Source organism: Heterocephalus glaber, unplaced genomic scaffold, assembly GCF_053883595.1.
Source record: "Heterocephalus glaber isolate CG9 unplaced genomic scaffold, H.glaber_assembly_v1.0 deba00001732, whole genome shotgun sequence".
Lineage (NCBI taxonomy): Eukaryota > Metazoa > Chordata > Mammalia > Rodentia > Bathyergidae > Heterocephalus > Heterocephalus glaber.
Genome location: NW_028258443.1, coordinates 436,527 through 724,884, shown reverse-complemented (window position 1 = coordinate 724,884; position 288,358 = coordinate 436,527). Strand labels below are relative to the sequence as shown.

Genomic DNA, 288,358 nt, shown 5'->3' with positions numbered 1-288,358 from the left:
TGCCAACATCATACTGTCTTTACTGCTGTAGTTAGTTACACAGTAGATCTTAAGTAATTCTTTCCAGGTTTTTATTCTTCAAAATCATTTTAGCTTGGGCTGGGAATTTAGCTCAGTGGCACCACTTGCCTGGCTTGCAAGCACAAGGTCCTGAGTTCTATCCCTGGTACAAAAACAAAATTTTTAAAAATTATTTTCGCTCTCCTAGGTCCTTTATCTTTCCATATTCATTTTTTTAAACTCTCTCCACACACACCCCCACCTTATCAGCCAAAATTTCAAAGCTAGCCGAGAATAAGATAGATCTATAAATTTAGGGAAAAAAATCTAAATTTTGATAGAATTTATATTAAATCTATAGATCAGTTTGGAGAGAACATCTTTACTATGTTGACACTTCCATTCCATGATCATAGCACATTTCCATATATGTCTACTTTGATTTCTTTAATCAGCATTTTGTGATTTTCATCATACGCATTTTGTACATTTTATTAATTTTATTTCTATTTCATTTTATTTGGCATGTTTTTAGAAATACCTTGGAATTTTCTACTTAGGCTACAAATTGGGAAAGTCGTGTTTTTTCCCTTTGAATCTATATGACTTTCATTTCTTTTTCTTTATTAAAATATTCAGTGCTGTGATGAACAGGAATAGTGAATGTAGACATCTTTTTCCTAGAATAAGGAGAAAGTATTTTCCCTTTCACCATTAAGTATAATGTTAGCTCTAAGTTCTCTTGCAGTTTTTTAAATTTTTCTGAACACAATCCCCTACTACCACAAATTATACAGTAAAGTTTCCCTCATTTGGGAAACATATAGAAGTCAGTACATCTGGAGCGCAATGGCTGAGCACACCCTAGGGAAACCACCATCATGATTATGGTATCACCCCTTCCAGGTAAATAAGGTTTGGGAATTTTGGTCAAGAATGGGTATTAAATTTTATTAAATGCTTTTTCTACATCAAGAAGTGTCATCAAAGCCTGGTGAGGTGGTACACACCTGTAATTCCAGCTACTTGAGAGGTTAAGGAAAAATGATAACAAAATTTGAGGCTGCCTGGGCAACTTAGCAAGATCCTGTCTCAAAATAAAAAATAGAAAGCTTTGAGGATATAGCTCAGTGGTACAGTTCCTCTGGCTTCAATGTCTAGTATAAAATTTAAAAAGAAAAGGATGTATCATTAAGACTCAATGATAGACTGCTTGCCTAGCATGCCTGAGACCATGGGTGTGATTCCTAAAACTGGGGGAAACAGGGAGGGTCATCATATAGTTTTCTTCTTTTGCCTGTTGATATTGTGGATTACACTGATTTTCAAATGTTGAACAAATCTTGCATCCTGAATAAATCCCTCCCGTGTGGTTGTAATGTATGATACTTTTATATATTGTTGGGTTCTGCTTGCTAATATTTTATTTGTATCTAAATTCATGAATGATAATGGTCTAGAGTTTTCTCTTTTTGGAACTTCTTTTTGTGGTTAAGGTCCCAGGGTAAGATTGGCTTCACAAAGTGAATTGGAAAGTGTCCTATTCTCTGGAAAGACTTGCATAACATTGATGCTAATTCTTATTTAAATGTTTGAACTCTCCAGTGAAACTACCGCTTGATGATGTCTTTTGGGGGCCTCTCAGTTACAAATTGAGATCCTTTAATATTTATAGGTCTTGAAGTCTTTGTGAAGCCCAGGCTGGCCTGAACCCACAATCCTCCTGCCTCAACCTCCAGAGTGCTGGGATTACAGGCATACACTCCATTTCATCTTAATTATGTTTTGATGATTTTTAAATTTTAAGGTATTTACTGTTTTAAAGTTGTTGAATTTGCAAACAAAGAGTTTTGTTTTATTTTATTTTATTAACCATCTGTGTGTGTGTATTTGTTTTGCTGGGAATGGAACCCAGGTACACTCTACCAGTGAGCTACTCCCCAGCCTTTTGTACTTTTTATTTTGATTCAGTCTCACTAAGTTGCCCAGGCTGCTTATAAACTGACTACCCCCCCACCTGCCTCACCTCCCGCCCCTGCCATCTCAGCCTCCTAAGTACCTAGGATTATAGGCATGTACCACCGTGCTCAGCCTTAATCATCTTATTTATTATCTTATTTGCAGAGCTGAGCATTAAACTCAGGGCCTCATACATGCTAGACAAGCATTCGGTCACTGAGCTACATCCTCAGCACTTTAATTATCTTTTTTTTTTTCCAGTATTGGATGTTGAACCCAGGGCCTTTGTCCTGAGCTATATCTCCAATTCTTTTTATGTTTCTTTGCTTGTTTGTTCATTTGTTGAGATAAGGTTTCACTAAGCCTCTACTTTGCCCAAGTTGGGATTGAATTTGAGATCCTTCTGCCTCAGCTTCCCATAGTACTGAGGATTACAGGCATGTACCATCACACCGGAGTATTACTATTGCTATCTTTTTAATAGCTGTAGGATGTATATTGATATACCCAGTTTCATTCCTTATAATGGAGCTTTTTGTCATCTCTCTTTTAATCTATATCAGTCTTGCTAAAAGTTTGGTTTCATTGCTGTTATTTAAAGAATCAGCATTTTGTTTATTGTTTTTGGTTTATGTTTTATTATTTCTGCTTTTATCTCAGTATTTCCTTCTTTCTACTTGCTTTGAATTTGTTTTGCTCCTCTTTTCTAGGATCTGCCCAAGACAACAAAAAATTACTAACCTCAAGAAACTACTATTAGTGCCCTGGCATGGTGGCTTACACCTGTAATTCCAGCACTCAGGAGCCTGAGCCAGGAAGATAAACTCAAAGCCAGCCTGGCTACTCAGCAAGACCCTGACTCAAAAAACAAAATAAAAACCTACCATTATGGAATTATGTATTTCTCCTTTTAGCTTAATCAGTTCTTGATTTATGTATTTTTGAGCCTCTGTTGTTTGGTGAATACACATTTAGGGTCACCGTATCTTTTGGGCTGATAGATTCTTTCATCCTTACATAACAGTGCTCCTTGTACTTAAAAATTTTCATGGCTTTTTAGTCTACCTTATTGATATTAATATAGCCTACCCATTCCTATTTGTTAATGTTTGCATGATTAACACTTTACATTCTTTTGTTTAACTTGCCTGTATCATTGTGTTTAAAATGAACTTAATATAGATTGCATATAATTGAGTCATGTACTCTTACCAACTGTCAATCTGAATTTTAATTCTTACATTAAGACATATACATTTAAAGTAATTATCAGCGTTATGTTAGGACTTGAGTGCACCATTTTGTTACTAAGATTCAGTTTGCTCATTCTACTTTTTGTCCTTTTCTTATCTCACTCATGAAATCCACTTGAATTTTTTTAATTCCACTTTCATTCATCACTAGAGCATACATATGTAACATAACATAGTCTTCTAGTAATCAGTACTTTGCCACTTTAAATGAGCTATGGAAACCTAGAATGCATTTAGATCACTTCATCATCCTTACTGCTATTTATTTATTTAGGTCCTGCACAGATGGAACCTGGGGCCTTGTGCATGCTAAGAGCTTGCTCTATCACTGAGCTCTGCCCTAGTTCCTTCTTTAAATATTAATGTCTTCACTAGTTCATCCATGCATCTTGACCACTACACTAGATAATGCTGTAATTTTTGCTTCAAACTTTAAATAGTATCTTTAAACCAGGCATGGTGACTCACGCCTATAATCCCAGCACTTGGTAGGCTGAGGAAGGAGGATTGCCGTGAGTTCGAGGCCAGCCTGGGCTACACAGTGAGACTTTGTCTCAAAACACCAAATAAATAAAAAGTATTCATAAAAAGAATAAGAAGCTTAGCCTATTATATTTACCCCTATTATACCCATTCTTTTATTCTTTCTTCCTTCCTGATGTTGCAGCATCCTTAGGTTATAGTTTCCTTTCTGTAGAGAACTTCCTTTAGCATTCATTAAGAATGAGTCTTGGGGGGCGAGGATCTAGCTCAGTGGTGCTGTGCCTGCCTGGCAAGCCCAGAGTCCTGAGTTCAATTCCCAGTACCAAAAAATGAAAAAAGAATGAGTCTGGGGCGAAGGATGCAGCTCAGTGGTCAAGGACTTGCTTTGCATGTATGAGGCCATTAGATACATTCCATCTCCGGAATTGCAAAGCATAAGCAGGAAAAAACCATGAAAACTAGAATATGCCTCATTTACCTTGGAGGAATGATGCCAGACACATACAGTGGGGCTAAGGGTGGAGCTCAGTGGTAGAGCTCTTGCCTAGCATATGTGAGGCACCCTAGCTTTCTCTCCCATTCTCTCTCTTGCTCTCTCTCTCTCATCATTTATATGATATATATGTAAAATATATATTTAAGCAACATCACCAATTTCTGTATATTCAGAATGTGCATATATATATATATACACACACACAAATGTATATATATTTTAAATATAAGCTATATATTTAAGTGACATCACCAATTTCACCTATGGCAGCCTAATTCCAGTGATGAGAAAGAAAATATAACTTCTGACATATGGGAAGTGGTCTGTCACACACAGCTAGTTCTTTCTGTTCTCCTTTGAGCATCAGTAATTTCACAGAGCCACCAAAATCCTCAAGGCCCCCTCTGTGACGAAGTGAGACAACAAAACACAAATGTCCAAGCCACAGAAATGAACAAACATCCCCCTCTATTGGCTAATATAAGTAATTACTGTGGCTTTTCAGTTTTTGCCTTTGTTTAATCAATTTCAGCTTTAGCCTTGGTATTAGATAGTACGGCTTTACAGTATTGATTTTAAATATTTCTTTGAGGTTATCTTAGTTACTTTTCTTGCTTATGGGACAAAATACCCAACACCCACAAGTTAAAAGATAAAAAGTTTATTTCAGCTCACAGTTTGTAGAGATGTCAGTCCATGGACACCTGGCTCCAAGGCGGGGCAGGTAGCATGACACAGGGAAATGTTAGAAGAGAAATAGTCCATGGCAGGGTAGGCAGGAAGCAGCAGCAAGCCTCCTTTTCCCTTTTTTCCCATCCACACTACAAGCCTTTTGGGTGGTGCCACTCACACCTACAGTGGGCCTTCCCATTATCCACACCCAGAACTATGCTAAACCAATCAGTGGACTAATTTAGTACCACACACTCTTAATCCCAGTATTACACACCCTAGATCAAGCCAGCTCTGAAAAAACCCACCTATTGATTCAGAAGAAGTAAATGTAACTCCCAGCTTGTTAGATGTCAGATGCTCAGAGATTGTGTTTCCCAAAATTGAAGTATGAATTCTAAGGAACAATGGAGGTTAAGAGTGAGAAAAATTTATTAAGAGAAATAGTTCTTGTGAGACACGAGGGGATGCAAGAGTGGGTTACTAACAAGCCCACTTCTCAAAGGAAGTTTTATGGAGCAAAATCAGGAGGTGGGTATGAAATCATGAGGTGAGTACAACTTGAGTCCAAATGATGATCAACCACTAAGATTATGAGCATAGCCGCTTAAGTAATATTGATACAATGGGGAAGCAGGTCACGTAGCAAATGTACATGGAAAAAACAAAGACCTTTTTTGGAAGGGATGGATCGGGAGGTCTTAGTCACCCACCTGGGTGACTGATGTCTGTCTAGACTTTATTGAACTGGGTGATACCAATTATAGTATAATCTTTAATTTATTGCTTATCCCTTGGGGAAGCATGTAGACCTGGTCATTCCATCTTTATCTTGAGGCCTGGCCTTCAACAGATATGACCCCAGCCAGAGTTTTAATGTGGTCTCATCTTTCTCACGAACTGTCTCAAGCCCTATCTGACTGTCTATAATATTTTTACCTAACCTAGCTGTCTATAACATTGTGAGCACATGAGGCTTTGGGGGGACATCTGGATATAAGCCATAACAAGGCTTTTGTTTCCTTTTTGGTGCTAGGGATGAAACTCAGGGCCTAGTGCATGCTTGGCAAATGATCTACCATTGAGCTGTACTCCCAGCCAATTATAAATAGTCCTTCTCTTTAGATTCTTATAACTTATACTTTGTCTGTTCTAATAACTATTCTTGACTTTGGCCTTTTTTAAATCCAGGCTGCAAATTCAAAATTATAGAACTATTAAGTCTTTTATACCTAAAGTGTCTTTGAGTTTCCTAAAAGAGCCAGCAGGCCATAGCAATGGACTAAATGTTTGTGCTCCCCCACACCTGCTCTCAAATTCATATGTTGAAATCATAACTCCCAATGTGAAGATATTAGAAGGTGGGGCTTCTAGGTGCACAGATGAATAGGATTAGTCTCTTCTAAAAGAGATCCCACAGTGCTCTGTAGTCTTTTTTCTGACTTGTAGGGACAGAGGCAGCAAGCAATCTGCAACCTATAAGACCACCCTCACCAGAATCAAGCATGCTGGCATGCTGATCCCAGATTCCCAGCCTCCAGAGTTGTGACAAATAAATTTCTGTTGTTCTTAGCCAAGGCTACAGTACTTTGTTAGATCAGCCCTAACTGACTAAGACAGTAATACAAAGATTTGCTCCTCAAGCCTCTCCAACTTCTTTTTTTTCTAGTACCGAGGATCAAACTCAGGACCTTGTGCTTGACAGGCAGGTGCAGTGCCACTGAGCTAAATCCCTGGCCCTAATTTCTCCAACTTTTAATTAATCTAAAAACTATTAGACACCATTTAACTGCTAAATTAAATGATCATGATAACAAGCCTGACAAGTTTAAAGAGTCCAACTTCCTCCATTAGTTTTATATAAAGAAAATACAAGCCTTGAGGCACACCCCTGTGATCCCAGAACTCTGGGAGGCTGAGACAAGAGGAAAAAAAGTTTGAGCCCTGCCTGGGCAAATTTAGTGAGACCCTTTCTCCAAATTACAAAAGTTTTTTAAATAGGCTGGAGATGTAGCTCAGTGCAAAGGCCTTGGATTTAATCCCCAGTACCTCACAAAAAAAATAAAAGGCAAGAAAAAAGAAAATACAGCAACTAAATACGTTTCATTGTTAATATTCTTTCAAATTAAAACAAACTTAGTCGTGTTTAAACACAAAGATTGATATAATGACTGTCTGCCAAATTTTTTCTAGGGTTTTAGATACAAACTATTTTCATTTTTATGTTCAAAATGCTTTTGGATAAACTGGGCATGGTGGTGCATGCCTGTAATTCCAGCACTCTCAGAAGTTGAGGCAGGAAGATTGCAAATCCAAGCCCAACCCAGGTACTGTAACAATTTAGGGAGCTCCTGCCTCAAAATAAAAAGTTTAAAGGAGAGGAGAGCCCTGGGTTCAATCCCCAATACTGAAAAAAAATTTTTTATTTGAATCAGTGGGGGTGTTAGCGGCCACTCAGGTTCATTGGCTTGCTGCTGTCCAAATCAAAGTGCTACCAGCACTGCAAAATGGACCTTTAAAAGTTAGATTTTTTTTCTCTTAGAGATGAACAACTTCTCCAAGCTTCCTTCTGCTAAGCACATAACGGACACCCCCTCCTCTCCTCTCCAAAAGAAGTGACAGAGTGTGCAGATGCAGGCCCCAAGAGGCCAGCTGTTTCCTTTCCACTGGAAAGAAAGGGGGTGGAGCTAAAGATGGCCAGAAGTGATAAAGCAAGTGTGGAGATCTGTTATTATCTCTCTGTGCTCCTTCTGCCCTGTGTTCCTCACAATAAAAGATCCTTGCCCACCTATAATATATGGCCTCCTTTGATTTGGTCTGGGGCAAGCAAACTAACCTAACCATGAGAACCTAAGTGACCGGTAACAAAAGGAGGCCATTTAATTTTCTAAAAAGGAAAAAGGACTTATTCAAAGCTAGCTCCACGGAGATGGAGGGGCCTATCCGCCTCAAATCACTATCTCCCAGTGTACAGGTGGGCAAGGGTCTTTTGTTTTTGTTTTTGTTTTGTTTTTTTTTGTTGGTACCGGGGATCAAACTCGGGACCTTGCGCTTGTGAGGCAGGCGCCGGAACCACTGAGCTAAATCCCTGGCCCAACAAGGGTCTTTTATAACAAGAACTGGGAAGGAGAGCTCAGAGGGATAATGGGATAATGCAGATCTCCTCCCTTGCTTTATCACTTCCTGCCTTCTTCAGCTCACCACCACCACCCCACCCGGGCCCCTTTCTTGTGGAAAGGAAACTTAACTCCTGCCTCCTGGGGCTGGCATCTGTATATTCTCTCATGTCATCTGGGCTGACGAGAGATGTGGGAAGCTGTTTCTGACCTAGGCCTGAGCAAGCCACTTGTCTCTAAGGGAAAAAACAAAAACTAACTTTGAAAGTTTCATCTTGTGGTGCCAGTTACTGACTCAGAGTTACTAACTCAGCATAGGAATCATCAGGAGCCTAGTCCTTATTTCAATCTTTCATTAAATCTCATAGCCAAGACATATTGATGAGCTATAACTGCAGTAGCAAAATATATAAAAACTTCAGTTATCTGAGTTCTCAGAACTTCACTAAACATTATGCTTCTGTATTATTGTATAATCTTTTCTATTGACAAAAAAATAACTACTTTTCAGCTAGTCACCTAGCTACCTAAGAAATATTATTGCTTTCTACTTTAAACATTGCTATGACACTCCAAACCCAGCTACTCTCCTTCCTTTACCTAAAAATGAAAAATCTCATGACTGCTTATCTTGTTTAGAAGATTAGCCAGGCCCTGGACTTCTTGAGTAACCTTGATTTATATGTGTTAATGATTTAAACACAAAAAGTAAAACTAAAAATTGCTATCACAGACTTGAATTTGCCCTTAAAATGTAAGTTTATTATAGACATTTAAGCAGTTCAAGTGAGGTATTATAAATGTTTTTAATTTATATATATATTATGATGTTTTGATATCTTGAATAACTTTTCTCACCAGGAAGAGGCTGCTCCTTTTGGGACCAGCCAATCTTAAAAATAAGAAGGGGCAGGGTTGGGGTGTGGCTCAGTGGAAGAGCTCTGCCCAAGAGAGGCCCTGGGGTCCATGCCCAGCACCTCAAACAAGCAAATAAAAAAGGCCCGGGTAGGAGCACATTTTGATGTGCAAAGTAACCAATCCAGAAACACATCTCTTCTACTGGGCCCGGGAGCCCCAGGACCTATACCCCTCTTCTTTAACCGTCCCGGTGTTACCTGTTGCCTAGGTTCCTTTGCTTACCGCAAAGGAGGTGAGCAATTTAAAGGAGGCCAGTTATGTTAGTGAAAAGGAAAAAGATTTTGGCCTCCGATGATGAGCACAAATCACCATCTCACCATGTACAGGTGGGCAAGGGTCCTTTATAATAGTAAGGAGCAGTGGGGTAGGTGAGCACAGAGAGATAATACAGATCTCCACACTTGCTTTACACATTCAGCCATCTTCAGCTAATCCCTCTTCCATCTTTCTTGTGGAAAGGAAACTAGACCTGAGCCTCCTGGGGCCTGCATCTGCATATTCTGTCACTTCTTTGGTGCTGAGGAGAGGAGGGGGCATTGGTTATGGGCTTAGCTGGGGGAATTTTGGAAAAGTTGGTTATCTCTAAAAGAAAAAAAAAAATCTAACTTTAAAGTTCCATTTTACAGTACTAGTTACAAGTGGACCAGGTACCAGGCAAGCAGAAATCACCCTGAGAAAGCCCATGGAAATTATTCAAACTACCCATTCCTAAACTGTTGGCTCTTACCTTTCTGGTCTTTCCTGTGGAAATCCCAATAAAAATCAGTTGTCTAAACCTCTCCCTTACTCCTTTGTTTTGCCTCCTGACCACCTGGTGTCTTTCCTGTGGCCTTGCATGGCTTGCCTGGGCTCTGGGCTCCCAACTTGCTAGTTCAGATATGCCAAGTTTGGAGGGTAAGAATAGGAAAAATTTATTGAAAGAGATAGCTCTTGAGAGACAGGAACGGACCTAAAAGTGGGTTCCAATGAGCCCACATTTTAGAGGAAGTTTTATGGGGCAAAATCAGGAGGTGGGTATAAAATCATGAGGTGAGTACAACGTGACTCCAAACTATGATCAACCAATAAGATTTTAAGTATAGCCACTTAAGTAATATTGACCCAATGGGGAAGCAGGTCACATAGCAAATGTACACGGAAAGAACAAAGACCTTTTTTGGGAAGGGATGGATGGGGAGGTCTTATCACCCACCTGGGTGACTGATGTCTATCTAGACTTTATTGGACCAAGTGATACTGAAATGGAAAAACAAAACACAGAGCAGAGACTGACAGTCTCAAGGCTGACAGGCTAAGGCTTGCCCCTCCTGCTAAACCCACGAAGTCACTGTGCCCAGAAGATGAACTGCTGAAACACAGCTGCCTGCCTCCTATGTCTTAAAGATAAACTGTAAAAACAACATTACCTCCACCTCCCTACTCTTTGCTAAGTTCTGCTTCTGTAAAATTCTGCTTGCTCCCCTTCCCTGGCTAAAGAACAGATAAACATGAGAACAAATGGAGAAACAGGGCTCAGACTCTGGAAGGTGACTTCCACTGGGCCTGCTAGCTAGCGAATAAACCTGCCTTTCCCTTCAATTCTCTGAGTGCTGCTCTCTTCCTTGGTCTGCCTGCCCTCTGTGTGCCACTTTAATACCAATTATCGTATAATCTCAAGTTATTCCTAATTCCCCGAGGAGGCATGTAGGCCTGGTCATCCCATCTTTATCTTGAGACCTGGCCTTCAACAGATGCACCTCGATCCACAGTTGTAATGTGTTCTCTTCTTCTGCACTGACTCCCTCGAGGCCCTAGCCCTGTCTGACTGCCTATATTTCTACCTATCTTAGCTGTCTATAATATTAGGACCTATGAATATAACAAACTTTGCTTTTTTTTTTTTTCCTGGAGACTCTCTGGTGACATCTCTTAGAAAAAAGAATTATAGCACTGGGTCAGGTGTCATGGCACACACCTGCAATTCCAGCACTCTGGGAGGCTGAGACAGGAGGATTGCCAAGGAATTTAGGCATACTCTGTCCCAAAATAAAACATATGAAGAGGTTAAGGTATAACTCTGGAGATACTGGGTTCAATTCACACACTGCAGAAAGGTAAGTAGGTAGAGAATGATAGGCAGTTAGAAAGGGACCTAGCCCAAAATAGAGTCAGAACAGAAACTAGGCAAACCAGGCCTGAGGTCAAGGGCTGAGTTGATAAAAACTAAACCCCAAAATGGAGATGAAATGGCTAGGCCTGCAAGCCTTACATAAAGATAAACAATAGCTCAAAGCTGTACTCTAACTGTACCATCTAGTCCAATAAGCTTAAGTAATATAACAAGCACTTAGAAACAATATAATGAACATGTAAATAGATGACCAGAACAGTCTAACCCTTACTCTTACCCCTTCCAGAAATGTGTTTCTTTTTCTCTATATTATGTACTCTTGCTACATACTTTTTTTTTCTATTAGATCAATATTAGCTAAGTGACTACACTTGTAATTCTATAGGTTGATTACAGTTTGACCCAAGGTAACCTGCAATGTGATTTGATTATATATATTTTAAAAATTTAGACAAACAGCCTCAGAGGAAACCATTTTGGGGATCATCCTGCTTCTCAATAAACTTTTCCTACTCTTTTTCTCTTTCTTTCTTTTTCTTTCTTTCTTTTTTTTTTTTTTTTTGGTACAGGAAATCCACTCAGGACCTTGCGCCTGCAAGGAAGGTGCAGCACCAGCAAGCTAAATCCTTGGACCAACTTTTCCTACTCTTAACTTCCTTTGTTCATTCTTCAGGGTCCTGACACACAAACTTGGCACATCTAACAGATTGGGAGAGTGGGAAATGCATTCACTTATCGAGGCCCAAAGAGTGGACTTAGAGGCAAGAAGAGCCATGACAGTAAAGCTTTATTTCTTGATCTTGCCAGAATAGGGTGCTGGCCTAACAAAACAGGCTGACACACCTCCCAGAGCAGATTCAGTGAGCAATTTGACTCCTAGCATGCAGTTTCCCTTTTTCCTTTCTTCACTGGCCTAAGTACTGGGGGTGCAATCACCTCACAGCCCTCTCTCTCTGTAATCATTTTGTAGGTTTTAGAAGCAAATGATTAAACTACAGGGGGTGACTTCTTAACTACCAGTGTTTTTCCAGTCAGAGTTAACCTAGTGAATTCCATACTTAACTGACTTTGTTTAGAGACTCTCAGATGCAGGACCTCAGTTACATCCTCAGGGTAAAAAGACCTTATCTTGAAAATAGACCACATTAAGTTTTTGTTTCTTACAAATTCCCTCCTCTTTCTTTCTTTTCTTTTTTTTTTTTTGTTTTGGTTTTTTGTTTTGGTTTTTTGTTTTGTTTTGTTTTGGGTATGGAACCCAGGACCTTGCACTTTCGAGGCAGGCAGCGGCACCACTGAGCCAAATCCCCGGCCCTCCCTCCTCTTTCTTTTATCATATTTGGTCGCATTTGCACCTCATATTAATATTTGTTGATTTTTAAATTGCTCCAGAACTTGTTGGAGCTCATCATGGTTTAGATTCTAGCAATAATAGGTTATTTTAATAATAGGTTATTTGCTAGAACATGAGTGTCTGTTTGATTAGAGCTGTCTCAATTAACCGCTAAGCTAGTTCTCTTACACACAGATGATGCAACATGCCACTGAGGTTAGAAATGCTCCTGCTACTATTATTAGGGAAGTTAATATCGATGTAATCATCCTCTTTTATTTTCCAAACCACTTTGATAGCCAAACTGTAAATGAATTGTCTATTCCAGAGTTTTTTGCTAATTCATCAGCTAAAGTTGTGAGTCTTTGTAGGGCCTTAATTAGAGTTCCATCTGATCTATGTTATTGAGAATAAAGAGGCAACATTGTCCTCTTAGCATGACACAGCCTCTCCTTCCTTTCTTAGCTAGAATCCAACTTAAAGCAGTCCTGTTTTTCCAGACCATTCTACTAGTAGCATCTAGTTTCGAGTCAGAGTTAACCTACTCCTTACAGGAAATCTCTGGTGTGGTTGATGAATCTTTGCTGATTATAATACTTTTTTTTTTTTGGTACTGGGGCCTTGCACTTGCAAGGAAGGTGCTGGAAACACTGAGCTAAATCCCCAGCCCTGGTGATTATAATAAATGCAATTAATCCAATCTACATTTTTATTTATTACAGATTACCAAAGAGGACTGATTCAAATCTAGCAGCTATCTGATTTCTTGCCTTGAAATCAATAGTAACCCCTCTTGGAACTCAAATTGAGTTTATGTAGATGTTAGAATTGAAGGAAAGTGGCACTGACCTCTTACTTTGACGACCAGGCATCTTTCCTGGAGACCTATGAAATGCCAGAGTGAAGGGAATAGCCAGTTGAACCAGGGTGCAAGCCCCTGACCAGTTGCATGGCAACTGGTCAAGAAGGTTTCTTTTTCTTTTTCCATAAAATCACTAGGCATCTAATACAGATGATGTCAGATGTTCCCAGTTCATGTCCCCCAAAATCAAAGAATGAATTCCAAGGAAGAACAGAGGTTAAGAGAAGGAAAGGTTCATTGAGAGATAGCTCCTGAGATATGGGAGGGGTCCCCAAAATGGGTTGCCACCGAGGCCCTTTATCAGGGGTAATTTATACAGCAAAGTCACAATGTTGGTACAACGTGGGTCACACTATAATCAACCTATGGGATTACAAGTATAGTCACTTAATATCCATCAAATGGGAAAATGAGGCACTTAGCAAGGTTATATGGCTAGCATCATTAACTTTGGCTTATCTATGACCTCTAAAACAAATATTTTTGGAAAGGGATGGGTCCAGATGTTCTAATGACCCACCCACCTGGGCATCTGATGTCTATCTAGATAATGTTCTAGTTGGTACTAATTACAATATAATCTTGAGTTACTGTTTATCCCTTAGGGGGGCATCCAGGCTTGGCCATTGCATCTTTATCTTGGGCCTGGCCTTCTTTGGATGCATCTCAATCCACAATTCTGATGTCTTCATTTTTGTGCTGATTTCCTTGAGAGCCCAGTACCTCTCTGACTATATATTAATTTCTATCTACCATAGCTGCCTATAAAATTCCCCCCTCTTAAGAACTATCTGTAATGCTGGGGATTTAGCTCAGTGGTTCCACTGCCTGCCTCGCAAGCACAAGGTCTTGAGTTTGATCCCCGGTACCAAAAAAAAAAAAAAAACTATTTGTAACTGTGGTGAGGTGAAAATAGGTGAAGTTTCAATCTAGCTGATTCAAGGTAAGAAAGGTTGGTATAGGGGAGACCCAGCCAGGGGCTTTATCCAAAAGGCCAATCTCAGGGGCCTTGGATAGAAGTCATGTTGCAGTTTAGCAGTTATGAACTCCCTTTACAAGGTCAATCTAGTAGATCCTGGTAAAAGGAATCTGGAACATATTTTTGGTTCCATCTGTATGATAAGTTGGAGTTCAGCAGCCTCTCACAATAATTAACAAAAATGTCCATAAAGCACGTACTTTATCAAAGCATGAGCACTAGAATGGAAAGGCATATTAGAGAAAAGAGCCACATCCAGACACTGCTTTTAAGGGATTGGAATAATGATTGCAAGAAGCTGAAGTTGTCTGTAAGTATAATATTTCTTTGTTGTAAGTCCCTCCAGTATTGGCTATAAGAAGATGAACAGTTCAGTGGTTTTGAAGGACAATTTTACCTAAGGAATTTAAAGACTCTTCCTGAGCTTCCATGGTAGTTTTCAACCGTCATTGAACTAACAGTGGTCAGGGGTTATAGTAGTGATTGGAGCTCCCTTCCTATATCTAGCCTATATTACTATTACTTTTTTTGTCCTTTTTTTTTGGTACCGGGGATTGAACTCGGGTCCTTGCGTACTATTACTTTTATATATCTTTGGTTATACTTTTCTGGGGGGTGTTTAAAACCAACTTAAAGTGAGACTTTTAATAATAAAAATTAATCTCTTGCTATCTATCAAGGTCAGTTAAGGGTCTTCAGGGTTTACTTTGGGAACCATGTATAGAGCCTCTTAGCTCTGCTGTCAGTGTCAGCTGCCAGGATGGGTCACAGGCTTACTTGACCATGTGGCTTCCTGTGGAAGCATAGGAAGTGTTTTTCTCTCTCTGGTGAGCCTCCTTTCTAGTACACTGTATATTGGTTGATTTCTGTCCTCTGAGGTCAACAGTCACCCTACTCAGGAGGTTGGGTGACTCACCAAAGTTGTAGCATCCTATAAAAAAAGTTCCCCTCATGTCCTGGGTCCTTCTTGAACTTGGAGAGCCTAGGCCAAAATATTGGCTATCCTCTTAGCGTAGTTATCTTTCTAGATCTGGTCTCCAAACCTCAGTTGTAGAGTACCCAAGAGATCAGTTGCAGCAGTATTTAAGTGGGACCATAGGTTTCATTTTGTGGTCTTATTTAGATGTTGAGCAACTTAAAATATATAGTTTGACGAAGGAACTATTATTTCTTTGCCAATCATGGTTGTCTTAGATGTTGAACCCCAGAAGAATGTTAACAGATAACAATTTTAAAGTTTTACAGAAAAAACATGAGATTGGGCTGGGGATTTAGCTCAGTGGTTCCGCCGCCTGCCTTGCAACAGCAAGGGCCCGAGTTCGATCCCTGGCACCAAAAAAAAAAAAACAAAAAAAAAAAACAAAACATGAGATCAAGGGAAACATATCATTTTAACATAGCAATCATGATGACATTATTATATATATAAATTATATATATATATATATAATTTCTTTTTTGGTACCGGGGATTGAACTCAGGACCTTGCACTTTCAAGGCAGGTGCTGGAACCACTGAGCTAAATCTCAGGTGACATTATTATATTAAAATGTTAAGTTTTGTTACTATCTCTGAAACATATTTAAATCTTCATCTTAGCATAGAATAACTTAAAAAAAGTATAGAATAACTTTAAGTCAGTTATCTTTATCTAATTACAAGGTATTAAATGACATAAACTTTTACCTAAATTTGTTATCTTTTAATAGAGTGTCATTTAAGAAGAATGTACTTTTCTAAAAATGTACTTTATGTAAATAAGGACTAAAATGTATAATAGGTAATGTGAAATAGTAAGAAAAGGGCCAAAGGGGAAGGAAGTGGGAGGGGTAGGGGAAAGGAAAGAAGGGAATGGAATTAATATGAGAAAATGGAAAAACAGGAATAAAATCTTTGTAAATAGGGAGGAATGGAGGGGTTGAAGGGAGGGCTGGGCAAGGGTGAAAAATAAGAACCAGGAGAGATTATGTAAAGGTGCAAATTTCCAATGATGAATGTCATTATATTGTATACCTAAAATGTACCAATGATTAGAATGAATAATCAATAATGCAAAATAGGAAGAAAAAGTCCAAAGGGGTAGGGGTAGTGGGAGGGGCAGGGGAAAGGAAAGAAGGGAAAGGAAAAATGTTGAGAAATGGAAAAAATGGAAATAAAGTCTTTGTAAATAGGGAAAGGTGGAGGGGGTGAAGGGAGGGCTAGGAACGGGGAAAAAATAAGAACCAAGATGCATCATGTAAAGGTACAAGTTCCCAATGAGAAATGTAATTGTGTTGTATACCTACAATGTACCAATAAAAGAATTTAAGAAAAAAAAATGTACTTTATAGGTTGTTAATCTCTAAATTTTTAATTTTTGGAGTGATATTGCCATGAATGCACCCAGTTTGAGTATTTTAAACTGTTATAACACAATTATATAGCAATCACACAACCACAAGCCTGGAAATGTATCTGCTTCATCTGACTGGCTCACTCATATTGGATTGGCATGTACATCTCATCACAAGTAGTTGGACAAAAACTAGGGGAGATATAAAAATTCTAAACAACCCAATTACAATCAGTGAAATTGAAAATATAATTAAAAATTTACCAACAAAAAAAAGCACAGGTCCTGATGGCTTCACTGCTGAATTCTATAAGACATTTAGAGAAGAACTATTGCCACTGCTCATTAAACTTTTCAATGAAATTGAAAGGGAAGCAATACTTCAAAATTCATTCCTGCAAGCATTACTGTGATTCCAAAACCAGGGAAAGACCCAACCCAAAAAGAGAACTGCAGGCCAATCTCCCTAATGAACATAGATGCAAAAATCCTCAACAAGATACTGGCAAACAGAATACAGAGGGTCATCAAGATCATACAACCTGACCAAGTCGGATTTATTCCAGGGATGCAAGGATGGTTCAACATTCATAAATCAATAAATGTAATACACTGTATTAACAGAGCCAAGGACAAAAACCATATGATCATCTTAATAGATGCAGAAAAAGCAATTGATAAAATTCAGCACCCATTCATGATAAAAACCCTGCAAAAAATTGGAATAGAGGGTCTTTATCTCAACTTGATAAAGGCTATCTATGAAAAACCAACAGCCAACATCATACTAAATGGTCAAAAACTGAAAACCTTCACACTAAAATCAGGAATAAGACAAGGATGTCCACTATCACCACTCCTGTTCAATATAGTTTTGGAAACATTAGCCACAGCAATTAGACAAGAGAAAGAAATAAGAGGAATAAAGATAGGAAAGGAAGAAGTTAAACTGTCATTATTTGCTGACAATATGATACTCTACATTGAAGACCCAAAAAACTCCTCCAAAAGACTTCTAGACTTAATTGACAGATACAGCAGAGTAGCTGGATACAAGGTCAACACTCAAATCAATAGCCTTCTTGTACACAAATAAGAGTCTCACTGAGAGAGAAATTAGGGAAACAATCCCTTTCACAATAGCATCCCAAAAAATGAAATATCTCGAAATCAATCTAATGAAGGAAGCAAAAGACCTCTACACAGAAAACTATAGCACTCTGAAAAAGGAGATTGAGGAGGATATAAGAAAATAGAAAGACATCCCTTGCTCCCGGGTAGGAAGAACCAATATAGTGAAAATGGCCATACTTTCAAAGCTGCTATACAGATTCAATGCAATCTCGATTGAAATCCCAACAGTATATTTCACAGATCTAGAGAAAACAATCCAAAAATTCATTTGGAACTAGAACAGACCTAGAATAGCAAAAGCAATTCTAGGCAACAGAGACATGGCAGGGGGTACCACAATCCCCAACTTGAAACTATAGTACAAAGCCACTGTGATAAAAAAAAAAAAAAAAAAAAAAAGCATGGTGCTGACAAAGAAACAGACCTGAGGATCAGTGGAATAGATTAGAAGACACAGAAACAACTCCAGACATACTCAGCTACCTCATCTTTGACAAAGGAGCCAACCATCCTCACTGGAAGAAAGATAGCCTCTTTAATAAATGATGTTGGAAAAACTGGATTTCAACTTGCCAAAGATTAAAACTAGACCTCTATCTTTCACCATGCACTAAACTAAAATCGAAGCGGATTAAAGATCTAAATATTAAAACAGAAACACTAAACTTGCTGGAAGATAATTTAGGTAGAACTCTTAAAGACACTGACATAGGAAAAGACTTTATGAACAAAACCTGAGGAGCACGGAAACTGGTACAAAGAATCAACAACTGGGATCTCATCTTATTAAAAACCTTCTACACTGCAAGAGAAACTACCAACAGAGCTAACAGACAACCTACAACGTGGGAAAAAATTTTTACCAGCTCTTCCTCAGACAAAGGTCTACTATCTAGAATAAAGAACTAAAAAAAATCAGACCCCCCAAATATAAAGACCCAGTTCAAACATGGGCATCTGAAATGAACAGACATTTCTCAGACAAAGAAGTAAAAGCAGCAAACAAACATATGAAAAAATGTTCAACATCACTGATCATTCAAGAGATGCAGATGAAAACAACACTGAGATTCCACCTCACCCCAGAAAGAATGGCTGCTATCAAGAAATCAAGCAATAACAAATGCTGGCGCGGTTGTGAAGAGAAAGGAACCCTTCTCCATTTTTGGTGGAAGTGCAAACTGGTGCAACCACTGTGGAAATCAATATGGAGATACCTCAAACAACATTTGACCTACCTACTCCTCTGCTAGGTATCTTCCCCAAAGAATTAAAAGAGTCATACCAAAAAGGTCCAAAGATGAAGGAGTGAAAGGAAGGGAAGGGGAAAGGAAAAGAGGGAAAGGAAAAACTATGAGAAAAGAAAAAAAATGGAAATGAAATCTATGTAAATGGGGAAGGGTGGAGGGGGTGAAGGGCGCACAGGTAATGGGGAAAAAAATAAGAACCAAGATATATCATGTACAGGTACAAACAACCAATGATAAATGTAAACGAATTGTGTACCTAAAATGTAACACTAAAAGAACTAAAAAAAAAAAAAAGAATCATACCATAGTGATATATGCTCACCCATGTTTATAGCAGCACAGTTTGTAGTAACTAAAGCTTGGAAACAGCCCAAGTACCCATCAACTGGAAACTGCATAAAGAAGATGTGTTTTTTCTATAAAACTGAGTACTACTCAGCCATAAAGAACGAGAAACTAGAGACATTTATAGCTAAGTGGATTCACATTGAGGCCATACTCTTAAGTGAAGTAAATAGGACACATATGTGTAATTAACGAATAGTTTCTCTGAGGTGAAAAACTAAGTGTAAATAAGGATCAAAATATATAATTGATATTATGAAATAGGAAGAAAAGGTCTAAAGGAGTAAGGGTAGCAGGAGGGGTAGGGGAAAGAAAAGAAGGGAAAACAAAAAATACAAGAAAAGGAAAAAATGTAAACAAAGTCTTTGTAAATAAGGAAGGGAGGAGGGGGTGAAGGGAGGGCAGGGGAATGGAGAAAAAATAAGAACCAAGATACATCATGTAAAGGTACAAGATCCCAATGATGAATGTAACTGTATTGTATACCTAAAATGTACCAATAAACTTAATGGAAAAAAAAAAGTAGGGGAACACCAGGTGCTTGAGCCTAAAAAAGTTTACCAGCATGGATAGCTTTAGCCTGGAAGTCACAAGTATGATAAGATGTTTTATAAGTTTTACAAAGGTCTGCATACTTTGGGAAAAACAAATATATCATTTAATATGCCATGAGGCTAACAATAATCGGTATAAGAACTGTATAGAAATCTTCACATATTTAGTTTCTACTCAAGACAAATTTTAGATTCTTTTAACAGGTTTTATGAAATGTAACTATATTGACAAGAGTTAAGGACATATTTACATCTCTGAGAAGTTTAGGAAACAGTGTTAATGACCACAAATACACTTACTACCCAATATACAAGTGCGTCTCATTTACACAATAACAAAAACTCTTGTTCAATCAAAGCCAATGGATGTAGAGCAAGTTTAAATGTCAGGAACAATTTCAAAGAGATGTCATTATTGGGCTGGGGATTTAGCTCAGTTGTTCCGCCGCCTGCCTTGCAACCGCAAGTTCCCCAGTTTGATCCCCAGTATCAAAAAAAAAAAAAAAGAGATCTCATTATAGCCAAAATAATTATTTTAGATAACTCATCATAGCAGTTAATATCTCAAAGTTATCTATATTATTTTTAACCAAGGAAAACCCTTAAGTTATGGTACAAAGGCAATAATAGACATTTTATAATACTGATTTTTTTATATTATGTTGATTACTAACAAGTATGTAGTGATGTTCTTTGTCTCTTCTGATCAGTCTTGACTTGAAATTTACTTTGGCTACAAATAGAATACTACCTCTGTTTTTTTCTGGGGATTGAACTCGGGACCTTACACTTGCGAGGCAGATGTGGTGCCACTGAGCTAAATTCCCAGCCTATGAATTTCTTTTTGAGTTAAATGTGTTTCTTTTTTTCTTTTTTTGGTGGGGGGTACTGGGGATCAAACTTGGGACCTTGCACTTGTGAGGCAGGCAGCAGCACCACTGAGCTAAATCCCTCGCCCAAATGTGTTTCTTATATGCAACATATTGTTGGAACTTGTTTCTGGATCCATTCTGACAGTCTGTTTCTTTTGATTGGTGAATTGAGAACATTTATATTGATGGTTATAACTGATATATATTGACTTATCATTGTTATGTTATTTTCCTGTTGTTAGATTCCTTTTCTTTCCCTTTTGTTTAATTGCTTGCCTTGCCTGTGGATTCATTCTACTGGGATTCATAGAATTTTGGTCTTCATTGTTCTTTCTAATATATCCTTCAGAACTTTTTAAAGTGCTGGTTTGGTAGTCATGAATTTTATCAGGTGTGTTTTATCACAGAAGTATCTTATTTCTCCATGAAGTCTGAAAGATTGTTTTGTGGAATACATCAATCTGGGTTGGAGATTGTTTTCTTTTAGGGCTTGAAATACTTCACTCTAAGCTCTCTTTGATTAATGGGTTTGTGTTGAGAATTCAGCTGTGAATCTGGTGGGTTTTCCTTTATAGGTGATTTGTTTCTTTTCTCTAACAGCTTTTAATATTCTGCTCTTGGGTTGAATTTCTGGAATATTGACTATTATGTGCCTTGGTGTATTTTTTGTCTGATCATGACTATTTGGAGTTCTAAATGCCTCACTTATCTGTATGTCAAGTTCTTTTTATATGCTTGGAAATTTTCTGCTATTACTTCCGTGAACAGAATTTTGATGCCCTTTGTGCTATCTTCTGATTCTTCATTGAATCCAATTAATCTTATATTAGTCTTCTTTGCATCATCCAGCACTTGTTGATTTTTCATGGTCCCTTCCTATTTTTAGAAGTCTTTCATTTGATGATTGCCAATCATAACCCTGTCTTGTAGATCTGATATTCTATCTTCACATTGGTTGACTGTGCTGCATACACTTTCAGTCAAATTTTTAATCTCCTGGATTTCTATTTGAGTCTTTGATGAAATCCAGTTCTTTTCTATGTTGGGCATACATGGTTTCCTTCTTTCCTAAACTCCTCTATTTTTTATCTGTATCTACTCTAGATTCACTAATCATTTCCTTCATTATGGTTGTCATTTCTTTAATTATCTGTTTTATTTTTGTTAAGAAACTTATTGATCTGTTTTGTTACTTCTCCTGCTACCATTTCATAAAATTCAGCTGCGAAGTTTTTAATTTCTTCTACCTCAATGCCCCTTGGCATACAAGGAAGTTCAATTGATCACAACAACTATGTCTCTGGCTAAAACAATACAATCAGTAGTAACAGTAGCATCAAGCACAGACAAACTATGAAAACTAATAATTTGCCACCTGTAACCATAGGTACAAGATTTATAGTTATATAATAAGATCTAAGACAAGTCAAAAATTATATACAGTAAATATCCCCTTGATACAGCAATTTTACCCTAAGAAGAGAAAATTTAAAAGGCATAAGTGGAAAAAATAGAGAAATAGAAGAAAAGAAATTGAAGCAAGGCTGAAGGACAAAGGAAGATAACCCAAGCCTCGGGAGACTGGTGAAGAAGACAGGAAGGAAAGTGAGAAGGAAAACACAAAACCAAAAAACTAAAAGCAATGTTTGCACTCATGGAAAAACAAAACCAAATGATCAAAAAAACACCCTGAAATGAACAACAACAAAAACTCATAAGTAGAAGAAGACAGAGAAGGAGGAGGAGAAGGAGAAGAAATTTCTCTGTGATTTCAAGCCTGTGAGTATCTTCTGGGGTCTACAGTTTTGTGGCACTGCCCAATTCTGGGTGTGACTCTGCTGTCTCTGGTAAATAAACAAGGCAGTCAGAGCCCAGATCTATGCTGAATAATCCCAGCAAGCCTGCAGTAGGATTAGAGCAGGGTGCAGATTCTAGTACTTTCAAATCCACAGAAGTTCAGGATGATCCTGGCTTCTGATCATGGGTTTAGGGCCTAAGTCATTCAGCCTGCAACACTCTGGTTGTCTCTTGCTGGCCTGACCATGGCTTTCTGACCCTGGATGTCTCCCACAGTTGTCCCTCACTCAGTCACTGTGGGATTTCCAGAGCACTGGATGCCCTGAGATGAAGCCAACTCATGGCTGCTCATAGTCCCAGGTTCAGTTGGCCCCTCTCTAAAATGGTGTCCAACCAAGCATCCTCTCAAGGGGACACGGCAGTTACTTGGACTAGAGTCACTCACCAGCTGTTGTAGTTCACAGCAACTACTGCTCCAGTTTACTGGTATGTTTCTCCCTAGAGGCCTCTGGAGTCACCCATCCCACCCTCACTGTGTCTCTGTAGATTCAATCTTCCTCTCTCATGCTGCAAGCCAGGAGCCAGGGAAAAAGTGCACTTTGTCCTCTCCTTTTTCTGTATTGAAGTTTGACTCTTCACTATCTCTGTGGGCTCCAGTTTTCCCTTCAGATCCTTCCTAGGTCAGGGGGTTCGATTTCCATCCTTCTTTTCTTCCCCAAGTTGCTATATTCCAATGTCTGAATTTCAAATCTTTGAGAGGTTGATTTATTGCTGCTTACCACTCTGCCATCTTCTCAGAAGTGTGGATTGGACTTTTAAAACTCAATTTTAGGGCCGGGGATTTAGCTCAGTGGTTCCACCGCCTGCCTCACAAGCAGAAGGACCCGAGTTCGATCCCCAGTACCAAAAAAAAAAAAAGCAAAAATAAAACTCAATTTTAGTAACCAAAAGTTTAATGATGGAAAACACAAGAAACTAAGTAGAATTTAGGACCTTGCTTTTGAATCTAGTTTTGTAAATTTAACCAAAAACATTAATATATCAAGAAAACCTCATTGTTTTACACATAGAGAACTTAAACTTCTGATTATAGCCAATGTAAATATATAACAATAATATATTTATTAATGTTTGTTGAGTTATGTCACAATAAGGATCTGGAAAAATGATCCAAGTCCCATCAGTGGACAAAAACAGTTGGTGTTTTATCAACCAGTGGAAGTCTAATCCAAGAGTTCTCCTGAGCCCAAAAGATCTCCACTTAGTTGTCTTAACAATGATTTTAGCAAACTCATGATAACCAAACATAACAATAAATACTTTTAACCCAGGAAAAACACTTAAATTATTGTATACAGACAACCATAGGTATTGTATTTATAAAACCAATTTTTGATATCATTTTGATTGGCTAGCAATCTAAATGGGAACATGTCACTAACTTTAAAGACATTTTTACTTTTACCAACTGATTTAAATTAGCCCACTGTTAAACTAAGCAAACCAAAAAGCAATTGGGCTAAATGGAAACAAAGTCTTTGTAAATAGAGAGGGATGGAAGAGTTGAAGGGAGGGCAGGGGAATGGGGAAAAAATAAGAACCAAGAGTGACTATGTAAAGATGCAAATTTCCAGTGATGAATGTCATTATACTGTATACCTAAAATGTACCAATAAAATTAATTTTTAAAATGTTTTAAAAATTATCTTAACCATAAAAAAATTGGGCTAATATCATGAGTATTTATTAGCCAACTTAAGTAGGACATACACTTGAACATTGGCATGTAGAAACATACAAATTATTTAAATCACATACAAACCTAGTGTTATCAATCTCTAAGGCTTTTATTTTAAGTCCCATGTGAATTTTAAGTCTCTTAACTTTTATCCTGTAATATTTTGAGTGGACTTAGCTATTTCCAAAACCCCAGATAGTCATTTTTTGTGGGAGGTCAAAAAGAGCCAGAGAGAAGGAAAATGAAATTGATGTGAGCGCAAAAAACTAACAAAGCAGGGCCCAGGGATTTGGCTTAGAGGCACAGTGCCTGCCTGGCAAGTGCAAGGTCCTGAGTTTGATCCCTGGTACTAAAAAAACCAAAAAACCCAAAGAAAACTAACAAAGCAGTTTAAGGTACATTAATCTGCTCTAAAAATGAACAAGAAACATAGACACACAAATCAATTACTTTTAGATACAGTGCACTCTTAGAAGTATTGGCCAAGTTGAGTTATAGATACAATAATCTGTTATAGGTTCATAATCATAAATAGACTAGTCAAAACCTTTTTTTAAGGGGGACCAATTAGCACAGAAATCTCATGTAATAAGCTAACACCAGTCAGATTTGGATGTGGAAAGAGACTAGGTAACAATTTTTGGAGCTAAATGAGTATTCCAAAGAGTGGAGGAGTTGCAGTTCTGTCACTGCTCCAATCTGCCCTGGTGTAGGTGTCTACCCAGTTTTCTCCCATTTTGTTCTGTGATTCCTTGGCTCACACTTAGATAAAGGCTTTTTCTTTTTTTAGACTTCAGTTAACATATTCCTGAGTATAGAATGGTTGCTGGCCTGGTGACTTGTTTTGGAGAGAAATCACAGAGCACCATTTGAAGGGAAGGTTGCTTGGAATCTGGCAGCCAAAACTGTATTATTCCTAAGGGGAAGATCAGGATAGAAGAGTGATTCTATGCAAGGCACAAGAGTAAATTGTTCTTCTGACAGCTGTGCTCCTGTGTTGAAGGCAAACTGCTTTTGCAAGCTATTTTTGCTCCTAGAGAAAGAGAAGTAGTGCTACCAAACAGTTTTTGTTCAGAAAAATTAGCCCAGGATCTGAAGGAACTAGGGTAGCTAAGCAAGTTCCAAAGTAAACTCTCCACAAGTTAGAACGATAAAGGGCCCTAGGAAGACTCTCTTTTAACTTCAGCCTTTGTCCTAGGGAACCTTTCTGGGGGATCTAGAGGGTTACTCTCTTTACCTATTCTGAGCCCAGTAAATTTATCAGTCAGCTAAGATTTGTAACAGTGGGCTCTTAGTTAAAGGCTCCCCCCTTTTTTGTGTTTGGTATGGCAGCTATTTTTCCAGCCCTCTAGGATTACCCAGCCCTCTGACATTTGTCCCAGTGGATTATCAGGGGACTGCCACTGGGCGAATTTTTCTCCCCTTCTTTTGTTTTTCTAGGCCTAGAAATTTTGTTGCCTATTTTGGATGGTTAGTGTAACTACGTTCCCTGTGCACTCATTCCCTGCTCCACTGCAGGGTTCATGTATACACTGAGAATCCCTGTGCACTCAAACCCTCCTCAGCCCTGCAATGGAAGTTTCTTGTGCACTTTTTAGTCACATACCTGAAATGGTCCAACCACCAAGGAATCTGGCACCCACCAGTACTCCAGTTTTCCTACCTTGGCTCACGTATGAGGTTGCCTAGTTGTCCTGGTTTCTTTTTTATTTTCCCTGCATTCAATTTGCTGTCTTTAAAACAACAGTCTTAGGTGTTGTACAGCTTCCACTAGGAGATGGAATATCTGGGCAGAGCAGGCCACCCAAATATGGGTTGAGATGCATCTCTCTCTCCACCAGGATGCAGTCCACGTGGGCACAGTTATCCCAGATGAACCTCCAATTGTGAGAAATGAATTCACTTGTTCAGACCCAGAGTGGACTTAGAGGCAAGAAGAGCCATGACAGTAAAGCTTTATTTCTTGATCTTGCCAGAATAGGGTGCTGGCCTAACAAAACAGGCTGACACACCCCCCAGAGCAGATTCAGTGAGCAATTTGACTCCTAGCATGCAGTTTCCCTTTTTCCTTTCTTCACTGGCCTAAGTACTGGGGGTGCAATCACCTCACAGCCCTCTCTCTCTGTAATCATTTTGTAGGTTTTAGAAGCAAATGATTAAACTACAGGGGGTAACTTCTTAACTACCAGTGCTTTTCCAGTCAGAGTTAACCTAGTGAATTTCATGCTTCATTGGCAATTTACCTTTATCCCTATGTTTAGAGACTCTCAGATACTGGAACTCAGTTACATCCTCAGGCTAAAAGACCTTATCCAGGGCTGGGGATTTAGCGCAGTGGTTCCAGCGCCTGCCTTGCAAGCGCAAGGTCCCAAGTTTAATCCCTGGTACCAAAAAAAAGAACTTATCCTGGAAATAGACTACTTTAAGTTTTTGTTTCTTACAGGAGTTACTTCCCTATAAGATCTAGTAATGCAAAAATAAATAAATAAAATTAATAATAATAATAATAATAATATTGAAAGGCTGGGATGTAGCTCAGTGGTATAGTTCTTCACTTGATCTTATCCAAAACACTGAGAAGTGGTATAGTGCTTGCCAACCATTCATAAGTTCCTGAAAGCCCTAGGTTCCATTTCTATTATTGGAAAAGAAAAATAAAAAGAACCACAAGAGAGACTTACCAATGGATGGAATATAACACAGGATATTTTATATTGATAATAAATATATGATTTTAGATTAGTCTGTAACATAAAAACTGACTTAGAAAACACAGATGTCTTGACCTTTTCAGGAACCCCTATTAACTAAATGATAAATTTTAAAACCTTGAGGAGCTGTGGATGTGATCAGTATTAAAGCACTTGTCTAGTTTTCCTGAGAGCCTGGTTTCATTTCCCAGGGTGGACAGGTTCAGATGCCTTGCCATTATCTAAGAAGATAATCATAATAAAAATGTACTTTTGCAAAATTGGTTAATGATTTTACCCTCAATAGCAGAGACAAATTAGCCACAATACTGAACCAACAAGAGAAGGGGGAATTTTAAGAGATACTTCTTCAGGATGTTTCCAATTGAGCAGTCCTATAAGACTATTAAGATATAACAACAACAAGAAGCAAAGCCTCTAGGCCCTTAAGGGGCTATGAGTGCTTTTTTGTTTGTTCATTTGTTTGTTTTGTTTTGTTTTCTTTCATTCAGGGTGAATTGAGGCCTCCTCACCTTATTGGAGAGCCTCCGTGTAGTGCTTTGTTTTTCTATTATCTTCTCCTCTTTCTTTTCATTTTTTCTTCTTTCTTTCTGTTGTTGTTGTTATTGCTGTTTTGGTGGTGGTTGCGACGGGATCAAACACAAGGCTTGTGCATGCTAGGCACAGTCCAATCCTGGAAGTGATTTGTTTTTTGGCATTTCTGGGACTGAACCCAGGGCCTTCACAATGAGGTACATCACCAGGCTTTTAAAATTTTTATTATGAGACAGGTTATGGCGAAATCACCAAGTTGCACTGGCTGGGCTCAAACTTGCAACCCTCCTGCCTGTAATCCCAATACTGAGGAAGTTACTAGGTTTGGGGGTGCTGGAGTCTCCTACAGGTGGTTTCTAGGTTCTTTCTGTCCTGAGCAAAGAATTGGCCAAGACAAGCACAGATGGTAGCAAGGTTTTGCATTATTAAAGATAGGAAAAGAAACAGGTTCCGCAGAATGAATTTGAGCCAAGTAAAAGTAGGAAAAGTAGTATACTCTACAGCATGAGGGTAGACTATTATGAAAGAACATCGTAGCCCAGAATTGAATGAAAACTGTCCTTTTGTATCTCCTACTTTTCAAGATGATGTCAGGTCTAGGTCATCCTATCCAAAACTTCTCAAATTCTTGGGAGAAATCCATGTGCAGGTCTTTGGAACTGTTCCACATCTGCGTCCTGGAACTTTGAAATTAAACATGCCCACTTTCCCCAACAGCCCTCCTTGCCTCTAGAAGACTGAGGCAGGAGGATTGCTGCAAGTTCAAAGCCAGCCTGGGCTACATAGTGAGTTCAAGGCCAGCCTGAACTGCATAGCAAGACCTTGTTTCAAAAAAATAAAATAAAATGTAAAATAAAAAGGGCTGGGAGTGTAAGTCAGTGTGAAGGCCTTGGGTTCATTCCCCAGAATCACAAAGAAAAACAAATTCCTCGTATCATTTTAAAATCTTTTAATGTATTACATTTCTCTCAGAAATTCCTCTATCCCTACCATAGTAAATTTCTTTTTTTTTTTCTTTTGGTACCAGGGATCGAACTCAGGACCTTGTGCTTGCGAGGCAGGCAGTGGGACCACTGAGCTAAATCCCCAGCCCACCATAGTAAATTTCATTTAAAAATAGACGATTAATAGAATTCTGAAATTTTAATCATTAAAGCTCTAAACCTTTGAACTTCCTAGCTCCAAAGAACTCCTTCTAGCTCTGATGACAACAAGGTCAAGCTTCCCAAGGATACCCAAGTTATTTCCTTATAAGTTAATAAAAGTCTGCCTCATGCCTTTGGGAATTTCATTTCTAATCCCAATTCTACTCTATTACAGGCTAATGTAACTGAATATTCCAAGAGATTCACACAATATATCCATCTTTATGTCCAACAAGATAAATTTGCAAAGTACATATCTAAACATCTTCTGAATAATCTGCAACCTGAAAGTTTGGCCTTATGAAACAGGCAATGAAAATAACACTTTTCTGATTCTTGGTTAAAAAAAAATTTTTTTTGTAGATATTGTTAACAAGCTGACTAATTAGTAAAAGTCCAGTGCATTGATACTTAGGCTTTTGAGAGTACATGAAACTTTTAATTTAAAAAATATATCCATCACTTCCTTTTGCATGAATGAACATCCATTTCATCAGAAGACCTTAAACTGAGGATTGGTGGAGATCTTCTAGAAGCCACTGACTACAGAAATGGACAACTTCTACACAAGACAAAACAAGCTGCTGACTTCAGAAGTTTCATCTGAGATAATGGAACAAAATAGTTATTGTTTATTTTTATTTGGCAGTGCTATGGTTGGAACCAGGGCTTCATGAATGCTAGGTGTGACCATTAATCCTGATGTGTCAACTTCATTGGATTAAGCCTAGCAGATTAGTAGAGCACGTTCCAAGGAGTGTTTGAGTGGGTCATGGAGGTGTGACCTTAGTCACTATATGTGCTCCTTTGCCCATTTCCCTCTGATACTGTTTTCCTGCTCTGCTTCCTAGCCACCATAAACTAAGCAGCTTTGCTCCACCACTCCCTTTAGCCATGATGTTCCTGCCTTGGAACCAGGTGACTATGGACTGAATCTCCCCAAAACCATGAGCTAAATCAAACCTTTCCTCCTTTAAATTGTATCAGGTATTCAGAAATGGGAAAACTTACTGATACACTAGACAAGTGCTCTACCACTGAGCTACACTGCAGTCCAAGATTAATTTTTTTATTACTCTACACTTTGTCCTTTGCCCTTCTACTAGTATTACCATATACTGTGACATTCTCTAGAACACTAACATGATCTCCTTTCATCTCCTGTTGTCGTGAACTCCTATGATTGTCTCATACCACTGAAGGGGAAAAAAAACTTCTTTTCATTTCTCAAATGACATACCTACTGCTTTAAACTGAATTGACTGCTGGATATATCTTCCACCAGACCTGACTGACAATAATAGCATTAGATGCTTCATAAAGCATATTCCCTTTTATAGGCCTCTTCTGGTACTTAAAAATTTCCCTCATATCATTAACCTTGACCCTTAGCCCTGTGGAAATAGACTTTGACTTCACAATAACAGAATGTTTCTGTTGGGTTTATACTATCTGCAAGATCAGCCCATCTGAAGTAGACAATAATATTGAGGCATTTCTGACTATAATAATCAATTTATTCTTTTCAAAAATATGTCATCCTGCTTTGCTTAGCTACTCCTCAAATTTTTTCTACTTCGAGAAACACAGCTGTCTTATTCTTGTAGTGAAAAATCATGCTTAAACCCCAAATTCAGTCTACCTCCTACCAGGCTCCTACTATCTATATGGATATTTGACTTACACTGATTTACTAGACACTAACTTATCTTGTGTATTCAGGATAATAGTGAGACACTTTCAGATATTTAAAAGTAGTACAACTTTCTATTTTTTTTTTTTTTTTGAGACAAGGGCTTGCTACATAGTTCAGGCTGGCCTTGAACTCACTGTGTAGCTCAGGCTAGCCTCAAATTTGTGGCAATCTTCCTACCTCAGCCTCCCGAGTCCTGGGATTATAGGTATGCACCACCAAGCCCAGCTTAAAAGTATATTTTTCTGCTGAATCATGTTTCCCTGGAAAAAAAATTACACAGAAACCACCAAAATTCAGTACACACACACACACACACACACACACACACACACTTGCTAAAAACAAACAAAAGCTGCATCCACATCTATAATCCAAGCTACTTGGGAGCCTGAGGCAGAAGAATTACAAGTTTAAGGCCAGCCTGGTAAACTTATTAAGACTCCTTCTCAAAATAAAATTTAAAAAAAAATTTAACAGGACTAGGGGTGTAATATTAAAGTGCTTGCCTACCATGCAAAAGGCCCTGTGTTCAAACCCCTGTGCAGAAGGAAAATAAAAACCTCGAAAAAGGCCTGACTGGTGCCCTTTTGGCATGTACTGATATTGACCAAAGGCTCACTGCCCGCTGTGCACAGAAACCAATAATAATGCACAGAATTTTTGCAAAAAGAAAGAATTGTATTGTGCAGCTAGTCATCAAGTAGACCAGGAGCTAAAACAGAGCTCAATCGGAATGTGGTGGTACACACTTGTAATCTCAATACATGAGAGACTGAGACAGTAGGATTGCAAGTTTGAGCCCAGCCAGAACAATTTAGCAATTTAGCAACACTCTGTCTCAAAATAAAAAATAAAAAAGGAAGATTGGGGATAGGTCAATCCCCAGTAATGAAAAACAAAACAATCAAAATGGCCTCCCTGATCAGATGATAGTAGAAGGTGAATTTATAGGAAAGGAGAGAGAGCTGGGGGTGCGGGTGGCATACACCTGTAATCCCAGAGTGCTCAGGAGACTGAGGCAGGAGGATTGATGTGTGTTTGAGGCTAGCTTAGACTACACAGTGAGTTCAAGACCAGCCTGAACTGTATAGCAAGACCTTGTCTCAAAAAACCAAACCAAGACAACAACAACAAAAAAGGAAGAGGGGAGAAGTCACTTGTTAATTGGATGGCATGAAGGAAGACTTTTAGGATTCTTTTGTGCAGGCAGAAGGGGTCGTCGTGCCTCCTCACAAGTTGCCTTTTTCTTTTTGTGGGGAGAGTTATGTTCTACATGGGAGATTTTGAGATTGTGACTTCCAAAGGTCATCGACTGGATTAGCTGGACCCTGAGCACGTTTGCTCTTGAAAAGCAGGTTCCAAACCATCTTGCGCGAATTTTGGCACCTTTCCCTGAAAGACAACTTAAGAATGTTGTGCCCAGATTACGAAGTCCCAAAGACCACCAGGAGGCCGTTTCCGATGTAAGCACACGAGGGTCATTTATTCAAGCTTAAGCAGGGTTTTTATTGAGATTACAGCAAGCTTCGGTCATTAGCAGCCATATGATTGGTTAACATTTAGCAAGTATGAAGTGTAGAATTTTGATTGGCTAGGCTCATTGGGGGTTGAAGGGGATTACATATAGGTTTTTACAAGAAAAATGGGGACAAAGGTTAGTGGTCTACTGTCACGTACTGATGGTCAGCAGACATCTTGACTCATGGTCATGACTACCTTGTGTGGATAGTCAGCACGTTAACAGATTGTCCTATAGATAGTGGGCCCGGGACACTTGTTTCTAGGGCAAACAGATGGCTGAGTAATAAGCTTAGGAATCTTGAGTTACAGATCATGTCTTTTGTCCCAGATTAAGCACATTTAATCATTAATTTGAAAGAACAAAGGAGACTGCTCCATTTTGGACAAAATGGAGTCATTCTGGTCTCACATTAGCAAAATGGAGTCACTTTTGGTCTCACAAGAACTTTGTTAGTCAAGGAATTTCTGTCTGGGTATGTCCAGGCCTTAGCTAATTTCAATCCTATATCATTTGCAGTTCACTCATTAGGGATAATACTACTGGGACACAGGGTTCAAAACCCTTCTCAGATCCTAGCAAAGGTCATGATTAACCCACCCTCAACTATAAAAGAAAAACAAGGGAGGCTAAATTTATCCAGGATTGTTATAGACAATCACATAGTCCTTGTTTACCTCCTAACTAGTCAAGGGGGAGTTTATCCTGTACCAAACACTCCTTCATGCATCTATATACTACAAAACAGACTCAAGACTAAGCTAAATTATTTTCCTTTTTGTTACGCAGGTTTAAGTCTGTGTCCTTTGGATTGATGACTCCATGGTGATTTATAGTAATCCTTCTCACCCTAGTGCAGATAAGGAGATGCCCTTAAAAATGGAGAGTGACTTTATTGGTGTAATTTTCTCTCACAAAAGGGTAACATTTTTGGGAAGATACTCTGGCTTGACCCCAGGGCCTTTCACATGGCCTTTCACATGTTAAGCACATGCTCTTAAACCCTAGTCCCAAAAGGGGAACTTCTATTCTTTTTAAATCTTCTCTTGTACCTGCTATTTCCCAAAATAATCCAGCTCAAAATAACCTTTATCCCAAAGAGGCATATTTGGTATGATATATTCTGGTGTCCTACAGTCATATGTGGGGTGGCATTTCCAGGATGTTGTCAGGTCTTTGTTTGTTTGTTTGTTTTTGTAGTACTGGGGATTGAACTCAGAGTCTTTTTTATTGGGGGAGCTTTGTATTAAGTTATATTCTCAGCCCTTTTTAATTTATTTTGAGACAGGGTCTCACTATGTGGGACTGCATAACCTTTGTTCCTTTTCTCCAGCCCCATTGTGATTAAATGTGAGTTAATGGATAAAGATGCTTGTTAGTTTTGGGACACTAGATAAAAATCTGTAACAGACCTAAAGTCCCAAAGTAAACTACTCAGCTCCTTGTTTGCCCGGAACTGATGTTCCGGACACCACAATCTATAAAACAAGCTGCAAATGTCTGCTGACCATCAATACGTGACAGTCGACCACTAACCTTTGTCCCCTTTTCTTTAATTCTATATGTTAACTTCCCCCTCAACCCCCTATAAGAACAGCCTCGGACTCTGAGCCAGTTGCCTCTCTAAGCTATTTTGCTTTGGGAGTGCCGTCTGGCCAGACTAATAAAGGTCTGTTTTACTTTCCAACTTGTCCGGTGTGTTCCTTCCTGGGTATTCTTCACTGTAGTCAGCTCCTCGGAGCGTTTGGTAAGGCCTTCGGTCTTACAACTAAGTCACTAAATTGCCCAGGATAAGCTCAAACTTTTGATCCTCCTGCCTCACTCAGCCTCTCAGAGTGCTGGGATTACAAGCATACACTATCATATGCAGCTTCCTGTCAGATTTAAATGCAACCACTGTCAAATCAGAGGATTCAACATTCACCCTGCAACAAATGGAGCAGCAGACTAATGAAACTCCCAAACTTAGACTACATTCTTTGTAAATAGTTCCTAAACCAAAATCTTGCTATGGTGAAAATCTGGGTATCATGGATGGATGGATGGCTTCATCCTTGGCCAAAAGGGGGGACTGAGGAAGAGTCAACTATTCCCTGACATGCAGGAACTAGCCTGGACTAATCAGCCAGGCCTTGGTGTTGCAGAAAGGGGCCTATGCTCACAGCCAGGTCATGGTGATCACCTGCTGAGGGTGAATAGACTCACAAAGAGCAACATCAGGCACGGCCACACTGAGACAGTGATGAACATAACCAAGACCATGCCAGAATCATAGGGGACTGTATCGTGCAAACCACAGAAATGATGAAACAGCCTCATGTGGTGGATAAGATGATGACTATTTTCTTCTCAACCAATTATAGCTTTAGCCCCACTCTATTCTTTTGTCCCACACAGGCTTATTAATATTCCCACACACAGAATTACTTTCACTCACTGATAGCGTGTGATTCAGAGAAAAGCACTAATTGCTTAAATCCTCTCTACAACCACCTAATACAAACACAAATCCTAAAATAAGTCCTTTCTGACACCCATTTGCGTAGCCACTGCATGGTTCTTCCAACAAGCAAGAAACTCTTGTTCATTACAAGGATGTTCCTGGTGTTCTTTGACTCTAAAACAGCTAAATCCATCTTTAGATTGTGCAGAGGGCAGTAAGAGAATGCACTCAAGTCTTTACCCCATTCACAAGTCCAGATCTGGCTTCTTCCTCTCCTTTCATCCCATTCCTTTGTCTCTTCTTTGTCTTCTCAAAAGAAGAAAATACTTTGCAATGCAACTACTTCACCCTTGGAAAGAGTTCAAAATTCTTAGCATGAAATTAATTATTGTAAATAACTAACTGTGAAAAATTGCTCTAAATAAAATTTGCACCAATTCTTCTCTGTGCTTGAAATGACCTGTGTTCAAGAAATTTGCTGAGGATTCCTAGAGACTTTCTTTGTAAAACACTATTTCCGCAAAAGTGGAGCATCTGAATTTCCCCTGTAATTTCGTTAAAATTCTTTGATTTTCTTTCCTAACTTACAGTGGTTTCCCTTACAAGAGCTGTTGGGAGCAATGCTACATAATTCTAGGGAAAAGTCATTTGAGTAGGCCTAGTTCTCCTGCCTACAGCCCAGCTAGGACATTCTAGACATAATTGCATTTTGACCTCTGGTCACAACTGAGACCTCAGTGATCCCCGGATGCTGTAATCTCCAGGACAAGACCACACCTGCGGGAGACGCCAGGGAGGAACCAAATCTTCATCTGCATAGTTCCTCATTGTTCTTAGATTTCCACTGCCTCCCAGCCTTTTGTTACACCTTGTTTATCCCAATGTGAAGTACTGAACTCTGCATTTCACTTGTTACATTTGTTTCGCCATGTACTGAATAAAAGGTGCTGCAAGCTAGGGGGGCTTTCGTCTTTGCCGCCCAGAGCAGCACTGATCAGACCCAAAGCTCAGCTTCTTCTCAGTCTCATTTTTCTACCTTTCCTGTAATTCGCCATGTGCTGCCGTGGCTCGCAGGAGACCAGGACTCACTGCAGAGGTTCTGGTAACGTCCCCTTCCCCTGTTCCCTACAAGAGCTCTTAAGTGTGAGGAAGGCCATAAGGATAGACTTAATTACTATGGAAAGAACCTAAGTGACCAAAATTTCATTTGGTTAAATCATTATCAAAATAAGGATAAATTTGAGAAAATCCACACATGAAGAGCTGCTTTTAGCCATCTTTGGTAAACTTCATTTGCTTTGCCTGGCCTTAGCCAGTGTGACCACTCCGGGGTTGCCTGAGCCGGCTTAATGTTGTACTTATGCTAGAAGATCCTGCCATCTAGCGGCCAAATTACAAAGTGCTCATAGCGTATTTAAAGTTGAACCCAACCATAACAGAGCCCATCAGTCCACCACACTCCTTGTACTTGATTGAAAAACTAGATGCTATGCTAACTGCTATCTACTTCGAGATGCAATAAATGATTTAAGACTTTTGAGAAATAGGGCTGGGGGTGTAGCTCAGTGGTAGAGTGCTTGTCTACCACACGAGGCCCTAGGTTCCAAATCCAGCATCACAATTAAAAGAAAAGAAAAAAAGCAACTTTGGGAAATAGTTTGACTTTGTTGGGAGAACACAAGTCTTCATATGAGAAAGATTTCTATTTAACCTTGAAGCTGAGGTTCCTATTGACCCTCATCAGATATGATGATGTGTGCATTTACCCTGAAATCACATGGCTTTCAGGAACAGTCTTTGTGAGCTTGGTTTTCCCTACACCCTGCAAAGGTCCACCACACCCTGAAGAGGCCACAATTTATGTCCCAGAGAGTCATAGATCATTGTAGAGTTCTGGTAGATAGAGAACTTGATGCACTGAGTTTATTTTCTATTTATGTATGTATTTATTAAAATTATTAATACATATTAATTGTACAAAATAATAGGGTTCACTATGATATTTCCATGCATGCATATATTGTCATATATGTTTTATCCTTGCCTCCTACCTCTTTCTAGTCCCTGGCAATTCTACTTTCAGGGGTTTTGTTGTTGTTGTTGTTGTCTTTTTTTAGTTTCCACATATGAGAGAGTACTATGACATGTGTCTTCCTGTGCCTGGCTTATTTTATTTAACACAATGTCCTCCAATTCCATTCATTTTGCTGCAAATGACAAGATTTCGTGGTTTATTTTATTTATTTATTTAATTTTTTTGGTACTGGGAATCAAACTCAGGACCTTGCACTTGCGAGCCAGGCACTGGAACCACTGAGCTAAATCCCAGGCTTGGTTTATTTTGCTTTTTTGCAGTATTGGGGATTGAACCTAAAGAATGCAAAGCCACATATCCATCCCTTTTCATTTATCTTTTATTTATATAGTGAGATGGGGTTTCACTAAGTTACCCCAGCTGGTCTTGAACTTGTGATTCTACTGCCTCAGCTTCACAAACATAGGATTACAAGCATGCGCCATTACATCCAACTCATTCATTTTTATGGCTCAATAATTTTCCACTGTGCATATATACCATATTTTTTTTATCCTTTTCTCAATTTTTATTTTTTGTTAGTACCTGTTTGCAGCACATAATGACAACATTTCTTGTGGGGAATTGGTACATGTACATAACATATCACAGTCAGAGAGGGACTGGGATCTCAAAGAAATCAGCAGAAAAAAAAAATAAAGACATCAGAATTGTGGCTGGAGGAGCATCTGAAGAAGACTGGGTCTTGAGATAAAGGTGCAATGGCCAGGCCTATATGCGTCCCTAAGGGATAAACAGTAACTTGGAATAATTCTGTAATTAGCACCACATGGTCCAGGAAGTCCAGATAGGCATCAGTCACTCAGGTGGGTGACCAGAGCATCTGGACCCATCCCTTCCCAAAATGCCTTTGTTCTTTCCATGTACCCTTGCTACGTGACCCGCTTCCCTATTGGATCACTATTAGCTAAGGAGCTATACTTGTGATCCTCAAGGCTGGTTATAGTTTGACCCACATTGTACTCACATTGTGACTTTGCTGTATAAATTACCCCTGACAAAGAGCCTCAGTGGCAACCCACTCTGGACTCCTCCTGTCTCTCAGGAGCTATCTTTCTCTCAATAAACCTTTCCTACTCTTAACTTCTGTTGCTCTTTGGAATTCATTCTTTGAATTCTGCCCTATATGACATCTAGCAGGTTGGGAGTTATATTTTTCCTACATCACCTCTACCTCCCTCAATCTCTTGGTCTTCTTCCTATTCTTTTTTTTTTTTTAATGAATATTAGTTATACAAAACAATGAGTTTCATTTTGCCATATTTATATATTCATATATTTTGATCATTTCAACTCCCCCTTATCCCCTTGTCTTCACTCCCCACTTCCCCTATACCATACTTTGCTTATCTTTTCATCTGTTGATAGGCACCTAGGCTGCTTCCATATCATAGCTATTTGGACAGTACCACAATAAACAGGAAGAAGTACATTGCGTTTAGATTTTAGAGCTTGGAAAATAAAAATCTGTCCATACATAAGGAATTAGGACAATATGTGGGACTAATGTTCAGGGCCCTGAGAAGGGGCAAAACTGAAAAGAACAGGAGCAAATCATATATCAAATGGAGATGGCCTTAGGATCTAGCTGACAAAAGAATCAGAGTATGCCAAGATTAGTTTCATTGACATTGAGCCAGACAGGCAAAGAGAAGAGGAATTGCAACTGGAACTAGGGCAGGAAGTATTGAAGCATCAAGCCCTGGGATATTTGCAAGTAGGGTTATCTCCACCTTAAGTTGAAAGTTTCTTTTTATTTTGTTTTGTTTTTTGGTACGGGGGATTGAACTTGGGTCCTTGTGCTTGTAAGGCAGGTGGCGGAACCACTGAGCTAAATGCCCAGCTCCTCTTTTTTTGTTGTTTTTGTTTGTTTGTTTCTTGTTGTGTCACCAGGAATCAAACTCAAGGCCTCATGGATGCTAGGCCAGCACTCTACCACTGAGCTACACCCCTAAATTCCTATGGTAAAATTTTAAAAATCCATTTATAGCTTGGACAGAGCAAAGAATTTGCAGCCTGAGATACCTGGACATGTGAGTCCATCCCACTTCACCTTGGCAAAGCCATGTAGCCTCCGTGGAGCTTGGTTTCCCAGCACAGTGAATCATTACTGAGTCTGTGTCTAACTAGGGATGTGGACAGCAAACCAACTTTGCCTTAGTTCCCTGCTTGGCAGAATGACCTTTACTTCCTACAGTGAAAGAGAAGCAAAACAAGGAGTTGAGAGAGGAGCAGCTGAGGTTGAGGGACCAGGCCTTTGTGGGATAATTCTGCCTGGGAGGAGCTGGAAACTCCTTGTCTGTCCCACTTCCTTGCAGGTGAAGTTGCTCCGGAGGGGGGTCCCTCCCCCAACCTACCCTCACCAATAGAAGGCAGCTGGGCTTTGTGAAATTTCTGGCATTGACCTGAAATGCAAAGCTAGCTGTCAGGCAAAGGTAATGCACCTCAGGGGCCTCATTGTTCTTCCTCTACCCTGGTTAATTCCCACCCACCTCCTCCTAACAGCAAGGAAATGGGTGAGAAAACACAGTTATGAGGGGGAAGGGAGAAAGGAAGGAAGGGACAAGAAAAAAAGTGAAAATAGAAGGAAAAAATAAAAACAAAGCTTTTGTTCATAGGGAGAGGAGGGGGCTTGAGGGGAGGGGAAGCATGGGAAAAAAGAAGTGGAATGTACCATGTACAGATGCAAATTCCCTATGATGAGTGTTATCATGATGTATGCCTAAAATGTACCAATGAATGTTTCATTATTAAAAAAAGAAGGACCTAGGATTTAGCTCAGTTGCACCTTGCCTGCCTTGCAAGTGCAAGGTCCTGAGTTGGATCCCCGGTACCAAAAAAAGTAAGTAAATAAATAAATAAAATAACAAAAGAAAATTTAAAAAGAAAAGAAAACAGGGTTATGAATCTAGGTCTAGGCCAGGCCAGGAGTAGCAGCCAGACAAGGGATGCTGGAGATGGAGGTGATTGCTAGGGGCCAGTGGAATGGAGGCATGGAACTCTGAGGAGACAGAGGCAGTCAAAATTCAGTTGTGGGACTGGTTGTGTAGCTCAGTGTGGTAGAGCCCTTGCCCAACATGCACGTGGCCCTAGTTTCAGCATGGAAATAAAGTAAGAAATAATTTAGGGCCTGGGATTTAGCTCAGTGGTACTGCAGCTGCCTTGCAAGCGTAAGGTTTTGAGTTTGATCCCCGGTACAAGAAGTGGGGGTGGGGGGTGGGGAGAGAATTTAAACCCATTCCTGTTTGAGGATTTGCCTTCATTTTCACTTTTTGTTTGTTTGTTTTGTGACACTGGGGATTAAACTGAGGGCCTTCACAATGAGCTACATCCCCAGCCCTTTTTAAAATTTTTTATTTTGAGACAGGATCTCATTAAGTAACAAAAGTGCTCTGGCTGGGCTCGAAGTTGCCATCTTCCTGCCTCAGCATCTCAAAGTTCAGGTACTATGGGCATGCATTGCCACACCTGTCTTCATTTTTACTGTCTACCATGGATTTAGTTTTGAAATGATACTCTTAGATGAGATATCAATAAGAGAAAGTGTAATAAAAGAATAGCCTTCCAGAAGTCTGTATTAATTGTGCATTTTTATTACTGAAAATTTTTTTTTCAGTGCTAGGGATGAAACCCAGGGCCCTCTTCATTTTAGGCAAGTGCTCAACTACTACTCCACACCAGCAGTGCTAGTTACTGTGCTTCTGGTGATATGATTTCCTAACCTTTGGCAGATCCTAGAGATACTGCCCTTTCTTCCCAGGGCTGGCCAGTTCACAGGGATAGTAAACAACAGCTTGGGAGAGTGCTTTTTATATGCAAACTAAATGATTGAAAATCTACCCCACAGCCCTCATTAGGGTTTTACTCTCTGGGACAATATCCTCCCTTCCTCCATCACTGATCAACCTAGAGCCAGGTACCATAGACTTGACAAGCCCAATACCCTAGACCCACTGAAGTCTTTCAAACTAGCTAATCTTATGCCCACTCACCCTGCCTTAGTCCCTTCCTTCCCACAGAAACCACAATAAGGGCTTCTGCCTAGGTTTTTCCTCTATTTCTTGGGCTTACTAACTAGCCCTGGGGCTTCACAATATAACAGTTTCCTTCTTAGGAACTGTGAACAACAAACTATGTTCTCAGTAACAGTCATTTCCTGAATTGTAGGCCTCACCATACCTGTAAAATAAAACCAACTCTGTGCGTGTGTGTGTGTATGTGTGTGTGTGTGTGTGTGAGTAGGGCATGTATGTGGTGCTGGGAAGAAAACCCAGGGCCTCCTATATTGTAAGCAGGCACTCTACTACTAAACTACATTCCTAACCTATATTAAACCTACATTTTATAGCCAATGTTCTGTACCTCTTTTTTTTCCCCCTGGTACTGGGAAATGAACCCAGGGCCTTCATACTGAGCCACATCCTCAGCAGTTTTTTATTTTGAGACTAAGTCAGTCACTAAGTTGCCTAAGCTGGGCTTAAACTTGCAATCCTCCTGTCTCAGCCTCCAAGTGCTGGGATTAAAAGCATATACCACCACACTTGATTTTTTATTGATTTTTATGTAGGGTCAATTGTGCTGCATTCTTCTACCTTCTTTTGGTCCATTTCTGAGAAGGATTCTGGGGTTCATATTTTTCCTACAAACTCTTCTTATTTGTCGTAAGTCCCATTTCTGCATTTTGGGATTTTTATTTCCCAAAGATAATAATAGTATTAATGAGCTTGGAGGATACCACAGAGGTAGACCACTTATAAGTGGGTAGCATGTGTGAGGCCCTAGATTCTATCCCTAGCACCACTATACATCAAAAAAATAACCCAAAAAGTAGGGATAAGGAGCATGTTTGAGTGCTTAATTTGCAAGTCAGATTTGCTCTCTGTGATTTGGACGTTATTATGCCCAGTTTACAAAGGAGAAAACTGATGACCAAACCAAGAGGTGAAGCTAACCTTCACTGTGGGTCTGCTTGATTCTGGGAAAAAATAATTCAATGATGGAGATGGAATCTAGGGCCTCAGGTATGCTAGACCAGCACTCTACCACTGAGCTATATTCCCAGCCCTTTTAAAAAATTATTTCATTTTGAGCCAGGGTATTATTAAGTTGCCCAGTTTAGCCTCAGACTTGTGATCCTCTTGCCTCAGCCTCCTGAGTAGTTGGAATCACAGGTATGTTCTACTGTACCCACCCCAAACTTTGTTTTTATATCCAAGGGTAAAATCTAAATGTTACTCAGTTCTGGCAAAGCACTTATCGCATCCACAGCTGGAAAGTAAATCTCTTGGCACAAGTTTTTGGGAGGCAACTGATTTGATCATCCTTCACCATGTAATCCCATATATGAGACTCAATCCGTATAACATATTCAGATGTATGCACATCATTTTTTAAATTAAATTTATTGGTACATTTTAGGTATACAATATGATGACATTCATCACTGGGAATTTTTGTACCTGTACATGATATATCTTGGTTCTTATTTTTTTTCCCATTGCCCTGCCCTCCCTTCAACCCCTCTACCCCTCCCTATTTACAAAGACTTTATTTCCATTTTTAACCTTTTCTCATTTTATTCCTTTCCCTTCTTTCTTTCCCCCTACCCCTCCCACTTTCCCTTCTCCTTTGGACCTTTTCTTCCTATTTCACATTATCTATTATACATTTTGATCTTTATTTACACTTTCAGTTTCTCACATCAGAGAAACTATTCAGTATTTACATGTATCCTTTTTTTTTTTGTACTGGGGATCGAACTCAGGAGCTTGTGCTTTTGAGGCAGGCTTCGGAACCACTGAGCTAAATCCCCAGCCCATGTATATCCTATTTATTTCACTTAAGAGTATGCCTTCAATGTGCACCTATTTAGCTATAAATGGGTCTTACTTTGTAGTTCAAGTTGGCCTTGAACTCACTATGTAGTCAAGGCTAACCTCAAATTCCCAGCGGATCTTCCTGCCTCAGGCTCCCAAGTGCTGAGATTACAGGTGTGTACCACCATACTTACCTTTTTTGTGGTGCTGGGCATGGAAAGTACTTCCTTGTAGATGTTAGGCAAGTTCTCTACCATTGAGCTACACCTCTTGCCCTAAATATACTTTCAATATCTATATAGACATTCTTTAAGTAGAAGAAATATTTAAAGTACCTGTACAGCTACTGATTTGCCAACTTTAGTAAAATTGTATGCCCAGAAGGCTCAGACCAGACTCTATTAGAGTAAATCAACTAAGGTTTACTTCTGCAAACAACATAGAAGGAAGTCATTGGATTTAGGATTTACACCTAACATATAAGCAGCACTCTCCTGGACAGAGATATAAGCATATGGACCTCTGGTCTTCATGGAGAAGCAAGGGTAGTAGTGGATGACACAGTGCCAGATGTAACATTTGAATGAGTGGTGGCTCTATGAGACTTTCTGGAAGCTAATTGGTCCCTTTATAAACAGTAGAATAAGCTGGATATATACCAGGAACCCATGCATCAAACTAGAGTGCCCCTCTTCAACATTGGGGTTGCACTATGTTACTGCATGTATCATGACTATAAATTGCTGTGTGGCATATTACACTCAGGCTGAAACAAAGGTCTCATTTTCACTTCCAGCCTTCCATAGACTGACATAGCTGGTGCTGTAACTTTCTGAAGTATGTACAAGCCATAATCCAGATTCCTCTGTGAATTAGGCAGACAATTCTTTGAGGGAGATATAGACTTCATCTTGCCCAACCTAAATGCTAAGCAATATTTGATTCCTTAATTAAATTATAATGTGAAATGATAAGGAAAAAATAAGGACGTAGGGGGATGAGGGTATAGCTCAGGCCCTCGGTTTAGTCCTCAACACCCTTCCCCAAAATTAGTACATAAATAGGGCCCAGGAATTTAGCTCAGTGGTTCCGCCGCCTGCCCCGCAAGCACAAGGACCAGTGTTCGATCCCTGGTACCAAAAAAAAAAAATTAGAACATAAATAGCTATTTAGTGGTGTGATAAGATGTTGACAATGTTTATAAAAATGAAGAAAATAGGTTATAGAACTACATGAATAAGAGCATTAAAATAATGGGGATCGAAATCGGGTCCTTGCACTTTTGAGGCAGGTGGAGGAACCACTGAGCTAAATCCCCAGCTCCTTAATATTGATTTTTTTTAGGATCATTTTTTTCGGCATTTTTTAAATTTTTTTTTTTTTTTTTGTACAGGGGATCGAACTTGGGACCTTGCGCTTGTGAGGCAGGCACCAGAACCACTGAGCTAAATCCCCGGCCCTTTTTTCTTTTTTTTAGTTCTTTTCTTTAGTTCTTTTCTTTGGCCCCATTTTCTAAATTTTTATAGTGAGTATATAATACTTTTTCATTGTAAATATAAAGAACAACTCAGGCCGGGGATTTAGCTCAGTGGTTTTGCTGCCTGCTGTGCATGCGCAAAGACCTGAGTTTGATCCCTGGTACCAAAAAAAAAAAAAAAGAACAACTCTTTAATTTATTTACTTTGCTTTCTGGGATGCTGGATATAGAAAACAGGTTTTCTCAAATCCTAAGGATGAGCTCTACCACTGAACTACACTCTTAGCCCTCTAGAACATTGTTTTTAAATTCTCACAAGAAAAGATAACTTATTTAGTAAGCCTGATAGAACACTTATATTTATAAATGTTTGGCAGAGCTGATTAGATGGGGGGGCGGCCTGTGGGATGAAAGACACCATAAACCAAAAAAGTAAACTCAGAAAATCTTGCATTTTTCAGGCAGAGTCTGAATTTGTATGATATAATAATGAATTCTGGAAATAAAATAGGTAAGACAAACCACCAAATTAAAAATAGTACATGAATATAATGACAGTCATTACATACTGGTTTAGGGAACAATTCAACAGGAAGAGATAACAGTTATAAATATATATGCACCAAACACTAACATACCCAATTTCATAAAACAAACACTGTTGGACATAAAAGATCACATAAACATCAACACAATTATAGTGAGGGAACCTCAATTCCACACTGTCACAAATAAACAAATGAACTAGACAAAATATCAACAAAAAAAATCAGAGTTGAACCAAACCATTGAACAAATGCATTTAATAGATATCTACAGAGTGTTCCACCCAACCAATAAGAGAATACACGTTCTTCTCAACAGCACATGGGACTTTCTCCAAAATAGACCACATACTAGCCAATAAAGCATGCTTTTAAAAATACAAAAGAATTGAAATTATTTGATGTATATTATCAGATAATAGTTCAATGAAACTAGAAATCAGTGGCAAAAGAAACAACAGAAATTATGGAAGTACATGGAAATTTAAAAATACACTCTTGAAGAATAAATGAATCACACGAGAACTCAAGAATGAAATCAAACAGTCCCTAGAATCAAATGATAATGCTAGTACAACATACTGTGACCTGTGCTTCTCCCTGGCTAATAAAAGTGGGACAACTGCAGATTCTTGAGTTTGTCCACTAGAGGCAGGTTTCCTCCTGGTCCCCTCTTTATATCTTGAAAATTGTCTCTGTCTCTTTCTTTTTATTCCTTGTCATTCCTCCCAAAAGGTAGCTGAGTGTCTGATCAGCCCTCCATACCTAGCACCCAAACAGAGACTCTAAGATCGGGAGGGGAAGACCCACCTGAGTGGGAAAGGAGCAGAAATAGATGTCATGGCCCAATTCAAAAATGGGCATCTGAAATGAACAGACATTTCTCAGACAAAGAAGTAAAAGCAGCAAACAAACATATGAAAAAATGTTCAACATCACTGATCATTCGAGAGATGCAGATGAAAACAACACTGAGATTCCACCTCATCCCAGAAAGAATGGCTGCTATCAAGAAATCAACCAATAACAAATGCTGGCAGGGTTGTGGGGAGAAAGGAACCCTTCTTCATTGTTGGTGAGAGTGCAGACTGCTGCAACCACTGTGGAAATCAGTATGGGGATACCTCAAAGAACTAGGATTAGAGGTCCCATTTGACCCAGCTATTCCTCTGCTGGGTATCTTCCCAAAAGAATTAAAACAATCATACCACAGTGATATATTCTCATCCATGTTTATAGCAGCACAGTTTGTAATAGCTAAAACTTGGAAACAGCTCAATTGCTCATCAACTAGAGACTGGATAAAGAAGATGTGTTTTTTCTATAAAATGGAGTACTACTCAGCCACAAAGAATGAAAAACTAGAGACATTTATAGCTAAGTGGATGCACATTGAGGCCATACTCTTAAGTGAAATAAATAGGACACAGGTGTAAATACTGAATAGTTTCTCTGGTGTGAAAAACTAAAAGTGTAAATAAGGATCAAAATGTTTAATAGATAATGTGAAATAGGAAGAAAATGTCTAAAGGAGTAGGGAAAGTGGGAGGGGTAGGGGAAAGAAAAGAAGGGAAAACAAAAAATACAAGAAAAGGAAAAAAATGTAAACAAAGTCTTTGTAAATAGGGAAGGGAGGAGGGGCTGAAGGGAGGACAGGGGAATGGGGCAAAAATAAGAACCAAGACACATCATGTAAAGATACAAGATCCCAATGATGAATGTAACTGTATTGTATACCTAAAATGTACCAATACACTTAATGAAAAAAAAAAAAAGATGTCATGGAACTCTGCAGGATGAATCCAGAAGCCAGCTGTTTCTAAAGGTAAAAATATGTCACTGTGCTGTGGAAAGGCTTTTCCTAACTGGGATAATAGGGCAGAATTTGTCAGTGGAGGAGAAGAGATATGTACAGCTGTTGCATATGTTAGTGAAACAGGCAGGGGCTCAGGTTAGTGCTCATTGTCTTTCAAAAATGCTGTATCATATTATCAACATAATCTCTGGTTCCTGTGGGCAAGAACCTTGAATATAGAGATTGGGATAGAATGGGAGAAAATTTATGGAGAGCCCATGCAAAGGGTGAGTGAATTGCCCCTGCAAATTTTTCAGTGTGGAGTCTGATAAAATCGGTATTGAGACCTTTATGTACAGCTACAGCTACCAGTACTGCCACTGCTCCCCTCAATGAGAGAAAGGGAAAAGATTGTATAGAAGATAAAGAATCCCTTTCATGGTGTTATAGCCATTTCAGCGAAAAGAATCACACCACAAAAAATGTCCAAATTAAAAGTCATTCAATAGCCGGCAACCAAAAGGTGAGCTCTCCCTCTTAATTCCCTTTTGGTACCAAGCAAGTAGGGAATCCCAGTTTTTAAAGGGAAAAACCACACAATAGAATGTCATGACCTCATCTTTGAGCAAGAACAGGGGTACAGAAGCAGATTGCAAGTTAGATTAAAATCCAATATTTGGGATCCGGCAGGAAATTCCTATCTTTATGGTTAGGGCTGTAGTATAACATGTCCTGTCCTTTGTTTTTAACCACAAGACAAGATTTGTTCTGTCCTTTGATCTCAACCACAAGATAAGCTATGTGCTGTTTAACTAATCACTTTGAACAAGCAATTTGGGGAGGAAAAAGGGGTAAAGTTCAGGCACAGGTTATTGGGGGGCTTTCTGGTTAATTTATTTACTTCACATGGTCCACAACTCTCAAAATTCTGCAGGCTGGCAAAGACCACCATTGGTTGTCTAAATATCAAGAGCTCATTCGGCAAGCTACTATGGCAGGGGATCCAAATGAGCCTTGTTTTTTCCCTGTCATAGTCAGACAAGACCCCGATGGTCTTCAACAGATGATACATGAACATCAGGAAATAGGGTATAAGGCATTAAAGGAATTAAAACAGAGTATAATGAATAATAAGGCACAAAGACTGGGGCTGTTGGACTCCATTGTGGGGGCTCTATGTGTTGAGGACCAGAGGAGAAATTAGGCCTAATTGGGCTCCTCTGTGGGCACAAAGGAGAAAGATGCACTCAAGGGTGATTGCATATTAGGGAAAAGTTAAGACAGCTTTTAAATTGTTTACCAGAGACTGTACTAATGGATATTGGAAATCAGATGAATCTTGTGTAACCTTGATTGCTTGTGCCTGTGTTTATGTGAATAAAAGCAATGTGAGCCAAAGGCTTGGGGCTCCTCTGCTTGCTAGAGATACAAGCCCCTTGGCTGCCCATATATTAAGCTGACTCCATGTCACTTTATTATTCATTCTTTTTTTGCCCCCAGGTCAGGGAGGAACAAAGTAGTGGCTCTGGGTCTTGGAGCAAGGGTGGCTGGGTGAGTGGGCTACCGGTGGCAACTCAGCATGGAGCCAGGGACATGGGGTCACCAACATCTGTGTATGGCTCCACAGGACATTAAACATCTTGCCCATTCCTGCTAATCATCAAGCCAATATCTTCATTTTAATGTACAGTTACAAGAACTTTCAGCAGAACAGGCAGGCTAAAATAGAGTGACCAGAAGGCCAGGTATCACTGAGGATATGTTATTGGGAACAGAACCTTCCGCAGATATTGCACAGCAACTGACTTATCCTAATGAGGCATACGACCAGATTTGTTGATGAAATGGGCATGGGGCATCATCTCTGAGGAGGGCACTACAGTTTAATCCTTTCTACTTATTTTACAGGGTTTCCAAGAGCCTTATACTCAGTTTCTCACTAGACTAAAGGAGGCAGTCTATAGAGAGATTCCCCATGCACAGGCAGCTGAAAATAATAGTACTGGGATTGGGCTTTGAAAATGCAAATAAGGATGGTAAACAAGCCCTTGGGGCCATTAGGGCTACAAACGATCTTGGAAATTATATTAGAGCTTGCCAAGATATAGGAACAGAGTTTTATAAGTGCTCCATGCTGGCTCAGGCCATATTAAGTTTTACAAAAGGGACAAAAAAAAATAATATCCAATGTTTTAATTGTGGAAAACCAGGGCATATTCATAAGCAGTGTACCTTTCTGGCTAAATGAGGAGGCATATTTCCACCTTCTACAGAGGGAGATAACCAGTTCAACCCCTGGTCTTTGCTCTTGGTATAAAAAGAAAAATAATTGGGCAAAAAATTGCCATTCTAGATATCATAAGAATGGTATCCCCAGGGGGTGTGGATTTAGCTCAGTGGTTCCGCTCCCTGCCTTGCAAGCACAAAGTCCCAAATTCGATTCCCAGTACCAAAAAAAAAAAAAGAAAGAAAGAAAGAAAAAAGAGTACATATGGTAAGAATGGTATCCCCCTTACCAGAAACAGGAATCAGGCCAAGCACTGGGCCTTTCAAACAACAGGGGTCTTTCAAGTACAGGCAATGAGCAGCAATCTGTCCTGGGTTCCAAGCAAAATATTGCTTCATTCACTCTTGGAACTCCAGGGAGTGCAGGATTAGACCTACCTGTGGCCCAGAGACTAACGCTTTTTACAGGAAATGAACCTATAAAGATCCTCATGGGGATCTGGGGACTACTCCCTGAGAGTATTTTTGGATTAATTATGGGTAAGCATAGTCTAAGTTTGCAAGGTATAACTGTGATGCTTGGAGCAATTGATTCTAATTATGAAGGAGAAATACAAGTTGTGGCTCATTCTTTGTTGGGTTTTTGAGCCAAGTGATTATGTTGTTCAATTGATACTTCTTATAGTAGGGATCCTCTCCATACAATATAGGAAGCAGCAAAGAAAGGAAGGGGGCTTTGGTAGTACCCCAAGTAAAGAAATTTATTTTACCCAAGAATTAAGCAAGGTCCCCTTTTTCCTTTCACCCTTGTCTCTGATCTTCAATAAATGTAGCTACTAAAAGAAAAAAAAAAGAATTAGGCAAAGGAAGACCTATGTATAGAATGAAAATAAAGTGCAAATGTTTTGAAAGATTGCTAGATACAGGAGCCAATGTGTCTGTTAGTGGCTCTGGCCACTAACTGGTGTTTTCTGTACAATGGCCTCTTTCACTAGTGTTCTCTGAACAATGGCCTCCCCTCTGCCCCATGAAGGCTGTCACCACCTCATTAGCGGGGCTTGGCTTGCCTCAACAAGTATTGCAAAGTGAAACTCCCCTTCCTTACTCAGAGCCAGAAAATCAAGCTTGGACCTTTCGACAGTGTGTTACTTCCATACCGGTAAATTTATGGGAAAGAGATCTCTTAAAACAATGGAGAGAGTCGGGCAGAACCTGCCGAATCCACCTGCTGCAGACAGGCAAGTCTGCTGACTCTGTATCAAGGTCACAAATTGTGCAGAACATGCCGAATGCCCCAGCAGTAATCCACTGGACAAACCCCCCCCCCCCCGCTCCTCTGGCCTCTTCTCTGTACAGACACCTGGATCCACACTACAAAGACGCAGAGGACACCGGACCACCAGACCACTGTATTGGGTAAGTTGGAGTCATCTTCACCTCCCATCAGGACCAGGACTATCTTCAGGGGAAGGGCAGCTGGAACCTGCAATACAACTCTGCACAGTTCAACCCTACAGGAGGACAGGGAGCTCAACTTGGGACTTGCAGCCAGAAATCTGCCTGAATCTCACGGGTCTTTGACTAGCTTGCTGAGACTCATTGACTTATATCTGCACACTGCTACCCACGTTGTCTATTGTGACAGCAGAGACATACCCTGAAAGAGGCCCTTCATCTTCATGGTTATTTTTTATTCCCAAAATTAGTATTACTAGTTTGTTTCTTTTTCTCTTTTCTTTTCTTCTGCTCCTCTTATCTTTAATTATTTTCCTACTCTTTGCAAATATTTGGTTTTCTCTCCTTTTTTTCATTTCTTTTCTCTTTCCTTTCTCTCTCTCTTACACTCACTCTCTTGCTCTCCCCCATTGGTCACGTTCCCTCTTTGTCCCTGTTTTAGTCCTCAGTCGGAGTTCTTCTTTATTTTCCTATTATTCTCTTTTTCTTTCTCACCTCTGTCCTCTGACCACACTGCTAACCTTCCCCTATCCTTCTTCCCATCTGTTCCTCCCTCCCCAACCCCTTCTAACTCCCCATCCCAAAGGGTAAAGTTGTTATACTGAAGAGTTTATTCACTATATGTTGGGTTGGTCCTCGATCTGGATTTAATTCACACAGATAAAGGTGATAGATTAATAACTACCACAAAATGTCATTTTTGAAGATGTACTTGATGCAATGGTGTTGCTGATTGTATCACTTGGGCTAAGGTGTTGGTATTGATCTAGTCAATGAACCTTCCTAGTATAAGGAAAATGAGATAGCCTTAGAGTCATTAGAGACTCAAAACTTAAAGACCAGCTATATCTGGAAGACACCTCTGAGAAGCAATCATTCCATAAGGGTTCTAATTACAAGAAACAAAGATACCTACAATAAGCAATTTCAAACTATCAACCCAGGAGTTAAACCAAGGACAGTACCAAAAACAAAAATGAGAAGACATTTAAGCAAGGCAGAAACTCAGACTTTCACCCAACCAAGGGTAAATCCTGGGGGAAATGGGATGGAAAAGTCCCATAACCAACCACCTGGATACCCTGAACTGATAGCACAGGAAGTAACAAAACAGATGAATGAGGATCTAGAAAAATTCAAAGCAGAAATAATCTCCCAGATATCTGCAGAGATGGTGAGCAGAGTGAAAGACATGATTAGAGGATCTAGAACAGAAACAGATAAAAAAATAGATGAGCTCAGAAACATGCTGGAAGCCATGAATACCCAGCATAAGAAAGAAATGGAAACCATGAAACAGATTCAAATAGATATTCAGGAGATCAAAAACTCCACTGAAAGTATCCACAGAAGATTGAGAGAATCTGAAGATAGAATATCAGATATAGAAGACAGGATCGTGGTTAGAGACCATGAAAATAGAGATTTCTTAAAAATAGTAAGGGACCACAAGAAATCAATCCAACAACTGCTAGATGATGCAAAGAAGAATAACATAAGACTGATAGGAATCCATGAAAAAACAGGAGAAAGAACAATTGACATAAAAAAACTGTTCACAGAAGTAATAGTGGAAAACTTCCCAGAGGTAGAGAATTGGACATACAGATAAGTGAGGCATATAGAACTCCAACTAGCCATGATAAAAAAAACTACATCTAGACATATAATAGTCAAGATCCCAGAAACCCAACAGAAAAACAAAATCCTAAAAGCAGTTAAGAGAAAAGAAACAAATCACCTACAAAGGAAAGCCCATCAGAATCACAGCAGACTTCTCAACGCAAACCCTCAAATCAAGGAGAGCCTGGAGTGAAGTATTTCAAGCCCTAAAAGAAAAGAAATTCCAACCTAGACTGTTGTAGCCTACAAAATTATCTTTCAAAATTGATGGGGAAATTAGATATTTCCACGACAAAGAACACCTGAGAAATTTCATGAATACCAAACCAGCACTCCAAGCAATTCTAAACAATATCCTAGAAAAAAGCAATGAAAGTCACACACTCCATGAGGCCCAACAGAGGGAAGCCACAAGGCAAGGTAAGACACTAAAGGGAAAGGGGAAAAAAATAAAAAATAAAAGAGCCAACAAAAGTAAAACATCATGACAAGGATAAATCAATATCTATCAATTATAACCCTCAATGGTAATGGCCTCAATTCACCAATCAAAAGAAATAGACTGGCAGAATGGATTAAAAAGGAAAATGCAACAATATGCTGTATACAAGAAACACACCTAACTCAAAAAGAAACTCACAGACTGAAAGTAAAAGGATGGAAAACAGTTCTCCACGCCACAGGAACACAGAAGAAAGCAGGGGTAGCAATCTAATTTGCAGACAAACTAGATTTCAAACCAAAACTAATTAAGAGAGACAAAGATGGTCACTACATCCTTGTGATGGGAACAATCCAAGAGGAAGAGATGACAATCCTAAATATATATGCACCAAGTACGAATGCCCCCAACTATACAAAACAAATATTAGTAGACATGAAAAACCAAACAAACACTAACATAATTGTAGTGGGGGACCTCAATACCCCACTATCACAAAGAGACAGATCATCTAGACAAAAAGTTAACAAGGAAATTCTAGAACTGAACCAAGCTATTGAGATGTTTATAGACTGTTCCACCCCACAAAATCGGAATACACATTCTTTTCAGCTGCACACGGGTCACTCTCCAGAATAGACCACATGTTAGCTCATAGGACATGTCTAAGTAAATGTAAAAGAATTGAAGTTACCCCCTGTATATTATCAGACTATAGTGCAATTAAATTGGAGATCAATAACATAAGAAACGTCAAAACCCCAACAAACACATGGAAACTGAATAACACCCTCTTGAACAACCAATGGGTCACAGAAGTAATTAAAGAAGAAATTAAACAGTTTCTCCAAGTAAATGAAAATGCCAGTACAACATACAGGAATCTATGGGACACAATGAAAGCAGTTCTAAGCGGGAAATTCATAGCAGTAAATGTCCATATTAGGAAAACAGAGAAAACGCAGATAAATAGCCTAATGCAGAACCTAAAGCTCCTAGAAAAACAAGAGCATAATGAATCCAAAGCTCGTACAAGAGAGGAAATTATAAAGATCAGAGCAGAAATCAATGTAATGGAGACTAAGAGAACAATACAAAAAAAATCAATGAATCAAAGAGTTGCTTTTTTGAAAGAATAAATAAAATCGATAAACCTTTAGCCAATCTTATCAAAAAAAGGGAAGAAAAGGCACAAATACGTGCAATTAAGAATGAAAAATGTGAAGTCACAACAGATCCAACAGAAATCCAGAGGATCATCAAAACCTACTTTGAGAACCTCTACTCCAATAAAATGGAAAACACAGAAGAAATGGGCAGATTCCTAGATACATACAAATGGCCAAAGTTAAATGAAGAAGTTGTAGAAATTCTAAACACCCCAATTACAATGAGTGAAATTTAAAATGTAATAAAATATTTACCAACAAAGAAAAGCCCAGATCCGGATGGCTTCACTGCTGAACTTTACAAGACACTTAAAGAAGAACTAACGCCATTACTCTTTAAACTCATCAAGGAAATTGAAAGGGAAGCAATACTTCCAAATTCATTCCTGGAAGCAAGTGCTGCTTTGATTCCAAAACCAGGGAAAGACCCAACCCAAAAAGAGAACTGCAGGCCAATCTCCCTCATGAACATAGATGCAAAAATCCTCAACAAGATACTGGCAAACAGAATACAGAGGGTCATCAAGAAGATCATACATCCTGACCAAGTCGGATTTATCCCAGGGATGCAAGGATGGTTCAACATTTGTAAATCAATAAATGTAGTACACCATATTAACAGACTCAAGTACAAAAACCATATGATCATCTCAATAGATCCAGAAAAAGCATTTGACAAAATCCAACACCCATTCATGATAAAAACCCTACAGAAAAATGGAATAGAATGTTTTAATCTTAACCTGATTAAGGCTATCTATGAAAAACCAACAGCCAACATCATACTAAATGGTCAAAAACTGAAAACTTTCACACTAAAATCAGGAACAAGACAAGGATGCCCACTATCACCACTCCTGTTCAATATGGTTCTGGAAACATTAGCCACAGCAATTAGAAAAGAGAAAGAAATAAAAGGAATAAAGATAGGAAAAGAAGAAGTTAAACTGTCATTATTTGCTGACGATATGATACTTTACATAGAAGACGCAAAAAACTCCACCAGAAGACTTCGAGACTTAATTGACAGATACAGCAGAGTAGCTGGATACAAGGTCAACACTCAAAAAACAATAGCCTTCTTATGCACAAATAACAGACTCACTGAGAGAGAAATTAGGGAAACAATTCCTTTTACAATAGCATCCAAAAAACTGAAATATCTAGGAATCAGTCCAACAAAGGAAGCAAAAGAACTCTACGCTGAAAACTACAGCACTCTGAAAAAAGAGATCGAAGAGGATACAAGAAAATGGAAACACATCTGTTGCTCCTGGTTAGGAAGAACCAATATAGTGAAAATGGCCATACTTCCAAAACTACTATACAGATTCAATGCAATGCCAATTGAAATTCCAACAATATACTTCACAGAACTAGAGAAAACAATCCAAAAATTCATTTGGAACCAGAAGAGACCTAGAATAGCTAAAGCAATTCTAAGCAACAGAGACATGGCTGGGGGTATCACAATCCCCAACTTGAAACTATACTACAAAGCTACTCTGATAAAATCAGCATGGTACTGGCAAAGGAACAGACCTGAGGATCAGTGGAATAGATTAGAAGATGCAGAAACAACTCCAGACATGCTCAGCCACCTCATCTTTGACAAAGGAGCCAACCACCATCACTGGAGGAAAGATAGCCTATTTAAAAAATGGTGTTGGAAAAACTGGATTTCAACCTGCCAAAGATTAAAACTAGACCCATACCTATCACCATGCACTAAACTAAGATTGAAGGGGATTAAAGATATAAATATTAAGACAGAAACACTAAACTTGCTGAAAGATAAGTTAGATAGAACTTTTGAAGACATTGGCATAAGAAAAGACTTCATGAACAAAACCTCAGCAGCATGGGAACTAGCACAAAGAATCAACAACTGGGATCTCATCTTATTAAAAAGCTTCTGCACTGCAAGAGAAACCACCAACAGAGCTAACAGACAGCCTACAATATGGGAAAAATTTTTTAGCAGCTGTACCTCAGACAAAGGACTACTATCTAGAATATATAAAGAATTGAAAAAAATCAGACCCCGCCCCCAATTCAAAGACCCAATTCAAAAATGGGCATCTGAAATGAACAGACATTTCTCAGACAAGGAAGTAAAAGTAGCAAACAAATATCTGAAAAGATGTTCAACATCACTGGTCATTCGAGAGATGTAGATGAAAACAACACTGAGATTCCACCTCACCCCAGAAAGAATGGCTGCTATCAAGAAATCAACAAATAACAAATGCTGGCAGGGCTCTGGAGAGAAAGGAACCCTTCTCCATTGTTGGTGGGAGTGCAGACTGGTGCAACCACTGTGGAAGTCAGTATGGAGATACCTCAAAAAACTAGGACTAGAAGTCCAATTTGACCCAGCTATTCCCCTGCTGGGTATCTTCCCCAAAGAATTAAAAGAATCATACCACAGTGATAGATGTGCACTCATGTTCATAGTGACACAGTTTGTAATAGCTAAAGCTTGGAAGCAGCCCAAATGCCCATCAACTGGAAACTGGATAAAGAAAATGTTTTTTTTTTATATAAAATGGAGTACTACTCAGCCATAAAGAATGAAAAATTAGAGTCATTTATAGCTAAATGTATGCATATTGAGGCCATACTCTTAAGTGAAATAAATAGGACACACATGTGTAAATATGAATAGTTTCTCTACTGTGAGAAACTGATAGTGTAAACAAGGGTTAAAATGATTAAAATGAATAATTGATAATTTGAAATAGGAAAAAAGGTCCAAAGATGAAGGAGTGAAGGGAGGGGAAGGGGAAAGAAAAAGAAGGAAAGGAAAAACTATGAGAAAAGTTAAAAAATGGAAATGAAATCTATGTAAATAGGGAAGGGCGGATTGGGTGAAGGGTGCACAGGTAATGGGGAAAAAAATAAGAACCAAGATATATCATGTACAGGTACAAACACCCAATGATAAATGTAAACGAATTGTATACCTAAAATGTACCAATAAAAAAACTAAAAAAAAATGGAGAATTTCGCTAATGAACCTAGTAATGTGGCTAAACAAATTATGAAAAAGATGGGATAGCAATTAGATTTTGGTTTAGGAAACATTTGCAAGGTAATCTCCAGCCACTGTCAGTTACTTCTACTAGACTGCACAGGCATAGGACATTAGCACCCTTTTTGATAGGGGTCTTTGATGCCTCTTTTTGCAGGGCAGCTTTGCCACTTCAATGGAGAACAGATATCCCAGTCTGGGTGATCAGTGGCCCCTAAATAAAGAGACTCTAAAGTAATTACATACTTTAGTGCAAGAACAAATCCAATTAGGGCACTTAGAATCATCTACCAGTCCCTGGAATACTCCTGTGTTCTTGAGTCCAAAGAAATCTGGAAAGTGGCGATTACTGAAAGATTTAAGAGCAGTAAATACTTGTTTACAGACAATGGGAGCTCTGCAGCCTGGTCTCACATTTCCTGCAGCCATTCCTCAAGAATTGATTGGGTTTTTTTTGTTTGTTTGTTTGTTTGTTTTGGTACCGGGGATTGAACTCGGGTCCTTGCACCTGCAAGGCAGGTAAGAATTGATTGTTTCTTTATCTTAAAGACTGTTTCTTTACAAGTCCCTTAAACCCACATGATCACCAGTATTTTGCTTTCTCTGTACCTAGTATTTAAAGAACCTACGAGCAGATATCAGTGGACAGTTTTACATCAGAGAATGATAAATAGCCCCACCTTGTTTCAGAATTTGGTAAATCAAGCCTTATAATGTGCTCAAAAAGAAATATCCTCAGACTTATATTATTCATTATATGGATGCCATTTTGCTGTCCATGGCAACAAAAACACACTACACTACAGCTACACACTTTGCTTGCTACAGTAAAGAGGGACCTTAGAAGTCATGGCCTTTTTCATAGCTCCTGACAAAGTACAGGCCTGTAGCCCTTATCTCTACTTAGGAACTTTGCTCATAGAATGGACAGTGAGACCTCAAAAACTAAAAATAAGGCAGGATTGTTTATTGACTTTAAATGATTTTCAAAAATTATTGGGAGATATTAATTGGATTCAGCCTAAATTAGATATTGCTACATATCAATTAGAACATCTCTATAATATTTTACAAGGTGATTGATTCTCCTTGATAATTAACTCCTGAAGCACAGGAAGAATTACAGTTGGTAGAAAGAATGTTACAGGAATGACAAGTATATTGGGTTAAAGATCACCAACCTCTTATTTTCTACGTTCTGGATACTCCTCATTCTCCTGCGGGCTCTTAGGGCTCTCAGGTGTTCCCCATTGAATGGCTATACCTTCCTAATCAGATAGTAAAAGCTCTACAGTTTTATACCCAACAAATGGCAAGAGTAGTACTGGCTGGGAGAACTTACTATAATCAACTGTTTGGTAATGATCCTTCTCAGATTATATTTCCCACAGAATTGTCTCAATATTCAATTTTATTACAAGCTGTTTATTGGCAAATTGCTTTCATGACTTGATAGGGCAAATTGACAATCATTTTCCTAGTGACCCTGTCTTTTTTTTTTTTTTTTTTTTGGTACCAGGGATCGAACTTGGGTCCTTGCACTTGTGTAGCAGGTGGTGAAACCACTGAGCCAAATCCCCAGCCCAGTGACCCTATCTTTTAATTTTTTCTAAACACTCTTGTATAATACCTCAGATTACATGACTAAACCCCATTTCTAATGGAAGGATTTATTTTACAGATGGTTCCTCAAAGGACAAGGTAGCTATCTGGAGAAAGGATTTTCAACACATTACTTTAACCCCTGGACTTTTGGCCCAAAGATCAGAAATAATGGCTGTTTATATTATAGATCTTACTAAATTGACTCCTGTAAATATTGTTATTTAGCTTATGCAGTATTTCTTACCCACTGGCTAGAAAGTGCTACTTTAAAAGCTACTTTAGACCCTCGTTTAATCTGTTCTTAAATTGCAGCAGGTCATCCAAAGTTGCTCTGCTTCCTTTTATATCTGGCTTATTAGGTCCCATTCTAACTTATCGAGACCCTTAGCCTATAGTAATCAACAAGCTGATTGTTTGGTGGCTTATGTTACTTCCTCTGATTTGGCCTGTCAGTTCCCACTCATATCATCATCAAAACAGTAAAGCCTTAACAAAAGAACTTCAATTGTCCCATTCACAACTAGGAATATTGTCTCATCCTGTCCCACTTGTCAGTGCATCCCTTATCCTGTTAAGCTGAGGGATGTAAACCCTGAGGCCTTAAACAGAATGAAATTTGGCAAATGGATGTTAATCATATCTGATCATTTGGACAGTTACAATATGGCCATGTATCTATAGATACTTGCTCCCATATGATTCATGCTGCCCGCCATAGTAGGACATATTCAATAACATTGTCTGCCTTTGATGCTATGGGAGATCCACATACACTCAAAACTGATAACGGTCCTTCATATGTTAGTAAAGCTTTTCCTCCTTTTTACATCTCTGGCATATTGAACATCTTACAGGAATTCCCTACAATCCTTAAGGCCAAGCAATAGTGGAGCATGCACATCTTTCCTCAAAAATGCAATTACAAAAACAAAAAGAAGGAGAACAGCTGCCTCTACAAGTACAATTAGATCTTGCCACCTTCACTTTAAATTTTTTGAATCCACTTTCAGGAAGCAAAAGTACTCCATCAGAGCTCCATTAGCAGAAGGATGACACTATGGATAAGCCTAAGGCATAAGTTTTATAGAAAGATGTCCAAACAGGAAAGTAGGATGGCCCAGTGCAACTAATAACATGAGGATGAGGGTATGCTTGTGTATTAACAGATAATGGAACACCATTATGGATGCCATCCTGGAATGTTCGACCATGGTAGGACAATTCCAAACTTGTGGTGGAGCCTGTTACCACCATACCCACTGGTGTAAGCCTTCTCTTGGATGACCCTGGAAGAAATACCTAAGCCTTTGAGAACCACACAAGCAGAGAAACTCATGACATGGGGTCAAGTGATGAAGACAACCCAGGAAGCTGAGAAGTTGGTGGAGAGCCAGGGCCTCCCACATACCCCAGAAAATATGTTTATTGCCATGAAGGCCATCATCCCTTGCACTCTATGTATAAGCCCTGTGTCCAGAAAGGAATATAGGGCATATGTACCAAACCCCAATTTGTCATGATCTCTTACATAGGCAGATTTTCCTCCAGAAATTTATCATGATCAGTTGGATTGTGTACCAGGGCCTTATGTGGTCCCTGAAATTATAGATACTAATATCACCTTAAATTGTACATCACACTTCTTATATCTAAGCCCAGGTCCTTACAATCTAACTACTGACTATCTGCTCAGCCACAAATCTGGGTAGCTTACCAGGAAAAAACAATTGATGATTCTAGGATTGGGACCTATTAATATCTCAGAGAACTAGGTTAACATCTCCATGCCCAATGTTCCCCCATGTACACAATACACATCTTGGGCTGGCACAGATGAGCATGCCCCCATGCCTTGGATCTCCTGTAAAGGAGACAAGGGGTGAAAAACACACCTAAATCAATTTGAGTTTATAGATTGGGGCCCCTGAGTAAAATTATTAGGGAGAGACAATAATCATTCAGCGTGGCATACAGTCAAATGGTATTGGGTATATTGACCACTATGGGAAAAAAATCTCTATTTTATATTCTGATGCTGAAAGACAACTTGAATGGCATGAGTCTGGTCTTAGTCCACTATTACCACAGGCCATTATCAATGGCAGACCAGGACCCCTTCAGGAAACATTTTGGAAACTGATCCTTCCTTATTATGATGGTCAGCTGTGGGAAGGGAATATGACTAAATTTACTACAAATATCTCAAACATTTTAATTTGGAAAAATAAGACCACATGGTTTTCCATATGGACTTATAACCCTTATGACTTTATCTATAAGACTATTGAATAGAATCAAACCTCATTAATGTGCAGAGAGTGTGCACTGAGCCATTGTATATCAACTGGAGCCCTAGTTAATAAAACTCTGCTAGTTTAGGGCACATGCCAGGAGTCTGGGTGCTGGTAACTCTCACCAAGCCATGGGCCGGTACTCCTGCTATTTACCTATTGTAATCATTGACTGATCACCTTGTGCATTGAACAAAAAGGATGTTAGGATTGGTTATTGCTAGAATGATTTCTTTGGTATTATTAATTTCTAGCATTACTGTACCTTCTGTATCTTTCACTCACTATATACAGACTGCTCATTTTGTAGATAATTAGATAAGAACTGTGGAAAAGGCTTGTAATATACAACATTCTATTGAAAGAAAATTACAGTCACAAATCAGTTTTAGAGACCACTGCTATGTGGATGGGAGATCAAACAGAAAGCCTACAATTGCAACAGGGTCTTCAGTGTCATTTTAATATTACTCGGTATTGTATAACTTCACTCATGTATAACCAGTCTACTCATACTTGGGAGCATATAAAAAGGCTCTACAGAATGCTATGCATAGTAATTTAACTACTGATTTAGAGGCATTGCAAAAAGAAGTATTATCATGTCTCAGCAGACTCAGAATTTTGATAAGCAAATTCATTATTGGGATAAATTTGCTGATACTCTTGATCAGCTTAATCCATGGAACTATTTTCAAGCCTATTTTGGATTTTACACTGGCTTGATTATATTAATGTGTTTCTGTCTCATATTTTTACTTACACTTGTCACAGGAGAAGCCAAACCAAACAATGCCTGGATGTCATTCAACCTCAAAGCACACCGTTTCAACTGCTGCAATTACAAAAACAAAAAGGATAAAGTGTTGGGGACTATGCTACCTATCTCACAGTCTCTAGGTTGGAGTTATCTTACCTCTGGAACAGGAAAGTATGCAGAAGGCCAAATTCCCCCTGGCTATGGGCAGAATGCTAATAACCTGGCACTCCTGAGAGAAAACAGCATCTGTGTAGGACAACGAGTTTCAATATACAGGCATTTGGGTGTAGAGAAAAATCTGTTCCTCATTAGTTTAATGCTTGTCCACCCATTCTCTGTAGTTGCTATTTCAACCCTAACCCTAACTCTTATCCAAGATAGCTGAGAAGTCTGATCAGCCCTTGGCAAGAACTGAAACAAAATTTTGAACAAATGGACTTAGTAGATGTTTACAGAGTATTACACCTGACAACATCAGAATACACATTCTTCTCAGCTGCACACAGGATATTATCCAAAATAGACCACATACTAGCTCAAACAACATGCTTAAGTAAATACAAAGGAGTTGAAATTATCCCATGCATATTATCGAACCATACTGCAATGAAGTTGGAAATTAATGGCAAAAGGAACCACGAATACTTCATAAACACATGAAAATTAAATAAGACTCTCCTGAAGGACCAATGGGTCACAAATGAAATTAAAGAAAAAATTAGACAATCTCTACAATTAAATGATAATGCCAATATAATATAGTGGAACTTATGGGTTTCACTGAAAGTAGTCCTCCAACAGAAATTTATAGCAGTAAATTCCAACATCATGATCTTGCTTTGACAAGATCAAATAAATAACCTAATGTTGAACGTCAAGCTTCTAGAAAAAGAAGTGCAAGTCAAGCTCAAGGCTCATACGAGGGAAGATATTATAAAGATTAGGGCAAAAATTAATGAAATTCAGACTACAAAAAAGTATAAAGAGTCAATGAATCAAACAGTTGGTTCTTTGAAAGATTAAATAAAATTGACAAGCCCTTAGCCAACCTTACCAAAAAAGACTCAAATCTGTGCAAATAGGAATGAAAAGAGTGAAATCACAACAGATCTTTCAAATATCCAGAAGATCATCAACAACTACTTAGAGAACCTGTATTCTAACAAGATGGAAAACACAGAAGAAATGGGCAAATTCCTAGATGCATATGAATTACCAAAGCTGAGTCACAAAGATAAAGATTCTACACATGATCTTAGGCAAAAGGCCAAGAAGCAATAAGGTAAAGATTCTAAATAACCCAATATTGGTGAATGAAATTGAACATGTAATTAAAAACCTACCAATGAAGAAAAGCCCAAGTCCTGACCTATTCTTGCACATAAATAACAAACTCATTGAGAGAGAAAATAGGGAAGCCACACTTTTCAGAATAGCATACAAAAAATGAAATACTTAGGAATCAATCTTACAATGGAAGTAAAAGACTTTTGCACATTGAAAACTACAGTATGCTGAAAAAGTAGATCAAAGAAAATACCAGAAAATGGAAAGATATCCCTTGTTCTTGGATAGAAAGAAACAATATAGTGAAAATGGGCATGCTCCCAAAATTGTTATACAGACTTAATGGAATCCTGATCAAAATACCAATAGTATACCTCAGAGAATTAGAGAAAACAATCCTAAAATTTATTTGGAACCAGAAGAGACCTAGAATAGCAAAGTTAATTCTGTGCAACAAAGGCAAAGCAGGGGGCATTACAGTTGCTGACTTGAAACTATACCACAAAGCTATGGTGATAAAAACAGCATAGTACAGGAGAAAAAAAGACCTGAGAATCAATGGAATAGACTAGAACATGCAGAAACAATCCCAAACACCCTCAGCTACCTTATCTTTGTCAAAGGAGCCAAAAACCTTCAGTGGAAGAAAGATAGCCTCTTTATTAAATGGTGCTAGACAATTCTAAGCAACAGAGACATGGCTGGGGGTATCACAATCCCCAACTTGAAACTATACTACAAAGCTACTCTGATAAAAACAGCATGGTACTGGCAAAAGAACGGACCTGAGGATCAGTGGAATAGATTAGAAGATGCAGAAACAACTCCAGACATACTCAGGAACCTCATCTTCGATAAAGGAGCCAACCACCATCACTGGAGGAAAGATAGCCTATTTAATAAATGGTGTTGGAAAAACTGGATTTCAACCTGCCAAAGATTAAAACTAGACCCATACCTATCACCATGCACTAAACTAAGATTGAAGTGGATTAAAGATCTAAATATTAAAACAGAAACACTAAACTTGCTGAAAGATAAGTTAGGTAGAACTCTTGATGACATTGGCATAGGAAAAGACTTCATGAACAAAACCTCAGCAGCACGGGAACTAGCACAAAGAATCAACAACTGGGATCTCATCTTATTAAAAAAGCTTCTGCACTGCAAAAGAAACCACCAACAGAGCTAACAGACAACCTACAAAGTGGGAAAAAATTTTTAGCAGCTGTACCTCAAAGGACTACTATCTAGAATATACAAAGAAATGAAAAAAATCAGACCCTCCCAAATTCAAAGACCCAATTCAAAAATGGGCATCTAAAATGAACAGACATTTCTCAGACAAGGAAGTAAAAGCAGCAAACAAACATATGAAAAAATGTTCAACATCACTGGTCATTTGAGAGATGCAGATGAAAACAATGCTGAGATTCCACCTCACCCCAGAAAGAATGGCTGATATCAAGAAATCAACAAATAACAAATGCTGGCGGGGTTGTGGGGAGAAAGGAATCCTTCTCCATTGCTGGTGGGAATGTAGATTGGTGCAACCACTGTGGAAATCAGTATAGAGATACCTCAACAAACTAGGACTAGAGGTCCCATTTGATCCAGCTATTCCCCTGCTGGGTATCTTCCCCAAAGAATTAAAAGAATCATACCACAGTGATAGATGTGCACCCATGTTCATAGTGACACAGTTTGTAATAGCTAAAGCTTGGAAGCAGCCCAAATGCCCATCAACTGGAAACTGGATAAAGATGTGGTTTTTTAAAATAAAATGGAGTACTACTCAGCCATAAAGAACGAAAAACTAGAGTCATTTATAGCTAAATGGATGCATATCGAGGCCATACTCTTAAGTGAAATAAATAAGACACACATGTGTAAATACTGAATAGTTTCACTAGTGTGAGAAACTGGTAGTGTAAACAAGAGTTAAAATTATTAAAATGAATAATTGATAATTTTAAATAGGAAAAAAGGTCCAAAGACAAAAACATTGCAAGTTCTTAATTTTGCCTACCTTTGTTGCCATTAAGTAACCATGAATAATCATAATGACAAACCTTGCTTTAATTTGTGGGGAGAAAATAATCTAAGTGAAATAATTTTATTAAGATTTAAACAACAAAGTGAAATAAATAGGACAACAGGTGTAAATACTGAATAGTTTCACTAGTGTGAGAAACTGATAGTGTAAACAAGTGTTAAAATGATTAAAATGAATAATTGATAATCTGAAATAGGAAAAAACTCCAAAGATGAAGGGATGAAGGGATGGGAAGGGGAAAGGAAAGGAGGGAAAGGAAAAACTCTGAGAAAAGAAAAAAAAATGGAAATGATGCCTATGTAAATAGGGAAGGGTGGAGGGGGTGAGGGGCACACAGGTAATGGGGAAAAAAATAAGAACGAAGATATATCATGTACAGGTACAAACACCCAATGATAAATGTAAACGAATCTAAAATGTACCAATAAAACAACTTAAAAAAAAAAGTATCCCAATGATGAATGTAACTGTATTTTATACTTAAAATGTACCAATAAACTTAATGGGGAAAATAATTTTTAAAAAAAGAAAAAAAAGTAAAATAAATGGTGCTAGAAACAATGTCCACATGCCAAAGACTAAACTAGACCCACATCTCTCACCATGCACTAAAGTAAAATCAAAATAAAAATGGAAACACTAAATCTGTGGAAGATAAAATAGATAGAACTCTTGAAGACATAGCTGTAGGGAAAGACTTTGTGAGCAAAACCTCTATTGCACAGGAAATGTCACAAAGAATCAACCACTGGAATCTCATCTTATTATACAGCTTTGCATACCAAAAGAAACCACCAACAGAGTGAAGAGAGAACCTACATTGTGAAAAAAATTGCCAGCTCTTCCTCAGCCACAGGGCTAATATCTAGAATATATAAAGAACTCAAAAAAATTAGACCCCCCCCCAAATTTAAAGACCCAATCCAAAAATGGGCATCTGAAATGAATACACACTTTTCAGATGAAGTAGAAAGGCTAATAAACATGAAAAAAGTTCAACATCACCGGTAATTTGGGAGATGCCAATTAAAACAACACTGAGATTCCATCTCATTCCAGAAAGAATGGCTATCATCAATAAACCAACCAGTAACAAATGCTGGCAGTGCTGTAGGGAAAAAGGAACTCTTCTCTACTGTTGGTGGGAGTGGTTGAAATCAGTATACAGATGCCTCAAAAAACTAAAACTAGAATTTCCATTGGACCCAGCTATTCTCATTCTCAGTACCTTCCCCAAAGAAGTAAAAGCATCAGCAATATATGCACATCCATGTTTACAGTAGCAGAATTTATAATAGCTAAATCTTGGAAATAAGCACAAGTGCCCATCAGCCAATGAATGGATAAAGAAGATGTGGGTTTTTTTTTTTAATACAATGGAGGACTACTCTGCCATAAAGACGGATTAACTTGAGACATTTCTAGGTAAATGGATGCATCCTGAGACCATACTCTTAAGTGAAATAAATCAGACACATGTGTTCAAATATCACATGATTTCTCTGATGTGTGAAACCAAGAGTGTAAATTAGTACCAAAATGTATAATAAATATTGTGAAATAGAAAATGTTCAAATGAGAAGGGGAACTGAGAAGGGGAACTAAGAAGGGGGAAAGAAAGGAAGGGAAAAGAAAAAAAGAATAGAAGGAAAAATGGAAACAAAGCTTTTGTAAATAAGGATAGGAAGAGGGATTGAAGGGAGAGGAGAGCAAGGGGAGAAAAGAAAAATGAAGATATATCATGTACAGGTACAAATTCCATATGATGATGTTATAATTGTGTACATGTAAAATGTACCCATAAAATTAATTTTTTTGGTACCGAGGATCGAACTCAGGACCTTGCACATGCCAGGCAGGCGGTGGAACCACTAAGCTAAATCCCCAGCCCTAAAATAAACTTTTTAAAAAGAATGTTATAGTACTTAATGATATTTAAAAATCAAAATTGCTTTCAGTTTGACAATGCATTTCCTCTAATATTATACTGGAATGAATATTGTATGCTAGAAAGATATGCCCATAATCTTAATCTTTACAGCCTGTGAATACTACCTTAAAAGGCAAAGGATGTGATTATATTAAGGATTTTTTTTTTTTTGCAGTAGATAGGATGGAACCTAGGACCTGGTACATACTAGGTGAGCACTCGACCACTGAGCTATACCACAGCCCCATATGTTAAAGATCTTCAGAGGAGGAATGTGCCCTGTATTATCTGGGTAGACTCTTAGTGCAGTTACATGTATCCTCATAAGAGAGAGAAGTAGGGAAGTTTACAGAAGGGATGACCATGAGAATATGGAACAGAGAAAGATGCTACCACAAATGAAGGAATACCAACTGAAAGAGAAAAGGAACAGATTCTCCAGGCATAATGATGCAACCTATATTCCTAGCATTGAGGGAAGCTGAGGCAGACAGAACAAATTCAAGTCCGACCTGGGCAATTTAGCAATACCTTGTCTCAAAATAATAAAAACAAAAATGGCTAGGGATGTAGCTCTATGTTAGTCACCCCCCCCCCCATTAAATCCCTGGTAGTACCAAAAAAGGGGACAGATTCTGTTTTAGAAACTCCAGAAAGAAACTGTGGTTATGCCAACACATGACATGAGGACTCCAAAATTGTGATATATATATATATATATATATATATATATATATATATTCACTGTTGGTGATTAAACCCAGGGCCTTACCACTGCTATATTCCCATCCATGTTTTTTATTTTTCATTTTTCATTTGAGACATGGTTTTGTTAAATTGCTAAGTTCCCTAGGTTGGGTTGGAACTTGCGATCCTCCTGCCTCCATCTCCCAGAGTGCTGGGGTTACAAGAGTACATCATCATACCTAGCTGAAAGATAAGTTTTCGTTGTTTGGATCTACCTAGTTAGTAGAAATTTTAAATTTAAAAAAAAAATTTTTTTTTTTGGTACCGGGGCTCAAACTTGGGACCTTGTGCTTGCGAGGCAGGCGGCGAAACCACTGAGCTAAATCCCCAGCCCATAGTTAGTAGAAATTTTTATGGCAGCCCTAGAAACTAATACAATTATCCTCACAGCACTTTCTTTTTTTGTTGTTGTTTCACTTTGTTTTTTGAGGCAGGTTCTCACTATATAGTTCAGGCTGGATTTGAACTCACTATGTAACCCAGACTGGCCTTGAACTCACGACAATCCTCCTGCCTCAGCCTCCCAAGTGCTGGGATTATAGGCGAGTGCCACCATGCCTGGCTTCACAGCACTTTCTTGATTTGTATTTGCCTTTTACATGAATTTCATATTTTAATGAACTTTCCCATTATTGAAATATTGTACCAAAAGAGAAGCATGAAGTAGCAAGCAAACAAAGAAAAATTAAATGAGTAGTCATATTCTCTAATATTAAACGATACTTATACATGTACACAGTTTTCATACTTTTATGACCACTGATTGCCGGTAGATAATACAACCAAAGTTTTGCCATTGAACTCATTCTGTTGAAGAATCAACGTAAGAGGTAGGCATGGTGGCATATGCCTATAAGGACAGCATTCTTGATGGGTGAGGCACGAGGATCCAAATTTCAAACCCAACCTGAGCAACTTATCAACTTAATGAGACCCTGTCTCAAAATAAAAAACAAAAAGGAACAGGGCTATACCTCAGTGGGAAGGCTCTGGGTTCCATTGATAACATCCTCAAAAAAAGCCAACATATGGACTTCACATTTATTAATTTATTTCTGCTTCCTTCTAAATGACAGAGCAGGTTGTGTGCCTGAAAAGGAGGTCCCCGAACAAAGGTGGTGGCAGAGGAGAGGCTCCCCAAAGCAAGATGATAGCGGTGATGTTTACCACTTAGTGCAGGTAAAGCAGCTGGAGGAAGAAGAGAAGGTCCCTCGGGGAGGGGTCATAGTAGTGGGGATAGCGGTGGGGATGGCTCTCAATTTGATGGTGCATGCTTTGGAAGAGTTCCTGAAATTGATGAGCCATCTGAGGTGTCATGCTCCTGTTAATGCAAATAATCAAAAGTTTAAGTTTTTGCCATACAATATGCAGTGCAGAATACACAAAAGTACATATTTGTAGGATTTTTTACAGGTTATACAGAGTTTATTAATTTATCAACTATTAATTTATCAAACTAAATAATTAATTACTTTTTTCAGAGTTCAGGATTGAATCCAAAGCCTTACAAATGGCCAGCAAGCATTTTACAACTGACCTATATACACTGCCCTGGATTTTCTTTTGGAAAAAGACATATTATCTGGCCATGGTGGTAACCACTTGTAATCCCAGCACTCTGTGAGGCTGAGGTAGGAGAGTCACAATTTCAACTCCAGCCAGGACAACTTAGCCAGTGGACCCTGTCTCAAAATTTAAAAAAGAAAAAAAAAGACTAAAGGGCTATGGATATAACTTAGGGCAGAGGGCTTGGGTTTAAACCCCAGTACCAAAAATTTTAAAAATTAAAAAAAAAAGACATATATATAATAACAATATACTAATTAACATCATAAAATTTTTGTCTCAAAATCAGTTTTGTTTGTGTGGCATATTGTCACAAAACATTCAGTACAATTTAAAAAATTAATGCCTACATCTTTTTCACACATGGAAAAGGTTTATTGTCTTGGAAAATAAAAATCTATGTAAGTTTACCAAAAAGCCTGCCTTGAGTCCTAGTTTTCTCTAACTGAAAAGATAAATTTGTACCATAGCCCCCAAAATGTGATAAAACACAAAGTATAGGTAGTATCATTACCTGCTTTGCACATTGCTAGAATTGTGTTTCAAGTTCTTTGATTTTTTTCTTTCTTTTTTATGTCTATGACCCTTGGACTCTGAATTCTTCATTTACCTGCAACAGAAATGTACATTTAATAATAAATATAGTTTCAGGAAATCTTTAAATAATATTAAATAGGAAATAAAGAATTTTTATACTATAAATTCTAAGTCATGTCTATTTTAATAAAAATTAAATATCCATGTGGTTGTGGGGTTAAGTGCTTGTGGTTAAAGTAGTAGTAATGAAGAAACACGGCCACAACTCAATTGAAATTAATAGATATTCTCAAAAGCAAAAGTACAAATGCCCCATAGGTACGTGAAAAATACTTTACCATCTTTGGCCATTAGGGAAATGCAAATCAAAACAATCCCCAGATTCCACCTTACTCCAGAAAGCATGGCTATCATCAAGGACTCCGAAAAAAGGAAATGCTGGTGAGATGGTGGGGAAAGGGACCTTTCTGTATTGTTGGTCAGAATGTAAACTACTACAACTACTTTGAAAATCAGTAATACAGAGACCTCAAAAAACTAAGAACAGAGATTATATTTGACCCAGGAAAAGCTCTTCTGTACATGTCCCCCCAAAATTGAGAGATATTATATTAACAATGATACATACATACTCCTGTTTATACCAGCACAACTCATAGAAGCTAAACCTTGGAAAGAGTCTGTAAGCTAACCAATAGATAAATGAATACAGAAAAGGTAGTATATATACAATATGGAGTACTACTCAGTCATAAAGAGGGATAAATTTGAGCCATTTGTTATATGATATATAATTCAGAGAAGTAAAATAATTGGCTCAAAGAGAGGTGACAAGTTGATGAGGTCATAATGGATTTATGATGCTTGGCCCCTTACCTCTCACTGCACAGATGATTTTGAGCAGAATCATAAAGACACACCACACAGAACAATACACTAGTGATGGATGAACTCTAATCCAGCTAGCCCAAGTCACTAGGATGGTGTGTGGGGGCCAACACTCTGATCCTTGGGAGTACAGGCCAAAACAAAGAAATGAAAAGAGCGTCTTGTTTAGATTGTAAGTTTGAGCCTGCCCTGAGTATGTTATGAGAAAAGAATACACAATTGGGATGGGACAGCTGCCATTTTCTTCCCTTAAAGACATGACAGATGAGTTCATGAAGGATCATGAACTGATCCTTCACAGTATTGATTTCAGTTAGGTGTCAATGAAACTGCCACACAGAATACATATCACAAGGAAAGAGTCACATCAGCCTTCAGAGTGCCCAGTGTAGGATGACAGGAGAGTCTTTCCTCAGCAATCCAGGGGACATGGAGGACCACCTCAAATTTGTCCTTAGCACTAAGGCTTCATATCAGACAACTCTGATAGCATCAAAAGGTCACAGCTCATTGAAATAACCCTGCCTTACTCTGCTCACTGTTGAGGGCTAAAGGACAGAGCTATGATACTGATGAGACTCCTAGTGGGCACATGATTTCTACCAAACCTCCACAGTGATAGAAGCAACTGGATTATGGCATTTGAGAGAGGCATGCCTCTAAAGAGCAAGGCATTCAGCTCTGCTTAAATACCGGCTTTCAGCCTGGACTGAGCTCAGGGGTGGTGGAGCCTATCAAATAGTTTGCTCCTTCCAACCACACTGGGAGGATTCTCAAAATACCATAATTAATAGTGAGGCTGGTGAGTATATGTGGACCCAGCGTCCACTCAGATGGGAACACAGGAATTCCCTGAGAGAATGACCATTGAAACAGCCTACTGGACAGAAGGGTTTGATAAACACAACTGCGAATCATGTTACATACCTATTGGGAGTATGAAATCAGTGCCTGAAAGCTGTCTACTCCTGAGTCTGTACCCACACTGGGGAGGGTGGCACACTGTTCGATTTCTTAGAATACTGTGACCTGAAAAGGAAAGAAAGTACTATTGAAAACCTTTGCCACAGATACAAGCCAATATTCCCAAGAATTCACCATAAAAAAGAAAAACCCAGTCTACTTTAACTATTTAAAACAAGAACAAAGCCCTTGCAGCCACTACAGACTCTCGGGAGAAATAAGCTCACCCCAAAGATGGCCTGGACTTCCTAGCGCACAGCCCATTGTGATGTCATCCACTGTGGTCACTTAGTGACTTCACAGTGTGCTCTGCCGGCCTTTGGGCTTGTGGTCAGAGGCACTGATCAGCCTTCTCTGCTCAGCTGAGCTGTTGTCCTGAAGTTACTGAGCTAAATGGCCTGTTGGCCCTACATCCACAAATACAGACAGGTCCTCTCCCTTGTAGTATATTGAACCTGGCACCAGGTGTCAATCAATAAACAGTCTGGATTTTATACAGCACTGTTACTCCTTTAGCTGTAAACAAGGGTTGGGGATGTAGCTCCGTGGATTAAAAAAAAAAAAAAATAGAAGTAGCTATTAGTGGCTTACAACACTAGACTGAGCCCCTGATGTGAGAGGCTGTTTATACACACAGTCCAAAAAGATTTGTTTTAGAAGCGCACATACCTACTGTGCTGGGCTCCAGCCTCAGTTTTTCAAAGTGCCAAAGGTCACAAGCCATGTCCTAACTGTGTGAGCCATGCCGGAAATTTGGGCCTTAATCCAGACCAGTTCCTACTGCCAAACATCACAGCACATCTTGCATCAAAATCCCAGGGATTTGTCAGTGATGAATGGATTTATATATAGGGGGAATCTGTAGGAAGCAGAGCACAGGGCTTGGCATTGCACTGTGCATCCACAGGTCTCCACAGGGCTGTCCCCTCAACTCCCTCAGGTCATTCTTCTACTGTGGCCTTTCCAGCCAGGCTTCTGGGCAAAACTATCAGAAAGTGCAAATCCCGATCTCACACCCCACTGTTCCCTTCCCCTGCTTACTCTGCTGCATAGCTCAGGAGATATCCATCAGGATGTGGGTACTTTGTTCTTTGTGTTGGTATCTTATTTGTCTTTTATTAAATATATCTTACTAATTCTATTTTCTGTTCCCCTACTAGAATGAGAACTCCATGTAAGCAGGGACTCTTCTTTGCCTCTTTCATGGCTGTACTTTTGGCATTAAGACCATGCCTCACACATAGTAGGTGCTCAGCAAACGTTTGTTGAGGGAACTAATGAAAGTCACCTTTGGCCCAAAACCAAATGTGTGTACTGTCCCCAGCTATGACATTGTTCATGGTACAATGTGCTTTTTTCAGAATTTCCTTCTACATATTAACATTCTGATACAGGTCTCCAATAAAGATGAATACTTACCACTCAAGTAATGCGTTAAATATTTCTACAATTCTTAAAACAAAAATTACCTATTCCCAGTCCTACATGGACACACAACCAGCTACAGCTCTAAATGTGATCATAATCAACTCTTTCAGCATTAGAATCGTCACTCATATTTTTCCATAATATACTTAAATTATTAATAAGTTGTTCTCATTTACACTCTTTGTTGTTGTTGTTATTTTTTGGTACCAGGGATCAAACTCAGGACCTTGTGCTTTTGAGGCAGGCGCCGGAACCACTGAGCTAAAATCCCCTGCCCTTGTTCTCATTTACTCTAATAAAGCAGAACAATATATGGAAAATTCCATGTCCCCATCAACCAGCTTTAACAATAATGAATAAAGCACCAATTGTTTTTTGTATGTGTGTATGGTTTTTTGTTTTGTTTTGTTTCATTTGGTTTCTTGTTTGTGTTTTTTTGTTTGTTTTGTTTTGGTGGTGCTGCTGGGGATTGAACTCGGAGACCTGTACATGTTAGTCAAACACTCAGCCATTAAGCCATACCCCAAGGCAGTGATGGTGAACCTTTTAGAGCTTTTAGTTATGCAAACAGCCCACTAGAGCACACGTGCCAGAGGTTTGCTACCAGTGCTCCAAGCCCTTGTTTTGCTTTGCATAATTATTTTATTTTACTTTTATTAGTACATGTTTGTAGTACATGCATTTTACAATCATCATACAGAGTGGATACATATACATAGTACATCTTGCTGCCTTTTTAAAATCCTCTTCCCTATCTCTTCCCCTCTCCTCCTCTAATTCTGTTTCCCCATTTTCATTCTTACTGATATTATTCATTTTAGCTCATGTTTATGGCATATAATGTTTACATTCATTGAGGTTATTAGGTTCCTACTTTTGAGACAGGACCTTGCTACGTAGCCTACCCTGGCCTGGAAATCACAGTGCTCCTGCCTCAGCCTCTGAAGTGCTAGAAGTATGAGTGTGAGCCAGCATAGCCAGCTTGAATTGTGTGTTATTTGGTTTTTTAATTTTTATATTTATTAGTACATTTGACATTTTTAACTGGGGTATTTCAAAGTATATTCCATGTATCATATGATTTTATGCATGAAACCTAACAAGCTATACAATCCGTAGACTCTACTGTAACATACACTAACTAATGAGGAGTGTATGAAACACAGCCAAAATACCATCACTGTGCCTACAAAAATTTACAGTTATTCTCTAATGGAACATGGAAACAGACATGTCCAATATCTCTGTTCAAATTAAATATAGGTATTAAATTTGACCCGTCTGTATTAGGACCCAAAGAAGTATACAGAGCATTGATTCAAATATCTCCTATTCTTCTGTTAATCCATAAATCTCCCCCTTTTGTTCACTGTCATTCCTTTGATGAGAGACTGGATTAATATTTGTTCTATAAATATTCACATTCTACATTGCACCGTATGCATCCTCATGCAAAACATGTTCCTTTGTCAAACAGAATATCTTGTACTCTGATCTCTGGATTTGCTTAAATTCAGGAGCACTTTTTGGCAAGAATATTCGTACTTGATGCTTTGCTCTCTGTATTATATCAGAAATCACAAGATGTGTTTTGTACACATTTTATGTAAAGATTGATCTGTGAATTTTAGTCAGACCCTGATTTGCCCACATTGTGAAGTTTCTTATCAATATTTAACACAAATTTTATTAAATCTATGTGCTAGTTACTATTTTTATATTGATATTCAACTCATATACTGTGGGAAATGGTAGAATTCAGCTATCTAGTTGTAAGAATAGATCACAAGAAGTTTGTTAACTAAGAGAATTAAGTCTTTTCTGGGAAATTCCACAAGTCTGTTTGTTAAAAGAATGCCAGAAAACTTTGAGACCTTGTAAAAGTCTCACAGGAGAAAAACAGGTTTTCCTAGTTTTCTTATTTACCATTTTCTGGGATCAGAGGACCGCGACCCAATGACTCTACGGGTGGTAAGAGAGATATGACTCACTATGCACATCTGTGATGTTTATGGTGAGCCGGTGGGCTTGATTTTTGGCTAAAAGTCTTCCTGCTCTCTTGATACTATCTGATAAGAAGAGGGCTGCAGTGTGCTCTTTGATGTATGGGATTGGTGAATGGAAACAGGGGACTTGTGAATTCTCCTGTAGCTTTTATGAGTCACTTAAAGTCACTGGTTATCATCAGAGGTGAAAATCAGAATGACAATAGCGAGAATAACTAAGCTGCTTTCCTACATGTATAAAAGCCTTGCTTCTTTCCTTTGTGGTTGTCGAATAGTGTCAGAGGAATTAAACTGCTGTTCGTCCCCCAGGCTGTCTCCTTTTCTTTCTTTAAAAGTCGGGGCTTTCCGGGGTCTCTGGTTTCCCTCTGGAGAAACCAATGACAATATACCATATAGATCACATAAATCACTGTTTTTATCATATTCACAAAACTGTGTATCCATTACCACAAGCGATTTTATTACTTATTTTTAAGTGCTTGTATTAATGTATGTTTCCAGTACATGATGTTTACATTCACCTTTGGGAGTAGGTACATGTACTTAATATATCGTGATTCTTTTATTCCCCTTCTCCTCCTCATCCTTCTCCCTCCCTCCATCTCCAGATCCCCTTCCCCAGTTTTCATTATTATTTTTTATTACAATACTATAATAGAAAATAATAAAGAAAATACAAAATATAAAGACAAACAAACAAATTAACCTGCACTTACTTTGAAAATCTTCATGGTTGGTGTGAGGGAGACAAGAGAGAGGATGGTTATTGTGTAGGAGGACTTTCATTATCACTAAAGGAATGAATCACTGTTGTCTACTGGCTCAGTAGAATCTTTCTCTTTTCATGCAACTTTTACAAGGAACTTATCCAATGACACCTGCTTTTGCCTCCTTTTGAGGATTTCGTGGAAATGTGCCCTTGCATTATCATTAAACAGATTCACTGCTTGCACTGCTGCAGCCTTATTTGGGTAGTGCTTTTCTACAAAATTTTGCAGTTTCCCACATTTTCCACATCTCCCTAATCCTACTTGAAGTGAGGGATTCCTCCCCCTTTACTTTTCTGCCTCTGCAGACCAGATCTCCTCTGTCACCTCTTGCTGTTGTTCGTCATGCAGATCCATTCCTTCATTCCTCCACCAGCTTTATAATTTTTTAAAATTTAATTTAATTTTTTTTTTGGCAATATGGTCTCACTATGTAGCCCAGGCTGGCCTCGAACTCGCGGTGATCTACCTGCCTCAGTGTTGGGATTACTCCTCTTCCATCTCTTAAACATCATCCTCATTCATCTCCAGTCCCATGGTCTTCCCCAAGGACACAATTTCATTGACAACTGGTGGCTCCCATTTATGAGCAGGCCCCTCTACATCATGTACAAGAATGCAATCAGGCCAAGGTTTTCTCCAAGCAGAATTGAGGGTTCTCCTGATGACCCCATCCCAGGCTTTACTGATGATCTTGAAGCAGTTTATGATGTGGAAATGATTTTTCCAAAACTCTCGAAGGGGAAGGTTTGCTCCTTTGGTCTCCTAGAAGCACTGCTGAAATAGGGCTTTGATGTAAAGCTTTGTAAAGTTCAAGTGACCTGCTGATTCACTGGCTGGGGACTGCAGTGGTGTGGGGACCTTACTGAACCTGAATTTTTCCAATAAGTTGTCCTCAAAGTCTGGAGGATGAGTAGGTGCATATCCATAATGAGCAAAACTGAGTGGTAGACTCTTTTCTAAAAGGTTTTCTTCACTGCAGGACTGAAGACCTTGGTGATCCACTTCAACAAACAAGATATAAGCAACACAAGCCTGGCTGTTGGACCTCCGCACAATGTTTAACTGGCTCTTCTTCACCTTGCGTTCTTGAAGGCTGGTGGATTCTTGGAATGATACACAGGCAGGGGCTTGATTTTGAAATCCCTGCTTGCATTAGCACAAAACAAGAGGGTGAGATGGTCTTTCATGAGCTTGTGACCAGATATTGCATTCTCTTCTTCTGTAATGTAGGTCCTCTTTGACATCTCTTTCTAAAAAGCCTGTCTTGTTGCAGTTAAAAATTTGCTCCGGTATGTAACACTCAGAAACCAGGAGCTTCTAGAACTCAGTAATGGATGCCTCAGCTGCCTTAGTGTCCAAACTCACAGCCTCTCCATTCCTCAGAATGCTATGGAAGCCACTTCTCCTCTTAGCATCATGAAGCTATCCTGTGTGCCTGGAAGGCTTGTTTTTCTCTTCCTGTACCTGGCAGTCTACTTACACTGCCTTTGCCTTCTCACAGATAGTTCTCAGTCACAGTGTCACCCGCTATTTGCTTCTTGTTTATCCCAACCAGAAGCAACTTTTCTAATCTTCCAGAATATGTGGCTGATGCTTTTGATATTTTTGTGTCTCTGTTTGCTGCATCTAGCTCTTTTACTTTTTTTCTTCTTTAATATTGTACAAATGATCAATGTAGACTTCTTATAAAATCTTGCATTTTCTGACTGTACTTCTTGATGATTTCCTTCTTAACTTCCACCATAATCTTGATCTTACTGCCTTAATTTTCAACCTTTTTCTGCATGTGGGCCATTGTACATGCTCACATGGATGTTGGCTACAGCACAACATTAATAAACTCTTGTCATAGACTGTATTTAATGTAACTAGCAATAAGGCAGCAAAGGGTCTGTATATGCAGGCAGTCTGACCTCTTTCGCTCCATCAAACCGGGTTCTCAGGACGGCTCTGGGTGCGCTGCCACCACTGTGACCACCGCTCACCACCACTGCTGCCACTTCAACTGCTTCCTTGATTATTATAATTATTTTTCGTTCATGTTTGGGACATATAATGATTACATTGTGAGTACTTGGTATGTGTACATGACACATCTTAAATCTCTTTACATGCTCTTCCCCTCCTTGCTTCCCCCACCCTCAGTCTCTTGGTCCCCACCCCATTTGCAAAACATCTATTACCCTGTTCCCTTTTGGCAATCATTATATTGCTCTTTATTTGTTCTTTGGATTTCTCATATGAGAGAAACCACATGGTATAGCAGGCACCTCTGCCCAATATTAATGGGCTATAGTGGCATAAGCTTCTTGCCCCTCTGATTTGGCTGTATTTTATCTTTGGAGTCTAACCAAAGCTTTACGTAACTCAAATGGGCATGTCAGATAGCAGAGTTGGGCTGGTATTGTTCCTTTGCTAATGGCTGTTATAGAGACACTTAAGTCCTAGTCCAAGAAGTAGCAGGGCTCAGCCAAGTTCATTTCCAGCCAAGGTCAAATGACTCCAACTCAATTCTTCCCCTCTGAATTAACCCTTTGTTCTCTTCAGCAAAGATACACTAGTGCCCTCATTCTGCAGTTCTGCCTGCTTGGTACTTGTTAGCAGGTGTCCCAAGGCCTGCCCAGCTCCCCTCCTTCCCACGCTTGTAATGAATAACCACTGGATGTCCTTGGTGTCTTTATCTGTGCTGCCCAGAGCAGCTTTGATCAGCCCAAGACTCAGTTTCTGGGAAATCTCTGAATCTGTGTCTTTATTTCCTTCTTTCCTGTCTCATAGATATCATACTGGCTCACAGAAGACCAGGACCCACTTGCAGGGGTCTCTGGTAAATATCCTCTTTACCTTTTCTCTATAATGTGGTACTGAATCTTGTGTATCTTATTTACTTCATTTAACATTTTGTTTTCAAGGTGTACCCATTTTCTATAAATGTCTCTAATTTATTCTTCTTTTCTTTTTTTTTTTTTATTTTGGTATCAGAGATTGAACTCGGTTCCTTGTGCTTTCAAGGCAGCCCGAAGAACCACTGAGCTAAATCGCCAGCCTGTCTAATTTATTCTTCTTTATAGCTGAGTAGTATCCCGTTATGTTTAGGAACCACATTTTCTTTATCCATTCATCTATTGATGGACGTAGAGGCCACTTCCAAGATTAGCTATTGGGAATTGTGCTGATATAAACATTGGTATGTGTCTTAGTTACTTTTCTCATTGCTGAGACACAATACCTGACACTCAAAGTTAAAAGAGGAAAGGTGTATCTAGTTTGTACAGGCTTCAGTCTGTAATCTGCTGGCTCCAAGGCAAGGTGGCATGCAGAGGGGCATCACAGAGGAGCAATAGTTCATGGCAGGTAGAAGGCAGCAAACCAGCAAGCAAACTGACCAGCGGCAACAATGGCAGCTCTCTTTCTGCCCCTGGTGGGGAGGGTAGCACTCACACCCTTAATCCTGGCATCACACTGTGAATCCTCCCTGAATTACATCCCTGATCCCAGCAGCACACACCCTAGATCCAGTCACCTCTGAAAAGCCCCACCTATGTCCTCATGAGGCTTTGGGGGATATCTAGACACAAGCCATAACAGTGTGCATGCATCACTGTAATGAGATGTAAGATGTAAGATGTAACTCTTTTGGGAAGATACTTAGAAAGGGAATAGCTGAGTCAAATGGAATTTTTATTTTTAGTTTTTTGAGAAATTTCTACACCAATTTCCACAATGTTTGTACTAGTTTACATTCCCAACAACAATGTAGGAGGGTTCCTTTTTCACTGTAGCCACACCAGCATCTGTTATTACTTTCCAGTCTTTGATTTCTTCATGATTGCCGTTCTTTCTGGAGCAAAATGAAACCTCAGTGCTGTTTTCATTTGCATTTCTCTAGTGCCTGGTGAAGTTGAACATTTTTTCATGTATTTATTATCCTTTTGTATTTCTTCTTCTGGGAGGTATCTATTCATTCCCATTGCACATTTTTTATTGGGTCTTTTCTTTTCAGGGGAGAGTCTAACTGGTTAAGCTCTTTATATATTCTAGACATTAGTCTTCCTTCAAAGTTGTAGCTGGCAAAAACTTTTCCTGTTCTGTACATCGTCTCTTCGCTCTGATGGTTGTTTCCTTTGCTGTGCAGGAGCTTTCTAATTTGATATGATCCCATTTGTTGGCTCTTGCTATTAGTTCTTGTGTAATTTGCAGTTCTGTTCAGAAAGTCCATGTCTATACCTATGACTTCAAGAGTTTTACCTATTGTTTTCTTCCAGTAAATTAAGTGTTTCTGTTTTAATATTTAGGCCTTTCACCCATTTTGATTTTAGTTTAGTGCATGGTGAAGGATATGGGTCTAGATTCAGTCTTCTGCATGTGGATAGCCAGTTTTCCTAGCACTTTTGCTAGAAAGGCTATCTTTCCTCCAGCATGTTTTTAGTCTCTTTGTCAAAGATCAAATATCTGAATGTATCTGAGGCATCACCAGTTTTAGAACATTTTTATCACACCAAAAGAATGTTCACACCCACACTAACATTCATTCCTCATTCTGCCTATCAAAGCCACTGACAACTACTAATCTGCTTTTTCTCTGTATAGATTTTCCTACTCTGGATATTTCATGTGAATGAGATCATGCAATGTGCATTATTTTGCATCTAGTGTCTTTAACATATTATAAGACTTTCATGATTAATCTTGGTGCATCATGTATCTGTACTTCATTCCATTATGGCTAAATAATAATCCACATTTTGTTGAAATATTCATCAGTTGATGGGCAAATGGGTTGTTTCCCCCTTTGGCCTTCTGAATATTCCTGCTGTTAGTATTTGTGTTCCAAGTTTTTGTTTTACTAATCTGTTTTCAATTTTCTTGACTATATGTCTAGAAACAGAAATGCTGGGTGAAGTGGAAATCCTGTTTCCCTTTCCATGAATGTCCCAAACTGCATTGCACACTGTCTCATTTTTATTTCCCAAGTGTAGTGTATGAGAATTCCAAAATTCCTCCACAACCTCCCACCTTTGCTATTTTCCATTTTGTTTTAATTCTAGCCATCCCAGGAGCTGTGAAGTGGTATGACCTTGTGTTTTGACTTATATGTACTTCAATTCCTAGTAATGTGGAGTACTTTTTCCTGTGTGGAAAGGGCAATGGTTTTGCAGCCTGGGATACCTGCACATATCAATCTAAGCCACCTCTCCTTGGCAAAGCCATTTAGCCTCCCTGGGGCTTGGTTTCCAGGCACAGTGAGTCCTTACTGAATCTGTGTCTGTCTAGGGATTGAGACAGAAACCCCACTTTGGCTTGGTTCTCTGCATGAGGGAATGGCCTTTACTCTCTACAGTGAAGAAGGAGCAAAGCAGGGAGGAATCCAGAGAGGGGCAGCTGGGATTGAGGGCCCAGGCCTTTGTGGGATAATTCAGCCTGGGAGGAGTTGGAAGCTCCTTGTCTGTCCCACTTCCTGCCAGCTGAATTCATTGGGAGTTTTCAGCCCTCCCCTAAAGAGCCTTTCACCAGGAGAAGGCAGCTGGGGTGTGTTTTGACCTGAAAGGCAAAAGGGGAGTTGCCAGTCCTGGAGAAAGCATCACGTGAACCTATTCATTCACCTGTCTTCCTGGTTAATCCCCACCCATTTCTGCCCCAAAAGCCAGGGAGGAGGTGAGAAAATGGGCCTGGGATCTGGGCCCCAGCACCAGGCCTGGAGTATAGGGCAGCAGGTGGTCCTGAGGCAGCCCAGATGGTGAAGATCAGTGGGGGAGGGGAAGGAGGGTGGAGACTGGAAAGCAGGAGGAGGGAGAGGCAAAGGGCGCCTAGTTGTGCTGCCTGGAGGTTGATGCAGAGGTGGTGGGGTTTTTTGAAAGTGTTTCTTTCAAGGGTGTTTACACAGGACAGTGGATCTGGGCAAGGTGTCTTCAGTTCTCACTGGAAACATGCCTTTATATGTGAAGTTGTTGGGTTATTTTTCTTTCTTTTGCTTGGTGGTACTGGGGATTGAGCCCAGGGCTCCGCAGTGCCTTACATCCCCAGCCCTTTATTATCACTATCATAGTTCTTGTTGTTGTTTTGGGACAGGGTGTTGCTGAGTTGCCCAGGCTGATCATGAATTTGCAATCCTCCTGCCTCAAGCTCAGGAGCAGTTGGATTACAGGTGTGTACCACCTTGCCCTACCAACATATTTTTCTTAAAACAAAGATTGAGACCACCTTGTGAATGGAAATAAAATATGTCAACAAAAATATCTTCGATGTCAATTGTTTAGTAACCAATAGCCAATGGGTTACACAGAGCCTGGGAAGCTCTGTATGTACTAATTTAAAGGGTGCTTATTTGCACCCCAGGCTCCCTTAGAGAACAAGGTGCTGGATGGATATGCACCTCAACTTAGCTCTCCTTTTCTCTGAGTCATCTTCGTTTTCCTGGATAAGTAGCAAGGAGCTACTGTATTCCTTTTTTCAAAAGAAAGGAAGAAATACATGAGGGCACAGGCCAGAGCGATGAAACCCCAGAGTCGCTGTCGCTCTGCGGGACCAGCACACCCCACACAGCCGCAGCAGTCCCTGGGAGGCAGCTGAAGAGGCGCTGACCCCTAGTACCTCCTTGGGACTAATGGGAGGTACTGAGAGCACCTGGGCTTGGGAACCTGCTTCTCCCTTGAGGAGGGAGCAGTTAAGGTTTAATAACTTCAAGGCATAACAATGGTCAGAATTGAACAGGAAGTTGAAGGGTAAACTTTCCGTTTTCTTGTACCTTCAGTGGGCTTTTTCTCCCTTCCCAGCAGGAGCCTTACTCACGGTAGACAAATGGGTGCTCTTGAGCAACCGGGAAAGATAAGATGCTTCTCCCTAGAATTTCCCAACCCCTTGTTGCCCCGCCCCTTCGAGCATCTGAGCGGCTCTTAGAGTGTCCCAGGCCTCCCCTGGGCGGGGCCGACCCCCACACTGGATTTCCTCTACCCTACCTCTTCCTGGATTCTTTCAGCTCTTACCTCCAGCGAGGAATATGGTGAAAGAGCCCAGGTGTCCCTGGCTGGCGGGAGGGGAAGAGGGGCGAGGGTGGGGAGGCGGTATCATCTGGCCGGGTGCCTGAGGTTCGAGTTCAGGGCAGCACATCCTCAGCTAGGTAAGTCTTCTGCGCCTTTCCTTGGGTTTTCCTGACGCCCGAGGGCGCGGGGTCCGGCGGTGTTGGACCCAGGCGGAGTTTCTGCTGTTGGACCCTTTCCCATTCCTACAGTGTGGGGGCAATGTCACCTAGTGGTGGCTGCAGCCTGAGGAGCTCTGGCGTCCAGTGCGCATTGTGGTACTCTCCAGGCTGTGGGGAGCGGAGTGGATCTGTGGAGGTCTTGCGTTTAGGGACGCTGGGGGTTATTGTTTCATATTGGGGATTGAACCCAGAGCCTTTGCACCGATCCTCAGCCCGCCTGCTGCTTTTAAGAACGGATCTTGCTAAATTGCCCAGACTGGGCTTGAATTTGCAGTCCTCCTGCCTCAGCTTCCCAGATTGCTAGCATTACAGGCCTGGGCCACCTTCTCAGCTAGGGGCGCCGAGTTTTGACCGCTGACTACTTTCTGTTTCTGGCATGTGTAGAGAGAGCCTCCAAGGAGCACCTCTCTTGGCCTTCCCAGTCTGTGGGCCTGCAAGCATTTTCCTGGAGCGACAGGGCGAGAGCGGCCCGCAGATTCCTTTAGCTCCTCGTGGGTTCTCCTACTCACAGGCCCGAGGAGGGTCTGGTGCTCCGGTTTGAGCTGAGGGGTCGTTTGCTAAACCGAAGGTCGCCTTGTGCACAAGGCCTGAGCCCCTTGGAACTTATCCCTAGAGAAGGAACGTTTCATTTAATGAATGTTTGAGCTAAAAGTGCAAGTCATTTCCACATGTGTGTTGTATGGCAGGGAAGGATAAGCCCCACATTGTCAGGGATAAAAACATTTTCATCTTTCTAGTTTTGTGAAATAAGAGGATCTGAAATGATTTATATTATTATTTTGTGGCACTGATGATCGAACCCAAGACCTCACACGTGCTATACAAGCACTTTACCACTGAGCTATACTCACAGCTCGTAATTATTAATAACAAAAATAATAAAATTTTTAAAGAAATAATTTTAAGTCTTAAAGATTATGAAACTTGATGTTAATATAACTCATGTCTAAGTTGAGAAATTATATGTAGTCAAAAAACTCCAAAGGAAAACATGTGAATCATTTCTAGAAGATAGTGTTAAGTATGTACTGATATGTGTGTTTGTTTCTTCTTACACTGAGGCAGAAGTTTGTCATTACTTACAAACTTAAATGACTCACACAAGTTTTGAACAAATATAGAAGGTATTTTCCCATTTGTCACTGCTTTTCTGATATTTTCTAACATGGTAAATTTTTTGTGTTCATATTTATCCATGATTTCTTTGATGGATTTTGAGTCAGATAGGAAGACTTTCCTCCCTCAGGTTATAAATGAACTCATGCTTTCTTTTAATTGTTCACTGTACATTCAATTTTCAGATCTATATGCACTTTATCCTGGTTTATTATTTAAGGTAGAGAACTAAGACCTTTTTCTAGGCAACTACTCTCTAATCCCAATGCAGTCTTTATCCCCTACTGACTTTGGAGCCTGCCTTGTCATGCATTAGATTCTTGTATATATTTGTCTGTTCTTGGTTGTGTTCTCTCATATTTATTGTATGTGATACTTCTAATCTTTTCACCAGTTACCTATTCATTGTCATATCTCTTCTGGACTCTTGCCTGTTTATTTTCCCATAGGACTATTCACTGAAAAAAGCCTTTAAAAGTCCTTTACATTTTACCTGGAGTCAGGATAGATTGACTAATTAACTGACATGTTGATGAAGTTAAATTTTGTTGTTGTTGATTGAATCTAGATCCTTGTACATGCAAAGCACATGCTCTGCCATTGAATCATATCCCCAGTGGGTTGAATTTTTTTTTCCTTTGGCAGTACTGAGGATTGAACCCCGGGTGTTCACACTCAGCTACTCACCACCCCTTTTCATTATTTTTTTTTAAGTTTTGAAACAAGGTCTTACTGGACTGCCCAGGTAGTGTCAAATTTGCAATCCTCCTTCCTTGGTTTCCCAAGGGCTGGGATTATAGGCACATATCACAACACCCCACACTTTGACTTTTTTTTTTTTGTATGGGGGATTGAACTCAGGACCTTGCACTTTCGAGGCAGGTGGCACCACCACTGAGCTAAATCCCCAGCCCTAACTCTTTTTTAATGAAGAATATAATGTGTCTTTATTCCCTTTAAGTCTTCAAAAACTTGAAAACTTTCCTCATGTGGATTTTTCATATCTTGTTGAATTATTTCTGGGCATGTAATCTTTTATCGTTGGTAACTGAAATTTCTTTCCATTCTATTTTCCTGTGTGTGTATGTGTGTGTGTATTTGTGTGTGTGTGTTTATGTGTGCATGTGTGGTACTGGAGAACTGAACCTAGGGGCACTGAGCTACATCCCCAGTGCTCTTTAAATTTTTCTTTTCTTTTTTTTTTTTTTTTGTACCAGAGATTGAACTGGGAACCTTATGCTTGTGAGGCAGGTGGCGGCACCACTGAGCTAAATCCCCGGCTCCAGGACCATTTATTAAAGAGGCTATCTTTCTTCCAGTGAAGGTGTTTGGCTCTTGTCAAAGATAAGGTGGTTGATTATATTGGGAGTTGTTTCTGCATCCTCTAGTCTGTTCCACTAATCCTGAGGTCTGTTCTTTTGCCAGTGCCATTCTGCTTTTATCACCATAGCTTTGTAGTATAGTTTACAGCCAGGGATTGTGATACTCACTGCTTTGCCTTTGTTGCCCAGAATTAACTTTGCTATTCTAAGTCTCTTTTGGTTCCAAATGAATTTTAGGATTGTTTTTTCTAATTCTGTGAGATATGTTGTTGGAATTTTGATTGGGATTGGATTGAATCTGTGTAACAGTTTTGAAAGTATGGCCATTTTCACTGTATTGGTTCTTCCTATCCAAGAACAAATGATATCTTTCCATTTTCTGATATCCTCTTCAATCTCCTTTTTTCAGAGTACTGTAGTTTTCAATGTAGAGGTCTCTTACTATCTTTGTTAGATTGATTTCTAGGTATTTCATTTTTCTTGGATGCTACTGTGAAAGAGATTGTTTCTCTAATTTCTCTCTGTGTGAGTCCGTTATTTGTGTACAGGAAGGCTATTGACTTTTGAGTGTTGACTTTGTATCCAGCTACCCCACTGAATTTGGTCATCAAATCTAGAAGTTTTTTGGTGGAGTTTTCAGTGTCTTCTATGTAGAGTATCATATCATCCACAAATAATGATAATTTAACTTCTTCCTTTTCTATCCTTATTCCTTTTACTTCTTTCTCTTGTCTAATTGCTCTGGTTAGTGTTTCCAGAACTATATTGAAGAAGAGTGGTAAAAGTGGACATCCTTGTCTTGTTCCTGATTTAGAATGAAAGCTTTCAGTTTTTGTCCATTTAGTATGATGTTGGCTGTTGCTTTTTCATAGATGGCTTTTTATCAGATTGAGATAAAGGCCATTTATACCAATTTTCTGTAGGGTTTTTATCATGAATTGGTGTTGGACCTTGTCAAACAATTTTTCTGAATCTATTCAGAGGATCACATAGTTTTGTCCTTCACTCTGATAATATAGTGTATTACATTTATTGATTTGTATATGTTGAACCATCCTTGCATCTCTCAGATGAATCTAACTTGGTCATGATGTATAACCTTCTTCTTCTTTTTTTTTTTTTTTTTTTGGTACCAGGGATCAAAATCAGGACATTGCACTTACAAGGCATCACGGTGCCACTGAGCTAAATCCCTGACCTTCTTGATGATTTGCTGCATTCTGTTTGCAAGTATCTTATTGAGGATTTTTGCATCTATGTTCATTAGGGAGATTGGCTTGTAATTCTCCTTTTTTGTTGGATCCTTCTCTGGTTTTGGAATTGGAGTAATGCTTGCTTCCAGGAATGAATTTGGTAGTATTGCTTCCTTTTCAATTTCATTAAAGATTTTGAGGAGTAGCAGCATTTGGTCTTCTCTAATTTTCTTTTAGTATTCAGAAGTGAATCCTTCAGAGCCAGGGCTTTTCTTTGTTGGTAGTTTTAAAATTATGTATGGAATTCCATTGGCGGATATTGATTTATTTAGAATTTCTATATCTTCTTGATTCAGTCTTGGTAATTCATATGTATCTAGGAATCTGTCCATTTCTTCTGTGTTTTCCATCCTATTAGAATATAGGTTCTTGAAGTAGGTATTGATGATCTTCTGGATTTCTGCAGGATCTGTTGTGATTTCACCCTTTTCATTCCTAATTGCATGGATTTGAGTCTTTTCTTTCCTTTTATTGATAAGATTGGCTAAGGGTTTGTCAATTTTATTTAATCTCTCAAAGAGCCAACTCTTTGATTCACTGATTCTTTGCATTGTTTTCTTAGTCTCCATTGCATTAATTTCTGCTCTGATTTTTATAATTTCTTCCCTTGTACGAGTTTGAGCTTGACTTGCTCTGCTTTTACTAGAAGGTTGAGGTTCATTCTGGTTACCATTTCTGTAGTTATCTGGGAAATTATTTGTTTTGATTTTTTTCTAGAGCCTTGTTCATTTGCTTTGTTACTTCTGCTGTTAACAATTCAGAGAGTCGACCCGGAAGGAAGCTCCCCACCTCCATCCCAGGCTCCTAGGGTAGTGAAGCTCAGCCGGTCCCAGCACCCGGAAGGAAGCTCCCCCGCTGCCATCCCAGGCTCCCAGGGCCAAGAAAGTGAGCCCGTCCCAGCACCTGGAAGGAAGCTCCCAGGCTCCATCCCAGGCTTCTAGGGCAGTGAAGCTCAGCCTGTCCCAGCACCCGGAAGGAAGCTCCTCTGCTGCCATCCCAAGCTCCTAGGGCACAGAAGGTGAGCCATGTGGGCGCCAGAAGCACCCCCACCCCTGTGGAAATGAGAAGACATAAACAAGCCTCAAAAATAGACTTCCAGATCACCTACAGCAACCCCAAAGGGAAACTAGATGGAACACTCTGATACTCAACCACCTGGACTCTCTGAACTGGCAACAAAAGAGGATCTGGGAAAAATGAAATCAGAAATAATTACTCAGGTAACAGCAAAGATTTTGCTCATGGTGCAAGACATGATTAATAAATCTAGAGAGGACACAGATAAAAAAATAGAGGATCTGAGGAACGTGATGGAATCCCAACACAGGAAACAAATGGAATCCATAAAACAGATACAAACAGATTTCCAAGAGATTAAAAACTTCATCAAAAGTCCGCGCAGCAGAATGAACCAATGTGAGGATAGAATTTCACATATAGAAGATAAGATTGCAATTAGTGAGGAGGAAAAGAAAAATTGCTTTAAAATTGTAAGGGAACATGAGAAATCAATCCAGCAGCTGCTAGATGATGCAAAGAAGAATAACATATTGATTGGAGTCAATGAAGAAAGAGGAGAGAGTGCAGATGACATAAAAAAACTGTTCACAGAAGTGATGGCAGAAAACTTCCCAAGGAGGGGAAAAGAACTTGACATACAGATAAGTGAGGCATATAGGACTCCAGCTAATCTTAATCAAAAAAAAATCTACAATAGGCATATAATAGGATTCCAGAAATCCAAGAGAAGAATAAAATTCTACAAGCAGTGAGAGAAAAGAAACAAATCACATACAAAGGAAAGTCCATCAGAATCACAGCAGACTTCTCAGTGCAAACCCTCAAGGCAAGAAGAGCTTGGAGTGATGTATTTCAAGCCCTAAAGGAAAACAGCCTCCAACCCAGATTGATGTACCCTGCAAAACTATCTTTCAAAATGGATGGAGAAATAAGACACTTTCATGATAAAGAGCACCTCAGGAACTTCACGAATACCAAAGCAGCACTCCAAAAAATTTTAGACAATACCCTAGGAAAAGACAATGAGGATCACAACCCTAGGAAACCCAGCAGAATGAATCCATTGGTCATGACAAATTAAACGCAAAGGGGGAGAATCCAACAAAAAGAAAAAGTCATGACAAGGCTTTTAAAACTTTTGACTTCATCTCCCTAATGAGTGTATAATTCAGTCTTATCATTGTACTGATTAGTATTTTTCTGATTCTAGAATTGCATACCATTCCTTGTGCTATACTGTCTATTTATCATCTTCTTATGTCTACATTTTAATTGGGTTGTCTATTAATGAGCTCTAAGAATTCTTTATATATTCTGGTCATAGGTTATATGCATTGTAAATATGGTCTGTTTAAGGACTACTTTTCATTTTAATGATGTCATTTAAAGTTCTAAATTTTGATGGAATCTCATCAATTTATTTTCTTTTATACATCATGGTTTTTGTATCCTAGGTAGTTCTTGCCTACCCTGATTTCATAAATATTTTCCCTTATAATTTCTTCTTAAAGTTTTATACTTTTAGGCTTTCTTATTTAGGTTCATAGATCCCTTCAAGTTATTTTTATGTATGGAAAAAAAGAGTTGAGGTTAATTTTTTTATGCGGATACCAGGTGTTCTAGTGCTGTTCGCTGAAGACGCTATCTCTTCCTCGGCTCTTGAGTCGAGTTTATATTCTATAAAATACTAATGTTGAATGATCTTTCAAGACTCAGTGGACCATATATGTGTGGTTCTATTTCTAGATTCTCTGTTTTATTCAAATGATCTATATGTCTTTCCTGACACCAAGACTGCCTTGATTACTGTAGCTTTAGAAGAAGTCTTAAAATTGAGTGCTAAACATCTTCCAACACTGTTTTTGTTTTTGTTTTTGGCTTTTCTGGGTCCTTTGTACTCCTACATAACTTTTAAATTTCAATATCCAGTTCTTCGTTTATAGCAAGTATACACAGACCTGAATTTTTATATATACCTTGTGTTTTCTAATCCTGCTAAATTCAAGTACAAGTTCTAGGGGCTCCTAGAGATTTCTTAGTATTTTCTCTGTAGATGATCATTTCATGTACATATAAAGATTTTGCTTCTGCCATGCCAATCCTATCCTAGTTGTGTCATTTTGTTGCCAGACTATTTTGGTTTAGACCTATGTTTCAAAGTCTAATGGACAGATGAAGCGAAGCGTAGGCATATATCCCCTTGTTCTCCACTTTAGGGAGAAAGCATTGTACTATCTCCATTCATAGAAGGAGCTTTTGTTGGAAGTATGGAGTACATGTCTTTAATCTGTTGAGAAGGTTCTGTTTTACTTTTGGTCTCCTGATAGCTTTTACCATGAACAGCTGTAGAATTTAGTCCAATACTTTTTCTCCAACTACTGACAGGATCATATGCCTTTTTCCTTTCCTCTGTTAAAATGATTACCTTTGGGGGTGGATCTTCCAATGCTGAACCAACACTGCCATCCCTATAATAAAACCACTTTCTACATACTGCCAGATCTGACTTCTAAGAGTTTTTGTTAAACAAATTTCTATGTTCATACTTTTTCTTCTATTATCTTTATCCAGTTTTAGGATTAGCACAATGTTGATTTCCTAAAATGAGGGGAGAAGTGTTCCTTCTTTTTTTCTGCTTTAACTGTTTGATATAATTTATCAGTTAAAATGTTTATGAGCCTGCTGTTGTCATATAGGTAGGTTTTTCAAGCTAGGAATATACTTTCTTTAATAGGTGCTATTCAAATTTTATATTTCCTCCAGAGTTAGTTTCATTGTCTTCTAAATTACTTCTTAGAAGTTGTCAAATTTATTTCAAAAAAGATTTTTGTAATATGCTTTCTATATCCTTTTAAATTCTGTAAAATCTGTGGTAATGTCTCATAGATCTTAATATTATAATTTAAAAAATGTATAACTGTTACTGTGTAACAGGAAGAAAAGGTGTAAAAGAGCAGGGGAATTGGGAGGGGTAGGGGAAGGGAAAAAAGGGAAAGGAAAAAATATGAGAAGCGGAAAAAAACGGAAACAAGGTCTTTGCAAATAGGGAAGGGTGGAGGGGGTAAAGGCAGGGCAAGGGAAGGGGGAAAAAAATAAGAACCAAGATACTCATGAAATGGTACAAGATCCCAATGATGAATGTAACTGTATTGTATACCTAAAATGTACCAATAAAGTTAATGGGGGAAAAAAACAACAATTCAGAGAGTCCAGGTGGCTGGCTTTTGGATTGTTCCACTTCATTGTCTGCAGGGTTTGCCCTTGGTGAGCTGAAAGTCTGTGGGGGTTACATCTTAGTTAAGTGTCTTCTCATTTTCTATTTTTTTACACTTTGATTCCTGAGTTGATGCATGTCAATTGTTAATGATGAGTAGCTTTATTGCCAGTATTCAGAACCCTTAGGAAATGACTACTTCTCAGAAGTGTCTTCCAGGTGTAGCTAGCTTTTGGGTTTTGAGTGTGTTGCAGGATCCTACCCTTTAATTTATCGAGGATGAGAAGTTTCTGCCTACTTGGCTCACCTGCCAGTTCTTGGGCACTAGCCTACAAGTTTTTTTTTTTTTTAAACCTGTAGGCAATCTCAGTCTTGGTATACCAAGAGGAACAAAGGATTAGCACAATTATGTCAACTTAGCTAAAGTAGTACAATCAACAATAAGAATACTATCAAATGCAGCCTAGAAAATGACAAATTAGAGCCCTTAATATGACATTTTTACCCTTACAGAAGAAGATTTTAAAAGGGTTAGGGGGTAAATAACAGAAATAGAAGAAGAGGAAGAGATCAGAAGTAGAGCTGGAGGACAAACTTTAGGAAACTAGTGAAGAGAACAGGTGGCAAAGAGAAAAGGAAAAAATAAAAAGCAGAGCAGAACAACAACAAAAACTAGAAACTGTTCAAACAATCAAGAAAAAACTAAACAAAACAAAATAAGAACTAGAAAGAAAAAAAGAAAAAAGATTTTAAAACCCAAAAACATACAATTCAAGATACATCTCTGCTGTCACTGTTAGGCAATGTAGACAGAGTTCAGAGCCAAATTATTTAATCCCAACAAACCAGCTGTGACTTCACCGTGGGGTAGTGGATAATCCTAGCCCCTTTAAATCCCTGACTTCCTGAGTCTAACTTGAACTCAGCACCCACAGAGAGCCACTGGGAGCCACTAGATGGAGCCCGCCTGAAGCTGTTCTGAGTTCCTAGATCACTTGACCCTTCTCCAAGATGGCTACCAGCCAATCACCCTCTCCTGAGAGAGGTCTGAACCTGGGTAACTCACCAGCCACTGCAGTCCAGTTCATCCACTGATCCGTTCCACTGATGAATTTCTCCCTTTAGGCCTCTGGGGTCCTCAGTAGTCAATGTGTGCCTGCAGTTTCAGCCCAATGTTCCCTCAAGGAGAGTCCTGGCTCTGGAACAGAGTGCTGCTTGGTATCTCTTTCCTCTTCTTTAAAGTCTCCTCTCTTTACTCTCCCTGTAGACTTCAATTCTTGCCTCAGATCCCTCCTGGGTCCCAGGTGTAGGGGACAGGGGAAGGGGACGTTACCAGAGCCTCTGCAGTGAGTCCTGGTCTCCTGCGAGCCACGGCAGCACACGGCGAATTACAGGAAAGGTAGGAAAATGAGACTGAGAAGAAGCTGAGCTTTGGGCCTGATCAGTGCTGCTCTGGGCAGCAAAGACAAAGCCCCCAGCTTACCACACCTTTTATTCAGTACATCGGGAGAAACAAATGTAACAAATGACTTGCAGAGAGTTCAATAGTTCACATTGGGATAAACAAGGTGTAGCGGAAGGCTTGCAGAGAGTTCAGTACATCTCCGGCAAACAAGATGTTAATCAGTCCAAGAACAATGAGGAACTGAGCAGATGTTTGTTCTCCCAGGATGTTTCTTGTCCTGGAGAATCACAGCCTCACTGGATCACTGAAGTATCAGTTGTGACCAGAGGCCAAACTGGAGTTATTCTGTAGCTGGGCTGTAGGCAAGAGAACTAGGCTAACCAAATGATTTATCCCTAGAATTATGTAGCATTCCTCCCAACACCAGGGAACCACATCCAACCTCTTCCTCACTGTGCTATATTCCAGGGTCAGAATATCAAATCTCAGAGACTCTTTCTCTGCTGCTCAACACACCACCATCTTCCTCTTTAAATTTCTCTTTGAGAAGGATCTGGCTACACTGTTCAGGATGGCATCAAGCTTCTGATATTCTTGTTTCAATATCCCTAATAGCTCAGAATATGGGGATGAGCCACTGTACTTGGCTTTCTATTCATTCTTTTTTTTTTTTTTTTTGTTTTGAAGCAAGATTTACTGATATAGTCCAAGATACATGATCAGGTAGCCCAGGCTGGCATGGAACTCGCTATTCTCCTGCCTCAGCCTCAACACTGCTGAGATGACAGGCCTGGCAACAATGCCCAGCTCCAGCTTAATATTCTGATTAGAAAATTTTTCATGGAAATGTGCTGTAAAAATGTTCACACAGACCTTGACCATGAAGAATTTCATTACATTTCTAGGTGTCACTGAATGATATACTATTTTGTACATTGCTTCTCATTAATCATTGGAAAGTTAAAGCATTTTGACATAATATTCATATAACTGTAGGATTTTGAACACTGACTAAAGTTGGAAAAAGAATTAGAAAACTATTTCTCTGAAATATTTTGCTTTCTTGTTATGCAAATTTGCAGAATTCATATCTCAAATGTCCCCCAAAATTTTTCCATTTCATTTTAGGAGGACTGAAATATAACACTGCACCTTCTTTGCACAATTTCCAAGCATTTAGAAATTTAGTTTCAACTAAGATACATGCTGACTGAGATTGTCTTAATTTTCAAATCTAAGCAAAAACAATGGGGATATATTCAGCTAAACATATACTTGTTGAGGATGGGTGAGAGGGTGCTGATGAACAGAGCAATATAGGAACAGATGGTCTTGAAGAGAGAAGGGGAGGGAGCAGAATGACATCTGGGCAGGGAAAGACATCAAAGAGAGGCAGATGGCATTTCTCTGGTCACTGTCTATTTTATCTCTAACTCTCTCCATATCTGTGGCTTGTGAAATGCAAGTAAGGCCATTAAGGTCAAGAATAACTTTCACCTGGTGAAAGGTAGTGAGTCAAATGGTGTGGTAAGTAACCATTCCTTTCCTGGTCATGAAAGACCAATCCAATCTCCCCCTAAAGCTAGAAACAGGCAAGGCACCAACTCCCAGGTTAACCACCAGCAATATTGCAAGACATCTTCATGACTCCATACTTGAGGCGAAAACCAATCTGAGATGACAATGTTGGCAGGTTGCAGGCTGTACTTTTCTCTCTGGGCCCGCTGAGCCACCAAGACAGGCCAACAGCTCCACTGCTACAGGTACACTGCCAAGCTTTAGATTTAGGTGCCAGGTCTCCGCTCTGTGACCAGGAAGTGAAGAGTGAGCTGCTCAGACACAAGGGCAGCAATGGAGAAGGTGTATTTTCAGCAGGGTTGGCAGGGTCTACTCTCTCTGTATGACTTTCTCCATCTCTCCCCGCAAGGGCCATCTTCCGCTCCCCCCATCCCGTCCCCCAGGCGGCACGCGCCCTGACAGAACCGTGTCTCTGCTGTGGCTCCCCTGTCTTGGGGCACTTAGGTACCCTCTCAGCTCTCAGGGGACCTAGGTGCGCCTGGACCCCGAGCGCGGAGCGCGGGCCGGGCGTGGGGAGTCTGGGGGCAGGCACAGCCCTTCCAAGGCGCTGGTGGATCCCAGTGGCGGCCGCTGAGCGACGCCCTGGGTTCCCTGGCACCCGTAGAGTGGCCCGGGGAGAGTTGCCCGCGTGAGGATCTTGGCGGGTGGGCCGTGGGCCGTCCCGTGTGCATGTCCCTGCCCAGCGTGCCCTGCCCCTTCTTCCAGAGTCGCGCCGCCGGGCTGGGGTAACCGACAGGTGTTGCCAGGGACGCCATGAGGTGGGGCCGGGGGCTGGCGGCGTGCCAGGCCGGGGAGCCCGGGTCGGGTCGGCTCGGCTGATAGCCCCCACCCCCGCCACCCCCCGCGATCCAGGGGCCCGGGGTCGGGGGTGGGGGGTGTGGGGGACATGAGAAGGGCTCCCCGCCAGGTTGTGGATGTGAGAGGAGGGCCCCGGAGCTGAGAGCTCAGCCCCAGAGCTGACCAGCGGGGTGAGCCGGGCCGCCATGTTGGAGGCCCAGTGGACAGCACTGCGGTTGGCTTGGCATTTCGAGTTTTTTCCTCCGCGAAGGGCGGAGGGAGCGCGCCTGGGGCCAGGGCACCTTGGCATTCCTGGTGCAATACCGCCATCAAGAGGAACTGGTTCGCGACTGCCGCCGCCACTTGCTTGGCCCTGGCAGGGGAGGAGCGGCTCGCAAGGAATCGTGGGTAAAGGCAGGACAGGAGCTGGTGGCCCGCGGGGGTGCCCTGGGCCCTCCGGAGGCTGCAGGGCAGTCCCCGTGGAGGCGACCCGGGGCCCCCGGTTCCGCGGAAGCTCCAGAGGCCGGCCGGCCGGCCACGGAGACAGGGCTGATGGCCAGGCAGGCTGGCGGGTACCACACCAGGAGGCTGGCCCGTGGCGGCCATGCCTGGGAGGGATCGGCGACCGACCGGGCTAGGTTCCCCAAGGAGAGAGCTTCCAGGCCTCCCTTCGCCTCTGGGAATGTGTGCGCCTGGCCACCGGCCCTTTGCCTTCTGCCCCCAGACACCTTCTCCCCTCTCGGAGAGGGAGAGGACTTGCCCCCCACCCCCACCCTCACCCTCACCCTCACCCCACCCCGGTGCCAACCCGGAAAGGCTCCCTGGTCCAGGCTAACACCAGCACCATCGCCGCCCCCTCCCACACCCCCACGCCCCCACAGACTGCACACACATCCAGCGGACCACTCATCGGCCGAGAGGAGGAGATGCTCAGGGCTCCCTGGTGGCTCCGGTGGTGGCCCGCAGATGGCCCACCAACCAACAGGCCAAGTGCACAGACAGCTGCGGCTTTGGGTCTAGGTCCGGGTCCCAGTCAGGGGCTTTGGGTCTGGGTTTGTGGATGCGGTGCACGCAGGCCTCCTCTCCAGGGCTGCTCACATGGACGGGTGAGTGTGTAGTGCTGGGCAGAGCCCGGGAGGAGGACGCGGCTCTCCTTGGATTGAGGTAGTGAGCGTGGTTGCAGCGGGAGGCCTGGGCGGCTGAAAGGTGGCCCGAGATGGCATGGTGTGGCGGGTGACCCGTCCTTGCCCTGCCCTGAGGGACGACGACGACAACGACTATGAACCCTGCCCTCCCCACCCCCCAGGACGCCAGCAACCACCTGGGCACCCGCACCCGGTCCCACCCGCACCACCACCCAAGCCCCAGGCTTTTCTTCAGGCCTCCCTCACCCGGGCCACATCCTCGCCCAGGTGACAGTGTTGACCACTGCCTCCCAGTCCTTTTCCCCTCTGGGCCCCATAGGCCACCCCTGCAGGCCTGTGGGCCCCCCACCCCCACCAAAGAGAGGGACCCTGCCGAGCTTTGGATTGAGGTGCCAGGCCTCTGGTCTGTGACTAGGAGCGGAAGAGCGGGCTGCTCAGCCACAAGGGCAGCACCGGAGAAGGTGTAGTTTTCACCAGGGCTGGCTGGGACTTTTCTCTCTCTGTTTGACTTTCTCCGTCTCTCCCTGCCGGCCTGCTGCCCAACACCGCCCCGCCCCCCCCTTTCTCTGCCCATCTTGCCCTCTTTCTCTGTCTCTCTGACCCCCCGAGTAGAAGGAAGCCACAAAGTTGTAGGAGGAACCCCGAGGCCACGAGCCCTCAGAAGGCAGTCAGCACAGGCTGGGCGGCCAGATGCCAAGGTGGCAGGGCGCGAGAGATAGGTGTCCCTGATGGCAAGTGGTGTCGGGAGACACCAAGTTGGCATCCTTAGAGTCGGCGTGTGAGGCCCGAAGCCTTTGGCTGGCTTTCCTAGTGCCTCGAAGGGCTGGAGGCTCGTGGGCCCGGGTAGGCCGAAGGGCATCTCCGGAAGGGAGCTTACCGAAGGACCCTCTGCAGGCATCAGGCTGGTTGTCCCTTCCCTCGGACGTTTAGAAGAGAAGAAAGCCACGTCCCTCCATGTGCAGGTGCGTTGGGTGCCGGCGGCCCGGACAGGGGGAGAAAGTGGATTCCCTTGCTGCCCGGGCCCAGCACCCCGGCGGGGGAGCGGGACGACTCGGGCACCCATTCCAAGAGGGAACTAACGGGTCCTAGCCTTTCCTTTCCAGGTGGCAGCTTGGGACCTAGAATTAGAGGTGAGGCCCTGGGTGCTGGGGTGGCTCAGGCCTCGGTGTGGGAAACGTGGGGCCAGGCGCCTTTGGGGCTCCTCTCGATGCCTCTGGGAGGATCTGTTCCCTCCGGTCAGAGCCTTCTCGCCCGAGTGTGCCGTGGCACACGCGACGCGAGCGATCGTGGGTTCCATGGGGGACCTGGAGTTGTGGGGGAGCAGAGAGACGGAGAAAGGCCAGTGGGGGAAGAGAAAGGCAAGCGAGCCAGGTCAAGGGCCTGGGGTGGGGTGGCGACTGGGACGGGGCCCGTGAGGGCCACAGACAGATGGACTGGAAGGGTGGCTGGGTAGACAGAGGGACGGACGGACTGGCAGGCTGGCCCGGGCCACGTCACCCTGTGCGTGGGGTCGGGGGCCGGGTCGCGTGGCAGTCGCGGAACCTTCCTCTTGGGACCCCGCCCCACCCCGCACTCTTCCTGTGGGCCCAGGCTCCCCCCCCCCGCCACCCCCGGGAAGTCCCCGTGCCTTGCCCTCTCCTGTGGGTCTGTGTGTTCTGACTGTGTGCTGGGAATCCCAGCGGGACAGTGGAGGGACCAGCCCCAGAAGGAGAGGCGGGCGGGCGAGCCAGGGTGGGACTGTGGGATGCTGCCCTTTCTTCTGGATTCCTGTCTGACACCCTCGCCCCCACCGTGTCGCTCTGGTTGTCCCCAGCGCCTGCAACGGTGGTTCCCCTCTGTTTGTGGGGCGTGTCGTAGGGGTTCCATGCCCCCGGAGGTCACCGGGCCGCGGGCACCGGGTGCGGGTTTGGCCCTGGTGAACCCGCAGGCCTGGAAAGGTGCCCTCGGGGTCGGGGCGCGTGGGCCGTGCCGGCCCTGGGTTCCCTGAGTCCTGGGGTATGGGCGGGTGGGGGTGAGGCTGGGGTGGGAGGCGCCACCCGCCCCTCCCGGGGTCGGGCACCTCAGGGAGACTTGAGGGAGAGGCAGAGGCCCTGTCCGGATGTGGGTGGCCCCTGGCCCCCGGCCCCCCGTTCGGCTGGCACCCACCCGGCTGCCCTCTCCCGTCGGGAACTGTGGTCGTCAGACCCCTGGAGATGGCCCCGCTCAGTCCTCTGAGTCCTCTCCCAACGCTGGCCAGTGGCCCACGCTGCGCGAGGCCTCGGCGTGAGCGGGCCCTGCCAGTGTCCCGGGAGAATGGCCAAGTCAGGATATTTCCGAGCGGGCAGTGTCGGCCCCGGCTCAGGTTGTCCCTTAGCTCCGCCCTCACCCCCCCACCCCCCCACCCGTGCCCGCCACCGCCTCCCGCAAGGGCCATCTTCCGCTCCCCCCATCCCGTCCCCCAGGCGGCACGCACCCTGACAGAACCGTGTCTCTGCTGTGGCTCCCCTGTCTTGGGGCACTTAGGTACCCTCTCAGCTCTCAGGGGACCTAGGTGCGCCTGGACCCCGAGCGCGGAGCGCGGGCCGGGCGTGGGGAGTCTGGGGGCAGGCACAGCCCTTCCAAGGCGCTGGTGGATCCCAGTGGCGGCCGCTGAGCGACGCCCTGGGTTCCCTGGCACCCGTAGAGTGGCCCGGGGAGAGTTGCCCGCGTGAGGATCTTGGCGGGTGGGCCGTGGGCCGTCCCGTGTGCATGTCCCTGCCCAGCGTGCCCTGCCCCTTCTTCCAGAGTCGCGCCGCCCGGCTGGGGTAACCGACAGGTGTTGCCAGGGACGCCATGAGGTGGGGCCGGGGGCTGGCGGCGTGCCAGGCCTGGGAGCCCGGGTCGGGTCGGCTCGGCTGATAGCCCCCACCCCCGCCACCCCCCCGCGATCCAGGGGCCCGGGGTCGGGGGTGGGGGGTGTGGGGGACATGGGAAGGGCTCCCCGCCAGGTTGTGGATGTGAGAGGAGGGCCCCGGAGCTGAGAGCTCAGCCCCAGAGCTGACCAGCGGTGTGAGCCGGGCCGCCATGTTGGAGGCCCAGTGGACAGCACTGCGGTTGGCTTGGCATTTCGAGTTTTTTCCTCCGCGAAGGGCGGAGGGAGCGCGCCTGGGGCCAGGGCACCTTGGCATTCCTGGTGCAATACCGCCATCAAGAGGAACTGGTTCGCGACTGCCGCTGCCACTTGCTTGGCCCTGGCAGGGGAGGAGCGGCTCGCAAGGAATCGTGGGTAAAGGCAGGACAGGAGCTGGTGGCCCGCGGGGGTGCCCTGGGCCCTCCGGAGGCTGCAGGGCAGTCCCCGTGGAGGCGACCCGGGGCCCCCGGTTCCGCGGAAGCTCCAGAGGCCGGCCGGCCGGCCGGCCACGGAGACAGGGCTGATGGCCAGGCAGGCTGGCGGGTACCACACCAGGAGGCTGGCCCGTGGCGGCCATGCCTGGGAGGGATCGGCGACCGACCGGGCTAGGTTCCCCAAGGAGAGAGCTTCCAGGCCTCCCTTCGCCTCTGGGAATGTGTGCGCCTGGCCACCGGCCCTTTGCCTTCTGCCCCCAGACACCTTCTCCCCTCTCGGAGAGGGAGAGGACTTGCCCCCCACCCCCACCCTCACCCTCACCCTCACCCCACCCCGGTGCCAACCCGGAAAGGCTCCCTGGTCCAGGCTAACACCAGCACCATCGCCGCCCCCTCCCACACCCCCACGCCCCCACAGACTGCACACACATCCAGCGGACCACTCATCGGCCGAGAGGAGGAGATGCTCAGGGCTCCCTGGTGGCTCCGGTGGTGGCCCGCAGATGGCCCACCAACCAACAGGCCAAGTGCACAGACAGCTGCGGCTTTGGGTCTAGGTCCGGGTCCCAGTCAGGGGCTTTGGGTCTGGGTTTGTGGATGCGGTGCACGCAGGCCTCCTCTCCAGGGCTGCTCACATGGACGGGTGAGTGTGTAGTGCTGGGCAGAGCCCGGGAGGAGGACGCGGCTCTCCTTGGATTGAGGTAGTGAGCGTGGTTGCAGCGGGAGGCCTGGGCGGCTGAAAGGTGGCCCGAGATGGCATGGTGTGGCGGGTGACCCGTCCTTGCCCTGCCCTGAGGGACGACGACGACGACGACGACGACGAACCCTGCCCTCCCCACCCCCCAGGACGCCAGCAACCACCTGGGCACCCGCACCCGGTCCCACCCGCACCACCACCCAAGCCCCAGGCTTTTCTTCAGGCCTCCCTCACCCGGGCCACATCCTCGCCCAGGTGACAGTGTTGACCACTGCCTCCCAGTCCTTTTCCCCTCTGGGCCCCATAGGCCACCCCTGCAGGCCTGTGGGCCCCCCACCCCCACCAAAGAGAGGGACCCTGCCGAGCTTTGGATTGAGGTGCCAGGCCTCTGGTCTGTGACTAGGAGCGGAAGAGCGGGCTGCTCAGCCACAAGGGCAGCACCGGAGAAGGTGTAGTTTTCACCAGGGCTGGCTGGGACTTTTCTCTCTCTGTTTGACTTTCTCCGTCTCTCCCTGCCGGCCTGCTGCCCAACACCGCCCCGCCCCCCCCCTTTCTCTGCCCATCTTGCCCTCTTTCTCTGTCTCTCTGACCCCCCGAGTAGAAGGAAGCCACAAAGTTGTAGGAGGAACCCCGAGGCCACGAGCCCTCAGAAGGCAGTCAGCACAGGCTGGGCGGCCAGATGCCAAGGTGGCAGGGCGCGAGAGATAGGTGTCCCTGATGGCAAGTGGTGTCGGGAGACACCAAGTTGGCATCCTTAGAGTCGGCGTGTGAGGCCCGAAGCCTTTGGCTGGCTTTCCTAGTGCCTCGAAGGGCTGGAGGCTCGTGGGCCCGGGTAGGCCGAAGGGCATCTCCGGAAGGGAGCTTACCGAAGGACCCTCTGCAGGCATCAGGCTGGTTGTCCCTTCCCTCGGACGTTTAGAAGAGAAGAAAGCCACGTCCCTCCATGTGCAGGTGCGTTGGGTGCCGGCGGCCCGGACAGGGGGAGAAAGTGGATTCCCTTGCTGCCCGGGCCCAGCACCCCGGCGGGGGAGCGGGACGACTCGGGCACCCATTCCAAGAGGGAACTAACGGGTCCTAGCCTTTCCTTTCCAGGTGGCAGCTTGGGACCTAGAATTAGAGGTGAGGCCCTGGGTGCTGGGGTGGCTCAGGCCTCGGTGTGGGAAACGTGGGGCCAGGCGCCTTTGGGGCTCCTCTCGATGCCTCTGGGAGGATCTGTTCCCTCCGGTCAGAGCCTTCTCGCCCGAGTGTGCCGTGGCACACGCGACGCGAGCGATCGTGGGTTCCATGGGGGACCTGGAGTTGTGGGGGAGCAGAGAGACGGAGAAAGGCCAGTGGGGGAAGAGAAAGGCAAGCGAGCCAGGTCAAGGGCCTGGGGTGGGGTGGCGACTGGGACGGGGCCCGTGAGGGCCACAGACAGATGGACTGGAAGGGTGGCTGGGTAGACAGAGGGACGGACGGACTGGCAGGCTGGCCCGGGCCACGTCACCCTGTGCGTGGGGTCGGGGGCCGGGTCGCGTGGCAGTCGCGGAACCTTCCTCTTGGGACCCCGCCCCACCCCGCACTCTTCCTGTGGGCCCAGGCTCCCCCCCCCCCGCCACCCCCGGGAAGTCCCCGGGCCTTGCCCTCTCCTGTGGGTCTGTGTGTTCTGACTGTGTGCTGGGAATCCCAGCGGGACAGTGGAGGGACCAGCCCCAGAAGGAGAGGCGGGCGGGCGAGCCAGGGTGGGACTGTGGGATGCTGCCCTTTCTTCTGGATTCCTGTCTGACACCCTCGCCCCCACCGTGTCGCTCTGGTTGTCCCCAGCGCCTGCAACGGTGGTTCCCCTCTGTTTGTGGGGCGTGTCGTAGGGGTTCCATGCCCCCGGAGGTCACCGGGCCGCGGGCACCGGGTGCGGGTTTGGCCCTGGTGAACCCGCAGGCCTGGAAAGGTGCCCTCGGGGTCGGGGCGCGTGGGCCGTGCCGGCCCTGGGTTCCCTGAGTCCTGGGGTATGGGCGGGTGGGGGTGAGGCTGGGGTGGGAGGCGCCACCCGCCCCTCCCGGGGTCGGGCACCTCAGGGAGACTTGAGGGAGAGGCAGAGGCCCTGTCCGGATGTGGGTGGCCCCTGGCCCCCGGCCCCCCGTTCGGCTGGCACCCACCCGGCTGCCCTCTCCCGTCGGGAACTGTGGTCGTCAGACCCCTGGAGATGGCCCCGCTCAGTCCTCTGAGTCCTCTCCCAACGCTGGCCAGTGGCCCACGCTGCGCGAGGCCTCGGCGTGAGCGGGCCCTGCCAGTGTCCCGGGAGAATGGCCAAGTCAGGATATTTCCGAGCGGGCAGTGTCGGCCCCGGCTCAGGTTGTCCCTTAGCTCCGCCCTCACCCCCCCACCCCCCCACCCGTGCCCGCCACCGCCTCCCGCAAGGGCCATCTTCCGCTCCCCCCATCCCGTCCCCCAGGCGGCACGCGCCCTGACAGAACCGTGTCTCTGCTGTGGCTCCCCTGTCTTGGGGCACTTAGGTACCCTCTCAGCTCTCAGGGGACCTAGGTGCGCCTGGACCCCGAGCGCGGAGCGCGGGCCGGGCGTGGGGAGTCTGGGGGCAGGCACAGCCCTTCCAAGGCGCTGGTGGATCCCAGTGGCGGCCGCTGAGCGACGCCCTGGGTTCCCTGGCACCCGTAGAGTGGCCCGGGGAGAGTTGCCCGCGTGAGGATCTTGGCGGGTGGGCCGTGGGCCGTCCCGTGTGCATGTCCCTGCCCAGCGTGCCCTGCCCCTTCTTCCAGAGTCGCGCCGCCGGGCTGGGGTAACCGACAGGTGTTGCCAGGGACGCCATGAGGTGGGGCCGGGGGCTGGCGGCGTGCCAGGCCGGGGAGCCCGGGTCGGGTCGGCTCGGCTGATAGCCCCCACCCCCGCCACCCCCCCCGCGATCCAGGGGCCCGGGTCGGGGGTGGGGGGTGTGGGGGACATGGGAAGGGCTCCCCGCCAGGTTGTGGATGTGAGAGGAGGGCCCCGGAGCTGAGAGCTCAGCCCCAGAGCTGACCAGCGGGGTGAGCCGGGCCGCCACGTTGGAGGCCCAGTGGACAGCACTGCGGTTGGCTTGGCATTTCGAGTTTTTTCCTCCGCGAAGGGCGGAGGGAGCGCGCCTGGGGCCAGGGCACCTTGGCATTCCTGGTGCAATACCGCCATCAAGAGGAACTGGTTCGCGACTGCCGCCGCCACTTGCTTGGCCCTGGCAGGGGAGGAGCGGCTCGCAAGGAATCGTGGGTAAAGGCAGGACAGGAGCTGGTGGCCCGCGGGGGTGCCCTGGGCCCTCCGGAGGCTGCAGGGCAGTCCCCGTGGAGGCGACCCGGGGCCCCCGGTTCCGCGGAAGCTCCAGAGGCCGGCCGGCCGGCCACGGAGACAGGGCTGATGGCCAGGCAGGCTGGCGGGTACCACACCAGGAGGCTGGCCCGTGGCGGCCATGCCTGGGAGGGATCGGCGACCGACCGGGCTAGGTTCCCCAAGGAGAGAGCTTCCAGGCCTCCCTTCGCCTCTGGGAATGTGTGCGCCTGGCCACCGGCCCTTTGCCTTCTGCCCCCAGACACCTTCTCCCCTCTCGGAGAGGGAGAGGACTTGCCCCCCACCCCCACCCTCACCCTCACCCTCACCCCACCCCGGTGCCAACCCGGAAAGGCTCCCTGGTCCAGGCTAACACCAGCACCATCGCCGCCCCCTCCCACACCCCCACGCCCCCACAGACTGCACACACATCCAGCGGACCACTCATCGGCCGAGAGGAGGAGATGCTCAGGGCTCCCTGGTGGCTCCGGTGGTGGCCCGCAGATGGCCCACCAACCAACAGGCCAAGTGCACAGACAGCTGCGGCTTTGGGTCTAGGTCCGGGTCCCAGTCAGGGGCTTTGGGTCTGGGTTTGTGGATGCGGTGCACGCAGGCCTCCTCTCCAGGGCTGCTCACATGGACGGGTGAGTGTGTAGTGCTGGGCAGAGCCCGGGAGGAGGACGCGGCTCTCCTTGGATTGAGGTAGTGAGCGTGGTTGCAGCGGGAGGCCTGGGCGGCTGAAAGGTGGCCCGAGATGGCATGGTGTGGCGGGTGACCCGTCCTTGCCCTGCCCTGAGGGACGACGACGACGACGACGACGACGACGAACCCTGCCCTCCCCACCCCCCAGGACGCCAGCAACCACCTGGGCACCCGCACCCGGTCCCACCCGCACCACCACCCAAGCCCCAGGCTTTTCTTCAGGCCTCCCTCACCCGGGCCACATCCTCGCCCAGGTGACAGTGTTGACCACTGCCTCCCAGTCCTTTTCCCCTCTGGGCCCCATAGGCCACCCCTGCAGGCCTGTGGGCCCCCCACCCCCACCAAAGAGAGGGACCCTGCCGAGCTTTGGATTGAGGTGCCAGGCCTCTGGTCTGTGACTAGGAGCGGAAGAGCGGGCTGCTCAGCCACAAGGGCAGCACCGGAGAAGGTGTAGTTTTCACCAGGGCTGGCTGGGACTTTTCTCTCTCTGTTTGACTTTCTCCGTCTCTCCCTGCCGGCCTGCTGCCCAACACCGCCCCGCCCCCCCCCTTTCTCTGCCCATCTTGCCCTCTTTCTCTGTCTCTCTGACCCCCCGAGTAGAAGGAAGCCACAAAGTTGTAGGAGGAACCCCGAGGCCACGAGCCCTCAGAAGGCAGTCAGCACAGGCTGGGCGGCCAGATGCCAAGGTGGCAGGGCGCGAGAGATAGGTGTCCCTGATGGCAAGTGGTGTCGGGAGACACCAAGTTGGCATCCTTAGAGTCGGCGTGTGAGGCCCGAAGCCTTTGGCTGGCTTTCCTAGTGCCTCGAAGGGCTGGAGGCTCGTGGGCCCGGGTAGGCCGAAGGGCATCTCCGGAAGGGAGCTTACCGAAGGACCCTCTGCAGGCATCAGGCTGGTTGTCCCTTCCCTCGGACGTTTAGAAGAGAAGAAAGCCACGTCCCTCCATGTGCAGGTGCGTTGGGTGCCGGCGGCCCGGACAGGGGGAGAAAGTGGATTCCCTTGCTGCCCGGGCCCAGCACCCCGGCGGGGGAGCGGGACGACTCGGGCACCCATTCCAAGAGGGAACTAACGGGTCCTAGCCTTTCCTTTCCAGGTGGCAGCTTGGGACCTAGAATTAGAGGTGAGGCCCTGGGTGCTGGGGTGGCTCAGGCCTCGGTGTGGGAAACGTGGGGCCAGGCGCCTTTGGGGCTCCTCTCGATGCCTCTGGGAGGATCTGTTCCCTCCGGTCAGAGCCTTCTCGCCCGAGTGTGCCGTGGCACACGCGACGCGAGCGATCGTGGGTTCCATGGGGGACCTGGAGTTGTGGGGGAGCAGAGAGACGGAGAAAGGCCAGTGGGGGAAGAGAAAGGCAAGCGAGCCAGGTCAAGGGCCTGGGGTGGGGTGGCGACTGGGACGGGGCCCGTGAGGGCCACAGACAGATGGACTGGAAGGGTGGCTGGGTAGACAGAGGGACGGACGGACTGGCAGGCTGGCCCGGGCCACGTCACCCTGTGCGTGGGGTCGGGGGCCGGGTCGCGTGGCAGTCGCGGAACCTTCCTCTTGGGACCCCGCCCCACCCCGCACTCTTCCTGTGGGCCCAGGCTCCCCCCCCCCCCGCCACCCCCGGGAAGTCCCCGGGCCTTGCCCTCTCCTGTGGGTCTGTGTGTTCTGACTGTGTGCTGGGAATCCCAGCGGGACAGTGGAGGGACCAGCCCCAGAAGGAGAGGCGGGCGGGCGAGCCAGGGTGGGACTGTGGGATGCTGCCCTTTCTTCTGGATTCCTGTCTGACACCCTCGCCCCCACCGTGTCGCTCTGGTTGTCCCCAGCGCCTGCAACGGTGGTTCCCCTCTGTTTGTGGGGCGTGTCGTAGGGGTTCCATGCCCCCGGAGGTCACCGGGCCGCGGGCACCGGGTGCGGGTTTGGCCCTGGTGAACCCGCAGGCCTGGAAAGGTGCCCTCGGGGTCGGGGCGCGTGGGCCGTGCCGGCCCTGGGTTCCCTGAGTCCTGGGGTATGGGCGGGTGGGGGTGAGGCTGGGGTGGGAGGCGCCACCCGCCCCTCCCGGGGTCGGGCACCTCAGGGAGACTTGAGGGAGAGGCAGAGGCCCTGTCCGGATGTGGGTGGCCCCTGGCCCCCGGCCCCCCGTTCGGCTGGCACCCACCCGGCTGCCCTCTCCCGTCGGGAACTGTGGTCGTCAGACCCCTGGAGATGGCCCCGCTCAGTCCTCTGAGTCCTCTCCCAACGCTGGCCAGTGGCCCACGCTGCGCGAGGCCTCGGCGTGAGCGGGCCCTGCCAGTGTCCCGGGAGAATGGCCAAGTCAGGATATTTCCGAGCGGGCAGTGTCGGCCCCGGCTCAGGTTGTCCCTTAGCTCCGCCCTCACCCCCCCACCCCCCCACCCGTGCCCGCCACCGCCTCCCGCAAGGGCCATCTTCCGCTCCCCCCATCCCGTCCCCCAGGCGGCACGCGCCCTGACAGAACCGTGTCTCTGCTGTGGCTCCCCTGTCTTGGGGCACTTAGGTACCCTCTCAGCTCTCAGGGGACCTAGGTGCGCCTGGACCCCGAGCGCGGAGCGCGGGCCGGGCGTGGGGAGTCTGGGGGCAGGCACAGCCCTTCCAAGGCGCTGGTGGATCCCAGTGGCGGCCGCTGAGCGACGCCCTGGGTTCCCTGGCACCCGTAGAGTGGCCCGGGGAGAGTTGCCCGCGTGAGGATCTTGGCGGGTGGGCCGTGGGCCGTCCCGTGTGCATGTCCCTGCCCAGCGTGCCCTGCCCCTTCTTCCAGAGTCGCGCCGCCGGGCTGGGGTAACCGACAGGTGTTGCCAGGGACGCCATGAGGTGGGGCCGGGGGCTGGCGGCGTGCCAGGCCGGGGAGCCCGGGTCGGGTCGGCTCGGCTGATAGCCCCCACCCCCGCCACCCCCCCCGCGATCCAGGGGCCCGGGGTCGGGGGTGGGGGGTGTGGGGGACATGGGAAGGGCTCCCCGCCAGGTTGTGGATGTGAGAGGAGGGCCCCGGAGCTGAGAGCTCAGCCCCAGAGCTGACCAGCGGGGTGAGCCGGGCCGCCACGTTGGAGGCCCAGTGGACAGCACTGCGGTTGGCTTGGCATTTCGAGTTTTTTCCTCCGCGAAGGGCGGAGGGAGCGCGCCTGGGGCCAGGGCACCTTGGCATTCCTGGTGCAATACCGCCATCAAGAGGAACTGGTTCGCGACTGCCGCCGCCACTTGCTTGGCCCTGGCAGGGGAGGAGCGGCTCGCAAGGAATCGTGGGTAAAGGCAGGACAGGAGCTGGTGGCCCGCGGGGGTGCCCTGGGCCCTCCGGAGGCTGCAGGGCAGTCCCCGTGGAGGCGACCCGGGCCCCCGGTTCCGCGGAAGCTCCAGAGGCCGGCCGGCCGGCCACGGAGACAGGGCTGATGGCCAGGCAGGCTGGCGGGTACCACACCAGGAGGCTGGCCCGTGGCGGCCATGCCTGGGAGGGATCGGCGACCGACCGGGCTAGGTTCCCCAAGGAGAGAGCTTCCAGGCCTCCCTTCGCCTCTGGGAATGTGTGCGCCTGGCCACCGGCCCTTTGCCTTCTGCCCCCAGACACCTTCTCCCCTCTCGGAGAGGGAGAGGACTTGCCCCCCACCCCCACCCTCACCCTCACCCTCACCCCACCCCGGTGCCAACCCGGAAAGGCTCCCTGGTCCAGGCTAACACCAGCACCATCGCCGCCCCCTCCCACACCCCCACGCCCCCACAGACTGCACACACATCCAGCGGACCACTCATCGGCCGAGAGGAGGAGATGCTCAGGGCTCCCTGGTGGCTCCGGTGGTGGCCCGCAGATGGCCCACCAACCAACAGGCCAAGTGCACAGACAGCTGCGGCTTTGGGTCTAGGTCCGGGTCCCAGTCAGGGGCTTTGGGTCTGGGTTTGTGGATGCGGTGCACGCAGGCCTCCTCTCCAGGGCTGCTCACATGGACGGGTGAGTGTGTAGTGCTGGGCAGAGCCCGGGAGGAGGACGCGGCTCTCCTTGGATTGAGGTAGTGAGCGTGGTTGCAGCGGGAGGCCTGGGCGGCTGAAAGGTGGCCCGAGATGGCATGGTGTGGCGGGTGACCCGTCCTTTCCCTGCCCTGAGGGACGACGACGACGACGAACCCTGCCCTCCCCACCCCCCAGGACGCCAGCAACCACCTGGGCACCCGCACCCGGTCCCACCCGCACCACCACCCAAGCCCCAGGCTTTTCTTCAGGCCTCCCTCACCCGGGCCACATCCTCGCCCAGGTGACAGTGTTGACCACTGCCTCCCAGTCCTTTTCCCCTCTGGGCCCCATAGGCCACCCCTGCAGGCCTGTGGGCCCCCCACCCCCACCAAAGAGAGGGACCCTGCCGAGCTTTGGATTGAGGTGCCAGGCCTCTGGTCTGTGACTAGGAGCGGAAGAGCGGGCTGCTCAGCCACAAGGGCAGCACCGGAGAAGGTGTAGTTTTCACCAGGGCTGGCTGGGACTTTTCTCTCTCTGTTTGACTTTCTCCGTCTCTCCCTGCCGGCCTGCTGCCCAACACCGCCCCGCCCCCCCCCCTTTCTCTGCCCATCTTGCCCTCTTTCTCTGTCTCTCTGACCCCCCGAGTAGAAGGAAGCCACAAAGTTGTAGGAGGAACCCCGAGGCCACGAGCCCTCAGAAGGCAGTCAGCACAGGCTGGGCGGCCAGATGCCAAGGTGGCAGGGCGCGAGAGATAGGTGTCCCTGATGGCAAGTGGTGTCGGGAGACACCAAGTTGGCATCCTTAGAGTCGGCGTGTGAGGCCCGAAGCCTTTGGCTGGCTTTCCTAGTGCCTCGAAGGGCTGGAGGCTCGTGGGCCCGGGTAGGCCGAAGGGCATCTCCGGAAGGGAGCTTACCGAAGGACCCTCTGCAGGCATCAGGCTGGTTGTCCCTTCCCTCGGACGTTTAGAAGAGAAGAAAGCCACGTCCCTCCATGTGCAGGTGCGTTGGGTGCCGGCGGCCCGGACAGGGGGAGAAAGTGGATTCCCTTGCTGCCCGGGCCCAGCACCCCGGCGGGGGAGCGGGACGACTCGGGCACCCATTCCAAGAGGGAACTAACGGGTCCTAGCCTTTCCTTTCCAGGTGGCAGCTTGGGACCTAGAATTAGAGGTGAGGCCCTGGGTGCTGGGGTGGCTCAGGCCTCGGTGTGGGAAACGTGGGGCCAGGCGCCTTTGGGGCTCCTCTCGATGCCTCTGGGAGGATCTGTTCCCTCCGGTCAGAGCCTTCTCGCCCGAGTGTGCCGTGGCACACGCGACGCGAGCGATCGTGGGTTCCATGGGGGACCTGGAGTTGTGGGGGAGCAGAGAGACGGAGAAAGGCCAGTGGGGGAAGAGAAAGGCAAGCGAGCCAGGTCAAGGGCCTGGGGTGGGGTGGCGACTGGGACGGGGCCCGTGAGGGCCACAGACAGATGGACTGGAAGGGTGGCTGGGTAGACAGAGGGACGGACGGACTGGCAGGCTGGCCCGGGCCACGTCACCCTGTGCGTGGGGTCGGGGGCCGGGTCGCGTGGCAGTCGCGGAACCTTCCTCTTGGGACCCCGCCCCACCCCGCACTCTTCCTGTGGGCCCAGGCTCCCCCCCCCCGCCACCCCCGGGAAGTCCCCGGGCCTTGCCCTCTCCTGTGGGTCTGTGTGTTCTGACTGTGTGCTGGGAATCCCAGCGGGACAGTGGAGGGACCAGCCCCAGAAGGAGAGGCGGGCGGGCGAGCCAGGGTGGGACTGTGGGATGCTGCCCTTTCTTCTGGATTCCTGTCTGACACCCTCGCCCCCACCGTGTCGCTCTGGTTGTCCCCAGCGCCTGCAACGGTGGTTCCCCTCTGTTTGTGGGGCGTGTCGTAGGGGTTCCATGCCCCCGGAGGTCACCGGGCCGCGGGCACCGGGTGCGGGTTTGGCCCTGGTGAACCCGCAGGCCTGGAAAGGTGCCCTCGGGGTCGGGGCGCGTGGGCCGTGCCGGCCCTGGGTTCCCTGAGTCCTGGGGTATGGGCGGGTGGGGGTGAGGCTGGGGTGGGAGGCGCCACCCGCCCCTCCCGGGGTCGGGCACCTCAGGGAGACTTGAGGGAGAGGCAGAGGCCCTGTCCGGATGTGGGTGGCCCCTGGCCCCCGGCCCCCCGTTCGGCTGGCACCCACCCGGCTGCCCTCTCCCGTCGGGAACTGTGGTCGTCAGACCCCTGGAGATGGCCCCGCTCAGTCCTCTGAGTCCTCTCCCAACGCTGGCCAGTGGCCCACGCTGCGCGAGGCCTCGGCGTGAGCGGGCCCTGCCAGTGTCCCGGGAGAATGGCCAAGTCAGGATATTTCCGAGCGGGCAGTGTCGGCCCCGGCTCAGGTTGTCCCTTAGCTCCGCCCTCACCCCCCCACCCCCCCACCCGTGCCCGCCACCGCCTCCCGCAAGGGCCATCTTCCGCTCCCCCCATCCCGTCCCCCAGGCGGCACGCGCCCTGACAGAACCGTGTCTCTGCTGTGGCTCCCCTGTCTTGGGGCACTTAGGTACCCTCTCAGCTCTCAGGGGACCTAGGTGCGCCTGGACCCCGAGCGCGGAGCGCGGGCCGGGCGTGGGGAGTCTGGGGGCAGGCACAGCCCTTCCAAGGCGCTGGTGGATCCCAGTGGCGGCCGCTGAGCGACGCCCTGGGTTCCCTGGCACCCGTAGAGTGGCCCGGGGAGAGTTGCCCGCGTGAGGATCTTGGCGGGTGGGCCGTGGGCCGTCCCGTGTGCATGTCCCTGCCCAGCGTGCCCTGCCCCTTCTTCCAGAGTCGCGCCGCCGGGCTGGGGTAACCGACAGGTGTTGCCAGGGACGCCATGAGGTGGGGCCGGGGGCTGGCGGCGTGCCAGGCCGGGGAGCCCGGGTCGGGTCGGCTCGGCTGATAGCCCCCACCCCCGCCACCCCCCCCGCGATCCAGGGGCCCGGGGTCGGGGGTGGGGGGTGTGGGGGACATGGGAAGGGCTCCCCGCCAGGTTGTGGATGTGAGAGGAGGGCCCCGGAGCTGAGAGCTCAGCCCCAGAGCTGACCAGCGGGGTGAGCCGGGCCGCCACGTTGGAGGCCCAGTGGACAGCACTGCGGTTGGCTTGGCATTTCGAGTTTTTTCCTCCGCGAAGGGCGGAGGGAGCGCGCCTGGGGCCAGGGCACCTTGGCATTCCTGGTGCAATACCGCCATCAAGAGGAACTGGTTCGCGACTGCCGCCGCCACTTGCTTGGCCCTGGCAGGGGAGGAGCGGCTCGCAAGGAATCGTGGGTAAAGGCAGGACAGGAGCTGGTGGCCCGCGGGGGTGCCCTGGGCCCTCCGGAGGCTGCAGGGCAGTCCCCGTGGAGGCGACCCGGGGCCCCCGGTTCCGCGGAAGCTCCAGAGGCCGGCCGGCCGGCCACGGAGACAGGGCTGATGGCCAGGCAGGCTGGCGGGTACCACACCAGGAGGCTGGCCCGTGGCGGCCATGCCTGGGAGGGATCGGCGACCGACCGGGCTAGGTTCCCCAAGGAGAGAGCTTCCAGGCCTCCCTTCGCCTCTGGGAATGTGTGCGCCTGGCCACCGGCCCTTTGCCTTCTGCCCCCAGACACCTTCTCCCCTCTCGGAGAGGGAGAGGACTTGCCCCCCACCCCCACCCTCACCCTCACCCTCACCCCACCCCGGTGCCAACCCGGAAAGGCTCCCTGGTCCAGGCTAACACCAGCACCATCGCCGCCCCCTCCCACACCCCCACGCCCCCACAGACTGCACACACATCCAGCGGACCACTCATCGGCCGAGAGGAGGAGATGCTCAGGGCTCCCTGGTGGCTCCGGTGGTGGCCCGCAGATGGCCCACCAACCAACAGGCCAAGTGCACAGACAGCTGCGGCTTTGGGTCTAGGTCCGGGTCCCAGTCAGGGGCTTTGGGTCTGGGTTTGTGGATGCGGTGCACGCAGGCCTCCTCTCCAGGGCTGCTCACATGGACGGGTGAGTGTGTAGTGCTGGGCAGAGCCCGGGAGGAGGACGCGGCTCTCCTTGGATTGAGGTAGTGAGCGTGGTTGCAGCGGGAGGCCTGGGCGGCTGAAAGGTGGCCCGAGATGGCATGGTGTGGCGGGTGACCCGTCCTTGCCCTGCCCTGAGGGACGACGACGACGACGACGACGACGAACCCTGCCCTCCCCACCCCCCAGGACGCCAGCAACCACCTGGGCACCCGCACCCGGTCCCACCCGCACCACCACCCAAGCCCCAGGCTTTTCTTCAGGCCTCCCTCACCCGGGCCACATCCTCGCCCAGGTGACAGTGTTGACCACTGCCTCCCAGTCCTTTTCCCCTCTGGGCCCCATAGGCCACCCCTGCAGGCCTGTGGGCCCCCCACCCCCACCAAAGAGAGGGACCCTGCCGAGCTTTGGATTGAGGTGCCAGGCCTCTGGTCTGTGACTAGGAGCGGAAGAGCGGGCTGCTCAGCCACAAGGGCAGCACCGGAGAAGGTGTAGTTTTCACCAGGGCTGGCTGGGACTTTTCTCTCTCTGTTTGACTTTCTCCGTCTCTCCCTGCCGGCCTGCTGCCCAACACCGCCCCGCCCCCCCCCCTTTCTCTGCCCATCTTGCCCTCTTTCTCTGTCTCTCTGACCCCCCGAGTAGAAGGAAGCCACAAAGTTGTAGGAGGAACCCCGAGGCCACGAGCCCTCAGAAGGCAGTCAGCACAGGCTGGGCGGCCAGATGCCAAGGTGGCAGGGCGCGAGAGATAGGTGTCCCTGATGGCAAGTGGTGTCGGGAGACACCAAGTTGGCATCCTTAGAGTCGGCGTGTGAGGCCCGAAGCCTTTGGCTGGCTTTCCTAGTGCCTCGAAGGGCTGGAGGCTCGTGGGCCCGGGTAGGCCGAAGGGCATCTCCGGAAGGGAGCTTACCGAAGGACCCTCTGCAGGCATCAGGCTGGTTGTCCCTTCCCTCGGACGTTTAGAAGAGAAGAAAGCCACGTCCCTCCATGTGCAGGTGCGTTGGGTGCCGGCGGCCCGGACAGGGGGAGAAAGTGGATTCCCTTGCTGCCCGGGCCCAGCACCCCGGCGGGGGAGCGGGACGACTCGGGCACCCATTCCAAGAGGGAACTAACGGGTCCTAGCCTTTCCTTTCCAGGTGGCAGCTTGGGACCTAGAATTAGAGGTGAGGCCCTGGGTGCTGGGGTGGCTCAGGCCTCGGTGTGGGAAACGTGGGGCCAGGCGCCTTTGGGGCTCCTCTCGATGCCTCTGGGAGGATCTGTTCCCTCCGGTCAGAGCCTTCTCGCCCGAGTGTGCCGTGGCACACGCGACGCGAGCGATCGTGGGTTCCATGGGGGACCTGGAGTTGTGGGGGAGCAGAGAGACGGAGAAAGGCCAGTGGGGGAAGAGAAAGGCAAGCGAGCCAGGTCAAGGGCCTGGGGTGGGGTGGCGACTGGGACGGGGCCCGTGAGGGCCACAGACAGATGGACTGGAAGGGTGGCTGGGTAGACAGAGGGACGGACGGACTGGCAGGCTGGCCCGGGCCACGTCACCCTGTGCGTGGGGTCGGGGGCCGGGTCGCGTGGCAGTCGCGGAACCTTCCTCTTGGGACCCCGCCCCACCCCGCACTCTTCCTGTGGGCCCAGGCTCCCCCCCCCCCCGCCACCCCCGGGAAGTCCCCGGGCCTTGCCCTCTCCTGTGGGTCTGTGTGTTCTGACTGTGTGCTGGGAATCCCAGCGGGACAGTGGAGGGACCAGCCCCAGAAGGAGAGGCGGGCGGGCGAGCCAGGGTGGGACTGTGGGATGCTGCCCTTTCTTCTGGATTCCTGTCTGACACCCTCGCCCCCACCGTGTCGCTCTGGTTGTCCCCAGCGCCTGCAACGGTGGTTCCCCTCTGTTTGTGGGGCGTGTCGTAGGGGTTCCATGCCCCCGGAGGTCACCGGGCCGCGGGCACCGGGTGCGGGTTTGGCCCTGGTGAACCCGCAGGCCTGGAAAGGTGCCCTCGGGGTCGGGGCGCGTGGGCCGTGCCGGCCCTGGGTTCCCTGAGTCCTGGGGTATGGGCGGGTGGGGGTGAGGCTGGGGTGGGAGGCGCCACCCGCCCCTCCCGGGGTCGGGCACCTCAGGGAGACTTGAGGGAGAGGCAGAGGCCCTGTCCGGATGTGGGTGGCCCCTGGCCCCCGGCCCCCCGTTCGGCTGGCACCCACCCGGCTGCCCTCTCCCGTCGGGAACTGTGGTCGTCAGACCCCTGGAGATGGCCCCGCTCAGTCCTCTGAGTCCTCTCCCAACGCTGGCCAGTGGCCCACGCTGCGCGAGGCCTCGGCGTGAGCGGGCCCTGCCAGTGTCCCGGGAGAATGGCCAAGTCAGGATATTTCCGAGCGGGCAGTGTCGGCCCCGGCTCAGGTTGTCCCTTAGCTCCGCCCTCACCCCCCCACCCCCCCACCCGTGCCCGCCACCGCCTCCCGCAAGGGCCATCTTCCGCTCCCCCCATCCCGTCCCCCAGGCGGCACGCGCCCTGACAGAACCGTGTCTCTGCTGTGGCTCCCCTGTCTTGGGGCACTTAGGTACCCTCTCAGCTCTCAGGGGACCTAGGTGCGCCTGGACCCCGAGCGCGGAGCGCGGGCCGGGCGTGGGGAGTCTGGGGGCAGGCACAGCCCTTCCAAGGCGCTGGTGGATCCCAGTGGCGGCCGCTGAGCGACGCCCTGGGTTCCCTGGCACCCGTAGAGTGGCCCGGGGAGAGTTGCCCGCGTGAGGATCTTGGCGGGTGGGCCGTGGGCCGTCCCGTGTGCATGTCCCTGCCCAGCGTGCCCTGCCCCTTCTTCCAGAGTCGCGCCGCCGGGCTGGGGTAACCGACAGGTGTTGCCAGGGACGCCATGAGGTGGGGCCGGGGGCTGGCGGCGTGCCAGGCCGGGGAGCCCGGGTCGGGTCGGCTCGGCTGATAGCCCCCACCCCCGCCCCCCCCCCCCGCGATCCAGGGGCCCGGGGTCGGGGGTGGGGGGTGTGGGGGACATGGGAAGGGCTCCCCGCCAGGTTGTGGATGTGAGAGGAGGGCCCCGGAGCTGAGAGCTCAGCCCCAGAGCTGACCAGCGGGGTGAGCCGGGCCGCCACGTTGGAGGCCCAGTGGACAGCACTGCGGTTGGCTTGGCATTTCGAGTTTTTTCCTCCGCGAAGGGCGGAGGGAGCGCGCCTGGGGCCAGGGCACCTTGGCATTCCTGGTGCAATACCGCCATCAAGAGGAACTGGTTCGCGACTGCCGCCGCCACTTGCTTGGCCCTGGCAGGGGAGGAGCGGCTCGCAAGGAATCGTGGGTAAAGGCAGGACAGGAGCTGGTGGCCCGCGGGGGTGCCCTGGGCCCTCCGGAGGCTGCAGGGCAGTCCCCGTGGAGGCGACCCGGGGCCCCCGGTTCCGCGGAAGCTCCAGAGGCCGGCCGGCCGGCCACGGAGACAGGGCTGATGGCCAGGCAGGCTGGCGGGTACCACACCAGGAGGCTGGCCCGTGGCGGCCATGCCTGGGAGGGATCGGCGACCGACCGGGCTAGGTTCCCCAAGGAGAGAGCTTCCAGGCCTCCCTTCGCCTCTGGGAATGTGTGCGCCTGGCCACCGGCCCTTTGCCTTCTGCCCCCAGACACCTTCTCCCCTCTCGGAGAGGGAGAGGACTTGCCCCCCACCCCCACCCTCACCCTCACCCTCACCCCACCCCGGTGCCAACCCGGAAAGGCTCCCTGGTCCAGGCTAACACCAGCACCATCGCCGCCCCCTCCCACACCCCCACGCCCCCACAGACTGCACACACATCCAGCGGACCACTCATCGGCCGAGAGGAGGAGATGCTCAGGGCTCCCTGGTGGCTCCGGTGGTGGCCCGCAGATGGCCCACCAACCAACAGGCCAAGTGCACAGACAGCTGCGGCTTTGGGTCTAGGTCCGGGTCCCAGTCAGGGGCTTTGGGTCTGGGTTTGTGGATGCGGTGCACGCAGGCCTCCTCTCCAGGGCTGCTCACATGGACGGGTGAGTGTGTAGTGCTGGGCAGAGCCCGGGAGGAGGACGCGGCTCTCCTTGGATTGAGGTAGTGAGCGTGGTTGCAGCGGGAGGCCTGGGCGGCTGAAAGGTGGCCCGAGATGGCATGGTGTGGCGGGTGACCCGTCCTTGCCCTGCCCTGAGGGACGACGACGACGACGACGACGACGACGACGACGAACCCTGCCCTCCCCACCCCCCAGGACGCCAGCAACCACCTGGGCACCCGCACCCGGTCCCACCCGCACCACCACCCAAGCCCCAGGCTTTTCTTCAGGCCTCCCTCACCCGGGCCACATCCTCGCCCAGGTGACAGTGTTGACCACTGCCTCCCAGTCCTTTTCCCCTCTGGGCCCCATAGGCCACCCCTGCAGGCCTGTGGGCCCCCCACCCCCACCAAAGAGAGGGACCCTGCCGAGCTTTGGATTGAGGTGCCAGGCCTCTGGTCTGTGACTAGGAGCGGAAGAGCGGGCTGCTCAGCCACAAGGGCAGCACCGGAGAAGGTGTAGTTTTCACCAGGGCTGGCTGGGACTTTTCTCTCTCTGTTTGACTTTCTCCGTCTCTCCCTGCCGGCCTGCTGCCCAACACCGCCCCGCCCCCCCCCCTTTCTCTGCCCATCTTGCCCTCTTTCTCTGTCTCTCTGACCCCCCGAGTAGAAGGAAGCCACAAAGTTGTAGGAGGAACCCCGAGGCCACGAGCCCTCAGAAGGCAGTCAGCACAGGCTGGGCGGCCAGATGCCAAGGTGGCAGGGCGCGAGAGATAGGTGTCCCTGATGGCAAGTGGTGTCGGGAGACACCAAGTTGGCATCCTTAGAGTCGGCGTGTGAGGCCCGAAGCCTTTGGCTGGCTTTCCTAGTGCCTCGAAGGGCTGGAGGCTCGTGGGCCCGGGTAGGCCGAAGGGCATCTCCGGAAGGGAGCTTACCGAAGGACCCTCTGCAGGCATCAGGCTGGTTGTCCCTTCCCTCGGACGTTTAGAAGAGAAGAAAGCCACGTCCCTCCATGTGCAGGTGCGTTGGGTGCCGGCGGCCCGGACAGGGGGAGAAAGTGGATTCCCTTGCTGCCCGGGCCCAGCACCCCGGCGGGGGAGCGGGACGACTCGGGCACCCATTCCAAGAGGGAACTAACGGGTCCTAGCCTTTCCTTTCCAGGTGGCAGCTTGGGACCTAGAATTAGAGGTGAGGCCCTGGGTGCTGGGGTGGCTCAGGCCTCGGTGTGGGAAACGTGGGGCCAGGCGCCTTTGGGGCTCCTCTCGATGCCTCTGGGAGGATCTGTTCCCTCCGGTCAGAGCCTTCTCGCCCGAGTGTGCCGTGGCACACGCGACGCGAGCGATCGTGGGTTCCATGGGGGACCTGGAGTTGTGGGGGAGCAGAGAGACGGAGAAAGGCCAGTGGGGGAAGAGAAAGGCAAGCGAGCCAGGTCAAGGGCCTGGGGTGGGGTGGCGACTGGGACGGGGCCCGTGAGGGCCACAGACAGATGGACTGGAAGGGTGGCTGGGTAGACAGAGGGACGGACGGACTGGCAGGCTGGCCCGGGCCACGTCACCCTGTGCGTGGGGTCGGGGGCCGGGTCGCGTGGCAGTCGCGGAACCTTCCTCTTGGGACCCCGCCCCACCCCGCACTCTTCCTGTGGGCCCAGGCTCCCCCCCCCCCGCCACCCCCGGGAAGTCCCCGGGCCTTGCCCTCTCCTGTGGGTCTGTGTGTTCTGACTGTGTGCTGGGAATCCCAGCGGGACAGTGGAGGGACCAGCCCCAGAAGGAGAGGCGGGCGGGCGAGCCAGGGTGGGACTGTGGGATGCTGCCCTTTCTTCTGGATTCCTGTCTGACACCCTCGCCCCCACCGTGTCGCTCTGGTTGTCCCCAGCGCCTGCAACGGTGGTTCCCCTCTGTTTGTGGGGCGTGTCGTAGGGGTTCCATGCCCCCGGAGGTCACCGGGCCGCGGGCACCGGGTGCGGGTTTGGCCCTGGTGAACCCGCAGGCCTGGAAAGGTGCCCTCGGGGTCGGGGCGCGTGGGCCGTGCCGGCCCTGGGTTCCCTGAGTCCTGGGGTATGGGCGGGTGGGGGTGAGGCTGGGGTGGGAGGCGCCACCCGCCCCTCCCGGGGTCGGGCACCTCAGGGAGACTTGAGGGAGAGGCAGAGGCCCTGTCCGGATGTGGGTGGCCCCTGGCCCCCGGCCCCCCGTTCGGCTGGCACCCACCCGGCTGCCCTCTCCCGTCGGGAACTGTGGTCGTCAGACCCCTGGAGATGGCCCCGCTCAGTCCTCTGAGTCCTCTCCCAACGCTGGCCAGTGGCCCACGCTGCGCGAGGCCTCGGCGTGAGCGGGCCCTGCCAGTGTCCCGGGAGAATGGCCAAGTCAGGATATTTCCGAGCGGGCAGTGTCGGCCCCGGCTCAGGTTGTCCCTTAGCTCCGCCCTCACCCCCCCACCCCCCCACCCGTGCCCGCCACCGCCTCCCGCAAGGGCCATCTTCCGCTCCCCCCATCCCGTCCCCCAGGCGGCACGCGCCCTGACAGAACCGTGTCTCTGCTGTGGCTCCCCTGTCTTGGGGCACTTAGGTACCCTCTCAGCTCTCAGGGGACCTAGGTGCGCCTGGACCCCGAGCGCGGAGCGCGGGCCGGGCGTGGGGAGTCTGGGGGCAGGCACAGCCCTTCCAAGGCGCTGGTGGATCCCAGTGGCGGCCGCTGAGCGACGCCCTGGGTTCCCTGGCACCCGTAGAGTGGCCCGGGGAGAGTTGCCCGCGTGAGGATCTTGGCGGGTGGGCCGTGGGCCGTCCCGTGTGCATGTCCCTGCCCAGCGTGCCCTGCCCCTTCTTCCAGAGTCGCGCCGCCGGGCTGGGGTAACCGACAGGTGTTGCCAGGGACGCCATGAGGTGGGGCCGGGGGCTGGCGGCGTGCCAGGCCGGGGAGCCCGGGTCGGGTCGGCTCGGCTGATAGCCCCCACCCCCGCCACCCCCCCCGCGATCCAGGGGCCCGGGGTCGGGGGTGGGGGGTGTGGGGGACATGGGAAGGGCTCCCCGCCAGGTTGTGGATGTGAGAGGAGGGCCCCGGAGCTGAGAGCTCAGCCCCAGAGCTGACCAGCGGGGTGAGCCGGGCCGCCACGTTGGAGGCCCAGTGGACAGCACTGCGGTTGGCTTGGCATTTCGAGTTTTTTCCTCCGCGAAGGGCGGAGGGAGCGCGCCTGGGGCCAGGGCACCTTGGCATTCCTGGTGCAATACCGCCATCAAGAGGAACTGGTTCGCGACTGCCGCCGCCACTTGCTTGGCCCTGGCAGGGGAGGAGCGGCTCGCAAGGAATCGTGGGTAAAGGCAGGACAGGAGCTGGTGGCCCGCGGGGGTGCCCTGGGCCCTCCGGAGGCTGCAGGGCAGTCCCCGTGGAGGCGACCCGGGGCCCCCGGTTCCGCGGAAGCTCCAGAGGCCGGCCGGCCGGCCACGGAGACAGGGCTGATGGCCAGGCAGGCTGGCGGGTACCACACCAGGAGGCTGGCCCGTGGCGGCCATGCCTGGGAGGGATCGGCGACCGACCGGGCTAGGTTCCCCAAGGAGAGAGCTTCCAGGCCTCCCTTCGCCTCTGGGAATGTGTGCGCCTGGCCACCGGCCCTTTGCCTTCTGCCCCCAGACACCTTCTCCCCTCTCGGAGAGGGAGAGGACTTGCCCCCCACCCCCACCCTCACCCTCACCCTCACCCCACCCCGGTGCCAACCCGGAAAGGCTCCCTGGTCCAGGCTAACACCAGCACCATCGCCGCCCCCTCCCACACCCCCACGCCCCCACAGACTGCACACACATCCAGCGGACCACTCATCGGCCGAGAGGAGGAGATGCTCAGGGCTCCCTGGTGGCTCCGGTGGTGGCCCGCAGATGGCCCACCAACCAACAGGCCAAGTGCACAGACAGCTGCGGCTTTGGGTCTAGGTCCGGGTCCCAGTCAGGGGCTTTGGGTCTGGGTTTGTGGATGCGGTGCACGCAGGCCTCCTCTCCAGGGCTGCTCACATGGACGGGTGAGTGTGTAGTGCTGGGCAGAGCCCGGGAGGAGGACGCGGCTCTCCTTGGATTGAGGTAGTGAGCGTGGTTGCAGCGGGAGGCCTGGGCGGCTGAAAGGTGGCCCGAGATGGCATGGTGTGGCGGGTGACCCGTCCTTGCCCTGCCCTGAGGGACGACGACGACGACGACGACGACGACGAACCCTGCCCTCCCCACCCCCCAGGACGCCAGCAACCACCTGGGCACCCGCACCCGGTCCCACCCGCACCACCACCCAAGCCCCAGGCTTTTCTTCAGGCCTCCCTCACCCGGGCCACATCCTCGCCCAGGTGACAGTGTTGACCACTGCCTCCCAGTCCTTTTCCCCTCTGGGCCCCATAGGCCACCCCTGCAGGCCTGTGGGCCCCCCACCCCCACCAAAGAGAGGGACCCTGCCGAGCTTTGGATTGAGGTGCCAGGCCTCTGGTCTGTGACTAGGAGCGGAAGAGCGGGCTGCTCAGCCACAAGGGCAGCACCGGAGAAGGTGTAGTTTTCACCAGGGCTGGCTGGGACTTTTCTCTCTCTGTTTGACTTTCTCCGTCTCTCCCTGCCGGCCTGCTGCCCAACACCGCCCCGCCCCCCCCCTTTCTCTGCCCATCTTGCCCTCTTTCTCTGTCTCTCTGACCCCCCGAGTAGAAGGAAGCCACAAAGTTGTAGGAGGAACCCCGAGGCCACGAGCCCTCAGAAGGCAGTCAGCACAGGCTGGGCGGCCAGATGCCAAGGTGGCAGGGCGCGAGAGATAGGTGTCCCTGATGGCAAGTGGTGTCGGGAGACACCAAGTTGGCATCCTTAGAGTCGGCGTGTGAGGCCCGAAGCCTTTGGCTGGCTTTCCTAGTGCCTCGAAGGGCTGGAGGCTCGTGGGCCCGGGTAGGCCGAAGGGCATCTCCGGAAGGGAGCTTACCGAAGGACCCTCTGCAGGCATCAGGCTGGTTGTCCCTTCCCTCGGACGTTTAGAAGAGAAGAAAGCCACGTCCCTCCATGTGCAGGTGCGTTGGGTGCCGGCGGCCCGGACAGGGGGAGAAAGTGGATTCCCTTGCTGCCCGGGCCCAGCACCCCGGCGGGGGAGCGGGACGACTCGGGCACCCATTCCAAGAGGGAACTAACGGGTCCTAGCCTTTCCTTTCCAGGTGGCAGCTTGGGACCTAGAATTAGAGGTGAGGCCCTGGGTGCTGGGGTGGCTCAGGCCTCGGTGTGGGAAACGTGGGGCCAGGCGCCTTTGGGGCTCCTCTCGATGCCTCTGGGAGGATCTGTTCCCTCCGGTCAGAGCCTTCTCGCCCGAGTGTGCCGTGGCACACGCGACGCGAGCGATCGTGGGTTCCATGGGGGACCTGGAGTTGTGGGGGAGCAGAGAGACGGAGAAAGGCCAGTGGGGGAAGAGAAAGGCAAGCGAGCCAGGTCAAGGGCCTGGGGTGGGGTGGCGACTGGGACGGGGCCCGTGAGGGCCACAGACAGATGGACTGGAAGGGTGGCTGGGTAGACAGAGGGACGGACGGACTGGCAGGCTGGCCCGGGCCACGTCACCCTGTGCGTGGGGTCGGGGGCCGGGTCGCGTGGCAGTCGCGGAACCTTCCTCTTGGGACCCCGCCCCACCCCGCACTCTTCCTGTGGGCCCAGGCTCCCCCCCCCCCGCCACCCCCGGGAAGTCCCCGGGCCTTGCCCTCTCCTGTGGGTCTGTGTGTTCTGACTGTGTGCTGGGAATCCCAGCGGGACAGTGGAGGGACCAGCCCCAGAAGGAGAGGCGGGCGGGCGAGCCAGGGTGGGACTGTGGGATGCTGCCCTTTCTTCTGGATTCCTGTCTGACACCCTCGCCCCCACCGTGTCGCTCTGGTTGTCCCCAGCGCCTGCAACGGTGGTTCCCCTCTGTTTGTGGGGCGTGTCGTAGGGGTTCCATGCCCCCGGAGGTCACCGGGCCGCGGGCACCGGGTGCGGGTTTGGCCCTGGTGAACCCGCAGGCCTGGAAAGGTGCCCTCGGGGTCGGGGCGCGTGGGCCGTGCCGGCCCTGGGTTCCCTGAGTCCTGGGGTATGGGCGGGTGGGGGTGAGGCTGGGGTGGGAGGCGCCACCCGCCCCTCCCGGGGTCGGGCACCTCAGGGAGACTTGAGGGAGAGGCAGAGGCCCTGTCCGGATGTGGGTGGCCCCTGGCCCCCGGCCCCCCGTTCGGCTGGCACCCACCCGGCTGCCCTCTCCCGTCGGGAACTGTGGTCGTCAGACCCCTGGAGATGGCCCCGCTCAGTCCTCTGAGTCCTCTCCCAACGCTGGCCAGTGGCCCACGCTGCGCGAGGCCTCGGCGTGAGCGGGCCCTGCCAGTGTCCCGGGAGAATGGCCAAGTCAGGATATTTCCGAGCGGGCAGTGTCGGCCCCGGCTCAGGTTGTCCCTTAGCTCCGCCCTCACCCCCCCACCCCCCCACCCGTGCCCGCCACCGCCTCCCGCAAGGGCCATCTTCCGCTCCCCCCATCCCGTCCCCCAGGCGGCACGCGCCCTGACAGAACCGTGTCTCTGCTGTGGCTCCCCTGTCTTGGGGCACTTAGGTACCCTCTCAGCTCTCAGGGGACCTAGGTGCGCCTGGACCCCGAGCGCGGAGCGCGGGCCGGGCGTGGGGAGTCTGGGGGCAGGCACAGCCCTTCCAAGGCGCTGGTGGATCCCAGTGGCGGCCGCTGAGCGACGCCCTGGGTTCCCTGGCACCCGTAGAGTGGCCCGGGGAGAGTTGCCCGCGTGAGGATCTTGGCGGGTGGGCCGTGGGCCGTCCCGTGTGCATGTCCCTGCCCAGCGTGCCCTGCCCCTTCTTCCAGAGTCGCGCCGCCGGGCTGGGGTAACCGACAGGTGTTGCCAGGGACGCCATGAGGTGGGGCCGGGGGCTGGCGGCGTGCCAGGCCGGGGAGCCCGGGTCGGGTCGGCTCGGCTGATAGCCCCCACCCCCGCCACCCCCCCCCGCGATCCAGGGGCCCGGGGTCGGGGGTGGGGGGTGTGGGGGACATGGGAAGGGCTCCCCGCCAGGTTGTGGATGTGAGAGGAGGGCCCCGGAGCTGAGAGCTCAGCCCCAGAGCTGACCAGCGGGGTGAGCCGGGCCGCCACGTTGGAGGCCCAGTGGACAGCACTGCGGTTGGCTTGGCATTTCGAGTTTTTTCCTCCGCGAAGGGCGGAGGGAGCGCGCCTGGGGCCAGGGCACCTTGGCATTCCTGGTGCAATACCGCCATCAAGAGGAACTGGTTCGCGACTGCCGCCGCCACTTGCTTGGCCCTGGCAGGGGAGGAGCGGCTCGCAAGGAATCGTGGGTAAAGGCAGGACAGGAGCTGGTGGCCCGCGGGGGTGCCCTGGGCCCTCCGGAGGCTGCAGGGCAGTCCCCGTGGAGGCGACCCGGGGCCCCCGGTTCCGCGGAAGCTCCAGAGGCCGGCCGGCCGGCCACGGAGACAGGGCTGATGGCCAGGCAGGCTGGCGGGTACCACACCAGGAGGCTGGCCCGTGGCGGCCATGCCTGGGAGGGATCGGCGACCGACCGGGCTAGGTTCCCCAAGGAGAGAGCTTCCAGGCCTCCCTTCGCCTCTGGGAATGTGTGCGCCTGGCCACCGGCCCTTTGCCTTCTGCCCCCAGACACCTTCTCCCCTCTCGGAGAGGGAGAGGACTTGCCCCCCACCCCCACCCTCACCCTCACCCTCACCCCACCCCGGTGCCAACCCGGAAAGGCTCCCTGGTCCAGGCTAACACCAGCACCATCGCCGCCCCCTCCCACACCCCCACGCCCCCACAGACTGCACACACATCCAGCGGACCACTCATCGGCCGAGAGGAGGAGATGCTCAGGGCTCCCTGGTGGCTCCGGTGGTGGCCCGCAGATGGCCCACCAACCAACAGGCCAAGTGCACAGACAGCTGCGGCTTTGGGTCTAGGTCCGGGTCCCAGTCAGGGGCTTTGGGTCTGGGTTTGTGGATGCGGTGCACGCAGGCCTCCTCTCCAGGGCTGCTCACATGGACGGGTGAGTGTGTAGTGCTGGGCAGAGCCCGGGAGGAGGACGCGGCTCTCCTTGGATTGAGGTAGTGAGCGTGGTTGCAGCGGGAGGCCTGGGCGGCTGAAAGGTGGCCCGAGATGGCATGGTGTGGCGGGTGACCCGTCCTTGCCCTGCCCTGAGGGACGACGACGACGACGACGACGACGACGACGACGAACCCTGCCCTCCCCACCCCCCAGGACGCCAGCAACCACCTGGGCACCCGCACCCGGTCCCACCCGCACCACCACCCAAGCCCCAGGCTTTTCTTCAGGCCTCCCTCACCCGGGCCACATCCTCGCCCAGGTGACAGTGTTGACCACTGCCTCCCAGTCCTTTTCCCCTCTGGGCCCCATAGGCCACCCCTGCAGGCCTGTGGGCCCCCCACCCCCACCAAAGAGAGGGACCCTGCCGAGCTTTGGATTGAGGTGCCAGGCCTCTGGTCTGTGACTAGGAGCGGAAGAGCGGGCTGCTCAGCCACAAGGGCAGCACCGGAGAAGGTGTAGTTTTCACCAGGGCTGGCTGGGACTTTTCTCTCTCTGTTTGACTTTCTCCGTCTCTCCCTGCCGGCCTGCTGCCCAACACCGCCCCGCCCCCCCCCCTTTCTCTGCCCATCTTGCCCTCTTTCTCTGTCTCTCTGACCCCCCGAGTAGAAGGAAGCCACAAAGTTGTAGGAGGAACCCCGAGGCCACGAGCCCTCAGAAGGCAGTCAGCACAGGCTGGGCGGCCAGATGCCAAGGTGGCAGGGCGCGAGAGATAGGTGTCCCTGATGGCAAGTGGTGTCGGGAGACACCAAGTTGGCATCCTTAGAGTCGGCGTGTGAGGCCCGAAGCCTTTGGCTGGCTTTCCTAGTGCCTCGAAGGGCTGGAGGCTCGTGGGCCCGGGTAGGCCGAAGGGCATCTCCGGAAGGGAGCTTACCGAAGGACCCTCTGCAGGCATCAGGCTGGTTGTCCCTTCCCTCGGACGTTTAGAAGAGAAGAAAGCCACGTCCCTCCATGTGCAGGTGCGTTGGGTGCCGGCGGCCCGGACAGGGGGAGAAAGTGGATTCCCTTGCTGCCCGGGCCCAGCACCCCGGCGGGGGAGCGGGACGACTCGGGCACCCATTCCAAGAGGGAACTAACGGGTCCTAGCCTTTCCTTTCCAGGTGGCAGCTTGGGACCTAGAATTAGAGGTGAGGCCCTGGGTGCTGGGGTGGCTCAGGCCTCGGTGTGGGAAACGTGGGGCCAGGCGCCTTTGGGGCTCCTCTCGATGCCTCTGGGAGGATCTGTTCCCTCCGGTCAGAGCCTTCTCGCCCGAGTGTGCCGTGGCACACGCGACGCGAGCGATCGTGGGTTCCATGGGGGACCTGGAGTTGTGGGGGAGCAGAGAGACGGAGAAAGGCCAGTGGGGGAAGAGAAAGGCAAGCGAGCCAGGTCAAGGGCCTGGGGTGGGGTGGCGACTGGGACGGGGCCCGTGAGGGCCACAGACAGATGGACTGGAAGGGTGGCTGGGTAGACAGAGGGACGGACGGACTGGCAGGCTGGCCCGGGCCACGTCACCCTGTGCGTGGGGTCGGGGGCCGGGTCGCGTGGCAGTCGCGGAACCTTCCTCTTGGGACCCCGCCCCACCCCGCACTCTTCCTGTGGGCCCAGGCTCCCCCCCCCCCGCCACCCCCGGGAAGTCCCCGGGCCTTGCCCTCTCCTGTGGGTCTGTGTGTTCTGACTGTGTGCTGGGAATCCCAGCGGGACAGTGGAGGGACCAGCCCCAGAAGGAGAGGCGGGCGGGCGAGCCAGGGTGGGACTGTGGGATGCTGCCCTTTCTTCTGGATTCCTGTCTGACACCCTCGCCCCCACCGTGTCGCTCTGGTTGTCCCCAGCGCCTGCAACGGTGGTTCCCCTCTGTTTGTGGGGCGTGTCGTAGGGGTTCCATGCCCCCGGAGGTCACCGGGCCGCGGGCACCGGGTGCGGGTTTGGCCCTGGTGAACCCGCAGGCCTGGAAAGGTGCCCTCGGGGTCGGGGCGCGTGGGCCGTGCCGGCCCTGGGTTCCCTGAGTCCTGGGGTATGGGCGGGTGGGGGTGAGGCTGGGGTGGGAGGCGCCACCCGCCCCTCCCGGGGTCGGGCACCTCAGGGAGACTTGAGGGAGAGGCAGAGGCCCTGTCCGGATGTGGGTGGCCCCTGGCCCCCGGCCCCCCGTTCGGCTGGCACCCACCCGGCTGCCCTCTCCCGTCGGGAACTGTGGTCGTCAGACCCCTGGAGATGGCCCCGCTCAGTCCTCTGAGTCCTCTCCCAACGCTGGCCAGTGGCCCACGCTGCGCGAGGCCTCGGCGTGAGCGGGCCCTGCCAGTGTCCCGGGAGAATGGCCAAGTCAGGATATTTCCGAGCGGGCAGTGTCGGCCCCGGCTCAGGTTGTCCCTTAGCTCCGCCCTCACCCCCCCACCCCCCCACCCGTGCCCGCCACCGCCTCCCGCAAGGGCCATCTTCCGCTCCCCCCATCCCGTCCCCCAGGCGGCACGCGCCCTGACAGAACCGTGTCTCTGCTGTGGCTCCCCTGTCTTGGGGCACTTAGGTACCCTCTCAGCTCTCAGGGGACCTAGGTGCGCCTGGACCCCGAGCGCGGAGCGCGGGCCGGGCGTGGGGAGTCTGGGGGCAGGCACAGCCCTTCCAAGGCGCTGGTGGATCCCAGTGGCGGCCGCTGAGCGACGCCCTGGGTTCCCTGGCACCCGTAGAGTGGCCCGGGGAGAGTTGCCCGCGTGAGGATCTTGGCGGGTGGGCCGTGGGCCGTCCCGTGTGCATGTCCCTGCCCAGCGTGCCCTGCCCCTTCTTCCAGAGTCGCGCCGCCGGGCTGGGGTAACCGACAGGTGTTGCCAGGGACGCCATGAGGTGGGGCCGGGGGCTGGCGGCGTGCCAGGCCGGGGAGCCCGGGTCGGGTCGGCTCGGCTGATAGCCCCCACCCCCGCCACCCCCCCCCGCGATCCAGGGGCCCGGGGTCGGGGGTGGGGGGTGTGGGGGACATGGGAAGGGCTCCCCGCCAGGTTGTGGATGTGAGAGGAGGGCCCCGGAGCTGAGAGCTCAGCCCCAGAGCTGACCAGCGGGGTGAGCCGGGCCGCCACGTTGGAGGCCCAGTGGACAGCACTGCGGTTGGCTTGGCATTTCGAGTTTTTTCCTCCGCGAAGGGCGGAGGGAGCGCGCCTGGGGCCAGGGCACCTTGGCATTCCTGGTGCAATACCGCCATCAAGAGGAACTGGTTCGCGACTGCCGCCGCCACTTGCTTGGCCCTGGCAGGGGAGGAGCGGCTCGCAAGGAATCGTGGGTAAAGGCAGGACAGGAGCTGGTGGCCCGCGGGGGTGCCCTGGGCCCTCCGGAGGCTGCAGGGCAGTCCCCGTGGAGGCGACCCGGGGCCCCCGGTTCCGCGGAAGCTCCAGAGGCCGGCCGGCCGGCCACGGAGACAGGGCTGATGGCCAGGCAGGCTGGCGGGTACCACACCAGGAGGCTGGCCCGTGGCGGCCATGCCTGGGAGGGATCGGCGACCGACCGGGCTAGGTTCCCCAAGGAGAGAGCTTCCAGGCCTCCCTTCGCCTCTGGGAATGTGTGCGCCTGGCCACCGGCCCTTTGCCTTCTGCCCCCAGACACCTTCTCCCCTCTCGGAGAGGGAGAGGACTTGCCCCCCACCCCCACCCTCACCCTCACCCTCACCCCACCCCGGTGCCAACCCGGAAAGGCTCCCTGGTCCAGGCTAACACCAGCACCATCGCCGCCCCCTCCCACACCCCCACGCCCCCACAGACTGCACACACATCCAGCGGACCACTCATCGGCCGAGAGGAGGAGATGCTCAGGGCTCCCTGGTGGCTCCGGTGGTGGCCCGCAGATGGCCCACCAACCAACAGGCCAAGTGCACAGACAGCTGCGGCTTTGGGTCTAGGTCCGGGTCCCAGTCAGGGGCTTTGGGTCTGGGTTTGTGGATGCGGTGCACGCAGGCCTCCTCTCCAGGGCTGCTCACATGGACGGGTGAGTGTGTAGTGCTGGGCAGAGCCCGGGAGGAGGACGCGGCTCTCCTTGGATTGAGGTAGTGAGCGTGGTTGCAGCGGGAGGCCTGGGCGGCTGAAAGGTGGCCCGAGATGGCATGGTGTGGCGGGTGACCCGTCCTTGCCCTGCCCTGAGGGACGACGACGACGACGACGACGACGACGAACCCTGCCCTCCCCACCCCCCAGGACGCCAGCAACCACCTGGGCACCCGCACCCGGTCCCACCCGCACCACCACCCAAGCCCCAGGCTTTTCTTCAGGCCTCCCTCACCCGGGCCACATCCTCGCCCAGGTGACAGTGTTGACCACTGCCTCCCAGTCCTTTTCCCCTCTGGGCCCCATAGGCCACCCCTGCAGGCCTGTGGGCCCCCCACCCCCACCAAAGAGAGGGACCCTGCCGAGCTTTGGATTGAGGTGCCAGGCCTCTGGTCTGTGACTAGGAGCGGAAGAGCGGGCTGCTCAGCCACAAGGGCAGCACCGGAGAAGGTGTAGTTTTCACCAGGGCTGGCTGGGACTTTTCTCTCTCTGTTTGACTTTCTCCGTCTCTCCCTGCCGGCCTGCTGCCCAACACCGCCCCGCCCCCCCCCCCCTTTCTCTGCCCATCTTGCCCTCTTTCTCTGTCTCTCTGACCCCCCGAGTAGAAGGAAGCCACAAAGTTGTAGGAGGAACCCCGAGGCCACGAGCCCTCAGAAGGCAGTCAGCACAGGCTGGGCGGCCAGATGCCAAGGTGGCAGGGCGCGAGAGATAGGTGTCCCTGATGGCAAGTGGTGTCGGGAGACACCAAGTTGGCATCCTTAGAGTCGGCGTGTGAGGCCCGAAGCCTTTGGCTGGCTTTCCTAGTGCCTCGAAGGGCTGGAGGCTCGTGGGCCCGGGTAGGCCGAAGGGCATCTCCGGAAGGGAGCTTACCGAAGGACCCTCTGCAGGCATCAGGCTGGTTGTCCCTTCCCTCGGACGTTTAGAAGAGAAGAAAGCCACGTCCCTCCATGTGCAGGTGCGTTGGGTGCCGGCGGCCCGGACAGGGGGAGAAAGTGGATTCCCTTGCTGCCCGGGCCCAGCACCCCGGCGGGGGAGCGGGACGACTCGGGCACCCATTCCAAGAGGGAACTAACGGGTCCTAGCCTTTCCTTTCCAGGTGGCAGCTTGGGACCTAGAATTAGAGGTGAGGCCCTGGGTGCTGGGGTGGCTCAGGCCTCGGTGTGGGAAACGTGGGGCCAGGCGCCTTTGGGGCTCCTCTCGATGCCTCTGGGAGGATCTGTTCCCTCCGGTCAGAGCCTTCTCGCCCGAGTGTGCCGTGGCACACGCGACGCGAGCGATCGTGGGTTCCATGGGGGACCTGGAGTTGTGGGGGAGCAGAGAGACGGAGAAAGGCCAGTGGGGGAAGAGAAAGGCAAGCGAGCCAGGTCAAGGGCCTGGGGTGGGGTGGCGACTGGGACGGGGCCCGTGAGGGCCACAGACAGATGGACTGGAAGGGTGGCTGGGTAGACAGAGGGACGGACGGACTGGCAGGCTGGCCCGGGCCACGTCACCCTGTGCGTGGGGTCGGGGGCCGGGTCGCGTGGCAGTCGCGGAACCTTCCTCTTGGGACCCCGCCCCACCCCGCACTCTTCCTGTGGGCCCAGGCTCCCCCCCCCCCGCCACCCCCGGGAAGTCCCCGGGCCTTGCCCTCTCCTGTGGGTCTGTGTGTTCTGACTGTGTGCTGGGAATCCCAGCGGGACAGTGGAGGGACCAGCCCCAGAAGGAGAGGCGGGCGGGCGAGCCAGGGTGGGACTGTGGGATGCTGCCCTTTCTTCTGGATTCCTGTCTGACACCCTCGCCCCCACCGTGTCGCTCTGGTTGTCCCCAGCGCCTGCAACGGTGGTTCCCCTCTGTTTGTGGGGCGTGTCGTAGGGGTTCCATGCCCCCGGAGGTCACCGGGCCGCGGGCACCGGGTGCGGGTTTGGCCCTGGTGAACCCGCAGGCCTGGAAAGGTGCCCTCGGGGTCGGGGCGCGTGGGCCGTGCCGGCCCTGGGTTCCCTGAGTCCTGGGGTATGGGCGGGTGGGGGTGAGGCTGGGGTGGGAGGCGCCACCCGCCCCTCCCGGGGTCGGGCACCTCAGGGAGACTTGAGGGAGAGGCAGAGGCCCTGTCCGGATGTGGGTGGCCCCTGGCCCCCGGCCCCCCGTTCGGCTGGCACCCACCCGGCTGCCCTCTCCCGTCGGGAACTGTGGTCGTCAGACCCCTGGAGATGGCCCCGCTCAGTCCTCTGAGTCCTCTCCCAACGCTGGCCAGTGGCCCACGCTGCGCGAGGCCTCGGCGTGAGCGGGCCCTGCCAGTGTCCCGGGAGAATGGCCAAGTCAGGATATTTCCGAGCGGGCAGTGTCGGCCCCGGCTCAGGTTGTCCCTTAGCTCCGCCCTCACCCCCCCACCCCCCCACCCGTGCCCGCCACCGCCTCCCGCAAGGGCCATCTTCCGCTCCCCCCATCCCGTCCCCCAGGCGGCACGCGCCCTGACAGAACCGTGTCTCTGCTGTGGCTCCCCTGTCTTGGGGCACTTAGGTACCCTCTCAGCTCTCAGGGGACCTAGGTGCGCCTGGACCCCGAGCGCGGAGCGCGGGCCGGGCGTGGGGAGTCTGGGGGCAGGCACAGCCCTTCCAAGGCGCTGGTGGATCCCAGTGGCGGCCGCTGAGCGACGCCCTGGGTTCCCTGGCACCCGTAGAGTGGCCCGGGGAGAGTTGCCCGCGTGAGGATCTTGGCGGGTGGGCCGTGGGCCGTCCCGTGTGCATGTCCCTGCCCAGCGTGCCCTGCCCCTTCTTCCAGAGTCGCGCCGCCGGGCTGGGGTAACCGACAGGTGTTGCCAGGGACGCCATGAGGTGGGGCCGGGGGCTGGCGGCGTGCCAGGCCGGGGAGCCCGGGTCGGGTCGGCTCGGCTGATAGCCCCCACCCCCGCCACCCCCCCCCGCGATCCAGGGGCCCGGGGTCGGGGGTGGGGGGTGTGGGGGACATGGGAAGGGCTCCCCGCCAGGTTGTGGATGTGAGAGGAGGGCCCCGGAGCTGAGAGCTCAGCCCCAGAGCTGACCAGCGGGGTGAGCCGGGCCGCCACGTTGGAGGCCCAGTGGACAGCACTGCGGTTGGCTTGGCATTTCGAGTTTTTTCCTCCGCGAAGGGCGGAGGGAGCGCGCCTGGGGCCAGGGCACCTTGGCATTCCTGGTGCAATACCGCCATCAAGAGGAACTGGTTCGCGACTGCCGCCGCCACTTGCTTGGCCCTGGCAGGGGAGGAGCGGCTCGCAAGGAATCGTGGGTAAAGGCAGGACAGGAGCTGGTGGCCCGCGGGGGTGCCCTGGGCCCTCCGGAGGCTGCAGGGCAGTCCCCGTGGAGGCGACCCGGGGCCCCCGGTTCCGCGGAAGCTCCAGAGGCCGGCCGGCCGGCCACGGAGACAGGGCTGATGGCCAGGCAGGCTGGCGGGTACCACACCAGGAGGCTGGCCCGTGGCGGCCATGCCTGGGAGGGATCGGCGACCGACCGGGCTAGGTTCCCCAAGGAGAGAGCTTCCAGGCCTCCCTTCGCCTCTGGGAATGTGTGCGCCTGGCCACCGGCCCTTTGCCTTCTGCCCCCAGACACCTTCTCCCCTCTCGGAGAGGGAGAGGACTTGCCCCCCACCCCCACCCTCACCCTCACCCTCACCCCACCCCGGTGCCAACCCGGAAAGGCTCCCTGGTCCAGGCTAACACCAGCACCATCGCCGCCCCCTCCCACACCCCCACGCCCCCACAGACTGCACACACATCCAGCGGACCACTCATCGGCCGAGAGGAGGAGATGCTCAGGGCTCCCTGGTGGCTCCGGTGGTGGCCCGCAGATGGCCCACCAACCAACAGGCCAAGTGCACAGACAGCTGCGGCTTTGGGTCTAGGTCCGGGTCCCAGTCAGGGGCTTTGGGTCTGGGTTTGTGGATGCGGTGCACGCAGGCCTCCTCTCCAGGGCTGCTCACATGGACGGGTGAGTGTGTAGTGCTGGGCAGAGCCCGGGAGGAGGACGCGGCTCTCCTTGGATTGAGGTAGTGAGCGTGGTTGCAGCGGGAGGCCTGGGCGGCTGAAAGGTGGCCCGAGATGGCATGGTGTGGCGGGTGACCCGTCCTTGCCCTGCCCTGAGGGACGACGACGACGACGACGACGACGACGAACCCTGCCCTCCCCACCCCCCAGGACGCCAGCAACCACCTGGGCACCCGCACCCGGTCCCACCCGCACCACCACCCAAGCCCCAGGCTTTTCTTCAGGCCTCCCTCACCCGGGCCACATCCTCGCCCAGGTGACAGTGTTGACCACTGCCTCCCAGTCCTTTTCCCCTCTGGGCCCCATAGGCCACCCCTGCAGGCCTGTGGGCCCCCCACCCCCACCAAAGAGAGGGACCCTGCCGAGCTTTGGATTGAGGTGCCAGGCCTCTGGTCTGTGACTAGGAGCGGAAGAGCGGGCTGCTCAGCCACAAGGGCAGCACCGGAGAAGGTGTAGTTTTCACCAGGGCTGGCTGGGACTTTTCTCTCTCTGTTTGACTTTCTCCGTCTCTCCCTGCCGGCCTGCTGCCCAACACCGCCCCGCCCCCCCCCCCCTTTCTCTGCCCATCTTGCCCTCTTTCTCTGTCTCTCTGACCCCCCGAGTAGAAGGAAGCCACAAAGTTGTAGGAGGAACCCCGAGGCCACGAGCCCTCAGAAGGCAGTCAGCACAGGCTGGGCGGCCAGATGCCAAGGTGGCAGGGCGCGAGAGATAGGTGTCCCTGATGGCAAGTGGTGTCGGGAGACACCAAGTTGGCATCCTTAGAGTCGGCGTGTGAGGCCCGAAGCCTTTGGCTGGCTTTCCTAGTGCCTCGAAGGGCTGGAGGCTCGTGGGCCCGGGTAGGCCGAAGGGCATCTCCGGAAGGGAGCTTACCGAAGGACCCTCTGCAGGCATCAGGCTGGTTGTCCCTTCCCTCGGACGTTTAGAAGAGAAGAAAGCCACGTCCCTCCATGTGCAGGTGCGTTGGGTGCCGGCGGCCCGGACAGGGGGAGAAAGTGGATTCCCTTGCTGCCCGGGCCCAGCACCCCGGCGGGGGAGCGGGACGACTCGGGCACCCATTCCAAGAGGGAACTAACGGGTCCTAGCCTTTCCTTTCCAGGTGGCAGCTTGGGACCTAGAATTAGAGGTGAGGCCCTGGGTGCTGGGGTGGCTCAGGCCTCGGTGTGGGAAACGTGGGGCCAGGCGCCTTTGGGGCTCCTCTCGATGCCTCTGGGAGGATCTGTTCCCTCCGGTCAGAGCCTTCTCGCCCGAGTGTGCCGTGGCACACGCGACGCGAGCGATCGTGGGTTCCATGGGGGACCTGGAGTTGTGGGGGAGCAGAGAGACGGAGAAAGGCCAGTGGGGGAAGAGAAAGGCAAGCGAGCCAGGTCAAGGGCCTGGGGTGGGGTGGCGACTGGGACGGGGCCCGTGAGGGCCACAGACAGATGGACTGGAAGGGTGGCTGGGTAGACAGAGGGACGGACGGACTGGCAGGCTGGCCCGGGCCACGTCACCCTGTGCGTGGGGTCGGGGGCCGGGTCGCGTGGCAGTCGCGGAACCTTCCTCTTGGGACCCCGCCCCACCCCGCACTCTTCCTGTGGGCCCAGGCTCCCCCCCCCCCGCCACCCCCGGGAAGTCCCCGGGCCTTGCCCTCTCCTGTGGGTCTGTGTGTTCTGACTGTGTGCTGGGAATCCCAGCGGGACAGTGGAGGGACCAGCCCCAGAAGGAGAGGCGGGCGGGCGAGCCAGGGTGGGACTGTGGGATGCTGCCCTTTCTTCTGGATTCCTGTCTGACACCCTCGCCCCCACCGTGTCGCTCTGGTTGTCCCCAGCGCCTGCAACGGTGGTTCCCCTCTGTTTGTGGGGCGTGTCGTAGGGGTTCCATGCCCCCGGAGGTCACCGGGCCGCGGGCACCGGGTGCGGGTTTGGCCCTGGTGAACCCGCAGGCCTGGAAAGGTGCCCTCGGGGTCGGGGCGCGTGGGCCGTGCCGGCCCTGGGTTCCCTGAGTCCTGGGGTATGGGCGGGTGGGGGTGAGGCTGGGGTGGGAGGCGCCACCCGCCCCTCCCGGGGTCGGGCACCTCAGGGAGACTTGAGGGAGAGGCAGAGGCCCTGTCCGGATGTGGGTGGCCCCTGGCCCCCGGCCCCCCGTTCGGCTGGCACCCACCCGGCTGCCCTCTCCCGTCGGGAACTGTGGTCGTCAGACCCCTGGAGATGGCCCCGCTCAGTCCTCTGAGTCCTCTCCCAACGCTGGCCAGTGGCCCACGCTGCGCGAGGCCTCGGCGTGAGCGGGCCCTGCCAGTGTCCCGGGAGAATGGCCAAGTCAGGATATTTCCGAGCGGGCAGTGTCGGCCCCGGCTCAGGTTGTCCCTTAGCTCCGCCCTCACCCCCCCACCCCCCCACCCGTGCCCGCCACCGCCTCCCGCAAGGGCCATCTTCCGCTCCCCCCATCCCGTCCCCCAGGCGGCACGCGCCCTGACAGAACCGTGTCTCTGCTGTGGCTCCCCTGTCTTGGGGCACTTAGGTACCCTCTCAGCTCTCAGGGGACCTAGGTGCGCCTGGACCCCGAGCGCGGAGCGCGGGCCGGGCGTGGGGAGTCTGGGGGCAGGCACAGCCCTTCCAAGGCGCTGGTGGATCCCAGTGGCGGCCGCTGAGCGACGCCCTGGGTTCCCTGGCACCCGTAGAGTGGCCCGGGGAGAGTTGCCCGCGTGAGGATCTTGGCGGGTGGGCCGTGGGCCGTCCCGTGTGCATGTCCCTGCCCAGCGTGCCCTGCCCCTTCTTCCAGAGTCGCGCCGCCGGGCTGGGGTAACCGACAGGTGTTGCCAGGGACGCCATGAGGTGGGGCCGGGGGCTGGCGGCGTGCCAGGCCGGGGAGCCCGGGTCGGGTCGGCTCGGCTGATAGCCCCCACCCCCGCCACCCCCCCCCGCGATCCAGGGGCCCGGGGTCGGGGGTGGGGGGTGTGGGGGACATGGGAAGGGCTCCCCGCCAGGTTGTGGATGTGAGAGGAGGGCCCCGGAGCTGAGAGCTCAGCCCCAGAGCTGACCAGCGGGGTGAGCCGGGCCGCCACGTTGGAGGCCCAGTGGACAGCACTGCGGTTGGCTTGGCATTTCGAGTTTTTTCCTCCGCGAAGGGCGGAGGGAGCGCGCCTGGGGCCAGGGCACCTTGGCATTCCTGGTGCAATACCGCCATCAAGAGGAACTGGTTCGCGACTGCCGCCGCCACTTGCTTGGCCCTGGCAGGGGAGGAGCGGCTCGCAAGGAATCGTGGGTAAAGGCAGGACAGGAGCTGGTGGCCCGCGGGGGTGCCCTGGGCCCTCCGGAGGCTGCAGGGCAGTCCCCGTGGAGGCGACCCGGGGCCCCCGGTTCCGCGGAAACTCCAGAGGCCGGCCGGCCGGCCACGGAGACAGGGCTGATGGCCAGGCAGGCTGGCGGGTACCACACCAGGAGGCTGGCCCGTGGCGGCCATGCCTGGGAGGGATCGGCGACCGACCGGGCTAGGTTCCCCAAGGAGAGAGCTTCCAGGCCTCCCTTCGCCTCTGGGAATGTGTGCGCCTGGCCACCGGCCCTTTGCCTTCTGCCCCCAGACACCTTCTCCCCTCTCGGAGAGGGAGAGGACTTGCCCCCCACCCCCACCCTCACCCTCACCCTCACCCCACCCCGGTGCCAACCCGGAAAGGCTCCCTGGTCCAGGCTAACACCAGCACCATCGCCGCCCCCTCCCACACCCCCACGCCCCCACAGACTGCACACACATCCAGCGGACCACTCATCGGCCGAGAGGAGGAGATGCTCAGGGCTCCCTGGTGGCTCCGGTGGTGGCCCGCAGATGGCCCACCAACCAACAGGCCAAGTGCACAGACAGCTGCGGCTTTGGGTCTAGGTCCGGGTCCCAGTCAGGGGCTTTGGGTCTGGGTTTGTGGATGCGGTGCACGCAGGCCTCCTCTCCAGGGCTGCTCACATGGACGGGTGAGTGTGTAGTGCTGGGCAGAGCCCGGGAGGAGGACGCGGCTCTCCTTGGATTGAGGTAGTGAGCGTGGTTGCAGCGGGAGGCCTGGGCGGCTGAAAGGTGGCCCGAGATGGCATGGTGTGGCGGGTGACCCGTCCTTGCCCTGCCCTGAGGGACGACGACGACGACGACGACGACGAACCCTGCCCTCCCCACCCCCCAGGACGCCAGCAACCACCTGGGCACCCGCACCCGGTCCCACCCGCACCACCACCCAAGCCCCAGGCTTTTCTTCAGGCCTCCCTCACCCGGGCCACATCCTCGCCCAGGTGACAGTGTTGACCACTGCCTCCCAGTCCTTTTCCCCTCTGGGCCCCATAGGCCACCCCTGCAGGCCTGTGGGCCCCCCACCCCCACCAAAGAGAGGGACCCTGCCGAGCTTTGGATTGAGGTGCCAGGCCTCTGGTCTGTGACTAGGAGCGGAAGAGCGGGCTGCTCAGCCACAAGGGCAGCACCGGAGAAGGTGTAGTTTTCACCAGGGCTGGCTGGGACTTTTCTCTCTCTGTTTGACTTTCTCCGTCTCTCCCTGCCGGCCTGCTGCCCAACACCGCCCCGCCCCCCCCCCCCTTTCTCTGCCCATCTTGCCCTCTTTCTCTGTCTCTCTGACCCCCCGAGTAGAAGGAAGCCACAAAGTTGTAGGAGGAACCCCGAGGCCACGAGCCCTCAGAAGGCAGTCAGCACAGGCTGGGCGGCCAGATGCCAAGGTGGCAGGGCGCGAGAGATAGGTGTCCCTGATGGCAAGTGGTGTCGGGAGACACCAAGTTGGCATCCTTAGAGTCGGCGTGTGAGGCCCGAAGCCTTTGGCTGGCTTTCCTAGTGCCTCGAAGGGCTGGAGGCTCGTGGGCCCGGGTAGGCCGAAGGGCATCTCCGGAAGGGAGCTTACCGAAGGACCCTCTGCAGGCATCAGGCTGGTTGTCCCTTCCCTCGGACGTTTAGAAGAGAAGAAAGCCACGTCCCTCCATGTGCAGGTGCGTTGGGTGCCGGCGGCCCGGACAGGGGGAGAAAGTGGATTCCCTTGCTGCCCGGGCCCAGCACCCCGGCGGGGGAGCGGGACGACTCGGGCACCCATTCCAAGAGGGAACTAACGGGTCCTAGCCTTTCCTTTCCAGGTGGCAGCTTGGGACCTAGAATTAGAGGTGAGGCCCTGGGTGCTGGGGTGGCTCAGGCCTCGGTGTGGGAAACGTGGGGCCAGGCGCCTTTGGGGCTCCTCTCGATGCCTCTGGGAGGATCTGTTCCCTCCGGTCAGAGCCTTCTCGCCCGAGTGTGCCGTGGCACACGCGACGCGAGCGATCGTGGGTTCCATGGGGGACCTGGAGTTGTGGGGGAGCAGAGAGACGGAGAAAGGCCAGTGGGGGAAGAGAAAGGCAAGCGAGCCAGGTCAAGGGCCTGGGGTGGGGTGGCGACTGGGACGGGGCCCGTGAGGGCCACAGACAGATGGACTGGAAGGGTGGCTGGGTAGACAGAGGGACGGACGGACTGGCAGGCTGGCCCGGGCCACGTCACCCTGTGCGTCGGGTCGGGGGCCGGGTCGCGTGGCAGTCGCGGAACCTTCCTCTTGGGACCCCGCCCCACCCCGCACTCTTCCTGTGGGCCCAGGCTCCCCCCCCCCCGCCACCCCCGGGAAGTCCCCGGGCCTTGCCCTCTCCTGTGGGTCTGTGTGTTCTGACTGTGTGCTGGGAATCCCAGCGGGACAGTGGAGGGACCAGCCCCAGAAGGAGAGGCGGGTGGGCGAGCCAGGGTGGGACTGTGGGATGCTGCCCTTTCTTCTGGATTCCTGTCTGACACCCTCGCCCCCACCGTGTCGCTCTGGTTGTCCCCAGCGCCTGCAACGGTGGTTCCCCTCTGTTTGTGGGGCGTGTCGTAGGGGTTCCATGCCCCCGGAGGTCACCGGGCCGCGGGCACCGGGTGCGGGTTTGGCCCTGGTGAACCCGCAGGCCTGGAAAGGTGCCCTCGGGGTCGGGGCGCGTGGGCCGTGCCGGCCCTGGGTTCCCTGAGTCCTGGGGTATGGGCGGGTGGGGGTGAGGCTGGGGTGGGAGGCGCCACCCGCCCCTCCCGGGGTCGGGCACCTCAGGGAGACTTGAGGGAGAGGCAGAGGCCCTGTCCGGATGTGGGTGGCCCCTGGCCCCCGGCCCCCCGTTCGGCTGGCACCCACCCGGCTGCCCTCTCCCGTCGGGAACTGTGGTCGTCAGACCCCTGGAGATGGCCCCGCTCAGTCCTCTGAGTCCTCTCCCAACGCTGGCCAGTGGCCCACGCTGCGCGAGGCCTCGGCGTGAGCGGGCCCTGCCAGTGTCCCGGGAGAATGGCCAAGTCAGGATATTTCCGAGCGGGCAGTGTCGGCCCCGGCTCAGGTTGTCCCTTAGCTCCGCCCTCACCCCCCCACCCCCCCACCCGTGCCCGCCACCGCCTCCCGCAAGGGCCATCTTCCGCTCCCCCCATCCCGTCCCCCAGGCGGCACGCGCCCTGACAGAACCGTGTCTCTGCTGTGGCTCCCCTGTCTTGGGGCACTTAGGTACCCTCTCAGCTCTCAGGGGACCTAGGTGCGCCTGGACCCCGAGCGCGGAGCGCGGGCCGGGCGTGGGGAGTCTGGGGGCAGGCACAGCCCTTCCAAGGCGCTGGTGGATCCCAGTGGCGGCCGCTGAGCGACGCCCTGGGTTCCCTGGCACCCGTAGAGTGGCCCGGGGAGAGTTGCCCGCGTGAGGATCTTGGCGGGTGGGCCGTGGGCCGTCCCGTGTGCATGTCCCTGCCCAGCGTGCCCTGCCCCTTCTTCCAGAGTCGCGCCGCCGGGCTGGGGTAACCGACAGGTGTTGCCAGGGACGCCATGAGGTGGGGCCGGGGGCTGGCGGCGTGCCAGGCCGGGGAGCCCGGGTCGGGTCGGCTCGGCTGATAGCCCCCACCCCCGCCACCCCCCCCGCGATCCAGGGGCCCGGGGTCGGGGGTGGGGGGTGTGGGGGACATGGGAAGGGCTCCCCGCCAGGTTGTGGATGTGAGAGGAGGGCCCCGGAGCTGAGAGCTCAGCCCCAGAGCTGACCAGCGGGGTGAGCCGGGCCGCCACGTTGGAGGCCCAGTGGACAGCACTGCGGTTGGCTTGGCATTTCGAGTTTTTTCCTCCGCGAAGGGCGGAGGGAGCGCGCCTGGGGCCAGGGCACCTTGGCATTCCTGGTGCAATACCGCCATCAAGAGGAACTGGTTCGCGACTGCCGCCGCCACTTGCTTGGCCCTGGCAGGGGAGGAGCGGCTCGCAAGGAATCGTGGGTAAAGGCAGGACAGGAGCTGGTGGCCCGCGGGGGTGCCCTGGGCCCTCCGGAGGCTGCAGGGCAGTCCCCGTGGAGGCGACCCGGGGACCCCGGTTCCGCGGAAACTCCAGAGGCCGGCCGGCCGGCCACGGAGACAGGGCTGATGGCCAGGCAGGCTGGCGGGTACCACACCAGGAGGCTGGCCCGTGGCGGCCATGCCTGGGAGGGATCGGCGACCGACCGGGCTAGGTTCCCCAAGGAGAGAGCTTCCAGGCCTCCCTTCGCCTCTGGGAATGTGTGCGCCTGGCCACCGGCCCTTTGCCTTCTGCCCCCAGACACCTTCTCCCCTCTCGGAGAGGGAGAGGACTTGCCCCCCACCCCCACCCTCACCCTCACCCTCACCCCACCCCGGTGCCAACCCGGAAAGGCTCCCTGGTCCAGGCTAACACCAGCACCATCGCCGCCCCCTCCCACACCCCCACGCCCCCACAGACTGCACACACATCCAGCGGACCACTCATCGGCCGAGAGGAGGAGATGCTCAGGGCTCCCTGGTGGCTCCGGTGGTGGCCCGCAGATGGCCCACCAACCAACAGGCCAAGTGCACAGACAGCTGCGGCTTTGGGTCTAGGTCCGGGTCCCAGTCAGGGGCTTTGGGTCTGGGTTTGTGGATGCGGTGCACGCAGGCCTCCTCTCCAGGGCTGCTCACATGGATGGGTGAGTGTGTAGTGCTGGGCAGAGCCCGGGAGGAGGACGCGGCTCTCCTTGGATTGAGGTAGTGAGCGTGGTTGCAGCGGGAGGCCTGGGCGGCTGAAAGGTGGCCCGAGATGGCATGGTGTGGCGGGTGACCCGTCCTTGCCCTGCCCTGAGGGACGACGACGACGACGACGACGACGAACCCTGCCCTCCCCACCCCCCAGGACGCCAGCAACCACCTGGGCACCCGCACCCGGTCCCACCCGCACCACCACCCAAGCCCCAGGCTTTTCTTCAGGCCTCCCTCACCCGGGCCACATCCTCGCCCAGGTGACAGTGTTGACCACTGCCTCCCAGTCCTTTTCCCCTCTGGGCCCCATAGGCCACCCCTGCAGGCCTGTGGGCCCCCCACCCCCACCAAAGAGAGGGACCCTGCCGAGCTTTGGATTGAGGTGCCAGGCCTCTGGTCTGTGACTAGGAGCGGAAGAGCGGGCTGCTCAGCCACAAGGGCAGCACCGGAGAAGGTGTAGTTTTCACCAGGGCTGGCTGGGACTTTTCTCTCTCTGTTTGACTTTCTCCGTCTCTCCCTGCCGGCCTGCTGCCCAACACCGCCCCGCCCCCCCCCCTTTCTCTGCCCATCTTGCCCTCTTTCTCTGTCTCTCTGACCCCCCGAGTAGAAGGAAGCCACAAAGTTGTAGGAGGAACCCCGAGGCCACGAGCCCTCAGAAGGCAGTCAGCACAGGCTGGGCGGCCAGATGCCAAGGTGGCAGGGCGCGAGAGATAGGTGTCCCTGATGGCAAGTGGTGTCGGGAGACACCAAGTTGGCATCCTTAGAGTCGGCGTGTGAGGCCCGAAGCCTTTGGCTGGCTTTCCTAGTGCCTCGAAGGGCTGGAGGCTCGTGGGCCCGGGTAGGCCGAAGGGCATCTCCGGAAGGGAGCTTACCGAAGGACCCTCTGCAGGCATCAGGCTGGTTGTCCCTTCCCTCGGACGTTTAGAAGAGAAGAAAGCCACGTCCCTCCATGTGCAGGTGCGTTGGGTGCCGGCGGCCCGGACAGGGGGAGAAAGTGGATTCCCTTGCTGCCCGGGCCCAGCACCCCGGCGGGGGAGCGGGACGACTCGGGCACCCATTCCAAGAGGGAACTAACGGGTCCTAGCCTTTCCTTTCCAGGTGGCAGCTTGGGACCTAGAATTAGAGGTGAGGCCCTGGGTGCTGGGGTGGCTCAGGCCTCGGTGTGGGAAACGTGGGGCCAGGCGCCTTTGGGGCTCCTCTCGATGCCTCTGGGAGGATCTGTTCCCTCCGGTCAGAGCCTTCTCGCCCGAGTGTGCCGTGGCACACGCGACGCGAGCGATCGTGGGTTCCATGGGGGACCTGGAGTTGTGGGGGAGCAGAGAGACGGAGAAAGGCCAGTGGGGGAAGAGAAAGGCAAGCGAGCCAGGTCAAGGGCCTGGGGTGGGGTGGCGACTGGGACGGGGCCCGTGAGGGCCACAGACAGATGGACTGGAAGGGTGGCTGGGTAGACAGAGGGACGGACGGACTGGCAGGCTGGCCCGGGCCACGTCACCCTGTGCGTGGGGTCGGGGGCCGGGTCGCGTGGCAGTCGCGGAACCTTCCTCTTGGGACCCCGCCCCACCCCGCACTCTTCCTGTGGGCCCAGGCTCCCCCCCCCCCGCCACCCCCGGGAAGTCCCCGGGCCTTGCCCTCTCCTGTGGGTCTGTGTGTTCTGACTGTGTGCTGGGAATCCCAGCGGGACAGTGGAGGGACCAGCCCCAGAAGGAGAGGCGGGCGGGCGAGCCAGGGTGGGACTGTGGGATGCTGCCCTTTCTTCTGGATTCCTGTCTGACACCCTCGCCCCCACCGTGTTGCTCTGGTTGTCCCCAGCGCCTGCAACGGTGGTTCCCCTCTGTTTGTGGGGCGTGTCGTAGGGGTTCCATGCCCCCGGAGGTCACCGGGCCGCGGGCACCGGGTGCGGGTTTGGCCCTGGTGAACCCGCAGGCCTGGAAAGGTGCCCTCGGGGTCGGGGCGCGTGGGCCGTGCCGGCCCTGGGTTCCCTGAGTCCTGGGGTATGGGCGGGTGGGGGTGAGGCTGGGGTGGGAGGCGCCACCCGCCCCTCCCGGGGTCGGGCACCTCAGGGAGACTTGAGGGAGAGGCAGAGGCCCTGTCCGGATGTGGGTGGCCCCTGGCCCCCGGCCCCCCGTTCGGCTGGCACCCACCCGGCTGCCCTCTCCCGTCGGGAACTGTGGTCGTCAGACCCCTGGAGATGGCCCCGCTCAGTCCTCTGAGTCCTCTCCCAACGCTGGCCAGTGGCCCACGCTGCGCGAGGCCTCGGCGTGAGCGGGCCCTGCCAGTGTCCCGGGAGAATGGCCAAGTCAGGATATTTCCGAGCGGGCAGTGTCGGCCCCGGCTCAGGTTGTCCCTTAGCTCCGCCCTCACCCCCCCACCCCCCCACCCGTGCCCGCCACCGCCTCCCGCAAGGGCCATCTTCCGCTCCCCCCATCCCGTCCCCCAGGCGGCACGCGCCCTGACAGAACCGTGTCTCTGCTGTGGCTCCCCTGTCTTGGGGCACTTAGGTACCCTCTCAGCTCTCAGGGGACCTAGGTGCGCCTGGACCCCGAGCGCGGAGCGCGGGCCGGGCGTGGGGAGTCTGGGGGCAGGCACAGCCCTTCCAAGGCGCTGGTGGATCCCAGTGGCGGCCGCTGAGCGACGCCCTGGGTTCCCTGGCACCCGTAGAGTGGCCCGGGGAGAGTTGCCCGCGTGAGGATCTTGGCGGGTGGGCCGTGGGCCGTCCCGTGTGCATGTCCCTGCCCAGCGTGCCCTGCCCCTTCTTCCAGAGTCGCGCCGCCGGGCTGGGGTAACCGACAGGTGTTGCCAGGGACGCCATGAGGTGGGGCCGGGGGCTGGCGGCGTGCCAGGCCGGGGAGCCCGGGTCGGGTCGGCTCGGCTGATAGCCCCCACCCCCGCCACCCCCCCGCGATCCAGGGGCCCGGGGTCGGGGGTGGGGGGTGTGGGGGACATGGGAAGGGCTCCCCGCCAGGTTGTGGATGTGAGAGGAGGGCCCCGGAGCTGAGAGCTCAGCCCCAGAGCTGACCAGCGGGGTGAGCCGGGCCGCCACGTTGGAGGCCCAGTGGACAGCACTGCGGTTGGCTTGGCATTTCGAGTTTTTTCCTCCGCGAAGGGCGGAGGGAGCGCGCCTGGGGCCAGGGCACCTTGGCATTCCTGGTGCAATACCGCCATCAAGAGGAACTGGTTCGCGACTGCCGCCGCCACTTGCTTGGCCCTGGCAGGGGAGGAGCGGCTCGCAAGGAATCGTGGGTAAAGGCAGGACAGGAGCTGGTGGCCCGCGGGGGTGCCCTGGGCCCTCCGGAGGCTGCAGGGCAGTCCCCGTGGAGGCGACCCGGGGACCCCGGTTCCGCGGAAACTCCAGAGGCCGGCCGGCCGGCCACGGAGACAGGGCTGATGGCCAGGCAGGCTGGCGGGTACCACACCAGGAGGCTGGCCCGTGGCGGCCATGCCTGGGAGGGATCGGCGACCGACCGGGCTAGGTTCCCCAAGGAGAGAGCTTCCAGGCCTCCCTTCGCCTCTGGGAATGTGTGCGCCTGGCCACCGGCCCTTTGCCTTCTGCCCCCAGACACCTTCTCCCCTCTCGGAGAGGGAGAGGACTTGCCCCCCACCCCCACCCTCACCCTCACCCTCACCCCACCCCGGTGCCAACCCGGAAAGGCTCCCTGGTCCAGGCTAACACCAGCACCATCGCCGCCCCCTCCCACACCCCCACGCCCCCACAGACTGCACACACATCCAGCGGACCACTCATCGGCCGAGAGGAGGAGATGCTCAGGGCTCCCTGGTGGCTCCGGTGGTGGCCCGCAGATGGCCCACCAACCAACAGGCCAAGTGCACAGACAGCTGCGGCTTTGGGTCTAGGTCCGGGTCCCAGTCAGGGGCTTTGGGTCTGGGTTTGTGGATGCGGTGCACGCAGGCCTCCTCTCCAGGGCTGCTCACATGGATGGGTGAGTGTGTAGTGCTGGGCAGAGCCCGGGAGGAGGACGCGGCTCTCCTTGGATTGAGGTAGTGAGCGTGGTTGCAGCGGGAGGCCTGGGCGGCTGAAAGGTGGCCCGAGATGGCATGGTGTGGCGGGTGACCCGTCCTTGCCCTGCCCTGAGGGACGACGACGACGACGACGACGACGACGAACCCTGCCCTCCCCACCCCCCAGGACGCCAGCAACCACCTGGGCACCCGCACCCGGTCCCACCCGCACCACCACCCAAGCCCCAGGCTTTTCTTCAGGCCTCCCTCACCCGGGCCACATCCTCGCCCAGGTGACAGTGTTGACCACTGCCTCCCAGTCCTTTTCCCCTCTGGGCCCCATAGGCCACCCCTGCAGGCCTGTGGGCCCCCCACCCCCACCAAAGAGAGGGACCCTGCCGAGCTTTGGATTGAGGTGCCAGGCCTCTGGTCTGTGACTAGGAGCGGAAGAGCGGGCTGCTCAGCCACAAGGGCAGCACCGGAGAAGGTGTAGTTTTCACCAGGGCTGGCTGGGACTTTTCTCTCTCTGTTTGACTTTCTCCGTCTCTCCCTGCCCCAGTGTACTTGTGATTTTTGTGGTGTGTGTGTGTGTGTGTGTGTGTTTGTGTCTGTCTTTCTCTTTTTCTACCACTCATTTCCTCTGTCTTTTTTGTCTGTCTTTCTCCTTGAATGGCCTATTGCCACTATATCATAGTTGGAACACATGTATTTAGTTAAATTTTCTTGAACTGAAGGGACTTTTCAAGGTAGAATGGAAATTTCTCGCAAGTGTTCAAAACTTGCTAGGTTGTGTATTTAAGTGATAAGCACCCAGGATGGCTTGAAGCCTACACGGGAATTCCTTTTTCTTTACCTGTGGTTAATTAGAATGGATACAATGTTTCGAGTGATTATAGTATAAACAAAATGAGAACTCACTCAGTCTGTGAAACATATACTCACATTTGTATATTCATCCACCCATGTAGAAATACATGCATGTTTTTCATTCTTTATCCCACCATGTTAATGTAGTAAAATTTAAATATTTCCTTTACTATTTGCGAGGCAGGTATTGAATGTAAGCCTCTGCTTTAATGCTCAGTGTTAGCACCTTTAACTATCAAGACCCTAGGAGCTCCTCCCATAATTTATAGGTAGGTTATGAATGAATACATTGGCTGAATCAGGGGTCCCAAAGCCTAAAATAGCCAATGAAGGTGTAACAACTTTCAAATCAAGAGTCGCTTTCTTGCCATATAATAAAAGAGGGCCAGAACAAAAGTCCTGGAGCACTGGCTCTGTGCTCCCCACCTTTCTCTGAGAAGGTAGGTATGTATTTCCTCACTTCTTTCCTCTTTACAATAAAGTGATTTTGTTAGTCTTTCTAAACTTGTATCTCTAATTTTTTAATTGATATAAGGTTTACAATCTGTCGATTAAAATCTAGCCTCACCAGTAGTGACATTATGAGAACATTAGGCTTTGGGGGGAGGGGAATCTATATACAAACCATAATAGATCTCGTAGCAGGTGAGGTGCATTTTGTCTGTAATCTTGGGCCAAACTTCCCCTACACAGTACTAGTAACACAACCACCAACACTACCATCATCATGGTCACCTCAACCCATCCTCTAGCCTAGCCTGTCGTGAGTCTTCCCTCAGCCAACTGTAAACTAGTCTAAATTGACCCTCTTGGCAGCTGCCTTTTCATACTTTTCTGGGTCAGTTAGCCCACTGGAGGTTGTTGGGCCTCCACCTCCTGAACTGAAGGACCCAGGCCAAACCATGGTTCCTTTTTCCATGTATCTGCTCCCTTATCAGTAGTGGACATATAGACTGGGGAAATTATCAGAATACTGGAGATTGTGTGGTTTTCACATGGATGGGCAGCTTTACCCACTCCCCTGCTCCAGTAATGGAAGGAAGCCAGGAAAGTCCTAAGGCTGACGGCCAGTCTGGGTGGTTTTTGCCATTCAGGAAGCTCACTCTACAGTCTGGTCTCAGCTATTCCTCAGACTTCTCTGAGGCTTTTCCCACCAAGGTGTTCAGGCCTTATTGAAGTTTCCATTTGGCCTCTTACCCTTTTTATTTTTAGTTTGGCCCTGGCTGGTTGCCTGAATGTGTTGTTCTTTATAGCTGAGTGAGCTGCAATGTTGGCGTTCTAATGGGCAGAGGTAGTGGTTTTATCCTCAGCCAAGAGCAGATGGTGCCGACCTGTAGAAGGATAGGCTGAATTCCTGGTACAGTACTGCTATCAAGAGAAAAATGTTTATAGGCCCTTTCAGGAATCCCTTGCACTTCTCTGGCGGAGTGGCTTGCAAGGAATTGTGTGTTAACAGGAGACAGAAGATGAATAGGGAGTTTTGAGCTCTTAAGGAAACAGAAGGGAAACCCATGCAGAAAATATAAGATGCCTGGGATTAACTAAAAATTACAAGTTGAGAGGTTAAGCAGAGACATCCCCAAGGTAGGTGAAGCCAGGAGTCCTTGGTGGACTGAGCTGCAGATCCCTCCCAGGCATGGCCACCACCAGACCTCAGAGTAGTATGCACTTCTCATGTGGCATCCGCCAGTCAGCCTGGAAGTCAGCCCTGGCACCACAGCCTGCTTCTGGTGGTTCCGTGAACCTGAGGACCAGGTCGCCTCTACAGGGGCTAATGCCTCCCGAGAGCCCTGAACAGGACTTCCTGAACTGCATACACCCACTCTGATGCCAACCCCTAGATCCCGACCCAAACTAGCAGTTGTGCATTTCATCCCTTGGTTTGAAGAATATCTCAAGGCTACCACCAGAGCTGTCAATGCGGCCTCCATCATGGCAGCTCACCCAGTGCTGGGCAAAGCCTTCATTCTCAATTGTTACATCTACAACCTTTAGTTCCCTGTCCTACATCCCAGTGGGTTGCGTCTCAGGAGGGTCCTCCTTTTCCTGGCCAGAGAATCAAATGGAAGGGTCTCCCTGTCAAAATACTCACCCACTCCTCTTTCCAGCTTTACATTATCCTTAGTTACCCCTCTCATTGCTTGCAGATTGGTGGGAGACCTGTGGCTAAAATGGACACTGGGCATGGACTTTCATCCACAGCTACCCACTGTCCACTGGCATATGTCCTAGGTTGTATATTCTCTTGGGACACTGAAAGGTTCTCGTGATGCTAGGGCCTTGGACAATGATTTCCTCAGGTCCCTGTTGTGAGCCGAGTGTGTGGAGAAATGGCCGTGAGTTGCTCACTCCGGCCTGTGCTGGGCCTCCTGTGCACACAGGTCATAGGAAAGACACATGACTGATTGCTTTGCCTAGGGCCTAGAATGCTTTACAGCTTCTTCAGGGCAGTGAAAGGGCTGATTAATTTTGTGTTCTAGGATGTCCTCCATCCTCAGGAGGGAAGTGAATAGTTTGGTGTAAGTGCAATTCCTGACTTCAGGCTTCAATTTCTGTTTCTTTTCCTTCATTTTTTTTTTTTTTTGTACTGGGAATTGAACTCAGGATCTTGCACTTGCCAGGCAGGTGTGGCACCACTGAGCTAAATCCCCAAACCTCTTTTCCTTAATTCTTCAGTGCACAAGTGAGAAGAGTCATGTTTTACACCAAGGACAGTCTCCTGGTTGTACTTCAACAGTTGTGAATTACTCTGCCACTCCTCCTAGAATTTTTTTCTATTTAATAAAAATATCTAATGCTGCCAGAAAGTATAAAAATACAGTAGGAATGGCAGTACAATACAAAGTACTCTTGCCTCATTTATTTCTTTTACATCTTTCTATACAACACACAGGCATAAAAAAACCCGTGTAACAATGCAGCAAAGTCTAGGTTCTGGAGTCTTCTGGTGGTTGGCGCTCCTTGTCCTTGATGTAAAGTTTACTCTGTAAACAGACAACTATGAGGCAATCAAGGGCTAGTGAACCTCACTTCAGCTCTGGAGTGGGCTTTGGTCTTGCTCTGCACATCAGTGGTTCAAAATTTATAACTGTAGAATATTTGCAAGACATTAATATTTAGGTGTCAATCTTGGCTTTTTTCTTTTTCATTTGGTCTCTAGCTTCTGCTTCATGTGCTGCACCTTCTGAGCCATAGTCACCTTTCTGTCTTCTCGAATATGTTTCCATAGAACATTCTCACTGCTGTTCTCCACAGACAGTGTCCTGTATCTTGGAGGACAGTCCTGTACACCAGTTAATGGGCAGCATCTCTTAGGACCTATTCTGTTCCCACTGTACTATTCATTCATGACTCTGTTTGGCAAATGACCCAATGCAGGAAATAAGTCTTCCTTAGAAAGCTCTTTCCACCATTTCTGTATATTTGAATCTCCCTTTATATATTTTGCTCCTTCTATTATGACCATGTAAGAGAATCTGAGTTGATCTAGAGTCTGAATAAGTCCAGTTAGATATTTTCACATATTCAGTAACCTTTGTTTAATGTTAATATCATCTCCTTTTTCCATCAGTACATGACTGGTGTCCAGCAGAGAGAAGGTACTGGAGCACCCAATGCTTGCACTGCACTAAATGCCTGGGGGCCCATGGTAAATGTCCAAGGAACCAGACTATCACTTTAAAGAAGAAATTGAGAAATGAAGCTGGTGATTCAGGGACTCCAAAATCTGGCCAGGTAGTCTAATGAAAGTGAGGTGATTGTTCTGGTTTCACTACTATTGATATTTTTCTACTTGTGTATAACTTCATGTCTTCCGACAGGAGCTTCACTCTGAATCTTGTTTCTTTAAACACCATCTTCCAGCTATCTGTTGGCCAGTACTGTGTACATTTAACTGATTCTTCCTCATCACTTGGTTTAGGGTGACAATTGCTTTGGATTTTTGCTGCCAAACCATGAGCCAGAAATGGCAACAGGTATGAACACATAATTGTGTTGGACCAGCAGGTGGATGGTGAGGACCTCGGCCATGTGGAGCCCTGCTCCATCCCTGTGCCCACCACCCAGCGACCAGCTTAGCTGTGCAGGTGCCTGCGCACCCCCCACCCCCACCTCTAGCTTCTAGGCTGTGCCACTACCTGGTTCCACACTACAGAGGCACTACAGAGGCACAGGGGGACATGAAAGCCATTGACCTGAGCTCCAGAAGATACAGCAGAAGTGAAAAACAGAAAGAGGGCCTCTCTCAGGCTCCTTGATGAAAATTGAAGCCCACTGGAAAAGTGATGAGAATCTCTGCAATAAAGGCACACCAGACCATCATGCTTGGTAAGTTGGAGGGATCATCACCTCCCATTGGAACCTGGACTATCTTCAGGGAAAGGGCAGCTGGAACCTGCAGTAGAACCTTGCAGAGTTCAACTCTACAGGAGGACAGGGAGCTCACCTTGGGACTTGCAGCCAGAAATCTGCCTGAATCTCATGGGTCTGTGACTGGCTGGCTGAGACTCATTGACTTATAGCTGCACACTGCTACCCATGTTGTCTATTGTGACAGCAGAGACATACCCTGAAGGAGGCCCTTCATTTTTATTTTTCATTTGTTATTTTCAAAAAAAATTTTTTTGCTCTTATTTTTAATTTTTAATTTTTTTCTACTCTTCAAATTTTTATTTTTCTCTTCTTTTTTTTCTTTTCTCTTTTCTTTCTCTCTCTCTCTCACTTGTTCTCTTGCTGTCCCACATTGTTCTTCATCTACCATTTTGTTCCTGTTTTGGCCCTAATTTTGATTTCTTCATTATTTTTCTTTTCTTCTCTTTTTTCTTCTCTTGATTGTCATTAGTTTTAAAGGAAGGTAAATACAGTTTCTAGCCTCCCTATTGCTGTTAGGTTGTTCTGTTCTCATCTTTGTTCTTTCAATCTGTCTTTACCTCTTGTCTTCAACAGTTTCTTAGAGTTTGTGTGATCATCCTTTGTCCTCTGGCCTCATTGCTAACCTTTCGCTATCCTTCTACCTATCTATCCCTCCCTCTCCAACTCCTTCTAACTCCCTGTCCCAAAGAATAAAGTTGCTATATTGAAGAGTTTATTCACTATGAACATATGTTGGGCTGGTCCTTGATTTTGATTTAATTCACACAGTTAAAGGTGATAGATTAATGCCTACCACAAATTCTCATTTTCTAAGCTGTGCTTGATGGTATGGTGTTGCTTATTGTATCACGTGGGCTAAGGTGTTGTGATTGATCTAATCAGTTGTCCTTCCTGGTATAATGAAAATGAGATAGCCTCAGTCATTAGAGAATCAAAATCTAAACACCAGCTATATCTGGAAGACACCTGAGAAGCAATCATTCCATAAGTGTTCTAACTACAAGCAAGAAAGATACTTACAATAAGCAATTTCGAAGTATCAACCCAGGAATTAAACCAAGGACAGTACCAAAAAACAAAAATGAGAAGACATTTAAGCAAGGCACAAACTCAGACTTCCACCCACAAAAGCCAAATTCTGGGGGAAAAGAGGTGGAAAACTCTGAAAATCAACCACCTAGACACCCTGAACTGACAGGAGAGGAAGTAACAAAACAGATGAATGAGGCTCTAGAAAAATTCAAAGCAGAAATAATCAGAGATGGTGAGCAGAGTGAAAGACACGATTAGAGGATCTAGAACAGAAACAGATAAAAAAATAGATGACCTCAGAAACATGTGGAAGCAATGAATGCCCAGCATAAGAAAAAAATGGAAAACATGACCACCCAACATAAGAACAAAATGGAATCCATGAAACAGATTCAAACAGATATCCAGGAAATTAAAAACTCCATTGAAAGTAGGCACAGCCGATTAAGGGAATGTGAAGATAGAATATCAGATATAAAAGACAGGATTGCAGTTAGTGACCATGAAAACAGAGATTTCTTAAAAATACTAAGGGACCATGAGAAATCAGTCTAGCAGTTGCTCAATGATGCAAAGAAGAATAACATAAGACTGATAAGAGTCCACAAAAAAGCAGGAGAAAGTACAATTGACATAAAAAAACTGTTCACAGAAGTAATAGTGGAAAACTTCCCAGACAGAGGTAGAGAATTGGACATACAGATAAGTGAGGCATATAGAACTCCAACTAGCCATGATCAAAAAAAAAAAACTCCATCTAGACATATAATAGCCAAGATCCCACAAACCCAACAGAAGAACAAAATCCTATAAGCAATTAGAGAAAAGAAACAAATCACCTACAAAGGAAAGCCCATCAGAATCACAGCAGACTTCTCAACACAAACTCTCAACTCAAAGAGAGCCTGGAGTGAAGTATTTCAAGCCCTTAAAGAAAATAACTTCCAACCTAGACTGTTGTGTCCTACAAAATTATCTTTCAAAATCGATGGGGGAAGTTAGATACTTCCACGACAAGGAACACCTCAGAAGTTTCACGAAAACCAAACCAGCACACCAAACAATTCTAAAAATTATCCTAGAAAAAAACAATGAAGGTCACAACTCCATGAGGCCCAACAGAGGGGAACTACCAGGCAAGGAAAGGAACTAAAGGAAAAGGGGGGAAAAAATAAAAAATAAAAGAGCCAACAAAAGCAAAACATGACAAGGATGTGTCAATAACTATCAGTAATAACCATCAATGTTAATAGCCTCAATTCACCAGTCAAAAGAAATAGACTGGCAGAATGGATTAAGAAGCAAAATCAAACAATATGCTATATACAAGAAACACACCTAACTCAAAAAGTAATTCATAGACTGAAAGAAAAAGGATGGAAAACAGTTCTCCACATGACAGGAACCTGGAAAAAAGCAGGGGTAGCAATCTTATTTGCAGACAAAGTAGATTTCAAACCAAAACTAATTAAGAGAGACAAAGATGGTCACTACATCCTTGTGAAGGGAACAATCCAAGAGGAAGAGATGACAGTCCTAAATATATATGCACCATATACGAATGTCCCCAACTATACAAAACATATATTAATGCACATGAAAAACCAAATAAGCACTAATATAATTATAGTGGGGCACCTCAATACCCTACTATCACAAATAGAAAGATCATCTAGACAAAAAATCAACAAAATTCTAAAACTGAACCAAGCTATTGAACAAATGGACTTAATAGATGTTTACAGAGTGTTCCACCCCACAAAATCAGAATACACATTCTTTTTGGCTGCACAAGGCTCACTCTCCAGAATAGACTACATGCTAGCTCATAGGACATGTCTAAGTAAATGTAAAAGAATTGAAGTTACCCCCTGTATATCATCAGACCATTGTGCAATAAAATTGGAGATCATTAGCATAAGGAACTGCAAAACCCCCACAAACACATAGAAATTGAATAACATCCTCCTGAACAACCAATGGGTCACAGAGGAAATAAAAGAAGAAATTAGTTTCTACAAGTAAATGATAATGCCAGTACAACATACAGGAATCTATGGGACACAATGAAAGCAGTTCTATGTGGGAAATTCATAGCAATGAATGCCCATATTAGGGAAACAGAGAGAGCTCAAATAAACAATGTAATGCTGAACCTCAAGCTCCTAGAAAAAAAAGCATGACAAACCCAAAGCTCATACAAGAGAGGAAATTATAAAGATCAGAGGAGAAATCAATGCAATAGAGACTAAGGGAATGATACAAACAATCAAATAATCAAAGAGTTGGTTTTTCAAAAGAATAAATAAAATTGATAAACCTTTAGCCAACCTTATCTAAAAAAGGAAAGAAAAGGCTCAAATCCATGCAACTAAGAAGGAAAGAGGTGAAGTCACAAAAGACCCAGCAGAAATCCAGAGAATCATCAATACCTACTTTGAAAACCTGTATTCTAATAAAATGGAAAACACAGAAGAAATGGGCAGATTCCTACTTACATACAAATTGCCAAAGTTAAATGAAGAAGATATACAAATTCTAAACACCCCAATTACAATGAGTGAAATTGAAAATGTAATAAAAAAATTTACCAACAAAGAAGAGCCCAGGTCCTAATGGCTTCACTCCTGAATTCTATAAGACACTTAAAGAAGAACTACAGCCATTACTCTTTAAACTCATCAAGGAAATTGAAAGGGAAGCAAGGCTTCCAAATTCATTCCTGGAAGCAAGTGTTACTTTCATTCCAAAACCAGGGAAAGACCCAACACAAAAAAGAGAACTTCAGGCCAATCTCCCCCATGAACATAGATGCAAAAATCCTCAACAAGATACTGGCAAACGGAATACAGAGGGTCATCAAGAAGATCATACACCCTGACCAAGTCAGATTTATCCCAGGGATACAAGGATGGTTCAACATATGTAAATCAATAAATTTTATTAGCTCTATATTAACAGAGCCAAGGACAAAAAGCATATGATCATTTCAATAGATACAGAAAAAGCATTCAACAAAGCACAACACCCATTCATGATCAAAACCCTACAGAAAATCAGAATAGAAGGTTTTTATCTCAAACTCATTAAGGCTGTTTATGAAAAACCAACAGCCAACATAATAGTAAATGGTCAAAAACTGAAAACTTTCATGCTAAAATCACGAACAAGACAAGGATGCCCACTATCACCACTCCTGTTCAATATACTTCTGGAAACATTAGCCACAGCCATTAGAAAACAAAGAAATAAAAGGAATAAAGATAGGAAAGGAAGAAGTGAAACTGTCATTATTTGCTGATGATATGATACTTTATTAAGAAGCCCAAAAAAACTCCTCCAAAAGACTTCTAGACTTAATTGACAGATTCAGTAGAGTAGCTGGATACAAAGTCATCACTCATAAAACAATAGCCTTCTTATACACAAATAACAGACTTACTGAGAGAGAAATTAGGGAAACAATTCCTTTTTACAATAACATCCAAAAAACTGAAATATCTAGGAATCAATCCAACAAAGGAAGCAAAAGACCTCTACACTGCAAACTACAGCACTCTGAAAGGGAAATCAAAGAGGAGACAAGAAAATGGAAAGACATTCCTTGCTCCTGGGTAGGAAGAACCAATATAGTGAAAATGGCCATACTTCCAAAACTAGTATATATATTTAATGCAATGCCTATTGAAATTCCAACAATATACTTCACAGAACTAGAGAAAACAATCCAAAACATTATTTGGAAGCAGAAGAGACCTAGAATAGCAAAAGCAATTCTAGGCAACAATGATATGGCAGGGGATATCAGAATCTCCAACTTGAAACTATACTACAAAGGTACTGTGATAAAAACAGCATGATACTGGCAAAGGAACAGACCTAAGGATCAGTGGAATAGATTAGAAGATGCAGAAACAACTCCAGACATACTCACCCACCTCATCTTTGACAAAGAAGCCAACCACCCTCATTGGAGGAAAGGTAGCCTATTGAATAAATGGTGTTGGAAAAACTGGATTTCAACCTGCCAGAGATTAAAACTAGATCCATACCTATCACCATGCAGTAAACCAAGATCAAAGTGGGTTAAAGATCTAAATATTAAGACAGAAACACTAAACTTGCTTGAAGGCAAGTTAGGTAGAATTCTTGAAGACATTGGCCTAGGAAGACTTTATGAACGAAACTTCAATAGCACAGGAACAAGCACAAAGACTCATCAACTGGGATCTCATCTTATTAAAAACTTCTGTACTGAAGAGAAACCACCAACAGAGCTAAGATACAACCTACAAATTGGGAAAAAAATTTTAGCAACTGTACCTCAGGCAAAGGACTACTATCTAGAATATATAAAGCACTGAAAAAAATCAGACCTCCCAAATTCAAAAATGGGCATCTGAAATGAACAGACATTTCTCAGACAAAGAAGTAAAAGCAGCAAATAAACATGAAAAAATGTTCAACATCACTGGTCATTCGAGAGATGCAGATGAAAACAACACTGAGATTTTACTTCACCCCAGAAAGAATGGCTGCTATCATGAAATCAACCAATAACAAATGCTGGCAGGGGTGTGGGGAGAAAGGAGCCCTTCTCCATTGTTGGTCGGAGTGCAGACTGGTGCAATCACTGTGGAAATCAGTACTGAGATACCTCAAAGAACTAGGACTAAAGGTCCCATTTGACCCAGCTATTCCCCTGCTGGGTATCTTCCCAAAAGAATTAATCATACCACGGTGATATATGTGCATCCATGTTTATAGCGGCACAGTTTGTGATAGCTAAAGCTTGGAAGCAGCCCAAGTGCCCATCAACTGGAGACTGGATGAAGAAGATGTGTTTTTTTATAAAATGGAGTACTACTCAGCCATAAAAAGTGAGAAATTAGGGACATTTATAGCTAAATGGATACATATTGAGGCCATACTCTTAAGTGAAATAAATAGGACGCACATGTGTAAATGCTGAATAGTTTCTTTGGTGTGAGAAACTGAAAGTGTAAATAAGGATTAAAATGATTAAAATGAATAATTGATAATTTGAAATAGGAAGAAAAGGTCCCAAGGTATATGATAAGTGGGAGGGGAAGGGGAAAGGAAAGAAGTCAAAGGAAAAATTATGAGAAAAAATAAAAATGGAAAGAAAATCTTTGTAAATAGGGATTGCTGGAGGGCGTGAAGGGAGTACAAGGAATGGGGAAAAAAGAAGAACCAAGATACATCGTGTACAGGTACAAGTACCCCATGACAAATGTAAACGTATTGTATACCTAAAATGTACCAATAAAAGAACTTAGGCCAAAAAACGAGACATAATTGTGTTAAAACATAACTCCTTTGTACCTCTTCCATGTCAATTAAGCTGGCATTAATATAATCATTTTTATATTTTGCAGTTTAACAAGCCTCTAGTTATCATATGGGCTCACATCTCTATTTGTATTTCTGTTTCCTGGAAACTCAGCCACTCTATGAGGATAGTCATGGGACTCATTCAGAATTTCTTGTACTCCTAGTGCTCAAGAGGCTGAGGCAGAAGGATCACCACGAATTGGAGGCCAGCCTGGGCTACATAGTGAGTTCAAGGCCAGCCAGAACTACACAGCAAGACCCAGGTACAGTGGCTGCCAGCGACACTGTGCATCCAGCTCCTCGAACTCCTGCTTGATGGTGGCGGGCATGGCACCAGAGGGTGCTGGCGCAAGCACAGCCTGCATTGCCAACAGGCTCAGGAATTTTCATAGTACAAAAATAGATGTGCATGTGATTCTGTGAAATTCTGTATTTTATCTTGGAAGGGAATGACACCTCAAGATATTGTCCTTCTTCAACCTGTCTCAGTATGTGAATATCAACTAGTGGGCCATGAAGACATACTTTATTCCGTGGGATTAAGCAAGGTATCCCCATTGCCCTATCTCCTTCAGCATAAGCACCTTCTTCTTACTAAACAACAGTGCCCCCCCGCCCCCCGTCGTTATCGAACTGATTAAGGACTACTCTGTAAGGAGCTTGGTTAACAGGCAATGAGGAGATGACAAGAGGAATATGCAGGGTTGGGAAGAGGAGTATCTCAACTCTAAGAATGGAAATGCCATAACCTGTTTCATTTCTGAGTCTGCCACAGAGAGTCTTCAAAGGTCTATTCTGTGGCAGATGTTCTCATGCGGACCCAGGACTAATTCATTTGCACCTTCCTGTGCACCTAAGTACGCTGATCTCAGTTTCCAGGGACTGATTGCAGTCCTTTAGGTGGAGCCTCATTATCTGGATAGTCTCCATTCAGCTCCAAGGATGGGGTGCCACCATTTGGCCCTCACTCAAAGGCCTTTTCTGCCAATTGTGGTTTAAACTATTGAAGTATATACCATTTCCACATTCCAGGAATCTAGCTGTTTTTGGAGTATTTTCTCCTGAAGGGATGCTGAAATACTGTTACTGAGGAAAAACTTAGATACATACTCTAGCTTCACTTTCTCCTAGTTGACTTAAAAATCACTAATTTTGGAGGGCATACAGATATATAATACACTATCAGTCTCTCACTAGTCTTTGTGTAGATAGCACCTCTGTCATGTGGGTTGAATAATAAGGGTTGCCTAGGTCAAGTTTCAGGTACTTGAGCTTGCTTTTGCTGAAAACACTGAGTCTTCACTTGGGCTTGCAGATGTCTGATGGGTGAAAGGAATGGGATGAAAAGGCTTGGCATATTTGCCTTTACAGTGTGTCTCTCTCCTTTGTTGCCATAACTTTTGCATGAATGATTTCCAGGATCAAAAATATAAGACCATGAAAGGGAGTAAAAGAGAGGACCTCAGAGTACCTAGAAGATCTGTCTATTCCTATAACAGACATGAGCATTCTTCCCTTTTATTAGCCTGGATCTCCCTCATTATTCCTTTCCTATATTTGTAACTTCTCAACTCCCTAGGGTCGTGAAGCTCTTTTGGCAGCAAAGTTCCCACTTCTCCATTTCTTGGGCACTGAATAAAGCTCTTCTCCCTCCTTCAGTTTCTTGAGTCACTGGCCTTTCAAGCAGTAGCTGCAGAATCAGACCTTTCCTCAGTTACAATATTGTAACTACTGCTGTTTTCATAGGATCAAACTGACTCTTTTTTGAAAGAAGAAGGAAGAAAACAAAGAGCACTCACCCATAACACCAGCACAAAGAGATGACCCAGGATCACAATGATCTTTCTCTCTGTGCACTGTTTATTCTAGAAATGGTTACCAGAATGTACTTCAGTCCATGTGAGACTACTAAACTGATAATCAAAAGGGGACACTATTGGCCAGGGATTTAGCTCAGTGGTTCCACCGCCTGCCTTGTAAGCGCAAGGACCCAAGTTTGATCCCTGGTATGAAAAAAACAAGGAGGGACACCACTCCACCTAGTCAACCTAGAGAGTAGGTTTAGGCTATGATATTAGCTCTCCAATCAACTATGAATTTCTGAAAAAAAGCATAGCATGAAAATCATCTCTTTATTTTTTGGAAATCTCACAAGTGTTACAGGGTGACTTTTTGTTTTGTTTATAAAAAACAAAGAGGATCTCTCATGAAAGGATCCATTGTGAAGCTAGAAAATATTTTCCCCTAAGACCTTTTTTCTTTGGGAAAGACAACCATCCCGTTGGTGTCTACCTTTGCACACACCTTCCCTCCTTTCTATAGTTGTGTGATTATGGTAGAACATACTGTATGCTGGAATATCTTTGAAACCCTGTTTCCTCTCTCCCATTTGAATGAAATAGAAGACCCTCAACTGACCAGCAGCTCCTCTGGCTCATGGATCACAGATGGGTGAATGGGAAGCAGATATCTCCACTCTTGCTATAAACAGATCTTATGCATTGACTTTCCAAGGACAAAGCCAATCATGCTAGGATATAACTATATATCTTGAACTACTTGGACGATGACTTTCAGGTGGAGAAAGACAATATACCTGCCACACACATACCCTCACCACCTCAGAACTTGAACTCTGTATGTTGCCTTACAGCCGGTTAAATTTCATAGAAAAGAAGGGTGGATGGGGCCAGGGATTTAGCTCAGTGGCACTGCGCCTGTCTCACAAGTGCAAGGTCCTGAGTTTGTTCCCAGGTACCGGGGTTAGGGGGGAAGAAGTGTGGAAATTGGAAAAGAAAAGCCTATAGCTGAGTGTCTAAATGGAAAGGGACAGGATAAACCAGTTATGCTCTTGCTTCCAGTAAGATATGGGGGGCACATTCCAAGCAGTTGTAGAAGAGGAAATGGAAAGGATTCAGCATGACTCTGAATCTGCACAAACATGCAAAGAACAGAGGAAGTGTGCTTTATGAAAGTAGAAAAATGCAAGTCTATTGAGTGTGAACCTTTTGGAGTCAGAGAGAACAAAAGTAGACACACTTCTGGGATTGCTTCCATTAGCATTGGACGTAGGAAACAAATACACAAGGAAAAGTTACATCTTGTTCCTACTGCAGGGAAGGTTGCCAGGAAGGGTAGAAGGTAGAGGGACAGCATGGGTGTGGTCACTGTTATGGCTTATATTTACATGTGCCCCCTAAAGCCTCATGTAATCATAGGTGGGTCTTTTGGGAGGTGACTGGATCATTGGTGTGTGATGCTAGATCATGAGTGTATGATACTGGATTAGTCCACTGATGGGTTTATAGCTGGGTGTGAGGTTGGGAGGGTGAGGCCTTGTGGGAAGAGGTGGGTCACTGTAGGAATGGCCAGAAGGATACACACAACCTTCTCCCTTGATGCTGCTATCCTTTCTGTCTGTCATGCCATGGACTGTTCCTCCTCTGCCACGCCCCTCTGCCATGCCACCCTACCTTGAAGCCAGCCAACGACTGAAACCACTATAAACTGTGAGCCAAAAATAAAGGTCTTCTTCTTTAACTAGTGATGTTGGGTATTTTGTCCCAGCAATGAGAAAGTAAGACAGTCACCCTATAATGTTAAGAGGTATAGCTTTGGACAGAATCTCTATCCATAGTGACATCTCTAAGGCAGTTATGGAAGGAAGGAAAAGGGGAATGTACACATACACGTGTAAACAATGTAAACAACATGTGTGTGCATGTATGAATGAATGAATAAATTTATAGGTTAATATGTGAGAAGTCGAGTGCAGAACATGATCTCACTTTCATCTGGAGCTTCTTGGAACTGGTGGTAAAACTACAGGCCCTCATCAAGATCACCTTCCTGTGTGCAACCTGGGCCATCCTTTTGACCTATGGACCCCCAAGCTGGGCAACTAAATTGAAGCATCTACCTGAGACCTCTGAGAGTGACCCAGGACAGCATCTTCTTTTCTTCTGACCTAATGTGGGCCCTGTACATTCCTGCTGTACTCACAATGTTCTACTTCCCCTTATGAAGCTGCTCCTCAGCAGGGTGAGGCTGCTGGTTGGGATCTCTATTGGCTCCCCTGGATACAGACAGAAGGTAGACAATAGCATAAGAATAAGTGAGAAAACACAGGTATCTATTCAACTTCAAGCTATCAATTAAGTTCTCCATGCAAGCAACCATTCTACCCTTATGAATTCAATTCATAACAATAGCTACCAGTGTGGCTGGGTATGGTGGCTCATGCCTGTAATCTCAGCAATCAGGCGGCTGAAGCAGGAGGATTACTGTGAGTTCAAGGCCAGAGTGGCCTACATAGTGAGTTTAAAATCAGCCTGAATTATATAGTGAGATCCTGCCTCAACCCCTACTCCCCCCCCGCCCAAAAAATCTACCACTGTGCCCTGAATACTGTGGAGTGGTGAACATGATATTCAGACTTAAAACTCTATTCCTTTTGGTGTTTTCCCTTACACATTTACATTTCCCACAAAGAATCTGAGAGAACTGAACCTTGGGAGAGTCAGGTCTCCAAGGAAAGGCTGTGTGTCCAGGAATATGCATCCCATTTCTGGTACTGGTAGATATGCCTGATGGGTTTTGGACCTTGGGAAGATGTGAAGAAAGAGTGCTGGTGCTGGGTGCACAGAGAAGAAGGGGGTGGGCACTTCTCAATAGTGACTTCATCATTGTCCTTTTTCAGGAATAATTGACATTTAATATTAATAAAAATACTTCTGGGACAATCATTGTACAATCTAACAAATAAGGGAATTTCAGGTATGTTGTGGGTGTATTTGGAGGCTTTGTGACATGTTTTGAATCACCCCACACAGTACCTCTCTTCACTTATTTATTTAGGTACTGAGGATAGAACAGAGGTCCTTGAACATGACAGGTTCTACCACTGTGCTGCGTACTCTGAACCTTCTTGCTTTTTATTATTATTTTTGAGACACAATATTCTTATGCAGAACACTACAATAATTGAAACATGTATATAATATGTAATGATGAAATCATGTTATGAACCTTTCTTGATTCCTAGCTTACTATATAAGGTTTGCTCTGTGAGCTGGAAAGCCAGCAGTGAATGGAAACCAAGAGCCATTTGTGCTCATTGCCCTTAGTTTCCTGGAATTGTGGGAGAACATGGGCAAGAAAGAAGTAGGTGAAGGCAATGGACCATGCAATGACTGCAACTAAGGGGTGGAACCTAGAACACTGAGGACAGGCCTCTTATTAAGAGTTAAGAAACCATGGGAAATGTCTTTGTTGTTTGCCAATGGGCATGAGACAATATCCCCACAGCCCCATTACTGGACTCTTTGGCAGAAGTTTCTGTTAGGCTCACCCATGGTGGGGGGCCTTCTTTTGTTATGCCTGGGACTTTGACTTTCCTCCAATCTTACTGCTCCCCAGGAAGCTGCCACAAGGAAGTAAGTTTGGGAGTGAACAAAAGGTTCTCCTGTTGGCAATGTTGTATCACAAATGATAACATGCCTGCCTTGTTCTCCCCTTTATCATCTCCCTATACCATTTTCTACTGAAAAAATCACCAGCCTTTATCTTGGCTGAAACCTAAAATATGAGTGCTACCAGGTCTCCCATATGTTCCTCCATCTACAGAGACTATTCCTTGGAAGGTGGTCTTAAGCATTATCCACAGGATATATATCCCTACTAAGTCACCCTAAGAATGCTTCTAAATATTCCAACCACATTTCTGTCTTGAGCATGGAGGTTGGTTCAGACCATAGGAAGCCTCTGAACCTGGGCGTGGAGCTAGAGCTAAATCCACCTATTGCCCACCGTGGATCCTTTTCAATTGGGCATTGTGATAGTTAATTGTGATTGGACTGAGAAACACCTAGGAAATTTGCAAAGTACAGTTTTGGTTTGTCTGTGAAGGTGTTACCAGAAATGACTGGGAGGTGGGCCAAAAAAATCAATGGAAAGACCTACCCTGAATGTGGGCAGTACCATCCCATAAGATGGGGAACTGGATGGAACAAAAGATGAAAGAGGAAGATAGCAGCACAGGATCCAGCCTCTCTGCTTCCCAGCTGCTATGAAGTGAGCTTTGCCACGCATTTTCCATCATGATGCTGCTGCCTTACCACGAGCCCAGAAATCCTAGAGCCAAGGGACCATGGGCTGAAAGGTCTGAAACTATGAGCCAAATAAACCTTCCCTCCTTTTAAGTTGTACACATCAGGTATTTTGACACAGGAGTGAAAGCTGACTAACAGGATTTTCACAAGTGCCTGGAAGTTCAGCTAGAGTATAAAGTCACCTGCCTATGTAGAGCCACTGGGACCTCCATCTGTCCTAAGGACTCCTAAACTGAGTGGACAGTGACTATCTGAAATCCCTGGTGGTAAATCAAGGGACCATCCTCCCTCCCTGTCTTCTCACCCCATGTGTCCCCTTTTCAGTTTCTGCTGCTCCCACAATGGCCTACTCCCTCTCAGGGCTGCTCCTGAGTGATTCACACAGGTAAGGATGCTCACTAGACTTTTCTTGGCTGCATGAAGACAGAAGAGAGGCAGTGACACAAGGATGAACGAGGAAAGTCAGGTACTCATTCCACCTAAAGCTGTGAGTCAATCTCCCCATGAAAAACTAAACTAAAACTAGAAATTCCATTAGATCCAGCTATTCCCCTTGTAAGTATCTTCCCAAAAGAATTACAAATATATCACAATGACCCATGCATACCCATGTTTATAGCAGCACAACTCATAATAGGTAAGTCTTGGAAGACACTATGTCCATCAGATGAGTGGATAAAGAAAATGTGGTATTTACACACAATGGACTATTACTCTGCCATAAAGAAGGACAAAATTTGAGTCATTTGTAGGAAAATGGATGCACCTTGAGGCCACAGTGTTAACAGAAATAAATCAGCAACTTAAAGGTCACATGGTTTATCTTATATGATAACCCAAAATATAAAGAACAAAATAAAAGATAACAAGAAATGGAGATCTTTTGCAAAAGGGAAGAGGACCAAGAGATAAAAGGAGGGGAGGGGCAGGGGATGTAAAAAGAATTAAAATGTGTTATCTACATGTACCAACTCCCATGATGAATGTAATCATTTTGTACTGCAAACATGTATTAATAAAAAAATAAAAACAGAAAAAAGAAAGCAACAATGTTACCCAAGAACTAAACTGCAGAATACCTACCTGTGAGCTAAGACAATTGGAGAATAGTAATCATAGTATTCACATTTAAAAATCATTATAACACAGGGCAGGGGATTTAGCTCAGTGGTACCGCTGCCTGTCTCACAAGCACAAGGTCCTGAGTTCAATCTCTGATACCAAAAAAAAAAATCATTACAACACATAAGAGCTACACCTATTTCTCTGGGTATTTTCCCATATGCATTTATACACAGAGCCTAAGAAGAAAGAATACCAAGTCACCCAGCATTCCAACATAGTAAATCCAACTTCTCTTTTGGGACTGCTTTGGTGTATTTCCATCCACAAAAAGTAGAGAGGCTTGAGAACCAGGTTGAGTAGCATTTTAGAGCAACAGTGGTATCAAGTAGAAGCTTTTTGAGCATGGCTTCTGGCCCTTCTGCATGTGTCCAGTAGGGTAAGAATCAGATATGAGAAAGGTGGGTTGGAAGACTTGGAATTCTGGGACTGACTGTCATCACTTCACCAGGGACCTCCAGAGTCAGTCTGGAAGCCATGGAGCTAAGTTCATTCAACAAAGAGCCCAGAGCTTGGTGGCCACCATGTTTGAAAACCAGTAGCCAAAGCTGCTGCAGGACATTTGGCTCTTTGATCCCTGCCCTTGGAGTAGAAGCAAGGTTGGCCAGCAGGGGGCTGCCCTGGGGTTCTCAGGGCAGCAGGGAACTGGAGACCCAGTATCTTTCCTGGAGGACCTAGGGCCAGCCAAGCAAAGGAGAAGCAGGGCTGGCCACCTGGTTGAGCAGCCACTTGTAGAGAAAATGAAGAATTTCCTGATTATTAAATACTAGACTGAGGCAAGGAACATTAACACAGATGCATTACAATTCAAGTTTTGGCTGGTTTAGTTTATTATTAGTACCATCAAAGAAAGCCTGGGCCATACATCCCAAGGGATGACATTCTGCCCATCTACCTGCATAGGTCAGAGGGTGCTGACAATACTTACTTAGGATCAATAAGTCCAGATGGAGATCATTCTCAGGAGTCAGGGTACCCAAGTCTGCTTTATACATGCACTTCTGGTTGAAAACAGTCCACGATGCTCTATTCCCCGGCCTCAAGATATATGACTTATTTCCTCCTGTTGGGAAATACACCTTGGTTCACACATGGTGGCATCTATAATCTGGGGGTCCAGCTGTCTCATAGTGTTGGCTCAGTACAGGTGAGCACATACTTAATATCCTTGGGCTTGGGACAGATCAGATCCTGTAGGTTCAGACTCTGCCCTGAGGCTTCCAAAGAAGGTAAACAGTCAGCCCCACAGGGTCTGCCCATTTTAAGACCACTTGGCAACACTTTGTGAACCTCAGGAGTGTGACATGAAGGGAAACAGGAAGTGGTTTTCACCATGCACCTGAGAGAGTCAAAGAAAGGGGATGGAGCCCTTGGTAAACACTGACCAAGAAGCATAGCTCCAGTAAATAGGCACTGGCAAAAGGTACAACCAACCAAAAAGGCTGTCAGGAGTAGGGTAAGTGGAGACTGGGGATTATAAGGAAAGGTTGTGTGTCCAGAAGTATGAACCAGGTTCCTAGCCTTGGCCAGATGTATGTAATGGTAGATTTGGGGATAAAGAAGAAAGAGGCTGGGCACACAGCCAGAAATGGGATGGGGTGGAGGGCATGTCTGAAACCAACAGTGATGAGCTTCAGACAGGGTCTCTGGGATCATTCTTGGTTCCAAGGGCTCTGGGACATAGAGATGGGGTCAAGAACTGGAGAGCCAAGGGTAAACTGAAGGGCTATTCCTACTTATTCTCCTTAGGCTCCTGGGACTACTGGGAGGAAAGTAACCATAAAAGGAGAGTATAAAGACCGTGGCTCTGTGTCTGGTACCTTTAGAGGTTGGGATCTGGAGCACTGAGGACAGGCCCCTGCTGGAGTTCCAGAACTGCACAGAAAAACACAGCACTGTGACCCCTTAAGAGGTACCAGGCAAAATGTCTATAGCCTTGGGGAAGGGCTCTTTGGCAGTGCTAAGATAGTCTAGCCCACATATAACCTCTTACAGACTAATGAGCCTGATATCCCTGCACTCTATGTGCCTTGTACCTATCTCTGGAGCTCCCATAGTCAGAACCAACCTGGCTATTTTTCCCCTACACCTCCCAGTACTCTGGAGGCCCCAGTTCCTCAGTCCTGCATAGGACTTTACTGTAGCTCCACTGCTCCTTAGGCAGCTATGACAACACACTCATTGTCAAGATTGGCAAAGACAAGGGCCAGGGATTTAACTCAGTGGTTCCATCACCTGCCTTGCAAGCCCAAGGTCCCGAGTTCGATGCCGGGTACCAAAAAAAAAAAAGTTGTAAAAGATTGGCAAAGACAATTCTCTTGATGGCAGTATTCCTCCACAAATGCCAATATGCCAGTATCCCTCCCCCAATCTTCCTTTCCTTATCCTCCCTTCACCAGTTTCTACTGAAAACAAGCACCAACCAGTGTAGATCTGGGTGAATCCTGAAATCAAGTGACTCCCAGTTCTTCCATCCGGTCCTCTTTCTTACAAAGCTTCTCCATAGAGTGGTCATAGGCTTCCTCTACAGGATCAGGAGAAATAACTCCCTACCAAGTCAATCTAAGAATGCACCTGAACATATCCAATCACAGGTGTATCTTTATCATTGGAGGATGGGAAAAACCATACTGTGAACTTTAAGGACAACTGAATCTCTTGAGAAGGGTCCTAAGTAGATAAGTAGGCCTAAAATTAAGAATGGATCCTGACAGCCATTTGCTGATTGTCGGGTCACATACTTAGTGTTCTTGAAAGGACTACAAACTAAACTTTGTGGCCCTTGTCTGGGCATGTTCTAGTCCCAACAGCACAGATAAACAGTCTCTGAATTTAACTGATATGCAAATCTTATATCTTACAGTAATATGTAAATGTCAACCAATCAGGAATGGGGGCATGGTTGCAGTCCTTATTTACATAAAAAACCAATCAGGATTAAGGACACTTTGCATCCTTCATTTGCATAAACAAACTAGACTGGGTACCTGAGTGGGAACTTCAACTATATAAGCCAGCCCTTCTCTTTGTTCCTTCCAAGTACACTTTCTTTTGTATCTAAGGCTGCATCTTCCATTTTGCAAGTTGTTTTCTTTTAAAAAGTAAAACCCCTGGTTAGGCCTGGCAGATATGCGGGAGGCCCTTCTGGCATCCCCCACCCCCAGTGGGGACGCTGGCACCCAGCTCCGAAAGCTGCAGGGAGAAGGTACACAGTTGGTGCTCAGCAAATATTACATGGGTTGCTGCAGGCCATGGTGATTAGAGTTTCCAGACTCCTCTTGGGCCTCAGACACCTGGGAGGCAGGATAATGTAGAGTCCAAAAGGCTCACTGGCAGTCCAGCTTCGCCCCTAGGCACCATGTCTGACAGCGATCTAGGTGAGGATGAAGGTCTCCTGTTCTTGGTGGGCAAGAGTAAGTGCAGGGGGAACCTGCCCAAGGAATCAGTGAAGTACACCCGGGACTGGCTGTACTTGCAATGCTACAATGCCTACCCCTCTGAGCAGGAGAAACTGAGCCTTTCCTGACAGACCAACCTCTCAGTGCTGCAGATATGTAACTGGTTCATCAATGCCTGGCAGTGGCTCCTCCCCAACTTGCTGCGGAAGGATGGCAAAGACCCTAATCAGTTCACCATTTCCCACCGCGTGGGGAAAGCCTCAGATGTAGCTCTTCCCCGTGGTAACAGCCCCCAAGTGCTGGCCCTGTCTGTACCAGCCCCCACCAATGTGCTCTCCTTATCTGTGTGCTCTGTGCCGCTCCACTCAGGCCAGGGGGAAAAGCCAGCAGCTCCCTTCCCACAAGGGGAGCCAGAGCCCCCTAAGCCCCATGGTCACCCCAACCCTACTGAGCAGGGTACACTAACCCTACTGAGCAGGGCTGAGGCTGAGAGCCCCTCAGGTGGACTTTTCAACACACAGCCACCCACACCCCCAGAGCAGGGCAAGGAGGACTTCAGCAGCTTCCAGCTGCTGGTGGAGGTGGCGATGCAGAGGGCCTCTGAGATGGAGCTTCAGAAGCAGCAGGACCCAGTTACCCTCATTACTGCATACTCACATCCCTTTAGTCTCTGAGAACCCCAAGTAGGCATCTGCCAATAGGGGTGCTCAAGGCTACAGCCAGCTATCCTGGGTTCCTGGTTTGCTTCCTTCCTATATAGGGTTTTCTATGGATCACTGCCAAGCATCAGGATCATCTCCTCTGTCCAGAGGTCTTTAGCAGGAAGATGCCCGCTGGCATCACTGCATTATGATGGGAACCTCTCCTGTGCTGACTCTGCCATTTCTCCAGGCCTCCTCTCAGTGATGAGACCAAGGGATCTGAGACCAGCATGGTGCTGCTGCTGCTTCTCCAGAGAACCCCAGGACACTTGTTCTAGCCTGCTTTTCTGGGCTAGGCTCAGGAAACCTGCCTGTGAGACCAAGATAAACCTAAAGAATGTCACCTTGGCCTGTAGATGAACTCCCCTTGTGCCCCTCCCCTTACAGAGTGCTCATTTTTGTAACTGCTCTTTCTGCTTCCGTAAACTTGATTTACTGCTTCTCGGAAACGGGTGGTGCCTGGTGCCTCCCCATAATCAAACAATGTCCTAACCTGACAAGATAGCAAGATAGCTGAGTTGTGAAAAAATGTTTTGCAACTGAGTAAAAAAAACATGTAGGGACACCCTGCGAAGGTCCCCAGTTGCGCGGAACACAAACCGAATCAGCCCGCTGCACACAGGCAGGTCTGTGCATGCCCTACCGAGGTCCTGAGTCACTCGGAAGATGCCGAATCAGCCCGCTGCAGACAGGCAGGTCTGTGTACGCCCCACCGAGGTCCTGAGTCCCGCGGAAGACACTGAATCACCCCACTGCAGACAGGCAGCCACCTGATTCCACATTACCAAGGCGCAGAGGACACCAGACCACCAGACCAAGGTACTGAGTCCCACTGTTCCCCGCCCAGAGGTAGGGGCTTCTGAGCCGTCATCCCACCGCAACTGGTCCAGAGGAAGGGGCTTCCTGGTCACCATCACTCCCGCTACTCCCAGCCCAGAGGAAAGGGCTTTTGGGCCACCTTCTGTCCCGCTGCTCCTGGCCCAGAGGAAGGGGCTTCTGGGCCACCATCCCTCCCACCACTCCCAGCCCAGAGGGAGGGGCTTCTGAGCCATAATCCCACTCCTCCTGGTCCAGAGAAAGGGGTTGCCTGGCCACCATCACTCCAGCTGCTCCCAGCCCACAGGAAAGGGCTTTTGGGTCACCATCCCTACCGCTGTTCCCAGCCCCTGTCCCACCTCACCTAGCTCAGAGGAGGTAATCCGTGCAGGTGCTAACAGCCCCCCACCCCAGTTGAAATGAGAAAACACATAAATAAGTCTCAAAACCAGACTTCCAGATCACCTAGAGCAACCCCAAAGGGAAATGAGATGGAACACTCTGATACTCAACCACCTGGACCCACTGAACTGGCAACAAAAGGGGATCTGGAAAAAATGAAATCAGAAATAATTTCTCAGATAACAGGAGAAATTGTGCCCTTAGTTCAAGACATGATTAATAAATCTAGAGAGAAGCTGAGGAACATGATGGAATCCCAACATAAGAAACAAATGGAATCCATAAAACAGACGCAAATAGATTTCCAGGACATGAAAAACTCCATTGAAAGTCTACACAGCAGAATGAGCCAGTGTGAGGAGAGAATTTCAGATATACAAGATAAGATTGCAATTAGTGACCAGGAAAAGAAAAATTGCTTCAAAATTATAAGGGAACATGAGAAATCAATCCAGCAGCTGCTAGATGATGCAAAAAAGAATAACATAAGACTGATTGGGCTCAATGAAGAAACAGGAGAGAGTGCAGATGACATAAAAAATCTCTTCACAGAAATAATGGCAGAAAACTTCCCAAGCAGGGGAAAAGAGCTTGACATACAGATAAGTGAGGCATATAGGACTCCAAATAGCCTTGATCAAAAAAAATCTACACATAGGCATATAATTGTTAAGATTCCAGAAACACAACAGAAGAACAAAGTTCTCCAAGCAGTCAGAGAAAAGAAACAAATCACATACAAAGGAAAGCCCATCAGAAGCACAGCAGCCTTCTCAACATAAACCATCAAGGCAAGAAGAGCTTGGAGTGACATATTCCAAGCCCTAAAAGAAAACAACCTCCAACACACATTGATATACCCTGCAAAACTATCTTTCAAAATGGATGGAGAAATAAGATACTTTCATGACAAAGAGCACCTTAGGAACTTCATGAATACCAAACCAGCACTCCAAAGAATTTTACACAATATCCTAGGAACAGACATTGAGGATCACAACCCCAGGAAGCAAAGCAGAATGAACCCATCTGGCATGACAAGAAATTAAATGGAAAGGGGGAGAACCCAACAAAAAGAAAAAGTCATGGCAATGACAAGTCAATATGTTTCAGTTATAACCATCAGCGTTAATGGTCTCAATTCACCAATCAAAAGAAATAGACTGGCAGAATGGGTCAAGAAGCAAAATCCAACAATATGCTGCATACAAGAAACACACTTAATTCAAAAGGAAACTCATAGACTGAAAGTTAAAGGGTGGAAAACAATACTCCATGCAACAGGAACCCGAAAAAAAGCTGAAGTAGCTATCCTCTTGGCAGATCAAGTAGATTTCAAACCAACACTAATTAAGAGAAATGAAGAAGGACACTACATCCTTGTAAAGGGAACAATCCAAGAAGAAGAGATGACAATCATAAATATCTATGCACCAAACACTAGTGCACCCAACTATATAAAACAAATACTAACAGACATGAAAAGCCATATATGCACTAATACAATTGTAGTGGGGGACCTCAACACCCCACTGTCACAAATAGATAGATCAACTAGACTAAAAATAAGTAATGAAATACTAGAACTCAATCGAACTCTTGAACAAATGAACTTAACAGATGTTTACAGAGTCTTCCACCCCACAAAATCAGAATACACATTCTTCTCAGCTGCACATGGGTCATTCTCCAAAATAGACCACATACTCACACATAGAACATGTTTAAATAAGTGCAAAGGAATTGAAGTTATCCCCTGTATATTCTCAGACCATAGTGCGATGAAATTGGAGATCCATAGCAAAAGAAACTCAAAAAATTTCATAAACATGTGGAAATTGAACAACACACTTCTGAATAACCAATGGTTCACAGAGGAAATTAAAGAAGAAATCAGACAGTTCCTTCAATTAAATGACAATGACAATACAACATATCAGAATCTATGGGACACAATGAAAGCAGTCTTATGAGGGAAATTCATAGCAGTGAATATGGATATTAGGAAAACAGAACAAGCCCAATTAAACAACCTGATGCTGCACCTCAAGCTTCTAGAAAAAGAAGAACAGGACAAACCCCAGAGCTCATACAAGGGAGGAAATTATAAAGATCAGAGGAGAAATCAATGCAATGGAGACTAAGAGAACGATACAAAAAAATCAGTGAAGCCAAGAGTTGGTTCTTTGAAAGAATCAACAAAATTGACAAACCCTTAGCCAACCTTGTCAGAAAAAGGAAAGAAAAGGCCCAAATCCATGCAATTAGGAATGAAAAGGGTGAAATTACAACAGACCCAGCAGAAATCCAGAGGATCATCAATACCTACTTCAAGAACCTATACGCCAATAAGATGGACAACACAGAAGAAATGGACAGATTCCTGGATACATATGAATTACCAAAGTTGAACGAAGAAGACCTAAAAATTCTGAACAACCCAATATCAACCAATGAAATTGAAAATGTAATTAAAAACTTATCAACTAAGAAAAGCCTGGGTCCTGATGGCTTCACTGCTGAACTCTACAAGACATTTAGAGAGGAACTGCTGCCGCTACTGTTCAAACTCTTCAATGAAATTGAAAGGGAAGCAATACTCCCAAATTCATTCCTGGAAGCAAGCATCACCTTGATTCCCAAAACAGAGAAAAGACCCAACTGAAAAGGAGAACTATAAGCCAATCTCACTAATGAACATAGATGCAAAAATCCTTAATAAGATACTGGCAAACAAAATGCAGAAGATCATCAAGAAGATCATACACCCTGATCAAGTGGGATTCATCCCAGGGATGCAGGGATGGTTCAATATATGAAAATCAATCAATATAATACACTATATCAATAGAGCCAAGGACAAAAACCATATGATTATCTCCATACATGCAGAAAAAGCATTTGACAAAATCCAACATGCATTTATGATAAAAACCCTACAAAAAATGGAAATAGATGGTCGCTACCTCAAGCTGATAGAAGCCATCTATGAAAAACCAACAGCCAATATCATACTAAATTGTCCAAAACTGAAATCCTTCACACTAAAATCAGGAACAAGACAAGGATGTCTACTATCACCACTCTTGTTCAATATAGTTCTGGAAACATTAGCCACGGCAATTAGACAAGAGAAAGAGATAAAAGGAATAAAGATAGGTAATGAAGAAGTTAAATTGTCATTATTTGCAGATGACATGATACTCTATATAGAAGACCCAAAGAACTCCACCAAAAGTCTTCTAGACTTAATAACTAAATTCAGTCAAGTAGCTGGTTACAAGGTCAACACACAAAAATTAATAGCTTTCCTCTACACCAATGACCGACTCACTGAGACAGAAATAGGGCAAATAATTCCTTCCACAATAGCATCCAAAAAACTGAAATACCTATGAATCATCCTAACAAAAGAAATCAAAGACCTCTTCTCTGAAAACTATGGCACTCTGAAAAGAGAGATTGAAAATGATATCAGAAAATGGACAGACATCACCTGCTCCTGGGTAGGAAGGATTAATATAGTGAAAATGGCCATACTTCCAAAACTGCTATATAGATTTAATGCAATTCCAATTGAGATCCCAGCAGCATACTTCATAGACCTCGAGAAAACAATCTAAAAATTCATTTGGAACAAGAAGAGACCCAGAATAGCAAAAGCAATTCTAGGTAACAGAGACATGGCAGGAAGTATCACAATCCCCAACCTGCAACTGTACTACAAAGCTACTGTGATAAAAACAGCATGGTACTGGCAAAGGAACAGACCTGAGGACCAGTGGAACAGATTAGAAGATGCAGAAACAACGCCAGATATGCTCAGCCATCACGTCTTCGATAAAGGAGCCAAACACCCTCACTGGAGGAAAGATAGCCTCTTTAATAAATGGTGCTGGAAAAATTGGGCTTCAACTTGCCAAAGATTAAAAGTAGACCTATATCTCTCACCATGCACTAAACTAAAATCAAAATGGATTAAAGATCTAAATATTAAAATAGAAACTCTGAACCCGTTGGAACAGAGGTTAGGTAGAAGTCTTGAAGACATTGGTGGAGGAAAAGATTTTTTGAACAAAACCTCAGTTGCCTGTGAACTAGCACAAACAATCAACAAGTGGGATCTCTTCTTATTAAAAGGCTTCACTTCTGCACAGCAAGAGAAACGACCAGCAGGGTGAAGAGACAACCCACAATGTGGGAAAAAATCTTCACCTGCTCTTCCTCAGACAAAGGTCTACTATCTCGAATCTATAAAGAACTTAAAAAGATCAGACCTCCCAAATTTAAAGACCCAATCCAAAAATGGGCATCTGAAATGAACAGACATTTCTCAGCCAAAAAAGTAGAAATAGGAAATAAATACAGGAAAAAATGTTCAACATCACTGGTCATTTGAGAGATGCAAATGAAAACAATGCTGAGATTCCACCTCACTCCAGAAAGAATGGCTGCTATCATGAAATCAACCAATAACAAAGGCTGGCAGGGCTGTGGAGAAAGAGGAACCCTGCTCCACTGCTGGTGGGAGTGTAGACTGGTGCAAGCACTGTGGAAATCAGTATGGAGATACCTCAAAGAACTAGGACTGGAAATCCCATTTGACCCCGCTATTCCATTGCTGGGGATCTTCCCCAAAGAATTAAAAGAATCATACCACAGTGATATATGTGCACTCATGTTCATAGCAGCACAGTTTGTAATAGCTAAAACTTGGAAACAGCCCAAATGCCCATCAACTGGAGACTGAATAAAGAAAATGTGGTTTTTTTATAAAATGGAGTACTACTCAGCCATAAAAAATGAGAAATCAGAGACATTTATAGCTAAGTGGATGCACATTGAGGTGATACTCTTAACTGAAATAAATAGGACACAGATGTGTCAATACCGAATAGTTTCTCTGGTGTGAGAAACTGAAAGTGTAAATAAGGACTAAATGTATAATAGGTCATATGAAATAGGAAGAAAAGGGGCAAAGGGGAAGGAAGTGGGAGGGCTAAGGGAAAGGATAGAAGGGAATGGGATCAATATGAGAAAATGGAAAAATAGGAGCAAAATTTTTGTAAATAGGGAGGGCTGGAGGGGTTGAAGGGAGGGCTGGGCAAGGGTGAAAAACAAGAACCAAGAGAGACTATGTAAAGGTGCAAATTTCTAATGATGAATGTCATTATATTGTATACCTAAAATGTACCAATTATTAGAATGAATAATCGATAATGTAAAATAGGAATAAAAGGTCCAAAGGGGTAGGGGTAGTGGGAGGCACAGGGGAAAGGAAAGAAGGGAAAGGAAAAAATGATGAGAAATGGAAAAAATGGAAATAAAGTCTTTGTAAATAGGGAAGGGTGGAGGGTGTGAAGGGAGGGCTAGGAATGGGGAACAAATAAGAACCAAGATGCATTATATAAAGGTACAATTCCCAATGAGAAATGTAATTGTGTTGTATATCTACAATGTACCAATAAAAGAATTTAATACAAAAAAAATGAGCAAGTGAAATTAACATACACTTCTCAGAAGTATATGTATGCAGAGGAAGTAAAAATGGTCAATAAATACAAAAAAGATCCAACATCACTGTCCATAAAAAATGCAAATTAAAACTACATTGAGGTACCATCTTACCCCTGAAAGAATGGCTATCATCAAAAAATCTACAAGAATGTGAGGGAAAGGAACTCTTCTATATTGTTGGTGAGAATGTAAACTAGTACAACCACTATGGAAATCAGTGTGAAGATTTCTTTAAAAGCTACAAGTAGAAGGGCCAGGGATATAGCTCAGTGTTTCCTCCACCTGTCTCAAAAACTCAAGGTTCCAAGTTCAATCCCTGGTACCAAAAAAAAAAAAAAAAAAATTAAACTCAATTTCTGCAGGAAGAAGGAAAACAGAGAGTTGGAGGGGAATAGAGTTTACAAGACATTAGAAGACATGTCAGCTAAGTGCAATGTGTGGATTTTGTTGGATTCTGATTCAAGCAGAGAATTTTTCTATATGATTTTTCTGGTAGAAGTAGCCCAATTCAGTACAATGGCAAATGAAAAAACAGATTTCTAAGTTTTGGAAAAGGTCAAAAGTGAATCATCAGATTAAACATGCATGGATGATGAAGATGATAATGACTTTGACATTGGCCACATGAGCCAAAGTTCCTGTGACAGTGAAATGAAGCAAAACTCTACCAATACATAGGAAGGAAGACCTACCAATGGTAGGAATGCAGGCCTCCTTGAGTCAGATGACAAAAACAGCAATGTGAGTACTTATTTGACTAGTCAAAATGGTGCAAAATGGTCACACCACCAAATGGAATGATCCAATATTAGAACTAGGTTCAAAAATATAGTGAGGATCTTGGCAGAGGTGAAACCTATTGGAGAGAATACCAGCACTGCCATTCAGTGTTGGAAATTGTAACAGATGAAATGCTACAAAGTGAAATACACAAATGCTGAAATACAAGTAAAACATTCTCTATGTGCCAATAGCCATACTCAAAAATATATTTATTATGATACCTCTCTCACTGAACTGAAAGCATTCATAGGTCTGCTGTACTTAGCAGGGCTTTCTCATGGTAATCACAGAAATGTGAAATACTTCTGGAAAAGTGATGAGTGTGGGCTTCAGGTTTGTAGAATAAAAATGACACTGAGAAGATTTGCTTTCCTCCAAAATTGCCTGAGGTTTGGTAACAAAACCACCCACTAAGAAAGAAAAAGAACTCCCCAGCACCCAGAAGGAAGCTCCCCACCTCCATCCCAGGCTCCTAGGGCAGAGAGGGTGAGCCGGTCCCAGCACCTGGAAGGAAGCTCCCCTACCGCCATCTCAGGCTCCTAGGGCAGTGAAGCTCAGCTGGTCCCAGGACCTGGAAGGAAGCTCCCCCGCTGCCATCCCAAGCTCCTAGTGCAGAGAAGGTGAGCCGCGTGGGCTCCAGAAGCACCCCCCTGCCCCCCGTGCAAATGAGAAGACACATAAACAAGCCTCAAAAACAGACTTCTTGATCACCTATAGCAACCCCAAAGGGAAATGAGATGGAACACTCTGATACTCAACCACCTGGACTCTCTGAACTGCCAACAAAAGAGGATCTGGGAAAAATGAAATCAGAAATAATTTCTCAGATAACAGCAAAGATTTTGCTCATGGTGCAAGACATGATTAATAAATCTAGAGAGTACACAGATAAAAAATAGAGGATCTGAGAAATACGATGGAATCCCAACATAGGAAACAAAGAGAATCCATAAAACAGATACAAACAGATTTCCAAGAGATTAAACACTCCATCGAAAGTCTGCACAGCAGAATGAACCAATGTGAGGGTAGAATTTCACATATAGAAGATAAGATTGCAATTAGTGAGGAGGAAAAGAAAAATTGCTTTAAAATTGTAAGGGACCATGAGAAATCAATCCAGCAGCTGCTAGACGATGCAAAGAAGAATAACATAAGACTGATTGGAGTCAATGAAGAAAGAGGAGAGAGTGCAGATGACATAAAAAAAACTCTTCACAGAACTGATGGCAGAAAACTTCCCAAGGAGGGGAAAAAGAACTTGACATACAGATAAGTGAGGCATATAGGACTCCAGCTAGCCTTGATCAAAAAAAATCTACACATAGGCATATAATAGTTAGGATTCCAGAAATCCAACAGAAGAACAAAATTCTACAAGCAGTTAGAAAAATGAAACAAATCACATACAAAGGAAAGCCCATCAGAATCAGAGCAGACTTCTCAATGCAAACCCTCAAGGCAAGAAGAGCTTGGACTGAGGTATTTCAAAGCAGTTAGAAAAAAGAAACAAATTACATACAAAGGAAAGCCCATCAGAATCACAGCAGACTTCTCAATGCAAACCCTCAAGGCAAGAAGAGTTTGGAGTGATGTATTTCAAACCCTAAAGGAAAACAGCCTCCAACCCAGATTGATGTACCCTGCAAAACTATCTTTCAAAATTGATGGAGAAATAAGATACTTTCATGATAAAGAGCACCTCAGGAACTTCATGAATACCAAACCAGCACTCCAAAACATTTTAGACAATACCCTAGGAAAAGACAATGAGGATCACAACCCCAGGAAACTCAGAAGAATGAATCTATCGGGCATGACAAATTAAATGCAAGGGGAGAATCCAACAAAAAGAAAAAGTCATGACAAGGCTTTTAAAACTTTTGACTTCATCTCCCTAATGGGTGTATAATTCAGTCTTATTATTGTACTGATTAGTATTTTTCTGATTCTAGAGTTGCATACCATTCCTTGTGCTATACCGGCTATTTATCATCTTCTTATGCCTATATTTTAATTGGGTTGTCTATTAATGAGCTCTAAGAATTCTTTATATATTCTGCTCATAGGTTATATGCATTGTAAATATGGTCTGTTTAAGGACTACTTTTCATTTTAATGATGTCATTTAAAGTTCTAAATTTTGATGGAATCTCATTTATCAATTTTTTTCTTTTATACATCATGTTTTTTGTATCCTAGGTAGTTCTTGCCTACCCTGAATTCATAAATATTTTCCCTTATAACGTCTTCTTAAAGTTTTATACTTTTAGGCTTTCTTATTTAGGTTCATAGATCCCTTCAAGTTATTTTCATGTATGGAAAAAAAGGGTTGAGGTTAATCTTTTATATACAGATGCCAGGTGTTCTAGTGCTGTTTGCTGAAGACACTATCTCTTCCTCAGCTCTTGAATTGAGTTTATATTCTATAAAATGCTAAAGTTAAATAATCTTTCAAAACTCAGTGGACCATATATGTGTGGTTCTATTTCTAGATTCTGTTTTATTCCAATGATCTATATGTCTTTCTTTACACCAACACTGCCTTGATTACTGTAGCTTTAGAAGAAGTCTTAAAATTGGGTGCTAAACATCTTCCAACACTGTTTTTGTTTTTGTTTTTGGCTTTTCTGGGTCCTTTGTACTCCTACATAACTTTTAAATTTCAATATCCAGTTCTTCGTTTATAGCAAGTATACACAGACCTGAATTTTTATATATACCTTGTGTTTTCTAATCCTGCTAAATTCAAGTACAAGTTCTAGGGGCTCCTAGAGATTTCTTAGTATTTTCTCTGTAGATGATCATCTCATCTACATACAAAGATTTTGCTTCTGCCATGCCAATCCTATCCTAGTTGTGTCATTTTGTTGCCAGACTATTTTGGTTTAGACCTATGTTTCAAAGTCTAATGGACAGATGAAGAATAGGCATATATGCCCTTGTTCCCCACTTTAGAGAGAAAGCATTGTATCGTCTCCATTCATAGAAGGAGTTTTTGTTGGAAGTATGGAGTACATGTCTTTGATCTGTTGAGAAGGTTCTGTTCTACTTCTAGTCTCCTGATAGCTTTTACCATGAACAGCTGTAGAGTTTAGTCCAGTACTCTTTCTCCAACTAGTGACAGGATCATATGGCTTTTTCCTTTCCTCTGTTAAAATGATGACTTTTGGGGGTGGATCTTCCAATGCTGAACCAACACTGTCATCCCTATAACAAAACCACTTTCTACATCCTGCCAGATCTGACTTCTAATAGTTTGTTTTGTTAAACAAATTTCTATCTATGTTCATATTTTTTTCTTCTATTATCTTTATCCAATTTTAGGATTAGCACAATGTTGAGTTCCTAAAATAAGGGGAGAAGTATTCCTTCTTTTTTTCTGCTTTAATTGTTTGATATAATTTATCAGTTAAAATGTTTATGAGCCTCCTGTTGTCATATAGGTAGGTTTTTCAAGCTAGGAATATACTTTCTTTAATAGGTGCTATTCAAATTTTATATTTTCTCCAGAGTTAGTTTCATTAATTTGTCTTCTAAGTTACTTCTTAGAAGTTGTCAAATTTATTTCAAAAAAGATTTTTGTAATATGCTTTCTATATCTTTTTAAATTCTGTAAAATCTGTGGTAATGTCTCCTAGATCTTAATATTGTAATTTAAAAAAATGTATAACTGATATTGTGTAACAGGAAGAAAAGGTCTAAAAGAGCAGGGGAATTTGGAGGGGTAGGGGAAGGGAAAAAAGGGAAAGGAAAAAATATGAGAAGAGGAAAAAAAATGGAAACAAGGTCTTTCCAAATAGGGAAGGGTGGAGGGGGTGAAGGGAGGGCAAGGGAAGGGAGGAAAAGAATAAGAACCAAGAGACTCATGTAATGGTACAAGATCCCAATGATGAATGTAACTGTATTTTATACCTAAAATGTACCAATAAAGTTAATGAGGAGAAAACTAAAAAAAGGGAAATAAAAAAAAAGAAAAAGAACTGATAAAAAAAAAACATTTAGGACCCCCCCCCCCTGAACTTCTTTAAATAACCATCTATAAAAGCTGTGCTGTTCACGGACTCAGCATTTCACTCTACTAGAGGGTGGAGTCCACGCGCGTGAATAAACTCCTTTCAGTTTTAACTTTGTCGTTTGTCCCAGTATTTGGTGATCTACCGGCTCGCTTAGCACAACACTGCCAAGTTCAGACCTCTCTGGGTCCAAGCTGTCGCTGAGCTGTGCCTCTTTCTTCAAGCCAGGTGTGGACAAGTTCATGAGTATGGACAAAAGAGGAACCCAGCAGAGGTAATAGGACTGACTCCAGTTGAGTGTTTAGGTGTTTGCTAAACTGTTAAGTTTTTCCTTTTTTCTGTGGTTTGCATTAATAGCAGTAGTTATCCTGGTGTGGGGAATGAGAGCATTGCATGATAGTCTGATAAATTGAAAATTACCCACCACAGCAAGTGAGGATTGTTGTATAAGGATTGTTGTATTTGTTATTTTGGGGACCAGCTAAATTTCTGCAGTAGCACAAAATTCCAGATGGTTGTTTTGTTGCTCGTTTACCACCATCACCCACTGCCACCCCCGGGGAAAAAAACGCAGGGGAAAAACACATGGGCACTAGCTTTTTTGCATTAGGCACTGAAGAGGATAAAGTGACAGCCAAGGGAGAGCCCAATCTGACAAAACCTAGATTTAGAGCAGAGAATGATAAAACCAGAGAAGTGTTTGTTTTTATTTTTGTTTTTACTGTATTGGGGGGGGGTATGGGATGTAAACTAGACTAAGACAGTGGGGTTTTTTTCTTTCATTTTAATGTTTTCCCCTTCTTTGTTCTTCAAGGCTTTGTCTACAGCCTGAGTCCTGAATCCTTTTAGGAACTTGGCTAGAACATCAGAATCTCTAGCATCCCCTTCTTCGAAAGAAGTGAGCCATCTGCTGGTTAGGAAGCCCTTGTAGCTACTCCAATAGGCAGCTTTTCCCACAACCAAGGCAGGAAGGTATTCCTGGAGGAAGCAGGGAGTAGTACCTACAGCTGGGGCTGAAAATGGGTTAAAAGCTTGATACTGTAGCTTTGAGTATCTTTGTTTCACCTATCTGTAAGTTGGAGTTGCAGGGCCCTGACTGAATTTCCCAGTGAAACATATCATAGTTGGTCTTCATTGCCCTCTTTTTTTTTTTTTTTTTGCTGTTTCATTGCTGATAGTGTTCAACAGCAGCATATCCCGTCTTTATATATTCTAAGAAACACTAATCTTACATTTTTATTAGCCAGCATAGTTTTGTTCTTAATAACATAGTTACTGGGCCAAAAATTATGCCAGGAGCCCCGGTCTGTAGTTTCCTGAAATTGCCAGGCTGGGCACAAGGGGAAGGGGTTTCTGGGTGTTGACTGACTTGGGTGGGCCTGGCCAGAAGAAAGGCAGACTGCATCCTCTGTCCTTTTAGGAAGACCCCTGGTGCCCTCAAGAAGGCTCCCCCACCTCTCTTGAGTGGCTCGGGCCATTCCTTGGTTGTGAGAGTGGGGATAGATTTTTTTTTCCTGAAAGGGAGTTCTGCTCTCTGGGTGGGCAAGATTCCCGAACCTTCTGCTCCACGTCCTCCAGCCCCTTCTTCCTGTGCCCCAGGGGGTCAGGGGTCCTCATATCCTGAGGCTTAGCTGGAAAAGGGTAAACATGGCAGCTTCAGAGCTAGTTAAAGCTGCTATCTGCCCATCTTGTCCAACCCAGCCTTGTCTGAGAGTGAGCCCAGGTCCATCGTGACTGTTAGAGGGTGCACTGTAGCAGGGGACTTGGAGTATATTGGGCTGAACGGGATTTTCCCTTACACAAAACGCTGAGCAGGGGAGGTGATGAGGGGTGAGGGAGCCATGCTGCTGAATTCTGTTTGGCATTCCCCCCTCAAGTAAAATGGGGTGTCTGGGGGGTGGGGCAGCCTCTGTTTGGAGTTGGTTATAAGATACAACTGGAGGAGAAGCAGTTGTCCCATTCAATTATTTGAGCAAACAACTACTGTAAAATAGCTTGTTTTGTCTTTTGTCAAAGTTGTTTTGTTTTCATTAAAAAAATAAACCCCTTTTTTATTATAAGCTTTTTCCCAGTGAATTTTTGTTAACATCAGGAAATATCTTGAATCTGGGTACAGAATTATAACAAAACCCATCCACTGCCCACCAAGGAACCTTTTGACTTAGCCATTCTCAGGATCACTAAAGGGCCAGCTTCAACCTGAGATTTCGGCAGCCAGAAGAAAAGGGCAGGGCCCAGAGTCACTGGGAGTGTGGTGAAGATAGAAAACACTGCCACTCCAAGACCCTGGGGCCTGAGCACACAGCTCCTCTCCTATGGCTATCTCTTGGTCTTCAAATAATGTTGGCCCCGCACTTAGGCCAGTTGGGAGGAGAGCCCGGGCAGGGAGCCAGGTGGCACATCAAAGGCACCTATTCTCCTCACACCTGACCCAGGATCACTCAAACCTCACCAGAGGGCTTACAGTGGAAAACACGTAACATATGTGTGCACTTCTGAGGACTCTTGTGTTGTATAATGTAAAGGAATGATACTTTAAAACACTACAGTTCTTTAGGTTCTTTGGCATATCAATAGATGGACATGGAGAGATTGGCCTTAGGCTGTATGAGTGGGTGTCCCCCGCTCTTCAGCACAAGCATCCTCTTAATATTCCAGCAACAGTAAGCTCCCAGCCCTGATCAGCCTCATGGAGGGACACAGTGCAGGGAGCTGGGCCAACAGCAACCATGATATGACAGGTAGAACTGCCAGCCTAGGGCAGCCTGCACAAGAGGGCTACTGTCAATGCTGGAAAGGCAAAGTCTCATAAGACCCGAATCCTTTCCATGGGTCTTCTACAAATAGTTTCTCAAATGTGGGACGCAGACACCTGTTCCCCAGGGTCATGTGGGGAGCCTACTGGTCCTTTCACTGGCAAGTGGCCTTACTGGTCCCAGGCCCAAATTCTTTCTTCCCTTCTCCATACTGCAGGATGTTGGTCTTGAGTTCCATGAACTGATCACCATCCTTAAGGGAACACATATTGCCTGGATAATGATTTATGACTTTCTATGTGGGGTTTTATCAATGTGACCTCACACTGGGGCCTCTTCTATCATTTGTGCTTGTAAACTATGAATGAACATGTCACTACCTAATGCCAGGAATCTATCTACCTTAGCAGTCTCCCCTTACTAATTGGTGCTGAAATATCACAACCATTGCTGTTTGCGTAGGATCAAATAGGCTCTTTTTGAAAGGAGAAGGAAGAGAACATAAAGCACTCACTATGACAACAGTACCTAGAAATAACCCGAGATCACACTGGTCTCCTTTCTCTCCATGCACCATTTGCTCTGCAAAGAAATATGAGAATATCCTTCACTCCATGTTACCAAGGGCTGGTCCCCCAGATACCTGTTGGGGGGAGTGATGGGGAATAAAGAAAGATAGAGACAATATTCAAGGTACAAGGGAACTGGGAGGAACCTGCCTTTAGTGGACAGGTTCAACAATCTCTGCAGTTGACACACTTTCATTAGCAAGTGAGAAGTACAGGGGTAGGGGTAGTGTTCTTTTCATGGAACAGCAAGATCAGTAAATGCGTAACTAGTGAGTGGAGAAAAGATCCTTTCCTATACCCAGATATCTGCATTCTTTGTATTGTCTTCAGCACATGTCATCTTGCCCCAGGAGTGCTGTGTTTGTGTTTTCTATGTACAGCCAGGAAGACTGTGGTTTTCCATTAACTTCTCTGTTCCTAAAGTAAGTTACATTGGCCTCAGCCCTTAAGGGAACCAAGTCACATAGCCTGGTCCCCAGAACCATGTGGGATCATTCAGTAATGGTCAAAAGGGAACAGAGTCAGGCATGGTGACATATACCTGTAATCTCAGCTACTCAGGAGGCTGAAGCAGGAGGATCCCAAGTTTAAGGTCAGCCTGAGCAAATTAGTGAGACCCTGTCTCAAAATTTAAAGAAGGGCTGGGGATGTGGCTCAGTAGAAGACAACTTGCCTAGCATGTGTGAGGCCCTAGGTTCTGTCTCTTAACAGCACCGGGGGGTGGGGGGTGGCACACACAGTCTATCTCACCCAGCCAACCTAGAGAGTATATTCAGGTTATCTCATTAGCTTTTGGTCAACTGTGATTTCTGAAGAAAGGACAGCATGAAAATCAACTCTACCTATCTTTTGGAATTTGCATGGATGTAATTTGAGGCTCTTTTTTTATTCAGTACTGGGCACTGAACACAAGGCCTTCCACTGAGCTATATCCGCAGCTCTTTTTAAAATTTTGTTTTATTTGTGATCCTGGGGATTGAACCCAGGGTTATTCTACCAGTGAGCTATATCCCCAGTCCTTTTTATTTTTCTGAAACAGGGTCTCCCTTAGTTGCTCAGGCTGGCCTTGAACTTGTCTTCCTTCTGCCTCAGCCTCCAGCATAGCGGGGATTACAGGGATGCACCATTATACCTGGCCTTGTGGCTGTTTTTAACAAAGAGGTAGTGCTAACAAAGTGGTACTTTGTGAAGGCAGATCTTATTTCTATAGGTACAATACCCATCCTCTTGGCATATAACCTTGCAGACTGTCCCTCTTTATCTCTATACTTGTATGACTACAACTGAATAGACATCAGAATATCATCACAAGTTTGTTTCTTCCACCATCCTCAAATGGAAAAATCAGTCTTTTGGCTGACCAGTGGCTCTTCTGGGTCATGGATGGGTGAATGGAAACCAGATATTTCCACTCTAGTTGCACTGACCTTTTTTTTTTTCCTGGTACTGGGAATCAAACTCAGGACCTTGTGCTTGCCAGGCAGGTATGGCACCACTGAGCTGCATTCCAGGCCCTGCACTGACTTTCTATGGAAAGGCAATCATGCAAGGATTGGCTGTGCCTCAGTCTATCAGGCCCCTCACCTGTATTGGACAAGCACATTATATTATACAGTGGTACCTCGGTTCATGAACTTAATTTATTCCGCAATTTCGGAAAAGATGGCCACATTTGTGTTTGTTCAGGAAAGATGGCTGTAGTCATGTTCATCACCTGATGCAGAGTTTGCAAACAAAAACAAAATTTTGCCAAATGCTTCTGTTTGCAAACCAAATTGTTCACAAACAGGCATTTGTGAACTGAGGTACTACTCTATACCCATCACACACACACACATCCTCACTCTGAACTAGGACCTTATAAGTAGCCTCACAGTTTTGAGAGAGAGACAGAGAGAGAGAGAGAGAGAGAGAGAGAGAATCCTGCTGTCCAGAGGGTTGGGGTACCATAAATATACAATGTTCCTGCCTCCACTCCAGAAAAAGATATAGGTACCCCAAGCAGTAATTGGAGAAGAAAAGGAGATTAGTAGGAGTCTGACTCTGCTGACTCTGCACAGATGTGCAAAGGCCAAGGGATGTGTGTTAAGAAAGTAGTGAAATGCAACTATTATGTGTGATCTTTGTGGGGTCAGGGAAAATGGCAAAAGCAGGCAGACTTCTCTATTTGCTCCCATTAGCACTGGGCACTCAAAGCATAAACACAAGGAAAAATTACATCTGGTTCTCACAGTAGGGTGAGTCAGCAGGAGGAGTGGAAGGCAGATGCACACTGTGCAGTGTTAATGGCTGTTGGTTTCCCTGGGAAGATTCTCTAACCACAGTGGCATCTTCAAGGTGGCTGTATGAGAAAAGAAAAAAGTGGAATATGCATATGCACACATATACATATACATAAATAAAAGTAAGTATATAAGAGCATATGCCTACACATATGCATTTATGTATGAAGGGATGAATGAGTGCCAAAACAATTGGTTTCATATGGAACTTCCTAGAAGGAGGTATAAAACTAAAAGTTCTCACCAAATTAATGGACTATGTGGAACTACTGGGCCCTAGTTCTGACCAATGGACCCTCAAATGGGGCAAAAAATGGAGAATGGCCCCCTGAGGTCCCTGGACATGAGTCAGGGCCTTTCTTTCCACCTGATGTGACCTCTATCAATTCTTGTTGCCCCCACACTAGCCTACTCACTCCCAGGCCTGCTGTTGAGCCCTGACTCTGGATAAAGACTGTTCACCAGCTTTAACAAAACAGAAGAGAGTCTATGAGGTAAGGATGCAAAATTCAGGTTCTCATCTCGCCTCAAGCAACCACTGGATCTAAGACAACCCCACTTAATCTTTGAAATAATTGCAAGTATACCCAGAAAACTGGGGAGCTTTAAGATGATATTTTTACTTCAATCCTTTAAGGAGATAATGTAGCAACACAAATAGATGCATCTATTCTTTGGCTATTTTGTCATAGACTATATATATATATATATATATATATATATATATATATATACACACACACATACATGTATATATATATACACATACATGTATATATATACACATGTATACATAATGTATTTTGGTTTTCTTGAGACAGAGTCTCAGTTCAGGCTGACCTTGAATTCACTATGTAGCCAGACTGGCCTCAAACACACAGTGATACCCCTGCCTCAGCCTCCTGAGTGCTGGAATTACAGGCATGTGCCACCATGGCCAGCAACATTTATTTCATTGATTGATTGACTGCAGTACTAGGGATTGAACCCAGGGTCTTCACAGTGAGCTCCATCTGGAGCCCTTTTTATTTTTTACTTTACTAAATTGCCCAGGTTGGCTTTGAACTCTGGATGTTCCTGCCTTGGCTTCTCCAATAGCAGGAGTTACAGGTATGACCTAGCTTTTCAGAGATATGTATATTTCCCCCAAAGAATCTGAGAAGAAGGGACACTATTCCCCAAATGCCAATACATTAAAGGTCAATTCTAGGATTTGGGTGACTTTTTGGCCTGCCTTGGGCTTTTTTCATTTGCTAAGGGCAGAGGGAAAGGATCAGAATGCCAGGGTTATTGGCATTTATGGAGCAACAGTGCCACCAAGTGGAAGCTTTATAAGCATGATGTCTAGTCATTTGTGTTTCTCAGGAAAAAAAAGGCTTCTGGTATGAGGAAAGTGGGTTTGAGGCATGCAGGGGTTCTGGGGCTGGCTCTGGCACCCCACTGAGAACCTCCAAAGTCAAGATGAAAGCCATCAAGCCAGGCTGGACTACTAAGGAGGCCTCAGCAGCACACTCAGGAGAAGGTGGGGGACAGGCCTAGGTGGCAGCCATGTTTGGCAACCAGGAGATGAGGCAACTGCAGAGCATTTGACTCCTTGATCTTTGCTTTTGGTGTAGAATAAAAGTCAGCCAGCAGGGTTCTGCTCTGGAGTCTCAGAGCTATGTCCCATCAAAAGGAATGAGGCCCAGCGAAGTAATGGAGAAGCAAGAGTGGATACCCTATCATACCCAGCTTCTTATAGAAAGGATGGAGAATTTCCTGATTATTGAGTACTACACTGAGACAAGGAAGAATAAGACAGATACATTACAGTTCAAGTTTCATCTGGGTTACTGCAGTCAGTCAAAGAAAGTCTAGGTCACAGGCCTCAAGCATGCAGGCCACCCTAGAGGCTCTTCAGAAGTGGGAGTCAGGGTTAATGAGGAGGGGCTCAGTGCCTAGGAGTATGAACCTTATTCCTTCCAGGTATGTGGTGGATCTCAGGGAAATGAGAAGATCAAGAAGAACCAGGGGCAAGGTAAGAGGGAGTCTTACAATACTGGTGGCGAGCTTTAGGCAGAGTCTCCTGACCCCCCTCCCCCTTTTCAGACAATGTCTTGCTATGTAGTCCAAGAAGCTTTAAACTCACTCTGTAGCCGAAGTTGGCCTGAAATACACAATCCTCCTGCCTCAGCTTCTTGAGTGCTGAGATTACAGGTGTGCTCCACCATTCACATCTTTCTATCTCCTTGATTTCCAGCTCCAAGGGCAAGCTGATGTTCAAGATCTGGAGAGCCAGGAGTATAAACAGGAAACTAGGGTCATTCCTGCTCAATGTTCTTAGGCTCCTGGGACTTCTGGGGAAGGTGACCATGAAAGAAATGTACAAAGGAAGGAACTGGTTGCTGGCTTCTTTTAGGAGTTAGGACCCGGAATACTGAGAACAGTCTTCTACCTGAGTCCTGGAATCCCTTAGAGAAGAAAGCAGCTGCTAAAGGGGTTCCAGGGAAAATGCCCACTGTGGTGGGAGGGGATTTTTTTTTTTTTGAGACAGGGTGTCACTATGTAGTTCAGGCTGGCCTTGAACTCACTATGTAGCTGGGGCTGGCCTTGAACTCACAGTGATCCTCTTGCCTCAGCCCCTCGAGTGCTGGGACTACAGCTGTGTGCTGCCATGCCTAGCTGGGAGGGGACTCTTTTTTTTTTTCAGTACCAGAGATTGAACTCAGGACCTTGAGCTTTGCGCTTGCAAGGTTTGGTGCCACTGAGCTAAATTCCCAGCCCATGGGAGGGGGTTCTTGTCAAAAGTTTCTAGTTTCACTCAGACAGCTGCCACCAGGCTCTGGAGACTATACTTTCTGTGCTGGATCTCCAGGCACCATGGATGTCTGCCTTTTCCTGCTGTCTGCCTCTGATGCTTCCAAGGCTAAACTGGCCTTGTGCTATACTTCCTCCATGCCTTTCGAACTCTGGACCCATGGGGGGGCTTCTTACTTTCTCTTGTCTGTGACCCTGATTTTACTGAAATCTCACTGCTCACTGGGGAGCTGCTATAGAGCAGAGGAGATTGGGACTAAAAAGATAATCCTCTTGATGGCAGTATTGCTCTAGAAATAACAAATGTTTCTTCTTACCTCCTTTCATATCTTATTAGTCTGATAATTTCTACCACAAAAAGTGCCAACCCGTGTTCATACTGGTTGAACCCTGAAATCTAGTGGCTCCCAGCTTTCCCATTTGGCTTTCTATGGATGATCTTAGGCTTCCTCCACAGGGCTCCCTATGAAGTCTCTCTAAGAATTCACCTAAACATATCCCCACATCTCTTCTTGAGCACTGCATGTTGGGTGAGGATGCAGAAAGTATCTTAAAACATCTCCTACACCTTTCTCCTGGTCTTATGAGGATGAGGGTCCCACATATAGGTCAGTCATGAAGGGAGCTATGTGTCACACCAACAGTACTTGTCTTCCCACATAACTCAGGATCAATAGCTCAACAACTTCCACCAGAAGGCTTGCTGTGGAAAACAGAGACACATGAATGATTCTGGGGATATTGTGTTTTATCTTGAAGGAAATGACATGCCAAGACACACACTTCTTTAGGACCTTTGGTTTGTTAAGAGATAGACTGACTTGGGATGGAGAGAATCACCTCAGGCTATGTGAGTAGTGTGTTTCTGACTCCTCTGTATCCATGACAGCCTGGAGGAAGGCCACAGGGCAGGGCAGGTGTTATGGTTTATATCTAGATGTCTCACTAAAGCCTCATGTGCTCATAGCTGGGCCTTTTGGGAGATGATTAGATCACGGTGGCCTGACACTCATCAGTCCTCTGATGATTTATAGCTGGCTTGCTATTAGGGACCTGGTCAGAAGTGATAGGTCATTGGGGACTGGGGAAATGGCCTGGAAGGGTTTATCTCTTCCCTGCTACTCCCTTCATTCAGTCTCTGCTCCCAGTCACCATGCCATGAGCCACTTTCCCTCTGGTATTCTCCTCTGCCATGCTGCCCTGTCTTGGAGCCAGCCAACTATAAACTGAAACTTCTATAAAATGTGAGACAAAACAAACCTCTCCTTTTTAAATTTGCAGGTGTTGGGTATTTTGTGCTAACAATGAGAAAAGTAACTAAGACAATAGGGCCCAAGAGAGGTCAGAAGATGATGAGAGGAACAGTCATGAGTGAGGGGGGTGCTACACTCAATGCCAGGAAGGCAAAGAACTAAAACATCTAGCTCCCCTCTGTGGGTTTCCCACAGTTTTCACAGGTCCTGTCAATGGCAGATGGCCTCACAGGAATGCAGACCCAATTCCTTTGTACTCTTCCCTGCACTGCAATAAAGCTGGTCTTGCATCCCCAGGACTGATCTCAATCATTGAGAGTATGCAAAATGCCTGGATGATAATCACCCAATATGATCTCTGCTTCAGGTCTTACATTTGGAACTCACTTAAGGGCCTTTTCTGTCACCTGTGCTTAAACCACAGAAGACTCCATTGCTCCATGCTAGGAATCTACTTACCTTTGCAAGGTGTTTCCCTACAAAGGGGCGCTAACATACCACAAACATTGCTATTTTCATGGGATCAAATAAACCTTTTTTGAAAGGAGAAGAAAAAGAACAAAGAGCACTCAACCATAAGAGCAACACCGGCAGATGACCTGGCTCAACAGTGATCTTCTTTCTCTCAGTGCACTGTTTGATCTGTAACAAGACACCAAGAATGAGCCCAGACCAGGCAACTTAGTGAAATCTATTTCAAGATAAGAAAAAAAAGTAAAAAGCGCTGGAGATGTAGCTCTTTGTGGAGGTCTTGGGTTCAATCTCCAATACAGGAAAAAAAAAGACGTCAGAATATACTTTACTCCATGTGGGACTACCAAAGTGATGGTCAAATGTGGCACTGTACATCCCATGCAGCCAACATACAGTGTGCTTTCAGGATATGATAACAGCTTTTGGGTCAACTGTGATTTCTGAAGAAAGTACAGTGGACTCTTGACTTATGAACTTGATTGGTTCCCGAGGGCTGTTTGTAATGCAAATTGGTTGTAAATCAATACAGCTGAGATCTGGATGTTTACCTGTGTACACACTATAGATAACAAGAGGCCAATGAATCTTCCATTAATCTAATTAATCCAAGTTGTTTGTATATCAGGCCAGTTGTAACTTGAGGGTCCACTGCATAGCATGGAAATAAATTCCATCTATCTTTTGTAATTTGCAGATTGTGATGGTTAATCTTGATTGTAAACCTGATTGGATTGAGATGCCTAGCAGATTAGTAAAGCATACTTCTAGGTGTCTCTGGGTGGGTCCCCAGGAACATGACTTGGGGATTATGTCTGGTCCTTGGCCACTTCTTCTTTGGTGCTCTTCCCGTGCTTTCTGATTCTCTGCCACCATGAGGTGAGCAGCTTTGCTTCTGCATACCTTTTGCCATGATGTTTCTGGCTTGGGACCAGGCAATCACAGACTGAAATCTTTGAAACCATGAGCCAAATAAACAACTTCCTCCTTTAAGTAGTGTATATCAGGCATTTTGTCCCAGCAATGGGAAAGGCGAGCAATAAACAAAATTGGTACCAGAGAAGTGGGGTTGTAGCTATGAGTTTACCTGGCCATATTGTTCAGAAGCCTTCAAAACTGGCTTGCAGGATGAGTTTGAAAAAGTCTGGAGAAGTAGGCTAGAGAAAGCCTTGAATGCTATAAGTAGAGCTTGATGGGAGATTCTGGTCATGGCTCAGAAGACCATAATGCTGATAGGAATATGGTCAGTAAAGGCCAAACTCATTACGTTTAAGATGGGAATGAAGACTATATTGGGAAGTGGACTAGAGGCCATGTGTATTACACTGTGGCAAAAAACATTGCCTACATTTTGTCTATACCCTGAGACTTTGTGTGAGGCTGAATTTAAAAGTGGCAGACTAATTGATCTGGCAGAGGAATTTCAAGGCAGCCCAACATTCAGGCGGTGACACAGGTACTGCTGGCTGCTTTTAGCCAGATTTACAGTGAGAAGCAAGAATGAAAAGCAGAGTGAAAAGATTTTTTAAAACCTTAAATTTTGGCTCAAAAAGAACCACATGTGAAGCTGGGTCCAAAGGAGTTGTGGTTGTTGAAGTGACTAGCACCATTAAAAGTAGGTAATCTCGGGCCGGGGATTTAGCTCAATGGTTCCAGCACCTGCCTCGCAAGCGCAAGGTCCTGAGTTCGATCCCCGATACCAAAAAAAAAAAATAGGTAATCTCTGAAAATAATCTACATGCCCACTAATACAAGAATGCATAAAGAATATGTGGCCAGACTGAGCGAGATGCCTCAAGAGGAATCCAAAAGCAGCCTGACATCACGTTTCTCACACCAAGTCCTGGGCCATTCCAGCATCCATAGCCTCACCTCTTCCTCTCCGTCACAAGCTGAAGTCACTCTTTGATGTTACCCACGTTCTTCTGGGGAGATCACCCTAGGCAGAGGAGGTAAGGGGTATAAAGGGGAGAAGTGAAGGTCTTCAACAAACTGTGGCCTGGGGCCTTCAAACCACATGAATATGGATTCTTCTCTCTGGATTCTGGGGCAATGGAAAGCAAAACTGGAGTTACTTTGTTTCAGGTTCTTCCAAATGCCTAAGGAACATCTGTCACCTCAAGAAAGTCCCTTCCCACAATTGTGAGCCCAAGGACCTCTAGTCCTTAGAAGGACCAGAAAAAGCCAGCAAAAAGGCTCATATTTCTGCATTTTCACAAGCTGGACACACTGACTCTCAGGAGGCCAACAATCTGCCTGTTCTCAATTGATGTCCCCAGAGCCTGTGACATACCTGTGCCAACACTCACTGGCCAAATTGCTAATTGTTCCATGAATGCCTACCTTGTGATAACTCTCACATGAAGGTTCAAACACAGGATACATTCATTAATTTATCTCCTTTTTTCCAGCCCAGGAGAAAAAGAAAGAGAAAGAGAAGGGGGGGAGAGGGGGAGGGAGAAAGGGAGAGAGGGAGAGAGGGAGAGAGAGAGAGAGAGAGAGAGACAGACAGAAAACCTGGTTTGCCCAGCTGAAAGCCACATGCTCTACAATGTTCCAGTGATAGTTCTTCAGCGCCATTTTCTACTCCTATTTAGGTAGCAAAGGCCTGGCACCAAGACTCACTACAAAGCAAGGTCCCTCACTTCTGGAGACCAGAGCCTGCAGGCCTGCAGTAGTGGCCTAGGGGGCCCAGAGGGGAAAAGGACTGGGAGGCAGTGGCTAACACTGTCACCTGGGAGTGGATGTGGCCCGGGTGAGGGAGGCCTGAAGAAAAGCCTGGGGCTTGGGTGGTGGTGCGGGTGGGACCGGGTGCGGGTGCCCAAGTGGTTGCTGGCGTCCTGGGGGGTGGGGAGGGCAGGGTTCGTGGTCGTCGTCGTCGTCGTCGTTGTCGTCCCTCAGGGCAGGGAAAGGACGGGTCACCCGCCACACCATGCCATCTCGGGCCACCTTTCAGCCGCCCAGGCCTCCCGCTGCAACCACACTCACTACCTCAATCCAAGGAGAGCCACGTCCTCCTCCCGGGCTCTGCCTAGCACTACACACTCACCCGTCCATGTGAGCAGCCCTGGAGAGGAGGCCTGCGTGCACCGCATCCACAAACCCAGACCCAAAGCCCCTGACTGGGACCCGGACCTAGACCCAAAGCCGCAGCTGTCTGTGCACTTGGCCTGTTGGTTGGTGGGCCATCTGCGGGCCACCACCAGAGCCACCAGGGAGCCCTGAGCATCTCCTTCTCTCGGCCGATGAGTGGTCTGCTGGATGTGTGTGCAGTCTGTGGGGGCGTGGGGGTGTGGGAGGGGGTGGCGATGATGCTGGTGATAGCCTGGACCAGGGAGCCTTTCTGGGTTGGGATGGGGGGGGGGGTTGGCTTCTCTTTCTATTGGCAGACACATCCTGCTGAATATGTGGGAATTTTTCTGCTCCTTTGTTACCCTTAATGGGAAGCCTTTCTTCCAGGTGTCATGTTCCAATGGAACCTCCTCATTCTTTCCTCAATGTAGTCTCTAGTGCTTGAGAAATCCAATTTCCTACCTATCACTTGAAAAGTATGCTTTTAATATCTTTCCTTCTTCTCTTGTACCATTCTTGGTTCAGGAATCAGTCCTAGGAGTGTCAACTCTGCTTATTACTGGCTGGGGAGGATGGTGAAATCTTTCACCAAGTGCTCAGAAGACCAGCAAACTCCTTTAAAGTCCTAGTCTTTTGAATTTCCTCACTGAGTTCCATCCAGGTACAAGGCCTGGAACAATCTCCTATCATGCCCTCTCAGATACAGAAGCACGGTGCCCCTGCGATTACTGAAACCTGGCGAGTGGCATTCCACCTGTCATCCTTTCCTTGGTCACCATTTCGCCCTCCTAGATGTTGGGCTTCTTTCACATTGTCTCATGCCATGGAAGGTCCCTTCTGTCAGCTGCTCTTGAGTATCCAGTCCTTACTCCCTACTGTTCCTCCAGTCCTGGATCCCTGTCATGGCCTCAAGGTGGCCCTACAGTTTCCCCAGGCAACTCCCACTGCACACAACATGCACAGATATGGAGAGTCTGGATTTGCTGGAGAACCATCCCTTTGAATTAAGCTCCTAGGATTAAGTGATTGCTTCATTGTGCCCAGAGACCTGAAGATTAATAAGAAATCCTCACCCCTGTTTGCAGTGAGCCAGCATGCATCAACTAGGAGCCCATGGTCTTGGATGACAGTGCATAATGGTTCACCCAAGAGCAAGCAGAGTTTAGGTGAATTTCTCCAGATAACCTGGTACTGCAGAGCTGACTTGCTCAGTTCCTATTGCACTTGCGGTACTATTGCTGTTGTGTGTGCTCAAGTTTCAGAGTGTTTGCATATGTTTTTCACTTCCCAATCTCAACAGAAATAGAAATTCATAGTCTATGTAAGAGGGACACAGAAGGATCTTAAAATTTACAAAATATTTCTCGATCACTTACAAGAAGAGAAAGAAAAGCAAAGGAAAATACTATTGCATAATTTCTCACTTATGCGTTTCCAGAATACCATTCTTGTCTCAAGAATCTATATTACTATTTCCTAATCTGTGCCTGCCTGTTGAAGTGGTCCTACATTTGCTATTAAATTTTTGTGCTGAACTGTCCCTATACATAGTCATGTTAGCTCTACAGGAGATGTGAGTCTGTGGTGTTTGGTGGCCATTGCTTTGTCAGCTTTACCTTTTCAATGGTTCTAATCTCAGGGATTCTGCATATATCAGTAGCCGAGTGCATGCTTCACATGTGCAAGGATCTGGGTTCCATTCCCAGTACCAGAGGATGGATGTCGAGGGGGAGCCTAACAGGGTGGTGCATGCCTGTTGTTCCAGCTACTCAGGAGACTAGGGTATAATAAAGAGACCTGCTGAGACAACTCAGAGACTCTTGCCAAAAAAAAGAGTTATAACCCCATTATAAACACAGCACAGTCCTTTGTTTTATAATCTTTGATACCTGAAATTATTTTTTTAAGCTTCATTATTTCTTTCATGAATAATCATGGTCATTTCAGACTGTATATGAAAGAACTCTAGAAAGATGAAATGTGGCTGGCAAGCATGTCTATTGTATGCTATGCTTATTGCATCCACAAGGTTGGCACCATGGTCCTGTGGCTCAGTCTCCTGTGTGGAGCTGGCCTGCACAAGAAAACCGCCACCTGTGCACAGAGCCTGCTTAGGAAGCACGTGAACAGTAATCCGTGCCTGGGTAAAACCACAGAAGGGTATATAGCTGGGTGCCTACTAGAGACTGCAATCGAAGCCAGTTCCAGTAGTGGTTTATTAAAAATATCACTGTTCCAGAAATATTTTGGGACCGATTTTATGAAAAAAGTATAAAAAATAAGGAGTGAAATAGGCTACCTTGCCACACAATTCTGCCACATTCTTAAGTAGCAAAAAAAGAAAAGTGCTTTCTTCTTTTGTGGGATGTAAGGTTTATTAGTCATTAAAACATGAAATCTTCTGGCTTTTCACTACAAGACCCAGCTCAACAAGGAAAAAATGGGGGGGGGCGCGATGCTCATAAAGAGTAATTAGACAATGTAAGAATCAACACAATGTGTTTTCTGGGAAGCTGCACCTGTTATGATTTGTTTGCACATCAGTAATTTCTGTTGAATACTCTGTCACAATGAAGAGATTTTTAAGATGTTTTTTCTTGATTAGAACTGGTGGCCAGTTGTAAACGCTTGTATCTAGATGTCCCCCAAAGCCTCATGAGCTCATAGGTAGGGCTTTTGGGAGGTGGCTGGACCTTGGGTATGTGATCCTGGGTTAGAGTGTGTGATACTGGGATTAAGGGTGTATGATAACTAAATTGGTTTAGTATAGTTCTGGGTGTGGATAATGGAAGCCCCACCCTGCATGTGGGTGGCACCAATCAACAGGTTTATACCCTGGATGGAGTATAAAGGGAGAGAGGGAAGACAGACTACTTGCTGCCTTCTGCCTGCTTTGCTGTGGACCATACCTCCTCTTTGATGCCCCTGTGCCATGCCACCCTGCCTTAGAGCCAGCTGACTACAGACTGAAACCTGTATAAACTGTGAAAAATAAACCAAAATAAACCTTTCCTCCTTGAACTTTGGGTGTTGGGTATTTTGTCTCAGCAACAAAAAAGTAACTAAGACACCAGTACATTAAATATTGATATTAAAATAGATGAAAAAGAACTAGAAATATGTTCACAATCATGAAAACATTTTACAACAGTAAAGCAGGCTTTAAAGGAAACTAAAACAGAACTATGACAAAATTTGTTATAGCATATAAAATTTCTATAGAGATTACAAACCCCAGTGAAGAAGAATAAATGATGCCAATGACATTCATTTGGTTTTCATCTGTGATACTCAAGGATGCTTTTATTTTCCTAGGGTGCTGAAATTGCACTAAAAAGATTTGTTAATATACTTTATTAGTACATTTTGTAGAAATGTACTTTATTATCATCTTGAATGTGTACATGCACATAATGCTATATGGCTTTTTTCTTTTAAATCTCCTACCCCTCCCTCCCTCATTGAATTCCCCTTTCCCCATTTTCATTCTTGTTGATATTATTAATCTTAGCTCATGTTTCTGGCATATAATGTTTACATACATTGGGGTTATTAGGTTCCTGTATGTGGCATATCCTGTACATGGGGATTATTCTACTTATACCCCTATCCTGTCCTCAGTCTCTTGGACCTACTTTTAATTTCATTCTGGAATATTTTCTATTTGGGTTGTGGGCTACTGGGATTATAATATTTAACTGACTTCCAAAAATGTAGATGTAAACCTGGTGCCAGAGCATACACCGATAATCTCAGCTCAGAGGAGGGAGGCTGAAGCAGGCAGATTTGAAGTTTGAGTCCTGCCTGGGAACCTTGTTGTCAAGAAAATAATTAGATTAGATCATTGAATTGTAATGTTGATCTGCTACTTTTTTAAAAAAACAAAAATTTTAGTGAAAATGTTTAGTTGGCATTTTAGCCAAATATGTTAGCCAAAGAAGTGCATCTATTATTTCAGAGTACTAGTCCTGTATTTCTTCCCTAAATTCCATTTAGGTTAAGTTAACATTTTTTATGTACTGAGGATCGAACTTGGGACCTTTCACTTGCGAGGCAGGGGGCCGAACCACTGAGGTTTTATTTTTCTCTGATTTTTAAAAAAGTTTTTTGAGACAGTGTCTTGCTGTGTAGTCTGGGCTGGTCTTGAACTCACTATGTAGCCCAGGCAATCCTCCTGCCTCAGCCTCCTGACTGCTGGGTTTTCTCTGATTTTTTTTTTTTTGGTACCTGGGATCGAACTTGGGTCCTTGCGCTTGCGCAGCAGGTGACGAAACCACTGAGCTAAATCCCTGGCCCATCTGATTTTTAATACACCTATCAATTAAAAGTTAATTTATTAATCTCATTGAAAGAAAATCTCATGACATTTTCCCTAAAATATAAAGCAATACATTGGCAAAAATATAGTCTTTTCTATTTATTTGTAAGATTAAGTTCAATGATATTATTTTCTTTATCAAAGACATGAACTACTTCTTATGCCTAAGAATGTTTCTAAAACATTAAAGGCATTTGTGGAATTAAATGTACACAAAGTGTCTCGTATCCTATTCAAATTAATTAACAGCAAACATACACAGATGCTTTAGAATGAGACTATGCTATAGAATTCATAAACTATATTCCCCCAAAATTAAAATAAAACAAAATACTAAATAAAAAGTTCTTTTTGGGGGCCAGGGATGGAACCTATGCCCTGCCCTTGTGCATGCTAGGCAAATTCTCTACCATACTACTCAGCCACACTCCCAGACACTAGGTATCCAATCAATTGTTTTTAAAGGTTGAAACTGTGAGAACCCCTGAATATGTGGGGCCTGTCCTTCCCCACCACACAATGCACATGTGGAAATGACTTGCACTTTTAGTTCAAACATTCATTAAATGAAACGTTCCTTCTCTAGGGATAAATACCAAGCGGCTCAGGCCCTGTGCACAAGGCGACCTGTGGTTTAGCAAACGACCCCTCAGCTCAAACCTGAGCACCAGACCCTCCTCAGGCCTGTGAGTAGGAGAACCCGCGAGGGGGTAAAGGAATCTGCGGGCCGCTCTCGCCCTGTTGCTCCAGGAAAATGCTTGCAGGCCCACAGACTGGGAAGACCAAGTGAGATGCTCCTTGGAGGCTCTCCCTACACTGGCCAAGCACACGCAGCGGTTAAAAAACAAAACAAAACAAAAAACTCACCCCAGTGAAACTCAAGACCCTGGCCAGACCCACGTCAGGCCGCGGGTTACCCACACGCAGCCACCACCATGCAAGGTCGCACGCAGGACAAGGGGAGCCCAAACGGTGCAGGGAAAGGCAAGGCCCCGGCACCAGAAAAGGGTGTCCCCGACTCAGCATCAGGCCCATGCCCTCCCAAGTCAGGGAAACAAAAGGGGGGCGGGAGGCGCAGGAGACTAACCTGGCAAAGGCCGAACGCCAGGAGAAACGGTTCTACCCGATGGAGATCATTCGGATCTGCGCACTGCGATCAGGGGATCCCCACTGCGCCCCCTGCTGTAAGGCAAGGCTCTCTCGGCCTGGGGAAGGGCGCCATCCTTCCCTCCTACACCGGTGTTATAGCTTCCCCGGGGCTTGAAAGCAAGCAGGAAGGGGAAGTGTTGGGACTCCACGAGTTCCACTGTGTCGGCCCCGCCCCAAGGAGGCGTGGGACACCCTAAGAGCAGTTCAGATGCTCGAAGGGGCGGGGCGAGACGGGCTTGGGAAAGTCTATTTTCTCTTTCTTTGCCAGTTGCCCAGAACCCATTTATCTCCCTTGAGTAAGGCTCCTGCTGGGAAAGGGGCAAAAGCCAACTGAAGGAACAACAAAACGGAAGTTTACCCTTCAAGGAAAAGAAAAAATATGAGAAAAGGAAAAAATGGAAACAAAGTCTTTGCAAATAGGGAAGGGTGCAGGGGGTGAAGGGAGGGCAGGGGAATGGGGGAAAAATAAGAACCAAGATACATCATGTAAAGGTACAAGATTCCAATGATGAATGTAACTATTGTATACCTAAAATGTACCAATAAACTTAATGAAAAAAAATTACAATACTGCAAGATCTAACATGCAGTTCAAGGAAAAAAGGAGTCTGTCCCCACAACTCTACTGTGAGTTCTGACATATAGTGTGAGTTTGCCTGCTTTAGAAACAAAACTCATCATTATTTCTTCCTATTTGTTTTCTTTAATGCTGCTGTGTACAGACTGGAAGAAATAAAGTCTTTTCCACAGTGCAAAGAAAAAAAAGTTTACCCTTCAACTTTCGCAAAAATATTTACAGGAAAAAGAAGTCTTGCAAATGACACTGTTCAAAGCTGACCATTGTTATGCCTTGAAGTTATTAAACCTTAACTGCTCCCTCCTCAAGGGAGAAGCAGGTTCCCAAGCCCAGGTGCTCTCAGTACCTCCCATTCTTCCCAAGGAGGTACTAGGGGTCAGCGCCTCTTCAGCTGCCTCCCAGGGACTGCTGCGGCTGTGTGGGGTGTGCTGGTCCCGCAGAGCGACAGCGACTCTGGGGTTTCATCGCTCTGGCCTGTGCCCTCATGTATTTCTTCCTTTCTTTTGAAAAAAGGAATACAGTAGCTCCTTGCTACTTATCCAGGAAAACAAAGATGACTCAGAGAAAAGGAGAGCTAAGTTGAAGTGCATATCCATCCAGCACCTTGTTCTCTAAGGGAGCCTGGGGTGCAAATAAGCACCCTTTAAATTAGTACATACAGAGCTTCCCAGGCTCTGTGTAACCCATTGGCTATTGGTTACTAAACAATTGACATCGAAGATATTTTTGTTGACATATTTTATTTCCATTCACAAGGTGGTCTCAATCTTTGTCTTAAGAAAAATATGTTGGTAGGGCAAGGTAGTACACGCCTGTAATCCAACTGCTCCTGAGCTTGAGGCAGGAGGATTGCAAATTCATGATCAGCCTGGGCAACTCAGCAACACCCTGTCCCAAAACAACAACAAGAACTATGATAGTGATAATAAAGGGCTGGGGATGTAAGGCACTGCGGAGCCCTGGGCTCAATCCCCAGTACCACCAAGCAAAAGAAAGAAAAATAACCCAACAACTTCACATATAAAGGCATGTTTCCAGTGAGAACTGAAGACACCTTGCCCAGATCCACTGTCCTGTGTAAACACCCTTGAAAGAAACACTTTCAAAAAACCCCACCACCTCTGCATCAACCTCCAGGCAGCACAACTGGGCACCCTTTGCCTCTCCCTCCTCCTGCTTTCCAGTCTCCACCCTCCCCTCCCCCACTGATCTTCACCATCTGGGCTGCCTTAGGACCACCTGCTGCCCTATACTCCAGGCCTGGTGCTGGGGCCCTGATCTCAGGCCCATTTTCTCACCTCCTCCCTGGCTTTTGGGGCAGAAATGGGTGGGGATTAACCAGGAAGACAGGTGAATGAATAGGTTCACGTGATGCTTTCTCCAGGACTGGCAACTCCCCTTTTGCCTTTCAGGTCAAAACACACCCCAGCTGCCTTCTCCTGGTGAAAGGCTCTTTAGGGGAGGGCTGAAAACTCCCAATGAATTCAGCTGGCAGGAAGTGGGACAGACAAGGAGCTTCCAACTCCTCCCAGGCTGAATTATCCCACAAAGGCCTGGGCCCTCAATCCCAGCTGCCCCTCTCTGGATTCCTCCCTGCTTTGCTCCTTCTTCACTGTAGAGAGTAAAGGCCATTCCCTCATGCAGAGAACCAAGCCAAAGTGGGGTTTCTGTCTCAATCCCTAGACAGACACAGATTCAGTAAGGACTCACTGTGCCTGGAAACCAAGCCCCAGGGAGGCTAAATGGCTTTGCCAAGGAGAGGTGGCTTAGACTGATATGTGCAGGTATCCCAGACTGTAAAACCATTGCCCTTTCCACACAGGAAAAAGTACTCCACATTACTAGGAATTGAAGTACATATAAGTCAAAACACAAGGTCATACCACTTCACAGCTCCTGGGATGGCTAGAATTAAAACAAAATGGAAAATAGCAAAGGTGGGAGGTTGTGGAGGAATTTTGGAATTCTCATACACTACACTTGGGAAATAAAAATGAGACAGTGTGCAATGCAGTTTGGGACATTCATGGAAAGGGAAACAGGATTTCCACTTCACCCAGCATTTCTGTTTCTAGACATATAGTCAAGAAAATTGAAAACAGATTAGTAAAACAAAAACTTGGAACACAAATACTAACAGCAGGAATATTCAGAAGGCCAAAGGGGGAAACAACCCATTTGCCCATCAATTGATGAATATTTCAACAAAATGTGGATTATTATTTAGCCATAATGGAATGAAGTACAGATACATGATGCACCAAGATTAATCATGAAAGTCTTATAATATGTTAAAGACACTAGATGCAAAATAATGCACATTGCATGATCTCATTCACATGAAATATCCAGAGTAGGAAAATCTATACAGAGAAAAAGCAGATTAGCAGTTGTTAGTGGCTTTGGTAGGCAGAACGAGGAATGAATGTTAGTGTGGGTGTGGATTTTCTTTTGGTGTGATAAAAATGTTCTAAAACTGGTGGTGCCTCAGATACATTCAGGTATTTGATCTTTGACAAAGAGACTAAAAACATGCTGGAGGAAAGATAGCCTTTCTAGCAAAAGTGCTAGGAAAACTGGCTATCCACATGCAGAAGACTGAATCTAGACCCATATCCTTCACCATGCACTAAACTAAAATCAAAATGGATGAAAGTCCTAAATATTAAAACAGAAACACTTAATTTACTGGAAGAAAACAACAGGTAAAACTCCTTTTTTTTTTTGTACCAGGGATAGAACTCGGGACCTTGCGCTTGCGAGGCAGGTGGTAGAACCACTGAGCTAAACCCCTGGCTAGGTAAAACTATTGAAGTCATAGGTACAGACCTGGAATTTCTAAACAGAACTGCAATTACACAAGAACTAACAGCAAGAGTCAACAAATGGGATCACATCAAATTAGAAATCTCCTGCACAGCAAAAGAAACAACCATCAGAGTGAAGAGACGATGTACAGAACAGGAAAAGTTTTTGCCAGCTACAACTTGGAAGGAAGACTAATGTCTAGAATATATAAAGAGCTTAACCAGTTAGACCCTCCCCTCAAAAGAAAAGACCCAATAAAAATGTGTAATGGGAATGAATAGACACTTCCCAGAAGAAGAAATACAAAAGGCCAATAAATACATGAAAAAATGTTCAACTTCACCAGGCACTAGAGAAATGCAAATGAAAACAGCACTGAGGTTTCATTTTGCTTCAGAAAGATTGGCAATCACGAAGAAATCAAACACAGTAATAACAAATCCTGGTGTGGCTGCAGTGAAAAAGGAACCCTCCTACATTGCTGTTGGGAATGTAAAACTACTACAAGCATTGTGGAAATCAGTGTGGAAATTTCTCAAAAAACTAAAAATAAAAATTCCATTTGACTCAGCTATTCCCCTTCTAAGTATCTTCCCAAAAGAGTTAAACACATCTCATTACAGTGATGCATGCACACTGTTATGGCTTGTGTCTAGATATCCCCCAAAGCCTCATGAGGACATAGGTGGGGCTTTTCAGAGGTGGCTGGATCTAGGATGTGTGCTGCTTGGATCAGGGATGTAATTCAGGGAGGATTCACAGTGTGATGCCAGGATTAAGGGTGTGAGTGCTACCCTCCCACCAGGGGCAGAAAGAGAGCTGCCATTGTTGCCGCTGGTCACTTTGCTTGCTGATTTGCTGCCTTCTACTTGCCATGAACTATTGCTCCTCTGTGATGCCCCTCTGCATGCCACCTTGCCTTGGAGCCAGCAGATTACAGACTGAAACCTGTACAAACTAGATACACCTTTCCTCTTTTAACTTTGAGTGTCAGGTATTGTGTCTCAGCAATGAGAAAAGTAACTAAGACACATACCAATGTTTATATCAGCACAATTCCCAATAGCTAATCTTGGAAGTGGCCTCTATGTCCATCAATAGATGAATGGATAAAGAAAATGTGGTTCCTAAACATAACGGGATACTACTCAGCTATAAAGAAGAATAAATTAGACAGGCTGGCGATTTAGCTCAGTGGTTCTGCTGGCTGCCTCGAAAGCACAAGGAACCGAGTTCGATCCCTGGTACCAAAATAAAAAAAAAAAAAGAAAAGAAGAATAAATTAGAGACATTTATAGAAAATGGGTACACCTTGAAAACAAAATGTTAAATGAAGTAAATAAGATACACAAGATTCAGTACCACATTATAGAGAAAAGGTAAAGAGGATATTTGCCAGAGACCCCTGCAAGTGGGTCCTGGTCTTCTGTGAGCCAGTATGATATCTATGAGACAGGAAAGAAGGAAATAAAGACACAGATTCAGAGATTTCCCAGAAACTGAGTCTTGGGCTGATCAAAGCTGCTCTGGGCAGCACAGATAAAGACACCAAGGACATCCAGTGGTTATTCATTACAAGCGTGGGAAGGAGGGGAGCTGGGCAGGCCTTGGGACACCTGCTAACAAGTACCAAGCAGGCAGAACTGCAGAATGAGGGCACTAGTGTATCTTTGCTGAAGAGAACAAAGGGTTAATTCAGAGGGGAAGAATTGAGTTGGAGTCATTTGACCTTGGCTGGAAATGAATTTGGCTGAGCCCTGCTACTTCTTGGACTAGGACTTAAGTGTCTCTATAACAGCCATTAGCAAAGGAACAATACCAGCCCAACTCTGCTATCTGACATGCCCATTTGAGTTACGTAAAGCTTTGGTTAGACTCCAAAGATAAAATACAGCCAAATCAGAGGGGCAAGAAGCTTATGCCACTATAGCCCGCTAATATTGGGCAGAGGTGCCTGCTACACCATGTGGTTTCTCTCATATGAGAAATCCAAAGAACAAATAAAGAGCAAAATAATGATTGCCAAAAGGGAACAGGGTAATAGATGTTTTGCAAATGGGGTGGGGACCAAGAGACTGAGGGTGGGGGAAGCAGGGAGGAGAAGAGCATGTAAAGAGATTTAAGATGTGTCATGTACACATACCAAGTACCCACAATGTAATCATTATATGTCCCAAACATGAACTAAAAAAAAAAAATAATAATAATGAAAACTGGGGAAGGGGATCTAGAGATGAATGGAGGGAGAAGGATGAGGAGGAGAAGGGGAATAAAAGAATCACCATATATTAAGTACATGTACCTCCCAAAGGTGAATGTAAACATCATGTACTGTAAACATATACTAATACAAGCACTTAAAAATAAGTAATAAAATCGCTTGTGGTAATGGATGCACAGTTTTGTGAATATGATAAAAACAGTGATTTATGTGATCTATTATGGTATGTGAGTTGCATATCAATATAAAAATAGTAACTAGCACATGGATTTAATGAAATTTGTGTTAAATATTGATAAAAAACTTCATAATGTGGGCAAATCAGGGTCTGACTAAAATTCACAGATCAATCTTTACATAAAATGTGTACAAGACACATCTTGTGATTTCTGATATAATACAGAGAACAAAGCATCAAGTACAAATATTCTTGCCCAAAAGTGCTCCTGAATATAAGCAAATCCAGAGATCAGAGTACAAGATGTTCTATTGACAAAGGAACATGTTTTGCACGAGGATGTATACCATGCAATGTAGAATGTAAATATTTATAGGACAAATATTAATTTAGTCTCTCACAAAGGAATGACAGTGAACAAAAGGGGGAGCTTTATGGATTAACAGAAGAACAGGAGATATTTGAATCAATGCTCTTCTTTGGGTCCTAATATAGACAGGTCAAATTTAATACCTACATTTAGTTTGAACAGAGAAATTGGACATGTCTGTTTCCACGTTCCATTAGAGAACAACTGTAAATTTTTGTAGGCACAGTGATGGTATTTTGGCTGTGTTTCATACACTCCTCATTAGTTAGTGTATGTTACAGTAGAGTCTATGGATTGTATAGCTTGTTAGGTTTCATGCATAAAATCATATGACACATGGAATACACTTTGAAATACCCCAGTTAAAAATTCTAAATGTACTAAGAAATACAAAAATTTAAAAAAACCACATAATTCAAGCTGGGCATGCTGACTCACACCCATACTTCTACCACTCTGGAGACTGAGGCAGGAGGGCTGTGATTTCCAGGCCAGGCTAAGCTACATAGCAAAGCCCTGTCTGAAAAATAGGAATCAAATAACTTCAATGAATGTAAACGTTGTATGCCATAAACATGAGCTAAGATGAATAATATCAGTAAGAATGAAAATGGGGAAACAGAATTAGAGGAGGAGAGGGGAAGAGATAGGGAAGAGGATTTTAAAAAGGCAGCAAGTTGTACTATGTACATGTACGTGTTACACCCAGCGAGAGAGAACCAACCAGAGACCGATATTAAATCCACACAGGAGTTTATTACTGGGACCTGAGCCGAGTATTGGACTCGAGCCTCGACTGGGGGGAGATTAACATATTTTATATACCTTTGAGGCCAGCAGTTTTTAGGCCCCCCTATGGGATAGAACTACCAAAGCAAGCAAAAGGTACAGAAGCGGAACGTCCTGTGGGTAGAACATTTGTAAAACAATAGTTGATTATTTGTTGTTTCTAAGAGACTCTCTAAGGGGAGGAGGTTTCTAAGCTTCCTCCTTTTTAGTTCATCTAAAGGGCAGGCAGGTGGGTCGTTCAGCAGCCATATGGAGTCTGTCTTGCTAACTAGAGTCCTTCAGTACCCACTCTGTATGATGATTGTAAAATGCATGTACTACAAACATGTACTAATATAAGTAAAATAAAATAATTATGCAAAGTAAAACAAGGGCTTGGGGCACTGGTAGCAAACCTCTGGCATGCGTGCTCTAGAGGGCTGTTTGTATAACTGAAAGCTCTAAAAGCTTCACCATTGCTGCCTTGGGTATGGCTTAGTGGCCGAGTGTTTGACTAACATGTACTGGGCTCCAAGTTCAATCCCCACCAGCACCACCAAAACAGAACAAATGAAAAACCAAAACCAAAACAAACAAAAAGCCAAATGAGGGCCTGGGATTTAGCTCAGTGGTGCTGCCGCCTGCTTTGCAAGTGCAAGGTCCCGAGTTCGATCCCTGGTACCAAAAAACCCCCCAAAAACCAAACAAACAAAAATCCATTCTCCAAAAAACCAAATGAGGGCTGGGAATTTAGCTCAGTGGTTCTTCCACCTGCCCCAAAAGCGAAGGGACCTGAGTTCAATCCCCGGTACCAAAAAAACCAACCAAACAAACAAACAAAAAACAAATGTAACAAACAAAACAAAACAAAAAAAATCATACATGCACACACATACAAAAAACAACTTTTTTTTTTTTTTTTTTTGTACCAGGGATCGAACTCGGGTCCTTGCACTTGCACAGCAGGCGGCGAAACCACTGAGCTAAATTCCTGGCCCCAAACTGGTGTTTTATTAATTATTGTTGAAGCTGGTTGGTGGGGACATGATATTTTCCATATATTGTTCTGTTTTATTAGAGTAAATGAGAAACAACTAATTAATAATTTAAGTATATTATGGAAAAATATGAGTGACGATTCTAATGCTGAAAGAGTTGATTATGATCACATTTAGAGCTGTAGCTGGTTGTGTGTCCATGTAGGACTGGGAATAGGTAATTTTTGTTTTAAGAATTGTAGAAATATTTAACGCATTACTTGAGTGGTAAGTATTCATCTTTATTGGAGACCTGTATCAGAATGTTAATATGTAGAAGGAAATTCTGAAAAAAGCACATTGTACCATGAACAATGTCATAGCTGGGGACAGTACACACATTTGGTTTTGGGCCAAAGGTGACTTTCATTAGTTCCCTCAACAAACGTTTGCTGAGCACCTACTATGTGTGAGGCATGGTCTTAATGCCAAAAGTACAGCCATGAAAGAGGCAAAGAAGAGTCCCTGCTTACATGGAGTTCTCATTCTAGTAGGGGAACAGAAAATAGAATTAGTAAGATATATTTAATAAAAGACAAATAAGATACCAACACAAAGAACAAAGTACCCACATCCTGATGGATATCTCCTGAGCTATGCAGCAGAGTAAGCAGGGGAAGGGAACAGTGGGGTGTGAGATCGGGATTTGCACTTTCTGATAGTTTTGCCCAGAAGCCTGGCTGGAAAGGCCACAGTAGAAGAATGACCTGAGGGAGTTGAGGGGACAGCCCTGTGGAGACCTGTGGATGCACAGTGCAATGCCAAGCCCTGTGCTCTGCTTCCTACAGATTCCCCCTATATATAAATCCATTCATCACTGACAAATCCCTGGGATTTTGATGCAAGATGTGCTGTGATGTTTGGCAGTAGGAACTGGTCTGGATTAAGGCCCAAATTTCTGGCATGGCTCACACAGTTAGGACATGGCTTGTGACCTTTGACACTTTGAAAACCTGAGGCTGGAGCCCAGCACAGTAGGTATGTGCACTTCTAAAACAGAAATCTTTTTGGACTGTGTGTATAAACAGGTCCTTCCAGTAGCCTCTCCTTCCAGTAGCCTCTCACAAATAAGATAGTCTAGTGTTGTAAGGCACTTATAGCTGCTTTTTTCCCCCTCTAAATCCACGGAGCTACATCGTCAGCCCCTTGTTTACAGCTACAGGAGTAACCGTGCTGTATAAAATCCAAACTATTGATTGATTGACACCTGGTGCCAAGGTCAATACACTACAAGGGAGAGGACCTGTCTGTATTTGTGGATGTAGGGCTAACAGGCTGTTTAGCTCAGTAACGTCAGGACAACAGCTCACCTGAGCAGAGAAGGCTGATCAGTGCTTCTGACCACAAGCCTGAAGGCCAGCAGAGCACACTGTGAAGTCACTAAGTGATCACAGTGGATGACATAACAATGGGCTGTGCGCTAGGAAGTCCAGGCCATCTTGGGGGTGAGCTTATTTCTCCCGAGGGTCTGTAGTGGCTGCAAGGGCTTTGTTCTTGTTTTAAATAGTTAAAATAGACTGTGGTTTTTTTCTTTATTATACTGAATTCTTGTTTTGTATATTGGCTTGTATCTGTGGCAAAAGTTTTCGATAGTGCTTTCTTTCCTTTTCAGGTTATAGTATTCTAAGAAATCGAACAGTATGCCACCCTCCCCAGTGTGGGTACAGACTCAGGCGTAGACAGCTTTCGGGCACTGATTTCATACTCCCCATAGGTGCCAGAGCCCACAATATTGATTATGCCCAAAACATGGTGTGAGCAGTGCAAGCTATGAAGAGTTAAATCCCTCAATTGGCTTACTTTAAGAAGTGAGTCTGACTGAAGCTATGTGACTCACAGAAGTATCTCATGAGCACTGTGGTAGCGAGCAGGTTAACATGACTCCCCGCTAATGGCCAGGGCCGAGACCAAAGTAATGGCCTATGAAGCTGTGGGGGCTAATATGAGATAACATCCATAGCTGGGGTCCAAGTAATTGCCCCCAAATTCCATTCCCACAATTAGTCCCTTCATAGCTTGAAGGACAATGCTCTGATTACAACCATATAATTTGTCTATCTTGCTTCTAATTTGAAAATGCTTTGACTTCTCTTTAAAGCCTTGCCTGCATTAGTTTCCATGGTAATTTCATGTACTGCACATGTATACATGTACCTTTACCTTGATTGATAAATAATAAAATTCGGTGGAAGAGATGGGCCAGTGGCTTTTGTCAAAGCAGCATTGGCCTTCCCAATTCACACTTTCTCTTTAACTCTGTCTTAAGTTTTTCTTCAATCTTGCATTGTGCATTGGACAGGTGGGGACTAGAGACTTACTGCAGGAGTCTCTGGCAGATAGGTATGTAACATGATTCTCAGTTGTGTTTATCAAACCCTTCTGTCCAGTAGGCTCTGCTTCAATGATCATTTTCTTAGGGAATTCCTGTGTTCCTATCTGAGTGGACGTTGGGTCCACATATACTCACTGGCTCTCACTGTTAATTATGATTTTTTTTTTTAGTACCTGGGGTCGAACTTAGGACCTTGCACAGGGGGCCTCTGAGCTACATCCTTGGCCCGTAATTATGGTATTTTGGGAATCTTCTCAGTGTGGTTGGAAGGAGCAAACTATTTGATAAGTTCCACCACCCCTGAGCTCAGTGCAGGCTCCAAGCCAATATTTAAGCAGAGCTGAATGCCTTGCTCCTCAGAGACATGCCCCTCTGAAATGCCTTAGTCCAGTTACTTCTATCACTGTGGATGTTTGGTAGAAATCATGTGTCCACTAGGAGTCCCATCAGTATCATAGCTCTGTTCTTCAGCACTCAACAGTGAGCAGAGTAAGGCAGGGTTATTTCAGTGAGCTGAGATCTTTCACTGCTATCAGAGTGGTCTCATATTATCACTTCTCGGCCTTTTGGCTAAGATCAAGTGTAGTATCGGAGTGGTCTCATATGAAGCCTTAGTGCTGAGGAAGAATTTTTTTTTTTTTTTGGTACCGGGGATCGGACTCAGGTCCTTGCACTTGTGCAGCAGGCGGTGAAACCACTGAGCTAAATCTCCGGCTGCTAAGGAAGAATTAGAGATGATCCTGCATGTTCCCTGGATTGCTGAGGAAAGGTCCCCTTTCCTCCTACACTGGGCTCTCTGAATGCTGATGTGAGCTTTCCCTTGTGATATATAATCTGTTATGTGGCTTTCTAGTTAGGTAGTTTCATTGACATCTAACTGAAATCAATACTGTGAAGGATCAAGTCATAATCCTTCATGAACTCATCTGTCTTGTCTGTAAGAGAAAAAAATGGCAGTCATCCAATTCCAATTATAGGTTCTTTTCCCATAGCACACTCAGGGCAGGCTCAAAATAACAATCTAAAGTGAATAGCTTCTTACTTCTGATACATCTTTGTTTTTTGAATTGATAGTAATAAACAATTATGGTAGGAGGTTTAAAGTTAATTCAAGTTTCCGAGGGAGTCACAAGGAGCTGCTTTCAGTTTGTTGTTTTGGCCTGTACTCCTAAGGGTCACAGTGTTGGGCCCCACATACCGTCCTGGTGACTTGGGCTAGCTGGTTTAGGGTTCAGCCATCACTAGCTCATTGTACTGTGTGGTGTGTCTTTATCATTCTGCCCTGTTAGTCAAAAGCACCTGCTCAGGGAGAGGTAAGGGCCAAGTGTGAGAGGGTGGTCAGCATCACAAACCCATTGTGACCTCATAAACTTGTCACTTCCTACTTTGAGCCAATTCTTTTACTTGTCTCAGTTTCAATGTCCTCAACTAAAAGAAAGGTCATGGCTGGGGATTTAGCTCAGTGCACGGTGCCTGCCTGTCAAGCGCAAGGTTCTGAGTTTGATCCCTGGTACCAAAAAAAAAAAAAAAAAAAAAAAGAAAAGAAAGGTCCAATAATGAGTATTTCTTTAAAATCCTACCTTGTAGGATCTTTTTTGAGAAATGTAAATGTCATGGAAATTTTATATTTATGAAAGCACATGTTCTCATACAAACAAAAATTCAGGAACTTCAAACAAATTATGGAACTGTCTTTTAAGTGTACTCCCATTTAAGGAGCATAATGTATTGTCCAATCTCACATTTGTGATTCTGGTGTCATTTATCATTCAGATCATATGAGATTTGTGCTTAAAATCCCCCAGTTTTCCTTTAAATTAGAATTTAAAAAAATGACAAAGCGCACCCAACATTTAAGATCTGGCACTTTTTTGCCCTTGTCACTTATCATTTTCTTCCTGTATCTCAGCCACACAGTTTAAAAAAATTTATCTTTTTTTTCTCTTCTGCATTACTTTATAGCACTAATTAAATATCTTTTACTTAGAGATTTGGGCCAAATTAATATATATATATATTCAGTTCCTTTGAAAAAAAATAATCTAAAATAATAAATTAAAAATTTCTGACTTTAAAAGAGGCAGCTAAGTATAAGTTCTTAAAAAATTAATCTTGATTAGTAGAGGTATAGCTGGCAGAGGATAAACATCCTGAATTTGAGGTGATAAATCTTGTCATCCTCTCACCTATGAAGGGATCAGCACAATGCATGAAACATACTTGTCACATCCAATAGTTGTGGATTAGTCTGTGTGCACAGTAGTGAGACGAATATTATTGTTTCAGAGGTTCTTTAGGTATTTATGTCTTGCTTATATAGAGGTAATTTATTATTCAAGCAATTACATATATACTTAAATTATACACTTGTAATGTTTGAACATTTCTGAGAAATTCCTTTTCTACGTATATAGTATTTTCCAACTCATATCCAATGTTACTTAAGTAAAATCTTTCACTAAGAATATGCAGTTAATCAGTTTTATTGTATGGCTTCTCTGGCTGCTTTTAGCTTAAGGGTCATTTTGAATTTTAATAATTTTAAGCTTGGCTTCTTTGTTACATTTCCATCCATAATAAATCAGGAAGAAAAAATTTAAAAATTGCATAATCAGACAGTTAAAATATTTTGAATCCCTTAAAATGTGAATACGGTCAAATATTCATGCTGACTTGCTTGTGAACCTCAACAAACTTAGTGTTGAATATATTATTTTAGCTAAGAAGAGAATAATTGGTGGTCTACGTTTTATATGTGGTATAAGTCAATTTCTATTTATTACCACTTGATATAAAAATTATAGTCTAACCCTGGTGTGGTAGAGCATGTCTACAATCCCGTCACTCTGGGAGGCTGAGGCAGGAGAATCACAAATTTTGGCCAAGCCTGGATAACTTATTCACTTAGTAAGAATTTATCTGAAAGAAAAAAAAGGGGGAAGGGCTGGGGCTCTAGCTTGGTGTAAAGGCTCTGAGCTCAATCACCAGTACTGAAAAAAATTACTGTCTAAAACAATGGTAAATTTCCTAATCAATTTTATTCAACCTTGAGAGATTCTTGTGCAGACTATGCAAAAGTTGAAGTAAACAAAAAATCAAATTTCAAAAAGAAAATGGTGTTTAGTATTAGATATTATTGTTTTGTTTAATAATTTAATCATATCACATGTCTTTTCTTTTCGGAAGACTTTTAAGTATTGTTTAAGCTACATAGTACTTTATATTTCTAGACTAAAATATAATTATGAAATATTGATTTGTTTGACCCATAAAATAGTAAAATTAGTTTATTATAACCTAACACTTCTTTCTGCATCACTTTTAATAGACATGGAAGAATAGCATTAACTTCATTACAGTGATAAGTGACCTGAAATAAAATCAGATTGATGAAAGATATGATTAGAGATAATGAACATATGTGAATCTTCATTGCATTCCTTTATTTTTCACTTCTTCATAATATGGTAGGTAGCTCCTTGGGAAAGCTGTGGGATAGTTACCAACTTGTATCTACTATAGTTCTTAAATTGAGTCTAGTTGATAGTAACAAATAATAAACAGTAATTGCCAATCCTCTGTGCTTGGAGTGAGCTCAATTAGCTTCTTTGAATTTTCTCCCGCATAATTTTTTTTTTTTTTTTTGCTTTTCAAGACAGGGTCTTGTTATGTAGCTCATGGTATACTCGAACTCTTGAAGATCCTCCTGCCTCAGCCTCCTGAGTTCTGGGCTTACAGAAATGTTCTCTTTCATAAATTTAATATATTATACTCCTACTTCACAGAGCCTTGGTGAAATTTAAGCTTGCCTTTTCATTTTTTTTTTTTTCGGTGCTGGGGATTGCACTTGGGACCTTGTGCTTGCAAGGCAGGTGGCGAAACCACTGAGCTAAATCCCCGGCCCTTGCCTTTTCATGTTAATGACTTACACAAGTGACCAAACTAATGCCAGTTTGTAAGTATTTTAATATTATTCATGTTTATTTTTGTTTCATGAAAGAATAGCTGTAGTTTTATGAGGCTCTATCCACTGTTTCATTTTTTTTCACTCTACATTCTATGAAACCTTAGGATAGTACTTTTCTCTTGTTTGTGGAATAGTAAAGGACTGAAGAACAAGGTAAAAACTGTAGTTTTCTGCTGTCTGACAGTAAATTAAAGTAATTATATACTGGTATCTCTTCAAAACTGACTTTTGTTGCAGACTAGACCTAAAAATTTCCTCATTACTCCAGAAATTTTAGAATATCACATAAGTTACTTCAGGGCTTCTGAAGAAATATACGTGTTAGTCAGCTTTTCATTACAGTGATTCCTTGGTTGTTGAACTCAATTCCAAATTTGTGTTTGAACACTGCAAAGTTCAAGAACAGAACATATATTTACCATAAGAAATAATGGAAAACCAAATAATTGGTTCTGAGGCCCAAAAATTACACTTAAATCAGTTTTTCCAGGACTTTAACAAATTTCACAATGCTTTTTTCTTTAACTTTATCGTGGGTCTCAGGTTTCTTCTTAGCTTTACTGCTGGTCCAGTATCACCAACTTTCTTTGGAGCCCTGGTTATGGTATTTTAAGCAAATAAGGCACAAAAAAAGGAGAGCAATGAATGTTTTAACACACTAACACAAGCATTATATGTTAGCTGGGTGAGAGCGGTGCTTAGCCTATTAGCCACCCCTTTGTGTCCAGTGTGAGACAGGATGCCTGACTCATTCTTGGCTGGTACAGTTTTTTCAAGTTGGATTTTCCATTAGACTATCAAGCAAAGTTACAAACACTCAGCAGATGGTTTTCCCAAGATTTACCGTTCAAGTAGTGGGAAGTTTGATCTTGGAACCGTTTACCAACCGAGATGTCACTGTACTGTAACAAATCCCTGCAGTAATCAACTTACAAAGTAAAAAGGTTTATTTTCATCACACTTTTGGGGGTTTCAGTCCATGACAAGTTGGCCCTGTTGCCTTTACATCTGTAGCAAAGCAGCACATCTTGGCAGGGAGCTCAAGGCAGTGCAAAACTGCTCACTTCATGACCAGAGTGGTAAGAGAAAGTAAAAAAGACCAGGGTCACACAGTCCCCATGAAGGACATAACCCCGATGGACCACAGACCTTCCCATGGCCCTACTTCCAAATAGCACCACATAGGGAACAAAATTTCAACATATGGGCCTTTGGGGGAATTTGTCATCCAAATGTACCAATATCTTAGCTCTTATTCTTTTACTAGAATAGATTATAAGAGCTTGAAAAAAAGAGCTTGAGCAGAAAATATTTGTGTGAGGCTGTAAGTTTCATTGGCAAGAAAAGTGCTTTTGGGTCAATAGATCTTTATGTATTAATGTTCTTGTTTTAAGTAGCACATTCAAATTTCCCTTTGAGAATATTAGAATCCACTTAATTTTTGGCTGGCAGTTTCATCCTGTGCACAGTACTGGAGCAAATTTTGATTATCTATCTGTCAAAGCTTTATGTAAACATATATTTTGGAAAAAGCAACCCTAAAATAATAAACATATTTTGGTGTTTGATGCTTTATTCTCATCACCAAAACTTGGAATAAAAGCATGTATGGTCTCCTGGTAGTAATCTGCATGGTTTCTCTTGGTTTGAGTCATTTAAAGAGTGACTTGTTTACTTTTTTTGTTTTGCTGGGAAAAGATATGTGAGACCCACGGTTAAAGGAGGAAAGGTTTATTTTAGCTCACAGTTTGTAGAGGTCTAAGTCCATAGTTAGCTAACTCTAAGGCAGAGTGGCAAGGCAGAGGAGTATGGCAAAGGAGAAACAGTCCATGTTGTGGCAGGCAGGAGGCAGTAGAAACAATGAACCTCCCTTTTCTTTTTATCCCACTCAGGCTACAAGCCTATTGGATGGTGCCACCCATACCCAGTGTGAATCTTCCTATTACCCACACCCAAAACTATTCTAAACCAATCAGTGTATTAATTTAATTATCATGCACCCTTAGTCCATATTCACAGACCCCATCCAGCCACCTCCAAAAAGCCTGACCTGAGCACTTGAGGATTTGGGGAGACATCTAGATACAAGCCATAACATTCCACCCCTGGCCTCCAAAAGACTCACGTTCATTCCTGTATGAAAAATACATTTGGCCCATATCTAAGAGTTGTCAAAGTCCTAACAGTTTCAGCATTGCCAAAAAGTCCAAGTCCAAATTCTCCTCTGAGATTTAAGGTAAACTCTTAGTCCTAGCCCCTGTAAAAAATAAAAAAAAGTCTAACACTTCCAACATACAATGACACAAGATAAACATTCCCATTCCATTTAGGAGGATAGAAAGGAATGAGACCAAAGCAAGACCAAAATCCAGCAGGGCAAACATTAAATCCCATAGTTCCATGTCCAGCATATGGGGCAATCTATGGCATGATGTGAAGTCCAAAGGGCTTAGGTGGCTTCATCCCTAAGGCACTGCTGTTGATTTAGATCCTATGGCTTCTCTCATGGGCCAGCTTTGCTCATTCCTTATGGGTTCCTCAGATAATCCATGTTTCTGGCTTCTCCAACCTTCAGCTTCACACTCACAGCTTCACACACTGACCTCTCAGGGGCACATTGCCTGGCTTCCCAGGCCTTTTTCCTGAAGTCTGGGTGGAAGCTTTCCTGACCTCACAACTCTTGCATTCTGCATGTGCCTAAAACCAGCACTATGTGAATGATGCAAAAGTCTACTGCCAGCTGGAGCAATAGCCAGGCTGCCTTCTCTCTTGGCTGTAGGGGTGAGTGCCTGGATTCCTGAGGGTTGTGAACCCAAACTGGAGGAACAAATTCTCTATGCCACTGCCATTTTGCAACATGGTGCTCTGGAGCTCTTTCTCAAAGCAAAGTCACCTTTGAAAATTTTATGCTACAAAGGGTGGAGTCTTGCTGGTTCTTGTGATGCCCTCAGGCCATCTTTTTCATTGTCCAGTTTCAAAGTACTTGGCCTTTTAATGCCAATCCTTTCAGCAACTGTTTTCTTCTGTTCCATCTTTGTAGTCTGCAGCTTTACTGGACTTTTCTTTTTGGCTAAACTCAAAACTTTTTAAATCATTCTACTGGGCAGTTTGCTTTTGATCCTGAAGGGTCTATTTGGTAAAACCCTCCAATAGTAGCCACGCTATCACCTTAACATTAGGTTGCCTAGAAATTTCTTCTGCAAGGTTAACTAGTCTGTTGCCTTTAATTTTAGTCTCAGACAATGTCTCTGGACACTAGCTAAATTCAGACAAATTTTCTGCCAAAGTATGATGCATTGTTATAAAGTCCAACTGCCAATGCAGTCCTTGTTCCCAACTGAAACTTCCTGTGCCTCATGTTCATCGGCTGCATTAGAGTCAGCATTCTAGTCCTCTGAGATCTGGCCAGAATCTCCCATCAAGCTCAGCTCACAGCATTCTAGGGCTGCTACTTCAGCTGGCATTTCCAAACCGTTCCAAATTCTTCCCATAAGCCAGTTCCAAAGGCTTATGAACCACATGGCCAGGTAGTGTCATAGCAACAACCCCACTTTTTGTTTTGGTACTGGGGATTGAACTCAGGACCTTGTGCTTGTTAGGCAGGTGGTGGAACCACTGAGCTAAATCCCCAGCCCCAACCCCACTTTTGTTACCAAAATGTGTCATAGTTACTTTTTCGTTGCTGGGACAAGATACCCAAAACTTACAAGTTAAAGGAGGAAAGGTTTATTTTTGCTCAGAGTTTGTAGAGGTTTTAGTCCATAGTTGGCTGGCTCTAAGGAAGGGTGGCATGGCAGAGGAGAAACAGTCCATGGCAGGGTAGACCGGAGCCAGAAGCAGCAGTGAGCATCCTTTTTCCTTTTTTTCATCCAGGCTAAAAGCCATTTGAGTGGTGCCACCCACACCCAGTGTGGACTTTCTTATTACCCACACCCAGAACTATGCTAAACTAATCAGTGTACTGCACATATCCTTAATACATATTCACACATTCCAGATCCAGCTATCTCCAAAAAGCCCCACCTATGAGCACATAAATTTTTGGGAGGACATCTAGATATAACCCATAATAAAGAGGCAATATATAATGTGAAATAGGAAGAAAAGGGGCAAAGGGGAGGGGGAAATGAGAGGAGTAGGGGAAAGGAAAGAAGGGAATGGAATTAATATGAGGAAATGAGAAAATGGAAACAAAGTCTTTGTAAATAGGGAGGGGTGGAGTGGTTGAAGGGAGGGAAGGGGAAAGGGGAAAAATAAGAACCAAGAGAGTATGTAAAGGTGCATATTTCCAATGATGAATGTCATTATATTGTACACCTAAAATGTACCAATCAAAGGACATACAAAAAAAAGAGGCAATATAAAGTAGTAAAAATAGAGGTAATAGAAAAATAGGCAGTTGTCATGAGTTCTGATCTTAGCTTTGCTACTAATTGATTATGGTTTTAAGTCAGTTCTACCTCTTGAATCTTAGATTCCTCATCATTAAAGGAGAATATATTGTTAGTGGCTTTCTAAGAAGGCCTCTTCCTGCTTATATACTTCAGACTTGTGTGATTCTGACTCTATGTGTTGTTATGGATTGTTCAGCTAATTTTAAAGCAGGATTTTATAAGCAGGATGTTGAGCCCCTTTGAAAATGTACTAATGAACCATTTACAGAAGGAATTTGTGGATAGCGTGTGCAGGCACCAAGCTTGAAAAGCACAGGAGAAGCTAACTTTAGGAGGGGAGGTGGGAGTGTGGATTCAGAGAAATCTTCACATCAGTAATAGTGGTCAGACAAGTTCATATTGGAAGGCCTCCATTTTTTCAGTGAACTAGCATACACAGTCATTTAATGACAACAACAACAAAATTAGAAACTAGGTTCTCAGTTATATAAAAACAACAATCAATCAAGAAAAAGAAAAAATAGAAAAAAAGAGCAAAGAAAGGAAGAAAAGCAGAAAAAATGTCCTTCTTAGGCTGTGTCTCTGCTGTCACTTGGTGGCAGAGGGTGCAGACAGAGCCCTGTCCCTGTTGATTGATCCCAGAAACTGAGCTGTAGAATTATGGTGATGGTGGATAATCCCAGGAAATCTGGGCCTGTAGTTCCACTGAAGTTCAGGCTGCTTCTGGTTTCTGGCTGTGAGGCTGGGAACTGAGTTTTTCTGCCTGCAACACTCCCAAGTTCTCCCTGCTGGCTTGAGCTCAGCTCCCTGCCAGCTTGAACTTGGTTCCCTGATCTCCTGCTGTCTTGAACTCAACTATGCTTCACTCTGACTCTTGGAGTCACTAGGTGGAGCTAAGCTTCAGATGCTCTGAATTCTGACTTCCATTGGTCCCTTTCCAAAATGGTTACCATCCAATTTCCCTCTCCTGGGGATGTCTGACCAACCATTGCAGTCTGCAGCACCTAATGCTCCATTCCATTGTTATGTTACTTTGTGGAGGCCTCTGGGGTCACCAGTAGTTATCATGCCTCTGCAGGTTCAGCTGCCTCTTCCATGTTGTGAGCTAGGGTTCAAGGAGAAAGTGTCACTTGTCACCTCCCTCTTCTCCATTGAAGTCCTTCTCTTTGCTCTCCTCATGGGCTCTAATTCTCACTTCAGATCCTTGCTGGGTCTCAGGGACCCACTTCCCTCCTTCTTTTCTTCTTCATGTTGTTATATTCCGGCATCTGTATTCCAAATATCGGAAAGGCTGTTTCTCTTTTGCTTACCATTCTGCCAACTTCCCAGAAGTCATAACATTCTTATTTATAAACATAATTTTTTTTATTGAACTTTGTTTTGTAACTTCTGTCCTTAGAGAATTATATTTCAATGGAAATTTAAACCTTTAGATAGCATTAAATAGGTGGTAATATTTAATGACAGTGATAACCTAATCACTTTTAATATGCTATATTAAAGTGGCATTTCTCTGAATACTATTTTGATTGATCATGAAATAATATAGTTGTTCTTTTCAAGTATGGTATGATCTTTATTACATGTCAACCTTCAACTGCAATATGATTTTTATTATGGTAAATATACATATAGATGTATATAAATATAACATGAAGTTTATCATTTAAAACACTTTCAGTGTATACTTCAGTGATATTATTTTCAGTGTTGTGCAACCATTACCACTAGCCACTTCCAGAATTTGTTCATCATCTAAGTAGAAGTCTGTAATTTAAAAATAATAATTCCCCACTCCCTCCTACCCTGAGGCCCTGTTAACTACTATTCTCCTTTCCATCTCTAATAATTTGCCAACTCTACATATCTTAGATAAGAGGAGTCATATAATATTTTTTCTTTTGTTTTTGCAGTACTGGGTATTAAACCAAGGGAATCCACACTGAATTCCATCTCCAGATCTTTTTAATTTTTTATTTTGAGATAAGGTCACTAAGTCACTAACTTGCCCCAGTTGGGCTTGAACTTTTGTCCCTCCTGCCTTAGCCTCCCATTGCAGGTGTGTGCCACCAAGATTGGAATAATATTTGTCTCTTTGTGTTTGGTTTATTTAACTTTGTTGAAATAGTCCCAGAGCAAGATACCAAATGATGTCAGGATATAATTTCCCTTCAGGCCAGCTTGCTAACAATCCAATATGAGAGTCAGTTTCTTGAGGATAGAATTAATCAAAAACCGTAGTTATTTAATTCAACTCAATTTTAAAAATGCCATATAGGACTTCTAAACTTCTAAATCAATAACATGGGACCTCAAGTAAATATCTGGATATAAAGCCAAAGAGATAAGGAACTCACTTAGAGTGGATAAGGTTCTAAGTAATTACTTCAAGACCCATATCCAAAAGGAAATATACCAACAAAAGGTAGCTATTAAGGATTGTGTCTAGGTGTCCTCCCAGAGCCTCATGTTGTCATAGGTAGGGATTCTCAGAGATGGCTGCATCTAGAGCATGTGATGCTGAGATCAAGAGTGTATGGTTACTAAATCAGTCCACTAGTTGATTTGACATAGTTTTGGGTAGGATTAAGGGTGCCCCACCCTGGGTGTGAGTGGTACACTAAGGGCAGTTAGCCTGTATAAAATATATGGGACAGAAAGAGGGCTAGTGTAGTCTCTTGTCATTTGCTGCTTGCTGCTTTTGCTGTCTTCTGCCTGCCATGAACTGTTTCTCCTTTGTGATGCCCCTCTGCCATGCCACCCTGCCTTATAGCCAGCCAGTTATGAACTGAAACCTTTCCAAATTGTGAGCCAAAATAAAGCTTTACTCCTTTAACTTCGGGTGTTGGGTATTTTGTCTCAGCAATGAGAAAAGTAACTCAGACAGTAGCTGAGGCCTGCCAAAGGATTTAGGCTTGGGTCAGAAGGATATACTCAAAGATAGGTTAACTGCTGCAGACAGAAGGTGAAGTATTCCTCAGGAACTTCTTGTGGCCATTGGCCTGCACATGGTGGCCTGTGAATATGTGAGAACAGAATGCTACCAATGATGGTAGGAATAAACTTGGAGACAAGGATTGGACTATATATAAATAAAAAGTTCTTAACTAAAGATGCAGCAGTGGAAGATATGAAAGGCAATGAGAAAGTCTGTCTAGGGCAAATAACAAATGACAAATGATAAAAGCATCTACTATAAGGTCATGGGTGTGCTGACAGCCTAATGGTGAAGCAGGCTTAGCTAATAGAGGAATGAAAACAATCGTGAGGGTGTCTATGGTAGATGGAATCATTAGTCCCAATTCTTCACTCCCTTGCTGCATCCACACCCTTTGTCATGTGACTGCAATTTGTCTCAGGAGGATTGAGGCATATTTTCTGACATTTTTAATGTTAGGGTCCAATGGTTGACACTGGCCAAAGGAATATAGTCAGATGTGACAGCTTGCCAATTCTGAGCCTCAGACTTAGGAGGCATCATAGTTTCTGTACTTGTTCTCTGTTCCTCCACCATCACCAGGCTTTGGTTGGCTCACTGATTGAATCTTCACTGGGGATAAAACCCAGGGCCTCACACATGCTAGGCAACTGTTCAACCATGAACTGCATCCCAAGACCATTTTTTATTTTGAAAGAGGGTCTCAATAAATTTCCCAGGATGGCCTTAAATTTGTGATCTTCCTGCCTTAGTCTCCCAAGTAGCTGGGATTATAGGTACCACCAATGGATTGCTTTGATTTTAGTCCTTTTTTTCTTTTGACAGTACTGGAGATCAGACCCAGGGCCTTCTACATGCAAGGCAGGCACTTACCACTAAGCTAATCCATAGCTAGTGCTATTTTTGATCATTACTCAGTTATACAGTATGCATATAGATATTTATAGTATATTTTATTTCCTTTTCTATGCCATTCTTGATCATATTTATGGCTTATTTTAATTTTTTCCCATTTGAAATTTTTTCTTCTTATTAGTCCATGTTTGCAGTACATAATGATTACATTCATGATGAGAGTTGGTACTTGTACATAACACATCTTAAATCATTTAAAAAATTTTAATTCTTTTTTATCTCTTTTCCTTCCTCCTCCTTCCTTCCCCCATCTTCCCTCTCCCTCCATCTCTTGATCTCCCTTATCTTTGCAAATGATCTTTCTCCTTGTTTCCTATTATTTATCTTTTGTTTTGCTCATTAATTTATAGTTTTCTAATATAAGAGAAATCATGAGATATTTAATCTCATGTCTGATTTATTTCACTTAACATTATGGTCTCAAGATGCATCCATTTTCATACAAATGACTCAAGTTTATCCTTCTTTTTTTTTTTGGTACTGGGGATTGAACTCAGGACCTTGCATTTGCAAACAGCTGTAGTTCCACTGAACTAAATCCCTGGACCAAGTTTATCCTTCTTTATGGCAGCATAGTACTCTACTATGTATAAAGACTACAATTTTTTCATTCATCTGTTAATGGACATATAGGCTACTTCCAAGATTTAGTTATTATGAATTGTGCTGCTATAAACGTGGATGTATCCATGTATCACTGTAATATGTCTTTGACTTTTGGGAAGATATCTAAAAAGGGAATAGCTAGGTCAAATGGAATTTCTGTCTTTAGGTTTGTTTTTTTGAGGCATCTGCATGCTGATATCCATAGTGACTGTACTAGTTTACATTCCCACCAACAATGTAGAAGGTCCCCAGATTCCAGTACTGGTTATTGATTGATATCTTGATGGTTGTCATTCTTTCTGGAGTAAGATGGAATCTATTTTAATTCGTATTTCTGGAAAGGCCAGAGATGTTGAACATTTTTTTATGTATTTACTGGCCATTTGTACTTTTTTTGAGAAGTATTTATTTATCTCAGTTGTCCATTTTTGGTTGGGTTTTTAATCTGGGGTCTAATTTTTTTTAGTTCTTTATACATTAGTCCTTTGATGAATAGCTTGCAAAATTATTTACCTATTCTCTAAGTTTGCAAAATTATTTACCTATTCTCTAAGTCTTTACTCTGTTGGGTTTTTCCTTTGTAGTGTAGAAGGTTTTTAATTTGATATGATCTCATTTGTTGATTCTTGATGTTATTTCTTGTACAATTGAGTTTCTGTTCAGAATGTTCTTATGTATGCCTATGTATTCAAAAGTTTTACTTCTTTTTTTGTATTAAATTCTTTTATTAGTACATTGTAGGTATACAACACAATTACATTTCTCATTGGGAATTGTACTTTTACATAATGCATCTTGGTTCTTATTTTTTCCCCATTCCTAACCCTCTCTTCACCCCCTCCACCCTTCCCTATTTACAAAGACTTTATTTCCATTTTTTCCATTTCTCATCATTTTTCCTTTCCCTTCTTTCTTTTCCCCTGCCCCTCCCACTACCCCTACCCCTTTGGACCTTTTCTTCCTATTTTACATTATCAATTATTCATTCTAATCATTGGTACATTTTAGGTATACAATATAATGACATTCATCATTGGAAATTTGCACCTTTACATAGTCTCTCTTGGTTCTTATTTTTCACCTTTGCCCAGCCCGCCCTTCAATCCCTCCATTCCTCCCTATTTACAAAGATTTTGCTCCTATTTTTCCATTTTCTCATATTAATCCCATTCCCTTCTATCCTTTCCCCTAGCCCTCCCACTTCCTCCCCCTTTGCCCCTTTTCTTCCTATTTCACATTACCTATTATACATTTAGTCCTTATTTACACTTTCAGTTTCTCACACCAGAGAAACTATTCGGTATTTATACATGTGTGTCATATTCATTTCACTTAAGAGTATTGCCTCAATGTGCATCCACTTAGCTATAAATGTCTTTAATTTCTCATTTTTTATGGCTGAGTAGTACTCCATTTTATAAAAAACCCACACTTTCTTTATCCAGTCTCCAGTTGATGGGCACTTGGGCTGTTTCCAAGTTTTAGCTATTACAAACTGAGCTGCTATGAACATGGGTGCACATATATCACTGTGGTATGATTCTTTTAATTCTTTGGGGAAGATCCCCAGCAGTGGAATAGCGGGGTCAAATGGGACTTCCAGTTCTAGTTCTTTGAGGTATCTCCATACTGATTTCCACAGTGGTTGCACCAGTCTACACTCCCACCAGCAGTGGAGCAGGGTTCCTCTTTCCCCACAGCCCTGCCAGCATTTGTTATTGGTTGATTTCATGATAGCAGCCATTCTTTCTGGAGTGAAGTGGAATCTCAGCATTGTTTTCATTTGCATCTCTCAAATGACCAGTGATGTTGAACATTTTCTCATATATTTATTTGCTATTTCTACTTCTTTGTCTGAGAAATGTCTGTTCATTTCAGATGCCCATTTTAGGATTGGGTCTTTAAATTTGGGAGGTCTGATCTTTTTAAGTTCTTTATAGATTCGAGATAGTAGACCTTTGTCTGAGGAAGAGCAGGTGAAAATTTTTTCCCACATTGTGGGTTGTCTCTTCACACTGCTGGTGGTTTCTCTTGCTGTGCAGAAGCCTTTTAATAAGAAGAGATCCCATTTGTTGATTGATTGTGCTAGTTCACTGGCAACTGAAGTTTTGTTCATAAAATCTTTTCCTACACCGATGTCTTCAAGGGTTCTACCTAACCTCTGTTCCAACTGGTTCAGAGTTTCTATTTTAATATTTAGATCCTTAATCCATTTTGATTTTAGTTTAGTGCATGGTGAGAGATATAGGTCTAGTTTTAATCTTTGGCAAGTTGAAGCCCAATTTTTCCAGCACCATTTATTAAAGAGGCTATCTTTCCTCCAGTGAGGGTGTTTGGCTCCTGTGTCAAAGATGAGATGGCTGAGTGTGTCTGGCGTTGTTTCTGCATCTTCTAATCTGTTCCACTGGTCCTCAGGTCTGTCTCTTTGCCAGTACCATGCTGTTTTTATCACAGTAGCTTTGTAGTGTATTTGCAGGTTGGGGATTGTGATACCCCCTGCCATGTCTCTGTTACCTAGAATTGCTTTTGCTATTCTGGGTCTCTTCTTGTCCCAAATGAAGTTTTGGATTGTTTTCTCGAGGTCTATGAAGTATGCTGCTGGGATCTCAATTGGAATTGTATTAAATCTATATAGCAGTTTTGGAAGTATGGCCATTTTCACTATATTAATCCTTCCTACCCAGGAGCAGGGGATCTCTGTCCATTTTCTGATATCATCTTCAATCTCTCTTTTCAGAGTGCCATAGTTTTCAGAGAAGAGGTCTTTGATTTCTTTTGTTAGGATGATTCCTAGGTATTTCAGTTTTTTGGATGCTATTGTGAAAGGAATTATTTGCCCTATTTCTCTTTCAGTGAGTCTGTCATTGGTGTAGAGGAAAGCTATTGATTTTTGTGTGTTGACCTTGTAACCAGCTACTTGACTGAATTTGGTTATTAAGTCTAGAAGACTTTTGGTGGAGTTCTTGGGGTCTTCTATATAGAGTATCATGTCATCTGCAAATAATGACAATTTGACTTCTTCATTTCCTATCTTTATTCCTTTTATTTCTTTCTCTTGTCTAATTGCTGTGGCTAATGTTTTCAGAACTATATTGAACAAGAGTGGCGATGGTGGACATCCTTGTCTTGTTCCTGATTTTAGTGTGAAGGATTTCAGTTTTGGACAATTTAGTATGATATTGGCTGTTGGTTTTTCATAGATGGCTTCTATCAGTTTGAGGTAGAGACCATCTATTCCAATTTATTGTAGAGTTTTTATCATAAATGCATGTTGACTTTTGTCAAATGCTTTTTCTGCATGTATGGAGATAATCATATGGTTTTTGTCCTTGACTCTATTGATATAGTGTATTATATTGATTGATTTTCGTATATTGAACCATCCCTGTATCCCTGGGATGAATCCCACTTGATCAGGGTGTATGATCTTCTTAATGATCTTCTGCGTTCTATTTGCCAGTATCTTATTAAGGATTTTTGCATCTATGTTCATTAGTGAGATGGGCCTATAGTTCTCTTTTTCAGTTGTGTCTTTCTCTGCTTTGGGGATCAAGGTGATGCTTGCTTCCAGGAATGAATTTGGGAGTTTTGCTTCCCTTTCAATTTCATTGAAGAGTTTCAACAGTAGTGGCAGCAGTTCCTCTCTAAATGTCTTGTAGAATTCAGCAGTGAAGCCATCAGGGCCCGGGCTTTTCTTAGTTGATAAGTTTTTAATTACGATTTCAATTTCTTTGGTTGATATTGGGTTGTTCAGAATTTTTAGGTCTTCTTCGTTCAACTTTGGTAATTCATATGTGTCTAGGAATCTGTCCATTTCTTCTGTGTTGTCCATCTTATTGGTGTAGAGGTTCTGGAAGTAGGTATTGATGATCCTCTGGATTTCTGCTGGGTTTGTTGTAATTTCACCCTTTTCATTCCTAATTGCATGGATTTGGGCCTTTTCTTTCCTTTTTCTGACAAGGTTGGCTAAAGGTTTGTCAATTTTGTTGATTCTTTCGAAGAACCAACTCTTGGGTTCATTGATTTTTTGTATCCTTCTCTTAGTCTCCATTGCATTGATTTCTCCTCTGATCTTTATAATTTCCTCCCTTGTATGAGCTCTGGAGTTGTCCTGCTCTTCTTTTTCTAGAAACTTGAGGTTCAGCATCAGGTTGTTTAATTGGGCTCGTTCTGTTTTCCTAATATGCATATTCACTGCTATGAATTTCCCTCATAATACTCCTTTCATTGTGTCCCATAGATTCTGATATGTTGTATTGTTATTATTATTTAATTGAAGGAACTGTCTGATTTCTTCTTTAATTTCCTCTGTGACCCATTGGTTATTCAGAAGTGTGTTGTTCAATTTCCACATGTTTATGAAATTTTTTGAGTTTCTTTTGCTATGGATCTCCAATTTCAGCACACTATGGTCTGATAATATACAGGGGATAACTTCAGTTCCTTTGCACTTACTTAAACATGTTCTATGTGTGAGTATGTGGTCTGTTTTGGAGAATGACCCATGTGCAGCTGAGAAGAATATGTATTCTGGTTTTGTGGGGTGGAAGACTCTGTTAACATCTGTTAAGTTCATTTGTTCAAGAGTTCGATTGAGTTCTAGTATTTCATTACTTATTTTTAGTCTAGCTGATCTATTTGTGACAGTGGGGTGTTGAGGTCCCCCACTACAATTGTATTAGTGCATATATGACTTTTCATGTCCATTAGTATTTGTTTTATATAGTTGGGTGCACTAGTGTTTGGTGCATAGATATTTATGATTGTCATCTCTTCCTCTTGGATTGTTCCCTTTACAAGGATGTAGTGTCCTTCTTCATCTCTCTTAATCAGTGTTGGTTTGAAATCTACTTGATCTGCAAAGAGGATAGCTACTCCTGCTTTGTTTCAGGTTCCTGTCGCATGGAGTATTGTTTTCCACCCTTTAACTTTCAGTCTATGAGTTTCCTTTTGAATGAAGTGTGTTTCTTGTATGCAGCATATTGTTGGTTTTGCTTCTTGACCCATTCTGCCAGTCTATTTCTTTTGATTGGTGAATTGAGACCATTAACGTTGATGGTTATAACTGAAATGTATTGACTTGTCATTGCCATGACTTTTTCTTTTTGTTGGGTTCTCCCCCTTTACATTTAATTTCTTGTCTTGCCAGATGGGTTTATTATGCTTTGCTTCCTGGGGTTTTGATCCTCAATGTCTGTTCCTAGGCTATTGTGTAAAATTCTTTGGAGTGCTGGTTTGGTATTCACGAAGTTCCTAAGGTGTTCTTTGTCATGAAAGTATCTTATTTCTCCATCCATTTTGAAAGATAGTTTTGCAGGGTACATCAATCTGGGTTGGAGACTGTTTTCTTTTAGGGTTTGGAATATGTCACTCCGAGGTCTTCTTTCCTTGATGGTTTGTGTTGAGAAGTCTCCTGTGATTCTGATGGGCTTCCCTTTGTGTGTGATTTGTTTCTTTTCTCTGACTGCTTGGAGAACTTTGTTCTTCTGTTGAGTTTCTGGAATCTTAACAATTATATGCCTATGTGTAGATTTTTTTTGATCAAGGCTAGCTGGAGTCGTATATGCCTCGCTTATCTATATGTCAGGTTCTTTTCCCCTGCTTGGGAAGTTTTCTGCCATTATTTCTGTGAAGAGATTTTTTTATGTCAGCTCCACTCTCTCCTGTTTCTTCATTGAGCCCAATCAGTCTTATGTTATTCTTCTTTGCATCATCTAGCAGCTGCTGGATTGATTTCTCATGTTCCCTTATAATTTTGAAGCAATTTTTCTTTTCCTGGTCACTAATTGCATCTTATCTTCTATATCTGAAATTCTGTCCTCACATTGGCTCATTCTGCTGTGTAGACTTTCAGTGGAATTTTTCATGTCCTGGAAATCTATTTGCATCTGTTTTATGGATTCCATTTGTTTCTTATGTTGTGAAATTAAACATCTGGACTTTAAAAACAATACTAAAGAGTCAGTTACTTTATAGACTGATGAAAAGCTATTTCATTTTGACTTTCAACACTGGAATTAGTTTTCTAGATGTCAATTGTATTTCAGGAGTCTACCAGTGTGGAATGAGTCTAAATAACCTTCAAAGGGAAGATTTGAGGAATACTTTAGTCCAAAAGCTTGAAAAAACTATTAGACTGTATGTCCTATAGTTTTAAAGTGAATTATACATAAAAGTCTGTGTAAACTACAACGTATATTGCAGTAACACTTTTGAACCCCCCTAGTATATTTTAGCATTAAGTTATATAAAATACATCTTTATAAAAGTACAGATCTTCTTCAACAAGTTTAAATTATACCCAGTGAAATTACTTATTAGTACTAAAATAAGGATCTATGAATCTAAATTATTGCTTAGTCCTGGGAACTTGTAACAAAACCCAAGTCCCATATCTTAAGTAATAGTGCCCTAAAGATTCCACTGTCTTGCAGTTTGTCTTTGTGGAGCTTTCCAATAGATGTCTTCTACAAAGCCAACTGAATGCTACCCGTGGTTTGGTTTGTCAGGATCCAAAGTTGAGTCTTGCTGCGAAGTTCCTGCTTGTGCTAGGAAGCTGTTTGTTTGTTGTCCCCAATCATTGTTGTCTGGAGCAAAACTTCCCTGCAGTCCCTGAGGGGCAATGTCCTAGGGAAGGTCATCATCTCTGTCATATCTTTGAGGGTTGTCAAAGAAGTAAGATCTGGGACTGAATCCGTGGCTGGGTACTATTACAGGATTGGTAAGGTCCTTTGTGGGATTTTTAACTCAGAAGAAGTAAACTACCAAGGTGGTGGGCAAGAGTTCCCACACAAAAAGCACCAATCCAAATACAATATAGCCAGCATCTCCCAGCTGATTCTTCAGATATGCATGGTCTGATACATTGTACCAGTCATAAAGAAGTGGACATTCTTGATCTGAGAAAAGGACAAGATGAACAGGTTGTAGCAGGCCCGGGAGATGTACAGCAGGATGATGATGACACTGATGGCAGTCACTTGGCACACAGAGGAGCCCTTAGACTCCAAGTAAATGTTAGCTAAGGACATCTTTGAGATTTTGTAGAGACAGATGGAGAGAGAGATGGCACGCAGCACGAAGAATGTGTCATTAATGGCCACTCGCACGGAGGCGATGACCTTCCTATCCCAATTTCCTGTCTTCACCAGCACAGCACAAGCCAGATTCACCAGCAGGAAAACAGGACTGATAAAAAGGGAGCTAGAGGGGCAACTGGTATTTGAGTAATTCTGGAGAGTACTTGGATTTGGCTTTGAAATCACCTGAGCGAAGTACAGGTTCATAACTGTGAGGGTGGAGAACTGGAGACACATGTGGAAGCAGTAGAGCAGCCAGAAGAGGAAGGGGCCCAGTGAGTTGGCCTGAGCAGCGATGCCCAGCAGAGGCAGAGGCAGAGGCAGAGGAAGATGTGCTGGTAGCTGAGCCACTTGTGGCGATAGCACAGCACCAGCCAGACCAGCATGTAGAACTCCGTGTAGACCACCGTGAGCCCGAGCTTGTGCGGGGGCACAGAGGGCGACAGCAGTCCTTGTGCACCGGGTTCCACTGTGGAGCCTCTATCCAGCCAGGGGCGCGTCCTCGCCTCATCTGGACTCATGCCCCCCCCGCCCCCGCGGGGTCTCGGGACATTGTGCTCTGCAAGCTGCACTTCCTCCCCCGGAACACATGATCTGTGGGGCGGCCTTTGTCTGGGATTCTGAATCTCTCTTATTTTGGTTTCCATGTTCTTAATTTATTTTATTTCCTATGCTTAATGAGGTGCAATTTATATGAAAATCATCTATATTTATGGTATAAAATTTTATATATGTATAATTTTTACATGATTTCTACAAAATACGTAACATTTTCTAGTGTCTAATTAGAACATTTAAGATATATTCTTTTAGCAGTTTTCAAATATGTTAACTACAGTCACCAATAGATCTTCAGATCTTATTCACTGTCTTGAACTGAAACTGTATCAATCACTTTCTTGTTGCTGGGACAAAATGCCCAACACTCTCAAGTTAAAGTAGTAAAGGTTTATTTTGGCTGACTGTTTCAGTCCATGCATGGTTGGCTGGCTCCAAGGCAGAAATGATGTGGTGGAAGGGCAGAGGGAAGCTATTCACCTCATGGTGGCCAGGAAGGAGAGAGGGAGAGGGAGGGAGAGAGAGAGGGAGGGAGGGAGAGAGGAGTTGAGAGGGGAGAGGGGAGAGGGGAGAGGCGAGAGAGAAAGAGAGAAAGAGAAAAAGAGAGAAAGAGAGAAGAGGGAGGATCCAGGGTCAAGAACGCACTCTTCCAGGTAACATGCCCAATGACCCATCTCCAACTAGGTCCCACCTCTTAACAGCATATTTAGCTATGGAACTCATCAATGGATGAATGCACTGATGAGTATGGTGTTTCCATGAACCAATTACCTTCCAAAACCTCCATCTCTCAAGGTGAGACTTTTGAGGTACATTTTAGATGCCAATCATAGCAGAAACTTTGTACCCTTTCAGCAACTTCTCCCCATCTAACCCCTCTCTCCAGTCCCTGGCAAGTACCATTCTACTCTCCACTTCTATGAGTTTAACTTTTAAATTCCAGTATAAGTGAGATCATGCAGTATCAGTATTGCTTACATTATTTTACTTATAATGACTTCCAGGTTCATATATGTTGCAAATGGCAGAATTTTTTCTTTTATAAACTTAATATTCCAGTGCATGTATGTGCATACGTGTATACATATACAAATATATGCATATAATACATACATGATGTATATTACAATACACAATATGATATAAACATATAAATAATATTTTCTTTATTTATCAGTGGACACTAAGCTTGATTCCATATATCTTGACTACTCTGAATAACGCTGCAATGAACATGGAAGTGCAGATAGTCACTCTGACATATTGATTTCATTTCTTTTAGATATATATATATATACACACACACACACACACACACACACACACACAGAAGTGAAATTACTGGATCTTATGGTAGTTTTATTTATTTTTTTGCTGTTGGTGGTTGAATCTAGGCCTTGTGAATAGCAGGAAAGCATTCAACCTCTGAGCTACAACCCTAGCTTTTCAAATTTTTTAATTTTGAGACAGATTCTCACTAAGTTGCCTAGGCTGGCCCTGAACTTGTGATCCTTTTGCTTTAGCTTCTTGGGTAGCTGTGATTATAGGCATGTGCCACCATGCCTGGTGGTAGTTCTATTTTAACTTGTTGCAGAACCTCCATACTGTTTTCCTTTAAGGTATGCTAATTTACATTCCCACCAACAGTGCATAAGGATTTCTTTTTTTATACAACTTTTACCAATACTTGTCTTTTTGATTTCCATTCTAAAGGTATGAGGTGATATCACATTGTGGTTTTAATTTACATTTACTTGATGATTAGTGACATTGATGAATAATTTACATACCTTTTATTTATTTGTAGGAGTGGGATTGGATCCTGACCCTATATAGGGACCAACCTGGCACTGGGGCTGGCCTGGGCTGCAAGGGTTGTCCTGGTACTGGATTTCATGGGGGGGGTGGTGGAAGTGGTGCTGGGGTCCAACACAAAGTCAAATGATACTATGATTTCAATCTTAAGTGTCCCCAAAGGTTCATGTATGAAAGGCTTGATTCTCAGCTGATGGCAATATTGGGTGGTGGTGGAACCTTGAGAAAGTGGACCCTATTGAAAGCAAGTTAGATCTTTGGGGGTGTGATCTTGAAAGGGACATTGGGACCCTACCCTAGCCTCTTCCTCCCTCTGATTGCTGGCCACTATGGAGTGAGCAGTTTTGCTCCACCATGTACTCCCCACAATGATGTTTTGCCTCACCACAGGCTTAAAAACAATGGAGCCAATGGACCCTGGGTTGAAACCGTGAGCTCAAATAAATCTTTCCTCCTTATAAGTTGATTATATCAAGTACTTTGACTAACATAGGTGCTCATTTCATTATCCTTCCCCTACTACTATGAAGATAGTTCTCTGTGTGCCACTATCCAGGCTTGGGGGAGGAGGAACAGAGACAATGTGATACTGCCTCTCCTTTCCTCTCCAAAGTGTCTTTTTTTCTGTGCTATCCTCAGGTGATGTAATCTCCTACCCAGCTTCTTTAGCTCTTTTGAAGGTATGTTTGTGCATTGACAGTTGTTCAAATTGGCATTTCTGTGAGAAGGTTGGAAGGTGTGCACTTAGAGTTCTATTTCTGCCATCTTGCTAATGTCACCCCTGACTTGAGGCTTTAAAATCAGGAGGGAATGTGACATGCAGGTCACTGTGAAATGAGCTTCTTTAATCCTGGGTATATAGGAAAACATTCTCTCTTTTCTGTCTTTTGAAAGTTAAGCTGATTTTGTATTAACGTGGAAGCTCAATGTGAATTTAGATAGAAGACTATAGTGCCAAAAGAAGGGCTCTTTTGGAGTAAAGGGCTGTCTATTTCAGTTTTATAAAAGGTAAAGTTGTAAAATTTCAAAATAGATTTAAAAGTCCCACGATAATCTAATCAAATGCTACCCTCTAGTGGGGATGTTTAATAAAGCCAAAGACAGCTGGTATAAAAAGAGTAAAGAACTAAATGTTTTATTCCATTCTGGCTACTATAGCAAAATATCTTACACTGGGTAATTTATAAACAGAAATTGATCACAGTTCTGGAGGTAGGGAAGTCCAAACTCAAGGCACCCACAGATTTGGTGACTTGTGAAGGCTTATTTCTTGTTTCAAAGATGGTACCTTCTTCCTGATTCCTCACATAGTGGAAAAGACAAAGTTGTTTTATAAGGGTATAAAGATTGTTATATAAGGGTTATATTCCCACTTATGAGAGCATAGTCCTCATGATCTAATTGTCTTCTAAAGGCTCTGACCCCTTAATACTATATCAATGGGAATTTAGTCTCACTTTGGGGGCACAAAAACATGCATACCATAATATTATTAAAGAAAATGTGATCATGATAGGGAAATTTTTGTGCTTTATTTGAAAAGTATGATTTGTTTGGAGGCACAACTTGGGTAATTTATTTTGATTTTATGGATTGTATTAGGGTTCTCAAGAGAAACAGAATCAACAGGAGATCTATATCAATCTATAATATATTTGTTATAAGGAATTGACTCACATGATTATTAACTCACATTGATGAGTGCTGCCATTTGCCATCTGTCATCCTGGGATCCAGTTGCTCCCACTGCATTCAGGTCTCCCAACTCAATGATTGCAGTGCCCCTAGTGTCTCCCCTTGATGACAGAGAAGAGTGATAATTGAGCTCTTCAGGAATATTGGGACTCAGGTATGTTTTCTGGACCTTCTGAGACTGGGTGAGAAGGTCTCAAATGACAAACCCACTCTAAAATTCCAGTTGCCCTAAGCTTTCAAATCCCTTCTACAATAAACAAAGCAAGTATGGCATTTCTAACTTATTTACTGTGGGCTACCTCTTGGTCCATGTTTTTGCTAGCCAGTGGGCCAAACTTAAAATATTTTTAAATTGCAAAGCTACAGCATTAAAAGCAGATTCTCTGTTTAGCACAAAAACTTCAGACTAGTCCAACTTCATATTCCTATTGTCATTATCCCACAAATTATGTAACCATTGCTATACATGGTTCCTCAGATTTCTGTCTGTGTATATTAAAAGTCAAGTAGTTCTTTTGGAGTACAGTATACTCTATTATGGGTGATATCTTGTATGTCATCCTTAGGGAACTTCTTGGACTTGAATCTAGTTATAAGTTTAGAAGCAAAAAGAAGTCATGGAGTTTGATCCTGAAGAGAATCAACACTGATTTATAAAGCCACTGCCTTAAGGGAAGCCATTACAATTCTCTCAAGCAATTCAGGGTTAATCTACTCAGACAGAGGGTAAAGAGGCAATGCCCATTAGAGGTAGAGACAATGTTCCCACTGGCAAAGAAGACTCATCAAAATTTAGGGGCTCATTGTCCCCAGATTCATCACAGTTTTCCTACACTTTACAATTCCAAGATTCAGCATCCCATTTATTTCTTTCAAATATGCTCACTTTAACAACAGATATTCTATGAGGCTGGCAGTTTAAATTACACTGTAATTCAGCTGATCACAGGATAAGATTATATGATTTCAGCTCTGGGGCTATAGGAGTCAAGGGTCTCCTTCAGTGTCACTTATTAAGTACTTGAGCCAAGAAATTTGATACTTGAGCTCATCCTATTCTTTCTGTACTTTTTTCAATTGACATTAGGAAAAATCTGCCATTTTTAATGTATCCATTAGTTTGATAAAAATGGTAGTAGTAGCATATGCATGGTCACCCAGATTCCTCTTTCTTATAAGTACTTGATTAAGAGTATCCCATGGTGGGCTGGGGATTTAGCTTAGTGCTTCTGGCACCTGCCTTGCAAGTGCAAGGTCCCAAGTTCGATCCCTGGTACTACAAAGTATCCCATGATGATATTTTAGAGTACTGTAGTTTTTGTTGTAGAGGTCTTCCAATTCCTGGTTAAGTTAATTCCTAAGTATTCAATTTTTCTTGATGCTATTGTGTTCCTAAATTCTTTCTTAGTGGGTTCACTATTGTACAGGAATGCTATTGATTTTTGTTGGTTTATTTTGTATCCTGCTATGTTGCTTTAACTTATTAGTTCTAGGACTGTTTTGCTGGAGTGCTTTCGGTTTTCTATGTAAAGGATCATGTCATCTGTGAATAAGAATAGTTTAACTTCTTCTTTACCTATACATATCCCTTTAATTTTTTCCTTTTGCCTGATTGCTCTGGCTAAAATTTGGGGTACTATATTGAACAAGAATGGTGAGTGAACATCCTTGTCTTGTTCTTGATTTTAGAGGAAAATATTTTTTTTTCTTAAATTCATTTATTGGTACATTTTAGGTATACAATATGTTTACATTTATCATTGGGTGCTTGTACCTGTACATGATGTATCTTGGTTCTTATTTTTTTCCCCATTACCTGTGCACCCTTCACCCCCTCCACCCTTCCCTATTTACATAGATTTCATTTCCATTTTTTTTCTTTTCTCATAAATTTTCCTTTCCCTTCTTCCCTTTCCCTTCACCTCCCACCAACCCTACAGTTTTGGACCTTTTCCTATTTCAAATTATCATTTATTCATTTTAATCATTTTAATCCTTATTGACATTTTCAGTTTCTCACACTAGAAAAACTATTTGACATTTACACATGTGTGTCCTATTTATTTCACTTAAGAGTATGGCCTCAATATGCATCCATTTAGCTATAAATGTCTCTAGTTTCTCATTCTTTATGGCTGAGTAGTACTCCATTTTATAAAAAAACCCACATCTTCTTTAACCAGTTTCCAGTTAATGGGCACTTGGGCTGTTTCCAAGCTTTAGCTATTACAAACTGTGCTACTATAAACATGGGTGGATGTGTATTGCTGTGGTATGACTTTTTAAATTCTTTTGGGAAGACACCCAGCAGGGTAATAGCTGGGTCAAATGAGACCTTTAGTCCTAGTTCTTTGAGGTATCTCCATACTGATTCCCACAGTGGTTGCACCAATCTGCATTCCCACCAACAATGGAGAAGGGTTCCTTTCTCCCCACACCCCGTCCAGCATTTGTTATTTGTTGATTTCTTGACAGCAGCCGTTCTTTGTGGGGTGAGGTGCAATCTCAGTGTTGTTTCATCTGCAGCTCTCAAATGACCAGTGATGTTGAACATTTTTTCATATGTTTATTTGCTGCTTTTACTTCTTTGTCTGAGAAATGTCTGTTCAGTTCAGATGCCCATTTTTGAATTGGGTCTTTGAATTTGGGGAGTCTGATATTTTTCAGTTCTTTATATATTCTAGATAGTAGTCCTTTGTCTGAGGTACAGCTGCTAAATTTTTTTTCCCATATTGTAGGTTGTCTCTTAGCTCTGTTGGTGGTTTCTTTTGCAGTGCAGAAGCTTTTCAATGAGATGAGATCCCAGTTGTTGATTTTGTGTGCTAGTTGCCGTGCTACTGAGATTTTGTTCATGAAGTCTTTTCCTATGCCAGTGTCTTCAAGAGTTCTACCTAACTTATCTTCCAGCAAGTTTAGTTTTTCTTTCTTAATATTTAGATCTTTAATCCACTTTAATCTTAGTTTAGTGCATGGTGATAGGTATGGGTTTAGTTTTAATCTTTGGCAGGTTGAAATCCAGTTTTTCCAGCACCATTTATTCAATAGGCTACCTTTCCTCCAATGATGGTGGTTGACTTCTTTGTCAAAGATGAGGTGGCTGAGTATGTCTGGAGTTGTTTCTGCATCTTCTAATCTATTCCACAGATCCTGGGGTCTGTTTCTTTGCCAGTATCATGATGTTTGTATCACAGTAGCTTTGTAATGTAGTTTCAAGTTGGGGATTGTGATACCCCCAGTCATGTCTCTGTTGCCTAGAATTGCTTTTGCTATTCTAGGTCTCTTCTGGTTCCACATGAATTATTGGATTGTTTTCTTTAGTTCTGTGCAATGTATTGTTGGGATTTCAATAGGCATTGCATTAAATCTATATAGAAGTTTTGGAAGTATGGCCATTTTCATTATATTGGTTTTTCCTACCCAGGAGCAACAGATGTGTTTCCATTTTCTTATGTCCTCTTCAATCTCTTTTTTCAGAGTGCTGCAGTTTTCAGTGTAGAGGTCTTTTGCTTCCTTTGTTAGATTGATTCCTAGATATTTCATTTTTTTGGACGCTATTGTAAAAGGAATTGTTTCCCCAATTTCTCTCTTAGTGAGTCTGTTATTTGTGTATAAGAAGACTATTGTTTTATGAGTGTTGACCTTGTATCCAGCTACTCTACTGAATCTGTCAAGTAAGTCTTTTGGCGGAGTTTTTTGTGTCTTCTATATAAAGTATCATATCAACAGCAAATAATGACAGTTTATCTTCTTCCTTTCCTATCTTTATTCCTTTTATTTTTCTCTTTTCTAGTTGCTGGGGCTAATCTTTCCAGAACTACATTGAACAGGAGTGGTGATAGTGGGCATCCTTGTCTTGTTCCTGATTTTAGAGTGAAAGTTTTCAGTTTTTGACCATTTAGTATGATGTTGGCTGTTGGTTTTTCATAGATAGCCTTAATCAGGTTGAGATAAAGACCTTCTATTCCAATTTTCTGTAGGGTTTTTATCATGAATGGGTGATGGATTTTGTCTAATGCTTTTTCTGCATCTATTGAGATGATCATATGGTTTTTGTCCTTGGTTCTGTCAATATAGTGTATTACATATATTGATTTATGAATGTTGAACCATCCTTTCATCTGTGGGATAAATCTGACTTGATCGGGTCTTATGATCTTCTTTTTTTTTTTTAGTACCTGGGATTGATCTCAGGTCGTTGTGCTTGCACAGCAGGCGGCAAAACCACTGAGCTAAATCTCCAGCCCATGTATGATCTTCTTGATGTCCCTCTGTATTCTGTTTGCCAGTATCTTGTTGAGGATTTTTGCATCTGTGTTCATGGGGGAGATTGGCCTATAGCTCTCTTTTTGGCTTGTGTCTTTCCCTGGTATTGGAATCAAAGTAACACTTGCTTTCAGGAATGAATTTGGAAGAATTGCTTCCCTTTCAATTTCCTTGATGAGTTTAAAGAGTAATGGCAATAGTTCTTCTTTAAATGTCTTGTAGAATTCAGCAGTTAAGACATCAGGACCTGGGCTTTTCTTTGTTGGTGAATTCTTTATTATATTTTCAATTTTACTCATTGTAATTTGGGTGTTTAGAATTTCTATATCATTTTCATTTAACTTTGGCAATTCATATGTATCTATGAATCTGTCCATTTCTTCTGTGTTTTCCATGTTATTGGAGTAGAGGTTCTCAAAGTAGGTATGGATGATCCTCTGGATTTCTGCTGGATCTGTTGTGACTTCACCTTTTTTGTTCTTAATTTCATGGATTTGAGCCTTTTCTTTCCTTTTTCTGATAAGGTTGGCTAAAGGTTTATCAATTTTATTTATTCTTTCCAAAAACTAACTCTTTGATTCATTGATTTTTTTTGTATCATTCTCTTAGTCTCCATTGGATTGATTTCTGCTCTGATCTTTATAATTTGTAGAGGAAAATCTTTTAGTGTTTTCACATTTAATATGCCATTGTCAGTAGTTTTGCCATATATGGCTTTTATCAGATTGAGACAAGTTCTTTCTATACCTACATTCTGTTTTTTTTATATCACAGATGAATATTGGATTTGTCAAAGGCTTTTCTCTGTGTCTATTGAGATGATCATGTAATTTTTGTCCTATCTTTGTGACACGTTACATTTATTAGTTTGTGAATGCTGTGTGATAGCCAACTGACTCCATTTGTGTACCTGACTCCATTTGTGTACCTGACTCCATTTGTGTAAAGTCGAGTGATTCTGGGTGGTCACCTTCCCCTTCCTCCTTGGGTGTCCTTTCAGTTAATGCATAACAGACCATCCTGTGTGAGTCTGCAACTACATGTTATCTTTGTGACCTTTTGGAAGAGCACTATGCAACTATGTTATCTTTACTACCTTGTAAACAGAAGACTCCAGCACCTCTGTGATACTTTGCTTTAACTAACCTTTGTGAAACTGCCCCTGACACCACTGCCTCATCAAAGTTCTGCTCCTGTGAAGTTCCCCTTGTAATCCCCTCTTCCTCAGCCCTCCCCAAATAGAAGAGCCCTTAAAAGGACCCTGCACACTGCATTTCCTTTGTCCAGAGGTTCTGGAGATGTGAGCCCACTCTGGAACCCTGGCTATGATAATAAATGATTCCATTTAATTCAGAGTGTGGTGCATCTGTATAGTTCCAACTCGCCTGGCCCTACAAGAGTTGAACCATTCTTTTTTTCCCATTAAGTTTATTGTTACATTTTAGGTACACAATATGATGACATTCATCATTGGGAATTTGTACCTTTACATGATATAGTATCTTGGTTCTTATATGTTTCCACCTGGCCTCCCTTCAAACCCTCAACCCCTTCCTATTTACAAAGACTTTGTTTCTGTTTTTTCCTTTTCTCATATTTATTTCTTTCCCTTCTTTATTTTTTCCTACCCCTCTGACTTCCCCTTCCCCTTTGGACCTTTCTTGCCTATTTCATAGTATCTATTATATATTTTGATCCTTATTTACACTTTCAGTTTCTCACACCAGAGAAACTATTTGGTATTTACACAAGTCCGACCAATTTATTTCACTTAAGAATACAGCCTCAGTATGTATTCATTTAGCTATAAATGTCCCTAATTTCTCACTCTTTATTGCTGAGTAGTACTCCATTTTATAAAAAACACATCTTCTTCATCCAGTCTCCAGTTGATAGGCACTTGGGCTGTTTCCAAGCTTTAGCTATTACAAACTGTGCAACTATAAACATGGGTGCACATATGTCTCTGTGGTATGATTCTTTTAATTCTTTTGGGAAGATACCCAGCTGGGGAATAGCGGGATCAAATGGGACTTCCAATCCTAGTTCTTTGAGGTGTCTCTATACTGATTTCCATAGTAGTCACACCAGTCTACACTCCCACCAGCAGTGGAGCAGGGTTCCTCTTTCCCCACAGCCCTGCCAGCATTTGTTATTGGTTGATTTCTTGATAGCAGCCATTCTTTCTGGGATGAGGTGGAATCTCAATGTTGTTTTCATTTGCATCTCTCGAATGACGTATGATGTTGAACATTTTTTTCATATGTTTGTTTATTTGCTATTTCTACTTCTCTGTCTAAGAAATGTCTGTTTATTTCTGATGCCCATTTTTTGGATTGGGTCTTTCAATTTGGGAGGTCTCATATTTTTAAATTCTTTATATATTCTGGAGAGTAGACCTTTGTTTGAGGAATAGCTGGTAAAAATTTTTTCCCACATTGTGGGTTGTCTCTTCCCACTACTGGTGGTTTCTCTTGCTGTGCAGAAGCTTTTTAATAAGAAGAGATTCTGAGGCCATACCACCGCTCCTAGCCAGAGGAAGGGGCCTCCCGGCCGCTGTTCCACCTCTCCCAGCCCAGTGGAAGTGGCTTCTGGGCCACATTCCACCATTCCCAGTGCAGAGCAGGGACCTTCTGGCCACAGTTCCACCACTCCCAGCCCAGAGGAAGGGGCCTCTGGGCCACCATTCAACTGCTCCCAGGGCAGAGGAAGGGGCCTCCCAGCCACCTTTCCACATATCCCAGTGTAGAGGAAGGAGCTTCCAGGGTGCCATTCCTCTGCTCCCATTGCAGAGGAAGGGGCTTCCAGGCCACCATACCACTGGTCCCAGTGCAGAGGTAGGGGCCTCTGGGCTGCTGTACCACTAGTCCTAGCACAGAGGTAGGGGCCTCCTGGCTGCCATTCCACTGCTCCCAGAGCAAAGGAAGGGTCCTCCTGGCCTCAGTTCGATCTCTCTCAGCCCAGAGGAAGGGGCTTCTGGGCCACAGTTCCACCTATTCCAGTCCAGAGGAAGGGGTCTCCCAGCTCCCATTCCACCTCTCCCAGCCCAGAGGGAGGGACTTCTGGGCCACTGTACCACTGCTCTCAGTGGAGAGAAAGGGACCTCTAGGGCACTATTCCACTGCTCCCAGCACAGAGGAAGGGGCTTCTGGGCTGCCATACCACTGCATCCAGCACAGAGGTAGGAGCCTCTGGGCCCCTGTTCCACTGCACCCAGCTCAGAGGAAGGGGCCACCAGGCCGCCGTTCCACTGCTCCCAGCGCAGAGGAGGTGAGCCACTCAGGCACCAATAGACCCCTCCGCCCTGGTAGAAATGAGAAGACATGTAAATAAGTCTCAAAAACAGACTTTGAATCACCTAAAGCAACCCCAAAGGGTAATGAGATGGAACACTCTGATACTCAACAACCTGGACTCTTTGAACTGGCAACAAAAGAGAATCTGGAAAAAATGAAATCAGAAATATTTTCTCAGATAACAATAGGGATTGTGCTCATAGTGTGAGACATGATTGATAAATCTAGAGAGGAGCTGAGGAGCTGATGAACATGATTGAATCCAACATAGGAAACAAAAGGAATCCATAAAACAGATGCAAATAGATTTCCAGGAGATGAAAAACTCCACTGAAATTCTACATAGCAGAATGAGCCAATGTGAAGACAGAATTTCAGATATAGATGATAGGATTGCAATTAGTGACAAGAAAAAGAAAAATTGCTTCAAAATTGTTGGAACCAAGAGAAATCAATCAAGCAGCTGCTAGATGATGAAAAGAAGAATAACATATGACTGATTGGAGTCAATGAAGAGACAGAAGAGAGTGCACGTGACATAATAAAACTGCTCCAAGAAGTAATGGCAGAAAACTTCCCAAGCAAGGGAAAAAAACTTGACATACAGATAAGTGAGGCATATAGAACTCCAATTAGCCTTGATAAAAAAAAATTTTCACATGGCCAGGAATTTAGCTCAGTGGTTCCGCTGCCTGCCTCAAAAGCATAAGGTCCTGAGTTCAATCCCCGGTACGAAAAAAAAAAAGAAAAGAAAAAAGAAAAAAAATCTACACATAGGCATATAATTGTTGAGATTCCAGAAACCCCAAATAAGAACAAAGTTCTACAACCAGTTAGAGAAAAGAAACAAATCACATACAAAGGAAAGCCCATCAGAATCACAGCAGATTTTTCAATGCAAACCCTCAAGGCAAGAAGAGCTTGGAGTGATGTATTCTAAGCCCTAAAGGAAAACAGCCTCCAACCCAGATTGATGTACCCTGTGAAACTATCTTTTAAAATTGATGGAGAAATAAGATACTTTCGTGACAAAGAGCACCTTAGGAACTTCATGAATACCAAACCAGCACTTCAAAAAATTTTAGACAATATCCTAGGAAAAGACAATGAGGATCACAACCTCAGGAAGCACAGCAGAATGAATACATTGGACACAACAAGAAATTAAATGTAAAGGGGGAGAACCCAACGAAAAGAAAAACTCATGACAATGACAGGTCAATATGCATCCATTATAACCATCAATGTTAATGGTCTCAACTAAACAATCAAAAGAAACAGACTGGCAGAATGGGTCAAGAAGCAAAATCCATCAATATGCTGCATACAAGAAACACACTTAATTCAAAAAGAATCTCAGACTGAAAGTAAAAGGGTGGTAAACAATACTCCATGTGACAGGAACCGGAAAAAAAGCAGGAGTAACTATCCTCTTTGCAGATCAAGTGGATTTCAAACTGACACTGATTAAGAGAGACAAAGAAGGACACTACATCCTTGTAAAGGGAACAATCCAATAGGAAGAGACGACAATCCTAAATATATATGTACCAAACATTAGTGTACCCAACTATATAAAACAAATACTAACGGACATGAAAAGTCATATATGCACTATTAGAATAGTAGTGGGGGACTTCAATACGCCACTGTCACAAATAGATAGATCAACTAGACAAAAAACAAGTAAGGAAATACTAGAACTCAATCGAACTCTTGAACAAATGAACTTAACAGATGTTTACAGAGTGTTGCTACCCACAAAATCAGAATACACATTCTTCTCAGCTGCACACAGGTTGTTCTCCAAAATAGACAACATAATTGCACATAGAACATGTCTAAGTAAGTGCAAAGGAATTGAAGTTATCCCTTGTATATTATCAGATCATAGTGTGATGAAATTAGAGATCAATAGCAAAAGAAAGCACAAGAATTTCATAAATACATGGAAATTGAACAGCACACTTCTGAATAACCAATGGGTCACAGAGGAAATTAAAGAAGAAATCAGACAGCTCCTTCAATTAAATGACAATGCCAATAAAATGTATCAGAATCTATGGGACACAATGCAAGCAGTCATACGAGGGAAATTCTTAGCAGTGAATACTCATATTAGGAAACCAGAGCGAGCCCAATTAAACAACCTTATGCTGAATGTCAAGCTTCTAGCAAAAGAAGATCAAGGCAAACACAAAGCTCATACAAGGGAGGAAATTATAAACATCAGAGGAGAAATCAATGCAATGGAGACTAAGTGAAGGATACAAAAAATTAATAAAGCCAAGAGTTGGTTCTTTGAAAGAATCAACAAAATTGACAAACCCTTAGCCAACCTTATCAGAAAAAGGAAAGAAAAGGCCCAATCCATGCAATTAGGAATTAAAAAGGTGAAAGTACAACAGACCCAGCTGAAATCCAGAGGATCATCAATACCAACTTTGAGAACCTATACACCAATAAGATGGAAAACACAGAAGAAATGGACAGATTCCTGGTACGTATGAATTACCAAAATTGAACGAAGAAGACCTAAAAATTCTAAACAACCCAATATCAATCAATGTAATTGAAAACATAATTAAACACCAACTAAGAAAAGCCCAGGTCCTGATGGCTTCACTCTTGAATTCTACAAGACATTTAGTGAGGAACTACTGCCACTATTGTTTAAAGACTTCAATGAAATTGAAAGTGAAGCAATATTCCCAAATTCATTCCTGGAAGCAAGCATCACCTTGATCCCCAAAGCAGAGAAAGACCCAACCGAAAAGGAGAACTATAGGCCAATTTCACTAATGAACAAAGACACAAAAATCCTTAATAAGATACTGGCAAATAGAATGCAGAAGATCATCAAGAAGATCATACACCCTGACCAAGTGGGATTCATCTCAGAGATGCAGGGATGGTTTAACATACAGAAATCAATTAATGTAATAATACACTACATCAATACAGCCAAGGACAAAAACCATATGATCATCTCAATAGATGCAGAAAAAGCATTTGACAAAATCCAACACACATTTATGATAAAAACCCTACAAAAAATTGGCATACACAGTTTCTACCTCAATCTGATAAAAGCCATCTAAAAACTAACAGCCATATCATACTAAATGGTCAAAAACTGAAATACTTCACACTAAAATCAGGAGCCAGACAAGGATGTCCAGTATCACCACTGCTGTTCAATATAATCTTGGAAACATTAGCCACAGCAATTAGACAAGAGAAAGAAATAAAAGGAATAAAGATAGGTAATGAAGAAGTCAAATTGTCATTATTTGCAGATGACATGATACTCCATTGAGGAGACCCCAAGAATGCCACCAAAAGTTTTCTATACTTAATAACCAAATTCAGTAGCATAGCTGGATCCAAGTTCAACACGCAAAAATCAATAGCTTTCCTCTACATGAACAATAGACTCACTGACAGAAATAGGGCAAACAATTCCTTTCACAATAACATCCAAGAAACCGAAATACCTAGGAATCAACCTAACAGAAATTAAAGACCTCTTCTCTGAAAACTATAGCACTCTGAAAAGAGAGATTGAAGATGATATCAGACAATGGACAGAGATCCCCTGCCTCCTGAGTAGGAAGGATCAACATAGTGAAAATGGCCATACTTCCAAAACTGCTATAGAGATTCAATGCAATCCCAATTGAAATCCCAGCAGCATACTTCATGGACCTTGAGAAAAAAATCCAAAAATTCATTTGGAACAAGAAGAGACCCAGAATAGCAAAAGCAATTCTAGGTAACAGAGACATGGCAGGGGTTATCACAACCCCCAACCTGAAACTATACTACAAACCTACTGTGATAAAAACAGCATGGTACTGGCAAAGAGACAGACCTGAGGACCTGTGGAACAGATTAGAAGATGCAGAAACAACTCCCGATACACTCAGCCATCTCATCTTCAATAAAGGAGGAAAGATAGCCTCTAATAAATGGTGCTGGAAAAATTGGGTTTCAACTTGTCAAAGAGTAAAACTAGACCTATATCTCTCACCATGCACTAAACTAAAATCTAAATGGATTAAATATCTAAATATTAAAATAGGAACGCTTAATCAGCTGGAACAGAGGTTAGGTAGAACTCTTGAAGACCTTGGTGTAGGAAAAGATTTTATGAAAAAAACCTCAGTTGCCCGTGAACTAGTACAAACAATCAACAAGTGGGATCTCTTCTTATTAAAAAGCTTCTGCACAGTAAGAGAAACTACCAGCAATGTGAAGAGACAACTCACAATGTGGGAAAAAAAATCTTCACCTGCTGTTCCTCAGAGAAAGGTCTACTATCTAGAATCTATAAAGAACTTAAAAAACTCAGACCTCCCAAATTTAAAGACCCAATCCAAAAGTGGGCATCTGAAATGAACAGACATTTCTCAGACAAAGAAGTAGAAATAGCAAATAAACATATGAAACAATGTTCAACATCACTGGTCATTCGAGAGATGTAAAGGAAAACAATGCTTAGATTCCACCTCACTCCAGAAAGAATGGGTGCTATCATGAAATCAACCAGTAACAAATGCTGGTGGGGCTGTCGGGAAAGATTAACCCTACTCCACTGCTGGTGGGAGAGTAGACTGGTGCAACCACTGTGGAAATCAGTATGGAGATACCTCAAAGTACTAGGACTGGAAGTCCCATTTGACCCAGCTATTCCCCTGCTGGGGATCTTCCCCAAAGAATTAAAAGAATCATACCACAGTGATCTATGTGCACCCATGTTCATAGCAGCACAATTTGTAATAGCTAAATCTTGGAAGCAGCCCAAATGCCCATCAACTGGAGACTGGATAAAGAAAATGTGTTTTTTTCATAAATTTGAGTACTACTCAGCCATAAAAAATGAGAAATTAGAGACAGTTATAGCTAAATGGATGCACATTGAGGCGATAATCTTAAGTGAAATAAATAGGACACACATGTGTGAACACCAAATAGTTTCTCTAATATGGGAAACTGAAAGTGTAAGTAACAACTAAAAGATTTAATAGATAATATGAAATCGGAAGAAAAGGGGCAAAGGGGAAGGGGAAGCAGGAGGGGTAGGAGAAAGGAAAGAAGGGAATGGAATTAATATGAGAAAATGAAAAAATGAAACAAAGTCTTTGTAAATAGGGAGGGATGGAGCGGTTGAAGGGATGACAGGGCAAGGGAGAAAGATAAGAACCAAGAGGGGTCGGGGATTTAGCTCAGTGGTTCCGCTGCCTGCCTTGCTAGCGGAAGGACCTGAGTTTGATCCCCGGTATCAAAAAAAAACAACAAAAAACCCCCAAAGAACCAAGAGAGATTATGTAAAATTGCAAATTTTTCAATGATGAATGTAATTATATATTTATACCTAAAATGTACCAATAAAATAAAAATTAATAAAAAAATAAGAAGAGATCCCACTTGTTGATTCTTTGTACTAGTTCATGTACAACTGAGGTTTTGTTCATGAAATATTTTCCAATGCCAATGTCTTCAAGAGTTCTACCTAACCCCTCTCCCAGCAAGTTTAGTGTTTCTGTTTTAATATATATATCTTTAGTGCATTTTGATTTTAGTTTAGTGCATGGTGAAAGATATAGGTCTAGTTTTAATCTTCAGCAAGTTGAAGCCCAGTTTTTGCAATACCATTTATTAAAGAGGCTGTCTTTCCTCCAGTGGTGGTGTTTGGCTCCTTTTTCAAAGATGAGGTGGCTGAGTATGTCTGGAGTTGTTTCTAGATCTTCTAATCTATTCCATTGATCCTTGGATCTGTTTCTTTGGCATTACTATGCTGTTTTTTGTTTGTTTGTTTGTTTTAATCACAGTAGCTTTGTAGTATAGTTTCAAGTTGTGAATTGTGATACTCTCTATATTTCCGTATTTCTCGATCTTTAATATTGATCTTTTGGTCTCTGTCATTGGCTTTGAAGCTTTTCCTGTGTATCTGATTGTCCTTGGCATTTGCTTATATTTAAAAGCAAATTAAAAAATGACCTTTGCCTATTTGCACATATTTAAGTGTAAAGTTCCTTTATTTTAAGCTTCGTGTCATGAATATTATGACATTCTTGTGTTAGTCAGTATGTTGTGATACTATTCCATATTAATATACTTTAAAGATCATCAGCCTTCTACTACCATTCTGGCAGCATAATAAGGAAAGAGGGATTTATAAAGGTGGTTTCAACATTCATTTTTAAGAAAATCCTTTATTTAGTTCTTCAGTTTTCAATACCTCTGCCCTCAAATATGCCTAGAAACTACTCCCTATTTCCAGTGCAGAACTTTTATTTTACCTGCTCTGGAGGATCAACCTCTAGCCTGTTCCTTTAATTTGAGAGAGTAAATTGCTTGGCTTATTGGTGCTTGAAAGGGGATCTGGTGGTCTTATTCTTAGGCATATTCTGCCAAATCCTTCTGTTTTTATTTCTAGCTTTATTCCTACTTCCAGAGTTGTCAGGAATCAGAAATTTCCACTGCTGGGGTAAGACTCACCTTTCTCAGGTAGGCTGAATCTGTCACTTTTTTGCCATCATATTTTCCAAGTGTTATTGATACTGTATTATCCCTAGTTATACCTGATTATGTTAAAGGAATAGTTCATGGATAATTATCTTTGTTTTCCTCACTCATCTGTTTCTTTTGAGAATATACACAAAGATTGAAATATGGAGTTAGAACCACTATTATGCAGCAATCCAGAATATGAGACTCAATTTCTAATGTGTATTTCATTGTATGAATGGATCACAGTTTCATCCAATTTAATATATTTGGAAATAGGTTTTTAAATTATAAGTAATGATATTATGTACATTTCTTTGTTTGTTCATAGGAGTTCTCCTTTATACATTTTTTAAATTGCTAGGCCAGTGTGTACTATAGTTGCTATTTTAAAAAATACAGTATTGTCAAATTTCCATCACAATGGTTTCACAAATTTATATGCTGATGAATGGTATATGATATATACCCTCATATTATGAGGAAATTGTGAACTTAAAGTTTTCAATAAAAGGAGAAAAAGGAGAACATTCTCATGTTATTCACTATTTCTTTGCTTATGAGAAATATGGGAGATATATTCATTTAGTTTTAACATATTTTAATTCTTTTTTTTTGTATTAAATTCTTTTATTGGTACATTGTAGGTACACAACACAACCACATCTCTCATTGGGAACTGTACCTCTATATAATGCATCTTGGTTCTTATTTTTTCCCCATTCCTAGCCCTCCCTTCATGCTCTCCACCCTTCCCTATTTACAAAGACTTTATTTCCATTTTTTCCATTTCTCATCATTTTTTCCTTTCCCTTCTTTCCTTTCCCCTGCCCCTCCCACTACCCCTACCCCTTTGGACCTTTTCTTCCTAGTTTACATTATCAATTATTCATTCTAATCATTGGTACGTTTTAGGTATACAATATAATGACATTCATCATTGGAAATTTGCACCTTTACATAGTCTCTCTTGGTTCTTATTTTTCACCCTTGCCCAGCCCACTCCCTTCAACTCCGCCAGTCCTCCCTATTTACAAAGATTTTGTTCCTATTTTTCCATTTTCTCATATTAATCCCATTCCCTTCTATTCTTTCCCCTAGCCCTCCCACTTCCTTCCCCTTTGCCCCTTTTCTTCCCATTTCACATTACCTATTATACATTTAGTCCTTATTTACACATTCAGTTTCTCACACCAGAGAAACTATTCGGTATTTACACGTGTGTCCTATTTATTTCACTTAAGAGTATTGCCTCAATGTGCATCCACTTAGCTATAAATGTCTCTAATTTCTCATTTTTTATGACTGAGTAGTACTCCATTTTATAAAAAACCCACATTTTCTTTATCCAGTTTCCAGTTGATGGGCACTTGGGCTGCTTCCAAGCTTTAGCTATTACAACCTGTGCCACTATGAACATGGGTGCACATAGATCACTGTGGTATGATTCTTTTAATTCTTTGGGGGAAGATCCCCAGCAGTGGAATAGCGGAGTCAAATGGGACTTCCAGTCCTAGTTCTTTGAGGTATCTCCATACTGATTTCCATAGTGCTTGCACCAGTCTACACTCCCACAAGCAGTGGAGCAGGGTTCCTCTTTCCCCACAGCCCCGCCAGCATTTGTTATTGGTTGATTTCATGATAGCAGCCATTCTTTCTGGAGTGAAGTGGAATCTCAGCGTTGTTGTCATTTGCATCTCTCAAATGACCAGTGATGTTGAACATTTTCTCATGTATTTATTTGCTCTTTCTACTTCTTTGTCTGAGAAATGTCTGTTCATTTCAGATGCCCATTTTTGGATTGGGTCTTTAAATTTGGGAGGTCTGATCTTTTTAAGTTCTTTATAGATTCGAGATAGTAGACCTTTGTCTGAGGAAGAGCAGGTGAAGATTTTTTCTTACATTGTGGGTTGTCTCTTCACACTGCTGGTGGTGGCTTCTCTTGCTGTGCAGAAGCTTCTTAATAAGAAGAGATCCCACTTGTTGATTGTTTGTGCTAGCTCACGGGCAACTGAGGTTTTGTTCATAAAATCTTTTCCTACACCGATGTCTTCAAGGGTTCTACCTAACCTCTGTTCCAACTGGTTCAGAGTTTCTATTTTAATATTTAGATCTTTAATCCATTTTGATTTTAGTTCAGTGCATGGTGAGAGATATAGGTCTAGTTTTAATCTTTGGCAAGTTGAAGCCCAATTTTTCCAGCACCATTTATTAAAGAGGCTATCTTTCCACCAGTGAGGGTGTTTGGCTCCTGTGTCAAAGATGAGATGGCTGAGTGTGTCTGGCATTGTTTATGCATCTTCTAATCTGTTCCACTGGTCCTCAGGTCTGTCTCTTTGCCAGTACCATGCTGTTTTTATCACAGTAGCTTTGTAGTGTATTTGCAGGTTGGGGATTGTGATATCCCCTGCCATGTCTCTGTTACCTAGAATTGCTTTTGCTCTTCTGGGTCTCTTCTTGTTCCAAATGAATTTTTGGATTGTTTTCTCAAGGTTCATGAAGTATGCTGCTCGATCTCAAATGGAATTGCATTAAATCTATATAGCAGTTTTGGAAGTATGGCCATTTTCACTATATTAATCCTTCCTACCCAGCAGCAGGGGATCTCTGTCCATTTTCTGATATCATCTTCAATCTCTCTTTTCAGAGTGCCATAGTTTTCAGGGAAGAGGTCTTTGATTTCTTTTGTTAGGATGATTCCTAGGTATTTCAGTTTTTTGGATGCTATTGTGAAAGGAATTATTTGCCCTATTTCTCTTTCAGTGAGTCTGTCATTGGTGTAGAGGAAAGCTATTGATTTTTGTGTGTTGACCTTGTAACCAGCTACTTGACTGAATTTGGTTATTAAGTCTAGAAGACTTTTGGTGGAGTTCTTGGGGTCTTCTATATAGAGTATCATGTCATCTGCAAATAATGACAATTTGACTTCTTCATTACGTATCTTTATTCCTTTTATTTCTTTCTCTTGTCTAATTGCTGTGGCCAATTATTTCCAGAACTATATTGAACAAGAGTGGCGATGGTGGACATCCTTGTTTTGTTCCTGATTTTAGTGTGAAGGATTTCAGTTTTTGACCATTTAGTATGATATTGGCTGTTGGTTTTTCATAGATGGCTTCTATCAGTTTGAAGTAGAGACCATCTATTAAAATTTATTGTAGGGTTTTTATCATAAATGCATGTTGGATTTTGTCAAATGCTTTTTCTGTGTCTATGGAGATAATCATGTGGTTTTTGTCCTTGGCTCTATGGATATAGTGTATTACATTGATTGATTTTTGTATATTGAAGTATCCCTGTATCCCTGGGATGAATCCCACTTGATCAGGGTGTATGATCTTCTTGATGATCTTCTGCATTCTGTTTGCCAGTATTTTATTAAGGATTTTTGCATCTATGTTCATTAGTGAGATTGGCCTATAGTTCTCTTTTTCAGTTGGGTCTTTCTCTGCTTTGGGGATCAAGGTGATGCTTGCTTCCCAGAATGAATGTGGGAGCATTGCTTCCCTTTCAATTTCATTGAAGAGTTTCAACAGTAGTGGCAGCAGTTCCTCTCTAAGTGTCTTGTAGAATTCAGCAGTGAAGCCATCAGGGCCCAGGCTTTCTTAGTTGATAAGTTTTTAATTACGATTTCAATTTCTTTGGTTGATATTGGGTTGTTCAGAATTTTTAGGTCTTCTTCGTTCAACTTTTCTATTTCCTATGTGTCTAGGAATCTGTCCATTTCTTCTGTGTTGTCCATCTTATTGGCATATAGGTTCTGGAAGTAGGTATTGATGATCCTCTGGATTTCTGCTGGGTCTGTTGTCATTTCACCCTTTTCATTCCTAATTGCATGGATTTGGGCCTTTTCTTTCCTTTTTCTGACAAGGTTGGCTAAAGGTTTGTCAATTTTGTTGATTCTTTCAAAGAACCAACTCTTGGCTTCATTGATTTTTTGTATCATTCTCTTAGTCTCCATTGCATTGATTTCTCCTCTGATCTTTATAATTTCCTCCTTTGTATGAGCTTTGGGGTTGTCCTGCTCTTCTTTTTCTAGAAGCTTGAGCTTCAGCATCAGGTTGTTTAATTGGGCTCATTCTGTTTTCCTAATATGCATATTCACTGCTATGAATTTCCCTCATAAGACTGCTTTCATTGTGTCCCATAGATTCCGATATGTTGCATTGTCATTGTCATTTAGTTGAAGGAACTGTCTGATTTCTTCTTTAATTTCCTCTATGACCCACTGGTTATTCAGAAGTGTGTTGTTCAATTTCCACATGTTTATGAAATTTTTTGAGTTTCTTTTGCTATGGATCTCCAATTTCATCGCACTGTGGTCTGATAATATACAGGGGATAATTTCAATTCCTTTACACTTACTTAAACATGTTCTATGTGTGAGTATGTGGTCTATTTTTGAGAATGACCCATGTGCAGCTGAGAAGAATGTTTATTCTGAATTTGTGGGGTGGAACACTCTGTTAACACCTGTTAAGTTCATTTGTTCAAGAGTTCGATTGAGTTCTAGTATTTCATTACTTATTTTTTGTCTAGTTGATCTATCTATTTGTGACAGCGGGATGTTGAGGTCCCCCACTACAATTGTATTAGTGCATATATGACTTTTCATGTCCATTAGTATTTGTTGTATATAGTTGGGTGCACTAGTATTTGGTGCATAGATATTTATGATTGTCATCTCTTCCTCTTGGATTGTTCCCTTTACAAGGATGTAGTGTCCTTCTTTGTCTCTCTTAATCAGTGTTTGTTTGAAATCTACTTGATCTTCAAAGAAGATAGCTACTCTTGCTTTTTTTCGGGTTCCTGTCACTTGGAGTATTGTTTTCTACCCTTTAACTTTCAGTCTATGAGTTTCCTTTTGAATTAAGTGTGTTTCTTGTATGCAGCATATTGATGGATTTTGCTTCTTGACCCATTCTGCCAGTCTATTTCTTTTGATTGGTGAATTGAGACCATTAACGTTGATGGTTATAACTGAAATGTATTGAGTTGTCATTGCCGTGACTTTTTCTTTTAGTTGGGTTCTCCCCCTTTACATTTAATTTCTTGTCATGCCAGATGGGTTCATTCTGCATTGGTTCCTGGGGTTGTGATCCTCAATGTCTGTTCCTAGGATATTGTGTAAAATTCTTTGGAGTGCTGGTTTGGTATTCACAAAGTTCCTAAGGTGCTCTTTGTCATGAAAGTATCTTATTTCTCCATCCATTTTGAAAGATAGTTTTGCAGGGTACATCAATCTGGGTTGGAGGCTGTTTTCTTTTAGGACTTGGAATATGTCACTCCGAGCTCTTCTTGCCTTGATGGTTTGTGTTGAGAAGTCTGCTGTGCTTCTGATGGGCTTTCCTTTGTATGTGATTTGTTTCTTTTCTCTGACTGCTTGGAGAACTTTGTTCTTCTGTTGTGTTTCTGGAATCTTAACAATTATATGCCTATGTGTAGATTTTTTTTGATCAAGGCTATTTGGAGTCCTATATGCCTCACTTATCTGTATGTCAAGCTCTTTTCCCATGCTTGGGAAGTTTTCTGCCATTATTTCTGTGAAGAGATTTTTTTATGTCATCTGCACTCTCTCCTGTTTCTTCATTGAGCCCAATCAGTCTTATGTTATTCTTTTTTGCATCATCTAGCAGCTGCTGGATTGATTTCTCATGTTCCCTTATAATTTTGAAGCAATTTTTCTTTTCCTGGTCACTAATTGCAATCTTATCTTCTATATCTGAAATTCTGTCCTCACATTGGCTTATTTTGCTGTGTAGACTTTCAGTGGAGTTTTTCATGTCCTGGAAATCTATTTGCATCTGTTTTATGGATTCCATTTGTTTCTTATTTTGGGATTCCATCATATTCCTCAGCTCTTCTCTAGATTTATTAATCATGTCTTGCACTAGGCGCACAGTTTCTGCTGTTATCTAAGAAATTATTTCTGATTTCATTTTTTCCAGATCCCCTTTTGTTGCCAGTTCAGTGGGTCCAGGTGGTTGAGTATCAGAGGGTTCCATCTCATTTCCCTTTGGGGTTGCTCTAGGTGATCTGGAAGTCTGGTTTTGAGACTTATTTATGTGTTTTCTCATTTTGACTGGGGTGGGGGGCTATTAGCACCTGCACAGATTACCTCCTCTGAGCTGGGATAGGTGGGACAGGGGCCGGGAGCAGTGGTAGGGCTGGTGACCCAAAAGCCCTTTCCTGTGGGCTGGGAGCAGCTGGAGGGATGGTGGCCAGGAAACCCCTTCCTCTGGACCAGGAGGAGTGGGATGGTGGCTCAGAAGCCCCTACCTCTGGGCTGGGAACAGTGGGACTCAGTACCTTGGTCTGGTGGTCTGATGTCCTCTGCATCTTTGTAGTGTGGAATCAGGTGTCTGCCTGTCTGCAGTGGGGTGATTCGGTGTCTTCTGCATGACTTAGGACCTCGGTAGGGCGTGCACAGACCTGCCTGTCTGCAGCAGGCTCCATATTTTAATTCTTTTATAATCTTCATATCATTTCCTCATTTTTCTATTTGTTTCTTCTTAAAGGTTTATAGGCATTTTTGTGTTACTAGAAATTAACATCACTTAGGCAATGGTATTGTTTTCTCTTAATTTGTTATATGATCTTTTGCCTTTGTTTAATGTCTTTGGCTATGTGTGTTTCTAATATTTCTGATCAAGCCTTCCATTTTTCCCTCTTGATATCTTCTGGCTTTTAAATGTTGCCTTGAAAATTTTCATTGCATCAAGTGTACTAAAAAGTCTTCTGTCATTTTTATCATCTAATAATATTCTAACTAAACTTTAAAGCATTTTGCAAGAAATAAATAGCACACTGAAATTAGAATAATTTAAAAACATATTAAAGGAACTAATGACACACCTGAGTGCAGAGTGTAGAGAAATAACAAAACATAATGCCTTTGTGAGACTGAACAACAGTTACTCCATCTTTGTAATAGGGCCCTAACTTTCTGCTTCTGTTATGGATCACCAGGTAGACATCAAGTTCCAGAGATCTGTCTGTTGTTGTGCCAGGAAGGTCTGTTGTGGGCATAGTGTTCTGTCTGCTTACCCACTTCCCCTGCTGTCTGTTTTATCTCTCTCCTCCACTTTTGTATTTCTGCTTGCCAACTTCCCCTGCGACCCCCTATAAAAACAGCTTCGGACTCTGAGCCAGTTGCCTCTCTAAGCTACTTTGCTTTGGGAGTGCCGTCTGGCCAGACTAATAAAGGTCTGTTTTACTTTCCAAATTGTCTGATGTGTTTCTTCCCGGGTGTTCTTCGCTGCAGTCAGCTCCTCGGAGGATTTGGTAAGGTCCTCGGTCTTACACCTTACCTTGGGGCTAATCGAATTGCAAAGAGGATCTGTGGTCACTTCTAGGCCTGTATTGATGAAGAGGGAAAACTGTGTATGTAGGGCAACTTGAGGGGCACTGCAATATGGTCAAGGGATGCAGGCTGTGGCAACATGCAGAGAAGGTATCAGAGCAAGAGAGTAAATAAGTAATGGTAAATTCCATATAAAATAATATTCTTCCTTCTTCTAATCCCTGGCCAGAAACCAAAGAACAAAGGAGCCTATTGAATTCATTCATATAAACTACCCTCGCAAGCAAGGTGTTCAGTTAGTTTCAACTGGAGAAACAGAACTCTGAAAAACCCCTACGTCCACATGAGGCTTTGGTGGGACATCTAGACACAAACCATAACACCCTCAAACATGAGCTGAAGAAAGGTCCAGGGAAAAGGTAGAATAGCTGCAGGCAAGGCTACTATATGCCAACCAAATGAACCATCAATAAAAAAGTGAGTGTGAAGATCCCCAAATGTAGAAATATTTAGTTTTTCTTCCTTTCTGCTGATTGGAGTTTCTGTTCTTAGGGAGGATTTAAGCCTTCTTTTAAAGGGCTTCATTCTGATTAGGCCAACCCTATCTGCAATAATCTTCCTTCTGATTTATTCAACAGAAACTGATTAGAGACTTCAATTACACTTGCAAAATATCTTCACAGCGGCATCTACACTGGCCCTTGATTGAATAATGGGGAGAAGGTGTATTTGCTATAAAATAAAGACTCCCTCTCTTTTCTACAATTCTCATGAGGGAATCTTCCTTGTATCTTACAGCAGAAATTCTGGGGAGTCTAGACAGCCTACCCAAATGGACACTTTACATAAACTACCTTGTGGGTCATAAAGTAAGAATGTAGAAGGGTGAAAAGTCACCTGCTCATTATTTTTAATTCAAAATGTATATATATTTATGGTATACAAAATGTTTTGAAATACAGATATGTTATGGATTCAAAGGTATCGGCTAGAGAATATCATATAAAAGTACACTTGTATTCCTAGTTAAGAGCTTATTTTTTGCTGTTTTTGAAGACAAGTAGTATTTATTTATTGGCAATTCCATGTTTTTTCCTAATAAGATACAACCCATTGCTTTATTCAGATATTTATACAATCCAGCCTGCTAGAATGGGGGAAGGGAAAGATTGGCACAATTAAAGACAAATATATATTGGGGAGGGGAATGTACCATAGATTTCTTTTTTGGTTAAATGCAAAACTGTTTATAATCTATATCCCATTTTTAGGTAAAATGGGACAGAATAAACTTGAATGACTTTAATCTGGTATTTATGATATCTTCTCATTTCATATGTACAGTTTATTTGGGTAATACCAAAATCCACTGGCAGAATATCTCAAATTACAAACAAGTATCAGGAATGAAAAAGTCCTAAGGACAGAAAGCTCAGGAAGGCTTTGGTGTTCGGGCAGCCGCTCTCGTCAGTAGAAGCAGACGGTGTGCAGGAAGGCCTTGCCAGTCTTCTCTTCGAACTCCTGCAGCAGCTCGTCCATTTCGTCGTCTATGTCTTCCGTGAGCTGGATACACTGGCAGAGCTCACAGATGAGGAACGCTCCCAGGGTGGCCTCTTCCTGGTTGTCCTGGATGTCCACATTGACCACATGCACAGGCTGGCAGGTCTCCTGTTCTCTGGAATTCAGATCTTCTACCACTTGGTCATAGACTCGCTCTTCACAAGTGAGGATAAGATCAAACAGATCTTTGCAGTTCTGGAACCTTTCTGGCCCGGGCTTGATTCTCTTATTTCTATCCAACATATGTAAAATGCCATTTTGTGTATAGAGTTCTTTGTCTTTCCTAACAAGATCATGGTACATCTCATCGTATGTAGTTTTGAAATCGTAAACATTTGGCTTGTCGGGTGCTGGTCCTGGAAGCTTCACCTGAGTTCCTGTTCCAAAGGATCGGACCTTGAATCCTCGTTTGCTGAGAATGGCGTGTGCCTCCATGCTCCGGTTCTGGTTGCTGAAGCACACCACCGCCACCTGTAGAGGTGAGTCAGGCATGGCGGCGGCCTCACAGTCCGGAAAGCTGTCCCTGTTGTGCTTCCACCTTAACTGTCGCACTTCCGCGAGCAAAACCTTAAGCAGCTATGGGAAGAGATGCTGAAGCGGCGCAGACGTGCTGCAGCGCGTGAGCACAGGGCCTGCGGTCTGCTCCGCGGGCGGGGTGGAGGGGCGGGCCGGGCCTGCCTTTTCCTATGCGGGCTGGGCTTCCCTTCCCAATGGCCTGCCGCAATTGGCACCGGGAGGCGGCTCAACCTGCGCCCCCATCTCTTCGCGCAGGCACTCCTGGCTTGGAGCTGCAGGGCACCACTGGCAAAGAGATTTTTTTTTTTAAATCAGTTACATATGTAAATATTTGATTGTTTAAAAAATATATTTTACCGGGGATTTAGATCAGTGGCGCCGGGCCTGCTTTGGAAGACCAAGGTCTTGAATTCGATCCCCAGGACTGAAAAAATTTTTTTTTTAAATTAATTTTTTGGTGCATATTCTTGGTGTATATATATCATGCTCTATTTGTGCATAGCTTATTTTATGTCTTCCAGGTTCATCCATGTTGTCTAAAATGACAGGATTTTTCTTTCTTTAAGGCCGAAGAATGTTTCATTGCTTGTATAAACTACATTTTCTTTATCCATTCATCCGCTGATGTACATATAGGTTGATTCTATATCATGGCTATTGTGAATAATGCTACAAAAAACGTGGAGTACACGTCTCCATATACAGTACTGATTTCATCTCTTTTGAGTATATTCCTAGTAGTAGGGTTGCTGGGTCATGTAGCGGTTCTATTTTTAGTTTATTGAGGACCCTCCCTATTGTTTTCCATAATGCCTGTGCTAATTTATACTCACACCAATAATTTACAGCAGCCTGCCCCCCCCCCCCCCCCCAGTGGCACTGATTGATCCTAGGGCCTTACCCTTTTTAAATTTTGAGACAAAGTCTTGCTAAATTGCCCAGGCTGGACTCAAACTTATGGTTTATAAATATGTTCTCCCATTCTGTAAGTTATCTCTTTACTCTGTTGACTATATCATTTGTTGTGCAGAAGCTTTTTAGTTTGATGTGATCCCATTTGTTTACTTTTGCTTTTAGAGTTATATAAAAAAAATCATTGCCAATACCGTGGAATGGAGGATTTTCCCTATGTTTTCTTCTAGTAGTTTTATAGTCTCAAGTATTACATATAAGTCTTTAATCCTTTTATTTTTAAACAGTACTGGGGATGTAATCCAGGGCTTTTACACTGAGCTACATCTCCAACACTTTAAAAAATATTTTTAACATTTATTTTAGTTTGAGGCAGGGTCTTGCTAAGTTGCTAAATTGCCCAGGCTGGGCTGGAACTTGTATTCCTCCTGTCTCAGCCTCCCAGAGTGCTGGGATTACAAGCACCAGGCCAAATTTGTAGTCTATTTTGAGTTGGTTTTTGTATATGGTATCAGATAAGAGCCTATTTCATTCTTTTGTGTGGAGATAGTTTTTCTAACACTATTTATTGAAGAGACTGTCTTTTCTCAATTGTATGTTCTTGGTATCTTTATTGATGATCAATTAACCATAATCTGAATGTTTTAAAAAAGGCATTAAAACATGTATTGCGTAAATAAAAATATAGATTTAAGAATACTTTCATTCCACATTGATTAAAAGAAAATTTAATGCATAGATCACAAATTCTTTCAAATCCTCTTATTTTCATTCAAAAGAGTAAGGAAGACTAAATGAAATGGTTCTATTTGGTAGTCTGAAGGGCACAGTGGAAGAATTTTAAGCCAAGGAGCATAAAGTACTTCCTTTAACTTTGAATGTATGCATGGTCACTTTCTTTTAAATATAACTATGATTGGGGCAGGGGGTTTAGCTCAGCGGTTTCACCGCCTGCTGTGCAAGCACAAGGACCTGAGTTTGATCCCCGGTACCAAAAAAAAAAATGTATATATATATATATATATAACTATTATTTCTATTATATGTTTGGTCTTTAACAGTTCAGAAAGGCTGCAGTATAAAACTTTGAATTATAAAAGTTGGAGCTTGTAAGCTTATGGTTTAAATTTACTACAGGAACTACATTTTAAATATTTATTATAGAAATGTGTTTGTATTACTAAAATTAAAAATTATAGGATGTTATAAATTTTTATAGTAAGTTAAATTTGCTAACCAAACATACACAGTCTACCTTACCAGTCTATCTGTATTCTGAAGATTAGAGCCACATAAAAAATGATGTCACTTGTACCTTACTGTCAATATAGGCCTATTCACTACGTACACTGCCATAAAGCACCATTTTCTATGGCCTCACTAACATTACAATTTGCTTCACTGAAACATAAAACATGTAAATTTTCTTACTGGTTAGGGAAATGTGTAGACTTAAAAGCTGAGGTATTTTTCTCCTTGTGGGGTTTTCAAATAAAATAAATACAGCAAATGTTTTTTTAAAAAGGAAAATAGAAAACAACTACTTTTTAATATAACTCAAAGTCAACAGCAAAGTAAATAATTTAAAAGTTGAACATTTGTCCTAGCTATTCCTTGACTTGCCACTGAGAAATATTCATTGTTTCCTTCTACATTTCAAGCTCTGACCTACTAACCTGACACACTGGATTCCATTTCACTCTCTGACATTTTTTTCTTCTCATCTCCCTTGCTCTCACATCCAAAATATCTTGATATTTCCTAGAAAAAAGGGACTACTTATAATTACAGACCTTAACCCACATTGAGTATTATCAGATATACACACATACCTGATGTGTGTATGTTGATGTGTATATGTATACACCCATTTTGATGGGGGAATGAGACTCTGATATCTCAATTTTTTATTGCGGTAAAATATATAACATAATTATAATTTCAACCATTTGAAAATGTATAATTTAGTGGTATTAAATTTATTAATAATATTGTGTAATTATTATCACTATCTATTTTAGTCCTTTTGGGATGCTATAACATGTTACCTTAGACTGAGTAATTCATAAACAACAGAAATGTGTTGTTCATAGTTCTGGAGGCTGGGAAGACCAAGATCAAGGCACCAGCAAATCTGATGTCTGGTGAGAGCCTGTTCTTCATGGATGGCACCTTCTATATCCTTACCTGGTGGAAGGGACAAGGAGGGTCACTTATATACCTCCCTTTTTATCACAGTAACAACTGTTGATGCTTTTATAATTTATATTAATAAAGGTTTCATTTATTTTCATTACAATTATTAAAGCATAATAATTTTGCACATTAATAGGTTTCACTGTGACATTTCTGTACATGTGGATATGGTGCTTTGAGCGTGCACACTCTCCCTTCTTTATAAGGGCATTAATCCCATCCAAGAGAATAGAGCTCTCATGACCTAATCACCCCCGAAAGCCCCACCTCTTAATATTGTCACCTTAAGTTTTAACATATGAATTTTGGGGTGTGTAAACATCGAGACCATGTCCATATCTATATCCAAAGCATTAAAAATTATTCTCAACCAAAATTCTGTATCCAATAAAATAATACTCCCCTTTCTCTCCTCTTTCCAGTCCCTGGTAACTTCTGTTCTACCCTCTGTCTCCAAGAATTTGCTTATTTTGGGTACCTTATATATTCTAGTAGGTATGAAGTAGTTTGTTTTGTATTTCCCTTTTTAATGATTAACTATATTGAACAACTTTTCATATGCTTATTGGATATTTAGTTTGTAAAAGAAATATCTACTGAATTTATCCAATTTTGAATTGGATTATTCAGTTTTGTTGAGTTTTAGGAGTTCTCTATATATTCTGAATATTAATCCCTTATCAGATATATAATTTGCTAATATATTTTCCATTCAGTGGATTGACTTTTTACTTTCTTTTTATTAGTGTATGTTTGCAATAGATAATAATTACATTGAATTTGGTGAATTAATGCATGTATTTATCATATGTAGCCCAATCTTGAAGCCCTTACCCACCTCTCCCTTCCCTGATCCCTTTTCTCATCTCCAAAATGTCTACCTCTCTGTTTCCTATCATCTATTCTTTACTTTATTCTTTAGTTCATTATATTTTGGGTTTCTTTATAAGAGAAACCATGTGATATTTAACTTTGTGGGTCTGACTTATTTCACTTAACATTATGATCTCAAGATCCATCCATTTTCCTTTCATTATTACTTATGGCTAAATAATATTCTGGTGTGTATATATACCACATTTTCTTTATCCATTTATCTGTTGATGGGCATTTAGGCTGTTTCTAGAGTTTAGCTATCATGAATTGTGCTTCTATAAACATGGGTGTGCATATAGCACTCTAATATAATATCATTAACTCTTTCAGGAGGAGACCCAGGAGTGATATAGCTGGGTCAAATGAAGTTTCTATTCTTAGTTTTTTGAGGCATCTCTATCTTGAATTCTGTAGTGATTGTACTAGTTTACATTCCCACCAACCATGCAGAAGGATTCCCTTTTCCCCACATCCTCAGTAGCACTTTTTGATCTTTGTATTCTTGATGATAGCCATTCTGCCAGGGGTGAGATGTATCCTTTGAACTTTGATAGTGTCCTTCGATTCAAAAAACTTCTTTTTTAAAAAATTCTTTTATTGGTACATTTTAGGTATACAACACAATTAAATTTCTCATTGGGAACTTGTACCTTTACATGATGCATCTTGGTTCTTATTTTTTCCCCATTCCTAGCCCTCCCTTCATGCCCTCCACCCTTCCCTATTTACAAAGACTTTATTTCCATTTTTTCCATTTCTCATCATTTTTCCTTTCCCTTCTTTCCTTTCCCCTGTCCCTCCCACTACCCCTACCCCTTTGGACCTTTTCTTCCTAGTTTACATTATCAATTATTCATTCTAATCATTGGTACATTTTAGGTAAACAATATAATGACATTCATCATTGGAAATTTGCACCTTTACATAGTCTCTCTTGGTTCTTATTTTTCACCCTTGCCCAGCCCACTCCCTTCAACTCCGCCAGTCCTCCCTATTTACAAAGATTTTGTTCCTATTTTTCCATTTTCTCATATTAATCCCATTCCCTTCTATTCTTTCCCCTAGCCCTCCCACTTCCTTCCCCTTTGCCCCTTTTCTTCCCATTTCACATTACCTATTATACATTTAGTCCTTATTTACACATTCAGTTTCTCACACCAGAGAAACTATTCCGTATTTACACATGTGTGTCCTATTTATTTCACTTAAGAGTATTGCCTCAATGTGCATCCACTTAGCTATAAATGTCTCTAATTTCTCATTTTTTATGACTGAGTAGTACTCCATTTTATAAAAAACCCACATTTTCTTTATCCAGTTTCCAGTTGATGGGCACTTGGGCTGCTTCCAAGCTTTAGCTATTACAACCTGTGCCACTATGAACATGGGTGCACATATATCACTGAGGAATGATTCTTTTAATTCTTTGGGGGAAGATCCCCAGAAGTGGAATAGCGGAGTCAAATGGGACTTCCAGTCCTAGTTCTTTGAGGTATCTCCATACTGATTTCCACAGTGCTTGCACCAGTCTACACTCCCACAAGCAGTGGAGCAGGGTTTCTCTTTCCCCACAGCCCCACCAGCATTTGTTATTGGTTGATTTCATGATAGCAGCCATTCTTTCTGGAGTGAGGTGGAATCTCAGCATTGTTTTCATTTGCAAATCTCGAATGACTGGTGATGTAGAACAATTTTTCATGTATTTACTTGCTATTTCTACTTCCTTGTCTGAGAAATGTCTGTTCATTTCAGATGCTCATTTTTGGATTGGGTCTTTAAATTTGGGAGGTCTGATCTTTTTAAGTTCTTTATAGATTCGAGATAGTAGACCTTTGTCTGAGGAAAAGCAGGTGTAGATTTTTTCCCACATTGTGGGCTGTCTATTCACACTGTTGGTGATTTCTCTTGCTGTGCAGAAGAATTAATTATTAAAGAATGAATTATTAAAGAATTAACATTAATATTCATATTAAGAATTAATATGAATATTAATATTAATATTAAGAATTAATTATTAAAGAATAAGAAGAGATACCACTTGTTGATTGTTTGTGCTAGTTCATGGGCAACTGAGGTTTTGTTCATAAAATCTTTTCCTACACCAAGGTCTTCAAGAGTTCTACCTAACCTCTGTTCCAACTTGTTCAGAGTTTCTATTTTATTTTTATATTTATATCTTTAATCCATTTAGATTTCAGTTTAGTGCATGGTGAGAGATATAGATCTAGTTTTAATCTTTGGCAAGTTGAAACCCAATTTTTCCAGCACCATTTATTAAAGAGGCTATCTTTCCTCCAGTGAGGGTGTTTGGCTCCTTTATCAAAAATGAGATGGCTGAGTGTGTCTGGTGTTGTTTCTACATCTTCTAATCTGTTCCACTGGTCCGCAGGTCTGTCTCTTTGCCAGTACCATGCTGTTTTTATCACAGTAGCTTTGTAGTATAGTTTCACGTTGGGGATTGTGATACCCCCTGCCATGTCTCTGTTACCTAGAATTGCTTTTGCTATTCTGGGTCTCTTCTTGTTCCAAATGAATTTTTGGATTGTTTTCTCAAGGTTCATGAAGTATGCTGCTTGATCTCAAATGGAATTGCATTAAATTTGTATAGCAGTTTTGGAAGTATGACCATTTTCACTATATTAATCCTTCCTACCCAGGAGCAGGGGATCTCTGTCCATTTTCTGATATCATCTTCAATCTCTCTTTTCAGAGTGCCATAGTTTTCAGAGAAGAGGTCTTTGATTTCTTTCGTTAGGTTGATTCCTAGGTATTTCAGTTTTTTGGATGCTATTGTGAAAGGAATTATTTGCCCTATTTCTCTCTCAGTAAGTCTGTTATTCGTGTAGAGGAAAGCTATTGATTTTTGTGTGTTGACCTTGTAACCAGCTACTTGACTGAATTTGGTTATTAAGTCTAGAAGACTTTTGGTGGAGTTCTTGGGGTCTTCTATATAGAGTATCATGTCTTCTGCAAATAATGAGAATTTGACTTCTTCATTTCCTATCTTTATTCCTTTTATTTCTTTCTCTAGTCTAATTGCTGTGTTTAATATTTCCAGAACTATATTGAACAAGAGTGGTGATAGTGGACATCCTTGTCTTGTTCCTGATTTTAGTGTGAAGGATTTCAGTTTTTGACCATTTAGTATGACATTGGCTATTGGTTTTTCATGGATGGCTTTTATCAGTTTGAGGTAGAGTCCATCTATTCCAATTTATTGTAGGGTTTTTATCATAAATGCATGTTGGATTTTGTCAAATGCCTTTTCTGGATCTATGGAGATAATCATATTGTTTTTGTACTTGGCTCTATGGATATAGTGTATTACACTGATTGATTTTCGTATGTTGAACCATCCCTGCATCCCTGGGATGAATCCCAGTTGATCAGGGTGTATGATCTTCTTGATGATCTTCTGCGTTCTATTTGCCAGTATCTTCTTAAGGATTTTTCCATCTATTTCATTAGTGAGACTCACCTATCGTTCTCCTTTACAGTTGGGTCTTTCTCTGCTTTGGGGATCAAGGTGATGCTTGCTTCCAGGAATGAATTTGGGAGTATTGCTTCCCTTTCAATTTCATTGAAGAGTTTAAACAGTAGTGACAGCAGTTCCTCTCTAAATGTCTTGTAGAATTCAGCAGTGAAGCCATCAGGGCCCGGGCTTTTCTTAGTTGATAAGTATTTTATTCGGTTTTCAATTTCATTGGTTGATAATGGGTTGTTTAGAATTTTTAGGTCTTCTTCATTCAACTTTGGTAATTCATATATATCTAGGAATCTGTCCATTTCTTCTGTGTTTTCCATCTTATTGGTGTATAGGTTCTGGAAGTAGGTATTGATGATCCTCTGGATTTCTGCTGGGTCTGTTGTCATTTCACCTTTTTCATTCTTAATTGCATGAATTTGGGCCTTTTCTTTCCTTTTTCTGATAAAGTTGGCTAAGGGTTTGTCAATTTTGTTGATTCTTTCGAAGAACCAACTCTTGGCTTCATTGATTTTTTTGTATCGTTCTCTTAGTCTCCATTGCATTGATTTCTCCTCTGATCTTTATAATTTCCTCCCTTGTATGAGCTTTGGGGTTGTCCTGCTCTTCTTTTTCTAGAAGCTTGAGCTTCAGCATCAGGTTGTTTAATTGGGCTTGTTCTGTTGTCCTAATATGCATATTCACTGCTATAAATTTCCCTCGTAAGACTGCTTTCATTGTGTCCCATAGATTCCGATATGTTGTATTGTCATTGTCATTTAATTGAAGGAACTGTCTGATTTCTTCTTTAATTTCCTCTATGACCCACTGGTTATTCAGAAGTGTGTTGTTCAATTTCCATGTGTTTATGAAATTTTTCCATTTTCTTTTGCTATGGGTATCCAATTTCATCCCACTATGGTCTGATGATATAGAGGGGATGACTTCAATTCCTTTGCACTTACTTAAACATATTCTATGCATGAGTATGTGGTCTATTTTGGAGAATGACCCATGTGCAGCTGAGAAGAATGTGTGTTCTGATTTTGTGGTGTGGAAAACTCTGTAAACGTTTGTTAATTTCATTTGTTCAAGAGATTGATTGAGTTCTAGTATTTCATTACTTATTTTTTGTCTAGATGATCTATCTATTTGTGAAACTGGGGTGTTGAATTCCCCCATTACAATTGTATTACTGCATATATGACTTTTCATGTCCATTAGTATTTGTTTTATATAGTTGGGTGCACTAGTGTTTGGTACATAGATTTTTACAATTGTCATCTCTTCTTCTTGGATTCTTCCCTTTACAAGGATGTAGTGTCCTTCTTCATCTCTCTTAACCAGTGTTGGTTTGAAATCTACTTGATCTGCCAAGAGGATAGCTACTCCTGCTTTTTTTTTCGGGTTCCTGTTGCATGGAGTATTGTTTTCCACCCTTTAACTTTCAGTCTATGAGTTTCCTTTTGAATTAAGTGTGTTTCTTGTATGCAGCATATTGTTGGATTTTGCTTCTTGACCCATTCTGCCAGTCTATTTCTTTTGATTGGTGAATTGAGACCATTAACATTGATGGTTATAACTGAAACACATTGGCTTGTCATTACCATGACTTTTTCTTTTTGTTGGGTTCTCCTCCTTTACATTTAATTTCTTGTCATGCCAGATGGCTTCATTCTGCCTTGTTTCCTGGGGTTGTGATCCTCAATGTCTGTTCCTAGGCTATTGTGTAAAATTCTTTGGAGTGCTGGTTTGGTATTCACGAAGTTCCTCAGGTGCTCTTTGTCATGAAAGTATCTTATTTCTCCATCCATTTTGAAAGACAGTTTTGCAGGGTACATCAATCTGGGTTGGAGGGTGTTTTCTTTTAGGGCTTGGAATATGTTACTCCAAGCTCTTCTTGCCTTGATGGTTTGTGTTGAGAAGTCTGCTGTGATTCTGATGGGCTTTCCTTTGTATGTGATTTGTTTCTTTTCTCTGACTGCTTGTAGAACTTTGTTCTTCTGTTGGATTTCTGGAATCCTAACTATTATATGCCTATGTGTAGATTTTTTTTTATCAAGGCTATTTAGAGTCCTATATGCCTCACTTATCTGTATGTCAAGTTCTTTTCCCCTGCTTGGGAAGTTTTCTGCCTTTACTTCTGTGAAGAGTTTTTTTTATGTCATCTGCACTCTCTCCTGTTTCTTCATTGACTCCAATCAGTCTTATGTTATTCTTCTTTGAATTGTCTAGCAGGTGCTGGATTGATTTCTCATGTTCCCTTTTAATTTTGAAGCAATTTTTCTTTTCCTGGTCATTAATTGCAATCTTATCTTCTATATCTGAAATTCTGTCCTCACATTGGCTCATTCTGCTGTGTAGACTTTCAATAGAGTTTTTCATCTCCTAGAAATGTATTTGCATCTGTTTTATGGATTCCATTTGTTTCCTATGTTGGGATTCCATCATGTTCCTCAGCTCCTCTCTAGATTTATTAGTCATATCTTGTACTAGGAGCACAATCTCTCCTGTTATCTGTGAAATTATTTCTGATTTCATTTTTTCCAGATCCCCTTTTGTTGCCAGTTCAGTGGGTCCAGGTGGCTGAGTATCAGAGTGCTCCATCTCATTTCCCTTTGGGGTTGCTGTAGGTGATCTGGAAGTCTGATTTTGAGACTTATTTATGTGTTTTCTCATTTTCACTGTGGCTGGGGGCTGTTAGTGCCTGCCTGGATCACCTCCTCTACACTGGGAGAGGTGGGACCGGGGCCGGGAGCGGTGGTAGGGGTGGTGACCCAGAAGCCCCTTCCTCTGGACCAGGAGCAGTAGGATGGCAGCTCAGAAACCCCTACCTCTGGGCCAGGAGCATCAGGAGGGATGGTGGCTCGGATGCCCCTTTCTCTGGGCTGGGAGCAGTGGGACAGAAGGTGGCCCAAAAGCCCTTTCCTCTGGGCTGGGAGCAGCAGGAGGGATGGTGGCCAGGAAGCCCCTTCCTCTGGACCATTAGCAGTGGGACAGTGGCTCAGAAGCCCCTACCTCTGGGCTGGGAGCGGCCGGACCCAGTACCGTGGTCTGGTGGTCTGGTGTCCTCTGTGTCTTTGTAGTGTGGAACCAGGTGGCTGTACAGAGGAGCGGCGAGGGGGTGTCCAGTGGATTGCTGCTGGGGTGCGGGCTGATTTGGCATGTCCTGCATGACTTGAGACTTTGGTAGGGCATCCGCAGACCTGCCTGTCTGCAGCGGGCCAACTCGGCGCATTCCAGGTGTCTTGCGACCTCAGTAGGGCTATCTTGTCTTCTACATCTGAAATTCTGTCCTCACATTGGCTCATTCTGCTGTGTAGACTTTCAGTGGAGTTTTTCTTCTCCTGGAAATCTATTTGCATCTGTTTTATGGATTACATTTGTTTTCTATGTTGGGATTCCATCATGTTCCTCAGCTCCTCTCTAGATTTATTAATCATGTCTTGCACTAAGGGCACAATTTCTCCTGTTATCTGAGAAATTATTTCTGATTTCATTTTTTCCAGATCCCCTTTTGCTGCCAGTTCAGTGGGTCCAGGTTGTTGATTATGAGTCTTCCATCTCATTTCCCTTTGGGGTTGCTGTAGGTGATCTGGAAGTCTGGTTTTGAGACTTATTCATGTGTTTTCTCATTTTGACTGGAGGGGCAGTGTTGGTGCTGTTGACATCCACGCAGCTCACCTCCTCTGAGCTGGGAGAGGTGGGCCAGGGGCCAGGAGCAGTGGTAGGGATGGTGGCCTAAAAGCCCTTTCCTCTGGGCTGGGAGCAGCGGGACATTTGGCAGTCTGGAAGCCCCTTCCTCTGGACCAGGAGCAGTGGGATGGTGACTCTGAAGCCCCTACCTCTGGGCCAGGAGTGGCGGGATGGACCAAAGCCCAAAATAGGTTTCCTCTGGGCTGGGGGTGGTGGGAGGGATGGTGGCAGGGAAGCCCCTTCCTCTGGACCAGGAGCAGTGGGACGGCAGCTCAGAAGCCCCTACCTCTGGGCAGGAATTCTTTAAATGCTGAGAACTTGATTAGCTCCAGTACAGTGGTCTGGTGGTCCGGTGTCCTCTGCATCTTTGTAGTGTGGATCCAGGTGGCTGTACAGAGATGAGACCAAAGGAGAGGGGGGCGTCCAGTGGATTGCTGCCTGGGCACGGGCTGATTTGGTGTTTTCCCCAAGACTAGCAACCTTGGGACCACATCCGCAGACCTGCCTGTCTGTAGTGGGCTGATTCAGTCCACAAAACTTCTTAAGAAATTAGTGGAAGGGGCCGGGGATTTAGTTCAGTAGCACCATGCCTGCCTTGCAAGCACAAGGTCCTAAATTTGATCCCTGGTACAAAAACAAAACAAAACAACAGCAACAAAAAATAAGTGGGACCACTTAAAATCTTGATTTCCTGTGTAGGAAAGTAGAATGTGTTTTATGGTGGAAGCAGCAGACTTACAAATTAATTTTTACAACACAACTTGCTTGGAAACTAAGGACCAGTTACATATTCCCATATTAGATACAATTAACAAAGTCTAGTCTTTTCTAGTAAGTGACAAGCAGTGTATTAGTGCAGAATATTCTCTTACTTCACATCATGAAAGTCAAAAGGTTATCGATCTTCCCAAACTTCCCTTCTTGCTTGTTGGCCTTTTTGACTATGAATGACCACTGTCTACTGAATAATAGTATTCTGACAATTCGGCTAGCCTTAGCAGTTTGATTGTTATTCATTCAGCAGATGTTTGAGTGAATACTACGTGCCAGAATGTCAGCTATATGTCCTTCCCTGCTACCACAGGGAATGGTATTTGAACTGTGTAGCACTTGGTTTTGACCATAAAATAATTTTTCCCATTAGGATTGTACAATTTTTATTTATAGCATTTTTGTATGACTTACCTATCCTTATAGAGCTATCTTGCTAAAAATTAGTCTAAGACTCTCTCATTAACCTCTGTTGTCTTCTACAGCTTTGATAATGTCTGGGAGATTCCTTGGTCTAAGTCTTGTGAACACCCACCTATGTTATGTATTTTGGTGGGATCTGATTAGTGAGTTGAGAGATATTTGTGCTCAGAGTTGCACAATTGGGCATTAAATATTTAAGCAAAGCATTTGTCTGCAGTCTGCTTTTCAATCTAGTATCTGCTCACAGTCCCCTTTTCGGTATAGTGCCCTCCTTGATCTTTTACTGAGTTGCTTGTATTCCTATCCTGCTATTTGGAAGGTTTTTTTTTTCACCCTCTGAGACTTGTCACTATTCTATACTGTTTAGAATTTGTTTTTCTGCCCTTTAGAATTTGCAGCCAACTCTGCCTTAGATGGGCTGGAGGGGCTGGGCACTTGACTATTATGTCCTGATCTTTGGTCAGTTGTTTGGTTTTTGAAAGCTAGTCAGTAGTGCCAAGTGGACTCCAGCAGTGGTGTACATGTCAACCTTTCCTCCTGGAGTGGGGAGCTCAGAGTTTCCTGTCAACATGTCATCATTTTCCTAGACCTTAAAGCTTCAAAATTCAATTGGTATTTTTAACTCTGCATAAAGCATTAATTATTGTTACTACTTTAATCTCAGTGTAGACTAGCACCTCCCTGCCCCCACACCATAGTATGGGTTGTTGAACCTAGGGCCCTTGCATTAAACTACATCTCCAGCCCTTTGAATTTGAGACAAAGTCTTGCTAAGTTCACCGGGCTGGGCTCAAATTTGCAATCCTTCTGCATCTGACCCTCAGAGTGCTAGGATTACAGGCCTGCACCACCATGCCCAGCTTTTAGCTCTTTCCTGGGGATGCACATAGCCATTTAATGCATGGAGGGGGCTAATGGTAGAACCAGATAAGGCCTGAGGATTTTTTTTTTTTTGGTTTTTTGACTGCAGAAAATTATTATGGATAGCACTACAGTAGCTACAAGGGGCAGGAAGCAAGATTGAGCAGGGGAAGACTCCAGACCATAATACAGATCTAACACTATTTCTTTCTCTGTTTTTTTGACACAGGGTCTCATTATGTAGTCCACACTGGCCTTGAACTCATGGCAATCTTCCTGCCTCAGGCTCCCAAGTCCTGGGATCACAGGTGTGCATCACCACACCTGGTACTAACACCATTTCTGTGTTTACAATAAACACTGTCTCCTGACCATCACCAAGGGTCCTCTTCACATGTTACAGTTACTGTTCTTTTTCTTTTCTCTGTCCTCAGTAGGAAATGAGCTGTAGTTATTGGGCACTGCACCAGGCCTGGATCTGTCCTTAGAGGGCACTCTCTGCCTGGTTCTCCTGGCACTGGATCTGCTCGCATGTTCCCTGGTGGACTCTCTTCTTGGATCATCTCTATTCTTAGAACCTTGAGTATCTTTTGCATGATATACAGTCTGGTGTCTATAGATGGACTCAACTTGCAGCTACCCTTTTGGCATTTCTGGAACCATTTGCTTGTATTCCTTCTTTCTTCAGTAGTCAGTATAAGGTCAGACTGAAGCATGATTGAGACCACCGAGGTATGCAAAGTTCAAGCAATTGGCAGAGTTTATTGCCATGTGAGCGCAAATGGACCAAGGGCCAAAAGGCCATTCGCACTGAGAGAAGGGTGTGTGCAGTGTTATAGGGGAGTTTAGGTAGGGGAGGGGGCACTGGTTGAGAGGGTGGAAAAATTTGTTCTGGAGTTGAAGAAGTCTTTTGTTCTGGGGTGGAGGAAGTCTGGTGGTATCCAGGTGTATTTGGACCTGCAGATATTGCTGTGTGGGGTGGGCTACTTATCTTGAACCTAAGCCTTAGCTTCCTGTTATCCTTTGTGCCTTGCAGGTTGTGTAACTGCATTGCCTGAGAAGTTTTTCCCTTCTGCTTGGGCTGGGGTCTGACAGTCAGTTTTATTATTTCTTCAATCAAGATTTTATTTTAAACTCTCCTAGTTAGGGATCCTTTGGATATAAGAAATGTTCAAGCTAAGCCCAAAGGAGGAAGTCAGTATAAGGGCACAGGGTCTTTTGTGGAACCCAGGATAGGAAGTACAGTTGATTTCTGCATGGTGCCGGGACTATAAAATTTTGCACTTAGTCTTTCTTCCTGCTTCATTTTCTGTTTGCATGTATGACACCCACATAGGCACTCCAGCTCTCATATTCACACAACCTTCCATCTCTAGGGATCATCACACACAATTTCCCAGTTCTGGTTAGTTCATATTTTAAAGAATGCATACACTCATCCCACACATCGATCAGAGGCCATCCTAGGCCACTTGTCCTCTCAGGGAGGGGAGGCAGGCATGGCAGACCAGGCATCAGCAGCACAGTCTTTTAGCTGGGAGTTGGGAGCCTCTTAGAGAAGAGATTGCAGACTCCATAGACCCTCTAAGAGGACTTCAGCCCTAGCAGTAAAGATGCTGCTGTCCTGTCTTTTTGAAATGAAGACTTTTTAAAAAAATTTTTTGTACTGGGGATTGAACTTGGGACCTTGCACTTGCAAGGCAGGTGGTGAAACCACTGAGCTAAATCCGGGGTAGTGTCCTGTCTTTTTGAGAATGGAAAGGCAGGCATGTGAATGTGCCCGGTCATCAAGGAAATCCTTTGGTCATTGTCATCGTCTTTGATTCCTTTTTTTTCCCTTGTGAATCTTGCAATCCAAGATCTCTCTCCTCCTCCTTGAAGAGACTTGGGTCTGTTACCAGCTAACATTTCTTAGTTTCCATTTAGCTTCAGGTCATAAGCCTTCTTTCCCGTCATTTAGAGAGAAGAGCACAGATTCTACTGTAGCCATTACCCTTGGGCTTCTGAACCCTTTTCAGAAGCCTGTCTCTTGCAGCCCTCATATACCCTTCTCATTAGTTCTCCTGGGCATGGGAACTCTGCAGTAGTGTGCTTAGGCATGCCTGCCCAGGCACCTTGGGTACTGCTTGCTATCGCTTATAAGAATAGGTAAGAGTTGGGGCAGTTGGCAGGATATAAACTGGGAGTCTAGTATAGAACAGAGCTTTTACTGTGCATCTTTCCACCTCAGTCTACCAATTAGCTGGGGCTACAAATGTGCACCACCGTTCCCAGCATTACTGCACATCTTTAGACAGGCTGCCTGTATCTTCCCTATCCCCTTTGATTTTGGTCCTCTATGAGAGTTTTTTTCCCCAGCTATGCTTTTGCTTGCCTGGGTCTTTGGATCTTATTTATCTCATTCTAGGGCCTGTCCTAAGTTGTAAGGCATTTTATATCGCCTTGCTTATAACCTTTTTAAACTGCTAGAGTCATTTGATAAACACAGAAGAAATCAGTGGAACATAATCAAGAGCCTAGAAATAAATTCATGGTTATATGGCCAACTAACTTTTGACAATGGCACTAGAGAAATAAAATGGGGAAAGGGTGGTCTCTTCAATAAATGATTCTGGTAAAATTAGATAGCCAAATGCAGAAGAATGAAACTAAACCTCTATCTGCCACCATATAAAAAATGGCAACTCAGAATGTGTTATAGACTTTAAGGCCTTGAAACTATGAAAATACTAGAAGAAAACATACAGGAAATATTTCAGTGCATTGGAAAGGTCAAGGATTTTTTTGGACAAGACCCTAAATGGATAGGCAACAAGAACAAAGATAGGCAAATGGGATTACATCAAAGTAAAAAGCTTCTGCACAGCAAGATAAATAGGCAACAGAGTGAAGAGAAATGAAATGGGACAACATACTTGCAAACCCTACATCTGACAAAGGAGTAAAAATCCAGAATATGTAAGGAAGACAAACCACTCAGTAGCAAAAAAGAAAAATTGATTAAAATAGACAACAGACATAGACATTTCTCAAAGCTGTACAAATGGCCAACAGAAATATGAAACAATGCTTAACCTTACTAGTCATCAGAGAAATGCATATCTCAATGAATTATCACCTCACACTGCTTAGAATAGCTTTATCAAAAGGATGAATGAAGCAAGGCATGGTGGCACACATCCCAGTACTCTAGGAGCTTCAGGTGGGAAGATGGTAAGTCTGAACCCAACTTGGGCTATTTAATGACTTCATGAGATCCTCTCTCAAAAATAAAATCTAAAATAAAAAAGAGCTGGGGATGTAGCTCATTGTCAAGGTCCTGGATTGAATAAAAGAATTATCCCCCCAAAAGTTACCAAAAAATTACCTCCCCAAATCTCTAAATAACTAACCAACCAAATAAAACCTCCCAAACATGGAAAAAAAAGCCAAAAAGATAAATGAAAGCAAGTGTTGGCAAGGATGTGGAAGAAAGGGACCTCTTATACATTGTTGGTGATATTGTGAATTAGTACAGCCTTATGGAAAATGGCATGGAGAGGCCTCCAAAAATTAAAAGTAGAACTACCATATGACCGAGTAATCCTATTATTGGGTATATATGCAAGGGAAATGAAATTAGTATATTAGTCACAGGACATCTGCATTTCCATGTTCATTGCATCACTATTTACAATGGCCAAGAAATGGAAGTGCTTAAGTGTCCATCAAATAATGAATGGACAAAGAAAATGTGGCACATATATACATTTGAATACTATTCCACCATAAGAAAAGGTGAAATCCTCTCATTTCCTACTACTACTTGGATGGAACTGGAAGACATTATGTTAAGTGTAATAAGCCAGGTACAGAAAGACAAATACCACATGCTCTCAGTCATATGTGGAATCTAAAAAAGTTGCTAGAAGTTGAGGGTAGAATAATGTTTACTCAAGATTGGAGAAAGTGGAGGGGAATTAGAGGTGTGGAAAAATGTTGATCAACAGATACTAAGTTATAGTTAGAGAAAGAAAGGAAAAATGATGAGAAATGGAAAAAATGGAAATAAAGTCTTTGTAAATAGGGAAGGGTGGAGGGGGTGAAGGGAGGGCTAGGAATGGGGAAAAAATAAGAATCAAGATGCATCATGTAAAGGTACAATTCCCAATGAGAAATGTAATTGTGTTGTATACCTACAATGTACCAATAAAAGAATTTAATTAAAAAAAAAGACGTTCTGGTGTGTTATTGCATGGTAGGGTGACTAGATAATGATAATGATTTCAAAGAAGGCAGAAGAAAGGATTTTGAATGTTTTTATCACATAAAAATGATAAATGTTGGGGAGAGATATATGCTTGTATTCATTTGAACATTATATAATGTATACAGGTATTGAAATATGACATGCTACCCCATTAATAGGTGCAAGCATTTTGTGGCAAAAATAAAAATAAAATTAAAATACACTTTCATGTATTAGTAATTTGCCACTAAAGTATTTAGAGTGTTTGGCTGAATTAAAATATGTCAAAACAGGTAACAAAAATAATTTCAGGAGTAAAGGTAGGAAACTGTAAAAGTATATTCATTATAACCCATAAATAAAATTGTAGATTGTATTCACTAATGGAGATGAGAGGAGACCAAATTGACCTGACAGCAGGCTGACTTGTTTAACAAAGGATAAATTGTAAGTATTAATGTGTTTAAGATGTTAAAAATTTAAATAAACATGAGAATAATTCTTAAGGGAAAGCACCCTAGAACATTTAAAAAATTAGAACTTAAAACAATAGAGAGGAAAATTGTGTCCACTGGAAGGCATTCAAGGGATACAAGAAACAAAAATCTGTAATATAATTTGATTCCAGGCATTTAATAAAAGCTCAGACACCAATGTAAGTTCATTAGCATTAGTCCAATTGCAAGCAAATCAAGTGTCCTCTTCTTTTAGGTATTCCTTATCAAACATGGAGTTGTCAGCCTGAAGAGTGTAATGTTTTATGGGGCCCATATGCTGAACAATAAAACAGCATATATTTAGTGGTATTTATAGCATCTGTAATTTGTATTTTGATCCTGCTTCAAGCAAAGTGTATGGTGTGGCTATAGAGAAAAAAAGATATATGTATTCAGGGGGAAAAAAAATCTTCCAAAGCCTGGCAGCTACTCTTTGGACACTAGAGGGAGATCATGACTCACTTTTATTCACTTAAAAAATCAACACAAGTTTTTAAAGAACTGGATTTGTTTTTTCCATCTTTCCTACTCCAAGCCACTATTTTCGTCTCAGGGGATTACTATCCTTTTACATGGTCTAGAGGCTTTGGAATGCTAGGTACAATTGAGAAGATTAATCTATGTTTGAGGAGCTACCAAAGTTAATATTCCTTTACCTGTTGACTAGTCACCAGAGCAGCCAAATAAATCTATTGTAGCTAAAGTCCTGCTATCCTTGTAAGACAGTGGTGTTATTTAGCTACTTGAGTTATGAAGACTCCTTCTTACTGCTTCTACATACTCAGGCAGACTGATAGACACACAATTACTGTTGTAAGTGGTTAAGCCTAGATTTAGTGAGGCAGCCAGTGGTGAAGGAAAGTTTAGTTTCTCCAGTAACTGCCTCAAATTGCTTCTTCAGTTCGAGTTTAGTAATCTAAAAACTGCAACAGGAAATAAATGACTAATTTTTTTAAACAAGGATTTTAAAATTGTAAAATAATTTTGTTCTATTAGAAGGTACTATTTAATCATCTAAATGTATAAAATACAAAGCATAGGAAGGTGAAAAACACAACTTTCAAATTAAGACTATCAATTAGAGTTCAGTCTGGCGTTATCACTTTTCACACAAAAACTAGTCTGAGACTCAGAAAGGTGCAGAGAACCTTTGATCCTTTCACTGATAAGACACCTTGGGAAAAAGTCTACAATTAGGTGAGGGTAGAATCTGAGATATCTGAAATGGGGTAGATGCTGGAAGAGAGATCCAGGTTTGGAAGATAAGAATATGACCAGCTATAAAGGTAGCAAATACAGATTTTTGCCTTGTTTTTAACATCAGATGGAAGGTGCCAAAGAGTTGACCTGTATGGCAGTGGGCACAGTATTGACTGGTTAGGGAAGTGAGCAGGTTAAAAAAAGTTAACAGTCATTAAGTACCTTGACTACTTTCTCTGTGTCCCCAAACTTAAATCATGTTAACATACTACCTTAAAAATACTGTTGAAAAACAACATTATTTTTGTGGCCAGGGCATCATGCATGTTAAGCAAGAGCTCTAACAACAAACTACATCCTCCACCTTTTCTATTGTTCATGGTTTACTTTGAGACAAGATTTCGCTAAATTGCCCAGGTTGGCTTCAAATTTGTGATCCTCCTGCCTTAGCCCCCCCAAGTACTTGGGATTATAGGCATGAACCACCATGACCAACCTTAGATTTTCTTCTGTTTTAAGCTAGAGATTCTGCAAGTGTAGTAGGCAAGGGAGGCTGTTTACATGGGCAACTTGGGTTCAGCAGTATAAGTCCCAAATGGTGGACAAAGAAAACAAGGAGGCTTAGAACAGCTGGGTTTTTTTTTTTTTGGTATTGGGGATTGAACTTGGGACCTTGCATTTGTGAGGCAGGCAGCGGTACCACTAAGCTAAACCCCCAGCCCTAGAGCAGCTCTTAATAACTGGGATGAAAAGCTATACTGTAGTTAGAATTTGTAATTAGATGACCTGTTATTGATTTATTGATGAAATCACCTAGAGCTCTTTAATATCCTTCTTGGCTGCATTAGTTCCACACCTTGGAGGAGAGGCTGTTGGTTAAGGGTTGTAGTGGTGACCAAGAACGATGGGAGGCAGAGAGAAATGACCTTGTTAACCCATGGACTGGTGATACTGCTTGTATTGCCTACAAAAACAGCATGGTAGAGATGAACTTCTCAAGCCTGGATGCACATTCAAATTATTTCTAGTGCTTTTCAAATATGACCATTCTCTTTGTCAGTATATATAAACAGGCATACACTGCAAATTCACTCCCAAGTTTACAGCAATGTTTCTCAGCAATATATAAAAGTATCCTCACTCCAACCCAGTGCCTGAAGACTTATTAGATATAGTTTTCCTTATGTCACACCTCCATGAAATTTTAATTGTCTATGTATAGTGTATATCTGTTCACACTACTTACATAGTGTGGCCTTTTGTATCAGGGCCTTTTGGAGGGCTACAAATCATGGCAATATCTAAGATATCTTTTCACCTTCCCAAGAACAAATTTTTATCCTCTTCATGATACTGTTGCTCTCCACGATAAGGCATGATTCAAAACCAAGAAATGAGGGCTTTTGTCCATCCAAAGACAGTATAAGGATGTTGTTAGTCATTCATAATTGCCTCAAATGGAAAAACACCCAAATTGTTGGGAGCCATTCTACATAATTTTGGGGAAAATCATTTCACAATTAAATTATGATTAGGGCTGTCTGAGGCCTCAATGGTCCCATAATGCTGTGACACTCAAGGGCAAGATTACATCAGCTAAAGACATCCTGGTTCTTTAAGAAACTAGTAGTAATACAAAAAGAGAGAATTTTCACCTGGGAAAAGGGTAAATTCCTTATCAGCTTAACTCAACCCACCTACTGTTGTAAGAACATTTTGCTCATCTTAGTGTCCTAAACAACATAAACTCCTCATTGACCTAAGATCCTCATCAACATAAGATCCTCATCATCATAGGATTACTGCTGCCCTCTGAGACATCTGATAGTCCCTCTGATTATAAGATCCTCATGAATTTAGGATTATCACTGTCCTTTGAGTCATCTGATACTCCATATGAATACAATAGTGGCAAGCTCTGAGTGTCTTTGTCTTTGCCCACTCTGAGGCACTGACCTCCCAACCCCGGATACTTGAAACTACAAAGACTCTATTGTCTTTTTCCTTAGCCCTCACCATCTCCTTTTCTAGGCAGTTGGAGGACTGATTGACCTCCCATACCAAATGTGCACAAATTGGTGAATGGTTAAACATATTGTAATATATCCTTACAATTGAGATATCGCACAGCAAGAAGAATAGAATACCAATCCACACAGTTGAACATTTGTACAATTTTCTCTGTATTTTATTAAAATATATTTAGGTCCATTCCCTTCACCCCTCTGCCTACAACTAGATAGTTGAATCAGAATCTCTAGGAGTGGTAACTGGGGAATGGATCATTTTCAAAAACTCCCTAGATGTTGGCTAAGAGTTTGTCAATTTTGTTTATTCTTTCAAAGAACCAACTCTTGGCTTCATTGATTTTTTTTTGTATCATTCTCTTAGTCTCCATTGCATTGATTTCTGCTCTGATCTTTATAATTTCCTTTCTTGTATGAGTTTTGGGTTTGTCCTGCTCTTCTTTTTCTACAAGCTTGAGGTTCAGCATCAGGTTGTTTAATTGGGCTTGCTCTGTTTTCCTAATATGTGTATTCACTGCTATGAATTTCCCATGTAAGATTGCTTTCATTGTGTCCCATAGATTCTGATATGTTGTATTGTCATTGTCATTTAATTGAAGGAACTGTCTGATTTCTTCTTTAATTTCCTCTGTGACCCATTGGTTATTCAGAAGTGTGTTGTTCAATTTCCATATGTTTATGAAATTTTTGCAGTTTCTTTTGCTATTGAGCTCCAATTTTATCACAATATGATCTGATAATATACAGGGGATGACTTCAATTCCTTTGCACTTACTTAAACATGTTCTATGAGCAAATATGTGATCTATTTTGGAGAACAACCCATGTGCAGCTGAAAAGAATGTGTATTCTGATTTTGTGTGGTGGAACACTCTGTAAACATTTGTTAAGTTCATTTGTTCAAGAGTTTGATTGAGTTCTAGTATTTCATTGCTTGTTTTTTGTCTAGTTGATCTATCTGTTTGTGACAGTGGCGTATTGAGGTACCCCACTACTATTGTATTAGTGCTTATATGATTTTTCGTGTCTGTTAGTATTTGTTTTATATAGTAGGGCTCACTAGCATTTGGTGCATAGATATTTATGATTGTCATCTCTTCCTGTTGGATTGTTCCCTTTACAAGGATGTACTGTCGGGAGCAATGCTACATAATTTTAGGGTAAAATCATTTGGTTAGCTTAGTTCTCCTGCCTACAGCCCAGCTATGGAATTCTGAGACATAATTCCATTTTGGCCTCCAGTCACAACTGAGACCTCAATGATCTGGTGATGCTGTGATTCTCCAGGACAATATTACACCAGTTGAAGACATCCTGGGAGGAACAAAATCTTCATCTGCTCAGTTCCTCATTGTTCTTGGATTGTTACATCTTGTTTACATGGATGTACTGAACTCTATGCAAGTCATTTGTTACATTTGTTTCTCCTAATGTACTGAATAAAAGGTGAGGTAAGATGGGGGCTTTCGTCTTTGCTGCCCAGAGTAGCACTGATCAGACCCAAAGCTCAGCTTCTTCTCAAAGTCTCATTTTTCTACCTTTCCTGTAATTCGCCTTGTGCTGCCATGGTTTGCAGGAGACTAGGACTTACTGCAAAGGTTCTAGTAACATCCCCTTTCCCTGTTCCCTACATTTGGCACCCAACTTGGATGTGAATTGGATCCAGGGGTGAACTCGCCTGTGAGACAAACTTGGAGTAAAAGAGACAGCTCACGGATCTCCTAGGATGATTTCCAGACTCGGACGAGGGACACTGGTGGTAAGTGTTTCTAGCTGGGGGTAATATTTTTTCTTTGCTGAGTTACAACTATGGGTCAGTCTGTGTCATCGGAGCAGTGTAACTTCGCCAAATTACTTAAGTCACTGTTAAAGCAAGCTATGTACCCAGTACCTAAGGATGCTGTGATAGATTTGTTAAAAGACATACAAATGTATGTCCCATCTTTTCCTCAGGAAGGGACAACTAACTTAATATCATGGGAATGTGTAGGTACCATTCTCTGTGAGGCCCAGTGAAGGGATGATCGTCTTTCCCCCTGAATGCTCCCCACTTGGGCCTTAGTCCACTCTGCTCTCAAATTTTCTCAGTTCAGGAAACCTCGGCTACCCCTCCCCCCACCAACCCTTCTGTCCAGGCTTCCCCTTGTTCGGCTTCTTCTCCAGTTTGCTTTCATCTTACTGTGGCTTCTGCTCCACCACCACAGCATGCTGAGGAAGACCTTAATTCTCTAGCTCCTCAGCCATATTGCAAAGGTCTAGCTGCCCCTCTTGTGAAGCCCACTTCTGGGGCCACTCCCTATCGCTGTACCATGCAAAAGGCTGTGACATCAAGCAAGGTGGTGGGAGACCCTTTGTGCTTTCCTATCTCAGTTTTGCCTGATCCTGACAACTCAGATGTGGACATGTATGTTCATGCCTCATTTGATTTTAACATCGTAAAGGACCTCAGGCAGAGCGTGCTAACTAATGGCATCCAAAGCCCCTATACAGTGGGTTTGTTGGACAATGTACTTCAGATTTATCCTCTGGTTCCTCATGATGTTTTTCACCTTGTGAAAACATGCCTATCCCCTGCTCAGTATCTCCACTTTGAGGTGGAACTGCATTCTTTAATCAGGGAACAGGCTCATAAAAATGCTCAGGGAGATGCTCAGTTGAGAGAAGTTACCATTGATATGTTATCAGACACAGGTGACTTTTTGGATTTAAGCAGGCAGGCATGTTGCCCAGCATTACTCTTTCACTAGCTAGAGGACCTCCTATGGAGGGCTTGGGCTTCTGTGCCAGTTGATGGTGTGCCAATGAAAACTTTTACTCAAATCATGCAAGGGCCATTGGAAACTTACACAGAATTTGTAGCGAGATTACAACAAACTATTAGGAGACAGATTTCTAATTCCCAGGCAGCAGACATCCTGATTTTACAGCTAGCCTATGAAAATGCTAATATGGATTGCAAACAGGCAGTAAATCCTGTTTGCTCCTCTAAAGATCTTGGAGCATATATTAAGGCATGCCAGAATATTGGGTCTCCTTTATACAATTCGGCTCTGATGGCTCAAGCCATCTCCCAACATTTACACAGTACACATGGCAATTTAAAATGTTTTAATTGTGGAAAAACAGGGCATCTCAGAAAAAACTGCAAAATGAAAGTGGCTTTACAAGCTGACCCAGAGCCACTGAGTCAGACATCCAGAGAAAATAAGTTATGGCCTGGCCTTTGCCCTCGATGCTGAAAAAGCATTCACTGGGCTAAAGATTGCCACTCCAAATATGATAGGGATGATGCACTGCTGCTGGGAAACAGAAATCGAGCCCTTCCCCGGGCTCAGGAAACAATAGGGGATCAGGGCCAGGGGGCTCCAGTCCTCCTGAGTCAGCTGTACCTGGTTCAGACCCGCGCACAAGTACAAAATCAGACAGCATGGGTGTCCGGAAGGACATTTCTTTCCTCATCAGGGGAACACTTGGGAGCTGAGGAATAGATCTTCCTGTTGCACAGAGAGTTCACCTGCTGGGAGGTGAGACTCCAATATCTGTCCTCACAGGAATTCATGGATCCCTATCCACTGGAACCATTGGTTTGATACTTGGAAAATTCTAACTTTGAAAGACATTACTGTTATTCTGGCTATTGTTGATTCTGATTGTACCTCTGAATTGTGTGTTCCTGTTAGCTCCACAGGACTCTGGGTAATAGAACAAGGAGATTATATTGCACAATTGTTGCTTTTGCCTAAACCAAAGTTAAATAATGTTAGCTTCAAAAATTTCCAAGAGGATCCTCAGCCATAAATTTCTCAAGAGATTTATTTCACCCAAGAGATTTCCAAAAACTGGCCCATGTGCAAAATTAAATTGAATGACAAATTCTTTACAGGACTGATAGACACAGGCGCGGATGTGTCTGTGATTAGCACATGTTTTTGGCCATCATCTTGGGAGAAAAAACTAACTAAAACATCTTGGTAGGCCTTGGCACCCCCCCCAACAAGTTTTGCAAAGCTCCATTTCCCTGCCTTATGAAGGGCCTGATGGTCAGTTGGGACATATTTGTCCTTACGTAGCTCCCTTACCTATAAATTTATGGGGCAGAAATTTATTAGAAGAATGGAGAGTCATAGTGACTACTTTGCCCCCTGAAACTTCACTGGGCCAACAGATGATGTCTAAAATGGGATATGAACTGGGAAAAGGATTAGGCAAGCAACATCAGGGAACAACACAGCCTATAGAATAGAAACAAAAAAATAATCATGTTGGAATTGGATATGATCACAATTTTTAGTTGGGGCTATTGAAGAAGTTTCTCTGCCCAAGGCAGCCTTGCCTTTACAATGGAAATCAAGTGATCCCATTTGAGTTAATCAATGGCCCCTACCACAAGAGAAACTAACCATTCTACAACAACTCATATTAGAACAACCTAACAAGGGGCATTTAGAACCATCTGTGAGCCCTTGGAACACACCTATCTTTGTGATTCCTAAAAGGTCAGGAAAATGGCATTTGCTTCAGGACTTACATGCAGTTAATGCAAGCCTCATTCCAATGGGGGCTCTGCAACCTGGCTTACCAAAGCCAGTGGCAATCCCCCCAGAAGTGGCCACTTATAGATTTAAAAGACTGCTTCTTTAACATTCCTTTGTGGCCAAGTGACTGACCTCGATTTGCCTTTTTGGTACCTAGTATGAATTTTAAAGAACCGATGAAGCACTTTCAGTGTACTGTGTTGCCTCAAGGAATGACTAACAGACCCACATTGTGTCAGCTTTTTGTAGCACAGGCTTTTCAAGCTACTCGTAAATTATTCCCTACTCTATATTTAACACATTATATGGATGACATACTAATCTCTGCGAATACACAGCAGCTACTTTTATAGGCCTTTGCTGTTGCAAAGAAGGATTTAGTGCATTTTGGATTGTGCATAGCACCTGAAAAGGTTCAACTATCTGAACCTTATATTTACTTGGGTTCCTTGTTAGCAGAGCGATTGGTTAAGCCACAAAAGATACAATTTAGGATAGACAAATTAAAAACGTTTAATGATTTTCAAAAATTATTAGGTGATATTAATTTGATTAGGTTTAAAATAGGGATAGCAACTTTTCAGTTGCAGAATTTGTAGGAAATATTACAGGGGGATTCTGATCTTAATTCCCCTCGAAAATTAACTCCAGAGGCACAAAAGAAGTTACAATTAATAGAACAAAGCATACATAACCATCAGGTTTTTCATATAAACTGTAATTATCCGGTTCATTTGTTTGTGCTTAACACCCCCCACTCACCTACAGGTTTAATAGGACAATGGTATGAGTAACAGGTCTTTCCCATGAATGAATGAAACCAGCTAGTGAAATCTCTACAATTATATCTAGACCAAATTGCAAAAATAGTTTCCTTGCGATGCAATCATACCCAACAATTATTTGGTGCTGACCCTCATTTCATCATTATCCCAATTGATAAGGATCAAATGCAGATGCTGCTACAAACTGCTTTATATTGGCAAGTAGCCTTTGCAGATTTCATTGGACAGATAGATAATCATTACCCTAGTGATCCTCTGTTTTAGTTTTTTTTGCGACATGAGTTTATTCTCCCCAAAACTACTCAATTTCAGCCATTGCAAGGTGCCTCAACCTATTTCATGAAGGGCTCTTCTCAGGGCGAAGCAGCAATTTGGAGCTCTTCCTTTAGTTATGTGTTGCCTACACCTGGTCTCTCTGCTCAGAGGTCAGAGTTGCTAGCCATTTTAGTTGTGATCGAAAACTTTCACTCCCAACCTCTTAATATTTTGAGTGATTCCTTTTATGCAGTTTGTTTGACTCAAAGACTGGCAGGAGCTATGGTCCACTCTACCTTAGAACCTAAATTGTTGAACTTGTTTTTAAGATTACAAAAGGCTATACATCAAAGAACTGCTCCCTTTTATATTGGACCTATTCAATCACATACCAATCTTCCTGGGCCACTTTCCTATGGCAATGCACAAGCAGATAGGCTTATAGGATACCTTGCTGCTTTTGATCAGGCTAAGGAATCACATAGTTATTTCCATCAGAACTCCAAGGCACTACAACATGATTTTCAGCTATCTCGAGCTCAGGCATGACAGATAGTTATGGCCTGTCCTAGTTGCCAGCAGATTCCATGGCCCATTCCCCCTGAGGGAACTAACCCTCAAGAACTAGCCACTAATATGATTTGGCAGATGGATGTGACACATGTCGCCTCTTTTGGAAAGTCTCGATTTGTATATGTCTCTATAGATACATTTTCACACGATACATGCCACATGCCATTTTGGTGAGAAAGGGCACCATGTTCAATAACACTGCTTGTCCACCTTTGCTGCCATGGGAGTGCCCAAGAATATTAAAACTGACTATGGTCCATCATATGTTAGTAAATTTATCCAAAAATTCTTTCTTATTTGACATGTTAAGCATAGTACTGTTATCCCGTATAATCCACAAGGACAAGCCATAGTAGAAAGGGCCCATGTCACCCTCAAACATCAATTGCTTAAACAATCACAAGGAAATCAGTTGCCTCCACAAGCCTGTTTAGATCTAGCTGTTTTTGTACTTAATTTTTTGAATCCTATAGCAGGCTTCACACAACTGCCTGCTATGCTCCATTGGCATACAGATACCATGGCTAAGACTCAGAAACCACAAGTCCTTTGGAAAGATGTCCAAACAGGTAAGTGGAATGACCCCACTGCCTTAATAACTTGGGGGAGAGGTTTTGCCTGTGTCCTAACAGATAATGATGAAACCTTGTGGCTGCCCTCCCAGAATGTGAGACCATGGGTCACACTGCTGGAACTGCTAACATCTCAGAGAATGGCTGATAGCACCCCAGCTGAGAGCAATAAGCCAGCTGCACCTGAGCAACTCACCTCACCAGCAATGACCAACAAATCCACAGTGGGGTCCAGGATTGAGATGATGTCCCCAGAGGAAGAATAAATATAGATTAAAAAAAGGAGGGCACAACTTAAAAATGTTCTCTTTATATTTACAGGTATAAAAGTGCTTGCATTCCTTCTGATTCTAATCTCAAGAGATCTCTGTTAATTGACTACAAAAGTTTTTGACCAGTCTTGTATACAATTATAACCCTAAAAATCATAAAAGGGATATTATAATTCAATTTGGCCAAATAAATTTGAGTGCACTCTAGTTTTATAAACTGTCTTATATGTTTGTCTGTTGTCTGTTTGTACAATTGAGCTCAATTTTTTTTCTCTTTTCTTTTTCACCTTTTGAAAAAAAAATTTTTTCCCTTAAAAGATATTCACCTATTATTGGATTGGCTTACAGATAAATATTATTAAATTAAAGGCATGCCCTTCTTCCCCCAGGTTAACTGATCAAAGTGCCATTGAGATTTATTTGTCAAAGTACATAGAGACCATGGGTACTCCCTTTGGTGAATAAAGAAGTGGCCTCCTAGAAAATAATTATTCTGGTCTTAATTCACTAAAGGGACCCCCTAGTAATTTTCATAATCTTATGGAAGACACACTGCAATAAATATTATCTCAGTATGTTATTATAAATTGATTACATTGGTTATCATTGAAGTTTAAGTTCTAAATATGTTATTATAAAATGTTTATATAAGTTCTAACAATGTTATTGTGATATGTCTACATTGGTCATCTTCAAAAGATTAATTTCTGTGGCATAAACAAGAGAGTGTTATTAGAAAGATGCTTTTGGTACCAAACTACATTGAAGAACATAAAGTTTTATGTAATTGTGATATTTATTACTGGTCCTTTTCTGGTGTACAAAATGTATTCATGCCCTCTAATTGTATGGGTCTTTCAACATATTGTTTATGGTAATAACCTTTTGATTCAGATATTTGCCTTTCTTTTAAGCTCCAGCCACCTATGATAATAAGCACACTTGTAGGCTGATTTATTTTCCTTAGATGACATCCTACAAAAAGATAGCTACTTAGGAATCCAACCACAAGAACAACCATAATTGGCAACAATAACAGTTTAACTATATTTTTATTCCAAAATGCTTAATATCCAGGTAAAATTATAGTAGTTGAGTTCACTAGTCCTCTTACAATGCTAATGTTATTGATCTTCTCTTCTGGGTGTTCAACAACCAAAGTTTAGAGACCAAAACTGAAGAGGTATCTGGGCTAAGAAGGCAGCCAATATTTTGGCCCTGGCCCTCCAAGGTCAACAACAATAGCAAAAAAATCCAGGTCATGAGGGAACCATCTCCAAGATCCTGCATTTTTGGTGAGTCACCTAACCTCCTGAGCAGGGAGGTTTGCTGAACACCAAAACAGTAAAGATACAACAAAAAGTGTGCCACCCGGAAGGAAGGTCCCCCACTTCCATCCCAGGCTCCTAGGGCAGTGAAGCTCAGCCAGTCCCAGCACCCAGAAGGAAGCTCCCTGCCTCCATCCCAGGCTCCTAGGGCCAAGAAGGTGAGCCGGTCCCAGCACCCAGAAGGAAGCTCCCCCTGCTGCCATCCCAGGCTCCTAGGGCCAAGAAGGTGAGCCAGTCCCAGCACCCAGAAGGAATCTGCCCCGCCTCCATCCCAGGCCCCTAGGGCAGAGAAGCTCAGCGGGTTCCAGGACCCAGAAGGAAGCTCCCCACCTCCATCCCAGACTCCTAGGGCAGAAACTGGTGGAAGAGACAAGGGCAAAGAAAAGAAGGAGATAATAAAAAGAACAAAACTAAACGTAAAAACTAAAAGCCATGTTGATACACACAAAAAACCTAAAACAAGCAGGGAAAAAAATGAAGAAAAAAAAAATATAAAAGCAATAGCAAAGAGAAATTTCTCTGTTATTCCAAGGCCGTGTGCTTATCTTCTGGGGTCTAAGTTGTTTTTTTTTTGCTTAAATTCTTTTCTTGGTACATTTTAGGTATACAATATGTTTACATTTATCAATAGGTGCTTGTACCTGTACGTGATGTATCTTGGTTCTTATTTTTTCCCTATTACCTCTGTGGCCTTCACCCCTCCACCCTTCCCTATTTACAAAGACCTTGCTTCCATTTTTTTCTTTTTCTCATAATTTTTCCTTTTCCTTCTTTCCTTTCTCCTTCCCCTCCCACTTCCCCTACCATTTTGGACCTTTTCTTCCTATTTCCCATTATAAATTATTCAATTTAATCCTTATTTACAATTTCAGTTTCTCACACTAGAGAAACTATTCAGTATTTACACGTGTGTCCTATTTACTTCCCTTAAGAGTATGGCCTCAATATGCATCCATTTAGCTATAAATGTCTCTAGTTTTTCATTCTTAATGGCTGAGCAGTACTCCATTTTATAAAAAAACCCACATCTTCTTTATCCAGTTTCCAGTTGATGGGCACTTGGGCTGCTTCCAAGCTTTAGGTAGTACAAACTGTTATGCTATAAACATTGCACATATATTGCTATGGTATGATTCTTTTAATTCTTTTGGGAAGATACCCAGCAGGGGAATAGCTGGGTCAAATGGGACCTCTAGTCCTAGTTCTTTGAGGTATCTCCATAGTGATTTCCACCAGTCTGCACTCCCAACAACAATGGAGAAAGGTTCCTTTCTCTCCACACCCCCGCCAGCATATGTTATTGGTTGATTTCTTGATAGCAGCCATTCTTTGTGGGATGAGGTGGAATCTCAGTGTTGTTTTCATCTGCATCTCTTGATGACCAGTGATGTTAAACATTTTTTCATATGTTTACTTGCTGCTTTTACTTCTTTGTCTGAGAAACAGCCATTTCAATTTCTCTTTAGGCTCCAATTTCCTTTCAGGTCCTTCCTGGGTCCCAGAGATTCACCATTCCTCCTTCTTTCCCAAGTTGTTATTTTCCATTGTCTGTATTATGAATCTTGGAAAGGCTGTTTTATTGCTCTGCCATATTCCTGGAAGTTCATTAATTCTTCTTCTTGTAATTTTCATCTCAATTTCATTGATTTCTGTTCTGATCTTTATGATTTCTTTCCTTGTACTAGCTTTGATTTTGGAATATTCTTGTTTTTCTAATATCTTTTGATGTGTTATAAGGTTATTTATTTGAGCTCATTCTGTTTTTGTGATGTGGGCATTCACAGCTATCAGCTTCCCTCTTAGGACTGCTTACACTGTGTCCCATAAGTTCTCGTTTGTTTTACTGATATTATCATTTATTTCTAGAAACTGTCTTATTTCTTCCTTGTTTTCTTCTGTAACCCGTTATTTAGTTAAGAGTGTATTACTCAGTTTCCATGCATTTGAATAATTTCTGCATTTTTTTTGTTGTTGATTTCTACTGTCTTTCTATTTTGGCCTAACAACATGCATGGTATAACTTAAATTGTTACATTTCCTTAAGGCTGATTTAGTGGCTAGTATGGGGTCCTTTTTGAAGAATGTTCCATGTACTGCTGAAAAGAATGTGTATTCTGTTGTTGGGTGGAACATCGTAAATATTTATTCAATCCAATTGTTCAAAAGTTTTGTTCAATTGTGATTTTTTTTGTTCAGTTGATTTATCTATTTGTGACTTTCAAATATTGAGGTCCACCACTATAATTGTGTTTATGTCTATCTCATACTTTATGTCCCATAGTACTTGGTTTTTGTTTTGTTTTGTTTTGTTTTTTTGTACCAGGGATTGAACTCAGGACCTTGAGCTTGTGAGGAAGGTGGCAGAAACACTGCACTAAATCCCCATTCCCCATAGTACTTGTTTTATGAAGTTGTGTACACCAATGTATGGTGCATATATATTAATAATTTTTATCTCTTCTTGTTGGATTTTTTTCCTTTAATCAATTTTTATCTTTTGATCAGTTTGGATTGAAGTCCACTTTGTCTGAATATTAGATAATTACACTTGCTTTTTGTCCAGTTCTTGTGCCATGGAATATTTTTTCCCATATTTTGATTTTTAGTCTATGATTTTCTTTTTGGTTTAAATATGTTGTTTGGTTTTGCTTCTTGATCTATCCTGACAGTCTGTGTCTTTTGATTGGGGAATTGAGATCATTTACACTGAAAGTTATTACTGATAGATATTTATTTATTCTTGTCTTTGCCTCATTTTGCTATTGTTGAGTCCCTATTTTTTCCTTCTATCTAACTATTCACTCTTCTTGTTGTGTTCATTCTATTAGATTTTTTTGTCATTTTAGGTTCATTGTCTCTTTCTGGAGTATCCATGAGAATTTTTTGGTGTGCTGAATTCATGGTCATGAATTTCTTTAGGTGCTCTTTATCATGAAAGTATTATATTTCTCCATCAATTTTGAAAGATAGTTTTGCAAAATATGTCAGCCTGGGTTGGGAATTGTTTCCTTTTTTATTTACTTTTTGGCTTGTAAATACTTATATTTCTCCCACTCACACACAATGTTGTATGAGACATCACTAATCTTAATATGCATCCAAAGGATTAATTCTCATATGGAGTATAATGTGGAAAGTGCAGAACTAAAGAAATAAGTTTTATCTGAAAACAAAAGCATACATTTCTTAGGATTTAAAAATACTGCACATAATAAGGTTGCACAAAAATTAATGGCTGATTTTACAAACAGAATGAGGTATTAGTCAATCTCTAGATTAAGATAAATGCAAAGAGGAGGAATTACACATCCACACATAAACCCACATAAATTCAATACCTCGAGTGCCAACAACTAAGACAGTAATGTGAAAAGATGTGTTAAGTAGCTATGATTTCAATCCTATAAAATCAATCGTTAGCCAGGGACTAATCACCTAATAATCTCTTGGCAATATTTTGTAAGTTTTCTTTTTCCAGCTTAATTGACCAAACAGCAATACCATCATTTCCTGTACCCATTTCTATGGCAAGACAAGGTTCTGTGGTAAATATCAAACTATCCTTTCTAAAGCTTTCAGTGGCAATTAACTACTGAATACTCTCCTTGCTGACTCAATTACAATACAAGTCACAGATACCAGAGCATGCAATTTTAAATTATCAAAGATTTCACTGCAAAAATCATTCAAGTTCACACAAAGTTTAGTCTACATATCAAGCAAACTCAATCTTTTTATTTTTTTGGTGGTAGTGGTAATGAAACTGGCCATATTGGTGAGCCTAAGGGCACATTGCGGGAGTCGGGTGTGAGGATCCAGCAGAGTTATATCTTTTTTTAAAGGGCCTTTCCTAATCAAGAAAATTAATAGATTTTTGTCTAACTCACTAGCTGTATGTTGGTGAATTTGTCAAAAAAATTTAAATATATAATAATAGTAATATCAAATTTCTGAGTAAAATCATGCACTTGTCAAAATATTTCAGAGAAAACTTTTCCATCCAAGATACTAAGAAAGAGTCAACCAGGTGGGTTTAATAAGAAAAGAAAAAGAAAGAACTATTGTCCTGAACAGTCAGTGTATGTAGTGACCACATTTCCTCTTCACTGAATGACAGTCCTGCAGTGCTTGCTAGATCCATGAAATCTATTTTCAGTCTGTACGGTGTGCCAATTGGTGGTGTCAAAGCCACTAAAAGGAAACATTTTCTCCATATCTTCAAACATGTCATCAAACAATCCACCTCCAAAAGAAAACTCCTGGAAATGATGCCTCTGTCTACTAGAACCATCTTACCGTGTTTGGAAGTGATTTTCAAAATGCTTCCTAGATTGAGTGTTTTGGTTTTGACCAAAAAAACTAAAGTCATTAAATAAGTTGTCAAAATTGAAATTAAAGGACTGCTCAAAAGGACTTCCACTGCCTCTTTGTCCTTTACCATTAGTGAAAGCACTGTGTCCAAGTGTATCATCATATTCTTTTCGCCTACTAGCATCTGAGAGTGTTTCATATACTTCTGCAATCTCTCTGAATTTTGCTTTAGCGTCAGGGCTCTTGTTTTTGTCAGGGTGATACTTCATGGCCAATTTGTGAAAGGCTTTCTTGATTTGGTGCTCTGACGCTGATTTTGGCACACCTAAGATAGCATAGTAGCTTTTGGAGGCCAGAATTAATTCTGTTATCATTAAAATGCAGATTGCAAAGATGAAGACTGACTGAGGAGTAGCCATTTCTAATACCCCTGGCCTCCCAGCCTCTACAGGCTGTCGTGCGCCCTGCTATGGCTTCCAGGAGGACCTAGCACTCCTGCCACAGCCAAGGTGACCACGTCCCTCCACAGCCTGCACCCCACAGGTGGGCGTTTTGGAAATTGTTTTCTTTTAAGGCTTCAAACAGTTCAGTCTAAGCTCCCCTGGCCTTTAATGTTTGTGTGAAGTAGTCTGTTTAATTCTAATGGGTTTTCCTTTATAAGTGATTTGTTGCTTTTTCTCTAATTGCTTTCAAAAGTCTGTTCCTGTGGTTTTGGACTTCTGGGATTTTGAATATGATATGTTGTGGAGAGGTTCTCTTCTGATCATGGCTAATTGGGTTTCTGCATGCCTCACTTATCTGTATGCTGAACTCATCTTATTTTGAAACTTTTTGAATATTATTTCAATAAACAGAATTTTTTATGCTATTTGTGCTATCTTTAGTTTTTTCTTCAATTCTGATTAATCTTTGATCAATCTTCTTTGCATTATCTAGGATCTGTTGGATCTATTTTTCATGTTTTTCTGTTGGTTTTAAGATGTCTTTCATTAATTTGTCACTGACAACAGCCCTGTCTTTTAATTCTGAGATTCTGTCCTCACAATGGGCACTTGTGCTGCCCAT

At 44.9% G+C, this 288,358-nt stretch overlaps 7 protein-coding genes, 1 long non-coding RNA gene and 6 pseudogenes across 10 annotated transcripts; 2 read left to right on the top strand and 12 right to left on the bottom strand.

Annotated features, from left to right (window-relative positions):
* Window positions 1–67,643: 67,643 nt before the first annotated feature.
* Window positions 67,644–195,955, bottom strand: LOC101724224 (uncharacterized). 2 transcript variants are annotated; one of them, XR_015446861.1, is made up of 4 exons: window positions 195,742–195,955; window positions 70,520–70,621; window positions 68,682–68,777; window positions 67,644–67,922 (listed from the first exon to the last, which is right to left on the bottom strand). It is a non-coding gene; the product is annotated as an uncharacterized LOC101724224 (long non-coding RNA). The 2 variants fall into 2 exon arrangements; XR_002392124.2 differs by lacking the exon at window positions 195,742–195,955 and adding an exon at window positions 70,783–70,824.
* On the bottom strand, window positions 101,708–105,177 carry LOC147821545 (uncharacterized). The gene is made up of 2 exons (XM_087199918.1): window positions 103,640–105,177; window positions 101,708–102,809 (listed from the first exon to the last, which is right to left on the bottom strand). The coding sequence occupies exon 1, from the start codon at window positions 105,175–105,177 to the stop codon at window positions 103,999–104,001; it is 1,179 nt and encodes a 392-aa protein (XP_087056044.1). The 3' UTR covers window positions 101,708–102,809; window positions 103,640–103,998.
* On the bottom strand, window positions 113,132–117,105 carry LOC147821544 (uncharacterized). The gene is made up of 2 exons (XM_087199910.1): window positions 115,605–117,105; window positions 113,132–114,767 (listed from the first exon to the last, which is right to left on the bottom strand). The coding sequence occupies exon 2, from the start codon at window positions 114,172–114,174 to the stop codon at window positions 113,257–113,259; it is 918 nt and encodes a 305-aa protein (XP_087056036.1). The 5' UTR covers window positions 114,175–114,767; window positions 115,605–117,105; the 3' UTR covers window positions 113,132–113,256.
* On the bottom strand, window positions 117,130–121,095 carry LOC147821543 (uncharacterized). The gene is made up of 2 exons (XM_087199905.1): window positions 119,595–121,095; window positions 117,130–118,764 (listed from the first exon to the last, which is right to left on the bottom strand). The coding sequence occupies exon 2, from the start codon at window positions 118,169–118,171 to the stop codon at window positions 117,239–117,241; it is 933 nt and encodes a 310-aa protein (XP_087056031.1). The 5' UTR covers window positions 118,172–118,764; window positions 119,595–121,095; the 3' UTR covers window positions 117,130–117,238.
* LOC147821542 (uncharacterized) lies at window positions 121,120–125,093 on the bottom strand. Its single transcript, XM_087199909.1, has 2 exons — window positions 123,593–125,093; window positions 121,120–122,755 (listed from the first exon to the last, which is right to left on the bottom strand). Exon 2 carries the CDS (start codon window positions 122,160–122,162, stop codon window positions 121,245–121,247), a length of 918 nt encoding a protein of 305 aa, XP_087056035.1. The 5' UTR covers window positions 122,163–122,755; window positions 123,593–125,093; the 3' UTR covers window positions 121,120–121,244.
* Window positions 125,118–129,087, bottom strand: LOC147821541 (uncharacterized). The gene is made up of 2 exons (XM_087199907.1): window positions 127,587–129,087; window positions 125,118–126,753 (listed from the first exon to the last, which is right to left on the bottom strand). The coding sequence occupies exon 2, from the start codon at window positions 126,158–126,160 to the stop codon at window positions 125,243–125,245; it is 918 nt and encodes a 305-aa protein (XP_087056033.1). The 5' UTR covers window positions 126,161–126,753; window positions 127,587–129,087; the 3' UTR covers window positions 125,118–125,242.
* Window positions 129,112–133,081, bottom strand: LOC147821540 (uncharacterized). The gene is made up of 2 exons (XM_087199906.1): window positions 131,581–133,081; window positions 129,112–130,747 (listed from the first exon to the last, which is right to left on the bottom strand). The coding sequence occupies exon 2, from the start codon at window positions 130,152–130,154 to the stop codon at window positions 129,237–129,239; it is 918 nt and encodes a 305-aa protein (XP_087056032.1). The 5' UTR covers window positions 130,155–130,747; window positions 131,581–133,081; the 3' UTR covers window positions 129,112–129,236.
* LOC147821539 (uncharacterized) lies at window positions 133,106–136,211 on the bottom strand. The gene is made up of 2 exons (XM_087199908.1): window positions 135,572–136,211; window positions 133,106–134,741 (listed from the first exon to the last, which is right to left on the bottom strand). The coding sequence occupies exon 2, from the start codon at window positions 134,146–134,148 to the stop codon at window positions 133,231–133,233; it is 918 nt and encodes a 305-aa protein (XP_087056034.1). The 5' UTR covers window positions 134,149–134,741; window positions 135,572–136,211; the 3' UTR covers window positions 133,106–133,230.
* On the bottom strand, window positions 146,657–158,141 carry LOC101706293 (tyrosine-protein phosphatase non-receptor type 2 pseudogene; annotated as a pseudogene). The gene is made up of 2 exons (XR_015446858.1): window positions 158,061–158,141; window positions 146,657–147,646 (listed from the first exon to the last, which is right to left on the bottom strand). The product of XR_015446858.1 is annotated as a tyrosine-protein phosphatase non-receptor type 2 pseudogene (transcript).
* LOC101705951 (homeobox protein TGIF2 pseudogene) lies at window positions 164,563–165,589 on the top strand (annotated as a pseudogene).
* A 10,689-nt stretch (window positions 195,956–206,644) lies between the features above and the next one.
* LOC147821538 (U2 spliceosomal RNA) lies at window positions 206,645–206,793 on the top strand (annotated as a pseudogene).
* Window positions 206,794–225,400: 18,607 nt separating this feature from the next.
* Window positions 225,401–226,640, bottom strand: LOC101707750 (integral membrane protein GPR137B pseudogene; annotated as a pseudogene).
* A 25,770-nt stretch (window positions 226,641–252,410) lies between these two features.
* On the bottom strand, window positions 252,411–253,584 carry LOC101705577 (RNA polymerase II subunit A C-terminal domain phosphatase SSU72 pseudogene; annotated as a pseudogene).
* Window positions 253,585–287,040: 33,456 nt separating this feature from the next.
* LOC101705203 (dnaJ homolog subfamily B member 9 pseudogene) lies at window positions 287,041–287,731 on the bottom strand (annotated as a pseudogene).
* Window positions 287,732–288,358: the final 627 nt, after the last annotated feature.

What these genes read in the sequence shown, in the direction of transcription:
- LOC147821544 (XM_087199910.1), bottom strand. Translation starts at nt 114,174, where the DNA reads ATGGCCGCCACGGGCCAGCCTCCTGGTGTGGTACCCGCCAGCCTGCCT.
- LOC147821545 (XM_087199918.1), bottom strand. Translation starts at nt 105,177, where the DNA reads ATGGCCCTTGCGGGAGGCGGTGGCGGGCACGGGTGGGGGGGTGGGGGG.
- LOC147821543 (XM_087199905.1), bottom strand. Translation starts at nt 118,171, where the DNA reads ATGGCCGCCACGGGCCAGCCTCCTGGTGTGGTACCCGCCAGCCTGCCT.
- LOC147821539 (XM_087199908.1), bottom strand. Translation starts at nt 134,148, where the DNA reads ATGGCCGCCACGGGCCAGCCTCCTGGTGTGGTACCCGCCAGCCTGCCT.
- LOC147821541 (XM_087199907.1), bottom strand. Translation starts at nt 126,160, where the DNA reads ATGGCCGCCACGGGCCAGCCTCCTGGTGTGGTACCCGCCAGCCTGCCT.
- LOC147821540 (XM_087199906.1), bottom strand. Translation starts at nt 130,154, where the DNA reads ATGGCCGCCACGGGCCAGCCTCCTGGTGTGGTACCCGCCAGCCTGCCT.
- LOC147821542 (XM_087199909.1), bottom strand. Translation starts at nt 122,162, where the DNA reads ATGGCCGCCACGGGCCAGCCTCCTGGTGTGGTACCCGCCAGCCTGCCT.